This window comes from Melospiza melodia, chromosome 9 (assembly GCF_035770615.1).
Source record: "Melospiza melodia melodia isolate bMelMel2 chromosome 9, bMelMel2.pri, whole genome shotgun sequence".
NCBI classification, from domain to species: Eukaryota; Metazoa; Chordata; class Aves; order Passeriformes; family Passerellidae; genus Melospiza; species Melospiza melodia.
The window spans coordinates 16,155,813-16,389,116 of NC_086202.1; the positions used below are offsets into that span (position 1 = coordinate 16,155,813).

At 38.5% G+C, this 233,304-nt stretch overlaps 5 protein-coding genes across 7 annotated transcripts; 3 read left to right on the plus strand and 2 right to left on the minus strand.

Moving 5' to 3' along the window:
* Positions 1-1,164: 1,164 nt before the first annotated feature.
* PLCE1 (phospholipase C epsilon 1) lies at positions 1,165-139,959 on the plus strand. 2 transcript variants are annotated; one of them, XM_063163514.1, is made up of 34 exons: positions 1,165-1,262; positions 23,836-25,433; positions 63,509-63,800; positions 88,432-88,748; positions 97,650-97,795; positions 99,525-99,783; positions 100,466-100,674; positions 104,907-105,573; positions 106,064-106,246; positions 107,095-107,212; positions 107,592-107,751; positions 110,751-110,873; positions 110,964-111,100; positions 112,008-112,246; positions 113,242-113,303; positions 113,440-113,605; positions 115,397-115,504; positions 115,959-116,075; positions 116,158-116,316; positions 117,322-117,445; positions 118,748-118,789; positions 119,545-119,669; positions 120,320-120,437; positions 124,647-124,778; positions 125,977-126,267; positions 127,197-127,360; positions 128,257-128,518; positions 129,385-129,503; positions 130,661-130,789; positions 131,518-131,727; positions 133,512-133,673; positions 133,823-134,041; positions 134,762-134,940; positions 136,017-139,959. In XM_063163514.1, the coding sequence occupies exons 2-33, from the start codon at positions 24,177-24,179 to the stop codon at positions 134,918-134,920; spliced, it is 6,975 nt and encodes a 2,324-aa protein (XP_063019584.1). In that variant the 5' UTR covers positions 1,165-1,262; positions 23,836-24,176; the 3' UTR covers positions 134,921-134,940; positions 136,017-139,959. The 2 variants fall into 2 exon arrangements, with proteins under 2 accessions (XP_063019584.1, XP_063019585.1); XM_063163515.1 differs by lacking the exon at positions 118,748-118,789.
* A 987-nt stretch (positions 139,960-140,946) lies between these two features.
* Positions 140,947-154,921, minus strand: NOC3L (NOC3 like DNA replication regulator). Its single transcript, XM_063163517.1, has 21 exons — positions 154,864-154,921; positions 153,484-153,691; positions 152,986-153,112; positions 151,915-152,072; positions 151,747-151,803; positions 150,664-150,794; positions 150,079-150,240; positions 149,236-149,329; positions 148,863-149,038; positions 148,517-148,645; positions 147,949-148,080; positions 147,498-147,578; positions 146,861-146,961; positions 146,338-146,410; positions 146,202-146,265; positions 146,043-146,114; positions 144,851-145,032; positions 144,483-144,611; positions 143,780-143,877; positions 143,139-143,223; positions 140,947-141,467 (listed from the first exon to the last, which is right to left on the minus strand). Exons 1-21 carry the CDS (start codon positions 154,870-154,872, stop codon positions 141,336-141,338), a joined length of 2,400 nt encoding a protein of 799 aa, XP_063019587.1. The 5' UTR covers positions 154,873-154,921; the 3' UTR covers positions 140,947-141,335.
* Positions 154,922-155,031: 110 nt separating this feature from the next.
* TBC1D12 (TBC1 domain family member 12) lies at positions 155,032-196,345 on the minus strand. 2 transcript variants are annotated; one of them, XM_063163518.1, is made up of 14 exons: positions 195,552-196,345; positions 179,257-179,380; positions 172,578-172,634; positions 167,703-167,818; positions 165,930-166,012; positions 164,225-164,342; positions 163,785-163,891; positions 163,080-163,160; positions 161,469-161,563; positions 160,718-160,789; positions 158,724-158,852; positions 158,301-158,410; positions 156,927-157,185; positions 155,032-156,708 (listed from the first exon to the last, which is right to left on the minus strand). In XM_063163518.1, the coding sequence occupies exons 1-14, from the start codon at positions 196,343-196,345 to the stop codon at positions 156,640-156,642; spliced, it is 2,214 nt and encodes a 737-aa protein (XP_063019588.1). In that variant the 3' UTR covers positions 155,032-156,639. The 2 variants fall into 2 exon arrangements, with proteins under 2 accessions (XP_063019588.1, XP_063019589.1); XM_063163519.1 differs by lacking the exon at positions 172,578-172,634.
* Positions 196,346-206,699: 10,354 nt separating this feature from the next.
* LOC134421975 (D(1)-like dopamine receptor) lies at positions 206,700-209,500 on the plus strand. The gene has a single exon (XM_063163520.1). It carries the CDS (start codon positions 206,700-206,702, stop codon positions 207,993-207,995), a length of 1,296 nt encoding a protein of 431 aa, XP_063019590.1. The 3' UTR covers positions 207,996-209,500.
* A 10,812-nt stretch (positions 209,501-220,312) lies between these two features.
* Positions 220,313-221,390, plus strand: FGFBP3 (fibroblast growth factor binding protein 3). The gene has a single exon (XM_063162846.1). The coding sequence runs from the start codon at positions 220,737-220,739 to the stop codon at positions 221,241-221,243; it is 507 nt and encodes a 168-aa protein (XP_063018916.1). The 5' UTR covers positions 220,313-220,736; the 3' UTR covers positions 221,244-221,390.
* The last annotated feature ends 11,914 nt before the right edge of the window (positions 221,391-233,304 follow it).

The following is a 233,304-nucleotide window of genomic DNA, read 5'->3' on the forward strand; positions in this document are numbered from 1 at the left end:
CTAAATAGTATCATGTAAAATGGTACGACGAGTTCCTTGTTTGAAAGAGAATGAAATAAATGAACTGTAAGTTTTCCAGCCCCACACCGGGACACAATCCCTGCATACCTTTGTTATGAGAATCGGGGCCCTTCACATAAAAACGTCCTAAACCAACACGTGTTAGCTTATAGCCAATTCTCGCCAGTTTAAAAACTGAGAATGGTTCCTTTTAACTAGAACTTAACGAGACTCTTTTCTTTCTTGTACTTTCGTACAGAAAAAAATCGCAGGCAGAGGTGCACTGCTGCCTTCACCAAACCGCGTTGTCCCGCAGCGATGATGAAGCCCCGCCGCGTTCCGCTGCCCTCCGCAGGCTCCGGAGCTGCTGCGGGGCGAGGCAGCGGGCAGGCTGCGCTCCCCGAGCCGCTCCGGGCGCTGCGGGCGGGGGGCGCGGGTCCGCATTCCGATGCGCTGAGGCAGCCGCGGCCCGGTCCGCCCCCGCCCCGGCCCCCGCTCGCAGGGCGCGCACGGCGATGGCGCTGGACCGGCTCCAGCCGCGCGGGACGGCGCCGCTGCTCCGCGGTGCGGAGGCGCGGCGCTGGGGCGCTCGGCCGACGGCGCCCGTTCGCGGGAGGTAGGAGGAAACTCTTCCGCGGGCGGCTCCAGCTGGCAGCTCCGAGCGGCGGGACGGGACCCGGGGCGCGCTCTCTGGCTCCGGGAGTCCCCTCAGCGGGAGCCGCCCGGTCCTTCAGGGGCAGCCGCGCGCACGCGGGGCCGGGGCCAGCGGTTCCTGCTGCCGCACTTGCGGGGGCTCCACAGTGCCTGCGGGAGCGCGGGGCTGCCCCGGGCAGGACAAGAAGGAGCTGCCGCATCCCATCTGTCTCGGTGCAGGGGATGATCCTAGCGAGTCCCGAGAGCAGCCATCCGGTGGGAGAAACCCGCTCTCCACCGAGGAGGGGCGGTCCCGGGGCACCCCTCCCCGGCGGCCCCGCGCCCTCTGTCCGCGGCTGACTGAGCCGGCGGCGCTGCCCCGCGGCCCCTCCCCAGCTCTCCCCGTCCCTCCCGAGCCCGGCGGGGCGGTGCGCGCCCGCAGCCCCCGCCCCCGGCCCGCCGGGGAAGGCGCCTCGCTCGCTCCGCCGCCCCGGGCAGCGGCGGCCGTGGAGCTCTGGCGAGGCGGGGGCGGCCCCGTCCCGCAGAGCGCTCCGCCGCTGCGGCCCCGCCGCCGCTGGAGTCACCGCCGAGCCGAGGAGGAGGACGAGATACCGGGGGGACGCTGAAAGGTGCGTCCCCTGCACACCCCCGCCCGCTCTCACGGGCTCTTTCCCCGACTCCCGAGCGTGGTTGGCTCTCCTCAGGGGCTCTCTGGGGCCCCCACGGCTCTCGTGGCCCCGAGGGGCTGCCGAGGGCTGCCCGGCCGCTGCGGCCGTGCCCGGGGCGGGCGAGGGCTGCGCTTTCGGCCATGTTCCGCAGCCCCTGCGCCCTCCCCGCCTGACCTTCGGCTTACGGCTTCTCCCCCTTCCTCTGGCAGGGTTCAAGGATTGCAATTGCAAATGAAAATTGGGGTGGGCTGCCCTTATCCCACATGCTAGAAATTGTTCTCAATTCATCCCTCGCTTTCTCTCTTCCACTGTACAATGAATTGTAATTTTTACGTTCGAGTCTGGCAAAATTTAGTCCCAGCTTGGTGCAGCACATCGGAGATGTGGCGTTGGAAGGCGCCTGTGGCTGTAAGGCACAAGGGGTGCTGTGTCTCCCCCTCAGTGGCTCTCTGCTCTTTGGGGTGCTGCAGGCCCTGACACCCAGGCATGAAGGGGCAGTGCATTCCTCCCAGCTCCAGACTTCTCTTTGCCCCACTTGCTGAAGTGCTGTTGAGTTAGAAAGACTCAAAGTCTGCAAACACTTAGAGAAGTAGTTTCACTGAAGTGTTTGTAGGATCAGGACCAAAGTGTCTAGGTGTGATGCTTATCTGTTCTGCTGCACCCTCTTGGGATGCCACCAGCACAGGTGATAAAGGGAAGAGCCTATACAGGTGACTGTGAACTGGGCTTCTTCTGATAAGGGCAATGAAAGAGCTGGATTAAGAGTGGTAGAGAAATGCCTGAAAGATCAGCTGTACTTCAAGGAACAGTAAAATGTTTTGTTTCATTGTGAGGCATTTGTGTAAGGAACAGAATTGGCCTTCTTGTTCCATTTATTATTTTAAAGTTTTCCAAATATTTCCATCCTCTACATTTGTATGACAAAAGTTTGTAAATATTTCAATCATTTACATTTATATATTTGAAAGAAGATCTGAGAACCTGCCAATTATGAAGCAGCCTCTTAGTAATCATTGCAGAGCAGTGACTATTATGTAGTTTAAGAAGTCATGTTTTTCCAGCTACAAATATTCATCTTTGATCTGTGCTATCACATCCCTTAAAAAGTGCATGGCAAACAAGCAATGTTTGTGATCATTACAAAAGCAGTGAAACATACAAGGTGAAACGTGAAACAGACCCTGGTTTGTGTAGTAGGAAGTGCTCAAGAGAAATTCACAAGACATAATGGACATGGATGCCCATCTGCACAAATTTGCAGGGGATTTCTAAAAATCTTGCTTTCTTAGTGATCTAAATAGAATTCATTCTTGCCACATTGAGGTAGTAATCTCAGATGCTGTAATGAGTTCATTTGTGTTTTCATACAAGGTAAAAAGTTTGTTACTTAGACCTTGTGACTGTAGACGAGGCAGTGCAGTTCCTGTCCTCTCAGTTAACATTAATTTAATGTGATGCATTTTATGCAATAAAAGTGTGATGTTCAAACCAGGGTTCCAAGACATTTAAAAGGAAAAGAAATACCACAAGGTAAAACTTTCAGATGAAGAAATATGGAAGCCCTACTGCAGAATAACAAATTTCTCAAAACTGTGTTAAACATAGAGCAAGTTCATGGAGATGATAAGGTAATTTGAGATTTGGGAGATTTGTAATATGAGAAAAAGAAACTCTCTGTATTAGGTTATCCAAAAGAATGTAAGAAACAATTTGAGCACTATTTGTAAGTATCCACAGAAGAATTTCTTTTATCAAAGGGCTGTTTTATTTAAGAGAAACATGGATGTTAAGATCCTCTAGTGACTAGAACCTGCATGGAAATCCAGTATAGGACAAGGCACATATTGAAAAGTGACAGCTGTGACTGTTCATGAAAGATTGTAGATTTATAACCACTGGAAACATTTTGCTTAAGTTAGCAGCTCTTCCTTCTTTTTTGGAGAAAAGCAGCTATTATTTACCAATAGTTCTTGGATTTGAAGTGAGAATTAGTCAGAGAAAAACTTCAGTTATTAAGGAGGCAAAAAGTAATTAATCTATTATTTCATTAGAGGATCATGATTTGCATAGGGATTTTTTTATTAAACATTAAACTAAAGGTTTGTTTAGTGATCATCTTAATTTATGTGCGTATTGCAAGAGCATTTCTTTAGGAGTGTTTTCTTCTAAACACTTCTAAAACACTAATAACCACACTTCAGAACTTGGGTTGTGATTTTGTTTCTTGTTTCTACAGCACTTAGTACAAAACAGATTTTGGGTCATGACTGACTCTTAAATTTTATAAATGACAGTGATACGTGTTATTAGCAATAACTCATATCTCTTTGTTTGTTTGTTTTGTATACTTCTTGAAAATACCAGTAACTGGAAGGTTGGAACAAATCATGTAGTTCCAGCGTGGACAGACTTACTCTCATGCCTGTTCACAGTGCAGCCACTGATGGTTTCATTGAGCAGTGTCTATCATTTGATTGTGCAGACAGCAGGTTAACAGCTCTCTGTACCTTTAATATGCAGTCTGATTCATTTGTGAGTAACACTTTTCATCATGTCTCTGTTTTAGGAAGCTGTTAGCATTGCTAGCATTAAATCCATGTTTTCCTTAATTTTGTCCCTTCCTGAGCTTTCTTAATCGTTTAGAAGAGAGGTGTTGCTCATGTTGCTCATGTACTTGAGGACCTACATGACTGAGTACATGTTATGTGAGAGCAGTCCAGCTTACTCTGCTTTATTTGTCTTGGCAAACTGATATATATATATATCTGCTTATGGGTAGGGTTTTCCATAGTCATGGAAATGCCAGATATTGGTCATATTTCTCTCCTTGATGGTCGTATTTCACTCCTTGATTTTTCTGAGCAAAACATCTATCTGCTGAAACAAGACTTGTGTTTAAGAGCTGAGGATAAAGTGCTGACAGACCTTGTACGAATTTCCTATATTGGGAAGTCTCTAATATTTTTAATCTGTTTCAAGGCACAGAATTTTGGTTTTTACTTGAAACAAGGAAGTTAATTTGTAAGTACATCAATATGTGATCTGGTTTCTCCTACTCTGTCACGTTGACATCTCTGTGCAAGACATAATGAATGTCACTGATTTTAAACTAGGCCATCCATAATACTTTCTTCTTAACTGCCCAGTCATTCATAAATAATCCAACATGTTCAAGCAGGAGCTCGATGTGGCAGCACTTACTGAAACCTGGTAACCAGAGCTGAGAGGAACGAGCTCAGCTCCCCACCAGAATTATCCTTCTTCCAGAGCCTGCTACGTTGCTCCAATTTATCAAGTGTCAGTGTAATACCAGCTCTTTCAGTAAATGATTTACAGCAGTAGGGACACAAACCTTGTGGAGTATGTGACATGCCCCACGGAGCTGCCTCCTGCATTCTTTACATCTGAAACTTGTGTGTACTTGGCTTAGCACTGGGGGTACAGACAGTGCAGGCTTGAGTCCTTTAGGAGGAGGTGTCTGTGGGCCAGTGTAGGTACTGTGACATTTACAGTACTCTGAGGCATATCATTAGGGTTTAAATAGGCTGTCCACTTGGGATACTTTTTATTCTACAGTATGCTATCAGTAAGTAATATTTAATAACTTGTTACAACATTTTCAGTGATGCCTCCTCATTAAAAAAAAAATGAATATATAATTGTATTTGTCAGTTGTAACATTTCATTAGTAATTTAAAAATTAAATGCTCGGGCATTTTTAGTGTTCTTTATGTTACTTATTTCAATGTTTTAAATGAGACACAAAAAAGTAGAAACACTGAGAGCAAAGTTGAAGCTACCATTTGAAAATATTTATGGGGTAATGGTTTTATTCTGTTAGTATGCACAAGTGCTGTATAACTTGCATCTAATAATAGTGTGTTTTCTTAAACAGATGACTCTCCAGTTGCATTGACCTTGCCTTGTGCAGTAGGACCTTGCTGTCTGCTGTTTCAGACAATGCTCTGATGTGAGATCTCTCCTCCCACAGTATTTTTCTCTGTCTGTGCTACAGCATACAGCAAGAATGCTGCTGCAGTGATCTTTGGTATTTGAGGTTTTTGTTACACTGCATCTTCTTTCAAACATGTTCATAATGCATTCCTTTACTCCAAGTACAAAACTCTGTTGCTTGGATTAGGTTAATTTCTTTCTGTAGTGGTACAAATACCTTTCAGCAGTGTTTTGGGGAAAACCAACTTGGTTTCCCTTTGGAATTTAGCAAGATAAAAAGGGATCATACCAGACCAGCTACTGCTCTGTGCACTACAGGCAGTTTACATCAAAGAACAACCTGTAGATTTCTTCTTGAGGAACTTTCTTGATGTGAATGCCTCCATTTTAATTCCTTTAAAGTTTTGGATTTTTAGCTATGTACCAAATTGCAAGGGAAAAAGAAAACACAGTGTTGTAATATCCGGGTTGATTTGCATTTTGAAGATGGTATTCTGCTTCTGTTCTAATTCTAGGTGATTTTCATACTCTGACATTTTTCAAAGATGTATTTTCTACCAGTTAGCTATTGTTCAGTGTGGACAAGTATGTTAAAATGTGTTTATATGAGATTCTTGCCCATTGGTGGGCAATTTCCAATAATTGGATAGTATTTTTCTAACTTTTTCTAGAGTCACGCTTCCAGTGACTTTCAAGTGTGTCAGATGTTCTGTGAGTACATGCATTGTGTCTACTGAAAGCAGTGGGAAAATAACCTCATTGCAGGTATTTCTTGTGAAAGCTTTGAGTTTCTGATCACTCGGTGTGCACCCATTTTAGTTCAGCACTCTTAGGGAAGCAGTGAACATAGAGGAGTGTCTCTGCAAGGCTGGCAGCCCCTGGGTTTCTGACTGCAAACAGGCTGAGTCCCTGCTTGGGTGTGGAGTTCATATTCACTCCTTAGCTGTGCCACAGCCCATGGTTTTGGAGCGTTTTCAGTGGCTGTGGTGTCAAAGAAGACCAGGCAGATAATGCTTCTTGAAGTCTTTTGTGTTATGGTACTTCTTCATTAAAGAATATTTCTTACTGTGGCTCCTTTAGAGCCCTTGAAGATTTTCAGTGTAGCATGAATAGTCTATTGTTTGCATTTTTACATCCAAAAGACATATAAAAAGGGAAAAATCTTGCATAATTACCTTTGTATTGTTATGATTGCACCTTTTTTGTTTGTTTGTGGTTTTCTTAATAATCAATTTATGGAATAGACAACAAAAATAGAAACAGTGAAATCAAACAGTTGGACACCTGCTGGAATTATTTTTGTCTGAAGAGCCACTCAGAATGTTGCTGTCATTATTTGAATATACATGTCTTCTCATTCTGTGCTTTTGTTCAGAGAAGTATAAGCAAGAAGTTCAACTTCAGCGGTGGTGTTCACTCAGTAGACTTAGAAATTAAATAGGAAGAAATAGCAACATAAAATAAATGGTTTAATATGTGTGTCATTTAAAAAACCACCTTGACAATACCACTTAGAGGCATTCCTTATATCATTCGCCTGGGTAATTTAAGTATTTTAGTACAATTATAGGGGTTTTTTTATTCTGTTTTTTTGGTTTTGTTTTTGTTTTTTTTTTTTTTTTTGTTTTGTTTTGTTTTGTTTTGGTTTTTTTGGATGGATTTAGAAAGTAGCTATCAGTATTCCATCATCTTGTGAAATTATATTAGCTTAGGCCAAGTCCATGTAGCATTGGGTGCTGTTGTTTTCATTGTGGTACTTGTTATGCTTTTGTCCCTCTAGTTAAAGCAGATTTCAGAGACTGTAGGACTGCAATACATGGTTAAACTAAATTGCAGTACAAAACAGAATTGTTTATTAATTCTTTAATAAAGAAATTCTTTAATTTGTCTTTAGATGTGTCAGGTTGAAGAAGGTGGTTTTTTTACCTAAGCCAAACTAGCCTTTCTGCTACTTTAACAGAAAACATTTGTAGATAAGTATAAAGTTGACTATTTCTCATTTCTCATTCTTACCTAACTTTTCTAAAAGAGAATAAAAGTTAAATTTATATGTAGTACCCTGGTATAGGAAGGCTGTGATCATTAAAAATCAAGCTTTAGCACCCAGTTTCATTGTGGAGAAATAGTATAATATTAATACTGTTTGTTCTTGTTTGTGTTAAGCAGATATTGTCAACTACCAATCTATTTGTGCAGATTGAATTTGTTTATATATAGTTATGGGAACATTTTAGATTTGCAATAATGAAAGAATATTCTTGTAAAATGTTAGTTTAGGCCCATGACTAAGAAGGCATTTATGAGTCTCTTAAATTATTCAATGCTTTTTTTTTCTTAGTGGTCAGCTGAAATTTTTTCTTGTCCCAGCAAATTCTGAGCTATGGTAAATGTTTTTTGCTGGATCCCTGTGTCACTCACTATGAACACTTTTTGGAAGAATGTTTTGCTTGCTCTGATTATATTCATGCAGCAAATTCTGTAACTGTCTTAAAACTTCTTATTTCTTTGTGGTAGGAGATATAAGGACTTCAGGGATCATGGAAAAAAGAGTCTTGTTTAAAATTTTGTAGTTTCATTTGTAGAAAGCAATATGATACCTTGAAAGTCAGTGACATTTTGGATTGCAAATGGTCCTTCTGCTTTATCAGGATAAGGAAATACTAAAATTTTAGATTAACTTTGGGGGCATTGGAAAAATAATGGGGTAGTTTATGATATTAATAAATGGATAATATCTACAATTGAGATGTATCTTCACTGTTTTGTCTCATCATTCTGATCCATTCTGGGGACATACTAACAAACTGATTTTATTATGAAAAATGTGTTTAGAGCATCGAATTCCAAAATCTCATTTTCCTTCCATGGAACCTTTCTTTTTGTCTTAGAATTATTAAACCATTATTGCTCCCATTTGCATTTTGTTTTTATAAACAAAAGTTCTGTTTTTAAGGTTCAGATTATGAATAATTATATTACCAGTACAACTAGTAATTACATAATAGTTCAACTAGGGCTTCTGGAAAAACAGTGCCTCTCTGAGTACATGACTGTAAGAATTGGCAATACTGGGAATCCCCTTCAGAAATTAATTCTTTATACTTTGTGAACTGTGATTCTAGATTTGCAAGCCAGGTTCAGTAGTGGTGTGTAGAAATAAACAGTTCCCTAGACAGCAGCCTATAAAACAGGTCAGTGTTAAAATATGCAGTAACATCTTTCAAATGTCTGTTTAGCATTAGACTACTATGCCTGCCTGAATTCTCTTTCAGGTTCAGATCATAGCATTTGTTTGGAGTTTTGTTACCTGGTAGGTGTAGGGATGTTAGAGATTCACAGACAGTAATGGGTTTTCTGGAGATCTTCACTTCCACCCTCCCAGAAGAGGCAAGTTTGTATATTCTCTAAAAATTTGTGAATATCATTCTGCTTTGCCCAAAGCTTAACTTCATCTTCGTGTCATCCCCTCGTTTTGTTCCACATGCTATTTATTCTGTTATGCAAGTTGATAATGAAAATGTTTGTCCTTAACAGTCAATCATCTTGTTGGCTCGGTGCAGAAAGCTGGTTTTGAGGCTAAAATTTCTGATTTTAGCCTCAAAAGATACTGTACCACAGTTACAACAGTACAGCACAGTACTGTCCTTTATAACAGCTTCAGTGCACCCTTGAACTTCTTTTCAACTGTGGTGCTTTACAGAAAGCTGCATAGAATTGACTTAGGAGTTAGTGGGAGAGCTGTAAAAATATTTGAGGAAGGTGTGTGCACAGATTTAAAGCAAAGGAAATTGTTTGGTGTGACAGCATTGGAGCTCTGAGGTTGCTCTTGAGAAGAATGGAAAGCCCTGGACAAAAGAAAAAAAAACAACCTTCAATTTCTTGTTCTTGCTTGCATTTGCATTTAGCAAAACTCTCCCATACATTTTCTGTGCATTTGAGTCAAAGAAATCAGTGGATAATTTTATTAAAAATGCCTTTGTGTCCTGGTTTTCCCGCCTTAGCCATTTTGCTTACAATAAAGCTCTATTCTGTGAGCAACCATATGCATCCCAATAAAGGTTTTAAAGTTTGAATTGAGACAGAGACTGTCTCAGCTTTTGGCCAGCAAATGCAAAGAAAGTTGGCCATGTTCCCTCTATTTGCCAGAAAAGCATGAAAGCTGGGGCCCCTCCTCTGTCTGAGAGAGAGGGAAGCTCTGATCTTTCTGCATACAGAGTTTTGGAAGTATTGGTCCTTGACATATTATTGGTATGACTTGTCTGTCTCTTTCTTGCTTGATGTGACCCAAAGCCCCTGAGAAAAGATCTCTTATCTACAATTGTATATATTAACCTGGGCTTTTTTCTCTGATTATCAGTTTGGTAGTACTTTTTTCCCTTCTACTTGCAGTCCTAAATATCAACAATTAATTCCATGTCTACAGAATTGCAGTTTTTTTGCATGTGGCTTGTCTCTCATGCTACTAAATCTAAAGACCTAATTGCTTACTTTTTCAATATTTGATGTACATATGGGTGTGTAATTAAAAAAGCATAGATATTGTACTAATTATTGCATGTTTGTGTGTAGGCATTTCTACTACTTGGTTTGCTCATATTCAGGAGTTTGCAACTTTCAGTATTCAGATAATCTGACAATCCCTTGAATGATGTATGACTATATAAAATAAGAATCTTAAGTTATGAAGGAGATTATCCATAAAATTTAGACTATTTTTAATGTATTCTGTTATGGTTCAAAAATAATTAATTATTGTAAAATATTTGAACTTAAAATATTAAAAGTCAGAATATGGGTTTTATAATTAGTACATAATAATATCTCTTGCACATTTTTTTACCATAACTGTACCTAAGATTATGTATATGTTGCTGTGTAATTTTTTTCTGGTGAGTGAATAATGGAAACTAAGCAAGTACTTTGGTTTTTATGGTTATTATAAGCAGTATTATGCACACCTGGATTATGTACAGCTATTACTAAGTTATATAAACAATGTACACCCAAACTGCTTGCTTTTTCTCTATAATTACAAAATTTGTAGTGGGTACAGTTTTTGTTTTTTAGAGCAGTAGCTTGTAAGATTAGAAGTGCTGAAATGCATGCATTGTATTTTCAAAAATAAGTTTAAATGTGGTAGTACTACTACCCTTATTACTTCCATAGCTGTTTCTGCTTTTATAAAAGCATTAGAACACTTAAATAAAACCAACCAGCATTAATGAACAAGTAATACACCAGAAAACTATACAGAATCCTTGAATACTTCAGTGTGAGGAGTGTGCTGTTTCTAATTAAATTTGTTCTTAGATTACTCTCATGAAGTGTTTGAAGTTTGTCAGATACTCTGTGAGGTCTAAGGTAGATTTTGTGTTTGAAGGTAGAGCTTGCCTTTCCTAAACTAAATTCAATTCTACTGATTTTTCTTTTTTCTTAAAGGTAGGTAAAAAGGGAAAGCAGATAGTTTTGGAAATCAGTAAGAAGTTGTCTGGAACTTGTGGGTTCCAGACACAGTGAATACAGTGGGTCTGAGTGTGACACAGTCCCCACTAAATTATCAGGACCAGATCTATAAGGAGGTACTTACAAGATTGCAAGATAAACTCGTAATAAAATAAAAGGGCTACTGATAAAAAATTAAAGAATCAAGAAAAAAGTTGATCTAGAACTTGAAGGAAAAGATGAAAGTGAAAAAGATTTGCAGGAGCAGCTAACTGTTTTGAGGTGTGGCAGTAGCATGCCTAAGAAGACAGATGAACAATGTTTAATTTGAAATCTCAAAGGACAGGTTAGTCTGCATTCATTTACGTATGCTGGTTTTATATGCTCTTTCTTCAGAGGTCACCTGCGGTTATCCATGAACTTTATTCTAGATGTGCAGGTACTGTATCTTTATACCTCATCTCCACATTTCTCACACAACCTTGTGAGAAATTGACTTTTCCTTGTTGGCTTTCTATTGACTAGGAAGTACCAGAGAGGAAAGCAATACCATCCACATTAGAAACTGTTACTATTTAAACGAAGATCTCCATACAGTATGCAAGATACCGATTGAGAAAAGGGAGAGCTACAGTCTGCCTGTTGCGCCTCGGGAGTGCTGGAACAGGTGGTACCCTCACTGAGCTGCCATGTATAAACACTTTCTGTTCATATCATCAGTGAACCTGACCAGTTGTGGCACGTCACTGACAGGCATCCCCTTGCAGACTGTCTTGAAGCAGGTTTTTGTTTTGCACCGTTTTGAAACATTACAAGGTTTTTGTTGCAAGCAGAGCACTGTTGCCAGCATCAGCCCTTGTTTTGCTCAGAGCTGTGTAGACTGCACAGACCATTATTTTTCCTTGCTGCTTTGCCTCCCTTCAGGGATCTTTTCTCGTGCCAGTTATTACTTCATAACACACTCAGCCGCCTGCTGGGGTCAGTGCTGGTTTGAACGGTCTGTCCTGCAGGTGAGCCTCCTCCTGCACTGGTCTGCAGGGTTTTCCCCTCAGCGGGATGAAGTCACTGTTGTCATCTTGCCCAAGAGAAGTCTGATTACAAGGCCTTGGACTGCTCCTTATCTTTCAGTTTGCTGGTTCAGTGCTGGCCTGATAGTGTTTGATTCAGCATTTCAGAGTAACCTTCTCATCCCTGTTCTTGGCGACATTGAAAAGTCCATATTCTTAGTACTGCTCGAGTGTTACTTGATAATTCGTTTCCCTCAACTTCTTTTTATCATTTGTGGTTGTGCCTGATGGTGAGACAGATGACCTCTTGTGCTGGGGAGTTGCAGGAGGGATCAGTGGGAGGACAAGCCCAGGGCTGAGAGTCTGCTGCAGTCCACCTGGGTCAAGAAAGGCACCAGTGAGTGAGCTGGGTCCTGATTCTGATCTTAAAAATCTGATCAAATGGCCGGGAGCAGCAGAGAGCGGGGCCTGAGCCCAGAGATGTCAGCAACATAGCTCAGCCAGAGCTGGCGCAGTCCTGAACTGAAATGGCTCCTAGACTGCTGTGGGGGGCTGCAGGTGGGGCTGCTGGTGGCGTTAGAGGACTTGGTGTTCTCAGAGCCCTCACAATGCCTCTGATAAATACCCACATCGATCCTGTCCTGGGTTAACACCATGGAATGCTGTGCTGCTTGTAGCATTCATTATCGTGCCCAAGAACGGTACAGAAAACAGTGTGGTTTGGTCTTAAACTGTTACAGCAGAAATAACCTTGAGTGTTTCAGCATGCGTCTGCTGCCTCGTTATCTTTTACAGTCCTTTTGTGGTTGTGTTCTTTGGCTTGTTTAATTGTGGCACCAGCTGCTTCCTCTGTGGTGCTGTCCCTTCTCTGCTCAAGTTTAGAGCATTGATCAGGCATGTGTGCAGACCTCCTCCCTTCCAGGACCTTTCTGACCCAAATACAAGGAGTAGAGTTGTATGGAGTTAATGTGTTAGCAGCAGGGCTGCACAATCAAATGGATGCAAACAATCTTTCTGCTTGACTGAGAAAGTATATATGTAACACCCATTTTTATGTAATATGTTATTACAGAGGCATATTAATATAAGAATGTATCCTAGGGTGAAAGAACCAAGATGATTTCCTACCAACATTTTCAGATTTTAATGAAACAGTTTTGTTTGGATACTAGCAGACTCTCTGGCACGTATTGCCAGTTAAGTCAAAATAGAAAAAAAGGTGTTCTGGAGAAGGAAGTGTCATTTTCCAAATTATGACTGCAGTTTTTAGCCTAGTTTCTTATGGAAATGACTTTGTAAAGGCACACTGTGTGTCTGTACACATTTTCTTCCAACTTTTAACTTGGCCTGTAGCAACTGGGTTTATTACAAAGTGCAGGTCTCAAAAAAGCTAGACTCAATAAATTTCATGCAGATGTAACTCAGATATAGAAGAGAAGTTCTGTAAATCATTTTGGCTGTGAAGAAGTCGCACATTAGTTGGGGGTCTGTAGAGGAGAAAGACCTTGGTAATACTAATTCCTTAGCATTAAGAAAAGCTTTTGTTGGAAGTAGCGTCAGTTATTTCAAATTCATTTCTTCTAGGAGTAACTAAGTTATATAATGCTTGATTATTGTGCATTCTCTTGTTTTAGATTGTACTTTTAGCTACACTACGTGAACCTTAAATATCCACTGAGATGCTTGTCCATTGATTTTACCAACAACTTCATTGGGTTAAAATTCCATCTATTTAGCTGGAAGTACAAGAACTTTTTAAGAAATGTAAGAAGCTTTGAGCAAGTGATTGTTTGTGTTAGATAATACAGAATTAGCTTTTGCCACATATTCTTAACCTAATTAACTATAGTTTGTGGACTGAAGTAGACTAAAATATGGCCAAAAGTCCCATCTCATCAAGGGAGCAGATTTTAATGTTTATAATTCTATATTCTTACTATTCTTGAAGCAAGGAGCTTAACTGTATTACCCATGAGTGACCTGTTTTATGAAGACTGAACTTAAATTGAATACTTGGTGCAGGTTGTCTTTTTATCCTGAAATAATGGGTGAAGTACAAATGCACATTTGTGAGCCACAGATTATAAGTACAAGTAGTCAGAAATATTTAATGGACTACTTTCTTAAAGTGTCTGAAAGATAATCAGGAAAAGCAAACAAATACCTCCTCAGCAAAGATGTAAGTGTTCATTATGATGATTTTGAAGGTTCTCAAATGAAAGATCACCTAAATATGTCACAATCATTAACAAAGACATGCTATGTTAATCTTCAGGCATGTTTCTCCTTCAGATAGGTTAAGTTGTTAAAGAAATGCGACTGAGACTTAAGAAACATGGAATTTGTTTTGTATTTTCTCTATTTGACTCCATTTATCTTGGAAGATGTGGCAGTATATTATGAAAGAAACTTTGTAATTTTGATTGTGGGTATATTTCTGTCCTATTTATTTATTGAGTGAGATTGAATAAATAGTATTTATAATTTGAATTGCAATGAGGCCTACATGGGTTTTATAGTATTAAAACATTTAATTTAAAATGATCACTGAAGAGGTCTTTCTCAACAATCAGTTTTATCTGAACATAAGGAACATCTTCCAGCATCCTGAAAAAATAATTTGCAGTTGTGTGGTGACTTGCTGCTTGCACATTTCATTTAGCAAGAGCCAACATCTTAGAGGTTGCTTCATGGCTTGAGTTAGATGCAGGGTGGGCTTTCTCCCAGAGAATGATGTGACTGATAAAACCATCATAGGAAAAAAATTAATGTAGTCTTGATTTGCTGAGCAAATATTATTTGAGTAGTGCTGTTTTCAGTGTCACAGAGCTTAATATCTAGAAATATTATAACAGTAATAGTAATATAGAAATAATTTAATGTATTTTCAGGGCTACTGAATTAATAGTCTTCTGAAAATTCCATGTTTTTAAAGAAGATAATTAATTACAATCGAAGTAAACAGGTTGTTTGCTCTTGCCTTGTTTTACTTTTACCCTGTTTTTTACTCTCTCTCTTAGGCATAATAATATGCACAGAACATAGCAGATGTTCAAAAGAGAAAGAATCAGAGGTTAAATATTAAGTTTCCTGAATGAATGGCATTAATAGATCCAGAGTGGTATACAAAGAAAATCTATTTTGAGAAAGGGAAATTGTGCAGTAATTTAATAACGTCAGCTTTCAGCATTTGAAATATTTTTCTTTGCTTTTCCTTAACTAAAGTGTAAATGCATAAATTGACAAATGACTGAACTTTTGTCCTCCTACAGATTAGCATTTAATTTTTATTTGAAACATTTACTGGGGTTTCAAACTCAATCTTATTGTAGTTATGACAGCTGAACAGTAACATTAAAGTTATTTCTCAAGTCATGTTTTAAATAGGACTACTGTGGCTTAACATACTGTGACTAAAAGTCTTAGCTTGGGTTTGCAGAACATAAATTGTAGTGATATATGTGCTTTTAACGTACCCTCAGACATTTTAGTCTCAGAAATATTTTTATTGCAGGTTTGTTCTGTTCTCACCAGTGTGGCTTGAATTACAGCTAATACAGGACAGCGAGAGAGAGGGAAATGAGAGAAGACTTGGGTGCTCACACGAGGAAAATGCTGTAAGGAAAAACAAACAAGACTAGGAAACTGAAGTGTTCTTGCTGCTTATTGTGTCACACCTGGATTGGAGTAATTTTAAAACTTCAGTGGGGTGACAGGTATGACAAAGTGCAGTTGCTGTTTATGGAAATATGTGTCAGTGTGGCACATAAAGTCCCTTGAAGACATGGTTTCACATTGGGTACAAATGCTGGTGAGCTCACGTGGGAAGACTGCTACCAGTGACACTTTGCTGTTAAGCAGAGCTAGATAAGAAAGAGGCTTGCCAGGGCTAGAGATTCCTGCTGGATATGGGGTTTTGCTTTGTGATGTGAACCTCTCTGGTATTGCCTTAGGAAAAAGGATGAGAGTTCATGGTGTTTGCATATTTGGTAGAGGGTTCTTTACCTCAGGGCTGAACTGTCACTGTGTTACCAGTGTTCAGGCAGATAATCCTGTGCTGTAGAAACTGATGTGCTGGTTTCTGTCACTGCTGAAGTGTGGATCCCAGCACAGGAGGTGAAACTTTGCTGGGAGGCATGGGTGCTACTCCAGGCGGGGTGTGGAGTGTGGCTGGCATGCTGTGATACTGTAGGGCTTGGCCAGTGGCTGGCTGACCTCTGAAGGCTTGGAGCAGCTGACTCCAACAAATGGTATCCTCTGGTTAAGGCAGCATCTCCAAAAGCATTTTTCACAGGTGTGGTAGGAAGAGACTGGGATCAGAGTGTGAAACACCCAGTTCTGTCACTGGTGTGCCATTGTGAATCTGTGATTGGATGCTTTTTACAACTAAAGGCCAACATCTGTTTCCTACTTACTTCCTTTCACATCTAAGAACTCATCTGGCTTTTATCTGGCTTTCTGTAATTTGTCCTGCTCATGTACTTTGTTTGTTTGATAAAAACTATGATGGATATGGTATGCCATTTTACTACTACATTAGTCTGTAGTCCCAGGTTAGTGTTGACTCTTTGGAATCATAATCAGTTCATATTTCCAAGTGGCAGATTTTGAATGTGATAACCAAAGTCTCAGCACATTAGTTTTTGTCTGTAAGCCCTCCATTTTGTATTAATGTTTTAAGTGATTGATAAATAAGTATGTACTATAATTTCCCCCATATTTATTAATTGTATTTTGATGACAACAATTATTTTCATTAGTATTTTAACAAAGACACAATTTGAAATATTTTAAAAATAATTTCAAATCAAGGTGTGTTGTGCACAAAGCACTTTGAATTCTTCTTCTTCACTTCCATTTGATAGACTTAGAGCCTTGATCAGTAGAAAAGTCTCCTGTTATTTTTCAATATATTTAGTACTGGGTGGCCTTAATGAAGGGACCTACTGTGCTTTAGCAACTGAGGAGAAATGGCATAATTTGACTAAAGTGAAACCATGCAAATGAAGGGGTATGTGTGTGTGTGTGTGTAGAACTAGAGAATTTTTTTAAGGGTAAGATGAAGGTATGAATGATGGCATTGAGTTCAGGGAAACTATAAAGTTTTCAAAGGCGGACAAAGCCTTGAAATAGGATGATGGATGAATTATTTTCAAGTCTGAAGCTCTAGGTGCTTCAAAGGATCTGAATGACTAATTGTTGGTACTCAAACACACACTCAATGTGTGGGCAGGGCAGTTGGCTTAAAACTCAAACCTCATTTTTAATTGTGTCTATTTTTTTGCATGGTTTGTATGATTACTTTTTAAATTTCCAGATCTTAAATTCTGATGGCGCTAGTGCGTTTGTTTTTTACATGCTTTTAAAAAAATCATTTTATTTCTCACTGTATTTCTTATTTTTTTTCTGTATAAGCATTATTTAGCCTATTCTTTTGTGTAATATAGTTTATTAATTGTCAGTAATTTTCTTCTCGCTTTTTATTTTGTCTAATCTTTCTAAGAGATCTACTTACCAGTGATAAGTCTGCTGAATTCTGTGCCTTGAAGATTTTTGTTTTTAAGTGTACTGCACTTTGTTTTCCTGTGAGTGACTCAGTGCTTGAAAATCCTTTTTATGCATTTAAGACTGTTTTCACATTCCTCAAAAAAATTAAGAAAAGTTATTCCAGAAGTATTTGTTCAAAGATGGAGAAGAATTATTCTGCCTTCAACAGCTGGAGTTGTGCATCTCAGGTAGAAGGGCTTGTTCTTCCAAGTGTCAGTGATGGAATTACAGCTTCCAGATAAGGTCACTTAGCATGAAATTCAAGTAACCACTAAACAGAAAGTTTATTTAAACAGCTTATTACAGGCCAGATGTAGAAAGAAATACAGAACTGATCCTGACAGTGAGATAAATGCAGTTTTGGCTTCTCTCTGTGCATCTCCTTGGCAGAAAAGGAATTCCTGTAAAGAAATGAAGACTGGAGCTGGTATCTGGCAGAAGCTTCACATTCTCCCTGATGGAGTGATGAATGATGAGGCAATTGAGAGGGTTCACCATCTGGCAGACATTTGCATAGTTTGAGACATCTAATACACAATTATGTTTAGATAAGTATTCTAGAAATTAGAAAAAAGGCTCTAACTTGACAGGACATATAAATACTGTAGTTCTTTGAGATTTTTTTTGTTGTTGAAACACAGATGCTGGTGGTAAATCTGAAGTTCTGAATGATGCTCTTTGCCAAATCAAATGTTGTTATAACTTGCTTCCAACTGTTCAAATAGGATTTGTGCACATCTTGAGTGATTCTTAAGAGTCTAGCTATTTCCTCTTTACTGTTTGCCCATAGTCCCCTAGGGAGAAATGAGGTTTAGAAAATGGTGATGACATGTTGGTGCCCTGTTATTGTGATAGTATCTCCTGCTTGTTTCTGACATAAAACCCTGTAATGAAAAATTTATACTGTGCATGATACAGTATAAATTGAGGAGGGCTCAATAAATGTGGTTTCTTATTCTGTTTAAGGAATTGGTCTGGAACAAACTATAGCTTACATACTAAAAAACAAAGCCCATTATTCTTTTTTAATTGTAAATTGATAGTTCTAATATACAAAGCATTTTCCTCATCAATCAGTTTTCTCCTTAAGAGCTTGAACTGGGATTATAGTTGTCAAGCATAGTTGTTGGGGTGATGTGACAAAGATGATCAGTAGTTTTATATCCACTTACTATGCCAAATTGTTTTCTGTAATTTCCCAAGAATCTCTCAGTAACTGATTGCTTATTCCTTAGATACTATGTAAATAATAGTAATTTGAAATAATTAATGAAATCACTTGGTTGTTGTGTTTTGTATGCTGAAATGACTTTTGCTTAGGATAGTTACCTTGTATACGTAGCACGTAGGATGAACACTGAAGAAATGGTTGTAAATGTCCCAGTGTGGCCAGGGTAGAGGGGAGGGTTGTCAGGGTTCTTGCACTTCCCTTTAACTGTTTTGAATTACTGTCTGTCTCAGTCCAATAGCAGCTAGTCCATGGAAACCACAGTATGTGTTTAGTAATGTCATGTATCTGTTTCGGTCCCCCTTATTCTCTGCACTCATAATCCTGCCCCTACCAGGCATTCACTGAATTTCCTGTGCAGCTTCCATGGCATCATACATACAGAATTGCATTTGGCATCACTGACAGCACCCAGCTTCTCCAAACAATCCCCATCTTCACCTTGACACCCATCCCCTACTGCCTCTCATGCAGTTGCTACTTGTTCCCACAATCCAAAGAGCATCCTCAAACATTTACATGATCCTCTTTTCCTTTGACAGCCTAGAATTGAAGGGCTTTCTAATTTAACTACATTGTGTGATGGTTCTGGTCCTTCACATGCCTTTTCTAAGACTAAATAATGCTCTAAGTTCAACATGCTATATTTTGTTTTCACTGAAGCAGAATTCTGTCTGACTTCAGATTGAGTAATGAATTACTGGTTAAATGGATAGTAAATTAATACAGTTTTGTAGTCTTTGATTATGTTGGATGTTTTGCCTAGACTGTTGTAGACTGCAGGTCCAGATATCTGGGGATTAAGAAATCATTAAATGCTGATATTAATTGTTATTAATACTAATTAGAACCAGCTTGTACTTGAAGTCTTAAAATGCATGCAGTCAGTGTAAATGAAAAAGAAAAGTAGACAAATTCTTTTGTGTCACATGTTTTCAGACTTAATACATTCTGAGAATGTGTGTGCTGAATGGTTGCCAGGTTGTTTATTTTAATTACTCATTTGTCTTTGTTGGCTGACCTCTGCATTCACAATGATTCACTAACGCTGGATCTAATTTCTTATATTTTTACTTTCCTTTACTGATAGAAGGAGCACATTACATTTCTGACATAACTTAGGCCTTGTAAAATGAACCAGTGTCATTATTAATGGATTTCATTAGCCAATCTAGTGGCTTCAGAAAATACCAGCATGTACTGAGTACAGTGCAGGCTTTGCTGTCTGCTTCAAATGCTTTTATGGTCAGATTTAACTGTAAACTACATCAGTGTGGATGTACAACGGGAAGAGTATGCTTTTGAATAATTTCAGCTTTTTTACATGCAAGTGCATGTATATGTTTGTTTGTGGATTTTATATGGAGATCTAGGCTTTGGCCACCCAGATGCAGACGGGCAAGTAAAGGAAGCCGCAGGGAGTGATAGTTCTGCAATTCTACAGTAAGATATGAAATACAGTTTTATTGGTTGAGCTTGGGAGGTTTTTACTTGATAGCATATAAAACACTGTGTTAACACACTTCATAGCATGTGTAATGAATTCCATCAGTTTCAGGAATTTGCTGTGCACACCGAATTGAAGTCTGTTGATTGCAGTGGAAAGCAGACACTGAGAAGAGTATAACTGAGGACACATGAAACCCCTGTCATCTGTTCAGCAGAGCCACAACTTCAGATATTTTTGCAGTTGTCCATAGATCAGAGGCTTTGCCAATGTGGTATTTACTTGCTATCTCATGAGGTTTTGCATCATACACTGGACATACCAGACTTAGAGAAATTTCAGGGTGCATTTAGACATCCTAGCAAACATGATCTAAACTGAAGCTTCTGCTGAGAGGTGTCTGTCGTTCCTACCAGGCATTCCTGATATTTTCTTTTCATGGAATATAGCGATCATGTGGCTGCAGTTTGTTTGGATGAAAAGAATAATTTTTGACTTATCAACCAGGTGAATCAGTTTGACTCTGTGGATTCATGATCTCCAAATGAGTGAGGTGGAGAGAGTGGGGACAAAAAGAGAAGAGTGAGGAGAGGAATAGGTCTACCAGTTTTTGGTGGCAGCGACCTGCTAGATTGACATGGATGAAATATCAAATTAAGTTTGCAAATTGCAGAAATGTATAAACCATATTAGGAAGCATTTTCTTCCATTCCCTATGCTGCTCATTTTCTCCCTTGAGCTATTGTAGCACATTAGTGCAACCATACTACGAATTAGATTAGGAAGATATTTTAGCTGTGAAGTAACTTGAGTAAAAAGATTCTTGAGATGGATCACATTTGCATTGCAGTCACATTGCAGTGATCACAAGAGGATGGGAACAGCTGGACATGCAGTGGGAGCTTCTTATGCAGACATTATTCTTGATGAATTGGATTTCAAACAGGCACAGATGGAGAAGAGTGATACTGGTAGAGAGAATGAGCAAGGAGGGAATGGAGAGGTGTATGGCCTCAGCAGCTCAGGAGAGAGGTGACCAACAGAGCCAGTGTTGAGGGAGATTTGAGATAATTTCTAGAGAAAATAAAAAGGTCTGAGAGAAGCTGTTTGGGGAGGGTGTGGAAACACTTTGGTGTAAGAGAGAGATGGGAAAATTATTCCATTATTATTAGTAGGAAAGAGAACTGTGAAAGCTCAGTCCTAGTCTGTGAATGGGCTTTTTGGATAGTCAGGGATATAATTGGACTTCTGGCTTTAGTAAATTTCTACTTACAGAAGCAAATCAGTGATGTGATTAGTTTTCTTTTTTAATGTTTCTTCATAAAATACCAGTGTAATTTAACATACATGGTCAGTTTCATGATCTTAAAGTCATTGTGAGATGTTAAAGTTGCATAATACATAATAATGTTGTCTTTTTGCACAGTAGAGTGATATTTTGTTAGAGCTTCACTTAGCAAAAGCTGTAATGAGAGGTATAATACTTGCAGTGACAATCCAATCCATTAATTTTTATCCTTGACTTAGGAATAATACAGGGAGTACATTTATGTATATATCATGGTGGCAGGAAAGATAAATATATCATGGTGGCAGGAAAGATAAATCAATAGAGTAAGACATTTTGATAGATCACAGAATTCTTTGAAAAATCAGTGCTGAAGACAACTACTGATAGACATGTTTTATACCTTTTACAAAGAATTATTACTTGATATAGCTGGAAAAAAAAATAGAGATCAAGAAAAAATCAGCTTCTTCTCCTTCCTAAATCTTTCTCCTTTGATCAGCATCACTGCATGTAGGTTTCGACTGAATGGCCCTGATTGCCAGAAAAAATAAGATGGGCTCCATCAAGTGTGTAGTGTCAAAAAGTTACGTAAGCTGTCATCTGTGTATTTGAAGAGGAGGGACAGGGAAGAGGGATAGGAAATGATACAATAAGAATTGCTGAAGTGCTTTCCTTTTTTTCGTGTGCATGTTGGTCGTAGTGTGGGGGTTTTTTTTGTTTTTTTTTAAGTGAAATAAGTGAGGTTGAAGAAAGAGGATTAAAATAAATTCCAGGGTACAGTTTAAAGGTAGCGGGACTACCAGAGAATGCAGACTTTAAAAATTGCAGGAGTGTTACCTTTTCATTGGATGTGCCCTGCAGCTGAGCTGTTGCAGTAAGTCACAGGGTGCTCTGTGATCTGTGTTGGTAACATGACTCTTGTCTTAAGACCCAAGCTTGTCACTCCATTGAACTACTGCTTTCTCCTTCTACACAACTTTTCTATGAACTGGGGCTGTTATTTTCCTTTCTGGTGCGAAATCTCTCTAGTACAGGATCTGAGTTTACCACCTGGACTCTGATCTGGCTGATCTGGCGTGCACGTGCACTTCGTAATGGGTGGAGAATGTAAAACTTGTGGCTCTTTGTTCTCTGTCACTTTCCTTTGTAACCCTCCCTGTTTTTAAACCAGTAAAATTGAAATCTTTATTGAGGTATGAAATTGCATTTTTTTTCCATGTACTTGTGGTAGTTATTGTATGAAGAAATAGTGCTGTTCCCGGCCTAGCAAACTTTTAAGCCACAGATTTGTAGCTAAATGTCACTTCTTTTAATATTTTTTCCCTTATTTTTTTTGCGACCCTCCATCCACCATAGCAAGTATGATGCATTTAGTTACACTTATTAATTTAATTTGGTGGGAAAATGGGATGTCAAATATCCCATGAACTAATGATTGTGTTTACCTTTTGATTGGTGCCAGACTGCCTTTGGATGAAGGTTAGCAACCAATAAAAAATGGAAGCTGACACTCTAAAATGGATTAAAATAAAATTGTTAATCATAATTACTTGAGAAGAATATCAAAATAGATTTTACACTTCAAATTAATCATTGTGCTTTGCTGCTTTTTGTGCTCCCCATAATTTCTAATTCTATCTGCTATGGATGATTTAATTATTATGTGTTGCTGAAACACTGATTTCATAATTTGCCTTTGTTTTCTGCTATTTTTCAAACTTTAAAGTTTTTTTTTCTTTTGCTTGTTCCTATTGAATTTAGACTGTTCTGGTAAATGTAGGCCTTAATATAACTGCCTACATTTTCCATAGTTTTAATAATACATGTTATGTTTTTCAGTGGCAAATGTCATAAATTGAAGTATAAGTGCATTTGTTTAATTCACCATGATTTATCTAGGCATGTCTCTTTTAGTCTTCTGTTTCCTTTATTGAGCTGTCTGTAATCTCATATTTTCTGACTCCAAGATTTATTTCTAATATGCTGCTTGCAGGAAGGTAGTTGAGAATTAATGACAATGTTGAAAGGCAGGTTAGCTTTTTAGCTTAAGGCATACAGTAAAGGAGTCAGAATATTATTTGTATTTCAGTTTTACTCTTCATGCTTTTTTAGTTATAAACTTGTGGCGAAGATACTGTGTTTTCTTTATGATTTCGTGGTAACAGCATACAGTTTAAGGAAAGCAAAAACCATATAACACCAAAACAATTGTAGTTGTACTTCTGAACACGAAAAGAATTGCTTAAAAGACAGTGTAGATTTAAAACTGTGTTCCTCAAAATGTTTTATCCCGGCTATGAGTCAGAAAAAAATGCGTAAAATACATTTTCTTTTTTCCCTTTTTATTTATGTGTTCAATTTCATTGTTACAGCTTCAGACTAATAAGTTTTCTGCAGTCATGTGGCCTTCCGTAGTGCAGTGGAGAAAGCTATTTAAATATGTAAAACATGACAGTGATGACAGTCCAAAATTCTTCTGTGAAATTTTAAGACAGATTTAAATGTGTATTTTGGAATTCTCCAGGTTTCAGTACAATTATCTTGTGTTTGTAGTTGTGATGGTGAATTTTGTGCCATGGATGCTGTTTAATATCTCTATATATGTTTTTTCTCTACAGAAAAACAACTTTGTGGGTGCCCTGTGGGGAGATGCATCTGTGACATGAAATATGTGTTTGGTCATCTACAGTCTGAGGCAACAGTGTGTGGGCTACATATGACAGAAGAATTACTTGTGGAGACAGTCCAGCTGAATGGCTACATCATAATAAAGAACTGGTTTAAAAATGTTAATGTCTCAAGCCAGTAATCCAAGTTTGGGAAAGCCTAGCAGCCCAACAGTAAAAACAATTAATTTTTTGTAAACGTCGGTGCATAAAGAACAAGGAGTTGATATATATTTTACCATGTGTTCCCTGATTGTTTAGCACTGAATCTTTCATTACACTGAAATCATGGTATGAGGATTGGTGGGGAAGGTCCTCCCCCCATCCCCAACACACATCCAGCAACTAGAGACTGTGTCAAGATGACCTCTGAGGAGATGACAGCATCTGTTCTGCTCTCTGTGGTACAGGGTAAGGTGATAGCTGCCCAGTCAGCTGGAGATGAAAATACTGAAAATGCTTTGGACACCAGTGTTATAAGAAGACATACAGCCAGTTCAGGAAGGCAAACCACACACAATCTGTCTTACTTACACAGACTTGAAGAAGAAAGTCTTCAGGGCTCAGTGCCCAAAATATTCCCTCTGGCCAAAGAACAACTGGCTAACGACAAGAGTAATGAAAACTTCTGGGAGAGGAACAGCTCCATCTCTGATTCAGTGGAATTTTTTAACATTAACTGTAACATTGTACAGAAGAACTACAAGAGCAATATCTCCTGCAGCCAGTTGTATCAATCTTGTGGTCCTTTAGCAGGGGAAGAGGCATGCCTGGAAACTGGAATTCCTGTTTCTCTGGAAAGAGCCATGCTTGCTGAAATTCAGTTGAAAATGAATGGACCTTCATTAAGAAGCCAGACAGCAGTAAATAAGAATGACAGCAGTGATCCTGATAAAGTGGCCTTTTTTCACTTACATTGTGCTAGTGAAAGGAATATATCAAAGGCTTTGTGTGGTTTACACAAGAGCTTCCTTTTGGATGACTGCTTGCAGCCCATGAGTGATGGTGATGGTAACACCACTGGTTCCCCAGCCTGCACTTGCAGCATAATGCAGTTGACAAATAATTGTGAGAATAAAAATGGACAGCAGTTGTATGAAGATGCTTTAAGGGATAAGTTCTTATGTCTGGAAAGAGCACCACGAAAGGTTAAAGTGGCATGCTCAGGTCACAACTTCTGTGGAAATAACTTTACTGGAAGGATGCCCTCAAAGCCCTTTCTGAGCCATTTTGAGGACTGCAGTGATAACTGTGAAGAAGAGCTGGAAGAGGATTTTTTTAGAAACAAAAAGGAACGTTCGACGCTATTAATAAGACGTTTCTGTAAAAATGATAAAGAGGTTAAAAAATCAGTTTATACTGGAACAAGAGCAATTTTTAGGACTTTACCATCAGGGCACATAGGAACTGTTGCTTGGAATTATGTTGAGCAAAGGAGAAACAACAGTGGCATGAAGCTTTCTAGGATTACAACAGAACAGCTAACTATAATTCAGTCCCTAATAAAATGGAAATTTAATTCCTGTCCTGAGAAGTCTTTATGGTATGAGGTAAGCTTTTCATAGTGTTTTTTGGTTTTTTGTTTTGTTTTGCTTTTTTTTTGTGTGTGTGTTTTTTTTTTGTTTTGTTTTGTTTCCTTTTTTGTTTTGATAATGTGATGACCTTTCCATTAAAAAAGTGGCTTCAACTAGTAAATAGTTAGTAACACTGAAGGGGATATTTCACTTACCCACATTGAACAACCTTATGCTAAACACTGCTTTTCAGAAAAAATGTATTGCCATCTTCTAAAATTCTTTTGGTTTAATATAGACACATGGTAAATATGTCTATAACTATTTGTATATAAAATTTATACATATATATGTCTATACAGTATATATCAGTATAAAAATGTGTATAGGTAAATATTTATACCTAGATTTATGTATAAATTTATTTCTTGATAAATATTCTTTTCTTATAAAAATATAACACACTTATATACAAGTCAAAAAGATAAATGCATTTTATAGATATTTCTATTTTAAACAGAAAAAGTATGTAATATACATTTATATTTTTCCATATATATGATAGGTGTAAAATTATTTATTATAATTCTACACAATTGAATATATATAGCATATATGTATGTATAAACATTTGATGGATATAGTAATAATATAGTTGTTCCATAAATATAATAAAAGCATTATAGATGAGACTATTAGATTACAGTGAAAAATTTGTTGCTCAGGAAAAGAAAGTATAGTGTTTCCCCAAGTTGGAGGTATTTCTATTTCTTTTACACCTCTTTTACAATAATAAAACAAGTAATACTTGAATAGCGTACATTAATGTGCTGATATTGCCCTGGTTTGTGTTCCCTTAAGTTACGTAACACAGTGAATACTAAATTTAGAATGAAATCATGAATGTATAAATTATTATTATAGACATTACACAGCATCTTCTTAATATTTTAAGATTTTAAGCACATTCTTAATTATTTTAAGTAGTGAAAGATTTTCTGCACTGGTGGAAATTAAATAGTTGTTGATGTAATCTATAAAAGATTTTGACCACTGATTACTGAGCTTAGCAAAAAAAGGAGCTGTAGTTTTCTTCTGTTAAAATGTATGAATAAGCTGGAAGAAGGGGAAAAAATAATCAAGGTAAAGAAGTGTGTTGTCATATAAGCTATGCTTATAAATTGGTCCTGAATAAATGGAAATCTCTTCTTCTCGAAGAAATTTCTAGCAATTATTGCTCGGAGTCTTCAACAACTTCCAGTAGGAATGAAATGGAAGAAAACTTACATATTCATCTATCATTTACATTCATGTGAGATCACAGAATCTACAGTAAAATTGATCAAACAAATATGAAATTTTGTCAGTGATAAGGGAAGAGAGGACTCTGACTCCATGACAGTTGTGCCCTCCTGTAATAGACTCGTGTCCTTCTAGAAATTAGTATTTTTCCATTTAAGTAGTTAATTGAAGAGTTCTCTAAACGTGTATATGTCAGGTTTTTTACCAGGTTGCAGAGCTTTGTGGTACTGTTGATTGTTGTGAAATTCACCACGCTGCTTAGTGGAAGTACACGCTTGCTGGGACAGCAGATGCAGTGAAGAGGGTGTGATCACTGTCCCACAAAGGGGTGAATATAATTCTGTAGGTTTACTTAACATGGTGTATGCATGGTACATTTAAGTATCATTACAAATTTTATGGGGGAGAGATGGGGCAGTGTTTTGTAGCTGAGATAGCTGAAAGATGTGTTTATATTTTTTCATTGGACATCTCCAGTTTGACATGAGTTCCTTAGGTTCTGTCATGCTTGCCTGTTTAACCACTTTCCACTACCGCTGTATAATATTGAATGTACAGCATTTTGCGGTGAGAGAGCTTTAATTTGAAGATTTTTTTGTAGTCTATGTATATGAACTCAGAAATAAAAGTAGTAAGTACTCACTGAATAATTATTTAAGTAGAAAAAGTTCTGTCTCCAAGTCAGCAAAAGATAAACAGGCACTGTAAAGCACTTTGCATAACTACAATGCACAAAATAGCACATGGTCAGAAAAAGCTTAAAACCACATGTTTCTAAGTCTTTCTTCATCCAAATGGACACTAAAACTGTTTTTCTTCATATCAACCTCTATATATAATCTCCTTATATACAACATGCATCAAGTTCTCTTAGCAATGTTTTCTTGTTATTTTAGTGTAGAATATTGTTTTTGTAATAATATTTGTATGGGTTTATGGCTTATATTATTAGCATTATAGATGGATTTACAGAAACATAGAAATTAACTTAATGGATGTGATAAATATATGGGCCTATTGAATGTATGCACTAGGTTAAAATAATTTAATGAATTATGGGCATTTGTAGGAATCTTTCATGCTAATAATCAAAGGAAGAAGGAAAAAGTAATAAATGAATGTGGTAATTTGTTCTTCCTTTCCCCTTATCTCACCCTTTGAGCATGCATTCTGTTTGGAACAGCTAAGTGAACAGTAGTTCTGTTCTTCAAGAGGAAAAAAAAGTTGGAGAAATTAAGTTTTCATAGCAGTACTGGTGCAACATGGAACAATAGAGACCTTTATATTTTAAAGTAGGAAAATGTGGGTCTCATTTGTGCATATCCCTTACATAAAAATTCTAGCTCTAATAAAGGAAAGGCACTGAATTGTCGTTTGGTTAAGTGATTTTTTCTTTTTTCTTCCTCTACTTAGGGAGGTGGGCCTAAGGATTTGCACTATATTGAAAATACATGATGTTACATTTTTCTTCATGTAGCATATTATTACTGTTGATAGGTATTTCATATGCAGATTTAGACTCCTCTGAATTTAATGTATGTTTTGTATGAAGAGAGAAGATCTTTATCTTGAATATTTTTTCTAATTTTGCACTTATTTTTTGTAGCTAAATACAGTGCAGCATTTCCCCTGATCAGATTGGTGTGCGTGACGGGCTGTTGTATCTGTTCAGGAGACACCTACCTGTCTGTGTTGGAACAGAGCAAACCCCTCACATTAGTACATATTCAGGGAGTCACAAGTGCAAAGAGTTTGCCCTAAAACAATGAGAGTGCAGGCTCTGGTGTTGGCTTTGCTTGAACAGGGATCCACGGCTTGGGTTGAGTTCAGCTGCACTGTGTTAGCAATCTGATTAATTCCTAGTCAGAGTTTCTGGGATCTGTGAGATGTAAGGTTCACAGAGCTGAAATACGCTTTGTTTTTTGCTGGTATGATGGTGATTTTGCCGTGGTGGTAAAGTAATGTGACAAAAGTGAACCTGTCCACCATTGACTAACATAAGAAATCTGGGCAGCTCACTAGACTTTCACAGAGTGATTCTCTCAAGCTATGTAAGTGACCTCAAGATCTGCAGATGGCAGCTGCAACAACATAGTTGCAGTGCATAATAGCTAAATTCTTTAGTTAAGCTTATTTTGTAGGCGTCAGTACTGTCTCTGCTGTGTCATTACATTCCTGGTGCCAGCAGTTTGAGCTTTAAGAAGCAAGAACTCTGCTGCCTTGCTCAACTCTGCTCAGATGGAAGTTAGCACTCTAATATACCTGATGTTCTTCATAGTTGCTAAGTTACTAAAATGCCAAATACTAATTGGGCAGCAATTAAAGAAAATATTAATTGCTCCATGTCTGTTCCCATGGAGAATAGTGATTCTGTAATAGATTTACCTTGTGGGAGTTTTTCATAATTCATGCAATAGTTTGGCATAGTACCTCAGCATTTGTTAGCATCAGGCTTTTTCCCCTGTAGTGTCCATGGTGTTTTTATGACTCCTGTGTTAAATAAATGTAATGCAAAGATTTGTGATATGCATGGCTAATGTAAGAAGTTGCATGTTAAGATTTCTTTATTTCCATGAAGTTGAGCTATAATCAGTTGGTGGTGTCTGTTAACAAAAATTTCAGGGAGAAAAAAGATTTGGAGGTAAAAAAATATTAATTTTTGTAGACATTTTATAAAAATCTGTATTTTAAAATTTTTATTAATGTGGAATATATAATAGTCATTTTGGATAATATTTTTTAACAAATAGAGCTAGGCAGAAGTTTTCTGTTTAATATATAGTATTTTAATTGTTGTTGATAATTGATTTTTAATTCTTAATAGATTATTAGTTACAGTAAACATTTTGTAATTAATATAAATATTGATTTTAATTTTGAACCTGTAGAGAGATCTCAGTTCCCTCCCTCTGCTGTCCTCCTCCCTTCCAGAGCTGTATCAGCAATTCTAGTCGGTGCATGCTTTTGTGGCATTTCTGAAAATACAGATAGATTGAGTATTTCACTATCAGTCATGGAAATAATGGTTGCTTAGGGTATTTCAACAACAGTTGCATTAACCAAATGCAGGAGCTCAATTTGGTTGTTTTTCTCGCATGTTGAGTTAATTGTAACCTTAATTTGTCAATATTTATCAGAATGAAGGGTGCAACCCTCTTTTATATCTACTAGTATTTTGGAAGATACACTTTTCCAATGTATTCAAAACATAATTTATATCGTGAAGAGGCCCATATTGATTCTTAAGAAGTGAAAGAAAAACTTGCAAGCATTTGATTACCCTCTGTGCTAGTATGAATTAGCAGTATAGAGTCCCTGTTTGTGTGCTGTGTTTCAGTCACATGACTGATCTGAGCTATTGGACAGAAAGCTTGTGGAGTGTCCACATGAAGTTACCTGGACACAAGTCTTATTATTAAAGTTATTCTGCCAAGCTCTCTGAGATTCACAACCCAAAAAGTAGTTTAAAAAATTTAAATTATTACTGACTTTCACTTCTGGGTTGTTTTTAATTGTTTCTGTAGGAATTTCAGGTCTGGGTTTGCTGTCATACCTTAGTTCTGTTAGAATTATGTGCTTTTCCCACAGTTTTTTACTTCTTGCTACATATTTTAAAAGATGGAATTCTTTAAATGGACTTTTACTCTCTTCCTTCACAGTTTTCCCTGCATATCTGAAATGTAACATTGCTTTTCAGGCTAACATTTATGCTGTACTTGTACTTGTATTTAACAAAAAAGGCTACTTTGCGATTCTATGGTGTGGACCACAGGCAGATTTGAGATTTTTCAGCTTTCCATTTTGAAATAAAATTTCTAGTCTAGCATGCTGAAAGGAATTTACAGGAAATAATGACATAAAGCAAATAATCTGCAAGTGGTTGGAGTGTTTCTCCATTCTAACAATAATTTTTTTATCTGACTGTGCATGAGTATTTTGCCTGTTAAAATGCCATTGTGCTTTTTAGACATAAAGGTGTATTTACTTATGGTAAAGTAGTTGGTAGGTAAGGACAAACAGGTTTTTATTCTACCTGGACCGAGTATTTCTCATTTCTTTGTTTAAAGAAATAAGTTAATGAGCAGAATTGACTATTTGGAAAAAAATCAGGGAAGCAGGAGAAGAGCCAAATAGGCATGAAATTATGTTTTCCCTTCAGTAAGTACTGTAAAAATAAATTGAACTTTTAAAAATGAAGGTCTGTACTTGTATTTGCTTTGGGTTGAGTTACTCCAGCTTTACAGGCTAGCTTTAAAACCAGAAAACTTACCCTCTGTCTGTAGAAGTCATTTTACTGCCATAATGTGATAGGGTTTGAGCTAAATTGCTTAATATTTTGTATTATTTTACAGTTGCCTTATACCTTTAACAACATTGGGCCAAATTATGAACAATAAGTTTTAGCTGTGACCACACTTAGGTATTTAGAGCCAATAGTGTGGGAGTCTTGGCAAGAGCATTATATTATGCTTTCAGTTTTTCCACATTTTCTGACTTTCCTTCTAGTGACTGTTCATTAACTGTAAAGCAGCATGAAGGTCTGGTTTAGAAAATCTCCCTGCAGCACATTAAAGGGTTCATTTTAGAGTGTTAGAGTTGGACACTTTTCTAAATTCTTTCTCAGTTGAAACTAAGTTATCTCCATTACCTGTATGAACTGTTGAAAAGTTGGGTTGTTTACTCTGGTGTAAGTTAATAAAAACTGTGCCATATAAACATGACTCTCTTGGTGAGTGAATAACTAAAATCTGAATTTTTGAGATTTCATATACATTTTAATTTATCTTGCTTTTCTACAATCTTTCAGAATCTTTTTAAAAAATTTTTCTAAAATGAAGTAAGCTTGGCTTGACAGTCATTGGTGGGCATATACCTTACCAGTATGATATTTCAAGAACAACTTAGAGGAAAAATGTCTGCTGGAAAATTTTATGTGCCACAATATCTAAGCCATCCTCCATGAGATATGAGGCTATTTGGTTCTTCTGTGTGTGAAAAGTGATTGGATAATGTACAGTTACAAGCCCTCTGGTCGTGAAATTTTCTTGAAAATATGGACTAGTGGCAACCTAAAAGTCAAAATAAAGATTGAATATAATACAGCCATTAAGCACTGTCCAAGTATGTCCACTTGGCTGGGCTACCGAGTGCCAGGGGGTCTGAGGTGCTCCCACACCCATCAGAGCTAATGGCACCAGGGCAGCACTGGAACCAGGCTGACTCAGGGCAGTGTGACAGCACACAGCCTCCATCAGGAATGCTGCAAGTGAGGCAAACAAACAGCCCTGGCATTTGTAGCCACTTCTTAATTTTCTTTCTTTTTTAAAATTTTTGTTGTCCTTATAATTTCACTAGACAGTGATATAGTTAGACACTATTACTTACCTGTAAAACACACATAGCAGACAGTGCTTCTATTGTCCTGCAAATTGTGTGAAAGTAAAAATTTGTTTAATATTTTCAACTGTAACCAGATACGTTAATTTTTGAACTGAGATTGAAGACTTGCTTTTAGTATAGAAAATACTGGAAGAAGGAGACCTACAGGGAAGGTTGCTGTGATAGCACAGAAGCATACAAAAGCAATGAAAAAGTTTACTTTTGTCTTGAAATCAGCACCTGCACTTGTTGCAGGACTCTGAGTACTCTAATGAACTCTCATGAAAGTAGGGGTTTTTTTTTCTCTTAGCTTTTCCAGTAATTGTAATGCCTGTTGAGTGTTGCTACCATTTGGACTTTGAATCCACAGTAAAATAATGTAATCTTCTTTTAAGGTGATTAAAAGTGATTGTTATGTACTGGTTATTTTCATGCTAGTCTCTCAACACTGTAAATATTGTTTTCGAGCAATCAGAATGGATACAGGCCTTCATTAGTAAATAGTGGGCAAAACAAAGGAGGTATTATTAGCTGCTCCAGTTTCATGTTACAGCAGTCATAGTTCTTAGAGTGTTTAGGAATTTGCTTCAAGTATTAGAGAATGGGTGAAATCCTGGTCATACTGTAATCTTTTAAAATCTCCTATTGGGATAATGTTACTTGGAGGGAGAAAAAGAAGCATGTGCAGAATGAAGCTATTGGTTTCATGTGAACCATAGTTTATGTCAAATGTTTTAAGAGACAGACGTGTGCCAGGATGACAGACAAGCTTATATTAAGCACTTTTAAAACTACAGTTTTATACTAAAAATATTCCCTATATAAATGTATATTTATTGTAATATAAATGAGGTGGGATCATTAACTTAATAAATAAAAGTTCCCTCAGTCCCCATCAGTTGTTTATGCTGTTTTTTACTGATCATGTTATCACAGTGCTTGGAAGCCCTGCTTCTGGACTCGAATTTGTGTCCTAGCTGTTTTACAAACAAGTGATGATCTCATCTGTTCTCTAGACTTAGAGGCAGTCAGTTGTTAGTGAGCTCACTCAGAGTTTGAAGATAAACTTCTCCCAAACACTCTCCATATGCTGTGGCTAGATTTCCTTTTATCCTCAGCAAGCTCAGTAGCTGTGTGCTGCACTGTAGTCTGCAGAAGAGACATATCCTGTAAGTTTCCAGTGAAGGGGAAGGGGGTGGAAACCCACCTTCAAATTTACCTACCAGTTATTAATATTAATGTTTAGGAACTTTGTAGTTACAAGCATAACAGCAAAGATAAAACCAAGTTTTAATAAAAATGTATATAACCAATCAACTATGAACTACTTCTAGGCTGAATAAAAATCTGAATGATAGTTCTGGATGGTTTGTCTTTCAGCAAAAACATAAGAATGTATCCAAGGCCTGGAGAATTTTTCTAAATGTGATTTTGTGTTGAATCAAGAAAAATACTCCATAGAGCAAACTGTCCTCCATCTCCTGATTTAAATCCTTGAGTAACTGTGCAGACTTAGAGCATCCTGCAGCATGCTTGAAGCCATTATAGTTCTGACCCTTGCATATGTGAGATTTTTTGACTTTATAGAAGCACATTGCTGTTGTCATGGGAGCTGTAACATTGGACTTCCTGTCTGCTGTTTGCAGTCTTGGGAGGCTGCAATTGTATTGGTGGCTTGTGTATGTCAATGTATGCATTTTCAAGGGAAAACATGTGATTTCATGAGCATTCAGAATATTTCCCTTTCAAGAAAGTAACTTGTATTCTGGGTTACCTATATATCTCTTTGAAACTTATCTTAAAATGCAGTCAAGAGGAACTGCAAAAGTGCAAAACCTTTTGCTATGTGACCGTTTCATTGAGATGTAGTGATTTACTGTCAGCAAAAAGGAATTTTTGGTCTATTCACACCAAGTCACTCAACAGGGTTGGGGCTGCAGAAAAGACAGAGGTTATCTATAAGCATGAAGTATAACATGAAGCATATTTTACAGCAGTGTGTTAATTTTCTTGTTTTCTGTAAGTACAGAAATGGAGAGGTTTGTTTCTTTTTTATTGTTTTTCTCAACCAACAGATTGTGGATGGACATCTATTATAGTTTAAATGCATTTGAGCAACAAAGTTCTTTCATCTTTAGTGGGCATTTGTGAATCATTGCATATCTAATTTAGCTTGCACAGTGATTCTTTGCAATTGGTTTGTAAAAACTGAAATCCAGCCTTTGTAAATGATGATCACTTTTGAGTCATATTTTTTCTAGTTTTGAATAAATTTCTCATCACACATTGGTTTTGCCCAGCTGTTTCCTGTTTTTCTGCCCAGTGGTTCAGCTGCTGAGGAGATAAATGCATCAATGGTTTGTTTCAGAATTAAATTACCTTTATAAAATGATGGAAGAGTACAACAAATATGTTGGACACTATTACAAGCATGAAGTTACGCTGAAATTCAAAGATGAAGTACTATTTGCTTTACCTAGGTTTATCATATATTTCAGGGCTTTTGCTACACCAGGAACTCACTTGATACAGAATTACCAGAATTACCATCGGAAATACCAGGATAAATCTTTGTGTGGGGAATCTGGGTGTGTGTGATGGAATTTTCAAGCAGTTCCAGGTTTTTGTGTCTGCATGAGGATATTTTGATTTATCTGGTATATCATCTACATAATTACCAGACCGTTACATCATATTTGTCCTGTTCTGCTACCCCTAGGTTTTGGACTGCTTTGGATAGATAACAGTTTCATTTTTGTAATCATACAAATAACTTTGGAATTTTAAAACTGAATTTGATATATATTTTCAGAATAAAGCAGGGCTGGTGTATCAGTGAAGACAGAGAATAGTTGCTATATTACCTGCCTGTTAGAGCTGGCTTGTTCAGTACACTTTGTCTCTGTTTTGTTCATGGTGAACTGACTCCATATCCACATAGAGACCAGCTGTGTTTTGTCCTTGCTTCAGACATCTTTCTTCAGGACCTTTGAATGACTTAGTTACTAACCCAAAAGGTGTTTATATAGATAATAAAGAAAATATTGCTCCCTGTCTTCAGATTTGAAGTAATTTCTGTGTAGGATTGTAGAAGGATCACCTGTTGCCCCAGATTTGTTTTGCTCTAGAATAGCAGGCTGTTCTGTGGCATCCAGCTGCACCTGTTCCTTGTGCTGTTTTAGTCCTCCCCAGAAAGCTGAGTAGGCAGATTTTATTTAGTCTGCACCCTCTGGCACGATAGAAAAGCACACAGAGACAGTTGGTAGCATGTCTTCTCCCATGGTCAGTCCCCTGGACTGAGGGCTTCAAATATTCTTTACTGTTGGGTCACTGAGTTTCTTATCAGTGAGTAGCAGAGGAAGAGCTGGGTCTGTACTGAATGCCCCAGCTCCAGAACCTCAGGGCATGCATTTGCTTCCTTGGACAACGTACCTCAACTATTTTATTTACCCATTTGTAGGGTTATTCCATTCCCATTTTAAGGACTCTGCAGTCTTCTACACATGCCACCCTTAACAGTATTTCCCTCAGTATATAGTCCAGCTCTTGCCATTTGAAAAAGTTTCACCGCTGCAGTTTGCACTCTCTTCATTTCTCTATGGCTTTTCCAGGCTCCTTCTCCCTAGGTTCCTTTTGGTGACTGACTACTGATCTGCTCTCTCTTTCAAGGCTTCCTGACCTTGGAAGTCTCCATGGCAATTCTCATTAAATTCAGTGATAGGAAGGGGAAAGCATTTTCCTCTCTCCCTTGAAAATTCTAGTTATTTATAACTCTCCTAAGTAGCTTTGCTGTTTTTACAGCAAGCCTATCAAATGGTTTTCTGATCTTGTCTTCTAGTGCCATTCTTGAGCTTACTTTCAGCATGCTTACTATTCCCTACCCGGTGGTCTTGATGGGATCTCCTTTATTCTTAATTTTCTTTATAGAGGGCAAGAATTTCCCAATATATTTTTCTTTAGTTCTCTACTATTAGATAGTACTTTTTTGTAATATTCACGGTCTACGTTCAGCCAAGTCCAGTACTTAAGGCTGAAATTCCTTCTTCATGAAATTGCATGGTATTAATGGGCATTTCTGCTTATAAAAGTCCAGCTTTGTAGAGCTCACATTCCCATGCGGCATCTGTTGCATTTTTAGCTATTATATGTCAGTTTAAAATTTTATTTTGTCCTCTTGTTTTCCATATTATTTTTAGGGACTTTTTTTTCATGTGAGGTTCGGTAAACAGCATTCAAACTTTACATTGGGTGATTGATATGCAAATGCTTGTACTGTTACACTTTAAGACTGCAATTTCCTTTCCTAAAGAGCTGATATTTTTGGCCGAAGTTAAATCCAACTATGATAGAGCATAGTACGTTTGTAAGGGGTTTTTTTCTACTGTACTCATCAGGAAATAATAAGTATTTGCTAATTAATATTTATATTAGGCAGTGATGACCAGATTCCCCTAATCCTTGCTGAATTTAAATTCCGCCAGTCTGCAAAAAACCACAAGGAAAACAACAGCCAAGATGAAAGCAGATTCACAGGACATACCCATGTGGCTGTGACTCAGTGGATCTAAGAGAACAAAAACTTCAAAACCCCTATTTTTTAAAGTAAAAGACATGGAAATTGATTTAACAGTAGTGGGCGAACTTGCTAATGGGATATGAAAGGTAGTTAACTGAAAGAACTAATGAAAAGGAGCCAGTGTTCTATGAAAAACTTGGAAGGAAAATAAAAGAGATAGTTGACAAAGCGTCCTTTGAGTTTTGGGACTTGAAAAATGTAGAGAGCAAAAACCGACAAAATCTTGTTTTGAAACCTAACCAGAACTAAGAGATTTGCTGGTTTTCTGTGGAACTAAGACATATGTAAACCAGTGCTAATGCTGTCATGATAGTTATGTACAGAGTTTGTACTTTCAAGTAGAAATATAAAGAAAATTAATAAAATTTGGAGAGAGATTACCAGCCATAATTTGATTTGTAAATCATTTGAATTGAGACAGTTTGGCAAAGCTTGATGTGACAAGGCCAAGCATGTATGGCAAGGCTCAGTAGTTGGGCAGTTTTACTACCTTCTTGGATTTTTAATTACATGATATTTTATAGGGTTTTTTTCTCAACAACATTTCTGCCATGGAAAATACTTGACAAACTGACCTGTTTTTTAAAAAATGGTTGTTAGTTTAAAAAAGACAGATCTTCAAGAAGATTTAGTGTCTCAAGTTTGATAAAAATTAGTTTTAAATTCTTACCTGATCAACAAATGAAGTTAAATAATGAAATAGATTGGCACATAATTTTGGAAAGCTTAGAATAACAAAGTTTCTTAGAAGACTAAGATGAGGCATATCAAAATATTTAACACTGCTGCTGCTAGTTTGAGTCTCTGTGCTTTCAGGGACTTGCAGACTTCCACCTTTCTCCCAGAGACAAGGAGCAGAGCTCCCCACTTTCCTTGCTCATATATTACCATTGCCACAGTACCGGCAGTATTTGTGTGCATACAAGAGGAGGTTTTTGGTTGCTTAGCTGACATTTGTGTGTCATTAATAGTATGTAGACCACAGCTTGGGAACCCATGACTGAGTCCATGACTTTGTTGGATCAAATTGTGAAGTTTTTGACTGAGATGACATTATTTGCTTTATGTTCTTTTGATATATACTATGTTGGGCTCCATAAAGACAGTCTAGACCATTAAGTTGTTTTCATGTTTGAAAAACAGCCTGTTAGCATCCCTTATCTCTTAGGCTTGTCCTGAATCACATCATAGGGCCTCTCTTTGTGCCTGTGTCAGTTCCAGCTGCTTGGGAGGGAGTCCCACAGCTGTACCAGGGACCTGGAGCAGCTGCTAGGTGAACAACAGCTCAATAGCACAGCATGTCTGCAGGACTGTAAGACCAGTTTCAAGGTTTACAGATATTTTTATAAAAACCTTGCCATGTTGTTAGGCCAAGATGTTAAGATATTAAAAGTCTTGAATACCCATTAGGACTGGGGAAAAAAGTTCTTGATGACTTGTCAAGATTACCATTGTAGGATAACAAAGTGTTTGGGGCATGTTTTTTACAATAGATTATTCATTATTTTGTATGGTGGAAAATCATACTATATTTTCTTCTAGATATTTGCCTCGTAATTTTTTTCTTTAAGAATCATTCATAAAATTGATTAAGCATTGACAAAATGCTAACTGGAAATTTGAAACCACACTGTTTTTGAAAGACAGCAGTGTTGTTGCCACTGAGCATTCTGCAGTTTTGATTTTTGTACTTCTCTAATTTTTAACTTCTTTATGCAAGCAAGTACTATGGGCAAGTCACTGGTTCCAGTTTTTTTCTCTAGCACAGGAGAGAAGTGCTTATTAACATACTTTACCTAATATTTTCTTCTATATGATCAGTAGTTAGAGGATCTCCTTATTAGTATGTCCATTAGCATGTGGTTCAGCAGATGATCCTCTACATTTATTGACATAAGACTTAGGTAAGAATGAAGGGCCTAAAAGAAATTATATTTTGTGTGTCCTGCCTGAATCAAGTTTGGTCATAGGATTTGCTTGGATCAGATGGCTTTAGGACCATTAGATTTTGTACATCCCTGATTCAAAGGCTATTTGCATTTTGCTAATTGTTGCACATTGCTCCTCTCCAGCCAGCTGTTGTCATGTTGTCCAACACAGTGCTTTTAACTTAGCCTAATACCATGGACAGATACAATTGGTCTGGCTGACATCAGCCAATGAAAGCATGAAAGTTTGAACTGTTTGTCAGAGTTGAGTCCTGAAAACAGGATGGAGATGATCTGAGAAAGCTTTGTTTATACAGTAATTCTCATTATACTTATCTGAAGTTAGACTTCACACTTTGGTGCTATTCAGAAAATATTGCAGCAAAAATCATGTATTTAAATTAGACATAGAAATTTCCTAATTAGCCTGCTGGCAAAACTACCATGATTTTCAAGATGCTGAATGCCCTGTGTTCCTCATAATCAGACCAACAACAGTTAGAAATCTTAGGGATTTACAAGTTTGATTTTTAGGAGTCCAGTTTGAAAATTTGGCCTATGTTTCACTGAAACACTCTTTGAAAGTATTGACAGGGCTGCTGCATCTCTGTCATCACTGATTTCCACTTAGACCTGGTTTGGATGTGTATGTACACGTACGTACATATATAATCAGGAGTAACTGTCAGAATGTGGTATGATACCCATGATGATAAAATATTTGTATTTCTGCAGTCCTTTTGACAATAAGGCTTCATTAGATAAGAATCTTTATACTATATTTATACTGACCCACATCTCTGCAAGGATAGTTTTACAGGTGTAACTTTCCCAACAGAACTGTGTTAGCATCTCCTTGCTAGGAGAGCAGAGGCTAAGGTTTCAAAACAGCTCACAGATGGGCTGTGTGTATTTTATATGTGGAAATTATCTAATTTTTCCATACCGTGGTTACAGAACACGTATTTTCATTTGTTTAAACTGTATGAATACTAAAATATAATTAAAATTTGTACATTAGACGAAAAAGAAATAGGAAAAATCTGATCTTTGCACCTGTCATTGAAATTGTACTATATTTGAAGTAAAATGTGAGGTATATGCCATCTGGTGGATAGAATAATTCATACAGTTTTACTGCAAATCTTGATATATTTTCTCTGCTGCATTATCACTTTTAATTGGCATTGGTGGGTATTTCTTCAGTCAGAAAGGGAAAAAAGCCCTGAAAACTGAATTTGAGGCAAAATGGAATTCCAAATTTGGCACTGGTGTTTGATTAGACAACTGGGTGCTTGGAAGAAAAACTCCAAAGCCCAAATGGTAATGAAACCATTTTCCCCCACTTCAGCTATTAATTCTAAATGTTTAAAATTGCGTACCAACTAGTCAAAGATCATACCTGACAGACCTTTCTCCAGGCTCTGGCTTGTTGCAGATGATGAGGTGTTTGCCATGGCTGTTGCTGTATCTGCACTGGCACAGCAAATAGGGCTTGGGCAGCCTTTCTGGGCCCCTACACCCATGTCCCACAGCCTCATTCAGGTGCCTTTGCCTGCAGGTCACAATTCCATTTTCCCACCCATTTGGAGCACAGTTTCATTAAATATCATTTTCTGCAGAAAGCTGTGCTTCTAAAACTGTTGGATTGCTGGTTGGTGTGAATGCAGAGGTGACTTGACTATTTAAAAAGCCTAGATTAGGCAGATATGTTAGAGAGCATGGTCACTTTCCAGTATTTCTCTTTGCACACAATGCTACATGGGGGCATGACTTCATGGTACACATCTCAGGATGGTTTATGGAATAGACATAGTATGGGATAACAAGTGGAGCAGTTGATAGAGAATTTCTGTTATATTGATGAATGATTTTTATTCTTTGCTCTTTTATGGACATGAAGGAATGTAACATCCTGTTAATCTACTGGAAGACTGATAGTACAGCTCCCTTGTTTTTTCTTCAGATTGACTGACCAAATATCTGCAATTAAAATATCTAAAATTAACTTTTCAAAACTTACTATTTACTTGCTTTAAACTTTAAACTTATTTACTTCCTTTAAACTTGCTTTTAACTTTTTCAAAACTTACTATTAGCATATTAGAAAATAATAGAAATACTTAATAATGTCTTTCATACTGAGATATACTACAGATCTGATCTAATAAAAGTTTGTGCTTATAGTCTGAAAAGGAACAGATTATTCAAATACAGTGTAATCAATGCATGTGTGAAATGGAATTGTCATCACCATGTTATGTCATTGTTCCACTAGTTAATGAAAAGGCAAGGAAAGAGCTGAAATACAATACAATGGAAAAAACAAGTAATGCTATTGCTTCCACATGCTCCTGATTTCCCTAATTCACACTAGCTCAGGTGTCTGGAGGTTTATTAGTTCAGTCATGGTGCACAAGAGGGAGATATAATTGTACATGGAAGCATTCATGGTGTGTTTTATTACTGGAAGTAATGGACTACTTTAGAAATATTTTTAAAGATTCTTCTTGACATTAAACTTGCTTAGAGGAGACTCAACAGACTTACTATATGTGACTCCAGACTTCATGGAGTTTTTATTCTCCTTGTAACTGAATTATTTCTCAACATTCAAAGATAAATAACGTTTAAAAATACAGTAGAACAAGTGTTCAGCTTATTTACGAAAATTAGAGTTGAGATGTTATTTGCACTGTGGTATTATGCAGGCTTCTTTCTGAACTAAGCTGCTTTGGCACTTTTTTGTGTTGAATATTTAGTGAGGAAAGAGCATTTACAGTCTTGTTTAACAGTCCTTTAACTGTTTCACTGGTCAAGAAACACATACTCAGTAGAACACTGCTAAAATGTTGACAGGCTTATACTTCACATGGTCTTGCACTCTTGCAGAAGCGTATGTATGCTATACTTGGAGTAAATTCTCTGGTTTGTGCTATGAGTCTTACTGTGACTAAAATGTTTTGTATGATTATTTACCCTCAGAAAGGCCACAGCACTTCAAAAGGTTCAACAAACACTGGTGTCAAAAGTTGATTTGAAAAGAATTTTTCCCATAAACTTGTAAGCATTTTCCACATGCTGCTGTTTTCTCCCCTGAAATTCTGAATGACTTCTATCATATTAAAGAAAAAAAAAAAGATGTTCTTCCCATCCTGGTTAAATGATGGTCAGCCAAAGGAGGAGCTCAAAAAGAGGTCATTAAAAAAAAAGAAAAAAAGTGCGCGTGTATAGGTATATTTTCCTAATGATTGTTGGGGAGAGTGTTTGTATGATATTTCAGGGGTATTCAAGGATTCCTTTAGGCAATTTGTGGTGAAGCCTTCCTCCACTCTTCAGCTGAAGAGTGCAGTTAGGGAGACCGGTCTGCTTCCATCCTGTGGGGCCAAGTAGAAGGGTCAGGTCTTTTCCCAGGTTTTGTGATGTCACATAGGTCCAGATCCCATGTTTTATTTAGGACAATTAGGTCTGTGATGTATATATCAAACCTTAGTTTTCTGAGATACCCGTTGCCTTACCAGCTTGAGAATCCTCAGAAAATGGTTAAGGTTTGGTTTTAGTGTTTTGCTGAATTTCTTCTACAAACCAGACAAAATAATTGTTTTCTGAGGTGAATTTGCCCATCATGGAGCCAGCCTTCCTGGCTTTTTGTGCTTATATGGCTTGAACAGAGATGATATTTTCTCTTGGATAGTCTTGTGCCATGACACTTACATTTATATGAATATAAACAAAAAGAAGTTTTATTTTGAGCAAATTATCTTAATATAAAAGATCTATTCCATTTGCTTTGTGTTGTTGATTAAAATGTCCTTTGTCTTCATGTATGTATTTAAAAACATTTAAAAATCTGTGTCTAGTAAAACATTGCTCTTGGCAAAAGGATGAAAAGAAACATTTTTTCATGTAAAAAACATTACAAACACTAAATAGAATAGATTATATAAAAGAACAATTTAAAATGAATTTTTTTTCAGTCTTCAATGCTATTTATTTCAAACAAGTTTAGGCTTTAAAGTTAGTCAAGCCTCAAAACAGCCTGTGAATTTTAAAAAATTGGAATGTCACTCCAACTCTTTACTAGGACCTTTTAGATTTAGATTCCTTGTTTAAAAAAACAATTTTCCCTTTTACTCTCTATTACTTGAATAACAAAGCTTTTTTCTTGTTTATGTCACTATCAAGGCTATAGAAAACAATTTTCCTACCAGTAGGTGGAATCAGATGAAAATCTTAATTATTAAACAGAATGTAGCTGTATTTTCTGATCCAGCTAAAAAAAAATCATCTGAGTTGCTTCAGTTTTGAAATTCAAAAATAACAGCAGCTTTCTAAAAAATATGTAGCTCATGAGAATAGAAATTAGACTAATAGAAAGTTATTATTTATATTTAAGAATACTGTGACTTTGTCACCGATTCCTTACATGCACTTTTGGACAGTACTCCTGGATAGGTTAAAAATGTTGCATGAAAGAAATTTCTGTTATTAGTTAATATCTGTGTCTGTTCAGTAGGCAGTTATTCTTCTGGGTAACTTTTTAATAAAACTTTATAATTAAAATCTTCAAATTATAAATACAAATATAAGATACAAAAAGAATACAGTGCCAGAAACTTATGAACATCTGGGTTTTATAGACACTATTTTAGAAAATAATTCTGATCATTTTTGTAATTTTTTTGTATTACATTTATTCCCAGACCTCTTATAAAGAAAGTTGGCTGTATAATTTATTTTATACATTTATTCAGAAGAAAAGAGGGAGTAAAGGTTTCCTGGTAGTGTGTATAGTTTCATGTATAGTGTGTATAAAGTTTTGGCAGTGTTAACTCTTAGTTTTACATTTAATTAAGGTAGCAGGGTTGTCACATATATCTCTTCTGAAAAATCTGAGATTATGCACAAAGGAGTGGCTGATTCACACACCAGTTTATCTTCATCCAGCTGATTGAAAGACGTATGGAATCCTTTGGAAAGCTCTAGCAGGAGAAAAAGGTTTGTCCAGCCTTGTTGTGTTCGTGGCAGTTGAGGGAGAGTTGTTCAGCTAAGAGCAAGATGCTGAAGTTAGACATTACAGATTTTCCTTCTGATTCTTTCTCTGTTCTCACTTTGAAAATGCTATTTACATACTCATTTTTTCCATGGGTTATGTATTGTAAATCTATAGTAATTTTATGTACTGATTTTGGGGTATAGTTTGTTTTCCTTCTGGGTGTTTTGGAAAGTGAGTGAAAATATTCACCCACCCAGTACTTGTGAAACTTCTCAATAAACTTCAGAAATTAGGAATTTTACAGCAAAGAAAATGTTAAGGTCTTTAGTGATGGACAATGCAGATTTTCTAGCTTGTCTTTGGCAGATATAAAAAGTGCAAGTTAGACTTCAGTATTTTTTTTTTTTTAATCTGCTAAAATTGTCTCCTGCATTCTTGCCTTTCGTCCTTCTTTACTGAAATTTTGTGTGCTGGAGAGTTCCCATGTATGTTCTAGGAGGAAATAATTTTTCATGGGCATGTTTTTCTCCTTTCACCGAGGACAAGCTTTCCAGGGATGGTTTGGATCAAATTATACAGAATATTTGTGATGAAAGGTATAATTTACTGGAGCTCAAAATGCAGCTTACACTTTCTCAGTGAAAGGACAGGGATGTTTAATGTATTGCAAATGCATGTCTTGGTATGGACACAGGTTCCAAAATGTTTGAAGAACGAAAGCCCTCAGGGAGAAACCTACACAGACAAATTCATGAAAGGTATGTGGGAGAACTTGTAACACCAGAATTCTGCATCTGGGGTTTCCAGCTATGGGACAGACTTGGCAAGCAGACCAAAGGGAATATGTTTGCTGTTGCCTCTTTTTTTTTCTTTCCTATGATGTATACTGTAGTAAAATTCTTTGCAGATATGCACTCTATATAGTTCCATTCAGACAGAGAAGCAGAAAGCTAATGAGTTATGGATTTAAGGATTTGTAGGAAATATGGAGTTTGCTTCTGTTCCGTAGCACAAAGTTTCTGCTCTTTGCAATGTCAAAGAAGGTCACTGTGAAATTAAAGCTATATTACAATTGACTGCTCTTAATTAAGAGGTCAAATAATCAGTCTTTTGCAGAGATGGATTGTTCTCTTTGGAAGGAAAACAAAGTTGAGTAATAGGGTACCTTCACCTTTTTGTCAAGAAAATCCCACAGCTGGGGACAATGTCAGCTTCTCTGAAAACATGTCACACCATTTATGACTTGTGCTGGCACAATAAACTCTAACTCTCATCCCTCAGGCATTTGTATTGGTTTGTTTACCTAAAATTTCTTGATATTGTTGAGAAAACATTGCTTTTCTTCCTTGGACTGAAAGAGCAACAAACCCCAAAAAAGCTGTTGATGTGGGTTGGAGGGAACAATGTTGTTCATCTGTTGGATTCCACAGATGAATGGGACGGCTTGTAAATGCTATTAGGTCCATATGTTATGACACTGAAAAATACATGAAAAGTGTATTTGACAGGAAAAGCATTTGGTTTTCTTGCTGACCCTGTGCTAAGATGAAGAGAGCAAGGATGTCTTAAGGGTGCCTGACTCCTGACTGTGTTAGTCATGTCAATGCTTTACCTCATGTCCTTCAGGTGATACTGGAGTTCCTGGTGAGAGCTTAGAAACAACTCAGAGCTGACAACTTAAATGAATGTAGACTTGTCAGCTGCCTCCTCTGTCTTCCTATATTTTTTTTTTTTTGTGTGTGTGTGTATGTGCAGGGACACGCTTCAGAGTGCTGTCAGTTTAGTTAGATTGACAAGCCTACTTGTGTAGAAAATAATATGTTCCAGACCAGAGTGACATGATGATCTTAAATTCAACTGATAGAGAACATTACCAGACTATACATGGAATTTAGATAGTGTTGTGTTTTTCTACACAAACCCTAAGTCCCCAAAAGAAGGAGAGAATTTCGTTGTTTATCTGCCAGAAGTGCACTTAAATTGTATTTGAATAAATCTGTTAGATTATTGTTTTGTTGGAACTGCCAAGAACGGATTGGCTGTCTTGAAGTATTTCTTTGCATAGTGGATCATGCTGCACATTAAAGAAGCTTAAAAGAAGAAAGCAGTTTCTGTGCTAGATGGTATCAGGGTTCACGCTTTGGATAATGATGTGGTTGTAGGCACTTAGAATGAAGATTTTAGTATGGACAGCAGAAGTTAGGAATTTTCAGCAGAAGTTAGGAATTTTCAGTTCAAATTACATCTTTTTTCAGGTGATTTTTTCTAAATTCTCAAGCGTTTCTGCAGCTTTTGTGGAGTAGTAGCTATAAAAGACTATGAACATAAGCAGCACACAGTATATATAGGTAAAGCTACAGATAGGTAGAGCTGCTTAGATAAATCCATTGTAAATTTTAAAATTTTTTCCAGTTACCTTCTTTCAAAATCTTTTTGCTAAGAAGTCATTAATGTCTCATTTAAAACATCCATATACTTGAAAATGTCAGTTCGTTCTGAACTAAATGCCTGTAGGTGCCTTACAGCAAACTTCACTTTTATCTTGGAATAAATGTCCTTGTAATTAAGAAAAACAGTTACAACTCTTTGTCTGAACTTCATCATATTTATTCATTATATTAAGTTTTTTTTAATTCAGAACAACAATTGTTCCCCTGCTTTACAGTGGAAGTAGAAGCTGACACTGAGACTGGAGTGAATGTAGTAAAGATGAGCATCTTTTCAGTGATAATCTCCCAGTAAAAGTAGGGCCACCTGCTATACAGAAAGTGGTTTTGTTGAAATGAAGGAACAGGATTGTCATCTGAGATGTCCATTATTTAAAATACTAGCAGGTAGAACATCTGCTGACATTTCTCTCCGTTTCCAGTATAACATTGGCAGGCTGCTAAAGAACCATAGCTGGGTTTTGTGACTTGTAGTTTCAAACATATATAATAATGGTAGGGAATTTCTTTGAGGAGCTAATCTGTGTTGCAAACCTCAGCATGGTTAGAAGTCTGTACAACATATTTTCTGTAGGAGAGGTATCTTAAAATATTTATATGATATGTCTCTACCAAAGACTGTAGATTTGACATTTCAACAAAAGTTAATCATGAGCAAGAAAGCAGAAGGCTGAGTGTGTACCTCCTATGTTGTCGTACTGTGTAGAAACACTCATTATTGGGCACAAAACAGGCAAGACGAGACTACAGCTATTTCTCTCTCTCATTGCCCATATGAACTTCTCTTCCCTTATTGTTTTACTGTTGCCCTTTTGCTCAAAAGTAATTGATCCATCTCTGACTACAAAAGATACAATGAAATTGGCATATATGGAAAAGGTGTTTACGCTGTTCTTTTCCAAGGGGTTGTCTTCTAGACACAAATCTGAATAGGAACAGTGAACCAAATTTCAGAAGATCCTAAAGGCATCATGCCTTGTCAATCAAAAGTACATTTTCCCTGAATATAACCACTATATTCAGGGAATATATATAATATTTCTTCCAGCTTCTAGCACTTGAGAAAATAAACCAGAAATTGGTATTAGGGAGGTTGGATACTAAAGCACATCTTAAAATATCAAAGCACTACCAGAGGATCAGTTATTAAAGAAATTATTTTTTTCTAAAGAAAAGTCCGTCACATGTAATTGTTGTATGATATTTCATTATTTTTAGAGAAATAAAAGATTCTGTAGAAAAGTTCATTTTATGAATCCTAGGAAGCCTTATTCAAAAAAAGCATGCATGTAAAATTTTTCTTGCTTCAGTTTTGGAAGAGTGAGATAACTGCATTGCAATGCCAGAGCCTAAATACTTAAAATGGTTCTAATGTATTGATCTTTGGGGTGTTTAATGACAAGGTGTTAAGAAATTTTATGATTTTTTTTTGTATAGCCTTAAGCTACTTCCTGCTACTTTTGCATTACTTGCCTAGAGGATCTTGTATTTCAAATTGATAGTCCTGATAAATATAATACTATTAAAACATTTGTTATAGAGTTTTTTTCCCAGAAATCATTATATCTGTTTTCTTTCAACATAATGCTCTCTGCCATGTGCGTTTTTTATGTACTTATTGCTGTCTGGTAATTATTGTAAGAGAATACTGAATGAAGCTATCATGTTTTACTAATAGTTGGACATTTTACATGCTTTTTACTTTCCCACCATCCCAGCATGCAACTGTAGCATATCTTTTAAGAGTTTTTCTTCTGTGTGTTTCCATAACTGTAGAGAAAGGTATCTTAAAGACAGTAAGTGGTGTGTCATGTTATTTAAAAAGAATTCAGAAGATACGCAACTCTCACATTTACATCACACGTTCTGCTACTCAGTGGTTCTTCAAAACTCCTGCTAGTCAGTGGTTTTCCTGCTTTTACCTTTGTCATCATTACCTTTATCACATACTTCTTTTTTTTTCTCCCTTCAATAACTTGTTATTCTCACCTATAATCTTTTTTCAATCAGTGTTTGTTCCGAGATCAAGTTACTGAAGTGCAGTATTTGAGGGATAACTAAATAGCAACAAGGCCCACTTCTGAGATAAAGTTACCCAGGTTACCAGGTACGGAATTATTCATATTTATTTGAAGTGTGACCCACATTAAGGACCCTTTCTGGGGAAAACCACAAAATAGCCAGTGTGCTGCAGTGCTTTCATGTTGGCTCCATCGTGTATCTTTAATTAACAAAACCAAGGATTTGTAAAGCTGCTTATTTCAGTTCCCGTACTAGCAAAAATTCTCCTTCATCTACTTTGTGTTCCTCTAGGACTCTCTTAAAGTAGGATACAGCTGTCCTTGGAATATTTTAGGCTTGCAAAAATGACTTGTGCACCAGGCCTTTCCTTTATAAATTGTGCCCCCTTGTGAAGAAATATGGTGGGTCAGCAGGAAGGACAGCATGAGAGCAGAGCAGTGTGTGGCAGCCTCAGCTGTGTGCTTGGGAACTGGTTCTAGAAGACTGTAATTAGAAATAATCCTCTTCTGTTTATATAATTTGTCTCAAATTTTTTTTCTATTAATCTGTACATTTTCTGCAGTAGTATAATTGTATTAGTAGCTTAGAGGTGAGAAATCTAATGTGGGAAGAATCATTTTACTTCTACTTACAGTGAGTTTACATCATGCCAGTGACCTTATTTTCTGTATTTATAAATATGTTTTCGAAGTTGCTTCATGGCTGGCATTGTAAGTTAATTTTTTTTGTAAATTCATACAATACCAAGCACAATGCGGTGCCTTCAGATAAATTTAGCATTGCATCATTTTATTTGCAGTAATGTAAACACAAACTCCAGTAGGCCTGCAAAATTAAACATTAAATGTATCAGATTTTATTATCTCTGTGTCTGTGATCACATTGAAATGCTTATGGAGTTTTAACAAGGAACAAATTTCCACAGACTGTTGGGAAGTAGACTTGTAGGAGCTGCAGAGGTGAGGCAGCCCCATGTGCAGTGCAGCCACGGGATGAAGATTTGGCAGCAGAGTTCTTTTCTCTGCAGGCTCTCAGGCAGTCTCTGTAGATGGGAACAGGCTGTCACCGTGGGCTGCTGAAAGCCAGCCTGCACTTTCTGCTTGTGTTGGCTTGTTTCAATCTCTATAAGTTTTGTCATTTTTCCTGCCAGATGGTATGATATGGATATGGTGAAACACAAGGGAAAAAGGTATGGTTCGTGTAATATTAACTGTTAAAAAGTTTTTCTTACTCCAGGGATAATAGGAAAGCTTTCCTTCGTCAGAACGAAGAATGTAGTGCTGGAGAAAAATATATTCTTGCTTTATTAAGCAAGCCATTTCTTTCTGGAACAACTTTCTTTTCAGTCAGTACTTATCCTGTTGTTGTAAACAGTTAGTAATTTTGAAGAGTCTGTGTTGTTTCCTTTTTATTTTAAATAGGGATACTGAATGTGAATGTTTACTAGCTTACTGTGTTTAATTGATTGTAAAGCCAGAATTTTAGCACATAAAGTTACAAAGTCTACTTTTTTGCATAGTATTGGGTTCTAACTCTGTAAATAATGTAAATATTAATTACATATATTTATTTTCCTTACTTTATTGTTTTGATAAAATACTTAGATGCCATTAATGAAGTTGACATTAAACCCCCCAATGAATTTCGGAATCTTACTGTGACTTGATGAAGAAATATTGCATGTACAATAGGATTTATAGAAAATACTGGATATTTTTTAGTAAAGAATATTGAAATCATAAGCAAAGTATGTAAGACTTGTTTTTTTGAACATGTAGTAAAATATAAATGGAAAAAAATCTGTAGCTATCGCTTCACCCAGTGTAATCAATACAAAACTGTTCAGTAGAAATGCACTCAGGATGACATTTGATTATTATGGATATTTTTATAAATGCTAAAAATTTGGTTTTGTCTTATTTTCCTGTCGTGCATGTGAAGCTAAAATTACACTACCCACTAGTGATGATAGAGAATTGTTTCATTTTCTCAAACATATATTGTACTTTTAAATAGTCTATAAAACTTGGAAATTGTCTAATGTTTAAATGTACTGGACTAGTCTTCCAGTAAAGTAATATGTTTCAGGAATTTAAACTGAACAGTGCTTTTGACTTGAGAAACAATTTATTGTGTAGGTTGGTTTATGAGGGGATCCAAGTACCTGCTTGTGAAAAATAACACAATACTGTTCTTTTTTGTACGTAAGCTCTCATGATTAGCAAGAATAAGTTGTGATGGTTACAGTTAATGAACACAAACTTTGTATCTCTGTGACAACTTTTCTTACTTTCACTTAAATAGCAGGAGTTTTACTTTTCTGATACCTTGTAGTTTGGTTGTGTTCAAATAAAATGACCTGGGAAGATTATGACAGAGCTTTGAGGTTTTAAGTAACGTGTCCAAATATTAATTTTTTTTTGTGCTGCTACAAAATCATAACACAAAGGGGAACTAAAGGTTGACACATTAAAAATATGTTAAATCGTATATACCATGATAATGTTTGGCAGCATTAGGTTGTGGGACCTACTCTCCAAGAAGCAGAATAAATGCATAGGAAGATAAAAGTTCCTGTTTTAAAGTGTGTACACAGTGATAAAAAGGTGAGTTGTGGATTATACAGATAGGGCATTTTACTAAATTACCATATTACTAAGTAGCATGTAAATATGGGCTTTTGCTGATATATTAGTAAGTCTAGGGCACTAATGTCCTGTAAGTGAATAAAATACACAGTCAGCCAGTCAGAAGATTAAAAAAAAGAATGACTGGACAAAATGCTGACTTACAGTCACACATGTGTCAAGCATATATTGAAGGAGCAGTTAGCAAGCCCATTCTTAGTTTATGGAATTGTATTTGTTGCCATCTTTATTCTTTCTTACCTTTCTATTAATTTAGAGAGGGGACATGACTCTCAGCCAGCGTCTTTTCTGTATCAGTCATTTTAATAAAACCAAACTAGTGCCCAAGCTTTACATCTTCCATTTTCATAAGTAGCTAGACCTCCATCATTGCATCAGTTTATTTTCATGTGGTCTTTACGTCTTCATAAGCAGATTTCATTATAGAAGGATGTGTTAGTACAGTTTGTAGAGTAACTTATGGAATATAAAGACTGAGTTTGAAAATAGGTTTTAGAAGTACAGATGGAAATTACTTTTTTGCACCATGCAGTTGCCCTTTGCAGTGCCAGTATTGCAATAGGTTTACATATTTAATGTAGATTTGGCATTTGATGAGATTTCTGTTATAAAAAGCATATGTAAACTTTTCCCTCTACGGAATAGATTGTCCTTGATGTGGTTCTGAGAAGATAGGAGCCTGGAAATTATCTCTCCTTGTTTATTCTGTTCTACAATAAAGATCCATTAGATCTATCTAATCTTTATAAAGTACTGGTTTTCTGGGGTTTTTTGTCCCTGATGTCACCTTCAGTTTTTATCGTAGCGCTGTTTGAACAAGTCTTCCTGCTTATTCTCAGAATGATGATGCTGTGACAAAACTGCCCTCTAAAGATCTTAAGAATGTACTCGTCAAGTTGGAAGTATTTGGGATTTGAGTAAAATGTTAAGCTACTGCTAGAGTTTCATGGAAACATACAATGCTTTCTACGTTTTTTTGTCTCTCTATGATAATTATTTAAAACAAGAGCAAACAACCATTTTTTGCTTCATAGTTAACTAAAACATCCATTACAAATTTTCCTCCCTCAAGTACATGAATAGTTTGTTATGTACATGAAAACTTGCTGCAGTTAATTCAAAACAAATCTGTACTCAGCTCTCCCAAAGCTGTTAAAGAGCACTATTTCTCATTAAGGTGAAGCTTTTGAATTTTAAAGAATCCTAAATTTGGCTCATGTACTTATAGATAAATAAGTCAAAATGTTTTCAGAACTGGTGTGATAGTATTAAAGAGAAGCTTGTAATAGGAATCTAGGTTTTATCCTTCATTTTGTGAGGCTAAGCATACACACAGGTCACTTATACATGTAATTCAGTGTAATATAATTGCAATTTATAAAAATGATTACACTGAGCAGAGTGGCTATGAATTTTGGTAAGGAAGCTGTTGTATATACAAAGTTTAGTTGAAGCTAATGCTAAAGCAAAATAAATCTCATGGATGACTAAACTCTAGTCCCTGGGTCTGTAACAATCCCCAGAGAATAAGGAAAGTTAGTTTAAAATATTTTTGTTCATCTGGTCTTAAGCCAGATGCCTTAAATTCTGAAAATCAAGCCTCCAGTGACATTCCACTCCAATGGGAAAAGAAGGGAGAACATACACTCTGATCCTGCAGAAACTTCATCAACAATTAAAAAGTGTAATTTAAATACTGAACTACTGTGCTCTTATTCCTCCTCCCTTGTTCAGTCACTCCACTTTTTCACTCATACTCATTCTCTTAAAACAAGAATATTTATCTTAAAAAACATGTTTTAAATTTGATGAAGGAATTAGAATTTTTGAAAATTGCAGAACTTTAGATTTAGATTATCTATTTGTGATTTTCAGTCCAGTTAAACTGAACTGAAAATATAATTAATGAATCAATGCCCCATGTTTAGATCTTGGACTTGGCTTCCAAAGCTCCCTTTGGAGACAGCATCAATTTTAACTTAATAACAATGTTACCACCCTTGCATCATTTTAGCAGATTTGGATGACAATTAAAAACTCTTTCAGTGACAATTACTGCCATAGATTGTTTGATTCCAGTATACAGTTGTCTTTATGTATGTATGGCTATTAGTGTGTATTCGGTATCTGTCATCAAAATTGTTTCATAAAATAGAAATATGATGTGAAAATTGAATGTATGGTGTTCTCTAGAACAGTTATTTAAAGTTAACAGGTGAACACCCAGCTGAGCTGGCAACAAGGAAAACAGGAAGTTATTTTTTTAAGTTGCTGCACTGTATATTAGTTCACAGTGTCTTCACATGTGTAGCTTTTGTACACTTACAGATGCAGTGCAGTCTTCCTTAGCAGCTAATGACCAGGGAAGATGAATAGTGTTAAAGGTACTGCCTTCTTGATCCAAGAAAGCAACATAAGGAGAATTGCTGCATTGTACCATGATGGATCATTGTGATCGCTTAGTTTTAGCTGAAATTTATATTCTAAAAATTTACAGGATAGCCCTTTTTTATTCTTATCTTTTTGTAGGGTTGTTGTTAAATGTTCATTGTGAACAATGATGAATGAAGACTCACTTTTTATCAGTAAATTATGATTAAACATGTAATTTCAAGGTTAAGTTTGAAATATCAATATTCTCTTGTGACTTTGGGCAAGGAATTTTGCCTTTTCTATTTCTGGGTAATTTTTAAAAAAAACCTTAAAGTGGAAAATGCCTCTTTATAGAACAGAGTTATTTTGTTTCATGAAATCATGTTCTGTATCCTGACCTAAAAGTCTATCAAACAATTCAGTCATGAAAACTCTGAGAATTTCCTGGCCCCAAAGTACTATCCAAAATAATCTTATAATTATTCATGTGACCCTATGAACCCAACAGCTGAAGTAGAAGCAAACAAATAAGCATGGATTCAGTGTCTATAAAATTAGAAAATGAGAACTAGATTTCCTGTGCTAAGGAAAACGTGCTCTTTTATTAGCTGTATGCCATGGGTAGGATGCATAAACTTCACAGCTGTAGTAATCTGCCTACCAATCTTTTACTGTAATATCAGTTAAAATTGGTTATAAATAAAAGTATTTTGTGATACAGCAAGGTTCTATTGCACTTTACATTTATTCAATCCTTAGGTTTCTTTCTACATATCTGAACTATAGACTGTTTCTGATAGATGGGCTGAGATCCACCTTTCAATGTAAGTCCAGAATGTAAAGTACAATAAAATCCCATTATGAACCCTTTTTGATGCAAATAGAAATAGTGATCGTATAATTAGAAAGGCAGGTTTATTACATGTACTTTGTGTCTGAGCTTTGGCATATTTACTCTGAGCTTGAGATCTTAAGCAATTCTGAGCAGTTTTGTCTACTTACAGGGATGCAGCATTACTCTTTAAAAACAGAATTAGCCAGCTCTATGACCTTTAACCCTTGCCACTGGCTATCTTATGAATTTTAATATGAGAGACATGGGAATGGAACAGACTGTGTGGTTTCTGAATCAGTTATAAGTATACATATTAACAAAATATTTTTAAAGAACACTTAAGGCCAGAGTTCGGCATAAGCAGCTATAGTGAACTTTGAGAAATAGATGAGATTGGAGAAAGAGGATGAGAAACCAAACTTGTAAGGGATGGTGAGATATGGTCTTCAACAGCCATAATTTTTAGGTTTTTCTGTTTGATTCTAAGATGATCATGTTGACAGGAGATCTCTTAAGTGGTTTTTTTTCTCTACTGTATGTTACTCCCAAACCTTATTGTCAGTTTATAGATCAGGACTATGCCACTAAGCTCATCTTTCAAAGTTGTTTAAATAATCAGTTCACATGAGTGGGAATGCAGCTATTTTTAAATGTGTGAGTTCTGTGGAAGCCTTTCCTCAAATGGGAAGAATACAGTTGATATTAAGGTACAAACCCATAGAGATTTCTGCCTGTATCTGATGCGTGTCTGGAGTTTTTGTTTGTTTTTTAGAGAAAATCTAGACTTGCTATTGCTCTACATACAGAATAATAGGTTAAAAAAAAAAAAGTGGGACATTTGGAAGATGCAGTGATCCATTGTAATAGCACCATCCTTTATGGTTTGACTACCAAAGACCTTTCTACTATGATGAAAGGAGGAATTTAAAAATGAAAATATTAACCTGTCCTGAATTGAAATTGTTTCATCATGACACATTTAATATTCTAACATCTAAATTATTTGAGTGAATTGTTTCTGTCTTTCTGAGAGTTTTAAGCCTAATTCGCCTATTTTAGATAATGTACATAGCTACGCCAAAACTTCAGAATCAAAAATTCAACCTGCTAATCATCCTCTTGTTTTAAATACTTTTTATAACATACCTGTGAAGTTTTATATGAATGCTTTTTTTCCATCAGTAAGGTATATCAAAAGTCATTATTAAAATATATTTTTGAACAGTGCTTATGTGTGTGGTACTTATACTTTTATGTTTAAAACATAGTAGGTAATAAGCTAATAACCCAAGAAATTCCAGTCCACATGCTCAGGTATTCAAAGACATGATCCACTTCAGGCTAGTAAAACTATCAGCTTTTCAATAAAAAAACTCCAAGGTGTGCATTAGTTAGATGGAGATTACGCAGATGTTTATTTAAAAGAGTAATTTAATTTATTTAGTTACTAAGGCAGCCATTTTTTCATAAATTATGTTGTTGGTGAAAGTTTGGAGGAAGTAAATAAACACTCAGGAAATAAAACGAATACTGGCTGCATGTAGAATTGACAAGGGTAGAACAGAAAACATTTAAAAGTTATAAGTTGCAAAGTACTAAAAAAAATTTAAAAATATTTAAAACTCAGTTAGGAAGTGAACTTAGTAATAAAACAATTAATAACTATATATTTTTTCACATACACACTTGTACCAACAGAGTTGTAAATAACTGATTCCGCCGGAAATGATATTTTGGCTTTTCCTAGCTAAGATTACAGAGGTTTCTCTCAGTGGCAAGGGCATTGTTTCACATTGCTGAAAAGTGATGTGAAGAACTCCTGTTTTGGGTTCTGTGTCATCCTTTCATTTTCTCTGTAATCAACTTGAAATTTCAAGTGTTTATGTAAAAACTTCCAAATTGCAATTAATGCCTTTTAGCAGCCTCTGTTTTATATCTTAAGTTGATTCTTCTTAGTAGTTATTTGAATCTAAATTATAATACCTGCCATGAAAAGTAGGACTTTCTCGGAGTGGAGGTACTGTTTTAAATCTGTATCTTAATTAGATCACACTGTTTTTTCTGTCTTCTAAATCTGTGAAGTTCATCTTTCCTTTGGAAAGGGCTATTTAATACTGTTACCTTACAGAAATGGAAAATAAGTAAGTAATAGCAACCAAGTTTTTATCAGAAGTAAAAATGATGACTTGTTCGAAGTTTCAATCTTCTGTTACAATTTCTGTTCATAAATCCAAATGTCAAATTAATTTTTTTTAAAACTGTGTCATCATTTCCTGATGATAAGGAATGAAAAAAATTCTCCACTAAAGGTGCTTGTCAGATACCAGAACTGAGTAGGGGTGGCTATTAATATTTCTGAATAATGTTGAACTGTACTTAAGGATTATTGCCTGCGCAAGATAGTTTGATCCTCATTAAATTCTGTTTCTGTTCTTGAAATTATCTCATCCTTAACAGGATGCAATTCATAAAAAATATTGGCTGGTGAGGTAATGCACATTCTGTAATTGCAATCGAAGCTGTAGAAAGTTCACAGAACATCACTTAATGAATATTAGTGTTTGGGCACATCTGTGCTTGATCGCTCTTTTGGCAGCCTTCCAGCTGCCACTGACACTGATTTCCATGTTCCCAGGGTCAGCTCATCTGTTTTCTGTGTGTCCTCTGCTGCTCTGGGCCACATTGCCCATTTACAGCTTACTGTGTAGAACTGAATACTCAACAGAATTTGCTGTTGAGTAAGTGAGCATTGTTGCTCTGTAGCCCAATACTGTTGTCTTGTGCTCTGTGCTGACGTTCTGTCAGCATCTTCCTCATCCTTGAAGAGAGCACAAAAGTTGGAAGGGTTTTTGAGAGCAGACATTGCAGAAAGGATATTGGCAAGACAGCTGCTGGAAGGGTTTCTTCTAAATTGCTGGAACCTGAAGATCATTTGCAGGAAAGGAAAATATCTGGGTCTCCCACAGTGACTGCATCACTGAACATTGGAAAAGCTATGTGAGTATGCTGGAAAAAGCATTGACTCCTATGATGAAGAGATGCCTGAAGCCTTTTATTGCTTTCCTGTGATCTGTTCTTTCCTTCAGGTGTGTAAGGGGACTGGACAGGCTCCAATGCATGCACCTTCTCTGCAAGTTGTATCTGCCCTAACCCAGGGAGGGCAGCTTCTGTTTCAATTGGGAGATTTATTCCTACTATAAGGAGAAGGTGAAGACAATATAGCATTCCTTGTATGTTATGAAGTACACTTCAGATTATACCATGACACTGTATCCTCTTTTGTTTTTTTCTTATTTTTTAAAATACAGTACACTGTTTCAGCAGTCTAGGGATACTTTAAGGAACTTTTCCATTACAAAAACTGGCATCTCAGCAGGGAAGTTATTCCATTTTAACACCATGTGAAAAAACATAGAAAGCAAGATATGAGCAAGTTAAGATATAGACAATACTCATACTCCGTGCAATTCTTTCCATTTTTGCTGAATTGCATATATTTCACTGTGAATATGTATTTATAGCTCTAGTTTTCTTGCTGATTATTTATCAAAATAGCCCTTTACTGCTATTTCTTAAGCACATCTGCAAACCTGTACCAAATGGCTGTGTTTCAGCAAAACCTTCAGGTGGTGGTAGTTCTTGTTCTCCTGTTGGTGAAGCTGCAGGCAGGCTAGGATGCAAGTGCCACCGCTGATTCTGTCAGTTCTGCTTGGTGGGACAATTGCTGGCTTGCAAAGCCACCTGAAGGGTGATGTTCAAATACATTTCCAAAAGCTGTTGAGTATGAAGAAAGGCATCATAATATGTAACGCTTTATTTGATTGCATTTTATTTTAATCTGGGACGGCTGTTTGTACTTTGAGAATGTTGCCTGTTAGCCAAAAATGTTGGATCATGAGATGTTGGGAGAGGATCTGTGAGTTTGATGCCAGCTTGCAAAACTGCCAGATAGTTGTCTTTGTGTTTGCTGCAGGGAGAAACTGCAATAGAGTGTCATGACAAACAACAGATCAGAGAAGCTTGGGTGAGGTAGTTGCCCTGGTTTCAGGTAGGGTAGAGCTTTCTTCTTAGTAGCTGTTACAGAGGATTTGGAATGGAAATGGTGTTTCATCTCCTGCTGGGCTGGACAGTCAAGAGTCTCTCACAAATCTCAGTGGTGCTACAATTTAGAAGAGCTCACAATTGAGTGATTGCATTCATCCACTTCATCTGGAATAATAAGTTGGGAATGAAATTTCGTTGACCACAGGTTTTATCATAAACCTTGCCCTGCTTGTTCTTGTAAATACCAGAACTCAGTTAGACACATAGCCAAAAATTTCATCAGTTGTCCTGGTGTGTGCTTATTTGGTTACAGGCTGCTGAGTACCACCAAGAAGTTAGTGTTCTAACAGTCCAAATGTCTGACTTTTGTACTCCAAACACTGAAAGCCACTTATCAAAATGTCCAGTTTCTTGAAAGGATTTCTGAAGACCTCACGTATTCGATTGCTGAAGTGAACAAGACTTGCCAGTGAACAGAGCTGAGAAATAGTCCTGACAGAGCAGACCTTTCTGCTGTTTTCAGCATCCTCTTTGTCAAACACAGTAAAATCCCTCGGCTTTGAACAACCTGCACAGCTGTTTGAGATGTGGCCTCTGGCATGTCCTCTTGAGAGTGTCATGTACACAGTAGGGAGAAAGACAAACATATACACTATTCTAAGGATAACAAAAAATGCATTCGGTGTTTAATGTATTTCAGTTCTTGTAATTGATACATCAGTTCTTATAATTGATACGTAACAATTTCTGATACATAATCAGAAATTGTTACAAGACAATTCATATTTTAGAAAGACCTTGAATTAAATATTTGTACTTTAGCAATGATCTTGAAATGTCATGAACTGATGAGTGGGGGTATGGTCATAACCTGAATGAGATAAAGCTGAGAAAATCCAGTGTGTTTCAGAAAATTAACTATCAGTAGTACCTGTTTTTTACATTGTGCTGGAGTACCATTTTGGAAGACATAAAACTGAAATATTGACCAATTCTGCATTGATGCCTCATTCACCCAAGTTCACCTTGCATATTAGTTTCCTTCAGACAAAGGTGTTCTTTTGCATAGCAGACTGTGCTTGTATTCCATGCTATATATGTCCAATATATAAATGATATAATGATGGAATAGATACATGATAGAATGATAAGTAAATAAATGATAGAATAAATACATGTAAACACAATTGGAATGGTCCTTGGTCATGACTTCCAAGAGACCACTGTTAGCTTCATTTGACCAATTTTAGTAAGGGTTTTCTTCTGAAAAATCTGCAAGGCCAAAATGAAAAATCACCCACAGAATTTCCTCACTTTAATGTAATTTTTCTTGGAACAGAACAAATTTGAAAAGAGCAGCGTTTCCTGTGTTGTTAATTGTGTTTAGGCTTGTATGTTCTGTGAAACCTTTGTGTTTTCAAAGGAGATGTTTAAATGATCTTCAACACATACTGTCCTGAGAGTTATTACTTGCTAATATACCACTATGACATCTTAAAATGCTTTAAAAGTGTGCAACAAATGAAGGCAGGCTGCTGTCAGCATCCTCCATCACAGAAGTGCCCTGTAGGTGAACAGCCAGGAAATCAGACTGAAATGTGTCGTACCAACTGAACACATGCACACACCTCCTACATTTCAGTATTTAATCTTGATCATTCAGGATATCTTGATAGATGTGTTTAGAGAGTGTTTGGACAGATGCATTAAAACCTCATTACCCTTTTGTGTCATATTTTTACAGTGTAGTAGCAATAAGCATAATTTTTCATTACTATTCTTTTTTTCATTACTATTCTTTGCAGTGAAATTCTTGGGTACACATATTCTTCTGTACATATTCTGCTGCCTAATAAATGGGATGTTTTTAGTCAGCTCATAATTCCAGTTTCTGGGTTTCAAAAGCACAGCAGCAGCTAGATATTTGACAATATGATAGTATGCTTCCAAGTTCTAAACTAAATACCTGAGGCAGACAAAATATGAAAAGAGAAACAAAAAAAGATTACAGTGAGAGATACATGTGAATTTAAGTAAGAAATTGCAATTATTTTTTATGAACTGCTATATCTGATATTTCCAGTACAGCAGTACCCATGAACTCCAGCTTCATTTTGGGGGAATATGTGTCATAAACTGGACATTAAGCTGCTGCGGTCTTTGGGTTTCTGCCATTTCTACACAGTAAAGCTATAGTAATGTTGTGGAGAAAAGGACATATTGCAATTTGCAATTCTGTGATGATTAAACAGGAAAGAAAAGATTGCAGGAGAAAACTAAGGAATAATTTCAAGGCTAGCATAAGTTGCTTGTTCTTATAGTTATTTTTAAAGAGATTTTTAATATCTTAGCAAAATACATCTGTTGTCACTGTAGGAAACTTTTATTGCCTGAAGGTTATCAATAAGTTAACTTGAAGATACCATTTTAAGTTACTAGAAGCAAAACTGAGGGGCTTTTAAAAGTAAAGTTTTGATGATTTATTGCATACATTATTAAGAGGTGAATATTCTATTTTGTTTCCGTGCATTTTCCAAGTATGGACTTGGTTGTAAAGCTGCAAGGATGGAATTCTCTCTGAATTTAATCTTTATTTTAATGCTAATTTTGATTTTTGAGTTGGAGGACAATTTTCTCTACTAGAAATCAGAAATATTGTATGTTGCAAGTAATTTTTATTTTCTTTTTACTTACTATTAAAATCTCCTTAAAAAAGAAAAGAAAGTGAAAAGCTTTTTAAGCCATAGTATACTTTTATTGGAATGCTGGTGTATTAGTACATGGAGTTTCTGGTTTCATCTTGTTTCTTATTTTAAAAGTGTTGTGTGTTCATTACAGAGTGTTTAGTATTGCAACACTTTCAGAGTCAGATACTGTCCTGAGTTTCTTTTGAGTTACTGTTTTGTATGCAGTAAGTGAGGCATGGCAACATCAGACTGCAGATGGTTTTGAAATCTTTAATTTAATATGTAAGGCAAAAGTGAGGCTTGGTTTTCTTGATGTGTATCTTTCAGTTCAGTGCTGCATCTTACTCTTTTTGATTCACATTCATTTTTAATTACATTAATCATTCTTTGTTAGTGGCATGGATCAATAGGATCTGGATTCTGCCAGGATGAATTGTAAGCTCTGGCTTGGAATAAACTTCTTTGTCTCCCAGGCAGGATTAAGTTTCCCGATTGTCTGGTGCAATCTCTCTGAAAGGTGGTTTTACCTATCAGGTACCTGAGGGATTTGTTGCTATTCTGATTGTTTCAGTTCTTTACAGGGGCTGACAAGTATACACATTGTAAGTCTGTATTTTTTCGTAACCTCATATGTGTGCAGCAGAAGTAACACGCTCAGAACTTTAACACATCAAAACAAACAGAAGTTGAAAATGTTATGTGATGTGCAAAGTCTTTGGAGACAGCTAGTGCCCCAAAGTCTACTTTACACAGAAGAGATTAACACCATTATTCCATGTATAATCTCTCTGGCAAAACACTGTCGCCTATTTCTGTCAACAAATGGTTTCTTTGCTTTGGCAGCTGAAAGAAATTTTAGTTGTGTAGGCAACAGAACATGCCTTTATAAGTTGCAGAACCCAATTTTAAAAATATTTTGGATGGTAACTGCAGTTTTGAGAAGTTAAATTATATTCATTAACTAAATATTTTTTTAAAACAAACTAAAAAGACTAATTATGTCTACTATGTGTAACACACTCATAGTCCAAAGGTTTACTATTTCACAGTACACCTTTTGAAAAGGTACTTTTAGACAGGTAGCTAAATAAAAGATCTATACACATCCCATCCAGGTATGGCATGCTTTAAAAACACACTTTCTTTCTGAATTAAGGTGGTGATGTGTCTATACTGACAGTCTAAAAGTCTGTGAAACCGCCAGATAGCAAAGAAAAGAAGATAAAGATGCAGGTGTAATATTTCTAGAAACCTCACACCAAACAAATTTTGGAAAATCTGCAGGGAGAGGGGAAAAAAGAAAGGTGCCACAACATTTCATGCTGTAGTGTAGTACATGAGTAGTGCAGTGCATCACAGAAGGTATCTTTTAAAGGGATTGAGCTATATATAACCATTGTCAACATGTGAAAGTTTCTTTTTTTATCTTAATAAATATGTCAGTGGTCTTTTTCAGATCATTGACTTACATTACTAGTTAATTAATTATTATATTTTTAATATAAAATTTTACTGTTTCCCCCCAAAGGTGGTTATTACAAAAATTAAAGCTAAAATAACAAATTTCTACTTAATAGATTAAATTGTAATTGATTTTCTGCAATTTGTTTACACAGATGAAGGAACCACATCATTGTTCGCCTCTTCTGTTAGTGGAGGGTCAGATCCCTCATGGAGCAGGCGGTTGGATCCTTCCTCACTGACCTGGCAGGGTGAATGCCAGGCTTGGGGCAGAAGTGATGGGTGTGAGATCCCTGTGCTGGGAGCCACTTCCCTCCCTGGATCCGTGGCTGGGCACGTGTGTGTCCCGTGGGCAGGGTGTCGGTGCCTCTGACATGTGGTGTGCACAGGCTGTGCAAACAGCTTGTTATCATTTGACTGAGCACCTGTGCTTGCTTTGTAGGGCTGGCTGCAGCTTTGCCATGCTGATGGATAGCTGTATTTTGTTTATATGTGGGAAAGGATGGCAACAAGGCACAAGGCGCTAATTGAAAAAAACTGTCATGAAGCCATCAGCTTGTTTCTTCTGCACATCTTTGACTGGTGGGATCAATCTCATGAAAATTGTCTCAGCACCTGTCCTGGTGGCAGTTATGCTGACCTTTCCCTGTGTTAATTTTTAGTTTACACTTTGTAATTAAGAAGCACAGATCATTGAAACAAATTATTAATGTTAATCAGTAAGTCAGCATGGAAGAATGCAAAGAATCAAGTCTCCCCTTGTATACTAAATGAAGAGATTTCTTCCAGATTCTTGCTTTGATCATTAGACTCTTTTAAATAAGCAAACATTACTTAGTTGCTAAGCCACAGACTGAAGTTCATTAGTGTGTTATCACAAATATTGGAGAAAGAGTACTAAACCAATATAAGATAGAGGACCTGTGCGTAGGCTGGAAGTAATGCAATAAATGTGAACATTTTGAAGGAGGGTTCAGAGTGTTTAAAACCATCTCTGTTTGCAAAACCCCTCCTACTCAGCAAGAAAAAGTGCCAACCCTAAGTTGATCTGTTTTTTTCTGCTACTGATATCTCTAAGGTTTTCTGGAAGTACAACAGGTCTAATAGTATTATAAACAATTTTATTCATATTCAGTATTTTAAATGTTGATGAGGTGTATTGATGTGCAGTTTTTTTAGTCTAATGGTTTTCTTTAGAATGCTTTTAAACATAGATTGAAGGCCAGAATGACTTCTTACTTAAAGATCCTGTTTGGGAGCCTGACCCAAAATTCTAACAAACCAGTTTTGGATAAGTAGATACTGCAGGTCATTGAACTTCACAAGAAGTCGTGGTCATTTGGAATTGTTTTATATTCAGTATGTTATTCTAAGCAAGTGAACTAACAGTGCATGCTTTTGCATTCTTCACAGATCTTCAGTACAGTGAGAGAAGAGGAGGAAGGAGCAGAAGATATTTTTGAATTTATTCCTCATCTTCTGAGGAAGCTCCCAACATCTGTTACAGACTGTATATACAAAGGAGATGGTTTTTGTGTAAAACCATGTGTAACAGGTGCTTACTGTCAATATCGTGCCACTTCTCAGAGGACTGCACTCTCTAACTATGTAACTGGTGCTTTACTAGAAGCAACTACATCATTAGGAGCAAGAAGTGGTCTGTTAAATATCTTCGGAGGATCAACTGGAAGAACAATGCTTAAAGGTAATGAAGATTTTCTTTTATCTCTGTCCACTTAAAGTATAGAATGACTTGCAAAATTATGAATACAGATAAAAAAGATTTTTTGTTTTCAAATATTTTCCTTTGCAGTCATTATATAAATAGCTATCTTAGTTTAATAAAGTAAAAATGCAACTAAACTGGAAAGACTTGTATTAAAAAATGTTTCAGGTTTTTTTCTTGTTAGAATCTTTTCTGCCTGCATCCAAATTTAATGCCTAAGCCATTGTTTTTAGGGTGTTTCCATGTGTAGTATTTCGCATTTACCAAGTGCTCCTGTGCATGGGCTGACTTGGTTCAGAACTAGAGAAAGGAGTGTATGCTCTACTTGGTGATTATTGTTGTCATTGTACAAGTAGCTGTCAGCATAGCACTGTATTGTGAAGCATGTAGGCTTCATTACTGGTTTATATTTGGTCTTCTCTTGGGTCCATCATCGTTGTATAGTAATGGATCATTTCAAATAACGTGGGTGCTCTGTGTGTGGAAAGTGCCTGTTGGAAAATGGATGTTGCATACTAAACTTCCATGCTGATCGTCTTCGTATGTAATAAAATCCTTAATGTGATTTAGTTTAGTCTGTTTTGGAAGCTAAACAAAGCCTTCTTGGTACAAATTCTGTGCTTTAAAATATGGTTTTGTACAGAGCAGTACTTACATTATTGATTAATTTTTAATTCATGCCTAGAATATTTCATAAGTTACTCAAGAATTTGGAGATCTGTCATCATCTGATAAACCATAACAAAAGGATGTACTATCTCTGTCATACCGTGGTGGGAGTGATGCATGTGGGTATTATGGCTTGCCCAAAATTTTACAGAAATATGACAAAATAAGTGCAAAACCAGTGCAGTTCCTTAACTAACACAGATACTGACTTCATTTCTAACATACAAATAATGGTATAGTTTGTGGTCATATATGGCTGTCTTATTTTTATCCCAAGAAGCGGCCCTTTCTTGTTTTAATTCTAGGTGAATCAAAGGGTAGAGAGAAGCACTGAAATATTCTATGAATGACATTAGATGGCAAACTTGTAGCATGTGAATGAATTTCAGTAGTGCCTTTAGTAACATTACTAAGCTTCATGTACCATCCTCTGTGAGAGACAGATATGTACAGTATAGCAGCCAATTTTGGTAGGGTTTTCCATTTTATTTTGTTTGGTTTTATTTGTTCTGGGGAGATGAGTGCTTTAGAAAAATAGACAGGAACAGTCCTGCGATAGCTTGGAAATCAAGATTAGAAGAGCTGAGCCATGTGCTTCAGAGCTGAGTTCTGAAACTGAAGCAGCAGCAATAGTTAGCTCAGTCCCACCAAGCTGCTGATGTGGCTACATCTTTTTATGGAGCTTCAGCTAGTGAGTGCTCTTGTGTGCTTTGTGTACTCCATGTACCAGCACACTTTGCACTAGTTTGGGGGTATCTATGGTGACAGTATTACGTGATGTATGTTGTTGGATTCTGAGCCAAAAGATGTAAGACATTAAAAACTAGTTCAAGATTTTGAACTCAGTTTGCAATTCCACTGATAGCCTGTGTAGAGAGTAGAGACTGGATTTACTGTAGTGGTCTAGGCATGATTTACTGTGCTGATCTCTGGTGAGGAAGAGGTGTGCTGCAGCTCTAGGATATTGAAATTTTCTGGATGTGGAAGCTTCCTGTTCATTTATATTGTGATGATGTATTATATCAGAGAAATTTTAAGAGTCCTCTCTAAAACATTTATATGGAGTGTTACCTAGTGATGTGACCAAGTCATTTACATTAGCGGGGAACCCAGCTGTATTCTGAATTCAGAGCTCTGGTCATCATTCATGGGTGTGTACCTTTTGAGAAATTGTCCTGTCTATACAGATTGATAAGAAGGTTATTTTCATCTGTCCAGCATCCTCTGTATTGCTGAATTTAACCTCAATAAGCTAACCTCATCTAAACCTGAGAAATTTTAATTCACATCAATAACTCTGTCATCAAATGCAATGGAGTATTTATCTCAGGATACAGAATGTCATGGGAACACTTCACTCACTAGTTGTTTGCAGGCATTGAAAAGGGAAGATATTGATGGTGTTGTGGTTTAATAGCTGCTGTTGTTTAACCCTAGTAGATAGCACCTTGCTGCCCCTCACTCCCCTAGAATGAGATGGGAAGAGAATCATAAGGGTGACAGTGCAAAAATTCATTGAAAAATTCAGTTGAAGAGAGTTTAATAGATAAAGTAAAAGCTGTGTGTGCAAGCAAAGCAAAATAAAGAAGTAATTCAACACCTGCAGTCAGCAGGCAGGTGTTTTAGCCCTTTCCATGAAAGCAGGGCTCTGTCACATACAATGACTTCTTGGGAAGACAGGCATTGTAACTCCAAATTGGTTGTCAACTAAAGAGTAAATATTACTGCACTTCACATGATTATCAAGACAATTCTTAAAAAGCTTCCAAAGCAGAAGTAAATTTGCTTAATAGAACCAATCTATATAATGAAGTCTTGAAAATATCTCAAGGGCTATTGAATTTGTGTTTGGAAACCTTTTCTGAACTAGACAGCATTCCACTACTTTCAAAATGTTTGCAATTTTTAGAGACAAAGTTCAGCACTCCCTTGCACAGTGTGTTTAAAGAGGAGCCCATTACTTTAATGGGGAGTGCATTCATGGTTCAAAAAGAGGACTTCTCAAAAAATCAATTCTCTCTTTAGTTAGAACTTTTATGTAATATCTGCCCGGGAAATAGGGATCCTGCGAGCAGGAAGTCCCTAATACTGGGATACCCTCCTGGGTTTGTGTCTCCCTAGCACCAAGCACTTCGTCAGTTCTTTGTGCTCAGTCCTTCAGGGGTTACTGAGTGACCTGAGCAATGAACCTTGCAGTCACAAGCAGTCCAACTCCAGGGAATACTTTCTAAGGTTTTGCTTGGTAGCTAAGGACCTTAAATGCTCCGAGTCCCCAGGGCTGGGATGGTTTTGTGGGCAGATCAGCCACTGTTGTTAGTTCCACAGAAGGCTTCCAAACATACCAGACCTTCTAAGCCAGAATTCCCAGTCACGTGGATCTGGGACTGAAGAGTTTTCAGAAACTCAAGTAGGGCCTGCTGTGTAGGAGAGTCATGTCTGGGGCCTGGAGCAGAGCTCCTGCAAGCCCTGCTCTCAGATGGCTCTCAGGGCTCTCAGGCTCCCGACTGAGGGGCTGCCACTCTGCTCCCGCTAGCACAGGGATAGTCTGAGACTGCTCCCGGGAACCACAGATGCCTGGAGTTCCCACAGCTGCTCAGTGACATTCACATCCTTGTCAGCATCTTCGTTCTTACAGAGAACATAATTTTCACATATGAACACTGAAGACATTTATGCTGAGCTGTTTTAGTACCTCTGTATGTAACTCAGTTTTTGGTTAGTAAAAATTTCAAGTGTGTCTTTCAATGGGATTTGGATTGAAGCCAGGTCTTTTTTCCTGTAGAAAGGAAACCCTGCTTCTCAGCCTGCTCTGTGTCTTACAAATTGATTGTCATAGAAATTTGCTCATAGTTGTGAATGGGCCAGAACTTCCACTGGAATCATATTTGAAGGGCCAGTCATTGTCATAGTTCATATGGTGTTGACATTTTTATGCAGAAAGTGAAAAAAGTTGTGTCTTTCTTAAAGAAGGAACTAAAGTATGTGAAAATGTTTGTACTTTACATTTGATAGAATTATCATTTGAAAGAAACGTACACTTCCCCCCCCCCAATTTAGTTCTGTTTGTAATCTAAGAGAAAGGGGAGGACAGTTAGAAAGAGGTGTCTGAAGATGGAGCAGACTGCAAACACATTTCTTATCAGTACTATTTTCACTTTAGAGTCTTCTAAAATGGGTAAGTCTGATGCCACTCTGTGATATAAATCAGACTACATCTTCTAGAGAAAGCTCAACAAGACTTGTTAGACAGACAATAGCAGTTTTGACCAAGAACTTAAGGGAAGTAATTTGTGATGAATGTGGAGACAGACTGCAATGATCTTAAGAAAACCTGCTTTGTTCATCCTTCAGAATTTAGTGATTTCCCTTTTTTTTGTAATCAGACTTTGCCATCTGCAAGACTGCGCAGCAAACAGGTGCCCAAATCTCTGTGGCTTTTCCCACTGCTGTTTCTTGTATCCTTTGCACAAAGTGTATTGTTGCAATATTGGGAAAATTCCAGAATCCCTCTAGTTAGGGCAGTTGTCTGATAGCTATATGTCAGAGTCATGGGTGATAACAAGCTTGATGTACATAGATTTAGAAAGACCAGCATAATTTAGCTGGTGGGTTGTGTGTGTGTTTGTGTATGTTGTGCCCAAAGGTTAAAACCATATAGAATGAGAGATAAAGCCAAACAAGCTGAAATTGAGACCTGAAAAGACAAAATGTGTCTTAGGGCGACAGTCTGTGGTGAGATGTGTCAGTGCACTATAGGAGAGGAAATCAGACACTGGAGACAGGTCAGTCTGTACGTAGATAATGTGGCCTGAGGCAAGGGTGTGAGTCAGGAAAAGAGGATTTCATGCCTGCTGTGTTGCCTCCAGGATGTAGGTTAGGAATAGCAGGAACAAGTGCAGGTCATCTGGTTAGGAACAGAAAGAAGGCAGGAAGCACAGATCAAGGCTGAGACACCAGGAAGGAGGAGAAAGATTTTGGAGGACAGCTGTAAGTGTAGGGACACGTGGGTCCGTCTGGAGCTGGCTACAGTGATTGTCCCTGCAAACTGGCAGAAGGGAAAGATCACTGAGGTCAGTCTCCTGGACCTGTCTCACCCTTTGGCCAGCCCTAATTGCAGCCAGATTGGGCTGCAATCAAAGGGACACACAAAGGTTAGTGGGAGAAGGCCTTAATGAGGATCCTTGACAACATTAATTTAGCGAAAAACTTCCTTCAATCCAACCTGTTTAATACATCATAGGCACAAAGATTTAAGTTCTGTCGGCATAGCTTGTCTTATCCTTACAGTCTTCTTTCCAGGGTCAGTAAGGCATAGTATTGCAAGATAGACACATAATTGAACCAGGCAGAAGGTTGAAATTAACCACTGTAAATAATCTTATTAAAAGAATTAAAAATATTTTCATGTGTAAAATTGCACATTTGGATATAATAGGTATCATACTCCTGGTACATGTCTGTATGGATCTGGATATCCTAATCTGTGTACAGGGCTAAGCAATTAAGAAACAACAGAATTTCAGCTGCTTGTACATAGATTTTCAGTAATACTGTGTGAGAGTTTGGGTACACTCACAAACTGATCCTTTAACCTGTCTGATCCCTTAACCTCTCTATCTGAGTCTCAGCTTATAGCAATATTTTTCTTGGGAGTCTATAGCTATTATTTCCACTAAAAGAAAAACAAAAGGGTTTAAATACATAGAATGAGTCTGTTGTTAGAGGTTTGTTGTGAGGAAGGTAGTAAAGGACATGCTGATGTCTGTAGATGAAGGCTGAGAGAGCAGAAGTTTGTGCAAAGTGATGTTAGTTTTAAACTCAAATTTATTAATTTTTTATGACAACTACTCTTCAGAGAAAAATGAAAAGGGATTCTGAGTGCAGATGGTTAATCCCTGAACTGCCTATTATTGTTTATTATTTCAAAGGTCTGAACATATGTTTGAATGGACCTTGTAAAAGTAGTGTCCATGGGAACTTTTAAAGTGTAGAATGGAACTTTTTCAGTATGTTTATGTTAGCATGTCAGTCATGAGCAGAAAACCCCAAGGACTCAAGAAACAAGATGACTCAAAAGTCATCTCTTGAAGCTTTGGTTTTAGGAAACAAACTAGAAGAGAAAATTCAGTTTTGTAGGATAATGGTGTTCTATTTGTCCAGACAGAATTTTTTTGCTATAGTTGAAGAAATAATGTGCAGTCCACTTAGCAGATCAAAGACATTCAATTTTTTTTCCTTTGGGCTTTCAGATATTTGCTTTTATAACTAGTGAAAAATACTTTAGTAATTGAGCCTATAATGATGCGAAATGCTTAATTTGATGGCTCATTTTATATATTTGTAGTGAGATAGCATTAATAAAATTTATATTTATAAATAAAATTATTTTTAAAGTTTTCTATTGCATCTCCATGTGCATCCTTATGTTTTCATATATAACATGATTTTTTTGAAAATCTAAGTGTCCTAGTTTCCATCTGGAAGTTGGAAACAACACTAAATCGTCATTCTTCCAATTAAGAAAGAATATGCTTGTGTTGTCAATGAAAAAATAATGGTGTGTTGGCCAGGTCCCATGGTCCTTCCTTCAGCAGAGATTTTTCAGACAAGACGTATATTCACCATATAAACAAAGTGTCTCTGAGTGTACTGCTCGCGTTCCAGCTCTGCACAGACCTCTCTCAGACTTCCTGGGGAAATGGAGAAAGCTTTCTTGTGGCAGCATATTGGTTTTCAGTCTTGTGTATTCTAGCAAATTTCATAACTAACTTTTCAGTGATGTAGTCCTGCTGCTTGTAAAAGTGGTGTAAACTGTGTGTAGGCAAGGGTTAGGTTAGAATGAAGAAAAGAAGTGATAAAAGTGCCAGAGACAGATACTGGCTATGGGATGAAGGCAGGGTTTGGTTTCTGCTGGCTTTCTGGACATAGATGCAATCTGAGGGCTATGCTGTCTTTTTAATTCCCCCTATTTGTAATTTCTTCAAGGTTAATCACATTTCTGGAAGCTTCAGGGAGGTTTTTCTCTACTTTGCCTCTCAAATAAAATTTTTTGGATGGTTGCCTAAGTCATAGCCCTTTGTCCCATTAAAGTTAATGCTATTGCCTTTTACTAGAGTTGTTAGTGCAGAGAGCATAATAGCTGTAAAGGTAGGGCATTTGCTAATAAAGAAACACACATTGTGGTTTTTGTAATGCTTCAGATGAAGTTTCCTAAAACAGAAGTAATTCCATTTATTACTTTTGGCCTGTTTAAACAACATTGATATAAATATAACTTGTACAAAAGCCTGAGTGTAGGGTAACTTATTTCTTAATATATTTAAAGACAAAAATCCAGCAGAAATAAAATGACTCTTGTTTATAACTCTGCTGTCAAAATCAAATGCTTTTAGTCTTAGCAGGATGTGTGCTCATCCTTAATTTCTAAACTTCCTTCCATTTGAATCCTAGTGTTTCAGCTTTTATCTGGGGAGGCGGGAAACCTGACCTTTCAGTGAGCCAGCCAAATGCATGTCTTCTTCATGGCTTACACAAGGCATGTCAGTTATGCATTTTGCCACAGTTTGTAGCTTTAAACTGAGCAGCTGTTGCCTCACTGTTAGTTTGGACAAGTGCAGCGTGGAGACTTTTTGGGGCACTGAAGTACCTGCTCTTCTGGCATTTTAGGAGGAATCTAGGATTCAATGGAAGGCACATGTGCTGGTAAGATTTGCCCTTCTGTGACCTGTAGTATGCTGTTCTGATTACGCACAGGGATTTAAATCAAAGTGATAGTTTTGTTTCCAGAGAAGTAACTTGGGTGCCGGTTTTCTAATCTTATTTTAGAGCTATAATGGCTGCATTTAATAATAGTGCTTTAAGGACACAAAACTGTTTCTAGGTGGAAAATGAAGTAAGGATTTAATTTAAACAATATGAAATAATGTCTTAACAGTGTATTTTGTATTTCAACTTGTTTGAAATGGTATGCAATATTTCAAATAATTTAGGAAAATTGCTTTGCATTTATTTGGTTCACATTGCAACTATTTCACTATTAAATTATGTTGTGGGACATTCCTTTGTTTTGTATTCTACAAAAAAACAAGTGTCTGTTGCAAAATTGCTGGACAAAATATGAATTTCAGTACTTTAAGAAGTACTAGAACAAGGTAAGTTTTTTTTTCCTAAAGCATATGAATTGCTCAAACATTACACATTCATAACATGTTTTTGAATGTAAATGCACTGCTGCTTTTTCTTTAGTGAGCTTTTCTTCCTGGATCATCAGTATGCAAGTTTATAACTTGTAAGCAGTTTTTGTTTCGTGATTGCTTAAGGGAGTTTATGGGTTTTTTTCCTTTCTGAATGGCATGTACACATAGCGGCATGTAATAGCAATGTTTTGCTCATAACTGGTCATAAAGAAACCCCTCCATTTGCATATCTTTTTCAAGTGGCATTTGTAACTTGAATGAAGGTTCATAATATTTTACTCTGTGAAAGGAATGTCCTTTCTGTGCTAACTCTCCCATTGCCCTAATCTGGCTGTTAGCTAAAGGCTATGACAAGCATTCACCATTCCAAGCGGCAGTACCCCATTGCAGTAGGAAGGTTGTCTTGGTTGTCAACACCGTTATTCTCACCTCAGTGATTTAGAGAGCACAGAAAAAAGCACCCTGATATCAAGTGTATCTGTATTAATTGCAAAACAATGGTGGTTTTGGTGTGCCTATTCAGTCAGTGATAACAACTCTGAGATAACTAGAAATAGTACAAGAAAGGGAGTGAAATTTATTTTAGTTAATTTCAGCTCAGACTCTTCTCTTTGGCTGTTTTGTAATGCTTTTAGCTTTGATTTGAGGCGGAATGGCGTAAACATTTTTCTAAAAGTTAAGCTGATATGAGGATTTTTCTTAGGGCATAATTGGTTTAGCTTTTATTTAAGAGGATTCATATTGACATAGTTTTGAAATGTTTAGGTATTTGCTTTTGAAATACTAGTTATGTATATAAAAGCATTGCTATCTATTTTAGTAATTCAGAAATAAGTAATATGCCAGGAAGATTTATCAAAAGCGAATTGAAAATATTTCAAAGCAATAGTAGAAGAACTAGGATACAATTTGCTGCTAAAAGTACCTTTAACTTTTTTCTTGAGCTTAATTTTAAGGGCTTTGCACAACTCTACAGTAATTACATATTTTTGTCTACATTTGCCATGGACTTTGTGGGACAGATTTCATGCACACTTTCATGTTTCTTTGTAAGTGTTGAGATCTAGGAAAGGGATAGATCTGCTTCTGTTGCATTATGTCTCCTCTCTTTGCCCCATCCATAAGAGCATTTTTCTTTGAGGGGAGAAAAAGAATTCTCAATCTGGAAAAGCTATTGCTTCAAATGCCTTTTATTATGTTACTCCTAGCTTTAGAGTACATTTTATCTGGAGCTGTTCACCTGTATTTGCTTGTTCAAATTTAAATTGCAAAGTTCTGCAGAGAAATAGCAAAATGGTCCTGTGAAGAGCCAGGAGTTGGGCTGGATGATCCTTCTGGTCCTTTCCAGCTCAGCATGTTCTGTGATTCTGTGAAAAATTTGTTTAACATGGATGAAGTGTCATAAATATTTGTAACTTATTCTAAAAATGATTATACAGTTTTTTCAAATAAACTGCTCTTCTTATTAATTTCTAGAAGTTTCAAGTTGGAATTCAGAAGAATTCCAATTGGAAAAGTCATTAATCTTTGGGACTTGATTCTGAAAATAGCTATACCTAAAAATAATGCTTTTGTGTTGTTTGCTTAGAAGAGTTAGTTCTGTTCTTGTGTTGGTGTAGGCACGCTGCTGATAAACTGTAGTTAACATTTTAGGAACTTATTTGGGGTATTAAACTTTAATGCACCATGAAATAGTTTTGTTATTATTTAAGTTGAAGTGTCTTAAATTAAAAAAAAAAAAAAAAAGAACCTTAGAAGTAGAATTTTCTTCTAGGCTTTAGGTGTTCATAATACGCAGTTCTGTAATTGCCATGAAGTACCAGGAATCTGATTAAATCATATAGTTCATGTCTAGGTACATAGGTCATAGCTACAGTATTTGAATATAAAACCTCCTAATAGCTACTAACAAAACTTTTAAATCTGTATTGAGCACAAAAAGAAGAGGTGCTGCTTCAGGTACTGGTTGTCTTGAGGATGGTGGTAGAATTTGCATACTAAGACAGTGTTGGGGAGAGAAGTCTTCAGGTATTTTCCATAAGCATATATAGAATTAATTTCTCTAAAAAAGACATCAAGAGGAAAAACATATTCTTGTTTGCAAAAATAGAACTAGAACTGTGTCAGGAGCTAGGATTTCTGTTTGATTCCAAATCATCAAAATATTATACTTTTTTTGTTCAAAAGAAACAGATCCTTCAAAACCCAAAACTTTGCTTTGAACATCAAATATTGGAAAATATTTCAGAAATCTTGAGAAGGAAAAAAGGTTTAGTTATTGCATGGATGATGGTACATCAAATTTGAAAACAGGACGGCACTAACAGCATGTTGTTAGAGAAAGTAAGAAAGCTCACAGAATTGCAAAGCCTAGTGTCAGTGGAGACATTTAGCTGGTCTGACATCATTCTGAGTTGTCTCTGTTCTAAGCTCAGTAGTCAAAAGGCAGCTGTGCTGCTGTACAGCCTTCTGAGGAAGCCTGAGAACTATCATCCACAGGCACTGCTTTTCCCAGTGGTCATTGACACTCCAAGGCAAAGAAGGGTGGCACTTCTAGTGTGAGTTTGTCTGTCATCAAGGGCCAACTATTTGTTCTTGTTATGAATTTTTTCTGCTGGATTTAATTATTTCAAATCTGATATATTTCCCCTGCTAGGAGGTGCTTACATATCTGCTACAGTCAAGTCTCCTCTCAATTTCACTTTAGTTCAGTAAAGTTACAGATTTCTGATCTAAATATCTTTCTCTGGGTCTCACTATTCAGGCCTGGAATAATTTTATAGCTCTCTTTGGATACTCTGTGGTTTGTCTGTGTCTTTAAGAAATAGAGAAAAGATAACTGCATGTTACTGGTGTCATCCATGATCTGTGCAGGGGGACCTGGTTTTGCCAGCACCACTTCCTGAAAGCTCAAAGACAAAATTTGGTTTTAGGGTCCTATCTTATTTCTTCAGAGCTGTTAACCTTAGGAAAGCAAACCTCCTTTTCATACACAGGATTTGCAGTTCTTATGTCTAGAAAGCTTCCTCTTTCTTATAGATCTATAATGTGTACACTAACCTGGCTACTTGCTTTTCTGTTAAAGTCAGGTTTGTAAGGTAAAATGGTTAACTGCCCTGTAACAGTCCTGGAATAATTTGGGTTGGAAGGGACTGTGCTGGTCTTAAAGACAAATGTGCTTTATTTTTCCAGTTGTTTTATTTTCTTGCTATATAAACAATATTGTTGACATGGTTGGGCCTAACTCTATTTAAAATCTTAACTTCAATATAGGTAGCAGTAGCACCACAAGGAAGGAAGAGGAGTGTTAATTTTTGCTATGTACTTTTATAGAAGGAATTAATTGTGTTTGAAGTCTTCAAGTTAAGGGAGATTTCTTAAAGTCTGAGGAAGGTACTAGTTTTGAGTTTGTTTTCAGATGGTAAAATCACTGGCTTTGAAAGTTTCCTGTTAAGAAAGGACTGAAAACACCCTTTCTAGTATAATCTGCTAAAGCCTAATGACAAAGACACAATTCATTAAGGAGTCTTGTGACTATTTAGAACAGCTTTTATGTAGCAAGTGTATTAATCCTGTGAAAGCCAAAGGTAATAAATACTCCCATTTTTTTACAAAATAGCTGGCTTCAGCAGTATGATACATAGAGCTATATTCGTTTGCTTGAACACAATCTTGTATAAATGTATCTTTTTAAATTTACCTCATGATGCCCAAATGACATAAACTAAACAAAGACAATTACAGAAAATAATTGTATAATATAGTTAATTGTATAATATAGTTGCTTATATAGTTGATTATAGCAGGGTTTAGTCCAAGCAGAACTGTATCAATTTATTAGTGAAGTTGTAGAAAAGCTTGCAATGATAAATAAGCACTTAGAGCATTTATATTAGAGGTAGGAAGAAGTAAGTAATATTGAGGCAAGTCATAGATGTTGAGATTGTTTAGATCTCTATTATGAAGTTAAGGTTGATTTAATGCTTTGTGTAGTCTCTTGTTTTACTTCTTCTGGCTTCCAGACATGTGCCTGCCCTGTTCTCTGCTGTCTGCTGTATTCCACTAATCCCCCTCTGGCTTAAACTTCTGTGTTGTAGGGCAGATTTCAGTTCTAAGGCTAAATCACACAGACTGCTCCACTCTGTAATTTAAAAACATGAAAGGAAGAATCAAAATCTTTGAAGCTGTGACTTTTTGGCAATTCTTGTTATTGTGATGAGTTTTTTTTCATTAAACTGCATAATGTTTTTGCTGTCTCAGTACTACAGAACTTTTCTTGGACTCCAGATTTTGTTAAGCACATCAGCATTTCCCCTGGTAACTTGCCTGGCCATGTCTGTACTGCATAGCACTCATGGCTCTGTCTGAAGTGGTGAGGAAGCCCATGGTGCCATTGGTCCTTCAGTCCTTGGTATAGCCAATGAAAGTATGTGACTGTGCATTTGGTGTGTTCTGTATGTCTGTGAAAGGACTTTGATTATATTGACCTGAGTTTTGTTGTGTATTTCTCTTTTCCGCTTTAAAATGCCTCTCAGCATCCTTTGAGTTGTGCTTCTGGCACAGCCTTTGTGGTTCCAGAAACCTTGCTAAGAATAACTGGCTAGTAGCAATACTTTCTTAAAAGAAAAACTGGCATGATATAATACTTACATAACATTATGAACGTGACTTACTATGATGGGAAGTTGTAAATTCATGTTAATCCCTTATAAAAATAGTGTATGAATTTTCCTTAGCTTCCCATCAGCTTCCTCAGCTTGTTAAGGATGAGAAAAATGAGCTTGTTAAGGATGCAGGCAGTTACAACCCTTTTGAAAATTTTCTGGTAATTGCCAGCATTAGGTGTTTGCATTGAAAGATACCTTTCAAAATTGCCTTTTAAAAATTTGGAAATTGCATTCTAGAGGAAGGAATAGCTTCTTTCATTTAATTCTGTAAACTCATTAGAGAATCTTTTTCTTCACTCAGTAAATTTAGCCATGGTAATTGGACTTTGCCAAACAGGTATTGTACTACACTGGAAACTTCCATTCAAATTGCAAATAAGGAAAAAATGTGAGACTAAGAGGATTGTTGTTATTCTAGGTAGAGAGATTAGTTTTACTCTTCCTGAATTACGAGAGGAAGTAGTTTACAGAAGAAAAGAGCTGAATTACTTCCCTTCTTAAAAAAAAAACAAAACAAAACAAAACAAACAAAAAAAACACCAAAAAAAAACAAACAAACAAAAAAAACAACAACAAAAAAAAAACCAAAAACAACACAGTATGGCAACAATTTTACTTTTTTCCTCTGTAGTTACAAACTTTCATTTTTTTCAGACTGGCTTCCTCAGTTGTATTTTTAACCCTACAGGAAAAATGCTAATTTGACATGCTGTACGTTTACAACACATATTCACCAATGAGCTTGAGAAAAGACTGTGTCTGGGGAAAGAGAAAAAGAAGATAATCTAATCCACACTAAAATAAAACAATAAACATATATTAGGAAAGCCATCTTTGTTTTGCCTGCATGGACATGCTTGTGGTCTGGATGTTGTTTTTCCTTCCTTTAAATGGTCTGTTAAGTAACATACCTTTTGTCCTGAGAGCACTCAACCCAGGATACTTAGCCCATAAAACTGTATTTCTCAGAAATGGCTATTAATACTAGCTTTGAAGATAGTTCACTTACCACAAGGAAAAAAAAAATAATGTGTAGAATACAGTAGTCCAAAATAGTTCAGTTGAAAGGGACCTACAGATCATCTAGTCCAACTGCAGTAGCTAGCCTTAATTCTTTTAAACTAAAACTTTGGGGATTGTTTTTACCCAGGAGTACACGTAAGGATTACGGCAAGGGCATCTGCTGTGATTCTACCTCTGTGTTTCTGTGCAGTGTGAACAGGACACAGACCAAATGATATTTTGTAGGCAGACACCTAAGGAGGAGTAGCACAGCTCTGGCTGTGTTGGGGAAGAGTGGAGGTGCGTGACCCCCGTGACAGTGCTCTGCAGGACATGCAAGGAGAGCCGTGGATTTGCTGCACAGCATTCCCAGTGGCTGCAGGTTACTGACTGGGTCATCATCATTTAATGACATACTCATTTTCATATCTTAAACATCTCCCTCTCTTTTTGACCAGTTTCAGTGAATACTCTTTTAGTATGTCTTAAAATACTTTCAAGCTGTTTCTTTATAATGAAGTGCAAGTGCTGAATGGTTGTGAATTATGAATATTAGCCTTGCCCTTCACCCTGTTATGTAATCCATCAATTCATTTCCAGTTCATAATTTTTCTCCATTTTTGGCATCTTTTTCAATTAGTGTCCTTGGTTCACTCATTTATCCTTATGCAAGAGAATCTTTTCATATTTTCCTCTACATCGTGAATTTTGAACTAGGAGGTAGAATTACTGCCGTATTTCTTTTTAGCAGCATAGAACTCACTGTTCTTATTAACTCTTTTTAAAGTATCTTTGTAAATTATGGTACTGTCTTTAACAGCACTTTGAAAAGTGTGTTAAAGTGTGTGAAAAGTATTTTGTTCTTATTAGGTTCTTCCTGCTGTACACTGCGGATACAAAACTATTATCACAATAGTTTTGTGGTGTTCCATTACTAAGTTTTTGACTAATGCCTTAATAAATCATGCAGTTTTCTCTGATGTGTCTTAGGGAATTTCTATGTGTATGGTTTTGATAAATACAGGTATATTTCCTGGATTTTGTTTTTGTTAGAAATCTAAAAATCTTGGATATCAAATTAAATTATAGCTGCTACAATAAATGTGACTGTGCTGGCCTATTCACAAAATGTTCTCATTATCAGAGAAAATTCAGAGCACACAATAATTGAATCATCACCAAAACCAAGTGGTGAAGGAGTAGATTTTGTAAGTGGTTCAGTTATGTAGAGGTTGAATTTATATTATTCCAAGTGTAATATCAAATAAGTTAAAAAGTTTCCATGGCAGATCATACAAAGACATTTTGTACCCAGGTGCACAATCAAAGTATCTGCTGTTAGTGGTTTTATTCTCTATCCATTTTCGTAGTTATGTAGAGGACAGGTCTCAAAATAAAATCCTCATGTTAGGAACAGATTCTGTTTAGGGAAATACTGAAAGCGGGCCAGAATGATGAAAACTCTGAACTGATTGAGCATTTTTCAAGTGTATTCCATTCTTTTAAAATTCTTTCACTGCTAAGCTTCAGGGCTTAAATCGGGAACACCTAATCAAGTGTTGTTTTTACTGGATGTGGCTTGGATTAATTTTGTTCCAATAATCAGTAAGAATAATAACCAAAACACCTTATGCAGCAGATTTGCCTGCCCTTTGGCCTATGTGGAAAATCTGGTAGCATGTCTCGTGCACTGGATTGTTTTTCCTTTGAAGATTCAAAAGGCAAGAAAAATTAGTTGTAAGTGTTGTACGCTTATCAGATCTTACTTAATTCTCATGTTATTCTTTGACACGATTAAAATCAAGTTCTCAGATTGGCATCTAATGTTCATCTTGTGTCTCTAACACCAGTGGCAGTTTTGGTGTGTGCTTCACTTGGTATGGCACTGAAGCCATAGGAAGCATTCTTATTATTTTTACCTTGAAAGACTATTTAATGATTGTTTTCCAAATTGAAACAGTTTTCATTTGGATAGTTGCTATAACTTGGGCATTCCTGTGCAGTATTTGTAAAACTGGACCCGATGGGAACAGACCATTGCTCTTTCCCACCTATTCTTGAAGGGTCACTGCTGCATCTGATCTTCATGATAAGACCAAAGTAAGGAAGATGATGCTTTTTACAAAATGTATTTCTGAGGATCTTAAGGCCAGAAATGAGTTTTAATTTGTGCTTATGGTAATTTATGAAGTTGTGCAGCAAGGTGTAAACTTCAACAGATCATTAATTAAATGCAGGGATTGTTAATGTCAAAGTCCAGTGCACTCAGACTAGAAAGAAATGACTCAAGGCTGAGGCATTGAGTATGCCTGTTGCAGTTTTACAGGTATTTACATTATGAATGCTATGTTTTGCTGCTACAGTTTGTAGTCTTTTAAAATTAAAAAGTTCCTAAAACAACAGCAAAAAAGAAAATGTACAAAAACAGTATCATAAGCCCTTGCCTTAATGGGTACCTAACTGTATATACATCTAATTTTTAACATCCTTCTTTTCCATAGGTGTGTGTATATATATTTTCAAACTACATTTTTGTTTGCATTTTCTCCCATACTTACTGATTATAACAGAGTTCTTTAATTCTTAAAATTGAAAAGCTTTTGCATTAAATAAATGGAAAAAATAGAAGCAAGAATAATTTTTACTGTCTTGATTGAAATACTCAAATATTGGAACCTGACTTGAGATTCTTGCACTCTGTCGAATCACTGGATATTTCTCCACTGCAGCATTAACTGAAAGTTGTATGCATTTTAATTTAATTTTGAACAGCAGCTCCTGCTTTGATTTTGAACAAGCTTTGTATTATTTTGGGAGGTGAGGTTGAACCTTGAGTTCTGCTTTGACTCAAGCAGTAACGAGTTCATTTTGCATTGAGAATTATGTGTTCTTTGTCTACAATACTCTTTTCTTCCAAAGAAAACTCATAAATCTTCCCTTTTGACCATTTTGTTCTTATGGGCTGGAATTTATCTGGTAATTTACATGTACATTTATTTAGCATTTGAACTTAACATTCCATATGCTATGCTGTATTTATATCCAGATCTTTAAAGGTCTTGAATACAGATGCTGCACCGAGAACCCTCCTGCTGGTGTGTGTTGCTCAAGTCAAAATCCTCTTAGTCTACCACTGTGGCAGCCTTTAGGAGAAAGATTTATGAAATGTGTGTGAAAGTGGAATATTTCTGAAATCATTCAGGAGTTTTGCAGAGGAGGGGATTCATTAGATGGGATTACATTGCAGGAAAAAAATGAAAAACCCAAAACCACTTGAACAGCAAGTGCGGTGGTGTCATATTAACCTCTTTCCAGCCTTTTCACATATCTGTTACGCTGTAGTATAAAGGTGTAGGTTTAGAAGATCAATCATTATAGCCCAGAATCCCTTCATTCAGCCTTCTTGGTGATAGTTGCCTCTGAAGCAATGAAATCTTGTGTCTGGTCTTGCACAGTGCATGCTGCAGCATGCCACAGCAAGACAGATGGCATGTTGGTATCAAACAGCTTTTGAGAGCTAATTTTCAACCAGTCAACCAGACATTCACAGTCTATCTACCAAATTAAAATTAAACCTTCTTCTGGCAGGTGTTCTGAAATGAGGATACAGTTTCATGAGTTACAGCAGTAGGTGAAGGTCTCCTAAAATAGCAGGTCTCAGGTGGCCCATTGCCATACATGTAGACTGGAAGCAATAAAGCTGCTTTCTGACTAAACATGTACATGGTGGATCTCTTCAGACTTCTGGCAGCACTGCTGATTCATCTCTCTGTAATACCTATAAGTATGTCTCTGTTCAGCAAACCCTGTGTAACACAGGGTGCCCTTTGTAGTTGAAGTATCCATTTGCTACCCTGTTAGCCTCAGGGTCCTTTGTTACAGGCACTGCCTTCAAAGCCTGTCATTTCAGGTGCAGAAGAAATGTTTACTGGCTGGGGTTAACACACAAAAACCACATTGATTCTTATGCAGATATTCTGCAGCCATTGCTTTTCTCCATGAGGTTGCAATCTCAGCTGTTTGCTATAGCTGCCCTGAAAATGGAAAGGAATTGGAAAGTCAGCATCAAATTGGATGAGTTTTGTCCTGAGATCTTCTGATTTTGCCAAGTCAAAATTAATGTTACACTGCTACTCGTTGCATCTTTTTTCTTGGGAATTTACAGCCAGAAGAAAACCCAGTATGTGTTATGGACTTTTGTCAGTCAGTACCAGCCAACCTGCATACAGAGAGGAAATGGTTGGTTAAACGTGTTGATAATATATGGTAATTCAGGGACAAGCAGCCAAGTTCTCCTGTACACTGCAAAATATTTCCATGAATGACTCAGGCTAGTGGAGTGGTAAAAGCCCTTGGATACAATTCCAGAAATCTGAGCAGCAGCGTGGCTGTAATTACACGCGGCAGTGTAGCTGTACACTAGGGATGATGGGAGGCAGGCATGGCGGTTCAGGTGTGGTGAAATCATGGTGATGCTTTGAATTCCTTGCATGTATGATGTCAGTGCTTGTATTTCACAGAGATTTCACAGGATATTCTGAGTTGGAAGGGACCTGGTAGGATCATTGAGTCCAACTCTTAAGTGAATGGCCCATACAGGGATAGAACACATGGCTTTGGTGTTATTAGCACATGCTCCAGCCAACTGAGCTAATGTCAGTAAATCCAGTTTAGAACCAGGATCTTCTAATCCAGCCATAAGCAGAGTTTAAGTAGGTTTTCAAGCTCATACTTACTTGTAGGAACTTCTGAAAAAAGTAAGGACTGCTATGTAGTTGTTAACTCGGAGGTAATATATTAATAAATACTTCATGCTGATCATCTTTAAATCAGCTTTACAATCTGAATGAATGTTTTGTTGTGCATAGGTTTTACACTGTGAAAATGTGTACCCAACTTTGGTGGTTAAAGAAAAAAAAAATATTTCCCATGCTTGTGCATCTCAACTGTCCTAATAATTATGTCACTTTTTTAGAAAATTTAAATTTGTTTCAAGTCAGAAATTATATAGGCAGGTTGTATCTCTTAACAATACAGTACTTTCATGGGTTTTTTTCCCTGGGATTTCACATGATTGATCCTATAATTGCAAAATTTTAAAAGTGTGTTCAGGGTCTGGTTTTCAAACCTGAACTCTTTGCCAGTTCCTAAAACAAGAAGTTATTTTAGAAGTGACAGTCACTCCATATCTTTCTTTTTGCTGAATTCCACTATTCAGTCAGTTCATGAGTCTGGATTTTGTGGTGTACACTATCATTTAATTCAGTTATACTTCAACATGCTAGTTGCCTTTTTAAAAAATCCTCTGCAGAAGTTTCATAAATCTGTTCAGCAATAAAATCTCAGCCTCAGTGGAAATATCTGTGTGTTATAGTTTCAGGGTGTTCTGTTTCCAGCAAAATTCTTTTCTACATGTGATTTCTCCTTTTTAATTTTCTCTTTGTACTGTGGAACCTATTGCTTTTTTCACCCAGCCCAGTGTTGTAACTTGCTGCTGCTCCCCAAGAGAAGATGGCCTTCTCCAATGTCTTGCTATTACTATGACTGAATTAAACTCAAAGCAGGCATTCTTGAACTAGCTGTGAAGTTTGCTGTTTCTATTCCAAACCTGGAAAGGGCCCTGTGCCCTCAGAGTGCATCAGTAATCTTACTTGGTCTAATAAAAAAAAAAATTCTAGAGACTCATCTTCATTTCTTCATGTTGTCTCTGTGTCTTCTGCTTGCTGATGCTTAGGTCCTAAAGAACTCAGTTTTATGTAGTGCAAGTACGCTGTAGATCAGAGCTCCCCTGCTAATAATAATTTCCAATGTGTGCTGATAGGCAGTTTTAAGAGGTAGCCATATTGCTAGATTTAGGTATATGGACAGAGAACCTGAGTGTCTTCTCATTCTTTGATTACTTAACTCATAAGTAAATTTGAAGACAAAACAGATCTATTGATTTCAGTGAAATTGAACTTGAACTTGATCCTGCTCTGTGTCAAGCTTCCCACTAAGTTAAATATCACGCTCTTTAATAGTGGAGTGAGTTGTTTGCAGTCAAAATTGATAATGGCGAATTCATGTTCATTAAGGGAGAGAGAGATATTTTTAATTAGATAGAAGAGAAACAGGAAATTAACAGAAGCTTGTTGGTTTGGTTACTACGGTATTGAGATATGTTGCATCCAAGGGACAGCAAAACAATGTTATCCCAGTTGTGCTGATCCGTACTGGAAGCTGGTGTTCAATTTAACTGCTGTATATTGCATAGGTGTCTTCTGCTTGGGCAGCTTTTATTGTATTATTCCTCTTTTTTGAACAGAACAGTTCTACATTTTCTATATTGACAGCTGTTCACCTGTGGCTATTTCTTAATTTTTTTTACTGTGGTCAGATTTTATTTTCTCGCTGTACACATAATCCATATGTTCTCTTAAAGCATATGAACAGTTTGGAGGATATCTGTAGCATAGCTTACTAAAAAGGCTTCTATTAGAATCCATTATTGCACACATTTTAATACCAGGAGAGAAAAATAATCCTCTTAAGATTTTTCTATACTTTCAGTTAGATTAGTATAACGTCATAAAAGCAAAGTCTATTATCAAAAAACTGTCTAAGTTAAAAGATATTATAATAGGTTGAGTAATTACTTTTATTCTTACAGCTATTGAAATCCGTCTTTTGCTCTTGAGCGCAGTCTGTCATAATCACAAGATCTTTTCCAGTAGCCTTCTAGAGAGTGAACATGTTGTTAGGGACTGTAATTTTCACTTTACAGCTTTAAAACTGTTTTTTGAATGTAAAGATAGAATACTATTTTTTTAAATCAAAGTAAGTGTAGAAAGAAAAGGAGCTAGAAATAAAACTAAGACAGAAATCCAGTTATTGAATATTTCAGTTCATCAAACTTTGTTGAAAGAAGATTTTCATATTCTAGGCAGGCTTACTCTTTTTAGACAGCATTCATTTTAAAAATGCAGTGACTTTTCCCTGGCACTCTGTATTTTTCTCCCATTCTTAAAAAGATTATTGTTTTGTTAGAGAAGAAGAGCCCTCTTTGTTCCCACGGGCATTAGCGATGATTAAGTCAGTTCAGGAGTCCTTTGTTAAAGCTAAGCAGAGGTTATCTTGTTTTGAGTAATAAAAGCAATACTTGTGGTCTTAAAGATTATCTGCTTCAGCTGTTTATCAGCAGGATAAGCAAAGCTATCCATTTCGGCTTTAGGCAAATCGCAAATGAATAGTCTGGGTCCTCATTTTCTTGTATTTTTAGCATAACTTGATGTGGTAGAACACAAAAACCAGTATCATTTACTGCAGCAGCTAATTTTAGTGAGGATCGTATCTTGCCTTAACTGTGAAAAAAACTACTGTGATTTGGGTCTGAAAGCAATTCCATTCTGCAAGTTACTCCAAGGACCTGGCCATTCTTTGAAGTGCAGAAAGATACTATCAGTTTCCTGACAACACAAAGCTGGAGGATTTGCGTATGAGACTGGATAAGGATTTTATAGCAGAAGCAGGTCTGTTCCTGGAGTGAAAAATGGTGGAAGTCTGAAGCACACACACACAAAAAGATGAAAAAATAGTCCGGGAAAAAAACTAGCTTAATACAGGCGAAGAGACAGAAAGTACACTTTCATGCAGAGTGTAAATCATGGAAGGTGGTGAAGTTGAGAATAAGGATCCTGGATTTTCTGTGATAAAACACAGAAGACTGGAATGACGAAACATAAGATACCTGAATCTGGAGAGGTAAATTATGCCAACAACCAAGACTTGCAAAAGATGTGAATTATGGAAGAATTAAATATTTATAGGTGTAGAAAAAGTCAACAGAAATAAGTTAGTCTACTTACTTAAGTAAGTTATTTCTACTTCTTCAGTATTTATAGCCATACTTTAGCCATGAGCTGTGTGCCTTCAGATTTCTGTTTAGCCTCTATTCCTCTCCTTGGATATCAGCTGCATTTTTGCTGCAGCAGCCTGTTCCATGTGCTCTCACATTACAGAGAGAATTTACATAAAGTTCTTCCAGTTTAATGAAGGATTGAGAAATGCTAGTTTGAAATTCAGTGTTTTGAATCAGGAAGTGTTTTATTTATTTTCAATCTTCTTTCAAATCCAGCAATACTAGTGGCTGCTCTTGAGTCATCTTGGCTTCACTTCCATTAAAAGATTTTCTTTTTGACAGCTTCATTTTTTTGTTAAAGTGAAGCTGGGTTATGAAGATTTCATTATGAAAGACGATGGTTCCATTAAAGGTAGTTTGATTAAAGGCATTCACAATCCCTCCGCTAGCTTTCTGCTGGATTTGATCAATGGGCAGTCAGTGTAGTGAAATCCAGTTCTAATGAGATTCTTATTCTTGATGGTTTCTGGCAATATAGAGATATGCTTTGGAGCCAGCCTTAGCTGTGGTCACTGTGGTGTTGAGCCTTGTTCTTAGATGTGAGAGGTTGTGCTAAGTGGAGCCTGAAGGGTGATTATACTTAGGCAAGGTAATGCACAAAAGATCATGATCAGTGCTCTACCCTATTGCAAATTCAGTGTCAAATTTTGCCAGATTTTGAGGTCTTTGTGCATGGTGTAGTTGGTACAATGATGGAGAAGGTGAATTACTAAGAATGCACCTTTAAACCTCATCAGCGAGCAATGTGATGCAGAACAGCTCATCTTTGCTCTTATGTTTTCTCTCTTTCATCAGTCTGTAGGCTCTCCTTATAGAGTTATATGTTCCTTCCCTGCCATATTGACAGCTCTAAGGTGTTTACCAAATGATGTTGGGTTTGCAAAGCACCAGTATCGCTGTGGCGTTGCACTGACCGTAGTACTTGCTGTCTGCCTCCTGTGGTACGTGATCACCTACAGCCAAGCCATCATCTGAGCTGCCTCTCCTTTCCTGACCTCGGTGCTTGTTCCAGAGACTGGATGTTTCTGACAGCTACAGCATTTTACCAGTTGGGATGTGTTAGTTGCCTTCTGGGGGCACATCTTCTGGTGCAGTTTTGTCTGAAAAGAATCCATTTTTTTGCACTAAGACTCAAGTAAAGCACAGTAAGTGAGGATGCTTGGGAGACTCACTTCAGAAGTCCATTTGAGATCTAAAATAAATGTACAATATAGACACAACCAAACACCCTCTGTTTCAGTGTGAGATACAGGGAGGCTGGTGTGGGAAGGGCTTTCATGCGCATGGAGTCAGTGAGGCATTGTGACTTCTAGGGAGCAAATAGGTGTTAGTGGGTGTTTGTGTCACACCTTCCATATCATCTTCCTGAGATAATGCTGGTTGTGACAGTGACAGTTCAGTCCATATATGTAAAGCATGTGTAAATACGTAGTGCTTCTAATATAAAATGAACATTGTATTTTGCATTGTTTTTATTTAGGCATAAGCTTGTGTTCTGCTGCAAAGTCAAGAATAGTGCACATGAGCTTTTAGTGCTTTTTATTACCAAACCTCTCAGAATAGCTCTGTGCAGATTGAGGCAGGAAACAGAACTGAAGTCTCATTTAGAATTGAAGCAAAGACAACTGAAATGGAGCCCAGAAGCTCACTGCACTCCACCTGTTGCCCAAACCAGCAGTGACATATCAGTGGTGTTCCTAACTGGCTTTTCCCCCCTCAGTCTTTGCTGCAGGTGTTTCAATGACAGAGATTTCTCAGTATATACGGATACTGTGCAGCACTTCTTCATTATCACCAAAGTTACATATGTTTCCTGCTATTTAACCGAGCTACTGCTTGTTGCAATTTAATCCCATTACTTTTTTTATTGCTGGTGTAGACAGAAACAATTTGTTCTTTCAGAAGTTTCTTCTCTATTTGAACATTTCTCAATAGGTTCTGTTAGCCCAAAGACTTTATTTAGGGCTATTGCAATTTATCATTTGACTTTCAGTGGACTATATTAAGAAAAGCCAATTTTCTGTCTTCTTAACTTCCCTCTGATTAATAATAGTTTGCACAAAATGACTTAGAGTGGAAAACTCATGTAGCATATTTTATGTTTATTATAAGGGACTGAATTTTAATCAGTCATTATGAACTTGGTTTTTTCTTTCTTAGAGAAACAAATTGCACCCTTTATCACTTGAGAGCTTATAGATATATTAAAAACACTGGGTAAGAGATAGTTCTAGGGTGTAATCCCATTATGTGTGGAAAAATTCTCTGAAGATATTTCATGAAGCAATGCAAAAAAATAAACTCCTTTTTCTGAGAATGATGAAAAGTATGTAATATATGGCTATGAATGTTTTTACATTTAAGTAATTATTGAAATATTTTTCAGAGAACCCATTCTAAACTTATCTAGTAAGAAGATTCACTCAGTATTTTGGAATCATTGTGTTGATGTTTCATGCTTCCCACATGATCTTAGAAAGCTTGTCTTCTTCCTTCTTAGGAAAAGTTTTATTTTTCAAGAGATATCACTGCTGGGATATTATAAAACTACCATGAATGTTTTGTATTAACGGATAAAACATGCATGCTCCCAAATATATGGATTTTCTGAGAGGAATGAAAAATATTTTGTGGCCTTGGACATTTGGTTTCACGATGCAGTAAGCTCAGATACAATTTATCTTATAGCAAGTGGATTATGAAGAAAAATACTGACCCACATGGGTTTTTAATTATCATTATACATTACTTCTTGTGGGAATCGGGTCTCAGTGCCCCAGTCAAGCCCTCAAACTGCTTTGCACTGTGGCTGTTACATGGGGGCAAAGCAGAGGCACACTCTGCCAGATGAGCGCTTTATTTGAGGCTGTGACAAGGCCACGGGTGCTGGAAGAAGGTATTTGGATGTTTCTGGAAGCAGGTGTGTTTTGGCAGGTGGCTTTACAATCTCCTGACTCTAGCTGCCTTCTATCTAGCCAACACCAGATTTAAAAAAAACCCATGTAAAAGAACATATTAGGTTGTTTAAATAGAAAGAAGGTACTTAGAATATAGCGTGCTGCTGAGTAAATGAATGAGCAGTTTAACAAAACCAAAATACCAAGTTGTCTCGCTTTTGCACAGCACGGTCCAAGAGTTAAAGGCAAAGCCTAATGAATTTTTCCTTTGTTTTGTTTTAGAACGACAAGCGTGTACATCCATGGCTGGCTCCAGCGTGCTTCCCTCCAGCGTGGCCGGTATCAGCAGGGAGCTGATCGAGCTGCAGCACCTCATCCAGTTCCCAGAGGAGGTTGCCAGCATCCTGACCGAGCAGGAGCAGGAGCTCTACCGCAAAGTCTTACCCATCGACTACCTCTGCTTCCTCACCAGGGATTTGGGCAGTGCCGAGTGTCAAAGCAAGCTGCCGTCTATTAAGGAATCCATATCTGCTACTGTTCTTTCTTCTCCCAATGGAGAACATAATGCTGTAGAAGATCTTGTGACAAGGTTTAATGAGGTAAAACTTGTAAATTGCTTTTTGTAAGGGTTATTACCTGATGTGTGGGTTTGTTATTTCCTTTATCTCTCCAAGATGAATTTAGCTGTAACAACAAATTTTTAAAATATAACTTAAGATGACCAGTTTTTTAGCTAAATAACTTACACATTAATTCAATTAAGTAGGAGCTATGTGATCAATTTGCTCAGTGATGCTGGGAAACAGTGGCCTACCTTTTTCTTGCACATTGTAAAGTAAACATGAAGAAAAAAATTACAGACTTCTAATTCTTGGTATTTATACTGACAGTATGGGGTAAAGTTTCAGTCAGTTTATTATTTTGTTTAGGTGCTGGAGTTCTATTTATTTGTTTTTGATTCTTGTAGACTAAGCATGATCTTAGGAGTCAGCACAGAAGTATTATAAACTGGAATTTTCTGTATTTGCTGTAATATAACTACACTAGTCTGCACTATTTATTTAATCACTGTGTGTGTCTTAAGCATTGTTATACAAAGAAGTGTCACTTGGCGTGACGTTTTCACAAGCCAAATGTTGAGTTCTTTAGTAAGATTTTATTTTATTTTCAGAAAGGTGGTCTTCTGACGAGTTTAATAGAAAACTAGATAAGGATTGAGAAAATGATAAAAAAAATCCACCCAAAACCCCAACCCAAATCAGAAATCAAACCACCTAAATAAAAACTACTGGTTTAGCTGCAGAAACATGGAACAGTTTGTTCTTTTTTGGGAGGGAGAGGGGGGTGAACTATGTGTGATGTTAGCAGTTTCTAGAATTGTAGAAGTGGAATAAAATGAAGATAAAGTTGACTTAATGCTTTTTTAGTTTGCTATCCACTGCATTCTTATGGGGGGTGAGATGAAAATTTTTTTACTACTATGCAAGTAGTAAAAAAAAGGCATAAAATTAAGTAAACGTAGAAGAATGTGTATTGACCCCCAGTGAACTTCCTGTGTGCTGGGCAAAGAAGAATCAGGGCGTGAATATTTAGCATGTTTCAAAGTGTTCCTTCTTGTGTATTACTGAGATTTAGCAACTAAAATAGGGTAAATATATTGGCTTCTCTCACCTCATTCAATTATGGGAGCATACATAAAAGTTGCAACTACAATATTCAGTCTTTAAACAGAGCCTAAAAATAGTTTTAATTAACTGCAGTAGAAGTACTCCATTGGAACAGACTGCAGAAGGTGCTGTGGCTGGTGTGGCTGGAGAGGACTGTAGGTGCTGCTGGGGCCCTCCCTCCTGGGGGGCTTCTCCTGGGGCTGAGGCCAGGGGAGATGAGGTGCACGGGCCAAGTTGTGCTCCAGCCTGGTGAGGCCCAGTGCCAGGGCAGTGTCTTGAGGACATGTGGCCATCAGCTGCGCAAATCAGACTGACCATGATTGTGTTCTGACATTGAAGGGTCACAGGATTGAAAAGCAAGTAGGTCCTGAAGAAGTCTTGTCAGAAATGACTGAGTCTGTTCCATATCAATGACAATTTTACCATTAAAGTTGCCTTTTGATAAGATAGTCAGCATTATCTTTTCATCTTGGAAGTTTGCAGTTTTTGTTGTCTGGTGTTCCTTGTTTGGTAATTGTGCAGGATAGTTTTTTATATCATTTGAATTAATTCCCAGATATTCAGTGCGCAAATTCTTTGGTATTTAGTGCAATAGATTATTTGAAGCATAATCTGGAATGCATTTTTAAAAACATAGATGTTATGTGTTTAAATAGAGTTATTGTAAAATATTTACTGCTTGTAATAAATCACTGGTTTGCTATATGCTTTATCTTACAGTGGAGTATATCAGTTGCCATAGCCAATCACGAGCGTGAACTCTCCAAGTGTCTTTGTTTATAAATGGAAGGAAAATTCTTGTACAAAGAGTCATGATTTTGTTGGCAAAACTCAGTGAGCACTTGCTGATTTTTTTGGCATTCCCTATAGAAATACTGAAGTGTATTTATAATGTGGGAGCCAAAATTACTTTTAGGATGACAGCCTTCTGATACATGATGGGGAAAAACAATTCCATGTAATTTTTCTGTTAAATAATAATTATATTATTTTGTGAATTTTTCATAAAGCAGTATACTTTTAGTATTTTTTTCTGGCAATACATATTAAGGAGGAACACTCTATAAAACTTGTGTAAAATGACAGTCAATCCTGAAGATTTTGGGCTACATGCATACAGTATCATCAGCTATAAATAAAGCCTGTAGTCTTTAGGGTTTGATTAAAAATGGAATTGCATAATAGTGGAGCCTTAGGCACAATACGTACTCACCGGTGAGCCACAGCTCATACTTCATTTGCTGCTAATAATATCCAATTGATCTTAGAGTCTCGTCAGAACAAGGCTCTAGACTAAACTAAAGGCAGATACTCTTTCCTGTTACTAAATGTTAATTAAAAGCTGATTCTGAATTAGTAGCTAGTGGGAGGATTAGAGTGAAATACAGTAACATCTACCTTTACAAAACTATTGGCTCTAAGTCTCTGAGAGTGTGCACTCCATAGTGGTAGTAATGTATTTTTCTGCTCTGATGGAGCTTTGGCTATAAGAAGTTTAGTTTTCAAAGATATAAAACTGTAGGAAGAAACTGTTGGGATTCTGTGGAGTTAGCAGAGCCCTGGCAGCTGGGAAGTTAGGAAAATGGTGCCTAAGTGTGTTTTAGGACCCTAACAACTGGAACATGCTTTCTTGCCATCTCTCCTTGTTGCCTGCTGTACCTCTCTTCTTGATTCAGTTCTTTTCTCTGATTCTTGTATGACATGAGTTCACCCTGCTTCTTTACATGGAGTGACATGTGCTCTTTCCCCACTGTCATATGGCACAGTCTTCCTGGGATTCTGTTTCTTTTTCTGTCTCTTTACCCCTCCAGGCTCTTGTACCTTTGTGACTGACTCCCAGCCATTCTTCTGCCTGTTACCAGCAAAGCGACTACAGAGACACAAGCACAATGCACATGTTGTAAACATTCATGTGCATGCAAACATTTAAAATAATTTCAGTCATTGCTTTATATAAACATGAAAAGACTCTCTTGTAACTTGATGTTTCTGGCTTAAGCTTCAAGTAAAAGAAAGCCAATAAAGCTTTAAACAAACTGAAACATTTAATTTTCCATGCTGACATATAGGAACAGAGCAATTGTGGGTTCTTAGATTGAAAGTTGCATCAGATTGGAAGACAGACAACTGACTGAAGTTAGTCCCACTGATGAACTGAAAATGCAAAATCAGAAGTCAAATGCATAAGGTGATTTTTTGGAAAGATATGGTTACCAGAAAATAAGCTAAAAAGGTTAAAAAGTTTCAAAAATGTTAGTATAGCCCTGCTACTGGAGTGGGTTTCATCACTCACTAAAGCCTTCTTAAAATCAATAAAGTTAATAAAATATGGTTACCTAGGTCACTTAGTGATGTTCGTTTTATTTTTAATGGTTAAATTTTGTAAGGATTTTTCATTTTTCATTCAAAATACAAATTTAAATCTCACTAGCAAAACAGAGACATATCATTTTACTGAAATAATGGAATGTAAATAAATATTGCAGTCTGTCTCTTAGTTCAGCATTTTTTTGCAATGCCTAAATGGGTTTGCATAATGCTTTTTAAAAGATTGTGTTTGTACAAATATCAAACTCTTTCCAGTCCTTGTTTGGAATAGTGTTTAATGAGATTTAAAATGGTAAATGTTCCCTGTAATGTTATATAATTTCACACAAGCGTGTAAAGTAAACCATCTATTAATAAGCTATGCAACTTAAAATATTCAGATATTAAAAATGCATCTGAAAATTATCTTGCATATTATACCAAGAGCCAAAAAAATTTAATAATTTAACCTCAGTGAAACTCATGTAAAAAATTCCAGTTCTGTTTTATACACAGAACTGTGTATAGATATATACACAGATATTCATCAATATGCACTGACAGGTTTGTGCACAGTTAGCAGTGCAGAGGAACTCATTTCAGGCAGCTATTAGTGCTAATGCTGCATACTGCTACTGTTTTTTAATTACTGTTTTTAAAGGGAGAAATTGGATGATCCTGATACACTAAGAATTCTGCTTTTAAACACAGTAATGTTTTTCCCTCTTGCCATGATTACCATCTGATATCTGATGAAGATTATCATTCATGTTCTTTAGATTTTACTCAAATATCTTGATTTTTATCAGACAAAATTACTAAAACCAGATTGACTTGTTTAAATGGGTTATAGATTGCCATGCTTATCCTTTGGATACCTTAAAAATCATCTTGTTTTGTATGCAGAGATTTTTCATGCACATACTCTATTTTGTCAGTATTAAAGTTTCTTTCTTTCTTGCTCCAGTTTAGGCAGTATTTAAATCAGCTACAATTTGTTATAGAAAGATATCCATGGCTAATTTATGGTAGGAGTTAAGGAAGATATGTACTGTAATCTTACCTTGTGGTGAACCAGAAGATTTTGTTTTTCTTGCTAGCAACGGTAATTGCTAAACTTCAGACAGGCAGCTGTGTTTGGTAATTTCACCTCTGAAAGCTGCATCTCTCAAGTATTATGAATTTCCTGAAAATATAATATAAATATAGAAGACATCATTTCTTCCATTTAGCATCACCCCCTGAAGTATGTAGCTTGAGAATTGCTGTAAAAGTTTTACAAACTGAAGCGCTGATGAAATGAATGTAAAACACTACAGATGATAAAGCACTGCACATTGCAACTGGAAATTGTTAATAATTTCCTCCCTCAAAGCACCGCTACATTTTCATTCTTATAAAATATAAAAAGTAAGTTAATTCCCATTTTAAAAAATCACATAATGCATTCTCTAGCAGGTATATAGAGGATAGTAAAGAATGTATATATATATGTATATCTATATGAATAATCTAAATTTTGAGTATTAGAAGACTGAAATAAGAGAATGATTGAAGAAAATCCATGACAGATTTAGGGATACAGTTAGTAATTCAACATGCATTAAATGCTGTTCCTTCCTGTGTACTACATGGAGCGAGGTTCCCATAGAGTGAATGATAAACAGTCCTGTAGGTTGCACTTGTACAGTGATTTAAGGTCATGTACCATAACTTGAGGATCAAGTTCCATCAGGAGTGTCTCTTTCATGTCCTTCATGTTTTATTAGTAAAAGCAGCTGACCCTCAGTAATAAGGTATATCCTGGCCCTGACAAATTGGTAGATGTTTGCCTGCATATAGATCTGTCTTGAAATCAGGGGTAGTCCAATAATTAGGTAATCAAAAACATAGGCTCATTTTACATTTTTAGTGACTGATATATATTTCTCATGTTTAAAAGTAAAAAAATAATAACACTGAGTAAAAATATGCCTTTCCCAAGTGCATTAGCAATAGCTAACCTGAATTTACTTGAAGTGTTTGATCAAAGCAAGGTAAGCCAAACAAACTTCTAAAAAATAGCTAAATTAGTTATTGAATGTAGCAGATTTTGGTGCAGTTAAAATACTAGCGATTATATAAAAAGATAATTTCAGAAAACCTGAAACTGTACAGATCTTTTTGTACTACAAATTGTAGTACATATTGCTCAGTATAGCTTGCATTGTCAGGACATCGGGTACAGGTCCTGTGTGCTCAGATTCACATTTGAAGGAGATTCCTGTATCTCCTAAACTTTGCAAATGAGACTACTTTCTATGTATCTGAACTTTATCTGGCTCAATGTTGTTAGTGCTTCTATTAGGGCACCAGAAAATATTTAAATCTTAAGCAAGCATCTGTTCAATTTTGCTTCTTTAGTACTTAATATTAGTGTCCAGTAATCCTGAGTGACACTCATTTTTATCCATCTGAATGAAAAGACTGATGTTATTATCTACTTGTTTAAGTGGATTGTGTGTTAATTTATTACTTTTCTTGTGTCTTGCCATCATGTGAGTTACGGTAACAAAGCCAAGATACATTTTCTCATGCTTTTCAGACTCATCAGCAGTGCAGCGGAAATCTAATTATAGGTTTGCTGTGATGATTTCTGTTCTGAAGGGCGCTTAAAATGACTTACATAAACAGAACTATGTAAGTCAAGTGTGAAAAAAAAAGTAAACTAAGGAAATAATGATTACTGTGTTGAAACGTAGATCATGATCTGATGTTGGAAGTACTGTCCAACACAAAAACTTAGTCCAAAAAGCTTTACTGCTCTTTCTGACAAATACTTGCAATGTATTTTGATCTCCTTGGCAAGGCTACTCCTGTGCACTCTTGGCTGGGATGTGCTGTGTGTGCTCAGGCATTGCCTGAGCCCTGAAGCTCTCGTGCTGATGTCATGGCAGCCTGGTACCAAGGCAGCTGGTGGTGCTGCATCCTGGGGTCAGGTGTTCCTCGGCTGTGCTGCAGCTTGGAACGTGCCTCTGCAAGCCAACCAAGAGGGAAGTGCTGCAAGAGGAAGTTCTGTTCTGTATCCACTTGGCTGGAGTGTCCAGGAGTCAGAGCTTGCCAGGGTGCAGCTTCCCTTTGCTCTCTTCCCCTGCTAGAAATCCTTGGATTTAGTGACAGAGAAATTGTGCCACATCAAAATGCCATCTATGCTAATAGCTTGCCAAAGTAGGATTCAGAATTCAGCTTCCAGGTGAATTCCACAGCCACCAAAAAATAAGTACCTTCTATTTTAGAATGAAAAGATTCACTTTTTTTCTTGTTTAATGAAAGATTTTTTTAAATGTTTTCTACTCCTCTGTTGTTGTCCAACAGGAGGAGTGAGCGTGAACTTCATGGTGCCTTTTGTACCCTTCTTTTGCTCTTACATGTTACACAGTATCTCAAGTCAGCAAAGGCTCACCCGTGCTGCCCTTTATAGTTTTTTGTTTGTGATTACAGATTGTAAAAGTTCATCATGCTGTTTATACCGGTCTTAAACTCTCTATTAAATAGAATTTCATCAAGTGGCTGCTCTAGTTTAAAGGTTTCCTGTTGACGGGGAGTCTGAAGTCAGTTGCCTATTTAAATATTCTTTCTCAATTTTGATACTGTTTTCTCCTGATCATTACATCTTTACTACTTTAGATTAAAACATATCTGTTTAAAATTATATGATTCTTTAAAACTTTTTAAACCTTATTAATCACGTCATTACCACATTTGGTATTGCATGACAAACAAATATCAATTTTTTGTGAGATTGCATGTTTAGCGGTTGCATTCCCTAACAGAGCCGTTTCTGGAAAATGAGAATAATCTCCAAAATTAATATGTCACTTTATTCCAGCATACAAAAACAAATCTGTGCCACAGATCTGATTGTTCTGTTTCACAGTCTCTGATTTTTTAATGGATTTGTTTTATTACCTTTTATTCTGGTTTTGCCCTCATTTGACCTCCATGCCATGCAGTTCTGTGGTGGTTTGTATTTTCCATACCTTCATGTTCTTTGGGTATGCACTTCTTAGTAGATTGAGTTTTTATATTTTAGAAGTAACTAAGTGAATACACCAAATAAAATTTCATCTGAATTCAGAATCTCATTCTGAGCTGCTGCAGTGGTTAGTGTGCTGCCCCTGATGCACACAACCTATTGCAGCATCCCCACAGTCACTGTCCTCACTCCTGAGTATGTCCCCAGTGAATGAATCTGCAAGAATTCAGTCCCAAAAATGTGACTTTTAAATTTTTTTTTATATATAGGATGTATGACTTTTCTTCTCATATGGACATTTCTCATTTATTGTTCTTGATTAATGTTGCCCTCAGACAGGTTAAATAGTAACTTAGATTTTTTTGTAGTCTTTGATTTTCCTCTCTCAGGAGCAGGTGGCTTGGAACACAGAGTCTGTATAGATTTGCATAAATAGAAGCCCTATATATTTTCAGGAGGGTTATTTTCCTGTTAGTACTAATGCATTTACATTTTATTTCACATGCTTGGATTTTAAAATAAAAGTCTATGGCCCCGAGGGGTGAACTAGCATTTCCTAATTTTTACAAGCCTCTCTTCACACTGGTATTATCTGTAAACACTTGAGTCCTTCAGGACCAAAGAATGGAACACAGTGTCAGTAAACAAATCACGTTTATTGCCTCCTAAGTGTTTACACAATGACAAAAATCAAGCCTCCAGGGAGTCATATTGTAAAAAGAAACAGTTGGTTTAAATTAGTTTTCCATGTGAAATATAGCTACTTTTTATGGATATTGTGGGAACATAAACTGGAAAGAAAATCTGCACACTGATAAAATGAAGGGTTGATTCTTATTTGTTTAAATACAAACAGAATCATGTACTGAGTTGATTTCTGATTCCAGCATTAATTAATTGCCAAAGAGAAGTTGGTAGTACGGGCACACTTCGAAAGATGAGAATTCTTTTTATTTACTTGATTAGTGATCTTGCAAACAAATAATGCAAAATATCTGAAAGGTTCAGTGCATGTAGGAATTAGCAAAATTGTGCATTAAATGCAGCTAGTTTTATGAAATTAACCGAAACAAAAAATTCCAATTTATCAACTTTCCCTGTTCATATTGTTAACAAGAGTTATGTGGGACTGAGATTTATAAACCATGTTAATGAGAAATTACACTGCAGATCTCTCTAGCAGCTTTAGAAATCAGCACTAGCTGAAGCTGTACATTTTCTTCTATGGCATCAACGCAGATTCAGAATATCTTATATTAAGATGATGTAGTTTTTTGTTTAATAAAAGTTTTTCTAGACTAATTAATGATTTAACTGTTGTCATGTGAATGTCACTGTGTAGATTGTGTTTGCAGTGCGTAAGTGATTTGGCTATGAGTCTGTAAGTGGAATTTTGACTGATACCTTCCTGATGGAAGAAACCAAACAAGCCCATGTTACCTGTCAAGGATGCATGAGTGCTCCAAGGGTCATTGTTTTGGCTGACCATCCTGTCTGTTTGGTTTTACCAGGTGAGCTCCTGGGTGACCTGGCTGATCCTGACTGCAGGTTCTATGGAGGAGAAACGAGAAGTCTTCTCATACTTAGTACACGTGGCAAAATGCTGCTGGAATATGGGCAACTACAATGCTGTAATGGAATTCCTGGCAGGGCTAAGGTAGTGGCAACTCTTTTTTTTTAAATGGCTTTTCAGTGATAGATTGCATTGCAGCTTCTGTTAAGCAGATGTCTCTGGAGAACAATGAAACTAAACAAAAATCCATGGCTAAGCCACATCATCTCATGCTGTGACTTTCTAGTAATCCCTTTTTGAAAAATGAAGCATGCTAAACCCTTTCTTTTTTTTCTCAAAATGCTCTGAGAACTCCATCTGTTTTTCTGGTGCATGTTGAATATGCTGCATTGCAAAACTTTTTTTAACAGAAGTTTTTAAAAATGTAGAAAGAAGGTGGGAAAGCAGTTGTGCTTTATCTAATGAGCTATAACTAATGTAACTTGTGGTTGGAGTCTCCAGAATACAAGTGAAGCGTGATCATGGTGATGCTTTAAAAGGATCAGTCTTAAGTGTAAAAAAGACCAAACAGCCAAATCTGTCTTTAATTCCTCTGATTTACTTACTCAAACTGATGTTGGGATCTCATACTGTCATGGTCTTATGTAGAGGGACCTGCGTTATCTCAAGGAGGAGAGAGTAGGGGCTCAGAGACAGCTCACCGTGTGCTTTCATCTGGAATGACAGGTTCCTGTAGGGCCAGGGGAGCAGGAAGGCAGGGCCTTAGCACTGGCACTTCAGAGGGCAGCAAGTGCCTCTGAACAGGGAAGAGTCAAGATGAAGTTTCCTATCTCTTGGCTTTGACCCTCGTTGTATAATATGTTTGTGTAACAAAGCTGTAAAGTGTTTGCATTGCTGTTCTTTGTGGTTCAGTAAGGACCTTATTGAGCTATTTGTTTATGGTTTTGGTATATAAAGCTCTTTTGGGACACTCATAGGCAGGGGGAGTATATTTCAGCAGAATTCATCCACCATCTCTAAGCCATATAAGTTATGAGGGAAAATGCAAGGCAAATTAAGGGCTTAATTTTGTCTCCAGTGCATCTGCACAGTGTAGGAGAGAAGGGAGAGGACGATTAGTGCTGATGAGCAGCATTTCAGGACAGGGATGGAAAGTGGGGTTAAGGGCAGTCTACAGTGAGGTATCTTTGGATCTTTTGGTATGTCTGAGGCCAGGGGTGGGAAGAAAGGCTGTGTGATTACACAGACATACAGCTCAGAAGGTAAAAGAACTCCCAGAGGTACTCATAGTCCTTGCAGCTATTTCTGTTGGAAACCAGAATTTCTTTTCAGCTACAACTCTGTACTGATGCCTGAGAGCTTAAACATGGTCCTGACTTCCTTATTTCTGTGAAATTAAATCTGTGAGTAAATCAGGGAAGAAATCAATGTAAATTCTTAAAAATAAATTTAATTAAAACTCTCCAACTTTTGCTTACTTTATGGATTGTTCATAATATAGCTGAAGGAATTTGTAAGAAGCAATCTGATTTATCTTTATGCTGTTTCCTCAATCTTTTCTCATTTCTTTATGAGCCCTTAGAAATTTTAGGCAATGACGCAATAAAAGCGTTAGAAAGCCTACTGGTGTGTTTTATGCAGCTGGGCTTTTATTAAAATGTGAAATACTGCTTCAGTAGATCAGACTGCTAGTTTCTCATTTTTAGTTTTGTTCTTTGATTATTCAAAAGGAGAATTTTTATAAAAATAATGGTCTTGATTTCATTAATCTCTGTGCAATTATAATTTTCTCTATTACATATATGCTGCAGATGTTGGACTTGAAGGTAAGTTGTTGAAATCTAATAAATTTTGTGATCCCTTCTTGCAATAGGTCTAGAAAGGTTTTAAAAATGTGGCAATTTATGGACCAGTCTGATATTGAAACCATGCGAAGTCTGAAGGATGCTATGGCACAACATGAGTCATCATCTGAATACAGGAAGGTGGTCAACAGGGCACTCAATATTCCAGGCTGCAAAGTTGTTCCTTTCTGTGGTGTCTTTTTAAAAGAGCTCTGTGAAGTTTTGGATGGAGCATCAAGCCTCATCAGACTCTGTCCACGATATAACTCCCAGGATGAAACACTAGAGGTAAATGAGACAAATATTCTAGGATGTTATGTTCTTAGCCAGTGCTTTATTTTATATAATCTTACCCACAGGCATCATCAAATTAAAGTTTTCTAAACCAGACTGTTACTAGGCTAGTCAGTTACATGGACCTCAATTTAATTCCCATAGTTCCTTGGCAATTTAGATTTGGTTGTTTCTGCCTAGTTCAATATCAGAGTACTGAGAAATCAGCATTAGTAATAAAAGATCTTGATTATACTTTGGATTAAGTAAGTATGTGAAGCCTGAAATGTGTTATTATTTTCTGCTAAATACTCTGACCTTCTACTTAATTAAGTGGGAATTGGAAGTTTGGGGTTTCTTAAAAATAGAATTTAGAAGCTCAGCAGATCAAGCTTTTCCTCTATGGAAAGAAACTATTCTTATGAGTTCTATTATTGTAGTTTGAAAAGAAAAATGCCCCTGTTAGATGAAATATTAAAGACTGAGCCTTTTTTTTAGGTTTTCAGGAGTTTAACTTATCTTACTTGATTTATGAAATTATTTGGTCTGTTCTGTATTGCAAGTAGGTACAAAATCCCATGGGAAGCAATTAGGATATATGCACTGAATGTTCTAAATAGTAAAAATTCCTACAGTGAGAAGTAGATGACACAATGTTCTATTTGTAGCTGTACTAATCTTTTAAATATCTCTATAGTTTGTTTCAGATTACAGTGGACAAGATAATTTCCTACAACGAGTAGGCCAGGATGGTTTAAATAATCCAGAAAAAGAATCAACAACAAACAATATCTTTCAAACAATTCGGAGCTGCAATCGCAGTTTGGAGTCTGAAGAGGGTGAAGATAATGTCAGTGAAGGGAGCAGCTCAAGGAAAAACTCCTTGAAGGACAAAAACCGCTACCAGTAGGTCTCATTTTATTTACTATCACCACTTCTATATGTCATGGATTTAGTCTTTGATTTTCTTTTACCAAGGCTTGCCTTTTGAAATAAGAGCAACTTTAGCATCTTTCCTTGTATTACCTGTTTCCAGTTCAGAACTTTTCTCCCCTGATACTCAACTGCTTGGAAACTCTCTGTATAGCTATATTTTCCTTCATGATGTAATTACTTCCTCTCATGATAAGGGTAAATCCTTTTTGTCTTACACAGAGAGCTTTAAAAATCCACAGTTACAATTACAATTTTGATCTCTAGTGACAGGAATAGCACCAGGACATATTTGTTATCAGAGCTCAGAACATTACATTCTGCATGCTCAGGCAGTGTTCTGGCCCCTTCAGAAAAAGGTTATTTATTATCCTTCAAAAGACTTCTTCTTTTAAGGACATGTTACTTTGAGGGGTTTCAGTTTTGTCCAGGAAACATTCATGTGTGAGTACATATTTTGAATTTTCAGGTTGCTGTAGTCCTGCTATTTTGCAAAGAAGTTTACTTCATTGTGCTCTATGTAAAAAAAGGCAGTGTTCAGTCTGATTTCACTTTGAAGACAACTCTTGAGGACTGTACTAGTCACCAGCAGGAAATGCAGGAAATGTAAAACTTAGGACATCACAGGAAGTTCTAGAATGTTGCTTTGCAGAGAAGTTTCATTGCAAAGCCCATGTAGACATAGGTGGGTCAGGTCAGCTTTCAACTAAGTAACTGTGTTAGACTAACTTCAAATTAAGTTACAGAACTTTACTGCTCTGAGGTAAAGCATTGTAAAATTACGTGAGGGCTTGCATAAAAACATGCTTAAGTCACTGCTTGAGTTATTTTACTGATAATGTGTGTCAGAAATATCAATATGTTCAGAACTATCCAACTTACTTCACCTACTTAAACATTCAATCTAAAAAGTGACTGCCTGAGAGGCAACTGCTATCTTCCTGTTTAAAATGCATTTATTTCATTAACATGTAATTCTAAATTTCATTTAAAATAAATAATCATGATTTCCTGAAAGAATGGTTTCTAATAGAATTATTCACATCTGGCTTTAGTTGCTTCTGGGAAGTGGTGCACTAGATTAAGCCAAGAAAGACAGACCCACTTCTCTGCCCACGTATGCTGTCTCTTGACTTACTTCAAGTAATACTTTCAAGTACTAATACTTTCTTCCAGAAATTATTTTTTGCTAATTAATATGCCTTAAAATCAACTTGCAAATTACAGTTCAAATGGTGAATACATGAGGCATATAAACACTTCACTTGGACGAACAAAATAGAAATTAAATGGAGTTGCTTTTTTTATGTCTTTATGAAATAATTTCTTGGTAAATTACTTATGCTTTATTCATAAATGTAATATAGTGAGTTGCACTCCAAACTAAAGTAGGAATTCAGTTTATTTAAAATCCCAGTATGAATCTGAAATGAAAATTTAAAATTTAAATGAACAAAACTTCAGATAGGTAATTAAAGTTGTGTTTCCTGGTTCAGGCCATTACCTACTCAGTTATGAATGTCTGTACTTCTGATGCAGTAAATACTGATTTTAACAGTAAAATACTTGTAGGAGAATAGTTCTGAAAGTATGAATTTAACTCAAGTGTCTCACAGGCTTTGGAAATTCCTTCTTCACTTGCCATGTTGTTCCTAGGCATGCAGAGAACTGAGTGAGGCACAGGAGCAAATTGCTACAGAGGCAGATGGGCCATGTAATGCTGTACTTTTATGGAGGCTGTGTTTGGTTTAATTTTATTCCTATGAACAGCTAAAGGGTTCTAAGGAAGAAATTTAGTTCTCTTTCTGGTGAGACCTGTCATATTTGGATACAGTGTTACAAAATCCAAATTATACTATAATTATGCATTATCTGATAATTGTAACATTGTGGTCATAAAGGCAGAAAAATACACTGCAAAACATGTTTCTCATTACTTTGTAATTGTAAGAAAGATTTTCAATTAGTTTTTCTTTTGATGATTTGGATTAGTATTGTGGAACATGAATGCACCAAAGCTGGTAGGTTAATTTGATTTGAAGAAAATGAAAGGCATCTAATAAAATCAGTGGGCAATGGGTATAATTACTTTCCTAGCTGTGTTAGCAAATAAGCTTCATCACTCTGTAGTCAGTGACCCAGCTAATTGCCCTAGATTTCTGTACATGCCAGATAAATATCAAACATTAATCTTTCTTAGAACTCTGTTCTGATGATTAATAAATTCAAAAAAAAATAAAGGTATGCAGGAAAATGGGAAAAAAAAAACACCAACCAAATTTGAAGTAGAGTTTTTATGGAATTGTAAATTATTGAGTGACCTATGAAGATACTCCTTACTTTGAATCATTGCTTCATTAGCTTCATCTTATCTTCACATTTAAACTTTTCCAATTATGGTAAATAACGTATTAAATAGTGGTGGAAAACCTCAGGGGTTTTCTTTTCTTTTTGTATACCTTACAATTTTCTCCTCTGCAATCTGTGTCACTGTTTTCTTTACTTTTCATTTCCTTGCCTCTCAGGGCAGCACATGTAAAGAAAGCCCCTGGTCCAGCCCAGGCTCTGTGAGTGCTCTCAGGAATTGGCAGCGGTGTCACTTTTGGCAGCTTGGGACAGAGGCTCCATTTCTGTGTGTGCTTGGCTTACCTGCTTCTTGTACGTTCCACATGCAACATGTGAAACCAGGCATAAGCAAAGCTCTGCCATTTCTGTCTCTGCTGTGATAGACTCCTCCAGCCATGCACAGCTACTCTCCAGATACATGTTACAGCATTTGTACAGAGACTTGTTCCATTGAGGGCGTAGGGGAGAAAGAGCTGCTTCAGTTGTTTGTTTCATTTTAAAATATAATTTTATATAATACAGATAAATATTTCAATGTACATGTGTCTAGTAAGACAATTTATATCAGCTCAGTCAAAACACATTACCTTTATTTGTAGCAACATTTCTTAAAGAAACTAGGCTACACTTAAGACCAATGCAGTTATTTTGTCAGTCCCTTCACAACAAGCAATGAAACCTCTAACTGTTTGCCTTTTTTTTTTAATTTGGTGAAGAGACAGAGATCTCACCCATTAATAAATTCATAGAGGAATCATTGCTGTATAGAATGAGGGAAAAATTCAGATTAATTTGTCATCCAGGTAGAGGAGAGTTTGAGGAGAAGCTGATGATCATCTGTGCTAGCCCTCAGGGAGATGGTGTATGTGACTTGGAAACACGACATGAGTCATCTTTGACTTAGCTGGTAGGTAAGGGGCAGGAATTAGGAGTACTGTGGTGCTAAGAAGGAGAAGCAAAGAGGGTATTAGGACATGATATCTTGAAGGATATGTAGAAGAAGATGGTTTTTGTTTTATTGCCTGGATATCCTTAGGAAAATGTGCTTGATTAGTTCTGTTGTACACAGAACAGTTTGTCCTTGTTTGTGTTCACTGAAGTATCCAAAGAGCATATTGAACATTGGTGGATTTAGAGACTTCTGTTAGAGACTTCTGCAGGGAAGACATTTCATTTTAACTGCCTCTCCTATTAGCTCAGTATTGTTGTTCTTTATCTACTGTTTCTAATTTTGGCAAAATATATCAGAAATTTTGGCTGCTGCATACAAGTTTATGTTAATATTTTCTTTAAGTAAAATAAAATTTCTTATGGAAAGTATCTGATAAAATTATTTGTGCATTCTTATGAGGAAGATATGTATTTTAATCAGTATTTTACTTATTTTAATCAGAATAATATACAATGTGAAAGGTCTGCACATTAAATCAGTAATAGAACAGAGATTAGAAGTCCTGTCTGAAATGCACTATATCCTGCTAACAGTTTCCACATATGGCACTTAATATTTCAGCTGAAGCAATCTTACACAGAGGATTTAAAAACTGATATCACTTGGCCTTAAGAACCAATCAGACACTCTTTATTATTAATGCAAAGTTTGGAAAGGTCTAGGAAAGTATAATCATATTGTTTCAGGAGTTACAAGTAATTGTAACAGCATCTCTTAACTGATGCAAAATTGCAATAACATAAATTATAGTACTTCAAAAATGACACAAGTTCTTGTAAGTCCCAATTATATAGTGATGATAGTATTCCCTTTATTTAAACTACAGCAGAAAAAATATTCATCAAGCATAGCACAAGTCAGTACATGTATCACTAAATATAAATCTCTCATCTTTGCTCACTTGCAGATTTCTCATTGGAGATCTTTCAGACTCTGAAAGTGACATATTTGAGCAGTTGAAAGAATGGGACACCAGTTCAACAGAGGAGCAGCAAAAGGCTTTCTGCCATGGGATAGAGCTCATTCCCTGGTATGTGTTGTCCATCAGGGCTGACGTCCATCAGTTCATGCAGCAAGGGGCGACCGTCATTCATTACGACCAGGAGACACATCTCTCAGCTCGCTGCTTCCTCCAGCTCCAGCCTGACAATAGTACTTTGACTTGGACAAAACCCACCACAGTTTGCCCTGCAAATGCTAAGGCAAAACTGAGTGTGCTGGGCAATACTGCTGAGCTTGGTAAATACCAGTTTCTTGGTAATACTGGACTGGTGGAAGGCTTTTTGGACTTGTTTTCAGCCAAGGCTGTATATATGGGGCACTCAGGCATTGATATGCACACTGTGTGTGTTCAAAATAAGCTTTGCAATATGTCCCTTGAAGAAAATGGTATAACACTACTTTATGGACTTCAGACTACTGATAATAAGTTGCTGCACTTTGTTGCTCCAAAATACACTGCCAGAATGTTGTATGATGGATTGCTGGAACTGACTAAAGCTGTAAGAAAAATGAGAAGATTCCCTGATCAAAGACTACAGTGGCTACGGAAACAGTATGTCAGCCTTTACCAGGTAAAAAATGCTGCGATTCTGTATAAAAAAGTTAAAAGATATCAACAGCTTAATGTAATGCAATTAGTTTCCATCATAAGTAAGATTAGATTAAAGATTAACACTAAATCTCCAATTTTGTAACACGGATTAAGCAGCAAGATCTGATTCTCCATACAAGGTTATGTCAAACCTTGCAAGTTTCCAGTACACTGAGGTTAAATTTTTTTTCTTACAAAGCTCTTCATATATTTGGAGTTTTGAAATAAGTATTTTATTAAGGAAAAAAGCAATGACTGTAGTTTAAAAGGGCACCAAAATAATGAGTGATAATAGTTAGGGCCAAAAACATCCCCCAAGCAGCAAACAAAATAGCCCTGGGGAATTCACTCAGTAATCAGAAATTGTCTCCTCTTGATGTTTCTTTCATCGGTTCCTCAGAGATCTATATTACTGCTTTAAAAATGTGTCCTTATTCTCCTTGTTTTGTTAACACTGAGAATCTTTGTAGGAGGATGGAAGGTTTGAAGGCCCAACCTTGGCTCAGGCTGTTGAGCTGTTTGGAGGCAGACGATGGAGCGCAAGAAGCACAGGCACGGGATCTCTCACCAGAAGCACTGAGAAGCCCAATGTGCAGAGAAACAACACTCTGGGAATCAGTACAGCTAAGAAAAAGAAGAAAGTACTCATCAGGGTAGAATATTTTGTTATTCACGTGTTTTGTTTCCTCCTTGCAGTCACTGTGTAGCTGTGTTCTGAACCAGAGAAAAGAAGTTTGATGATAATGATGATGATGATTTTAAAACTGTTTATTGTCATTTCAGGTTTGATGTTTATTATTTTCCAATAGTTTGTTCTTATCTCATGCTTGCAGCGTTGTTAGGATGTGTAGGTGCCAGGGCTAACAGAATGGGACAGAATCTTCTTGCAGCCTTTAGGTGCTACCTCCATATAAAGATAAAATACTGGTGGTGATAAAAATCTTAACATGCAAAGTGGTGTCTGGAGGTTGGTGTAATTTTTTTTAATCCTTTATGCTTTCATGTTTCGAAAAACACTACCATTGTTATTCCACATTGCATTAGATTGCATTTTATCTGTGTGGGTGACAGGAACATGACCTAGTCTGGCAGTCTCCTGTTTTCCTGGACAAAACTGCTTTCAGCAATAGGCAGGAGAGAGGAAAATGCAGGACTAGCACCTCTATGCTACCCACATTTTCTAGTGGGCAGGTAGAAGGATTCTCAAATGACAAGATCCATCCTCTTTAGGGCTCCAGTGCAACAGTGAAATAGTGTAAAACCAGCTGCAGCATTCTAGAGAGGCACAATCATTATCTCTGTGTGGTGTCAAACTGAGGTAACACCTAATGGTCCCATGCTATGCATCTGTTTAAGTTTTCTCTTTTCTACTGTTACTGGCCTCACAGGAGTCTGTTTTGTAAGGAATAGCTGATTTATCTCATTATTTTGTTACAGATTGTGCTGAAATGAAATGCAAATAGTAGATTTGGGATGTTTATTATGTTGCTCATTATTTTAGGGTGAAAGTGGAGAGGCCACTGATGATGAAATGGCAACTCGGAAGGCAAAAAGCTGTAAGGAATATCGTAATAGAAGTGGTTCAGATCCTCAAGATATTGATGAACAAGAAGAACCAGGTAAATATATTGCTTCAGTACTTAAAAATCTGTCAAGGTTTTGCTCAAAGCCTTTTTATGCAGATATTTTTTGTAGTGTTAAAAATAAACTCATAAAGCTACTTTTGCAGTTGAAGCTCCAAATCTGTGAACTCTGAAATTAATTTCTTTAGTTGTTCATGATTGTTCTTTCATTTAGTTTCAGCAGCATTCCCTTTCTATTCAGATAAAATACATTTGTTATGTTGTTCAGTACATACTTTTTTAACTGTTTTGGGACAAAGCTGGAATCCTACTAGTCTCGTACTATGTTTTAATGAATTTTTATATAGGTCTCCTTGACAAAAGCATTTTTATTGGGCCAAATGTAATTGTGATGAAAACTTTGTTTTCTCCTTAGATCAAAATATTATTATTAATGCTTCTCCATCTAACAACCTTCCATCAAGAAGAGCTCACTCTCTGACAGCATCTGGATCTCCCAACTTAGGAGCCACATCATCTTCACCAGCAAGACCAGTCTCCTCTCCTGTAATATCATCAAGCAAAAGTCAGTCTAGGTAAGGGCAAAATCCATTTGATGGAAAAAAGAAAAGAAGCTACAATTACTTATTTATTATCTAATGTGGGGTTTGTGCCCAACTGGCAAAATCTGACAAAAACAGCACCAGAAATGTCATTAGCCTTTTTGTAGACATCTAAAACACATTGTAGCAGAACACAAGACATTTAAGCTGACAGCTGAGGTTCTGAGGTTTCTCAGCATAAATAATTTCTACCTGAGATAGTAATAACCTGTGCTGACATTCCTGGTGATGGCTGAAGTACTATCTTGGGAAATGGAGGAACCAATTTGGAATCTCTCACAGGCGTCTTTTTCTTGAACATTCATCCTTTTTGTGCCACTCAGGCAGTGTAAAAGGTTATTGCAATATATGCAGTAAAAGGCTGTTGCAGTATATGCAGTATCATAGTGCACTATTATATTCATGCTATAGATACTAATTGCGATGGTAGTAGTAATTACAATATTAATAATAATTCAGAGATGTGGACAGTACTTTATAACATACAAGAAGACAGTCTCTGCAGAGGCTTTCCAGTGCCTTTCTGGAGAAGGATTGCTGAAATATCATTATGAATATGAATCTTGGGGGTTCCAGGAGAGAACAGTAAACAATAGAAGGGATTACTGCTGCTGATAGAACATTTTATTTGTAGAGACATGTCTTGTACAGTGGTTTCAGTTGTGTATTTCTTGGGTATTGTATTTATACTTAAAATAGTTGGATTTGGCAACAGGTGTGATTAGTAGAGTCGCCTGTGGACGTGTGGTTGGGTTAATGCTGCTTTGTGAGCCTCTGTGTTCCTTTTGTTTTCCACTGTCATTCACAAACTTGGATTTGTCTTGGTAAGCAATTTTTTTTTTTTTTTGGTAATGGTGAGAACAGCTTTATTTTACACTGAACTGAAGAAATACTGCTTTACAATCTCTAGAAAATTATTCCATGTTTTGCAAATCTGCTTTTTGCTTTTATGCTAAAATAGTTGTTGTCTCTAAATTAGATTAAAAGGTTCAATGGAGAACTCACATTCCCTGGAAAAAGACAGCTAATGTTCTTTTAAATCCTCTCAGGCCTGGGTTTCTGCATGGATCTGTGTGTAGCTAAGCACTGTGGACCTTCCCCAGTTACCACAGGTTTTCCTTGGCAACATTGCCTGGCACTTCCACAGCATCACTTTGCAGAGCAGTCCCAAGTTTGCTGTGACCCTTCCTGACAGAACTTGCTCAGGATGTACCTTATGACTGTTTCATCTGTCCTGAAGGAGCCTTCCTAAGAACAGATTTACATATTTGACCCATTATCTTGACCCTGTTTTAATAAGCCATTAAGAAATCTGGAGCACTGGAGAGAGTTTTATTCTGAGCCCAAGTAGCTTGCAGCTGCTTTTGTCATTCCTTCAAAGCAGATGGGCATCTGATGAATTTCCAAGTTCCTTGGAAATCTAGTGCTGCTTGTGAAGTGGAGGAAGCAGGAGGATGGTTGATAACATCCTGGGATACAGAGGACAGGATATGGAAAACTAGAGATGGTGGCTATTTTGGGAAGAGAGAGTAAACCTCCTCACTCAGCAGTCAATCCAGACTGCTACTAAGTGCAATTTTGATGGTTGGTGATGATGGAGTTTACTTGAGGATTTTGGCTTTTTTATTTAAACCTTTTGTTTGTATTGTTTTCCCATTACTCTGGAAGATAATCTTTAGTGATCAGATTGGGTGAAATGGTGAGCCTTTTCTTCTGCTCTTGGTCTCCCATTTGGTACTCTGCAGTTCCAATCTGTTTTCTGGAATCTAGAGGCTTTCCTCATCATGGTTTATTTTTCCTGTCTTATAAAAATGCTGGGAATTATTTTAACTAAAAAAGTTTTATGTAGTATGTCAGTACTTTCCATAGTGATGTCAAACAAATCCAATATTATCAACTAAAGTAGATGGTATTTTTTAATACTTTTAAATCACATTTTGTTTTCAATTGAATGCATCCATCCCATGCCAGGAGTGAACTCAGGAATCTGGTCCAGCCTATTTGTGTAGAAAGTCACCTGCTTGCAGGCATGTCCTTAGGAATACTGGACAACAAGCTGGTTCTGTTTTTCCATCACAGCTGTCTGAACTATTTGTACTGAGCCTGGTGGCAAAATTCGTAGAAGAATGGATCAGTATATTTGAACATTACAGAGCAATAAAATCTGACATGTGATCTGATATTTTGAAGGAAATACTGTAACTTGTGCAGTTAATTATGGTTCAGACTAGATAGTTCTTGATATTTGTGTTGTTGCTTAGATCCTGCCCTTTTCAGGGTGCTGTTGCTGGCAGATCCCATTCCTGTAATGTGTGTTCATTGGTGTTTAGGCCCAGGAAGGGGCTCAACATCTCAGCCCCTCATTGCAAGGTACTCCATGTAGTTCACTAAGGACTTGTTCATACTGCTCAAGTAAGGCCTAACTGTACTTACTAGTGCAAATCCTCTAGAAGCCAAAGATTTTGGGACATGACTTTTGGAAATGTGCTGGTTCTACTTCAAAAATGTTGTTCAGCTGCACAACTTAGATTAATGATTGCAGTTACAGAACAATCTGTTTTATTATTTTGTCTTCAATGGACCTTATACACAGCCTGCATTACAAGAATCTTGGCATTGTTTTCTTTAAAGGGAAAATAAGTGCTTTCATTTGTGCCATGTACATCAGGCCTTTTTCCGCATGAAAAAAGTTATATTATTTAAAAACTTAAATTAAGTTTTAAAATAATATACATTTTTTATTCTGATAAAGTTTACAGTTGTCTTGAAGAAAAAAAATAGCTGCTATAAACCAAGAAGGTAGAAAATATCATTATGCATCTTAGAAGATGGTTCTTTATTTGCTTCTTCCAGATACTGGTAATAAATGCATTACGAAGAGCACAAATAAACTGTTAATATGTTAATGCATAATATTTCAGATAAGTAGAAGTTTAATGTAACCGAACTAGAGCAGTCTTTTTTTGATTTAGCACATGGAGCAGCAGTAGCTGGCATGGCCGTGTCAAAGGAGGAATGAAAGGTTTTCAGAACTTCATGGTGTCTGATAGTAACATGACTTTTGTGGAATTTGTAGAGCTCTTCAAATCTTTCAGGTAAAAGATTTTTTTTTTCTGTACTAATTTTTCTTCATTCATCCAAGTTTATAAAAGAGCAAAATTTGAATTTTTCTGTTCTTTTTGCAGCGTCCGTAGCCGCAAGGATCTGAAAGACCTTTTTGATGTTTATGCTGTGCCTTGCAATCGATCTGGCTTAGAGCCTGCTCCACTTTATACTAATTTGAAGATTGATGAAAATAGCAGTGGATTCCAGCCTGATTTAGGTTTGTTAAGGAGAAAAATGCAATTGTTAGACTACTGAGCAGCTTCAGTTATTTCACTTAATAAAATGTGTCTCAGTCAGTCTCCTTATCAGTTACGAGTGTAAGTAGAGGACTGCTGCCATGCCTCCACTAATACTAGTTAGTGGGCTATAAGAGAAAAATGAAGGGAAAGAAAAATATTCCAGCTTTCCATTAGCCAGATATATTTGTAACTGGTAATAGCAGAGGAATAAAACTTGTTGCTGAATGGCTGAGCTCAGGGATCTGTACAGGTTGCAGGAGTCCTGGAAGGGCTAAAACACTGAGCAAATATAGGGAGGAGAAATGAAGAGGCTGTGCCCTGTGTCCCATTTGGCTGTTTTTTTCTTATCTACTTTCCTAGTGGATATGCTTTATGTGGGATAAAGGGGAAGGAAGCCTCTGTCCCCCTTTACATTCCTCAGTTACCATAATCTAAGTCTGGGATTTTCGCCACATGTAAAGAAAAGTCTTTCTGCCAAGCAGCTTGTGGGGAGGGTGCGGAACAATTGGCATATGAGACTGGAGGAAGATAAAGGGCAATTGAACAGTAAGGGTGTGGGGTTGCACACAGTGAAGGAAAGGCTTTGAGGCTGTTTGTGGTGATGAGATGGAGCAGGAGAGTCCTGGGTGTGTAAGAGGCCGTGGATCCATGTTAAAGGTTCCAGGATTTTGTTCAGAGTAATTGGATACTTGTAATCTGCTCACATGCATGCTTAATTCTCTCTTTTATTAGTGGGTAGAAACAAGATGATTTTGTTCTAATTTACTGCTAAAACACCCAGTGAGATACTTGTGTGTATTGTATACTAGATTATCTTCTATACAGGATATGTAATACACATAATTTGTTTAGCTTATACTGTTATTTCCTCATTTTTCTTTTAAGATTTGTTGACTAGAAATGTTTCAGACCTTGGTTTGTTCATTAAGAGCAGGCAGCAGCTATCAGACAACCAGAGGCAAATATCTGATGCTATTGCTGCTGCCAGCATCGTAACCAATGGTACTGGAGTTGAAAGCACATCACTGGGAGTGTTTGGAGTAGGAATCCAGCAGCTGAATGACTTCCTAGTGAATTGCCAAGGAGAACACTGCACCTATGATGAAATCCTCAGTATTATCCAGGTCTGTAATACAAATATCTTGCAATTCCTTTTTACTAGAACTCCAGTTACTTCCATTTTCCCCATTAACATTGTGTGTTGTTCAGAATAGCATCTGTGTGGGTATCTCCTTTCACACTGATATTGTCTCTACAGTTTACTTGATTTTAAAATTTAATACTATCCTTATTTTGGACTAGAAAATTGTATGGATGTCAATAAATATATCCATTAAAAATGCAAATAAATAGTTTTATTAGCAATGTGTACTTTAGCAGAGAAGGGATGTCACCACCTACAAAAAGTGTTCATGACATTTTTTTTTATTTTTTCTTTGTCTGGCCCCATATTTGATTGAGCATTATCTTACATTGGAACTTTAAAAAGCACCATTTCCACATATTTTTGTTTATTGTAAAAAATCTTCCAGAGCAAACATGGCCACTTTATTCCCTTATGTACTATGGCTGAAGATTTTAGAAACTGTGTAGAAAACTTTTTATTCCTTCAAATTCCTCCATGTGTAATTAATATACTCTAAAACTAAGTCCCTTTTTAACAGTTAACAAAGGCTAAAAACTATATATAAACTACCAACATGTAAGATAGAATTGCAGAGTTTAAAAGACAGAAATTCTAAAGAAACTTCAAATTGGAATATCACAACTCTTGTTGACATGGTGGTATGTTGTATTTAAGCATATTAGATAGGAGTAGGACACCTGATCATAAATCTTTCTTAATTGCAATTTAATGGCTGTCTCAGCTTGGAACAGGAGGTTGGATTAGGCAACATCCCTTTCAACCTGAATGCCTCTTTGATTTATGATTATGCTTTTAGTATGTTTGTGTAGTCATTTGTAAAACACAGTTTGCAGGCACCTGAGTATTTTATCCACAAAGAGACTGTGTTTAAATACTGTTTAGTGCTATGAGCAGACTACATATAAAAACATGACAAAGACATGTTTCTAAAATTTTTTATTATTTACATCTTTGATTTCTTCCTCCTCATAGAAATTTGAACCTAGTGTGAACATGTGCCAGCAGGGGCTGCTATCTTTTGAAGGATTTGCAAGGTAATTACTTATGTGCTTTTATATATATATATTTGTATGTATATATAAAAAGATGATACCAGTGTATTGATGTTTCTCAGAGAGTCACAAAATGCTCATCACAGTATAAAATTTCCTCACATCTTCTCACTTCTAGATTTTTGATGGATAAAGACAACTTTGCCTCCAAAAATGATGAATCACAGGAGAATGCTGAGGACTTGCACTTTCCCCTCTCATATTACTACATAGAATCCTCACACAATACTTACCTTACTGGCCATCAGCTTAAAGGGGAGTCCTCAGTGGAGCTGTACAGCCAGGTATGCAAGATTGGATTGTTGTGTAGCTTTCAACATGAACTTGTTTGTTTTACTGGCAAGTTTCAGGAACATGACCTTTTTGCTTTGAAAATCTAGATGTCCTAAACCCCTGCTTGCAAAACGTTGGAAAACATGATGTGTGGGAAAGCTGCCTGTAAGCACAGTTGTGCTCAAATGCCTTTTCTAAAGCAAAAAAATGGGTTTAGTTTGAGATTCATAGCATTTAGACACCAGTCGGTCTGACCCAACCTACTAAAATTAGACTTTCCCACAGGAAAGACTGATCTAATATTTTAGTTCATTCAGATGTCAGAAACACTACTGAGATACTGTACATTGCACTGCAAAGACTAATTTCAAATAGAACTATAACTTCTAAAAACGTTACTTCTAGGAATATTTTACAGTTTTTGCTGATTGGGGAAGGAACAATTTCTCCCTTGGGCTTTCAGTTCTGTATTTGTTTGTGTGTATATTATATATATATATATATATATATATATATATTTGTATGTTTGTGTGTTTACAAAATGCTGGAGAAAGCATCAAACTTCCTGGCAGCAGTGTTTTCATTATGCTGAGAGTTAATGACTCATCACTGAGAATGGACTCATCTGGTGTCCCCTATGCTCCTTCACCTCGGGCTGTAGGCAGAGAGGTGAGGCTGTGTTAGGAAATCCTGAATAACACAAATGCACTGAGTAATGCAGTTGCAGAGGTTCCTGTACTAGCACTGCACAGTGATCTTAGTATTGTGTTGGTAATAGATGGGAAGTGAGATAGAGATCAACTGCCTTCACAGTTTGCATGATTAAGAAAAGCTTCTTCCTGTCCCTCCAGTACTTGTTGCCAGCTGAAGGGGCACTTGGGTCTGGCTCAGTGTGTCTGGCTCTCAGAGAAGTGGTGGAGTGCCAGCTATGGGGACAACTGTCTGAAATAAAATTATTCAGGTTTTGAGTAGAAGTAATTTTTTCTTTGTTCATGAATGGTTTTGCTGGAAATGGTTTTAATTTTTGGGATCTTTCTATTCAGTAAAATATTAGCTTGTAGTACAGATGACAGGCATGCTAAATGCTGATCACAATAATAAGCTGGGCTGCCAAAAGATGGATTAGCTCATCTCTTCCTTCATCCTTCCTCTTTGCTTCCTTAGTTTTCTAGCAATGGCTTTCTAAAAGAAATAAATGAATAATTAAAAAATTGATGAATGAATTGATGGCTGTAAATAGCTTGATATAATTGATTAACATGGCCTGGAACATTTCCATTGTAACTGTTCTCATAGAAGTTTCTTAAGACTTCATTTTCAGACTATCTTCTATTTATAAATCTAATAATAACAAAAAAAAACAGCAAACAAACTGCAGATGCTTTCTCCATAAGTCGTCATGAGAGCAACCTGAAATAAATTGCCATGCTCCTTTATAGTGGTTTTGCAGGTAAAAATATGGGAATGTTTCCCTCTCTCAGAAAATTAAGCTATGCAATAAGAACCACCTGCTGCAAACAGATTCCATGTGTCCTGTATGATACCATGAATTTCAAAGCTTTATGGTAATTCTCCCAAGAATATACATGCTTTGCTTAATTTTCCCAGTCTTTTTCAATGGGAAATAAGGAATTCAGTTAGGGAATGGAGTTAGCTGGGGGCTGTACATTCCACGGACTGTTCACTTCACAGAGATTGCTCTTTCCAGCAATTTTGCTGAATCACTGGGCTTTCATTCAGCTCTGCCTTGATGGCATGGTACTGTAGCTTAGATGTGCTTACACTGTTCAATTGCATTTTAGGTTCTTTTACAAGGCTGCAGAAGCATAGAATTGGACTGCTGGGATGGTGATGATGGGATGCCTATCATTTATCATGGGCACACTCTTACTACAAAGATCTCTTTTAAGGTATGCTGGTAATGCATGTAGAAGCAAAAAAAAAATGAGAAGTTATATTTTCTGTAACGAAGGGGAAAAAAAATTGCCTACTAGAAAAATAAAAATTCTAATGGGCTAAATTCTAACAGAATATAAACTATAGATTATGTCAGACATTAAATTCTCAGCGGTAAATATGCTTTCAAGTTAGTTTTTGTAGCATATGTAATGGGATTTTCTGTCTTTTTGTTGGTACCTAAGTAACAGAAGTGCTACCACCTGTGTTGTAACAAGTGGTCATGCAAGCGTGCTTGCATTACTCTGTGCTTTCAAAGCAAGATGCCAGCTTGCTTTGAAAGCACAGAGTGGCCTCTTCCTTCTTGCAGAGGAAGGCAGATGTCTCCCCTCTCAGCTAGCAGTAGGTTAACTGAGAGCTGCAGAATGCTGCTGTGCTCTTTCAATGGCCTCTGTCTGTCTCTGGCAGGAGGTGGTGGAAGCCATCGATCGCAACGCGTTCATCACCTCCGACATGCCGGTCATCATCTCCATAGAGAACCACTGCTCGCTGCCCCAGCAGCGCAAGATGGCCGAGATCTTCAAGGTGGGCCCTGCACTGTGCTCAGGTATTCCCAGCACGAGCCCTGGGGCTTTCCATAACACATCACCTGTTCTTGATATTTCAGAGTGTATTTGGAGATAAGTTGGTGACAAAGTTTTTATTTGAGAGTGACTTTTCTGATGATCCCATGCTGCCTTCCCCCAGTCAACTGAGAAGAAAAATCCTGCTTAAAAACAAAAAGCTGAAAGCCCATCAAACTCCAGTGGATATATTGAAACAAAAGGTACAGTCCTTCCTTAACAGCTAGCAGTGAGACCCAACTCTTGTTAGAAATCGTTTATTTGTGTTTGAAGTTTTTGCTAATCCCAATGTACAGCAGAATAATCTAATGCACATTCATGCTTGGATAACTCACAGTGAATTCCAGTGCTTTCAGATAAGTAGACAACAGATACGGTAAATTATAGCTACAGCTTAACTAAATTTTAGTGTCTATTAATTTTATAAAACTTCATAATATTATGATTAACACCACATGCCCTGTGTGACAAATATAAATAAATCTTTTTCTCTGAGATTTTAACATTTACTATTCATGTTTATTGAGAAATAGTCATATGCATTGAGTATGTGTGTGTATTTACAGTATGTAGTCATTTTTGGTAGAGTTCTGCTTTGTTTCTTTTTTCAAATTCAAGCCAGTCAAATACTTGATTTTTTAATTGGCTTTCTGTGGTAGACTCTGCTACTCAAATGGTGTTTATTCCCATGTGAGAATCTTTTTGATTTCTAGAATTTAGGGCTGCATCTCAAGTAGCCTTAATCTAATAATGTCTGTGGTTACTCAGCAGTTCAATTGAATCCTTGAAAACTAATTGCCATTACTCAAAATGTAAACACAATTGCATTAGACTTAAATTCTTGTTATCAGATGAGTAAATCACACTGATCATACCCAGTATATAGATATTCTCCATCTTTTGAAAAAGTATTTAACTGTTTCTGAAACAGCATATCTCAGACTGGAAAAAGATAGTCTTGAATGATGTGCAACTTTGACATATTTCCATAATTAATTAGGTTTCATATCTTAAGTGTTTTTCTTGCAATGCAATTTCTCTTTATGTTCAAACTCCCAAAGTGGTATTTTAGTGTGATCTTAACAATCTTACCTATTTCTCACTTAATATATTCAGTGCTTTCATAGAAACAAAACAAGATACAAACATGAAAACTCTTTTTCTCTTCAAAAGTACTTAGCAATGATGTAGTGTTTCTGTTGTTGTAGGCTCACCAGCTGGCACATTTGCAAGCACAGGCTAACAATGGTGCTAGCAACCCCACACCCACCAATGAAGAGGAGGAAGATGAGGAAGATGAATATGACTATGACTATGAATCTCTCTCTGATGGTAACTATATTTATTTCTTTGTTTGTTTTTTACAGTGCTTTTGTTAGAACTGTAGTAATAAGATGTGAATATTCTAGTTCAGGCATGAGCTGGGTAAGCAGTGTCTGCATGAGTCTGAAAAGGCTGAAATTCTTCAGCTGGTAGAGAAGAGGGGTAAATAGGAAGCAGGTTTACTAAGTCATGAAGTGGTGGATTAAGGGAAGCACAGAATGTTACTCGTTAGATCTAGCAAGTGCTCAGTAAAGCAAGTGGAAGATCAGTCTAAAATAGGTAAAATATTTGTTTGTGCAGCTGGTAGTAAACCTCTGGAATGTGCTGCCTTGGGAAATTGCAGAGCCAAATAGCATCAGCATATTAAAAAAAAAGGATTGGACAAATTCATGAAGAGATGTATAAGCAAATGTTATTGGTAGCAGTATTTGGTCCAACATCCCTATTATTCAGTGATTGTGGTTGTTGGGGTGGTGATTAGTGGCTGGTTGCTCTGTTGCCACTTTGAGAAGGAATACTGGGCTAGATGGACAACTGATCTGACAGAGCTGGGGATGTTCTCCTGAGTGAGCAGCTTCACTCACTGCACTTTTCATTCTGCTGGGGACCCATTTAAGTTCTAGATGCTGTATTCAGAGAAGATGTAAGGCTCGAGCATGTCCTGCAGCACAGGGTTCTTTCCAGGTGGTCTCTTGTTTACATCTCTTGTTTCTCTGTTTAGTGATGTTAAAAATAGGCACAAAATTAACAAGTTCAAGACTCGACACTGCTTGTGGAATAGCAATGTTATTTATGAGTTTGATATCAGTGCTGCCTTCAGTTGCATTTTGCCGGAAAGTTGGCCTAGCTGGCTACTTGAGCATACTCTTTGTGAGCAACAGGGTGGAGATGCTGTAGATGTAAATTGCAGTGAAAACTCAAATCTTTGCTAACAGATTTGCAAGAAAATTTTGCAAACTCATTGCAGTAAGTGACTTTTTAGCACTGTTTTAGTTAATAGGAAGTTTGAAAAATCTGAAGCTAGCAAGAAACATTTACACCTTCCAGTATGTGAAGGAATCTGCAGCATGGTTTACTACTTTATTACAATGATTATTCTTTGAAGTCTTTAATTATCTTAATATTTTGTTAAAACTAATCTAAATAATAGTCTGTAAACGTTATAAAAAAGATTCAGTTTTATTTTTCTTACTGATACTTTTTTTTTGTGTAAGGCTAATAGTTTTACAGCTGACACTTAATTTTCATATCTCTGGCTCTAAGTCTTAATTCCCTTTACTCTTATTCCCTCTCTGACTCGTTTCCCTGTAGCTGATGTCCTTAATGCTTCTCCTGCTCCTAACAGCCAGGAAGGTAAAAGCCACTTGGTTGAGCATTTTAACTGCATGAAATCAGCACTGCATCTTCAGCCTGTTCAATGTGACAGTGTGAATATATAGCTTCTACTTCATATTATAAATGCAAGCAGATATTCCTACATGGCATTGTTAACTGGTCAGGAGCTGTTAGAAGCCTGCATGTGTGACACTTGTTATGCATAAAAAGAATATGGTCAAAGCATCAGGATTATCAAGAATAAATTGAAACCATTCCTTTTGTGACAGCTGTAACATTTTGAAAGACCACATCATTATGAGGCATACGGTTCTCTGAAAAATATGTAGCTTTGAAGAGGTACTTCTGTAGATGTAAAAAATACTTGTACATGATGAAAGTAAGGAGAGGAAAGCCAAAAATTGCTGTACAAAATGTTTACATATTTGATGGGGTTAATTGTGCTTGGTCTTTGGCATTTTTTTGTTATTCAGGAATACCAGTTATTTTCAGATGGCAAACTTAATTTATTAGATGGTTTGGTTGTAAAGATCTTCTGAGCACAAAAGGATGGGCTTTAAAGGAAAGGCAGTGTCTTAACCAAACCGAAGCATAAAATTTTTAAATAGAGGGTTACTACTAGAGGATGATGCTCTGACCAGTAAATGCATTATTTTAGCATCTAATTATTCATATAAGATTCACAACACTGTCCACAAATATTTTTAATTCAAGTTAAATTTCCAGTTGAAATTGTTTGGCTTTATGTTTATTAAAATCCCATTAATTTTTAGATAATATTCTTGAAGATCGACCTGAGAATAAATTATCAAGTGATAAACTGCAGTTTGAATATAATGAAGAGACTGCCAAACGACTAAAGAAGGCTGATGGTGCTACTTACAATAATAAAGGAAAGGTAGTTCTGCTTTTTCCCTCTTTCTTTTCAGCTGCACTTTTATATATAACCAGGTTCAAAAGGATTTGGACAGTTTAGGTAACTGAGACATGAGATAGCGAATGCACTTTAATGAAGAGAAGCAATAGAAAGCATGGACAGACACCAGAGAAAATAGCCTAAGTAGAACAAATGCTCAACATACTGTTCAAGAAATGTCCTCAGAGGTTATAGTATATATAGGCTGCTTGGCTGAAAATTAATATTGATGGAACTGAAGATTTCATCTGAATCTTAAGCATCTTTATGCTTCAAAATAAGTTTAAAATACTGCACTATGATATCAGATAATCACAGCACCTCTTATTAAATCATCTGGAAAAAGAACCAGTGTATTGCTGTTTAGTGTTTTGTAGATTCTTCTCAACAGGGATGTGTTTGTTTTGTCTAAATGTTTGTAGAACTGACTGAATAAGGCCTTTATACACTACTGCAGAATCAGTAACAGGTATTGATCAGAAATGTGCACATGGGAGGGAGATTTGTTAGGTGAGAACAGAAACCATATAGGAAGAAAGTGATAAAATATTTCAAAGACCTAAGTAAGATATGCAACAGTCCTTCTGCATTCAGTAATACTGTTATTAAATGTTCTTGGTATTATCACTCAGGTTTACGACATGGAGCTGGGTGAAGAATTCTATCTTCCACAGAACAAGAAGGAAAGCAGACAGATAGCCCCAGAGCTATCAGATCTTGTCATTTACTGTCAGGCAGTAAAGTTCCCTGGTGAGTACACTGCCCTGTTTTATTGCTTTAAGCTGTCTAACTCCTGGAGACTTTATGTTTATGTTTTGAATTAGTTTGAAGTAGTCGAGGAGGTTCTTTCTTCATGATTTGGTAGTCTTCATAATAGCAGCTCCTGGCTGAGAAGCAGTGTTCATAAATTATGTGAATACATGCTGTTTGTCATATTAAAATGTTTACAAAAGTGAAATTTGCCAGTCTTCAAAACTTAGACAACTGCTTCACTGCCAAAAGCCAGATGACAGAAAGCTTTATCTTAAGAGCTCTGAGTTTCCATGTAAGGACCTACTGAATTAAGAAGGAGAATATTCTTAAGGCCTTGAAGGTAGAGTGTGTCACATTTCTTTAAGTGACGTCTCTTTAGTGTGTTTCACCTTTGCCTCCAGCTGCATTTTCTGTTCTTTCCCAAGTGGACAGGAGAGGAGCCATTTGCAGGGGTAAAGCACCTTTTCACAGGGTGAGTGAGGGCAGCTGCTTGCAGACTCACTCAGTCTTCATGGAAGCAGTTATGGAAATCAGAAAATCTTCTTCTGTACACTAGGAAGAAATAACTTTTGCAGAGAAAAGGAGGGGGAATAACTGAAGAGATCACTGATAGGCACTTGTTCAGTACTGAAATACGAGGTTGGGTATATTTTGGCTCATACTATGTACATAAATACTTTTAAATTGGGAATTTATTGTTTATTGATATGTTTAATGTTTTGAATGAAAAATCTGCTCTTTAGTGGAATGGTTCTCTGTGGAAAAATTAGCGATTCTGCCAAATCATGATCTTACACAAACAGAACTTTAATCAGATTAGAGAAGCTAACCAAACATAAAATAGTGTCAAATAGGCAAGATAAACATGCTGAAAAATGGACAGACATTCTTTTATAACTTCAAAAATTGTAGGTGTCACTTGTAAAAATAATGCCTTCTAAATATCCAAATCTGATACTCTTTTTAATGAAATCTGCAATGAGATATATTTCAAGTAAAATATTTTCTTTTAAGGAAAGATATTCAAGATTAAATGGGGATAGTTTGGGTTGTTCCAAGCATTTTGACACATAAAAAATTCTGATGTTCTAAGAAAACTTTGAAGTATTTAATTTTTAATGTAATACTGGTTATTAAAGAAATACCTGCTTTCCTTCTCAGATTTCTTCTTCTTGCTCTAAAGGGATCATTAATAGAACAATTAAGAAGATTATCTCTTTTCACAGATGAACACATAAAGCTGTAGAAATTACTTTTCCAGTGAACTCTGTCTCCTTTGAGACGAATACTGCCTCCTCTGGAGGAATGTAGGCTTCCATGGCCACCATGCCACTGATTGATTGCTGGAGGGCACAGATGTGGTGCAGTGCCCTACCCAGTATTGCCCATGAATGATGGGAGCAAGGCTGCTAGATCCATGACTCTGAGCTCTAGTGCCTGTGTTCCTAACCAGCTCAGAAAATGCAGGAGTTTTGGAAATAGGGAGGGTAGAATTCATGTCAGTGTCTGATCAATTGTGTAAATACTTTATTTCTTCTGTCTTCATATAATTTTGTTCTATGTTTACACTTGCCTGCATCCCTAAATGTTAAACACTGATTTGTGACTATAAAAAAGGACAAGGACCATAATGTTCACTTACCGTAACCTACTGGGTAACACAGACTTCCCTAAGTGTTCCCTGGTCAAAACAGAATTTATCATGTGTAGAAAATAACATTTCTTGCTTATAAAACCTCTGGTAACAAGGAACCCACCATGGCTCTTGTTGTTTCTGTGCTCCTTGGCCTAACAGTCCTTGCTTAACTTGAATTCCAGTGTGTTGGATATCATTGCACCATTATCTGGGAGGCTGGAGGTCTGTTCTCTTGGGTCACCCAAGCTGAGGGCAGTGGAGCACCCCTGAGCACTGCTGCTGGCACATGGCTCATCCCCTTGGTGCTGAGATCCTTACACAATGAGTAGAGAAACTCAGTACATGAGAGCAGGATTTGCACGATCAAGTGGAGGGGGCAGGGAGCCACCTGCGCTCACCAGCATTAAATTTGTCACCATCATTTCCATCATATCAGATTACTTGCCCCTATAATAGCACTTCTCAGGAAACTAAAGTGAACATAAAAAGGGGCACCCTGCATATGAAAATGCTGTAAATTCCCTTTTAAGGTCTGCAAACCTGCAGACTTTCTGTTGGTTGGAAACACACGGTGAGAAGGTGGGAATCACAGCTTAACCTGTTATGTTAGCGTGGTGAGAGGGAGCAGGGCAGGGAAGCTTGCAATCCTCTGGATTGAGTCCAGAAGCAGTAAAGCACTGTGCTTGTGTCTAACACATGAGAGGGGCACTGAATTCTGTAACTTGAAAAACATGGCACAGGCGTTGTAGGGAAACACAGAACATTTACTCTGACGCTGTGGTAGTACAGTAGGATTTGTGTACAGTATGGTGGAATCTGAGCTGATCCTACTTTGACCAGAGTTGGACCAGATGACTTCCATATCCTTGTCAACCTCTATTATTTTGTGATTTGATGATTCTGTGAATTGGTAAAGCTTTATTTTGAAGTCAAATTTAAATTGGAGTGAAAAATGGAGCTTGTGTGTGGGAAGAGATGTGTAACATGCAGAGCATGGGAGAGACTGAAAGGAAGCTGCCAGCTGCAGTGTGCCCTGTGGCCATCACGCTGGGCTGTCAGCCCTGGGGCTCTGCAACTACACTCTGGTGATGTATGAGGTCAGTTTGTTTCCTCAGTGACTGTCTCCACAACAAGACTTTGAAACTGGATCTTACTTGCCAAATCCATTTGATCCATTCAAAACTGGATTTAAATAGTGCTGGAAGCACACAGTGCATAACTCCTCATTCTCCAATTCAATTCATATTCCTTGATCCCAGTTTCTACCATCTTCTGTGGTTTATGTGTATGCTTTGGCCCAAAGAGACAATACATCTCCAACATGGAAAACATTTATGTATGTTCTGAATTTTACTAACCCAAGCAGTTCCATTGAAACTGTGTGCATAATTTTAGTAAGTACATGTACACATGCCATAGAGATTGAGAGCTGAAAATTTGCAGCTGTGGGCAGACTTCAATCAGAAGAGCCCAATGTATCCTCTTGGTGATTTACATTTGTGTTTGAAATATTAGTATTAAATCCAGAACTGTCTTTAGGCAGGTGTGAATTATTGTGACTTAAGGTGGAAAGTTTTAGGAGTCACAGTTAGGCATGTAACAGTGTATTTGCTTTGTTACATTCCATATCACAAATACATCTTGGGTTTCTGAGAGCATCCCACATCTCACTGCTGTGGGTGCCAGAATAATTATTGTGCACTTTAATTTTGATCTGCTTTGTGCTCTCTCCAAGCCAACAGAAAAAAACTGACCTTAAGTGGGATTAAGTCTGTTTACTTCACCAGGATTCAGGTCATGACTTTCAATGATTATGTTTCTAGAATGCACAAGTTTGAATAATAGCTATACTAGAGCTTTCCAGCTCCACTCCTAGTATGTATTGGCTATTAAATATGTAATGGATTTTGCACACCTAACTGTATTTAGCAATACTGAAGTATAAATAAACAGAAGAAGAGGAATCTGAAAACATTTTTTGAAGTTAAACTGCTTACCCAACAGCATTTGGACATATAATATTTATAATATTATATCTTTCAATCATAATCTTGCATTTATTTAATTATGTAGGTATTGTAACCTAGATTAATTTCATTATATTCGCTACTGATTTATTACTTCTGTAGGAAAGATTTTTATTTTTTTAAATTATTCCTAGGATGAATACATTGGGACTGTTACTGCATATTTTTTTAGTATCAGTTTGGACCATTTAGTAATTTGATAGGAAGCCTTTACCTTCTTCAAGCCAAAAAGTAAAATGGAGAAAAGTTATATCACACAGAGAGGATTGTATATTTTATTGTTTCATATGGGTTTCTATATATATTATATAAATGTATACATATATGCATTATATATTAAACCATGCATAATATATACATATATAAAAGTGTGTATATATTTAAAGATGTTAAGATTAAATTGTGGAGAAAATACACTGTTTGTCCTGTGTGCTATATAACAAGAGTATTCATACCTTCAAAAATAATGTAAAATATGGTGGAAAATGTCATGCCCTCTTGGTCATGTTTTTTGGCTCATTTATTTTGCATTTATGGGAATAGGCTTGTCAACTCTAAACCCATCTGGCTCTAGCAGAGGAAAAGAAAGAAAAAGCAGGAAGTCCATTTTTGGCAACAATCCTGGCAGGCTGAGCCCTGGGGAGTCAGCTGCTCTTGCCAAAGCATCTGGAAAAGGTAAAGTTAGCATCTTCTTTCACCAGTCACATGGAATGACTCTGTAATCCAACACATGTAGCAGACCAAGTTGTTAAAGATCAAATACTTTGCAATGTGTAAAACGTTAAACTTTGGAATGGTTTTCCGTTAGCACAGCAGCTATTACAGTACCACTATTACAACTGAAGTGGTGAGTGTGGAATATTAGGATTACTTGATCAGAAATGTGATGACCCTAATTCATAAGCAATTTGAAACTAATGTACATTTTAAGTATCTTGAAATTTATATTTTTAAAGACATAAGTGAATATTTTCAAAGTACAAATGAAAGCCAGGACTGCTGGGCTGGTCCAGAAGAGAATTTTTATTGTCTGAAGTAGAATTTAGGGGCCTGAAATTTGGCCAAGTCCAAATGCATAATTGTGCAAATTAGACTCTGTAGGTGATTCAGTTTGTGAACCTGGAAATTGTGCCTCTGCCTAGGAACAGATGTAAAGAAATACAGAGAAAGTACAGGAAAGGCTCTGGAGTGGGAGTAAGACCCAGATCCCCTGACTTTCAAGTGAGTGCCATAAACAGATATTTTGAACTCATTTTCTGGCTCAGGGAGGGTTGTATTTCTTGTAGCCCAAGGGCATGGCTGAAGCAGACAGGAGAGATTTCCTTCTAGAGGCCAGTGTCCTAAAAATTAAGAAGTGTGGTGCCTTATTCTAAAGCATATAAGTATTTTGCTGTCTTTTTCCCCAAATTCTGCAGTCTCTGTAGACTGTTTGGAAAATTAGCAGATGGCTTTCAGTCTTGCCTCTCCCTCATGTAAAATGCATAAATGAGAAGAAGGGAATTTTATTCCTTTATTTCATTTTTTTATTCCTAAATTTAATTTTTTTATTCCTTAATTTAATTTTTTTATTCCTTAATTTTTAATTCCTAAATTTTTCCTAACTGACAGATGCCAGTTAGGTATATATTTATGAAAGTGCGTGTTAGCACATCTAATCATGGTATTATTTCAATACTTGGACATTGTGTTTCCTCTCAAGGATTGTTCTTACTGTGTCAGAAGGACTGTGACACTTGTCCTGAGTAGTGTCATTTTCCAGGATCACCTTTTTCTACCATAACCGAAGCACACACACATACTCCACTAGAAAACATTGCGTTTGTGGAGCCTCTGCACCTGCAGCCGTACCTTGAGGGCACTGTTTATTTTCCAGGTCCCTTTGATGCGATGCGGCCGACCTGGGAAGATCCTTGCTCTCCTTACAACTCTCCAGCCTCCCTCAGTGCCATCATAAGGACTCCCAAGTGCTACCACATCTCGTCCCTGAATGAGAACGCTGCCAAGCGGCTCTGCAGGCGCTACTCCCAGAAGCTGATCCAGCACACCACCTGCCAGCTCCTGCGGACCTACCCCGCTGCCACGCGCATCGACTCCTCCAACCCCCAGCCCCTCATCTTCTGGCTCCACGGCGTGCAGCTCGTGGCTCTGAACTACCAAACAGACGGTAAGGCTGCACAAACACAGGGTTTAATGCGTTGGAAATGTGACAGGAGGCCTTAAGTTGTGAATTTGTATTTTCCCTATTTATTTTTCCCTGCTGTCCTGAGGGGGACCTTCCTGTACCTGCACTCCAGCCACAAGCAGGTTCATACCACAAGAGTCTGGGCTATGAGGGCAGTGACTTCAGAGTCCAGGAGCTTTATGCCAGTGCACCAGGTTCTCTGATAACCCAGAAGTGCCTGGACAGCAATACTTCCATTTTTATTTTTATTTTATTGATGAAGGTTGTTTTTTTTTTTTCTCCCAGTTCAAGTAACTCTTATCCCTTCCTGATAATTTCAAGCATAAAAAAGTACTGAACTACTTTTCACTTGGAAGTGCTGCCTTGGATGTTGGTTTAATGTTGGTCAAAACATTTTTTGAATATTTGCTATCCTATCTTGTGTTCCTTCACATTTTCCATGGAGGATCCATTAGGTCATCTACAGTGCTCTACAGAACCTGGCATTAGCTCAGTTTGTTAAAGCATGGTGCTAACAACATCAAGGCTGTGTGTTTGATCCCCAGTGGGCCATTCTCTTAAGAGCTGGACACGATGATCCTTGTGGGTCCCTTCCAGCTCAGAATATTCTGTGATTCTGTGATTCATTATGCAGTTCAGGGCACATTCCTAGAAACTTCCCAGAGAACTGTTGTAGGCAAGCCCTACAGCTCAATAAAGACAATGGAAAGGAAAAAATGAACTGTTCTTAGAGTTTTGTGTAAGTACTGGATAGGTTGGACACATAAATCACAGATAGTTGTGAAAACCAGGAATAGTACATAACTAAAATAGTTTAAAAAAGATATTTCAAACATGACTTTGCCTTCACTGTTGCGGTTTTTCCATTGTACCATTGCTCTCTGTCAGTTTTGGCTACCTTAATTTTGCAGATCTTCCTCTGCAACTCAACGCAGCAATGTTTGAGGCTAACGGTGGCTGTGGATATGTGCTGAAACCTCCAGTTCTGTGGGATAAAAACTGTTCAATGTACCAGCATTTTTGTCCATTGGAAAGAGATCTTGATAATAAGGAGCCGGCTATATATTCTTTAACAGTAAGTACATTAAAAGAGAATTTCATACAGGCAAACAGATAGAAGTAGACAATATACAACTACAGTCTTTAACCAGTATTGTAGTCACTTTTTATGCTTCTAAATGAAAAGATTGAATCTTTCAATGTTGCTTCCAAAGGCCAGCCTAACTGACAGAAATTGGAGAGGAAAGGAACAAAGATTTGTCTTTATTTCATTGCATTGGCTGATTTGTATCCATAGTTACTTCCCCTGTTTCCTTCACAGTATTTGTTGAAACTCAGTCCTGAAAGCATTTTCCCTGGGACTACACAACTGTGTAAAATTACACATGTGCCTTGATGTTCTACACATTTGTGAACACTTGAAAAGCTGCACAAAAAGCCATTATGAAAAGCTGTACTGAGTCTTGAAAAAAAATTTTTTTGTAAGTCATATAACAAGATATATAATTCATGGATTTGTGGCCAAAAAAATGTACTCTCAGAAGCTAGTCCTTTCCAGGAAATGTGTCAGAAAAGTGAAATTCATAAGAATCAGAATTTTCCCAGCTGTGGTAATTGCACACTTAATTCTTGTGTTGTGTATGCCAAAGCAAGCCAGAGCTCACTGCCATCACCCCGGAATAATGGAGAAGAAAGTGATCCTTTTTGACTGCATTACTGGTACATTCATTGTGGATTAATGTTCAGATGCCTTGAACAGTTGTATTTTTTCAGAGGAAAGATACCATAGCAGTGGTGGTGGGGGTGGGACGGTTGAGGGAGCTCTGCTTTTGAACTTACTGCCCTGGCAATCCCAAAAGTGAGTGTTGTAAAACTGTGCTTAGGGCTGTGCAGAGCAGTATTTGGCTCAGGGTCATGGCAGCTTAGGGATTGCCCCACTAACAGTTCTCTGTGCTCCTCCCTCTGCTGCAGATCGTGTCTGGCCAGAACGTTTGCCCCAGCAACAGCACGGGCAGCCCCTGCGTCGAGATCGACGTGCTGGGGATGCCCCTGGACAGCTGCCACTTCCGCACCAAGCCCATCCACCGCAACACCCTCAACCCCATGTGGAACGAGCAGTTCCTGTTCCGCGTTCACTTCGAGGATTTGGTCTTTCTGCGCTTCGCCGTGGTTGAAAACAACTGCTCGGCTGTCACAGCACAGAGGATCATTCCCCTGAAAGCGCTGAAGAGAGGTACAGCATGAACAGTGCTGGCACCCTCAGCCAAAAGGGTCCAGCACATTCCTGGGTTGAATCCTGCCAGAAGGAAATTTTTAATCAGTTGCATTTTTCTAGAGGAGACAGGGAGCAAATACCAGACAGCACACCATGGCCTGGCAGCGCAGTGCTGAGCTGGGACTCCCAGGGAGCTGGCAGCCGCCCCAGTGGCTTGTGAAAGGTCTGGTCCTGTGCTGTTGTGGAGGCAGGGCCATGTGGGACACACCTGCTCCCATCCTGAGGCTGTGTCACCAGGGGACTGGCTGCTCCCTTAGGAAGCTTGGGGGGATTTCATTCCTGCCTTGTCCTTTGCCCAAGAAACTGCTGCAACAGCTGAGCACCGTGCAGAGGGCAATTGCACTTCTCACAGCCATGGCTCAAGGGGAGTCGGAGAAAGGGTGAAAAAACCCCATCACTAATTGTGTGACACCTGGGGGAGAGAGTTTCCATCTTGCCAGTAGCTCTTTTACATTTGCTTTGTACCACTCTAATGTCACACAACTGTCTGGGTTGCTGTGTGAGGAGATTTGGCCATACACGTGTTTTCCACTGAGAATTTGACCTTGCTTCATTTGTGTTCTGATACTTAGATATTTTATGTATGACACTGTACTGAATATTATGGTAAAACAAAGGCAGGTTGCTCTATGAGCCACTCTATGATCAATAGGATTTGTGTTACCCTGTTGTACTGCGTGTTAATGCAGTGCTATTAGAGTGCTTCAAATCCTACCTGTGTGGCAAAGTGTAGCTATAAAAACAGCAAATTTGATTTTTCCATTTATGAGACTTGTGTCCTCGGATGTGGCAAAGTATTTACAGAAGGATTTTTCCCTCTTTAGGCTACAGACATGTCCAGCTCCATAACCTACACAATGAAACATTAGAAATTTCCAGTTTGTTCATTAACAGTCGGAGAATGGAAGAAAGTCCCTCTGGAAACACTCTGCCTGCATCTATGGTAATTTATTTTTTGTTTGTGTGCATGAATTACCTGTGTTCTTGGTTTAATAACTACTGTGGTGTGAAGATTTAGAGAGCCAGAGTGACATTCTTCATACATACCTTGATGCCTCTTTTTTGTTTCTTTTTTTTTCTTCTTCTTCTTCTTTGGTGGAAGTAAGGTTATCCCACCTGGATAAAACTGTGGGAAGATAAATATTTTTAAATCTTTTCAAAGTCTGGCTCCTCTGCTGTATTTAGGTGTAGAATAAGAAATATGCTCCTTGACTGGGGGAGTGTGAATGAGCAGTCAGGTTCAGTGCAGCCTCATGCATTCCTTTGTGCATGAATTGTAAGCAAAGCATTTGAGACCAAAAGAAAAAAAAAAAAGGAAGACATAAATACATAAATTACCAACAATTTTGAAATAATGAGAATAAAATTGACTTCTGTTATAAGAAAAGATGAACTCTGCAGTTCCATAAATATGTACAGATTTATATATGTGTGCACATCCGTTGTTTATATGTGCAAGTATGTATACATACATACAGGTATCTGTATATAGAAAAATATGCATGCATAAATGTGATTTTTGTTTAAAAGCCCTTACTGTTAGGTTACCTGGGTTACTTGTGTTTTGGCAACTTTAAAAATGTATTTTATCATTTTGCCAACTCCTAAAGTCTTAGATAAAACCTTCTGAGCTCCTGTGTGTGCAGCAGATAGGTTGCAGATATTCCCTCCTGTGAATACATTCCAAATTTGTATCTTGGTGAATTACTAGGATAGAAGGGAAGAACAAAGAGTTTGGAGGTTGAAACAAAGCTATTGCTTTTCATCCATTAATCTGTATGCTGAAACCAAATATGTGAACTCAGCTAGAATGGGGAATGAGTGGTGGAGATTGGCCCTTTGTCCAGGGGTAGTTTATGTATTCCCACTGGAAATCTTCCTTTTTTTCTTCAGCTTCAAGAGACGATGGAGGCTTTTGGAGGGTTTGTTGGGGTTTTTTAGATGCCTTAATCTGTAGTGTAAGGAAGAGCCATGTATGAACTGAACAGCTTTGCTTTGTCAAGGCACTCACAACTTGTGTGTACAGTTTCTTTTAAGCAACCTAGAAATAACATGCCTGTGTAAAAACGTCCAGTAACCTGTTGAATGTTGTCTGAACAGTTGTTTAGCCCAGGAGAAAGGAAAGCTGCCATGACTTCCAAAGTGACAGTTCATGGAATTCCAGGCCCAGAGCCTTTCACTGTGTTCAGTGTGAGTGCAGGGACCACGGCTGCACAGCTGCTCCATCAGGTGAGCTCCTGCTGAACTGCAGGCTCTGCATTGCCAGAATCCACACTAACATCGGCTGCACCTCTGTCTCCCTGCACTTCTCACACCTCATCCCAGCAAGGGGTGCTCTTAGAAATGCATTGCTGTGCAATTAATTACACAGCAAACACACAATATAAGCACTGGAATTTTCCCAATAGTGGCTTCAGAGAAAGGGTTTTTAATCTTAAGACATATTCCCTGTTAGTATTTTAATATTTGGGCATATGCAGATGAGAAAAGCAATGTCTCTAGTCAATGGGTGCTGTGGGTTCTCCTTGCAACAAAGGCAAACATTTCTGCACAGTTCTTTGAACTGAGGCACCGCAGGAACAGAGAGTAAAAGTTAGAGGGCTAAGTTCATGAGTAGAAAAACCAGTTAACTCAGCAGGGATTGTTATTCTAGCAGTGGGAAAAGACTGTACTGTCCTGGGATTATGAATAAATTTTCTGGCCAGCCAAAAAGGACCAAAATAAGCTTAAATAGTACTGCCTTGTCTGGAATAGTTGAACTACTTGGCTGGGCTAAAGAGAACAGGACATTACCCTGGAGTAAAATATCTGAATAATAAATAGCACATCAGAAATCCTGCCTGCACTGTCAGAATAGTTACTGATTCTTAAAACTTCCTTATTAATTCTCATTTATAACTACTAATTATGCAGTGTTTATATTTAGCATTCTAATTGTTGTGTGTTGTCTGTCTTAGCTCTTGGCTACCATAAAAGGCACCGAGTCATGCGCTGCAGACTATTTTCTGATGGAAGAGAAAAGTTTTATATCGAAAGAAAAGAGTGAATGCAGAAAACCACCATTCCAGAGAGTGATTGGTCCCGAAGAAGGGCTAGTGCAGCTTTTAAACAGTTGGTTCCCAGAAGAAGGATATGTTGGACGAATTATCTTTAAAACTCGAGAGGAAGTAAGTCTGTTTTAGATAAATTATTATTTACAAAAGTAGCTAAAAATAGTTCTTAGGGCCACAAAACAAAAGGGCGCTGTATTTGTTTCACTACTCAGTGAGTAATGTCAATGCTGTGTCCATTATTTAAAAACAAACTTAACTCTTGAGTGAGAAGCACAACTGGACTTTGTACACCTGTGTGACACCAACTGGACCTCCCTGAGCTCAGCTGTGTGGTTGTTTATTCATTATGGCTCAGTCACCAGTTCAGTGACTCTGTTTGGAGTGATAGTTCTAATTTAATGCAAATCTCAATGATGCCATGATAGGAAATTAATATAAAGATAATAGTTAATACCAAAGGATCATAGTAGAACTCCAGAAAACCACCATCAATTTAGATAGCAGCAACTTATCATGTGTCTAGAAAAATTAGAAATAATTTTAATATTAAAGAATAAGTCTAAAAGCCTCAAAAGATGATTAAATTATCATTTATAGGCTAAAATAATTAAATAGGTGATTTCTTTTAATTTAAAGGAGTAAGATTACTTCAGTTTACATTATGAGCAAAGCATCCACAGCTTAAAATATGCTAGTGCCCAGGCTTGTGAGACAGAGACAAAAAAAGCAGGAGAAAGACACTTAATGATCCCATTTTCAGATGCACTTTCTTTGGTCAGTTAGGCAAATAAAAACGCTTGCTTAGTACACTGATTTTATATATATAATATATGTATTTTATATATATATTACAGTGGTGCTCTGGTATACTTCAAACTGAAAAAAATGTATTTTTGCTTATTTTGACAGAACTTTTGATAAAGCGTCAATCTGAATTGCTATTATTTTACACAAGTCCATATTTTGGTTTCCTTTATATCTATTCTTTGGAACAAAAATAACAAGGTAGAAATTTGTTTGTAGAAATAGAATTCCACTGACTGCAGCACTGCCTCTGTCAGTGAATGCTGCCACATGTGTCCTGCCAAGCCGTGTTCCTTCAGAAAATGGGTAAAAATCTACCTGAGCTCATATGAAAATTATGCTGTTGTTCTGTCCTGTTATGTGAGTACCTCAAAGCATTATCCATAATTTTGAGCCTTTCTGGAGACAGCAGCATGTCAGAGCTTGGGCTAGAAATGAAGCTGCAAATCTGACTGGAAAAACAGGGAGCAGGTCCAGTGACAGGGTGCAATACACAGCCCATATTTACAGCTTATGAATCCCAGCTGTGTTCCAAGTTTTCCAACGCTTGGACAGAAATGCATTCTCTGAGAGAAGGTTCAAGGAGGAATTCTGTCTAAAATCTGCAGTAGTCATTGAAAAGGGAGAGAGAAACATGCAGCCTTCCTCTTGCTCCACACCACAAAAAAATGTTCACTCAGATTCTGGCTCTAAATTCTTTTGGCTTTAGTGCAGGAACAAGAAAGAAAAGAACCCTTTCCACCCTCTCCCATTGTACTGGCACCATTACATGACAAAACATCATTTTGTAGACATAAAGGAAGGATTTAAGCACCATTTTTGTGAAATAGGATGTTATGCAAACATCTCCATTCCTCGCCTACTATGAAAGGTATTTCAGATATTGATTTCAGAAAACATGGGTATTTAGTAGCATTATTATTATTATTTATTATTAGCCATAGTGGCTTGTCAAACCTCTCTTAAATGCACTTAACAAAATGGACCCAAGGCAACTGCAGTCTCCAATTTCCATGTAATAAAATCCTTGTGTGACCACCAGCTACTAGTTACCTCTCTTCAGTAAATGAATTTGTCTGTCATTTTCCCTGTAGAATTTACATGAGAGAAATGTCTTTCAAGAAGCAAAGGAAGAAGCAGCCCTCAGCTCTGAGGATGACAGCTTCTTTGTTCAGGTACATGATGTCTCCCCAGAGCAGCCACGCACGGTGATCAAAGCTCCGCGCCTCAGCACGGCTCAGGATGTCATACAGCAGGTAAGGGAGCGTGCCCACCTCAGCATGTGGGCTGGAAGTTGGTTTCAAACACGCTAAGGTGGGATTTGTTCTCAGCACTAACTGAAGAATTGATTTAGTAACCTGAATCTGAGAGAATGCCTTGTTTTTTTGTTTTTCTGTTTAAACAGACTCTCTGCAAAGCCAAATACTCCTACAGCATTTTGAGCAATCCAAACCCAAGTGATTATGTGCTCTTGGAAGAGGTGACTAAAGAGCCAGCAAACAAAAAGTCTTCAGCATCTAAACCATCTCAGAGGATTCTCTCTGATCAGGAGTGTGTGTTTCAGGCCCAAAGCAAGTGGAAGGGAGCAGGAAAATTTATCCTTAAGCTCAAAGAACAGGTTCAGGTAAAGATGCAATACTTTGCAGCAGATGTTACAGATGGTGTGTGATCAGCTTAATGGGAACCTGCTTTCCATGCAAGGGGGACACAAAGGCATGAGAGCAGGTGGAGAGGACAGACTACAGCAAAAAGCAAATTTCCTCTTTTCTCTGAATCTCCCTTACTTATTCCTTTGCAAAACTGCATCAGTTATGTTCAGCAATACAATTCCCTCACAGCCTGCAAATCCAGAGCAACCTTTATCTGCTACCAGCTGTTTCTCAAAACCTTCTGGCTGTGCATGCCATGTTCCCTATCATAATAAAGGACCATTCAAATGGGCAGAACTTAAAAGCTACTGGAATAAAGTCCCCTTTATTCCTGGCCAATGAAAAAGTTGTTCTGTTGCTTTATCTCAGGCTTTAAAAAATGGCAGGAATTAAGCACATGCCTGCTGGGAGAAGGAGCTGCAAACATCACCAATCCACAGCTGCTGTTGCTTTAAAGTAACTGCATTATAAGCAGAGATTACCAAATTTGCTAAACACATCTTTAACAATGAGTAATTTTTAATTAATTTATTCAGAACAATCAGAAGGAAGTGCCTGGATGAAAGCACAGCCGTACTCAATTCCTAAAGGGAGGCCTGCTCAGCAGTATGTCAGGTCTTTTCATATTCATTCCTTATTTCCCAGCGAACAAGCAGCTGTTAAACCACCTCTATGATCTTTTTTAATTTTTGCAGGCAGCACGAGATGACAAGAGAAGAGGCATCTCCTTCACCAGTGAGCTGAAGAAGCTGACCAAGTCGAGCAAGCAGTACCGGGGCTTCGTGTCCGACAGCGGCCAGGGCAGGGAGGAGAGAGCCGCGTGCGCCCTGGCCTTCAGCGACATCATGGAATAGTCCTGGCACAGCCTGCCCAGGTATGGGACAGAGCCCAGCTCTGGGCAGCCTTTCAGAGCAGCATTCCCAGAGGATTCCGCTCCCAGGCTGGAGCTGAGCAAACCAAGTGAGGTACAAGCATTGGCAGAATGATCCAGAAAAGCCTCCGACACTGGTGTGCACAGGCACGATGACATCAGGAAGGGCTCAGAGTGAACCAGAATGGTGGTTTCACCCACTTTCCCTGGCCATTTAATCCAAAATGTTGCATCCCAGTTGATTTTGCAGTTCTCCTTTTTCTCAACAATTGTGCTCAAATAGCAACACTCTCTTACTCTTTTGCTCTGGGCTATGGCAAATGGAAGTGAGCAGTAGAGTTTTTATTGTTTTTTGTTATGTCCTGATAATAAAATCATCAGGAATGGTGATCTCTTTTTTTAGCTAGAACAAGTTTGTAGTGTTAATTTCTGTCTGTGGAAATCTTGCCAGAAATGTTTAAACATTTACACTATCCTTTGTGTATCTCTTCAATTTCTTCCATCTTGCTTGACTTCAAACAGATGAAATACACAACAAAGACTGTCCCATTTATTTGGAGATAGTAAGTGCCACTTGCCCAGCACTGTACACTAACCAGACACATGCACAGTGCTACTACAGCACTGTGACAGCTGCTGGGAAGTTGCAGCTCATTGCAAATGAACTAGAAATCTTTTTCAGTGTTGATAATCCCACCTCACTGATGGCCAATTTAAGATATTTTTTTTGTATACATCTAATTATTAAAGCATTATTTAACATGTACTGTAATGCTGCTGCTAGGTCACTAAATTAACAGAATTTAAGCACTGTTTTAATTTGCAAAGTATTTCAAATAGGAAAGGATTCATTTGATAGCCTATTTCTAGGCTGCTATAAAACCCTAATGCATTAAAACAATCTGAATTCAAGGAAAGCAAAGTAAATTATGGGAAAATCAGAGTCACTTTCCCTCTTCTGCATTTGGCTGGGTTTTTGTTTTGATGGGGTTTTGTTTTGTTGTGTTTTCTTGGGGTGGTTTTTTCCTTTTTTTTCTGAAATCCAAATGTGGAATTTACATGACTGAATCCTTCTGCAGTGCCTTTGAAGGATCCTGCTGCGGACTGACCTGGTCAGAACTGTGTGCCCTGTGCTACAGATGCTTAATCCAGGCAATGCTGCTGGATTAACATCCAGACTCTGGGAATCCTAAATGGGAGGCTGTAGATGGGAAAGGTGCCTGTCAGCTCTCGGAAGATTCCTCTCTTCCTGTTTCTTCACATCTGCAGATTCTCCATAGGCGGATGGAGAAGTTTTCTTGGACTGTATGTTGTAAACAAACACGTGTCATCATCCTCCCCTTTTTAAACAAAAGATAATTTTAGCTTGTTGCCTCTAAGGAATCAGAAGGCAGAGAACCAGAGTGGTCTTTTATGTGTATTATATTAAAATAACGCACTTTTACCTGATGATTACTGTTAAACACTGTGTTAAGTGATTGTAAAGAGATTTAAATATACTGCAACTTCCTTTGCATATCTGTTTAACTTTGGTGAATATACACAAAACACTCAAAATTATTTATGGTTTATCTACGTTAACAAAATAATGTACAGTACCTGAGTATACCTTACTGGTAGTGAGACCTTGGCAAGGAACAACATTTTCTTCTTATAAACTTTTGTTTTCCAGGCTTGTGTTTAAAGAAAGAATATTTATTATCATGTTTCAAAGTACATGTCTTTGTATAGTATATTTATCATATACTACTTTTTAGAAAATGCAGATTTTTTTATCTTTCTCTGGATTTAGAGGAAAAAAATGTTAGAACTTTTCTGGTTCTTTCTTTTCAGCACAAGATGTTTAATACCCAGTACTGACCAAATTAAAAACAATGCATTGATAAGTATAATTAACATTTCAAAATTTTGAATTCAAACCACATTTTTCCATGGAGTCAGGAACTGTCTTTTTACTTGTCTGTTAAACCCAGAGAGTATAAAGAACTTTAACTCTTGACAATTCTGTTTACATAGCAACACTGTTGTGAAGTTTTACTTGTGTGTTGAATTCATCTTTTGTTATCTAAGTTAGTTACAGTAGTCTCTTATTTTTCCCTCCATGGGAGTTACTGGTGTGTTTAGTTATTTAAAATAATCCATTACAGGGGCACAAATTAAACAACTGCTGCCATCAGCCATCCCCTTCATCTCCCACAAGAGGAGTGTCTGTGGGGAACAAACTGCTCTGCACATGTTTTTGTTTCACTAGAGCAAACCCTAAACAGAGGAAAGAAGTTACAGGCAGTAGTCTCATGACAGCTAATGCCATTCCCCCCATGAATAAGGAAGTGAAATAAAAGAAAACAGAATTATTAACTGGCATATAAACAAGCAGACAGAACCTGCATTCTGTCACCAGAAACTATGAAGTCTTTCACTATACACTACAGAAAATGCCTATAAGGTAGCCATTTACCAAAGCAAAAAAGTGCCCTCTTGAGGTCACTTCCAGCTTTCAGACAGACATACAAAGAAGTCAAATTTCTCAGTGGCATATCCTCACAGAGGCCATGCACTTCCCACTGCTCATCTTTCACAAAAGTTAAGTTTTGAACTTAGGTACCAAATCAGCATTTTGCCCTCATGGCCCCCAACAAGCGCATCCTGTCACTCATTTCCAGGCCCAGCTGCAGCAGCCCCTGTGAGGGACATGTGCTCCCTCCTCACCCTCCCAAGGGAAAGACTGAGCCCCAGCAAAATGTTAAGAAGCGACAACTTACCCATAGCTCTATATGCATCACTTGCTTTGGATACTTTGGAATTACTGGGAAATACATCAACCTGCTGCACAGTTCAACTAATGCAACCATTTTTTAAATGTTAGTTTCATTCTCTCTGTTACTTTAACACAGCAGCAGTTTGATGTCACTGAGAAATTTTTCCTTTTGCTGTTTTTATGGCATTTTAAAAACACTTAATGTCCTGTAGTTTGCCCTTGCCTGCTTAGCTTTTTCTTTTTTGTTAGTGTGGTTTTTTTGGGTTGTTTTTTATCTTTAGCCGCTCTGAAAATTCTTAGTATCACCTGTAATATCACAGTAGGCTAGCAGACACCCTTGCTAATTAGTTGGATTCAGCATAGAAAGTTCTTATACCCATTTTGTCATCCCCTAGTGCTTTTCTGTCACATAGATTTAAAATAATCATGGGGAAGCAAAGGGGACATCATTAGTCATGTCATATTGTGCACCACAGGCCTAACACTAGCCTGAAGTCTTGTGGACATTTAAAATCAGCAGTTTTGTACTATTTCTGCAAATACAATATTTCTAGCTGTGGGAATAACTTATTTATGTAAGTATCTTCATCATCAATCACAGTTAAAACCTCCTTTGTCTGCTCTTCATCACAGTGAAAGAGAACAGCAAAATATTTAGTTTTATTTAAAAACTCAAACTTTGTAGGCATGTAGACATCTGGAACTGTGCAAGACTAATGAACCTGTTCCAGTATTTTCATTAAAATACACACATCACTTAATTTAAATATCCAGGTGAGCTTTTCTTGGTGAAACATGATGCACTTTGGGGTGAATTTGGGAAAGAACTGCAGTGCCCTTCCTCTTGCTGGTTCCAAGTAGTGGAAATACACCACCACTTGAAGCATTAAAGAGCAAGGGGGAGTTGTTAGCGTTTGTGAAAGCTCAATTAAAGAGCTTTCATGTGCTAAGCTGTTACACTACTAGGAATGTTTATTCTGTTTAGCCACAGATTTTATTTCTGCAGGAATCTGTCCACACATTCCTATGACAAAACTGACAAAATAACTTTGTCCTTTTCCATGCTTTCGGCTGAGTATGGACATCAATTAGGAAAATACATTCATTTTTACATTACAAACTATTTACAGGAAGCAACTTCCAGGATAAAGTTTGAAAGAAAAGAATGTAAATAATCAACATCTTCCAGAAACATGCAGTCTCTGAGCAGTAGCAGGCCTTGCACCGCACACTTTTCAGGTGGAAATCTCTTGCTTCTCCTGCTCCATTGCCTATTGGCAAAACCACAAAAGTATTCTATTTTGTACTATTTAAAACCTGCTCCTTTTCTACCAGTTTCTGACCCTTTGCTGTGCAGCACATGGTGCTTGCAGTGTGTGACTGTCAGAGCCAAAAGCTGGGCAGTCCCAGAGCTGTGTGCGTGCAGAGCTCTCCGTTTGTAGGAACGGGGGACTCCGGGAGCTGCTTCCTCTGCCGCCCCAAGGGCTTCCTGCTTCTGTCTCACTGACCCCAGCAACAGCAGTCAGAACTCTAAAACATACCATCTCAGCTTTTGGGCTTTTAAGCCTAGTGACACTTTTTTCCTTGCTTACAAATATTACCAGGTGAGGTGTCTGAATAGCTGCTTTTAGGAAGGTGTCTGCTAGAACTGACAGGCTTTCGAGAATTAAACACTTCAACACAGAAATACCCAAATATTTCAACAACACTTTCTCTTCCATTCATCATTTATTTTCAAAAAGAGAAAACTGCTGGTAGCTTTAGAGGCTAATTCTGCAGCTTCTGAAACTCAACTGTCTTTTCTGCTCTTCAAATGCTTCAATTAACATCTGGTGTTTAATCACTGTCTGTTACTATTCCACTGTAAAACTCAGTTTACTTCTAGGGTAGCCCACTAAATGTACCAATGGTGGCAGTTTTTTTCCTGTCTGTGATAAATATTTTGTAACTTAAATAGTGATAGACATTTTGGCAGAGTTAGCAAATTAAACACAAAAATAAATAGCAGTAAATAGATTTTGCTCCAATAGATGTATAAGCTCTTTCAGAATGACTTGTACAGTTGTCTTCCTCTGCCTCTTCAAGCATGTCAAAATATTCTGACAATGCAACATCACTATGTGCCAGTCTTTATATGTTTGGAAATTATGTAAAATGAACAATTTTAAAAGAGACTTTTCCACCTGGACTGTTTTCTCTCTGCTGACTTGAATAAACTGTATTTGTATATGTTGTAAAAAAAATAAATGGTTTAAGATGTTGAATCTTTGTTTTTGCTTTCCTGAACTGACAAAGGTACTGACAAATGGCCCCCTTGGAATTTTGCAGAATTTAAATCACATCTGTATTTGCAAACACTTAACAATTAAACTAAAAAGAACTCCTCAAAATGAATGGGAATGACAGCGTAGGCAGACAGAAATGTGTATAATCACTAGTGTTATGCATGCAGGTTTGTAGTCCACATAGTAAATACAATATAATGCATAGGTATTTTATATGTATAATATAATACATAGGTATTTTCTAATCCCTTAATACACAGATGTCTGTTCTAAAAATATTTGTAAATTATGTTTAATTACTTGGTGACCTAGTGTGATCAATACTGAAAATGTATTAAAAGAGAAATAAATTAATTGTAAAACTACCTAAGAAACATAAAACAAGGATAAAGGACTAAATACCCTAGAGAAAATAAGATATTTTCTAACTTAAAGGAAAGCTTTGCAAAACTTACACACATACCATTATCACATCACAGATGAAGCACTGCAGAAGTGCATTAGCTGTCAGCCAGGGACAGCCCACTACTCACCTTTAAATTATTTCATGTATTTCGCCTGCTCTTTGCAAAGCAAACATGTAGCTGAAAATGGATTCTAAAACAGTCAGACAATAAATAATATTTGGAGAATGTGGAGACAATTACCTACCAAAAAAAAAAAAAAACCCACAACCCAAACATTCTTACCTTGTATTTGTCCATTTGTCCAGTATTCTTGACAGCAATGCTTTATTGAAGACACTGCAGTAGAGCATTCAATCATGATGATAGCTTAGAACTGAAATTCAATATTCTTAATTTGCCAGTGTCAAGATTCATCAGAAGGGAAAAAACCACCAAATTCAAAGGGAAAAAACCACCAAAATCATTTCAAGATGAGATAAATGGTTAGAGGACATCAGAAGAAAAACAGGAAAAATGCAATACATATTCCAAATGTAACTTAGACATCAAAAAGTCAGTATTACGTTAACATTTTCAAAATATTTATTAAGTTATCAGCACAACCCAGTGAGTTCGCAGAAACACGTATGTCTATATTCTGTTATAAAAATTAGAAAAATACATAAAATACAATTGTGCATGGTTGCAAACAATTCTTAAATTACTTGGGTTTGTATATTTTTAAAACACTGACATGACAGTTCATTGTGATTCCCCAGCCCCCTGAACAGGGGCTTGGTGGTTAGGGGGACAGGCCTGTAGCTGTGTGAAAAACTGCTGTTACATTTTTGTGTATTTCTATATTCACACAAAAGTCTGCTTGTATTCCTTTTATGATGACTGGTGATTTCTTTCAGCCAATCTTTCTCCATAATTAAGAATCCAAGTGAACTTGATTGATAGGTACATTTATGCCAAGGATGATTCCTTCAAGTGCTTAGCAAAATCCAAGTGTTTGTGAGCAACAGTCTCACTGATGTGTTGTTGAAGCTGTTTGTTTAGTTCTTCATCTACAAATGAATCCCTTTGTGAGAAGGTATCCTGAAAATTACAAAATAGGAGTTCTATTACTAAACAAGGCCATGTTTTCCATGCCTACCTCAGTTTAGCAGTCTTGTTTCTCTCTCCTGGTCCCAGACATCGAGCCCAGACCTGTTCAAGTGGCAAGCACTGTGTCAGGCAGTCCTTCATAAGCTCCTGGGTTTGGTGAGGCTTTTCTGCTTTGTGCTAAGCTGGGCTTTAGAAGATTACCTAAAACACACAGCCATGGCTTCCAGCTCGGGGTGAGGGGTTCACACTCTGCCCCCTGTTCAACACACCTTACAAACACAAATCAGGCACACTGTGGTGACTGCACACATTTATCCATCAATCACCTCTGACCAAAAGGCAACAATGCTCAGAGCACAGGTTGTGAGTCAGAAAGGAATCCCCTGAGCCTTCTGCCTCCAGCCATACCTGGAGCTCTGCATTTTCCTGGTGCCCAAATTAAGAATTATGATCAAGCACATGATTTAAATTTCCCTGTGAAAGTCCTAAAATTTCCATTGCCAAGTACTTTGTGCACTCATGGAGAAATGAGAGCCTCTCTTTAGTAGTGCACAGGGCTCCAGTTTGGAGCTTCTGGCAAGAGCAGGGAGATGCTGACAGCCTGGCAAGGGACATGCAGAACACAGAGGGTAAAACTCAGACAACTGCCAAAATTTGTTAAATGAGCCAAACAGCCACAGAGCAGGCAAGACCCCAAGGTAATTTTCCCACTTAGGTCCATTATAGATATCCATCTATGGGCACTTTGTGATCTTGCTGTTCCATTGTTTCTGCTCCCTAAAGGAGCTTGTGCATTTCCTTACTCAAACCCTCATTTTTCTCCCATCGGCTGTTCTCAGCCTTGCTTCTGTCAGAGCTACTCATGTAACTCCCCAGCAGGACACACATATCAAAGAGTCATTATAAAACAACTGAGTAAGCTAAGTACAAACACGTTTTCAGAAGTTGCTTCTCTAAAATGGAAAAAAAAATTGTGCTCCCAAGGCTTGAACTGACATTACTGAGTTACAAAGTGGAGCACTGACAAGGTTAATAGGTTATAATGTTTGCATTAGAAAGAAGGAGAATTATCACTTTTTAAAGGACACGCCACTAACTGGACACTTAATGGAGGCTGGCATCTGGAACACATCCAGCACTGAGGATATAAACACACTTCCCCCATTTCTCCTCTTTTTACATTAACCCTTTGTTCCCTCATATTTCCCCTTTAGAGCTGTAGTGATACTAACAGGGATCAGTGTCTCTCAACACACTGAATCAAACACTCTGGAAATCCAGCTGTCTTGGCAACTACCCACCCTGCGGAAAGAGCTGGCTTTTTAGCATTGCTTTTTGAACAAACATTAGTTCATCATTACAGAAAAGAGCCAAGAAATCTGCACTGAACCACTGCAAAGTGCAAAATAACAGCTACCATATTAATCTTGCTGTGTTAACTGATGCTGTGGGAGGTAGGATTATTTATACAGCTATTTTTTCCTTCCTTATACTCAGTCCTATCTTATCCCAGTTTAAAAAATGTACTTGATGCAGAAAGCACAGAAACCAGAAAGCCACAGAGTGTGCCAATGCCTGGGCACTCCATAGTGAGCCAGCAGATACAGGTTACATTGGTGTGTCACATGGTTAGAAAAGGACACAGAGCAATGAGAACAGTACCTTTCTTCTGGGTGCTACTGATGCAACAGGAGGATTAAAGGTCATTCCTTTCATACAGTATGTCTCAAAAAGCTCTGTAGCAGACCTACAGTAAATACACAGTGAAAGAAAAATGGCATTACATAAACACAACTTCAGCTGATCTATCACCAAGAGGAGCATCCCACACAAACCCCCCTCTCCCCCACAAGGCACCTGCTGCCAGCCACTGCCAAAGACAGGATGCTGAATTAGATCTTAGTCTGATGGCTGCTCTCATGTTTTAACCTGCTACAGACCTTACACTGCAACTTGGGTTCTAGTTTCCTCTGGACAGCCTCAGTTCACTGATCCTGATCCATATTCAGATCAGGGCTGCTGCTGAAGGTATTTTGCTCCCAGGGGAAGAAAACATACTGCATTTTGAGATGTTTACCCTTGTCACAGCCTGGCAACAAGTCTCCAAAGGGAAAAGAAAGGGGAAAAAAAAGGGAGAGAAAAAAAAAAAAGGGCAGCCAGCATTCTGCATTCTGTACTGGCAGAAGAAGAAAGAGTTTGAAGATCAGAGTGTTAAGTTATTTTCAGGAATTCCTTTAATATAGTATAAGCAACAGCTTCCTTTCAGGGCCTATTATAAAAAAAGGAAGTCTTTGATAACTCACCTTTGGCTCAAATCAAGTGGAAGAACTCCTGAGCCTTCAGTTGGAGCTCCAGCAATAAGGTGAGATGCAAATTTCTGCACTGTTGGATGATAATGTCTCTGAAAGAAAGGAAGAATGAAGGCAGTAGACAGGCAGTAAGGGATAATGTATTTATCTGCACAACCTCATGTTTATTTCCAGTTCATAAGATGGAAGGTCTGCTTTTATTTTAGTAACTGAGTACCTCAAAATCAGTCAGTTTGTGGGATTAATGTCATGCATTTATTCCCTCAAATCATGCTGTGAGCATGACTCTCCACAGTTAGGTAATTCCTACTCCCAGAAAACAGGGACAAAGGGCAGAAGGAGCCCTCTCCAAACCCTGACTGTAATGACAGATCAAGGTGTCAGTTCTTCTTGGAAGAAGAGCTGGACTGCAAGGGAACTTAATAGATCTAAAAAATATCCAAAGGAATCTAACAAGGCAACCTGCAGTATGAACCAGCGTGGTATTATAATAGGGGATGCATAACATCCCCTTTTGAGCTCATCCTTCCATACCACTGTGCTGGTCCTCCTCTCCCTCTGTGTTGGAATAGGCTCATATGGGCCAAGATTTGACAGACAAGCCTGAAGACCTCTGCTCTCCTTTTGTGTAAAGCACCTAAACATTGAGCAGCTATTTACTGCAGTTATTTCCCAAATCCCTGAGTTACTCACAAACCTGCAGCAGATGCAGCTCCCACAGCGCTGTGTTCTGGGCATTGCAATGCTCTGGTTCATCTAATTCTGGGAGATAAATTCCACTGCCTTGAGATTCATTGTCTAGTAAGAGGTCCATCCTTGGGAATGTCTACAACACAAAAAAAAAAAAAAAAAGAAACTGAGTTGTTTATACTACCCACCCAATTATAACATGGTTGAGTCAGTTTCAGGATTCATCCCACTTCAGCCAGCTTCAGCAGCATTTAAACATATTCTGTTTTCATCATTCTTGTTAAAGATCTTTAAAAGATTCTGCACAAAATCATTTTAACAAAAAATTCCAAAACCTTTAGCCAGTAAGTTAAAATCTGAACAAGTAAAACTTACTTGCATGAATACCCTGTTTGTTGCCAAGATGCCAACACTGGAATTTGGAAGCACGTGAAGAGCAAGGATGGAAAGTCGCTTTAGGAAAGCAAGAGCTCGCTGCTGGGAGACTTGCTTCCTCCTCTTGGCAAACATGACATCCAGGCACTGCAGCACAATCCCCATGTCCTCATTGGTGCCACCTCAAAAGCAGAATTTCACACAAAGAGTAAAGAACCACCTCAAGGACAAACACAGAATACCCTGCTAGGGGCTGGGCACTGAACTGAGAACAGCAGGGAAGCTGGGAGCTCAGACACCTCTCATGTGATACACATTAAACATCCAGCATTTATGGTCAAAATAGTCCAGCTTTAACAGAAAAAATGTATCATTGTTTCTGTGCTCCTTTCTAAGAATATACTTGTTCCATCAAAAGTATCTAATCATTAAACACTGCTTATTAGTGTTATAAACAATGCTTATTAGAATTAAGCTACTGTTTTAATCCTAAATGCATTCATTGTATAATTTTTTATAAATTATTAAAAAGTGAAAAGATCTGGTCTTTTACCCATCCAGAACAGCAGAATGTTTATTCTTAATAGTTTATTCCTAGTGAATCCATATTTATTTCTAAAGTTAATTAAAATTATGTTAATTTCAAATTTTATAAATTTTTTTCATCAATTTTTCAACTTCTCAAAATTACTGGAAAATTTCAAATAGAACATATAAATGTTATCATTATAAAAATCAGAAATATATACTAGAAAATTTTTGAAGCAGAATATGAATTTAAATTATCTTTAGAATTATGTTGGAAAAATCAGGTGTTTTTTCTTATTGAAGAGAGAATTAGAGAAAAAAGACGGGAATTTTTAAATTGCAACTGAAAGAAATAATTATAAGGAAGCAAAAAAACTGAGGATAGACTAAATGCTTATCCAAGATCAAATATTTGGCATTTCCTAATGAAATGACATGATTAGAACCTGTTACCATGTATTGGAATAATAATTCAAGTATTTGTATTGCAGTAATGCAATGTGCAACTCGAGAAAAAAAAGCAGGTTAAACCAGACAATACTTTTCGCAGAAATCAGATGTCTTTAAAAAGTGTAGTTTATTAATGCTACATAAAGGCTTTGCTAGCAAGGAAACAGAATAAACATTATCTAGGTGAAGAGTGAAAATAGGAATCTGGAATTACCTGCATGTAGGCTGAACAGTGTCTTGTACAGATGTGTGTAAAATTTCATTGGATCGATGTTAAGAACATCACCTATAAACATAATCCCAAATAAACACATTTACTCCATTTGTTTATCAGGCAATATTAAACAAAAGTTTGTTTTAAAAAATCTCTTACCTTGACCAGAGAGTATATGAAAAGCACTGAGAATGCAATGAAGACTCTCACGATAGCTCAAATCCTAAGAATACAAAACTGATTAAGTACCCAAAAGAAAGTAATTTTAAGAAAACTGTAATAAAAATCAACTTACCCCAGATGCAATAAGAGAATGAAGGACAATCAATAGGTCATCAAAAAATTCCACATTTATGAGATGAGCAAACCTGCAATGAAAGAGATTTTAATTTTTAAATTATAGACATTATCTTTAAACTCAGTTCAAAGTGTTCTGAATTGCCAAGATCCAAACTTTAAAAGCAGGCTAAATCAAATGCTGAACATTTACTATCTTCACAGGAAAGGATAATTCAGCCCACAACATGCTAATCATGGCTCTTCTAGAGCATTAAAGACATGCTTGTGTCCTTTAGCAATTAATGAGACAAAAGAATGGAATCACACCACACTCTGTGGTGGTTGCATCACATCAATTCTATCATGAAATATCAAATCACATTGAAATGGTTTTGGAAATAGCAGAAAACTTCAGCAGAGAAATAAAAGAATTTCAACTAATTTATCAGGGACTATCTTTTCTCACTGCTTAAGACAAAAATTTCTTTAGTGCTTTATGTCTTTTCCAACACACACAAAAGAGGGTAGTCAGTTCTTACTTTGCAAGACCTTCTAGCACAGCTGGCAAAAGTGGAGACTTCTGAGCTTTCTTCAAGATCCTGAAGTAAGTTACAAATACAATATTCAAGGTCTCTGTGTGCTGAAGGAAAGAAAATAAAAATACTTAATCATGTGAAACAGACATTTCTATTTCACTTCAACTCAACTGAAATGCTTTTCTGTCCAAGCCTGCACTCAGGCCTTCCCAATCAGTCCTGGCACTGCCACCTCTGCTCTTCTCACACTGAAAAGCTCGAGTGCTCCAGTGCTCTCCTGCTCCTGGCTCTCTCCTGGCTACAGCCACACTCCCCCTGTGCCTAAAGGCCACTCTGAGAGGCTGTAACACCCACTGCACAGTGTCCTATGGAGCAGGGCACATGGAGGACTTTTGGCAATGGATTTAATACCATTTTGAGCAGACAGCAGAAGGGAATAGGAATGGCCACGTTGGCCTTCCTGGCTAAACTGAGAGTGTGGTTCACTAAAACCTAGATCTCTGTCACAGGCAAAGTGTTAGCTAACTGCATGATCTAGAGATGTGGAATGCTGCCAGCTTGGGATGGAGGGAAGACAGTTACAAAAGGATTAGGAGCTGCCATGCTGCTAAAATAGGGAAATAATGTCTAAATTATTTACCAACTTCAGTTTCTTTTCTTTACTTTCTGATGCTTCTGCTTCCAGGAGTTCTCGTTCCAGTTTCTCTTCAGCTTTCTTCCACTGAAAATACACAGTTGATTTTAAGACAACACATCCAATGTTTCCAACCAGTCTGGATATCCAGATTGAAAAGACACCCAGAGAATAAATTTTCCATGCTTGATGAGTTGCTTAAGTCACCCTGTGATTCTACAGGGTAACCCTTGTCCTATCAGAAACAACCAATCAAAGGCATTATCAACACAGGAAAGAGGAAAAAGTAGGAAGATAATTAAATTCCATCTAGAACCTCATTAATTTTCAAGTACATTGCAAAAATTGATCACTGATGCTGAGAGTTAACAATGGCAACAGCAGATATGCAGTCATTGCTAGAACAAACTGCTACATTAAATAACAGAAGTAGAGCATGAGAAAGCACATGTCCTACCTTTCTTTGCATTCTGGAAAGATTTTTTCTTTTTTCTTTGTAAGTCATGAACTTTTTCTTTGGTGCAATGTCTTCAGAATCTTTTTGTAATTCTACTTCCTTAATTCTTAAGTGAAGAAATACTTTTAACACCTATTGTAAAATAAAATAAATACAATGAAGGTCATGTACAACCTGACAGGAACTAGGGCAAGAAATCCTGAATTCCATTCCATCTAGTGGGCTTAGATGGTCAAAAGTTCTGTTTACTCCCCTCCTGTTCCTTCACACCTGTATCTCTTGATCCCTGCTCCCAGTTCCTTCCCCAGCACTGTCCATTTCTATCCATTCCTCCATTTGCCTCTCACTTCAAGTCTCTGGCGGAATCTGGTCTCTACCTCCCAGTCTCCTTCTCTTGCCCCATACCTCCCTAATTCTCTGGCTCAGCCTAATCCTGAATTGTCTGTGGTCTGACAGAGTGAGGAAATTCTGCTTGTCTGTAGCCAGCAGTTGCAGTAACTTTAACATCTGGGGATTTCTGAAACTTTTGACAGAAGAATATTGTGAGGTATAACAGAAAGACTCTTACCTCAGGTCTGACATCATAATTTCTACCCCTCACAAGGCCAGAAATTACTTTAACAACACCAAGTGAAGCATAGCCCAACTTGTCCTGTTTAAAGAGCTTCTTAACTGCCTCAACACACAGTTCAGAAATCTGAAAAGCAAAGCAGAGAAATTGTTCTGTAAAGCCAGTCCACAACAACAGCTACTAACAGATAATACTCATGGTATTTACTAATTATAAAGTGCACACAGCCTGTAAAATAGTGAACAGATACGGTCAAAAGATCTGGATATTGTGGAATAAAGCTCAGAAATAATTATTTTTTACACAAAACAAGAACTCTTTCTCTAATCAGAAAATCACTTACCATTTTTGATGGATCATTCATGAGTGGAACAATGAGAACAATAATGTTATTGTGGAAGTTGAAGTGGGGTAGGGCCACAAGCAGCTCACAGAGACACTTCACTGCTACCTCTGCTAGTCCTTTATATGCCTTTAATGAGATGACATTGCTTTTCTTCAATTTCCTTTGCTTCCAATCTGCACAAAATATTATTTTTAGTGATTACTCGTCAGAATGATGATGATGATCTTATTAATATTTACATTTTTAGTGATTGCATGTGTACTCCATACAAGTGCTATCTCAAAGACAGAAGGTACCATTCATTCAGAGGAGGGAAACTGCTGCAAACAATTTTGCCTTTACTATGAAAAATGAGAAATGTTAACTGTACCTTTAATTGTTTGTTCCAGATTTTCCAAGTAAAATTTATACTGGCTTACAAGGCCTTCTTCAAATTCTCTCAGTTTCTGAGTTTCTTTTTTAACCTGTAAACATAATTGAAATGAGATTTATTTGGGGAGCCTAATATGGAAATTAGCCAATGGTGAAAAAAAATTTTAAAACAAATATCAGATATCTAAGCAGTTTTTTCTTCTAGACAGACATTCCTAGAAATGTATTAAAAATATATAAAATATATCTGCACTTTTGTACAGATGTGTTCTGAGAGCTTTTTCCAACTAGGCCTATTTCATTTATAGAGCTTGAAGAAATATTATTAACCAGATGCTATTTTAAAACCATGACTCTAAACTGCACTAAACCTATATCCAAAAAACCTTCTAAATATTGGTTAACAACAAGCTCCAGAAAACAAGGTACTCTGCATTTGTTCAGCAAATTGTTGAAGACATTTCAAAGAAATCTATGCCAGTTAGGTGACAACATTGCATAATTTGCTTTCTTTCTAACTCTCTTTAGTGCAGGTTCTTATTCCAAGGTTCATGAGGAAAGTCACCCAGGTTTGGTATACTACTTTCAGACACAACTTATCCCCTCCATTACCACCTGCATGTCACCTGCTTATTGAAGGAAGTATGTAAGAATTTAATGCTCAAAACCAAAACTTCTCTGCCTGAAAGTGTCACAGCTTTAGAGCTTCAACAAGTATTTGTGTATTTGTCCCCTTTGCTCAAACCATAAAACCATATTTAACAAGTCAGTCTTAGCATCTGGCATAGCTGAAAACAACATTAACTGCTCACATACACAATAAAAAGATTTGCTATTTCACCTTGGTAGCCTTTTCTACTTCGGTCAGAGGCCGAATTTTGTAGGAAGGTGCAATATCTTTGAATATCTCCATCAAAGACACCATGACCAGCTTCCTCACTATCACAGCCACGTTGGGATCCTGCTCCATCAGCATGGCACGCAGCTCCTTCAGCTTCTTAATCTGATTGGAGAAAACAGGCAGACAGCAGATGAAAATCAACTGCAAACCAAGGGACAGGCACAACATACATTAACTCAGCAGTTACTCAGACTCTACTTAGCACTGCATAAAGAGCCAGGAAATTATAGATATCCCAACAAAATTTTAGTCTCAGGAATATTCAAAATATTACAAACTTGCACAGAATTACAGAAAATTATTAGTATATCCTGAAGCATTGAGATACAACCCTGAAATCAGAGCTTACATAAAGGTCATGCTTAAGGAACAAGAAAAATAACTAAGTGATACAACACTGACCTTTTCCTTGTTCTACCCATATATTCTTGTGCTTTTGCTACTGTTTGTTCATTCAGATCTTTGTTTCTTGACACAGTGAACAACACAGACACTTGTACATGCAGGTTAAGTAAATGTACCTACATTGCTGTCTGGCTCTGAGAGAATGGCAGATGCTAAGGCAGCTATGTGCATCTTCCTCTCCTGTAGCTTTTGTCTCCTTTGGGCAGCCATTTCCTCAGGAGTGAGAACAGGCAGGGGCTCCTCAATGAAGTCTGGCACAGACGTGAGAGTCAGAAAAGAGGAGAATCATTTAACAAATACCAAGTTGCAGATGCTGCATTTCAAACAGGTACCCAAGTAAGGCCCCAGGAGATCAACACAAGAAGTTCCACAATCAAAGAAGCTTTAAGAATGACTTTGCTAGATCTTATATAGTCCATAGATTCATTTTCCACTTCAAAATCTTCTGCTTCTAAAAAGAAGTTGACTAAATGTTTTTGAATCTGCTCATGGTGTTCTCTGAGTACAGTGGGAACATATAAACTCAATGTATTACCCCATTGCAGTGCTCTGCAATTTGTATCAAATTATTCACCATTCATTTTTTCTCTTAAAAATACAATTGTTTTTGTTTGTGTTTTCTGAGTATTATTTTGCTACAAGTATTTCCTTCCTCAACTTTATATTTAGACAGTAAGGACCCAGAAGTCACAAAGTTACTTGAAAATTATCATTACTCAATAGCCAACTGCAAATGAAAATTACAGTGTCCTGGTATTGATGTTTTAAGTAAAAAAATGTAAAGACAAAGACAGATACTTAAAGCCTACAAAGGCTGTGTCCAGAACTGCATTTCAAAATTATCTCAAAATAGAACCACACAGATATTCTTTATGTAAGACCAATATTTCCTTCTTACTAGCAAATATGACACAAAGGATAAAAGCAACATCATGCAAGCAGCAGTTCTAGGTGAAAAATCAAAATAATTTTGAACAAAGAGAATCTGAAGCCAGCCATTCCTGAGACTCTAACAGGTAAGAGTGCAAACTTTGAATAATGGTTATGCTTTGGTGGCAATGTGGTAATGAACATATTCAAAAACATCCTGAACAAAATACACTTCAATTGCAAACTTCCTTGGGGAACAGCAAAATACTTTTCCGGTATGTAAGTGATTTGGAAAAAAAAAAACAACAAAAAGCAAACAAAATTTTTTATTACCCTCTGCTTCCTCCATATTTTCTGTGTCCTCTTCTTCATCATGTGCAACATTGAGAACTGCAAAAACAGAGTATCTAGCATCAAGCACATAACAAACACTGTGAAATTTTAAACCAATAAATTATACACTTCTTGGCTACTATACCAGTTCCAGAATCTGTGTCTTACCTGGCTTTTCCACAGTTTGAGGAATTATGCCACTCTTGTCTTTGATAGGGAGCAGATGGATGAGTTCTTTTTCTGGCTCTGTTTGCAAACGTCTTGGCACCTTCTCGTATTTTTCAATCACACTTTCATGTTTTCGTTTTTTGATGTGAACAGGTTCACTGAAAAATACAAGGCAAACTAAATGAACCAGCCATGCAATTAGACAAGAGCCATGCAAGACTTTAAACTTGTGTCACACCCAGTTAATTTGAAAGGGGAAGGGGAAGGTTTAAAACAAAATTCTTCTAATTCAGAACTTGCAGTGTGGCTACAAGACACCATGCAGCACAACTGCAACTTTGTACATAAAAGCTATTTGCCATTTATGCCTTTCCTTCAAAACTAGACTAAATTATTAATTACTAAGCAGAATCAGCATTAACAAATTAAAATCACCCTACAGCAGCATAGAGAGTCCTTTCACATCCATCAAAAAGGGGCAAGGTAAGATTTTCCAACAATCATGTACCCAGACAACACTGTAGAAGTGTATTTCTAAAAACTATTCTAGAACTAGGAGCACTGCCTTTCCACATATGTCACTGTGAACTGTACCCAATGCCTTGGTCCACAAAACTGATAACAAATTTCTGGTATGAATGTTTTGGTGTTGCATGTGTTTACAGACATGGCTTACAGAACCCTTTTTATTTTTTTTCCAGCAATCTGCAGTGCAATATGTGGTCCATAGTCCAGGGAATGTCCTGAACACTTTATATAGAAAAAAGACTCTGTTTACAGATTAAAGCATTTCTTCCATTTGAGGGATGCTACTTATCTCAGAGCCAGGGACCTCCCAGGAAGGAACACTGCACAAGCAGTACCCTGAAGGTCAGGCAGAGCACCTGAATGCACTGATACACACTGACACACTGATACTGAAGTACAGACAGGCTGAGGAAACACTAAACCAGAGCTGCAAAGAAACACCAGACTGAAACAGACCTCCTGATAAATGCATTACTTTACATATTAATTACATATTAACCACACAAGGCTGAATTAGTATGAAAAGGAGACATTGCAACTCACTTAGAGGAAAGATCTCTGGTTAAAAAGGATGCTTTTTGGGCCAGATCCTCCATTAATTTTAAGTCATCTTCATCCATCATGTCCAGTGGAAGAGCATCTTCTTCTTCTTTTTCTTCCCATTTTTTAGCTATTTTAGAAGATGATGTTTACAGATTAAGATCCCATATGTATAGTCACCTTTGAAAACCTAACCCTGCCTACACTTTTGAGACCATTTTATGCCTTACTTCTACCTGGAGTTACTGACCTTTATGACTATGGGTTTTGTTATCCCAGAAAAGTGCCCCTTTACTATGATATCCAAAATGATCAGTGCAAACACATTTCTACCATCTTTAACTGACAGTTTTAGGTGCCAGAATGGCCACATTTTGTATTTTTCACAAGTCTCCCATTCTTTCAACAGGAACAGCAGCTATTTGTATTCGGAAAATGAAATGCTGCTTTCTCCAATTTTGTAACAGGAAGCAGCAGGATATTCAGTGAACAAACACTTACCAACTTGTTTCTTCTTGCATTCCTCCAGTGGAAAAGGCTTTCTAGAAATAGCATCTCTGACAGCTTCCCTTAGCTTCTTTTGTTCTTTACGATACTTCTTAGCAGCACTCTTCTGCTTGTACTGTTTATTCTTTAATTTATTGTCAAGTTTTATTTGACTAGTTCTCAGTAACTTGCGAAAACTTGGAACACGCTTTGTGTTTTTTCTCTAGAAAACAAACAGAAAGCTACAAGTCACTGACATGTTAACAGTCTTTGCATAATTTGTTCCACTGTTTAAGATCTCTGAGTTCCTGTTTCTATTAGGACTGAACAATATGTTTCTTGCTAAAAGTATCATCAACTAGCCTCAAATTTACACAACTGTGTTACATCTTTGAGAAACAGAGCACGGTGACAAATGTTTTACAGAAACATTCTCTGACAATTTTTTTATTAAACGCTATGTCCATCACTTTTACACACTCAAGGTATGTACACAGCTCGTCAGGGCGCAGTTCTTTGCTCCCAAGCACTCTGCTCTCTTCTCAACAGGATGCTGCTGTTCCCCAGCACATGCTAAAGTACCTAGGGGGGCTTTAATGTGCAAGGTCCCAGTCTCGGACAAATGTCCTCCTGCAGGACACCTCCCCAAGCTGAGCTCTGGCCTTCTCCTGCCTGAAGCTCTCCCTGCCCAGCAGCTGCAGGGACCTGGCGAGGCTGCCTGCTGCCAGGCTCTCAACAGCAGCTGTAGCACAACAGGGTTACGGGGCCAAAGCTCGGGGAGGCACCGGGGGCTGAGGAACCGGGCCCGATCGGGGAAAGCCGGGAGGCTCGGGGTCAATACACGCGGCCTGTTCCAAACCCGCAAAGCTCTTCCGAGGGTGCTCGGGATGGGATTGGAACGGCAGGGATCACCTTACGAGGGGTATGGGAAGGCAAGGCTGTGCAGAGGAGTTGCCACGGAAGCGCTGTTGGGGATACTGTATCCCTTTACAAAGGGGACAAGTGGCTGGATCGGTGTGGGGATCCCTCAGCTCATGGCTGGAGCACGGTGCTACTAACAGCACGATTGTGGATCACTGCCTGTACGGGCCGGTCAGAGTTGGGCTCCACGACCCTTACGGGCCCCTTCCAACTGAGAACATGCGAGAATCTGTGAACCCGGAATTTCTGTCAGCTCAACTTTAGCTTCCGTTTCTATGGTGGATTATCGGGAAGGCGCTGAAAGGTCAGCGTTCTTCTCGGGGTGAGAGACGAGCCCGCGCTGCGCCGCCGGTGCCCACCCAAAACAGCCGCACTGCTCTGCCCTTTCCGGAGCCCCGGCAGCACCGGCCGCTACCGACCACGGCTCCCCGTCCCACCCGTGAGCCCCCGGCCCGCTCCCCTCACGGTCCCTACCGGCTTCATGGCGGCGGCCCGCGCGTGCTGCCGGCGGCGGAAGCGCTCCCCGCGCAGCCCGGCCCGGCGCGGCCACAGCGGCCCCTGGCGGCGGAGGCCGGAGGCGCCCCCGGGCCAGCGCCGCCCACAGGAGCGGCCCGGGCGGCGGCAACGGGAAAGAAGCACGGCCCGCAGCTAATGTAAGTTTTATTTACACAGGAATCGGTACTAGTGGTCTTAAAGGAAGGCTTGAGCCTTCTATTTACAGTTATATACAGATTTATAGTTGAAAAGTAAGAAAACTGTACAAGATAACACAAAAATATAAGACAAATTGGATCCAATTAAAGTAGTGAATACATAAGTTAAGAAAAATCGGACATTTACATTTCAAATTGTAATGTTATGAGTAGCATATATGTAGATTTTAAACCAGATAGCAACGCAAGTTACACCACACTAAATCTTTACCCCGATTATGCAGACTCTGCTTTTAAAACACCAGACAACTGGAAGCCTCCTGCACTGAAAAATACATAATGGAAATTTTTACTTGATTTCCAGAGGGACCAGTTACAAAAACCCACATGTAAGGAATTTATTTACATTAAATATTAGCAAAAAATGGATCAAGAGAGTGCAAGTGTTCCTCACCTGCAGTGCTATCCATTTTAAATTTCTGTCCCCTACAACCACAGGTTGTTGTACAGCATCTTCTAGAACAGGAAACGTTTGAAAATATTTGCCGTGACACATACAGCATGACCTTATGTCTCACAGTTAAAAGATGTTAAAGAATTATCACTTAACAGATGCTTTTTGGATTTCAGTATTGCACACTAACAAAAAGACAGTTTCAAAAACAATTCTGTGTCTGCATTATTTCCAAGTGTTAAAAGTGGCTGCTTCTTTGAGAACACAAAATCCTTTAGATAGCCTTGTCATTTTCTAGTGTTCACCATTACATACAAGTATTTTTTAGTTGGAAATGGCTCGACAATATAAAACTTCTGGTGGCAAAACCCTTTCACAGAATACCCACTCCATTTACTGCACAATCAATACACCAAAACAAATGCCTAAACACCACTTGCTTTGAAAGCTGTACAGTGAAAATAGCAGCCCTGTTCTTACCACTGTTTAAAATTCAGATTATTTTTGCTCTAGGTTTGGGCACAATATGTCTACAGTTCCTGAGTTAATTACATTTGCCCAGACTGAAGAATGAAGCTGCAACTTAAAAAAAAAAAACCAAAACAAGTAAATAAGACAATACCCCTTCCCAAATCTTAACCACCTTGCACATAAACACACCAAACCATTTTATTTGGTCCTCAATACTTGCAAATTGTTAATTTTGGAGGTAATGTTTGCACCAAAGCATTTGGTTTGGATAGCAGTTTTGGGGTCTTAAGATTTAGCATTTCCCTCATCCCCTCCAAAAAGTGCCTTTGTGGTATTTTTAAAAATAGTTATGCCTCAAAAATTTGCTTAAAGTACCAACAGAAGTTATTACAAATGTTTATTGCATTGAGCTGATTCTTTTAAAGTATTAAATATGAACTCCCCGCTTCTCAGTTTCATAGGTTTTAGTATTCTGTGTGAAATCAGATCTTCCCATGGCAAAAACTAATACTGGCAAAAGGGTGAAGATTTCATCAGTTTGTTACTCCACTGAGAGCTGTGTCTTTTTTCCATCTCATTTTCACATTTTCTTTAGTGCTTTTCCCACATAGAAGTGACATGAAGACTTCTTTGTCATCCAGTGGTTTTCCACATTTCCAGTGGACCCCAACATTAGCTTTTTGGTGCTGGGCTATGGTTCTTGTCCCCTTCTTTGTTGTCCTTCATCAGTGAGGCAAACACCTGGAAAAGTAAATGACTGAATGAATATGAAGGTTGCCAGTGTTATAATAATATCAACATTAACTGCCACAATATTAGCATGGAGATGAATTTCTAGAATGAGACACTAGGAAGGAAGTCAGGAGTCAGACAAGCAGCTTAAATAATCACAAAGAGAGGTGCCCCATATATTCATGTGCTGACATGTCAGATTTGATATCTACCTCCAAGAAACTCACCTGTGCCCATTTTTTGTTACTGTTCTGCATCTGAATAGCTGCAATACAACTAAAAAGCTTTTCTGATGTAATATCTTCTGGAAGTTTTGTTAGAAACTGTGCTATATGAATAAAGTCCATCTGTAGGAGAATATCTTCATATAACCGAAGGATTCCTAATCCTGTCCGAAACAAAAATTCTTCTCCATCTCTACAGAAAACATCCCAGACACGACAGGCCAGATCAAGTGGTAATGACTTGCTGTAGAGTGTAAAAATCCTACAAATGAGTCAAAAACAAACAAAAAGGAGGAGTTATAATTTATTTCAGAAAAATTAAAAGACAACTTCCTTTAAATCTCAGTTACATTACTTTTAAGTAAGCAGAAGACAATATATTTTACACCTTTTTTCCCCCTATTTCAATGATCCACAAGTCTCCAGTTCTTGAAGTCAGAACTTGTACTCTGAAAGCCATCTCTCTTGATGCCACAGGAAATCCTCCAATTCAATGCCATCTCCTTTAGAAAGCTCTGGCTACAAAGGTGACAAATCTCTTCATACTCCAACAGAGTATAATAAACACATAAGAACTTAAGCAACAAAGATCACAACTGTGTGACTTAACCTTTCCCATTTAAGCCATACAGTTTGACAGCTCTGTTCATCATTTGTTTCCTAAACTAAATCTAAAGCCACAACTAATCTCAATAGAGGGCTGCATCCCCCCAATGTACTAATGATAAATCAATAGCTACATTTCTGTGATACATTTTCCAATTTTTCATGTTAAAATCACAAAAATCTAATAATAATTTTAGATGAAGCTCACCCTTATGCACACAAACAGATACTCTGTTTTTGACAGCGCTACCACACTTCAAGGGTGCCTGCACTACTACCTTCCATTACAGACACACACACAGAGCTTGCTACTCTGTGCTTTAGAACATTCCTTACTTCAAACTTTTCACTGCATTTTCAAGTTTATCCCTTTTCAAACCAGGCCTTAAATTTCATCCTCGCTCTGCTTTAAAGTCTCTATTCCTACAGCCATGCTTCCTTCAGTAGCTGACTATGCTCCTTTCATCAGGTCACTTACAATCACAGTACACCATACTGCTATGGTGTAGTAGCCTCCTCTCCCCTTACTTATGTCACATAACTGCAGCAACAAGAAAATGAACACACAGAACTCCTGTTTGTCTCATTTTTTAACTGAATACATCCCTTTCAATAAAGCTTGAAGCCTGCCAGAGGAACTGCAGTTACACAAAACAGTTCATCATGATTTCACAAGACCTACTGAATGCCTTTTTTATGCTTTATTCCAGTATTGAAAGACCTATAGCAAAGTAGAAAGTGTTCCAACAGTTCTATGTTCTATGAACTCACCAGTCTATCAAATATATGTCTGGAGTAAGACTGTATGACTTGAAATGAAGAAACAATTTAGGAAGATTTTCTTCAAAAAATACTTCAAAGGCTGCAAAGTATTTCAGCATCTGTAGGGATAGTAAAGCACATGATAAGCAGTCATCAAAAGAATGGTTGTAAACCAACACAAACCCCACCAAGAACTGATGTCAACACAGCACAATGTGACTCCTTAGGATAAGTAAAATGATTAAATGTTTCTAGAGGAGAAATCAAAACATAAGAATGAGTTCTACGGATTAGTACCTAGTATTCTCAGTTTTATAATCACAGGTTAAAGTTCTCCATTATTCAATAGGACAAAAGGAAGTCATCAATAAAACAACTATGCTTCAAGTCAAAAGAACGGTAAGGTCCAAAACCAGAAAACTCTGTGCATACCATGCTGTGATCCACACGGAAAAAGGCCAGCTGGCATGGCTTGTTTAGAAGGTTAGCAAAGGCAATGAAAGCATCTGCCTCCTCCAGATTGAGAATGAGCACAGCAGCAATGAAGGACATCCCTTGTACCTTCAAGTGGGAAAAGCATGGGGCAAATAAAGGTGAGTAGGTTCAGTAGATCTTACATCTTTGGAAATGGAAATATTTACAGTTTGCAATTTATCAAGTACCATTGCGTAACATTTCCAGATGAATAGAAACAATGTGGATAAATTATTTTTATGCATGCAATCAATTTGATTCCAGCAGTTCAGACGCTCTGGGAGGTCGCATGATCACAAGTCCTCAGGACTTGAAATACAAGAAAGTTAAAACCACACAGAGTGAATGCAGAGCTCATGAGAAACAAAACCTGGCCTCAAGTTCACTCTTAAACTATGGGAAAAGCAGTCATGGAGAAAAACTTCACATATGGGACAGTTTAGACCCAGACAGATACATTGGAACTGAGACAAAATTCTGTTTCAGAACAGTCAATACATGCCTTTCCACTTGCCAAACCATAATTTTTCACATATATAAAATTACTTCTAGGTGGTTAGCTGCAGTGCAAGTTTACATTTTTCCACCATTACTCTCCCAAAAACACTTTAGCCTGCAATAAAAGTAAAGAGCATGATTCTTGCAGTTAAGTGATGATCTGAATACCCATTATGCTAACAATAATTTTACCAATTTCAATTGCAATCATCTTTATTCCACTGTCTCTAAACATTCATGATGCCTCTTCTCATTTAAAAAAACCCATGCAGTCAGCATTTTAACCAACTAGGGAAAAGAGTATTGATATGCATCAGAAACAGACAATCAGCTTTCCATTTCAGGGGGATAAATAGGTGTGGAAATAAGATTTCATTACATTTACTGCCATATTAACATTTTAAAAATGTGATAAGAAATATCAAGACTAGCTATACTTTTAATGGAAAAGAGAAGACTTATCCACCAAAAATTACTTATTTGCCTTATGAAACTCCACCCTGGGAACAAGCAGTCTCAGAACCTGCAGAGTTTGTAATCTCACTTAAAAAATATGGGAGAGTCTCCAAAAATGAGGTCACAGATTACAGAATTCAGGCCTAAAAACATTTGAACATGAAAAACCGACTAGTTATTTATGCAGAGTCCCAAGCATATCTGATTTAGAGAGGAAGACATACCCTGTGCTAAATAATGCTTTGTTACATGGATGAGACTTAAAACTTTTCAAGTGTTTTTGAGCCCCGAAGCATTACAGCTTGTGAAAGATGTTCCTAGATACCCCCAGGAACAAAGGAAAACAAAACCCTTTTCTTCATTACTGTTCATTATTTAAATGCTTCTGTAAGCTAACACCTTTCAGAGAGATGTTAGGTTTAGTTGGTTTGTTCAGGGGTTTTTGACAGTTTTTTTAATGGGGTTTTTTTGCTTGTCTTTAAACACAGTAATGTTTGCTGAAAACAGTCTGATCTTCACTGAACTCAGAGAGAGTGATTATTCTGTGTCAGCAAGACACTAAGAAGGAATTTCTGGATTTTAGGACGTGCAGTAGTGAAGCAGGGAGTATCACTATGGAAATGGCAACTGGGGAAGAAAAATTAAGACAGAACAAGTGAGGTGCTAACTGGAAGCCCAGTAACACCTTGTGGGTTTTTTCCCTGTGGATACTCTGTCAGAACTATAATGTCTTATGAACACACCCATTTAAAATTTTCCATGCAATCCAGATACTCAACAATGACATTCAGTACATTTTCAGCTATTTAATTGTCTCTAAGAACTACCATCATTGTGACTGCTATGAAATAACTGCCAAAGTTTAATTATTAAAGCATAAGAAATTATTATTATGCTTGTAGCATAATGTTTAGAACACCTATTTATTCAATATACTTTAATACATGACATCTTAAGCTTATTTGTCATGTTAGAAACATTTTACAGCAAATACTTACATATCCCACATCTGGTCTGTAACATGTATATGCTCCCAAAACGCTATGAAGGAGATCATGATAAGGACCACCCTAATAAGAGGAGAGAGTAGAAGGAGAAAAGAAATATTTATTTTAAAAAAATACAGGAAAGGAACAAGTTGATATTTTAAGATGCAGGTGAGCCAGTGAATTGTTGCTTAAATCATACCTAGAGTAATACCATCTTTTACTCCAAGCATTGCCACAAATGCTTTTCAGATGTTAAAAGAAAAGTAACAATAATCCCATGAAATAATTCAGCAGAAACCAGTACATAATAGAAAATGAAGATATCTGGTACAGATCCAAGGTTGGACTTTCCTTTTCAGAGACAATGGATATTTTAATTCTTCATAGTGCAAATTACTATATAACGATACTGCATCTTATTTTATATACATGTATGCACATATTATAGCTATATAAAAATCATAAAGCCTGAAAATGCATCAAGATTTCTGTAGCAGTGAGAATACTCTCATTTCTGCCTGTAGTTTCATAATTAATAGGAATCAATTAATTGGAATCTCATTAACAGGAATCTCATACATTTTCAAGAAGAAAAAAAATCTCATAGTCTATCACTAAGTGTCTCTATTTTATTCTCATTTAAGAACATTTAAGAAGTCCAAACAACTTCTAAAAACTCTTCCATATTTGACCAGTTATGTTTCTTGTTTAACTATTCAGAATTTTAAAGCTGTCATAACGAAAGTTAAAGGCACCTCACCTTCTGGAAAATATACAGGGATGGAAATGTGCGCGATATATCCAACTTAATTAGCTCCAGACTGGCCTCACGATCAGCAACAGATGCACCTGCATCTGCAAGCAAAACCAACACTTATTAAAGCCGATCAATTCTACAAACTTCAGAACAAAACTCCTGTAGGCACATAAAAACAAGGAAGGCAGCATTCATCCAAAAACTTCGAGAAGAAATTCTGCCAGCCCTTGAATTATCTCTGTTCAGTCCTCTCCACAGGGGCATGACAAAAACACTAGTGAAAACGTGGGAACAATACAGGTAAAAGACTTGGGGGAAAAGCTCTTTCAGAGGGCTTAAATCAGACAAGATTTCCAACTGGAAAGCAAAGATGACAATTTGATGAACAGCTAAACAGAACCTGCTCTGCTGAAGCTTGGGAAGCAGCACTTCATTCCAGTCTTCCTAAAAGTATCATAGCTGGTCTTCCAGACTTTGCTACCAAAGATTAGTAATAAGCACTGTCAGCTTGCTTGCTTTTCAGAGATGAAAATTCTATCACTCTTCAGTTTCCCTTATTACACCATTTCCCAGGACATCTGGCACAATTTAAACAGCTCCTTCTCCCTTCATTCCCATCCAGAACTATTACCTCTCAAAAAAACAGATTACCTAAGCTTTCCCCCAAAGACAGCCCACAGCCCCCACAAAAAAAGAACAAGCAAACCACCACTCCACAGACCAAGGGCCATGGCAAACATGTTTTTCAAGGATAAGCATATTTACAGTCATATACACACCAAATTTTTTATAAATTGTTTGTCTCAAGACAACCTTCAGATGAGTCACAGGGCTATCCCTAAGGAAGACCCAAATAATTTACAGTCAAAGTAGGCAATTAGTCTGGACTGGCTAAGGCAAGCACAAACAACTAAAGTAACGGAAAAGACACCATTACAGGGCAGCATTTTAAAAACTATCAGTTAACAGCACAAAGAGTTAACCTTTATAAAAGGAGACATCCAACATTAAAAACATCACTGATACTATTTTTAACAGAAAGAACATCCACAGGAGACAGCAATATGCCAGTGAAAAAATTGCATTTGACAAAAGAGTGCTAAAATCCCCACTTAATAGATCAGGAAGGAAAGGCGATCTGGGCACGCAAGGAAATACAAGTGGGATCTGAAATGTGTCATGTTTTGTATTTTTCACCTCTCAGTTTCAGAACTAAAAAATAGAGGATATTCTTTTTTCTTTCCCAAAATCATGGAAGTGATACTGAGGAGAACCCATCTAAGAAGAGCTAAGCAAGAACATGTATTGTAATTGAGTTTGCTGTTTCTTCTTTTTGTATTTCATCTAATATTTTCACGAGAGCCTGAGTCTTGACACTTCAAAGGAAACATTTATTTGAAAGTAGCACATGAAATATTTTAATCTGTCTTTTATCAATACAGTAAGTAAGTGGTGCCAAGCCCCTCACTCACTGACTTGCTATAAGATAGCAAATATTTAAGTAGGGAATGACTTTGAGAACTTTTAACAAGTATTCTTAATGCTGAAACTGCAGAAGAACTTGTGAGACTTCTTGGGTTTGTAAAAGTGAATAGGAGGTTGTTGAGCACTCACCTTCTATGTCATTCTCAGTACTTGTCTCACTGAAGCTTTTCCATCGTTCCTTAGCTCTTGACAAGAAGATTTCATAAAGTTCTGCAAGAAAGCAAAACAAAACCAATAACCAAAAGGGAAGTAGTAAGAAAAGCACCCATCCAAGACAAAAGCATGCTAAGTATTCTTGGCCCTGGTTATTTGGTTTCATCACTGGGGGCAGGAAACGAGTCTACTAGATGGTTACCACGACACACAGTTTTATAGTGTGCACTGTTTTGTACTTTCTGCTGTGAACATGCAAATTATGACAGGGAAATCATGCCTTACATAATACAGATTTGTATTTTTGAATAAAACGCTTACAATTCATCAATCATTAGTCATAAAATAAAGCAATTCCCCTTTTCACTCCCTTAAGAAAGCAAAGCTACAGATTCTCAGTTTTAAACAAAAAAATTGTTTTCTGGGGGAAGCACTACCTTAATTCTTAAAATACTAAATGTTTTTCTAAGCCGGTTTTGAACCTTGTTTCCATAATTTATGAGGCTACAATGTCTAACTGTAAAACACAATTGTTCCTAGCCTTATAAAATACATTTCTTCAGAAAGAAATATACCCTGATTTATAGATATAGATTTATTTATTTTTAACAAAAGCTCATATTTTTCTTTGAAAATAATCAACTTAATTTAGCATTAACATGTGATCTGTTAGGAACATACCAGGAGTGATGTTTAATTCATTTCCCACAGCTAGACTCCAAACCTTCCCACGTACACTTGGGGGCAATCCCTGCCACCACAGCTCTCGAACTCTTCGGGTAGCACGCCTAATATATAGGAGCAGGGAGAAGAAAAAAACAAAAGGCACATATTGCACGTTTTTGTTTTGTAAAATCACTGGGCGATTTACAAGCAAAATAACATACTGTTTACCAAATCAATATTCAAAGATCTCTGCTGAAGCCCCAATAAAAACCCCCAAACATTCAGCTCCCAGAAAGCACATTTCATGTTGCTCTGTAATGACCTCACACTATATCATGGCAACAAAAACTGACTTCTTGACAACACAGAAAAGGAAAATAAGGTATGTGGGTCCTCAGTTTCCAGAGGAGAAACAAGCCATGCTTGCCTCATTTATACAGCAGAACTTTACTTACATGCCTTCCCAGTTAGGTAGTATTTCATTGACCCAAATCACCATAGCACTAGCGATATTCTCTTCTTGCTTGAAACGCTCTCTCATTATTTTTTTCCTTTTATGTGCTTCTTTAATTTCTGTCAGGCATAACATGTTAATAACTCTGTATTAGTGCATACAAATTAGTAGGTAAATAATTCAGCTACTACCCAAGTATTTAGATGTCTAAAAGATCAAGGGTAAATTACTGTTGCATGTATTATTTCTGTTGATTGTAGGTGTATTTCTCTGGACATTTTTAAATTTAAGCTAAGTTGTTCAAATACAGTGATTTAGACAAACAAAAATCAGACTAGAAAACTAAGATAATTCTCCTCTGCAGTACACAGGGTAACTAATAAGCAAGCACATCATCAGCGCTCTTTTTCCACTCTTGATTTTCATACCATATTTCATCTGAGCCTTATTCATTTATTAGACTAACCAGCAATATTTATGGATAATCTTATTATTTAAAAGTGCAATTCTACATCCATTTTAAAACCAATCAAATTTTACTGAAGCTTCCACCTAAAAGGATTCTTATTTTCTTTTCTGGAAACAGGACCTAAAGACCTAAGACAAAGTCACAATGCTGAACAAGAGAACAATGTCCTGCCTTCTGATAAAAAAAAAGATCATTTGCAGATTCCTCTTATCAAAAAGGCTAAAAGAAGGACAGACCAATGCTCTCCTGACATCACTTAGAACCACTGTGAAATTGCAAGACAGTTTTTATTTAAGCATGCACTGATCACGTCAAGAGAGTAAACATGCCCTCCCTGGTAAACAGAGATGGCTGACCAGCTTCATCAAGGTTTTACTGAAGCTTTGAGTGTGTAGCAACAGTTAATAAACCAGGGCACACACATGAAAACACCACACATGGCTGAACCTCCAAAGATGCCGTTATTAAAGAACACAGACCACAGATCACAATTTACAAGGAACACACCACAAGAGCAGAGTGAAATGCATTGTCAAATGCTGTGGATTTCTTATTGCATCTTTCAAAGTAAGCTGCCATGGATCCATAGATGATCAATCTCTGAAGCTTGTATCTCTGAAAATAGCCCAAGTAAAACATGGAGCACAGATTCTTAAAATAGCTTATTCCCTGAATACTAGGCACAAGACTACAAAAGTCCTTTCAACAACTATTCATAGATTGACACAGCACCAGATGCTACAGATCTGTTTTTTAATTAATCGTGCCTAGTGGGAATAAGAAGGTTCACACAGGTACAACTGATTGAAAAATAACCCCAAAGTTTTCATCTCTCTTCACATTGAAATTGATCTGAAATTCTTAGGAAACCAGATCTTAAAGCAGTCAGCTTTATTATACTGTGGTTCGTCGTGGCAACTGCAGCAACACAGCTTCCAAAAAGAGTCCAAGTATCCAGAAAGTTTCTACTACACAAGTATCTTAAAAAAATTAAGTCTTTCCTTACAAAGTAAAGGAAAGGTTAAGTTGCATTCTGAACTTAGCTACGTTCATTGTAGTAGAATAACAATTTGATAGCTGAGTTCTGTTTTAAACTGCGTGCCCCTATGCACCAGAGAATAACCCAGACATTACACAAGAGGTTCTTTAATGTAGCCACTTGCCTACAAGCCAGGATTTGCTTTATTTTTGCAGCAGAGCGGAGAGGAATTACAGTCATTGCTGGCAGTGGACATACCTCGTTTTTTTGCTTCTGCCACCATCTCATCATACTCCTGTCGATGACGTAAAGCCTCCTCCACTGATTTGGCAGGAAGATTTCTGAAAACAAGTTGTTCCTGAATTCAATACACACAAATGACATTCTGGACCATTTCAGAACAGGATTAAATTCGGTTGCTCTCAAAGGTGAGCTTTGGGACTGCCACACTGTCAGTGTTCCAGTAACAGCTGTAGAGAACTACTAGACAGATGTTTGCTGCTCCTGTTTTTTAGTTCTCCTAGAGCTTCCCCCAAAGTAAGGTTACTAAATTGCTGAACACCTGGAATGATGCTCAAGTGAGTGACAAAAGGAAAATGCTGATATACAATATAGTTATTTATTCCAATGCATTTCTGGCCATGTGTATTTTAATCATATGTTCATATGAAATCTATAATGAAGTATTTTCAATAAAAGGTAAAGGTTCTTATTCATTGTAGTTAACCTCTTAAAATTCTCACAAAAGAAGGTAAGTTTGCCAAAGGAAGAAAGGGCAGATCACCACTGATGTCAGAGCTGAAGCTAAGGAAGCTTGGTGCAGTCTAAAAGTTCACCAGATAAAAATGTGTTTGTTTTTTGGCTGCATAATGATCCCCTAATTGCTAAACACACTTCCTCTTGACCAAGGAGACTCACTTCAAAGCAAATTAGACCACAGGGTTTGGTCTCAGCCTCTTAACTAATGTCTAGTCTTCTCTGGTCCAAAATAAATAGAAAACAGTTTTGTCATTTTAATATTTAAAAAGTTTTTTGTCTCCTCTCATATATAAGTAGACAAAATAACTTATTAATATCTTCAATGAAAGTGACAACAGAAAGTATTTTCAAAGGTTAGACTGTGGCAACACTGCATGGTTGGGATGGCACTCCAATTTGAAACAAGTGTCATTTGTAAAAGCATATTTATCTTGGCTTGTGAATTCTAATACTGTAAAAGTAAAGAAAAACATCAGCAATCAAGTTGTTGCATATCTTACCCTCTACCATACAGTAAAAGAAATAATGCACTTATGAAAACAAATACTCATAGTAATCTGTAATTCCATTCAGAATATTTCTGTCTTAGCAAGGAATGAGTGTATACACTCCCAGAGAGAAAATCCAAAGAAACACTAATATGCTTTATTTTCCATTTCCTAATTGGAAGAGATTAGAGCAAACATTTAACAGTGCCATCACAAGCTTTTCCATGGTGCAATTTCAAAACATTGCTCCATTTGTTTTCTTTATGTTCTTAGTCAGCAGGTCCTTTCTCTTTCCTTCAAACTGCTGAAGACTGTAGATCTGAAAATACTGACCAATTTATTACCCATTTTTTATTACTATTCTTATTTGTACTTTATGTGGATTTTGTTACATCTTCGACTGCTGTTTCCCTGCCTTCAGCTGCACTTTTAGGTATTACCTACCTAAAATGTTTTAAGTTTCCAAAATAGGGTAAGGGAGGATATGGGAGAAGGAAGTGCACACTGAAAAAGCAGTGAAGAAACAAATAAAGAAAATGCCTGAAGATTTGAGGATGCCCAGAGCATGGTCACAGACCGCTGTGAGACACAGTAGATTACAGACTGGTGGCTCCATTACAGTGAGAAAAAAATCCTCAAATACACTGTGATTCACTTAAAGGCTCTTCTGACAAGTTTGTTAGGCTATTATGTGGGACAGCATAATCCAACCATTCTTTCACATAAGACTTGAGAATTTTAGCTAAAATTCAGTCCTTGAGTTGCACAGCAGACTCATACTTACGCTGGTCGATCCTCCAGAATCAAAGCAGTAGTTGAAAGTGGTTCAAACTCAATATTTTTACGTCTGGCTGATGGGGGTGGAGGTTTATACATTCTTCCTGTCCGTGCTTCATACTCCTAAACAGCATTATTGATAAAAAATACATTTCAACTTTCAGCCTCACTCCAAATTAGTAAGCATGATATTACTAAATGCATAAATAATTTCACATTAAATATTTTAACATTACTTAACAAGACAGCAAGTGGCAAACACTACAAGTTGAAATTGCTGATAGCAACAGTGCAGCTTTCCAGGACTGCCGAGTAAAGATGAATGAGAAAGCAGTTTCTTGTATCAACTTAATCTTTGATCTGTTCTCGTTCAATATTTCAACTGAGCATCCCAGGATCAGGTGGTAAAGAAATCTGCATAATCTACCCAGCCTAGCTAGTGCACAAGTGTATTTAAGTAACGTGTGAAGCTGACAATTAAAAAACCCACCACTAATCAAGAACATGTGTCTCTTTCCATTTCTTCCTCCCGAATCCAGCCCCCCTTAAGATCCAGTACACTTCACATTCCTGAGGCCTGGAACAGCCCCATCACACCCACATAAACCAAACCCACCTACACTACACTCAGTGACAATATACCAGTATTTATCATTACAAGCCTGTTCCATATAATTTCCTTCTGCTGAGGTTAAAACATGCAATCTACTTAGAAAGAAATATTTAACTGCCTCCAATATACCCAAGATTCTGAGGAAGAAAGAATTCTAATCCTTTGACCACAACAGCAACTCAACAAAACAAAAATATGACACAATCCTTAGAAAAAAGCTAAACAGAGCCAGATGAAAACATCAAATCTCACATCCCCTTCTTTTTTTCCTCTGTAAATAAAAATTTACTGCCAAGTTAATGGAATAATATGCATCAACACCATTTGGCACATTGAAACAAGTATCTTGAACGACTGGACACAGGACTGGTAGAGTTCTGTTATAATTTACACAAGCAAAATCAAAAACTCAATGCTCACCATTTGAATGAACACACATACTCTCAAGCCGAAAATTATTTCATTCCACTTAAAAATAGAAACAACCTCAGTACTCCTGTCACGCTGTATACCTCAGGACACTCAGTACATCTGTAAATTAGGAATGTATCCTGTGATAACACCCAGAGATCAGCATCCAGGCTGCAGCACAACAGCAATGCCATCCCAACTTGGTAGAAGTTCTGATTTACTTCCATATTCTCCTTTGTAACAAGAGTAACCAAATCAAGTTCATTTAGTGGTCAGAGGTGAGGAAGTTCAAACATTAGCAACCTTTTCAACATCTCTACATATCTAACTTGTATGCAAAAAAAAGGGGGGGGGAAGAAAAAAATATTAAAAAAGCACTGCAAGATGTCCATCAGAAATGAAGCCACTCTTAAGCCATTTTTTAACCCAAGTGATACATGTGAACAGGACTAGTGGTTCCAGCTATTGCCTGTGCTAAGAACTGATACACTATTTCCAAGGCAACAGAGGAAGAAAAAACCAAAAATTAAAAATTCTTCAACAGAGATATTCACAAAAGGCAGAACTCATCATCCACCTGTGTTTCTGAAAGTACACATCATGAACAGTTGGATTTTTTAAAAAGAGATCACATGGGCAGAGAAGGAGAACTATAAGTGTTACTAGAGAGTCAATAGAGAGACCAAAATAGCCTGAGGCTCAAACTGTCATGGCTGCACATTCCCCAAACTGAAATACATTCCAAAGTATCAGAACCTTCCAAGGGAAGATGCTTTTTCCTAAAGAAGCCTGTGCTCTAGGAAACTGATTTGAAAATCAGATCCCACAACTATCAGATGTGTAGAGAAATCCTACAAATAAAGTATCCATTTTTTTCTGGAATACTTTATATGACGACATGTAAAGAACCCAATATCCTTCACTGTGCAGTTGATGCAGAATCTAAAAAGCTTGAACTGACATAAAACTTCACTTTGAAAGATGAGAGTTAATATTCTCCCACAACAAGGTCAAAATACAACTTCAAGTCAAATGTCTTGTCAAATGCTTAACATGCAGGGCATGAGCCAGAAGATAGAACAGCTGACAGCTAAGATTCAAGACTATGTAAAACCTGTATATGTAAAACAATTACTTTGGAAGCGTCCCATGTATGGTTTCACAAGAAGGTTGATTAAAAAAAATTTATTGCAACATATCAGGCATTTATTGAAAATTCCAGAACACTTCCTAATTCCAAAATAAACAAATTTCAGCTTTAATAAAAAGTTATCATCTTACTAAGTCTGGAACACCATCCTGTTATCTACTGCCAATAATTAACTCAGTAAGAAGCTAAAATCATGTTTTTCCTGAAAAGCACTGTGACAATATACTTAAGAGTGCTTCAATATGTGGAGGGACTTGCATTTCTAGTCTTTATTCCTGCAGAGACACAGATAAGCCTGTTAAACTACAGACAGGTAACTGGGGCTGGGAAAACATCTTTTGCTTATAAACTGCATTTGTTTAAGAAGATAAAGATATCTCAAATAGTTTCTTCTTAAAACAACAAAAAACCCCATCCAAAAACCAGAAACCCAAAAAACCCCACCCCTACCACCACAACAAAGAACACCAAAAAAATTCCCTGGTATTCTAAATAATAATTTTAAAAAGTAAATAAACCCACAGAGGTCTTTATTGCTTGCACCTTTTCTTTTTCTTATCTACATGGAAAACATGCAAGTCTGAAATTTCATTTATTCTTCTCCTGTAGTACCATAAGGACAGTCAGATCATTGAGAGTCATTTTCAATACCTCTAAACAGGACTGGACTGCTCTGTGTAACACAAAAGTAACTGCTCATAGCTTCCTCTTCCAATACTTAAGCCAATGACCTTAGAGAAAGGAAAGCCAGCTGCACTGCAGCATTCCAAAAGCATTAGTAGACCTGAAGTAGGGTATGCTTGTGGGGATAAAGTATTTAGCTAAGTGTGAAACACAGGGATTCAGTGTGAAAAGACAAATTTGCATCTACAGAGCTCAAACGGTACAGCTGTAAAGGAATAAATACCAACCATAAAATTCAACATGAATCTGGAATTAAGTTTGATCTATTTATGATCCAATAACAAAAGCTGAACTCGTGGGAATAAGTGATAAAAGCCTTTGGTTGCAAGGACTATGGAAGTTCTCACAATACCAATTATATAAACAAAACACCACACATCCAATTATGTTGTAGGTATGCTGGAGGAGAAAGGCATCTGATGTGTAGAGAATTTCTGCAACTAAAGAATGCAACACTGAATAAGCTTCCCCTGTCTTAAGGATTGCCTCTATTTAAAGTAGATGTTAAGGCATACTAATACTCCAATTAAACATCCTGTGTATGACAGTTTCTTCTAATATGCTTTCTCCTCTCTAATGCTAAGTCTGACCCTAAAATAGTTTTTATTCAATCAGCTGTGGCTTCTGCTGATGAAACAGAGTGGGGATTGCCATATATTGTGCAAAAGGTTTTAAACCTCTCTCCCTTCTACACACACTGGAGCAGATGGGTCTATGAAACACCTATATGATTATTTCATTATGTTGTACAGCTAACTAGATATATCATCAGAAAGATTACAGGCCTTCATTTGAATCAGGGCTGATCATCCAAGAATAGAAGCATTAATAGAATCACCTAGGAGTGCATCCATGTAAAAAGAATTTCTGCTAATGAATAATCCTACATCAGCATGCATGTTGCCTCCAGGTTAAATGTTAAAATTGCTGAGCTAGCATTGGCTATAAAGTGATTATAAACAAAGGAGTGTTTATAGGAAGAGCAGATGTCACTTAAAAATCCTGTGAGTCATAAACTAGACATTTTCCCAGAAATAGGAATTCCAGATGTTGTCAGGACAGGCAGAACAGTACATTCTCGCCTAATTTGCAGGTGAAATAGAAAGAACAGATGTATCGATGGAGAAGAAAATACTAATCTTCACACAGTACAAAAGGACAACCAAACAGACACTTAAGAGTTTCTAGGTCAATCTTCCAAAGTTAATGCCATTCACTTTCAATTCTTTGTTTGCTGTATTTTTTCCTCAATTGGATATTTAATAAGGTGCATCAAGTTTCATCTGTTGTTTACAAGAAGTCACCGGCCCTGGGCCCAATAAAGACACGCTGAGAGTGACCAGGCCGTGTAATGTGAACCACAGGCACCAGAACCAACCAGCAGTTATGGGACAGAACTGAGAAGCCAATCTGTACTGTTCATGTTTAACACAGAGTGCAGAATTACACAAAAAGTGTACAAAGTAATGGGCATGCACAATTTCAGAAGGATCCCAGTCACACAAATAGATAATGTAAATTGTAACAAAAGTTTCAATAGCTATGCTTTTCTAGTTTTCCAATTCCACATGGAAAATAGTGATTAAAAGCATCTGGAGTTCTGAAGTGCTAATAGCTTGTGTGGCTCAGAGACAGAAAGATTCTAATATATAAATCTTCAAATTTAGTAAGTTGTTAAAAAATATTACAAATTTAGCCTTTAAAAAACTTTTACCATTAAGCAATGAGGCACAGCAAACATAGAAAGTAAATTACTGTCAAGCTGTATGATTACCTATTTCTTGCTATCCAAGAACATGCAATATAAACAATACACAATAATTCTCTATCACTTGAAGTTGTTAGTGAGATTCACATGTGAAACTTGTTTATTTTGCTAATGGTTTTTAATGAGATGATGGTTAGTGCCATAAAATATTCATGCTACTGTGAAAATGTGATGTTTGTACTGTTTTAATGAGTGCTACACAGTCCCATGCATGGCATCAAATACAACTACAAAAAGTATATATTAAATTTCATACCCCTGTGTTTAATAGACTGAGAGCAGATATTGACGCAAGACTGCCAGAACTGTCATCCTAATAAGAAAAACAGAAGCAGAGCCTTAGTGAATAAATAAAGGAAAAGACCATGACAAAACAGCAATATGCAATCCAAAATTTAAATTCACACGTAGACTATTTATCTTGTATTTTTGAAAAAACATGGATGAGTCTGTTCCTCTTCCTTTTCCAGCCCTCAAAACAGACATATACAAAGACTTCCCACTTGTGCAAGGTCTGTACAGACATTGACTGGATTGTTCTTCTGGTTTAATTGATGTTTTGTATTTTCAGTAATCAGCCCCTTTGCCCATGGGAGATTTTTTCCATGGCACTTCTCAGATGCATGACAAAGGCAGTCCCTGATACACCCTGTGTCTCCCTAGCACACACCACTCACAGACATTAGACTGACTTAACCACAGCCTTGGAAGGTACATGCTGTTAGAAAGGAGAAACAAAACATTGTCCTCTGCCATGTTATTATTGATATTTCTAAACTGAAAGCTCTAAAGTGGGCTATACCTCAGCCTTGCTGGTGATAACAAGGATGCATTTGTAAAGCTTTGAGCAACAGTCACTTCCATTAAAAATAAGATTCTAAGCACCACTCAAGCAGCAAGGCAATCAGGTATAAAAGCAAGCCCAGCTACAGGAGACCCTGGTACAACTACAGCTCTGCACATTTTCCAACCAAAAGTCAAAGTTGGTTTTATAATGGAAAGATAAGCCAAGCTAAAAGATGGGGTGTAGGGGAGGTGACAAACAAAGCCCACTGCTTTTAAGCCTGTGCCTGGAAGAAGGAAAAAAAGTTTTTTATCATTAATTCAACGGAACATATCTGCAGTGTTCAGAATAATAGAAACCATTTTAAAGGCTTTCTTCTTCCTTGCCATACTATTTTTCCTTTTCCATCCTGAAGTACCATGCTAACCTTGGAAGGATAAGATTTATATTAAAACAAACCAACAAAAAAACCCCACAATCTCACACTTTAAATAAATGTCCATGAAAGACAGCAGATTTACCACCTGAACCTACCCTTTTGGAATTTGATACAGCCTGCCTAGATGATGACTTTGCTTCCTCAGCACCTCAAGCTCAGCAGCATATCTGCTTAACCTGCAAATGCTCAGTTCTTTGAGAGAAGAAAAAATTCTACAGATCATGCTTGGCTAAAGAAATTCAAAGAACCAAGAGAAGGAGAGGGATCCCACAAAGAGAGAATCCAGAAGACCAAAAAAAAATATAATGTCCCCATCACATCAAAGTAAAGTAAGTTCTATAATTTTTATTATCTCAATTTATATTATTTGTTTCCTCCAAATCCAGCAACTTTCAGGAACAGAAATGAAAACACATACCTATGTATGCCCATGCTTTCTTTTTCAAGCCTTAGTAAGAAAACAGTTGCTTCAATACTCATTGTAGTTGTTCTTAAAGACTTTGTTTTTAAAAAAAACAGCAGTCAAAAGAATTCACATCAGCAGAGTCAATACTTGCATGTCATTTTCAAAACACTGATCCCTTCTCCCCTTGTAAGGTACTCCCCTGAAGATGCATTTGTGCCACCAACATAGCACTGACATTGTTAGAAGTTCTCCTTAACAAGTTTCCCTTGTCAAAGCAACTTGGGACGTCCTGGCAGTAGGAGCTGAACCGTATTTTATGGCCTTTATGCAAAACAAAAGAAAGCATCTGTCACCATTTTACTGACAAGATACTCACTGAAGAAATTTAAAACATTGGGGAATGTCTATGGTTTACCTCTAGAACAGATATTTTACTGACTACACATGTGATAATTGAATGATGCAGGACATTTCTTGAAAATCTGACCAGATACAGCATCTACAAAGAAACCATCCCAGCCTTCTCACTGCTTCTGGTAGGGCAAATTGTTATAATACTGCTACAGGTGTTACAGGTTCCTTGCAAGACCCAATATCCCCATTTATTATCAGTCCTTGTTTCTAGGCAGTTTGTTACCAATGTATTTCTGCTCTGTATCTGGCAAACAGGCAGAAGTATTGCCTTTCCTTTTTCTCGAGTAGTAGTGCAAGGTGAGCCAATGGGGCCTCTAAATAACAATATGCTTAAGAACCACTCCTGTAAAAAAGCATTCAACAACTTTCCTAAGATAGTCAGTCCTTGGGTTTGCTTACAAACAAACAAACAAACACACACACACACACACACACACACACACATTTTATAGGCATTAAGAGCTTTTTGCACTTTTAAACTCTAAAAACCAAGACTGGAGGGAAGAGGGAAGAGTTAATATTGCAAGCCAAAACGTTTGAGTCATATGAAAACTGATTCAAACCACATCTGTTCCTCTGAAGAGAAGCCTCTGAAAACCCTTGTCCCTGGGAGACCACGGGAATTCTGCCGAATTAATGACTGCAATTTCTCCGTTAGATCTCAGACTGGAGATAACAACATTGGAAAAACATTCAAGTGAAGACACTTGGTTTAGCCCTCAGGTACTTCATCTTTGTAAATATTTCAGAGCCATCCCAACATATTTTCAGAGGTTAGATGTAAAACAGTGACCCAGTCAAAGCTAGTACTTAATGGACTGTCAAAGATTAAAACCTTCAATTTTGTACACAAGGTGACAGCTATTGGAAAAGATGGCTTCACTTCACTTCTGAACAAGCAGTCATTGCTAAAATCACTGCAAGCTTTTAATGTTGTGGCAGACTTAAGTAGAAAATAAGCTTTTTTTTTCCACTTCATTTAAGGCTGCCACTGAGAAAAGCATTATTAAAACTGCTGATAAAGCAAGTTTGGTCTATGTTTTGCTTGGTTTTTATATTGCAAAGTATAATTGCATATTTTGAATTTACTTTAATTCAGGCATATTATGAAAAACCCACCATACTGCTTTAAACACATTAATAAAATGTATGCAAGCCTGCCTTAATAAAGTAAGGTAAACTTAATGATTTGATATTCAGAAAAATTTTTATCATAGATTAAAAGCTCTTTAACTGTAAGCACAAAAACTGAAATTGTGCTTGCATTTTTAGACAGAATCTGGACTTTGGGTCAATACATTCCAAAATGTTATATATCAGCCCCCGAGTCTGTTTCTGCTTTAAATGCTTCTGCATTAAAGTATTTCAACAGTCTAATTTAAAGCAGATTTCTGTACAGACTGAAAAGAATTTACCAAACTGATCATTAATGACAACATGCTTCTTATAATAGCTAGTTTTATTAGCTGCAGTTCATGAAAAAAGGCACACTTCCTAAAACCATCAGATGCATTTGACATTTGCAGTCCTGGGGAGCTGTTTTCCCTTTTCAAAAAAAATAAAACAGTGAAGGAAAAAAGCCCAGAGGAAGGAGATGTCCAGCAAAAGAGTTGGCCTCAATCACATCCTGCTTGGGCAGCTCTAAATCCAAGGAGAGCTGAGCGTGCCAGCAGCTGCGAGTGGGGATCTGCAGCTGCCAAGAACTTCCAACCTCTGACCCAGTTTGCGGGAGCGCGTCGCGCCCGGGGCGGCGCAGCTGCACGGACGGGGCACACGCCACGGGCGGCCGTGCCACGGAACACTCAGCATCTTCCACACGGCCTGAGAGGCCTGCAAAGAAATTACTCACAATCATGTTCATTAGGCAGTCTCTGAAGGCACAGCTGGCTGGCATCCTCATCTGAAAAATGTCTGAAACAGTATCCCCAGTGAAGTTCCCAGATTTTCCTGGAGGTTATTCAAGATAATACAAGCACTACCTGACTTCTCTGGAAGTTGTCATATAGCAGTGTCTAGTTGATAGACAGTGACTGGGAGCCACAAGCATTGATTTAAATGTGATCAGCAATTTACTACATCATCCTTACCATTAACAAAAAGAAAAAGAGAGGTTTCCTTCAGCCAGGATGGGAAAGGGACACATAAGCCCCACCAGTCTTTTAGCTATATATCTACAATGATGCAATTTTTCTCAGTTTTACTAACAGGAAAGTATTTCATGCTTCATGATATTGCCATAAAACTTTGATGTAAGTATTATCCTTATCCAAAAGACTTCCTCCTCCTATTAATTGCAAAGTTTTTCCTGTTGTGAGTTAATTTTTCTTGCAACAGGACTTCTTCAGATCTCATCTTTTACACGCAGGATGCTGACTCATTACTGAGTTTCCTTAATCAAGGGTTTATTTGCACCCTCCCAAATCTGGCCACTGACATCAGTAAAGTGAAAGGACCATGTCCAACCATGAAAAATAATGTTCAGGAATGGCAAGATTTATGGCTAATAATAAACTGCCATAAACTCCCTCACAGGCAGCTTTCCTACCTTCTTGTAGTCCTACACCTAAGGTTCATTTTAAAAAGCTGGCTAACAAGAAGTAACCATGGTTCTGGCCACAAAGAGCTAAAAAATTGGGGGGAAATGTGAGGTTTCTGTTTCAATCATATCTGATCCCTCCACTTTGATTTAGAAAGTCAAAGAGCACGTTTGGAGAGATATTCCATGTAGGTTATGAAGTCACCTGACAGATTCACAGAATTCCACGTAAACAAAACACATTAAGCTTTAATCATACTTCTGTCAACTTCTTGAAGGCCTTATATTGTTTTCACTCACATCCCCAGCATAGTGAGAAATTAGTCTAGAGACTACAGTCAGCCATTTGAAGTGAAAATGCTATTCCCCATTGATCTTCAATAACCAACTGTGCCTACATTCATTCTAACCCATCGCCAGCTTAGCAAATTCCAACAATTTTGAGAAAAGAAACCATCAGCTTTTCTTCAAAGGCATATGCACAAGGAGCTACATAGTAAGTTTTAAACACACGTGCAAGACATTTGACATATGCTAATTATGGAGACACTGGGGTCATTTCACAATTTAAAATCAAATTTCCTTAGGTATGTAGTTCTAACTGTGTGTAGAGCAGAGTGTCAAGCTGGTTCGCCACTGGTAACTGTATCTTTTAGCTCATGATGCTTTAGATAAAGACTATGAATGCTTTAGCCAAATAGAAAGCTAAAACCATTAGCAATTACTGGTACTTCACTCAAGATCATGTAAATCCAACAGTGACTCTAATCTGGAAAACATTATAGCACAAACCACATGACTAGAAGCAACTCAATCATGGCTAAAGATAATACACTGTTGTGATACATTTGCTTTTCCGACACTTTGGAGGAGTTAAAAAACAGAAACACTACTGTTAAAAACAAACACCATCACTGAGGGAAAACAGAATAAGAAAGTAAGACTATTTCTTCAGATCATCATCTTCAACAGATAGCCCAGGAAAGATGTGGATGCCCCATCCCTGAAAGTGTTCAAAGTCAGGTTGGACAGGGCTTAGAGCAATCTGGTCTATTGGAAGGTGTCTGCCCATAGCAGGGAGAGCAGGACTCCCTTCCAACCCAAACAATTCTATTATAACACGATCTCCAGATCAAATATCTTCATTACTAGAAAACAGTAAGCAGATGACAGGTAACACTGTGCAGATTCTCCACTTCTCAGGATGGAAGAGACATCTGGATTTTACCACAGTATTTTCACAGCACAAGGCCAACAGCATGCACCTGGCAAGCAAAGCAAGAATGCTTGCCCTCTCCCACCCAAAGAGGAAAACCACTTAAATTTGTAAAAGCATTCATTTTACTTCACACTCAAATCACAGAATAATTTGCGTTGGAAGGGATCTTCAAAGGTCACATAGTTTCAACCCATTGTCACAAGTCACATTGCATTAAAGTCCTTCAAAAAGATCCTCTAGTTTTTGACCTTGGTTGCTCCCAAAAGGCCCCCTTTGCCACAAAGCCCCTTCTAGGCGACAACTGAACACTGCCTCATTCACAGCCATTTACACCTGCCAAACACATCAGCTTATTTGGAATTTAACAAAGCAGACAGAGAAAGCAGACCTCAAGAGATTCAAGTTACTGTTTTAACCAACACAGTGGACATTTATATTTCTTATGTCAACAAATCTTTCAGGTTTGCACGCTAACATTACGGTAATGATACATTACCAATTGCTCCCCTTTGAACACTGACATCTTAGTATTATTTTATCAGAAGTATTATTTTATCAAAGACAGATTCCACAGGAACAATTATATGGAAGTGCAACCTTGTGGTAGAGGAAGGAAATCAGAGGTGTCTTTGTGAAGAATTCCAGTAGCTCAAAATCAAGTTTAATTTACAGTATTATTTTGCAACAAAGTATCTTGAGTGAGATTAAAACTTTAAATTAAAGAAGATTACATGTTTCAGAATTCTAAGCAATTTGTCAGAGGTCACCTACATAGGAAGTCTTCCAGACAAGGACGGCAATGGAAAAATGAGTCATATTGCAGCATATCATGTTAAATACAACAAAATTTTATGGGAAATTAATGCAAGTTCTAATGTCTTGACAAAAACAGCTTAAGTGCTTCCATCTTTTTGGAAGTACTTTTTATAAGTACTGAGATGTACTGAAGAATGCACAAAATAATCATAAAACTCAAATTCCTTAGTAACTACTATTACTTAAACAAAGCCCCAAAGTAATGTTCTCAGAGCAGCCTGTGATCATATAACACCAATGTGGATATAACAGCAGAGAAATGCAGTACCTGTATCTTATTTTTACAATTTTCCTAGCTTGAGTTATGTGATGTTTACTCACCTGCTGAATAATTTTGGAATCTTTTGGAAGGTTTTCCCTGGGTGGGACTTTTCCAAACAACTTCCAACCAGGAGCACTTTGGACAGCAGGTTTGAGTTCCTTTGTCCTTTTAGTGAAGAAGTTTCTGAAAAGAGAGAAAGGATTTGTTTTGTTTGTTATAAGCATATAAACAAAGTATATTGTTCCTACCCTATTTACATTTCTTCAATTTCTCCACCAGTTCACTTGGGTGAACTGTAGAGATTTACTGCTCAGCAAATGCAAAGTGCATTCTGCTTTCAAATAATTAATTTGAAGTGGAGCATCTTTCATTACAGGTGCTTTGATGCTAATATTTGTATTTAACACTCAACTTTACCTCTAAACCACTTTATCAGAGCTTTTTTTAGTAATAGCAGGCACTTCCTTATACATAAACAGCACACCACAGATTCTCAAACTTTTATTTGGGGATTGTTTTAAGTGTTTCTTCCTGATTTATTTGGAGACTGAAATGACTACAGCTGAAAAACACCCTGGAACTCAAAGAGACTTTTTTTTTAATGGTAAATTATTACTTTTACCAATCTTCACGGCTTCAACTTTCATAGCATGGACTAGAAAATCAGGAAACAATCACACAGTTTCAGTTTGGCAGACAAGGTTTATCAGTGCCTAATCAATTACACCCAAAGAGGCAGATGACTGCATTGCTCTTACTTCTTAGGAAGCCAACCATCACAAGACCCTGTTAGTGACCACTTGTCAGATACTCAGCTATACTATTTGACTCCAATCACAAGTTCCCACAGAGCATGTTATGTACAAGTGCTTTAAAAATGAAAGAAGTGTATTTATTTTGAATACTGGAAAGTTACTTTCCAGAAACTCTTCCCACAAAGGGATTAAAAGCTCAGGAGCCTGTAAGGTTATTTCTCAGGAAGCTTACCAGCTGACCTCAGAGAACACAACAGGGGAGTACTTTTGGTGGGAGATGTTTTTGTAGTGTTAACTAGCTAACTTCACACTCTTCTTCTGGAAAGAGATCCTCAGATTTACTCTTCACTTAATGTATTTGCTGTATTTTAAAATACAATTCCTTTTCAAATTGGAAGCAGTCATGTTTGTGCACAGCAAAACGTCTCCTAGCTTTGCTCCCAGATAAAAGGAGCATGCTTCAACAACCACAATCTGTCTGAAAAGCATTCAGGGCTCTTAAATTCCAGTGCTGTCAGGGTTTCTGGCCAGACAGCATAGCTTTACAATTAGGAACTGTAGTGTTTGTAAGACATTGTATGATCTTCATATACAAGCTCATTTTTTTGTTCCCAGAATGTTTTTTGTTATTTGGGAAACAAGGAAATGCCTGTCAAAAATCCCTTCAGCGCAAGTCTGTGTGAATGAACTCTACACTGTGAGCTTGTGTGTAGTTGAGGATCTAGCCACCAGCAAGCAGTGGGCTGGAGAGATGGAGAAGTAGGTGCTGATAGAGCATGGAAGCCTCCCAAAAACTGTTAAGCACAAGACTGGTGGTCCCATGGAATCCAGAAAAAAAAAATCAAGAAACCCAGAACACCAAAAGACTCTCTTCACTCCATTTGAGGCCACTGCCACCAACTACCATCATCAACAGCTCGTCAAAAAAAAAAAAAAAATTAAAAGACTGCATTCAAGAAAACAGCAATTGCTACAGGCAGGCAGGGAGTACAGGATTACACACACACCTGATCGACACAAACACCATGAGACATTTTTGTGGAATGCCCACAAAAGACAATAGAATCTTTTGGTGCCACAGTAGACTGTGCCACTTCTGTGGAGGTCTCCCAGATGTTGTTCCAACCCAATTACTGGGAAAGCATGCTTGGGAATAACTGATTGCATGGTTTGAATAGTTGTTTGCCATTATTGAAATTGAGCCATTGCTACTAATAATAGTTTAATACAAATTGTTCTAGGAAGCATTGGTTGTGATCCACACATCCCGCAGATGTCCCCATCAGAGAAATTTGTAATATCTTCATCCACCCCTGTGGAAGCCAAGTTAGCTCAGAAGCTCCAAGACAGTGGTTTCTGATACACAGCCTGGAAAGGAGGAACAGTGAAAAAGACCATGGTTCCCTATGCCTTTGAAAAAAACCATCCTCAGTCAATCCCAGAACTGAACACTATAGTGAAATAAACAGATCCACTCTGTAAGACAAAAAAGTGTGCTTACATAAATAACAAAGGCTCATTTCATAAGGGCACTTTTCACAGTGCTTTACATTGTCTTCAGGAGGGAAGGAGGAGCAGTCAAAGAATAAACAACAAAACAAGACAAGTTTTCTAAAGACTCTGCACTACCCCACAGCCTTGCCCTTAAATCTGCAACAGCTGTATTTGAACTTCATTAGAGAAGACTTTTTCCCCCAAAAGCAGGTATGCAGGAAGGTACATTCTGGAGCATCTTTCTTGATTTCACAGGTAGCAATAACCACCCAGTCTCTGTACACACTATGGAATACCACCAGGGTTACTTGGCAGTTGAACTCCACTGCCTCTAGCATATGTAGAAGCTGAAAGATGCATTTAATATTGATGGCAATCTGTCATTGTATCAAAGCTGGTTCATTATTAACCAGGTAACTGGTAGAATTTTAAAAGGAAAAAAATGAGATTTAGGCATGCTCATGGCTTTTACAAGATTTAATTTTTCAGTTTTTTTAAACAAATAAAACATCAAAACAAACCTTTAATGTAGTCTGGAAGGAATGAAGTTTAACATTTACTGAGCACATATTGAATGAAGTCTGTTTCTTGTGAAGGCTAAGAGCTCGCAAAACTTTGTATTCTGTCAGAATAAACCACACACAGGAATTCTAATCAGAAAGAAATTAATGAGAGATTACAAGCTTTGCTGAAGATGGAAGGACACTTCTTAATACATTGTTTTGGCAAAGAACAGTATCACATCTGAGGTGTTCTTGACAGCAGCAAAGCCTTACAAAAGCCTTGTTAAGGAACAGCATCTGTGAATGCTCACAAGTTGCATTCACTGAACTGCAGGAAGTGTACTAGATTTGATGTATTTGTTGCTGCTTAGAATATTCATGAGTCTCACTGATCCTGGGAAGAGTCAACTATTGAAATGGCTGGAAAGTCAACAGCATTTTGGTACAGAATCTCAAAATCCATTTGAAAACCTCAAAATTCCTTAAAAGAGAGTCTACACTTTAGAAGTGAACAATTCTTTCTGTTGCAAGGACCCATGGGACAGAAGTATTAAATTAGTTCATTGATTTAAGCTCTGGTTTACAAAAGCCCAGGGGAAAGCTGCAAGGGTTTTTTTTCCCTGCTTCTTTTATATAACACGTATTAACACCCTCAAATGACACTCCAAAATGTCTCAGTAGGTGCCTTGAAGAGCTCAAAAGCTAAATGAAGTGCCACAGAATGAGAAGTTATTGGCACAGACCAAGACATCTCTTGCTAACATGGTTTTGATTACACCAAACAAAAACCTGTGGGCTGTGAGCACACAACTGCAACAGCTGTAATGACAGCTATGACTGGTGGTTTTCCCCCTTATTTTTAACTGTGTTGCTTCAACTATTCCTGCCTGTGCCCAGCATAGTCTGTGCAAATTTCACCATACTGGTGGTACAGCAATTCAAAATGTTAATCATTTCTACAGGTGACATTAACACTATGTTCTACTAATGAAATTGCTTGCTTTCATCCCTCTTTTGCTTTCAAAATCACTTTTTTGTTGCTATTTAAGATTAATTAGTGCAGTCTAAATGCAATTAGAATTAAGTCTCAGAAGGGGATAGGTGGAACCTGATACTTTAGTGATTTTTTTAATTTACTTTGGGGTTTTGACTTGCCCTCCCCTCCAAAAAAATCTTCACACAAAAAACTTCTTTCTGATTTCCAAGTAGTTACAGGTCAAGAGGACAACAGATTTCCAAGATTTAGAGGAACTTACTGGAAAAGATGAAATAATTACTTGAACCTTGATCTTAAATTTTATCCAAAACTAGACTGTGCTGTATTTGCACAACTCAAACAAAGCTGAAGTGCTTTGAACAGCAGCAGGAAGGAATGGCTCAGGGCAGCTCCATCTCCAGCACTCTGTCTCTAGGTATAATTGAGTCACCTCTCCTCAAGAACAAGAGTCTGACAAGAATCTTTTGTTTGACCAAAAATGTCAAACTAACCTCGTTTCAAGCTACACATCATTTTGCTACAGCTCTTTCAACGAAGATAACATACATGGATCTTTCCTCTGTACAACTCCACTGTGTGCCACAACAACAGGCTGGCAGCATCCCACTGCTCTGTGCATCCCAGCACCACCTTCAGCAGCTTTCCTTCCCAGTCATTCCATCATTACAACTCCATATACAGGCTCAAGCTTCACCTATTCTGACACTTTCACCAATCTATAGACAGATTCCAGGTGTAGAGGAAGGCTGGAGTTACACCTGAGCCTTCAGGATGAATATCAATATAAAGCACACTAACAATGAGATCTTTTCTCTAATTTATTCATCTTGCACTACACAAAAATGGCAAAATTCAAGTGGTCTTAGAGGAGAGCATAAACCATGTTATAATCATCACTACTGTTATACATGAGGAAAGTATACTTTCTTACAGTTCATTTTAATATAAAAATTAATTTAATTTGAAATGCTGCATTACGTTAGACAAAAAAAACCCCAGACAACACAAATTACACACACCCAAAAAAACCCAACACAAACAAAAACCAGGAAAAAACCAACCAACCAACCAAAAAAAACCCCAAAAACCAAAACAAAACCACTAAACTATGGGCACCTTTGGCAAACATACAGTGTGGCAACAAAAAAACATCTTTCCAAATAAAATACACATAATTTAGGATTATTTTACCAATAAATCAATGTTGTGTTTATATCTCAATGCTGAAAGGTAAACTACTATTCTCTGATTTCTAATCCTTACAAGGTAACTTTGAGCTTGCTCAAAATGTTTACCCATTAATTTGCAAAAAGAGACTTCAAGTCATACTAGCAGAGTAAACGTTACTTTTTTTAGATAAAAAAGCTAACTGTCAAAATATTTTCTGACTTTTACTTTACACACAACAATCTGGTTTACTGTCATTTTCCATCATCAATCATTTCTTCTCATTCCATCCATCTTTCAAGAGCTTTGATAACAGGGAATTGTTCTGCTGAGAAAACAAGATTTGAAAGCCACAAGAACTGACAGAGGAAGTGAGGGCTGATTAGATTTTCCTTTTGATTAAGCACCTAGTACCTGTTAGTAAACACTGCATAAGACAACTGCATCGTTTTAAATCCAGGAAGGAATCAGCATCCCATCAAGAACATCCTCACTCTATCACACATAGCTTTTCCTCACAGAATCACAAAGAAGGGAAATGCAGCATAGAAGTAATGCTACAAATGAGCACCAAGTTGGACCAAAAAACCCCAGTACATTTTCTCTGTGTTTTTAATATAGTTACAAAAATAGAGCTAAAAGCCCTGAAGTTAAATTTCTCTGAGACAACATTAAAAATCTACTGATTCCAACAAAACCTCAGAGCATGTAAAAGGAATGAAGTAACAAAAGTCATTAAAAACTGTGTTTGTATTACAAAACAACTGATTTTGCATCCCCACAAAGAGCAGAGTTCTGCTTGTACATGCCATCTGCTCTTGCTCCACCCCATGCTAATTTCTTAATAAGCTTCATAGGCATACAAAATAGGTGTATGTTTAAAACTTGTTGAAATTTGAATTAGCTGAAAGATGAGCTGATAAGGAAATTACTTATTTACCCAACAATCTTTACCCAGAGAATTGTATCAGTAAGGAGTTAGAAGAGACATGTTCCATGAATTGATATAGAAACATTTTTAAAAGCCCTAAAATTAGACGTTTTTACTTAAAACCATACTTTTAGAACAAATTCTGGAAACCTCTACGTGCCTGCGATTCCATATTCTGTATGGAATATTCCATAGCCAAATACATAACAAGAACTATTAATTCATATTGGCATCTCTTTACCAGGCATAACACACAAAAGCTGTTTAAGAACACATCAGAATTCTTCTCCATACTCGAGTCTTGGCCATTCTGTTATGCTCTCATGTGAAATAATTTGGAAATAACAGCAGACAAAAAAATCCCATTGCTTTATTAAGCAGAATTAGCCCCTCTGCTTTAAACAAGACTTTTCAATAATTTACATGCAGAAACAAAGGTAACTCAACTCTAAGCATAAATAATGAATCATTGAAAGGAAATAAAACCTTTTTGGTTAGCCAGTTACAAAGCCTGCAGAGCAACAGGCATTCTACATTTTTAATTTCAATAGCTTCAAGTGTCGGCCCATTTTGATCCAACACATTTTTGATTGCTCTCAGCACAAGTTTCAAAGTTGTGCCCTATATTGGAAGAGATGTGACCCAACCAATTTTACAGTTTAAATTTCCACCATTTTGCTACAAGCAGCAGCTAGATTATAGATTCTCTTTTAATTGTATTACCCCAACCACAGATTTGTTACAGGTTTCCAGTTTTAGCAGCTTCTAGATGTAAAGATCTCCTCCTATTCTCTGCACCAAGACAACCCAAAGAATATTCCAAACTACCCTCTCCAAAGAAGCTTCAGTGTTTGCAATACTCTAAATCTGCGGTCTTAGATGCTACACAAGCAAGCTTTTGGCCTCTCTCCCCTCCTCACCCCTCCAACAAAAACAAATAAAATAAGGAAATGAAAAATCCTACCCAGAAAAACAACCATCCTCAGCAAGACCAAGCTTGTAATATTTTTTTTAATTAAATATGTCTCCATTTGTATTAGTGATCAACTAAAGCCTTGGCTACAATTAGGTCCACCTGAAATTTAATGAACTGTCAAGGACAGTTCTCAAGCTGAGGATTGAGAAGCTGGAAGGAGGTGGCCGCTGGTGTCTTGGAGAGGACAGAGACTGACAGAACTATCATGGAACTGCACTGATGAGACTTAATTAGATCAACTCTCTTATCAAGCTCCTGTGAATACCAGTCCCAAAGTGGCTTTACAAACTCTGCTGGCAGACCAGTTTTACTACAGGTACACAAACACTTGGGAAGTTTTAAGAGTTGAAAGTGTTTAGCAGTATTGCAGAACATCTTGTACAGAACGCTCACTGATAAACTCTATTTTACCAGACTACATGCTGCCCCCAACAAAGAGCTGTTGCCCAGGTAAGCTTTACAAGCAGTTCAGGCATTCAAAAACACACATAAACAAGCAGACATATAAGCAAGGTAACTGATGGGGTTCAATTTCAGAATGGTTTAATACAAATAAAGGAAGAGAATCAGCCTTTACTTTTCAGAGTGAAGTAGCAAAGCAGAGCTTTATGTTAGACTGTTCTATCATTTTCATATTTGATCAGGCAGCTATAAAGCTATTTTAACACTACACCAAACACTATGGTCAATCTTCTCTAAGAATGATCAAAGGACACTTACCCACAGCATTTAAAACAAAGTCTTAGATCACAGCTGTGAGAAGTGGAGAAATTTTACCAGCTGACTACAGATATTCTGTGTATCTGTATTTTCTGGTATTTTTTGTATGGCCAGGAATATCTAATCCATCAAAGTCACAGCTACGTAATGAGCAACATACTCCAAGCAAAACAGTGCTGGAGGAACAAGAGCCCTTCCTCCCACAAACCCACATAATGGGAAGCCCATTTCCCCTCCCTGCACAGTAATGTCCTACAATCCCTTCTGCTGCATCAGCTCCCACACCCTCCATACCTTGCAAGTCAATCCAGCTCACTAATCCCACAGAAAACCATCAACACTTTTTCACTCTCCAGCTTAATGAGCAACAGGCAGCTCACAGAGGATCATATAAATACCAGAAGCAGGGATGAAACATTTCCTTTGTTTCCTGACAATAACAAATTCTTCAGTCAGCTCACCAACATATCTCACAAAGTACAACTCAGTTAAACAAAGCACCTGAAATTGTTCTAGATGTGACTCACTTTCAGTTGAGGCAAAACTCACCAGCTTTATAAGGGCAACCCCTATACCTGTAGTTCAAATGCTTCCATACAATGTATGCTTTCAAAACAAAGGTGATAAAGATTTCCAGCCTTTGACATGGCCTACAAGTCTGTGAACTGGAAGTTCAAACACAGGGCAGAGTTTTATTTTGCAGACTGTCCCAGGGGTGACTGTAACTCTGACCAGCCTGGTTAAGCCTCAGTTAATATTTTTCCTTTCTGGTGCCTGACAGAGTGCCTGTCAACTACTCCATTGCACAATGTGGCACTACAAGCACTGGAGCACTTTTGCAGTCACTCAGTGCACTGGGTTTCAGCTGCAACTAGCAATTCACAATATATTTTGTCATTGCTTCAGTGATCAATTGCAGAAATACTACAAAACACAAGAATTAATTTTTGATCTCTTAGCTGATCAGGCAGGGGACTGATTTAATTCAGTTTTGCCTGACATCTTTTCTAAGAACAAGGAAGAAATTTTCCAATCTACCACTCCACTACTTACAGAATTTGAGGAACAGCAAGCAATTTGCAAAACACAGTTTACAACAAGAAAAAGCAAGAATAATAGAATCATTTAGGTTAGAAAAGATCTCTAAGATAATTGAGTCAAACAATTAGCCCAGCACTGATAGGATCACCACCAAACCATGTCCCTAAGTGTCACACCTACATGACTTTCAAACACTTCCAGGGATGGTGACTCAACCACTTCCTTGGGCAGCCTGTTCCAATGCTTGACTAGCCTTTCAGTGATGGTGCTTTTCCTAATATCCAACCTAAACCTCCCTTGCCACAATTTGAGGCTGTTTCCTCTCATCCTATCATTGATAAGTGGAAAAAGAAACTGACACCCATGTCACTACAACCTCCTCACAAGTATTTGTAGAATGACAAGGTCTCCCTTCAGTTTTCTCTTGTCCAAACCACCCCAGTTCCTCCAGCTACCTAAGGCACACAGATGCCAGCCACACAAATACCTTTGACAGCAAATTGTTTGAGTTTTAAAGCACTCTGGCATCCAGCACACAAACTGCTTCATTACTGCCCAGCAGCAGACAGACAAGATCCCACATTAATGAATGCATTAGGCAACTGAAGCAACACAGACAGGACAGAGCTCTGCAAGGTCTGAGGCCTGACCACAGCCAAGCTTAGATTGCCTATTCTACAGCTGGCCTTCAGGAAGCTTAGACCAACAAATGTCACAGGCAAGGGGAGCCAACAAGGAAGCTTTATTATGCTACAGGATCAAAAGACACATTTTCACTTAGCCAAGAGCACATTACAATGTGCACCCAACATAACAATGGAAACTGAACATAGCTTCTTCTTAATAAAGGAGTACCTTGGAGAAGGGAGAAAAATTGTAGGAAAGTAGTCCTCTAGGCCACAGCTTTTTAGTCAGGCTATAAGAAAGCAGGAAAGGAATTCAGAAGAACACCAGTCCTAGTGTTTGGCTCTCAGAAGTTCTGAAAGAATAAACTCATCTGTGACCATGAAAACTAGTTTTCTACTAACTGAAGTCATAAGTTCACCCACACAACAGCCACACTCTTCTTCAGACTGTTACCCCAATATCGAGCCAGAAGCAAAATGCTCTGCAGGTGGCTTGCATAGCTGACTGGTTTCTGAAAATACAGAGGCAAATTATCAGTCTCTTTTGCAGGCTCTCCTTGTGTTCACACTTCATTCAAAAATCTGTAGGATTTTTATGCTGGAGCTCTCTCAGATTCTGAGAGGTCTGACTGACCTCGGAAACAGGCTGCAGTACTAGGGAGATGAAGCAGAAATCCTGCTTCACTTCCTTAGAAAGCAGTAATAAAAAGATGCACACACAGAGATTGCAAAGTTTAAAGCAGTGCCAACCACCCCGTTCAACAAACCTAGTTCCTTCCCAGCTGAACAACAAACAAGACCAATTATGATAAATAAAAAAGGACAGGTGTTTATATCGTAAACATCTCAGCAGTTCCAATAAACTCAAGAGAGGAGTAACGATTTTTTCATCTACGTGAATGAAATGTGACCAAAAACCCTTAAACTCCTTTTTTATTCTTAAGCAATCAGGACAAAATAACCTAATGAATCACTGGAACAGCCAAGAGAGCAAAAACATAGAACTATCATTTTCTTAGAGGCCAGCTGTGATTTAAGTGAACTCCTTTGGTTGTTATTTCCCATGTAAAACATTCTTCTTTTAGTCATAGCCTATTCAGAAGAGATGTTCCATTCACTTTGTCACTACTCTCAATATACTCTGTAAGAAACCCTGTGACCCCAAATAAGCAGAAGAGACCAATGAATGAAAAGGCCTTCTGCAAATGAAGGGGAGGGGGAGAAGAGAAGATGCTTTCAGATTAAGTTTAAATGCCTCTGTGGAACAGTCCTGAACAAAACAAGCTATGATTCCAACAGTTTGCTGCATACAAAACAGCAATTTAAGCTGTTTGGCTCAAAAAAATCCACACAGTCCCCCACAAAAGAACCCTACAGCATTAGTTTAATGAGAACTTACTTCATGAAAATTCATACTAGGATTACAAAACTCCTAGTGCAAATATATGTACCGGTGTAGAATATAACACTGTCCATTACACTATCCACTAAGGAGAGTAGAAAAATTGCTAACAATACTTTAGGCATTACAGACTGATGAAGACTATACATCTGAGGTTTCAGAATTGACATCTATTCAGGCAGCTTTTTTTCCTCGAGGGGGTAAACTGGGGAAAGACGCTGCAGACAGAAGCTGGAGCAACGTGTCCTTCTGAAACCTATCCAGAATTAAATTAACGTAACATTCTTCTGCTTGAGCTCCTGAAATTTCACTTTGATTTGCTAGTCAACAGACATCCTAACCAAATTGATTCCATGGGTGCAAAGCATCTTATCTATGGTGAAACACTCATTGAAAGTCAGAAACTGGTCAACAGGTGAACACAACGTCACAAAACAAATCATTCTTCACAAATGTCAAGGAAGAATACACAGAGGAGCTTCTCAACTTGGTAATATGAATGCCATATCCTATTTTATCAAGTCACTTATGTCTCTGACTCAGGGGGGAAAAAAGGGCTGTTTGAAGTTGCCCACAGATTAGGGTCCAGGCACTCTTGCTTACTTTCTCCAATCAGCTTTAATTCAAAGCAATTATATGTATCAATTTCTTCCCTTACGTTACAAAATTACTTATAGAAAGCAGAAACATATGCACCCAAAAACAGAAGGCAGAAGGGCGCTCTCATGATTTCTCAAGGAAGCTTTTATGTACTCCCTTAACTCTTCTCTCTAATCATCTTTCCAATATATATTGATGGTATAGCTGTACTTTTTTTCATTCGGTTTGTTTTAATCTGGACAATGTAAAAACAACACCAAAATCATAAAACACACAGTTTTTTTTTCAGTAAGATCTGATCAAGATATAGGCATAAGCAATAGCAGAATAGAAATTAAGCACTGTGAAGTGACCCCATCAATCTGTTTTCTTATCTTTACATGAATGGAAGGTTTAGAAGACCTGTCACAAGGACAGCCCATTCCCACTTGATTCATTTTTGATCAGAAGTCCACTAAAGATTTTTCTTCTCCATAGGTGCCTAGTACATCCCCTGAAGTTTCATGATGACTTATGTATGCAGAGCTTTTCTCTAAGAGAAATGTTGATTCTGGTACTAAACTTTCACAAGACCCATCTAGGTAGATGCCTAGGTAGTGCAAAGAGCTGCAAGCGGCACTTAGTAAAAAACTGAAATATAAACTACATAGCTAGAGACACTACTGTGTACTGAGTAACAACACTCAGTGAACCTCCCTGCAACCCTCCAGACTCTGCCAAGGACATCTGCAAAGGCAAGAAGATTAGCAGCTTTTGAAGGACTACCTACTCAAGGCTGTGTTTACAAAGAGGGAGACAAAGATGTGAGCTTCAGTGATTTCTTGTGCTTTGTGCCTACAAATACTGACTACTTTTGACTTTCCGTCACCTCTTCAAGTGAACATTTTTCAAAACTTCTGGACAACAAACACAATCACTCTGGGCAATGAAAAAAGTAAGAGACTAAAGACATTTTCCATAAGAATATGTGTGCCAACTGGCCATACATGCTTATAACCCCTTACACCTATTTCTCACAGCACACTCCAAAGACCTACAAGAAGTGGCAGTTATTAATTAATCTCATAGTGAATCTGAGGTGAATACTGGAACACAAGTACTTGGGAAAATGGTGCTCTACCACTACAAAAGCAAATATCACTGTTGTCAACAGTAAGCTTTGAATCAAGGAATAACAAACTACCAGATACCTAAATTTGTCTAGCAAATACACAATTCACAAAGGTACAATATCTACACAAGCTGAAAAGATGTCTGGTACCTACCTACAGAACTATTAAGTAGAACTCATCTTTAGAAGAGGTTCAGAATCAAGTCTATCTCAGCCCTGGATTACTTGCTGCTGCTTGACCTTTCTGGTGTACTGTTTTGCTCTGCCCCCAGAAGCAGCACATTTAGAGCATACTGTAGTCGAGGTAATAATCATGGCTTTAATTCAACTGTCCATGCAATGTTCCTGCTCACTGAACCATTCTGCACCCAACAGGGATCCAGTAACCCAAGAACAGAGCACTGCCCTTGGAAGCTGCTGTGTAAGACCACAAACCATCAGAACAATGCCTGTATATGACTGCATTATGAATTATACACTACAGGACTACAAAGCAGTGACAGGTGACTTCCAAGAAGCTATTTCTTGCTCTGACCAAAACAGCAGCACAGTGGATACAACTGACCATAGCCATGCAATTTTCCTTTCCATGACACTCTGCTCCACATACTGATCTACTTGTGGCATCCTACTTCACATGTGAAGAGAAATAAGATGTACAGCAAAACTAATTATTTTTCTGTTAAAATTTGTTAGTATTGATTTGACAGGCTCAATGATTTGGGACAAATACAACTTAAAATTCCAAGGCTATACATCATACCTAATACTTACCTTAAAAAAAGGTTCTAGTCACCAATGCAAACTTCCCCAGGATCTTAAAGTAATTGCTAACGACAATTTCAAGGGCACAGCCACTCTCCCTGTCACAGAGTTTGGATAAGATGCATCTGATGACAGCTGCTTGCTTTTTCCCCCACCTTACCTCACCAATTTTCTCTCTGGTTCAATGAATGAAGACAGACAATTAACACAGATTATTTCAAAGAACTATGAAGCAGGTCAGTCTGATAACTGAAGAGCTGGGAACAAGCTGGACTAGCTGGAAACAGCAGCCTCCTAACCCAGATCTGTCTGATCAAACTGTTCAGTCACAGCAACTACAACAATAAAGCCAAAGGCAGTAGGACTTCCTTTGCCTTCTCTTTTTTAAGTATCTGCAAGAAATGTCCAGCTTCTAGAATAATTTCCATATAATTATGGCTATTAGAAAAACACATTGGGAAATACCACATTTTAGACAGTTTGCAAACTCAACTAAGAGCATTACAAGCACAAAACATCCTACCTAAGATACTCCAGGTTGCTGGGCTACCCACGGAGCACATCCAGTACCTTTTGGGTTTTCTTTTTTTACATTGTGGGAGCAGCTACACTCTGACAAAACACAAATGAGTTGCTCTCTCTCAGGTACACAGCCACTTGGTACAACTCAAACTCTGGGGAGCAACATCATTTATGAGCCTGTGCACATCCAAAAATACAAGCAACTTCTCCTGAGAACTTCACAAGGAAGTAGAGTTGCTACAAACATTCAAACACAGGACAATTTTATATATCATTTTAGTTCTCATTACTGACATCCTCTTTTTAAGAACTATAGGATAACCCACTTACATTGGCAACTGTCAGCTTTGTATAAATCTGGACAGTTTAAAATAAAAGTGAGAAGTCTAAACTTTTGAATTACAGGTTCAGAAGAAAAGAACTAACTACTGAGAAAGTTATAAAAGCTTTATTACACTTTTCATAATGGATATTACCCATTCTAGTATTTATTTATCTAGATACAAATCTACCAAGCAAGACAAGTTTGAACTTGTTTTTAAAGAAAATCACTGGAAGTTTTCATTAGCCAATTTCATTTTGGCCGATGAGATGAAATCAGCTGTAACTAAGGCTCTTTTATGAATGTACAGGCAAAACTGAAGGTAGCCAGTATTGCTCACCAGGCCAAATGCACCAGAGGCACAGCCAGCTGGGCAGGTCAGGCACTGTGAAATGGGATTTCCTGAAAGCCACTCTTCCATTGAGGTGTCTGTACTATAGCTTTTGTCAGGATAGAAGTAATTACACTTTTTCATCTATTACCCAAGCCTTTACTAAAACCAGCAAATATCAATGTATATTGACCACTTCTACTGCACACCAAGTTCAAAGTTTTCTATGGTCCTGGTTTTATCTGGGATAGAGTTAACTTCTTCCCAGTAGCTGGTACAGAGCTCTGTTTTGGATTCAGTACCGGAACAATGTTGATAACACTCTGATGTTTTGTTTGTTGCTAAGTTGTGCTTATCCTAAGTCAAGGACTGTGTCTCATGCTCTGCCAGTGAGGAAGTACACAAAAAGCTGAGAGGGATTATAGCTGGGACAGGTGATCCAAACTGGCCAAAAGGATGTCACGCTATAAAAACCTAATGCACAGAACATAAACTGGGGGAGTTATCCAGAAGGGGCTGATCAGTGTGTGGGGAAAGGTCTGGCATTAATCAATGGGTGGTGAGCAACTGGGTTGTGCACCACTTAGTTTTTCTTTATATTATCATTATTACTATTATAATTATATTTTACTTTGCTTAAATTACCAAAATTTTCTTACATCAACCTACAAGTTTTACTTTTGATTCTCTTTCCCATTTCACTGGGGCCAGCAGTGAAGGAGGTGGAAAGCAAGAAGCTGTGTAGTGCTTAGTTACTACCTGGGGTTAAACCACAGCATCTATGAGGAAAATGCTCCAGAATTTCAATCAATTATTGATTTGGGGCAAAAGCAACAACATAAATGTTACTGGTAGACGTGCTCAAGTAGTGAGGCAAAAGGAAGGTAATAGCACAGAATATTCTGACTTGAAGAGACCCACAAGGATCATCGAGTCCAACTCTTCAAGTGAACGGCTCAGACAGGGACTGAATTCACAACCTTGGCCTTATTAGCACCATTCTCCAACCAACTGAGCTACTCTCATACAATATACTGCAGTCTACATAACATGAGGGAAAAAGGAACAAAAGCATGGGATGGAAGATCACTAATATGGAATAGCAGGAATTGCAGGAATCTCTCAGTCCATCCCTGAAACAAAGTGGGTGCACCAAACTTATCTTCAACTGCTACTATCTTTATCCTTAAGAATCCATCTCTCCCTTTTCTGAGAGTTGGCAGAGCGAGCCCATTTCTCCATTTGGGATCCCATTTTGAGATCAAACTTCTCCCATCTCAATTCTTCAGTTAATAAATTAATCTTATTCTGTCATCTTAAAACACTTAAAAGACCTACTGTCCTATCAGCGACTTGAACAACAACTATAACCCCTCGGTTTGGGAGACTTAAAACTGCTGGAAATAAAATTCCTCACTTTAAACATAATAAAGGTACTATGGAGTGTGCTATAAATGATTATGGTCCAGCTGCACCTCCTGTGTAGTATGCTAAAGAGTAATGCGACAGAGATCCTAGGCGACAAAGCTGGATGTCCCACAGCTTTCGGTTTTGTGCTAGAAACTTAACACAAGTCAATTCAAGCACAAAGCATAGTCCTTGAAGTTTTCAACACCACGCTTAGAACTAAATAAGTAAACTCTATCTACACCGTCAACAAGTAGGAAACGCTTTATAACACTTGGCAATTTCCACGACGATTTGAAAGGCGTTTCCACCACCACCAACTTTCACTTTATTCTCCAGCGGTTTAATGAGTACCACTGTGATCGTTCAGCGATATGCCCTGGTACAGGAAGCAAATTCCAGTTTGAAGTCCATGAAGTTCGGAGCAGTAAAAGGGTCTTTATCATCTTACTGTCGCGTCCAAAGCCTCTATCCTGCCCTGACAGTATCTGCTTCCTAGCGAAAAGAGCCCGCGAGGGTCGGAGCCACTCTTCCCTGTGCTACCCGCAGCAAGGCCCGGCTGCCCCGAGAGCCGCTCCCGCACAGAGCCCACGGCCGCCCGTGCCCCGGCGGGCAGACCCGCATCCCCCCGGCCCCAGGCTCTGCCGGGCACGGCCTCACCGGCCCCGCCGCCGGCTCCTTTACCTGGTGAAGAACTCGGCGAAGCTGCTGCCGGCGGCGGCGATGCCCACCCGGTGCCGGGCCCTCTCCGCGGGCTCCTGCGGCGGCGGGGCCGGCTCGGCGGGCGGGGTCCCTCCGTGGGGCAGGTGCTCCGGGGCGCTGCGGCGGCGGCTCACCTCGTACGTGTTGCGGGAGTTCAGGTTCACGTCCGTGAAGCCGAGGGGCGCCGGGGGCAGGGCGGCGGGCTCGGCCCGGTCCCGGCAGGTCCGCGCGGCTGGGGCGTCGCCCCCCGGGCTGCGGGGCGGCGAGGGACTCTCGGCCGCCGCCCCCCCGCGCCGCTCCGCCTCGCTCCGCAGCCGGCAGCTCCTCAGCGGCTCTTCCAAGGCGGTTCCCACGGGGACGCCTCCCGCCGGGCAGGGGAGGAAGCCCCCGTTCTGCAGTTTAGCTTCCTCCTCCTCCGGCCCCGGCTCATCCCGTCTTGCCCGAGGGGGTGGCGGCGGCGGCTCCTGCGGCGGCAGCAGGAAGCCGACGTCCCCGTTGGTCATCCTCCCGCAGGGGCCCACGGCGCAGGCGGCTCCGTTCGCGGGCTTCTCCGGGCAGCGCTTCCCACTCGCCGCCGCGATGGGGCCGAGCGCCGCCAGGTACCGCTGCAGCAGCCGCTCCTGCCCCGGCCCGCCGCTCCGCCGGCTCGAGCCCCGGCTCCCATCCCGCTCCCCGTCCTCCTCCTCCTCCGCCGCCTCTTCCTCCGCCGCCTCCTGCCGGCCCGCGGGAAACACGGCTGCGCCGCCCGGAGCTCCGGCATCGTCCGGCCCCACCATTTGCCGCCGCGGAGCCCCGGGGGCGCGGCGGGGGCCGGGGCGCGCGCGCCTTCCTCCGCACCGGCGGCGCCGCGAGCGCTGGCAGCCGGCGCCGCTCCGCGCGTCGGGCAGCGGCCTCGGCAGGGGGCGGGCGGGCCCGGCACACGCAGGCGCGCGGCGCCGGCCCTTCCCCCCGGAGAGTCACCATAGAGAGGCCGGGCAGGAAGCGCCCGCCCGCTCGCCCTCCCGGCAGGGCCGCATCCGGAACCATAGAGATGCCACCCAGACGGGCCCTCGCCCGCCAGGGGCGCTGTGGAGGCCGCGCCGCGCCCCCGCTACCGTGTTCCGCCCAGGGGCTCGCAGCATGGACCGCGTTCCGCCGATGTGCCGCGGCTGCGGAAAGCCCAGCCCGGCCGCCTCGTCCCTCCGTCCCTGCCCCAGAGCCGCCCGGGCTGGGATTGAGCGAACTGTCCCGGCTGGCACACGCACTGCACACAGACGGGCTCCAGCAGAGGGCCCGGGGAGCCCCGGCACCGCTGCCCCCGCGGCGGCCGAGCCGTGGGCACGAGGGACGGGCAGGGCAGGGCAGCATCGCTTCTTGGAGGAGACGGGACCTTCCTGAGCTCTGGGGAAACGGGATGGGGAGAAAAGGGAAATTACATCGGCACTTCGAAATCCTGGGGTGAATCCTCTCCTGAGCAAGGGATGGAATGTCACAACTCCAGGTTAACGCTGGAGAGGTGGATGGAGGGCATGTACAGGTCCCATCACCTGTGTTTCCCACCACATTTCTCAGAGAAAACCCAAATTATTACAGACCATTCGGCCCGGCAGGAGAGCAAGGCCACAAGTCAAAGAAGAGGTAAAGGGGCTTCATGTGCCCGGAAGAGCAGTAACAGCATTAGGTCCCATGGCTGCCCTTGCGGACTACCCCTCATCCTAGACAAACACAAAAAACACCCCAACCCAACAGATTACTTAGGTATTCCAACAGCAAATACTCACAGTTCATTGCAAGACAAGTGCCATTGTCCTGGAAATCCCTGGCCAAAGAAGTTCTCCATTTAATGTCCGCACCTTAGAAGGTGCTCCAGAGTGGTTGGAGTGCCTTGCTTTTAAAGGCAGGCAAGGGGAGCATGCCCAGAGGCGTGACCTGCCACAGGGAAGAAGCAGCCTCTCCTTAGCTTTTTTTTTTTTTCCTTAAAAATTGTGAGCATTTTGGAAAGAAAGGTTTAGACTGGGATTCCTTACCTAAATAAAAAGCTGATGCATTTCACTGTGTTGTGACTTCTTAGCACTTTGCAGTATAAAGTCTAGGCTTTGCTCGAGTTAAAAAAATAGTGATTTTTTTTGCTTGTCGTGAGGTCAGATGTGCAACACTGGTGTTATACATGCAGCAAGGAAGTCTGATCTCACCTTTTTTGACTTGAGTAACTGGCTAATAGTTATAATCTCAAATTTTATTTGACTATCTTGATAGCAAGCCTGCAGCCTCATCCAGCTGCAGCTGTGCCAAATATAAAGGACTATTGACCACAGTTGTTTGCAAAAATGCCCAATAAATATCTCCAGGATTGCCTATCCTTTGAATATGACATCTGAACTGCTTGTGAGAACACTTTGTATGCTACCCTGGTCAAAAGCAACCATTAACAAAGATGAACTAATTAAGTTTTTTGTTAGCTAAAGCTTTCTAATTAAGGTTTTGCTGTAACTAAGATGGTAGGCTTTTTGTTCTCCACTGTGATTCGGGTCATCTCAGACACGGTGGAGACTGATCACACTCTGCCTGCTGAATGAACCTGCATCCTGGGTGCTACAGAGGCTCTCCTGCTTTTCAAGTTCAGGTTTAAGGAAACACTCAGATCCAGAGAGTGTCTGTGCTCATTCTCAACAGAGTGTTCATTGTTTACCTGGGATGCTCCATGGCAGAGTCACCCTTGAACAGACCTCAGTGATTTCATTAATGTAGCAGCAGCAAAGCAGTCCCAGATGTTAAACAAGCTGAGTGAAATGGAGACTGGCCTGAGGGTGTAACACAGGGCTGGGTTGTGGTGCACCAATTTCAGTCAGTGCAGCAGCTGGTAATTGTGCCAGGGCTTCCAAAGGATAGCATATTGTGCTGCACAAAATAAGACCAGTTGGTTCATTGGATTTGCATTGATTTCCATCTCCAGGACTGCTGTGGTTTAATCCCAGACAGCAGCTATGGCCCACACAGCCATTCACTCAATCTCCCTGTGGGATGGAGGGGTGTAAAAATAAGGAAATCCATAGGTTGAGATAAAGACAGACAGTTTAAGAGGTGAAGCAAAAGCTGTGCACACAAGCAAAACAAAGCAGGGAATTAATTCGGCACTTCCATCATCAGGCAAATGTTCAGCCAGTTCAGCTCAGTCTGATTTGAATGAGCAAGCATGAGGAGGTAGTTTGCAAAATGTTGTGAGCAATTCACAGTGGGACTAAATAGCAGATTATGAATGAGAAAACTGTAATTTATAATTTGTTCCAAAGACTGACAAAAAACACTAGTCTGTAAAAAAACGCAAACAACAAACTGTATAACTAATAAGCCAATGCCCATCACTAACTTCTCATTGTCAAAAGGACAACATAACAAGGATTCAAATATTAGTCTAACTCTTGTGCAATCAATGCTGCTAACTGAAATATCCACTGTAACAGGTACACCATAACCAATACCCCGCTGATGGTTTCTCAGAGCTGTTTCATTACTTCTGTAATTAAAACATGGAATGGCTTCCTCAAATCAATGTATAGGAAGAGCTCTTCCCTAGGGCTCCCAAAAGCTCAGATGTTCTTCTATTTGCAATATAGTTGTGATCTCTGGCAGTTCCCTCCCAAGGCTTTCACTCCTTTGGAAATGCTGCTTTGGAAAGAACATTTTGCAGCCCACTAATAGCAGTTTGCATGTTCAATACAAAGCCCTCTGGACAAGATCTCATCGCAGAGTGTAACTAACAATTAATTTAGTTGTTTGGCAGACTCCTGCACACTGAAAGCTTCTCCTTGGCACACTCCCAGTCCTGCTGCAGTCCTAGAATTAAATTACACTGCCTGTGGATCAAACACTCTGTATACCTGTATTAAGGCAGTTCAGTCTGTATTACTTTGCTTGTGTATGTTTATGCTTGTGGTGGTTCAAACAGTGCCAAAACCACCCTGAGCACTGCTATGGGCTAAGCTGTAGTTGTCATTGCTCTGTTAGGCACCTGGAGCCTTTCCAGGTTATTGACAGTCACTGGGAGACTCTCTCTCCTTCCATGTAACCTCCATGTTTCCCACGGCCAGACAGGGCTAATTAGATTATATACCTATATATAGACTTCTGTTTCCTTCTGGCTATCACCATCAAAATACAGAAAAGTCAAAGACTCCAATGTATCCAAATGTTCCTGGTTTAAATGCCATTAAATCCATATGGACAGAGAGTTACCTAGAAATCGCCCTTATCTAAAACCAGGTTAAAATAGAAACAAAAAGAAGTATTTATTACCACATCCAAAACAGATTTGTAACCACACAGGTTCTTAAGAGTGTAGAAGATATTAATGAAAGAAATTTAAAATCCACTTCTGTTATGATCCAAAACCCTTTTGCTTTCCTCTTTCTATCCAGTTAACCAACCACTTACTTACCTGATCCACAGTCTCTGTCCATGTCTGCCAGAAACCTCATGATGTGTTCACAGACTTCAGGTTTTCTCTTCCTTTTTGTACAAATTCACCCCTTGAAATGCACAAAAATGGGCAGAGAACAGACATAGATGAAGCAGAAGAAAAGGAAGAAGTAAGTGTCAACAGGCAACACAGGACCTCATGTTCCTCAGCTTGTGTTGTTAGGGGAGGCATCTTTTTGGGATTAAGTGAAAAGAGGGTCACTGAATGAGGAAGTGATCTGAGTCCATTTCTCCTGTCTCTGAGAACATTTTGGCCAGTTGTTCTCAACCTACCTCTTTTGGGTTTCTATAAGGGGCTTAGAGAACAGTTATTCTCTCACATATTTCATCCACTAATTTTGAATCACATATATTCGGTCTCAACCGGTTTTGAAGGTTTTAAAAACTTTCTGGTTTTTAGGCGGGATAGCACCATGGTAGCCTACAGCAGTACCCATTTTTTGTGAGAGTTCATTGAACTGCAGAGATTTTACTTTGCACTTTTCCTACCAACATATATGGTCACGTGCAATTAGAGTGTTTACTTTTCTAATATCAATACATTGTTGATAAACATTTGTTAGTTCTCCCCTATGATGAGTACAACAAATTCCTGTCTCAGTCTTGTGTTGTTTGCTTACTGTGTCATTAATACAGATAAAATCACTTCTATGGCTGATAAAGCAAAAGCAGGAAGAAAAGTAATACATGGGAATTATTATTTTAATTTTTTTTTTGCCAAGTCATATTTGATTTATATTCTGTAATAAAATTTTAAATAATGTTGTAATACACATTGGGAGCTATGAGAAGAGGAGTCTGTCTTCTCATTCTCCAAACACATCCTCTTCATAAGGTAAGTTCACATTAAATATTTAGGAATAATCTAGTTGATCTGATTTTAATTTGCCCTGAACTTACAGATGCTATGTATGAATATACAGCATGACTCTAAAATGTTGCCAAGACTGAGTTTGAGGACCTGGGTGCTTTTGAATTCTGTTTGATAAATTTAGTGGCAAGATAAGTACTCTAAGAAAAAAAAAGTCCACTAAGATGAAACTTGAAAGAGCCTTTCCTCCTGAACTCAAGGGAAGTTGAAAGGGGCTTAGGACTATTTGCAGATGAAAACTTTTAATTGGATTTTATTATAAATTATTTTCTTGAGATATGACCAGCATAGAAGCTTTCAAACCTTTCATAGAAAGTTGAAGAAATTATTACAGAATGTACAAGAGCAAATGAGTGAACAGTTTTCAGTGACAATATTGGTATGAATTGGTCTTACGGATGAAAAATAACCTAATTTTTTTTTTTTGCCATGTTTTTTTGACATTACTGTCCTAGCAATTCTGTTGGTTTCACAGCACATGAAGCTGGAAGATACAAATACAGGAATAAGTAGCTGGAAGCAAGAGCTGCCTACCTCAGTTTACAAAGCACTGCTTGTGAATGTTGAACCAGGTCCGAAATAATAGCAAAAAGGAGTTTATCCTTAAAAGAACAAATCTCCCTTATCTTGAGCAAACAGAATAAGAGGGAGTGGTTGGAAAGGGTAAGGTTCAATTTACTGCAGAGTGTTTAAGCTGCACTTAACTGGCAGATAATCCCTCAGGAAATGCTGCAGCCAGGCACAGCCAGTAGGAGTAGGGCTAATCACAGGCAGTGCAAAAGGGGAGAAACTTTTAAAGTGTATAATTTATTAAGGACATTTGTTAATTATATTTGCGGAGAAATGTTTGTCTGTTTGTACAAACCAACTTGCAACATTTGGCATAATGGATGGACAGGAATGAGGGAAATGAGAAAAAAAAGGGCGTACATTTACTACACAGAAATATCACCTTCTAATTATGCAGTGTTGCATCCTACACATAGCCTGAGCTATTTTCCAGACAGCACTGAGGGCCTGTGTTGCTGAATTATTCCATAAAGTTTTTCATGTAATTCTTATCAGTGAAGTGTCCCAGTCCAACACTGCTGTAAATGGAGCTATTAGATGATGGCTGTGGCTGAACAGTGTGACAGTGGAACACTTCTCATTGTTCAGTTCCAAGGACATTATGTACATTGTACTTATTTCATCCTGACTCAGTCTTGAGAACCAATCATACCCACTGCCTCCATTTCTCTGTGTAAATGTTTCCATAGATGGAGCATCAAGGAAGAACTGAAAGAGACCTGTTTCCTAGACTGGGGTATCTCCAGGAAAGTACCTATCATGCAATCAAGCTATAGCCACTGCACCTGATATTTGGCATGATCCACCAAAGGAAAATCAGCATGTACTACAAACAAGGGGCTTTCTTTATCTGTTTTTTATTCAAACACAAGTTTGCTCAGCCCTTGCTGGAGAAGGAACATGGAACACTAGGTGGCAAGGTGCGTGAGCTGTTGGAACTTATGGGGCAAAGATTATAACCAAGGGATCCCTTCAGGATGAGTTTGTTTCTGGCCAGGGATAATTACCAAGTAGTTATTACTACTGTGATCTTTACTGTAAGCATTTTCTGTGGCCTTTACCAGCATGAAGCTTGGGGAAACCCAGATTAATTTGTGTATTGAGAACAAGAACTTGAATCTGAATCAATTTCCAAAGTAGTAAGTGTAAGCTGTGGAACCTTATCTGTTGTGCCTGCAAGTCTGTAAGTATCCTTGAGCATCAATGCCCAGTTACGTTACATGCTGTGGTCCAGAGCTTGCAGTAAGTGGGTAAATTAGGCTTGCCAGTATGGGCTCCTACCCTAACTTAGGTAAGAGAAAATTTGTGCTGTCAAATGAGTGAGAGGAATCCAAAGATTGCTCTAAAATATGTGTTGGACAGATTCTAGGGATGTGAAATCTTCAGAGAAAGAAGAGAGAATATAGGGCTGTGAACCCTTCAAAGGGCTTTTATCTGCCTCCTGGCATCACTTCTGCCTTACTTATTTTCTCTGTACTGAACCACTGCTAATGCTCAAACACAGGCTTTCCAAGCACCAAGCCTTACTAGGGCAGTGGCAGGACCTTGCCTTCAGGAAGCAATTGTGCTCCATGCTCATGCATTGTAACACTGCACTCCAAGCTGTTCTGGCATGAGCTGTGTGCACCCTTGGAACAAGATGAGAGACTGAAATGCTCCTTATGAAACACTGGAATTCAGCCTATCAAATATCACATCTCCCAGGTGCTAGAAAGCTTGCCAGCTTGCTCATAGGCTCTGTTTCACTAAATTTCTGAAAAAAATGAACACAAAACAAAACACAGTGTTATGGCTGTCTGAAATTCTGACCACATACTAAAAACTCACACCACTTCCCAAAGTTTGTTATAAAATCCTCCCCATTTGGACATGATCTCAAAATTGAATTAGCTATTTAATTAACCACTTTGGTATTACATTCATTTGACAAAGCAGAAATGCTGACACAGGATCAATGTGGCTGCACCCTCCAGTCACTGCCTGTATGAGCACACACAGCATCAGTGACATTGGCACTGACCCTGCACAGAGCATCAGTGACACTGGCATTAACCCTGCCCACATCATCAGTGACACTGGCACTGACCCTGCACACAGCATCAGTGACACTGGCACTGACCCTGCACACAGCTCCCAGGCACAGAGCAGACCCTGCCATTCCCCCCAGCCAGCTGTGGCACCACAGCACAGATCATGACAAAGGCAGTGCCCTCCAGGTGGCACCTTGAGGCTTGGGTTGAATTACTGTGTCCTGTTTGAGCACTGAGTTTTAACCTCAGTTGTCCAGCTGGTATGCAGTGAGCTTGACTTCCAAATGCAGTCAGTAGTAAACTGTTAAAGGCTCAATTTTAATTTCTGAATCAGGGCTCCTTTTAGTCATATGTGCTATAAAACATGTGAGCACTTAGTCTAGAATGAGGTAATTTTATAGGGGAGAAGTAAGACAAGGAGAAAGAAAGGGGAAGGAGAAGGAAACTGATTTTGGTGTCTTATATGAATCTCTTCTTTGAGGGAGAGAGATTTTAAATGCAGTGATTGCATTTAAAATACATACAGTGTCAAGCCATTATATACATATTGTAATATGTCTTACATATTCTCTGGATAAGTTAATATTTTTCACAGGTGGAACAACTCACAAATTTTCTGAAGTCACGAGAGGCTGATTTACCCATTCCATCAGTATTTTTCAGTTATTTTGCCCAGAGCTTTCCTGTTCTATTCCAAGTAAGATAAATTCAAGAAATAGTTAAAATCAAAGCTTACAGCATTTGCAACTCACCTCACACACTTATTTTCACACAGCGTTGTGTTTTCCCCTGTGTTTTTCTTTCCTCCCTCTCCCATAAGCTTACACTTCACTCCTTCCAACCCAATATAGGAATAAAAGCAGGGCAATGCTTCTATTTCTGTCTTTGCCACTGACTCACCGTATAGTTTCTTAAGCATTTACATTTTCCACTTGGATCCTCTGGTATCTAAGAAAATGAATGTGTCTGTTGATGTTTTCTTCATGGTAAGAGAACTCACAATGTCTCTCTTGGTGCAGATTCTATTGCATTTAGTAAGGCTTGAGTCCACACTACAACCTTCCTATCAGTGAGGATATTAGTAGGGGTTCTGACTTCAGCCTAGATGCCTACTTTAATTACAACAATCAGAAATGTATCTTTTGAGATTGGTCAGTCAGATTTTACTTCAACAGCCACAACATTTTGAGGCGAGGCACTCACAGATTTGCACACAAAACAGCATCATATATACACTCTCCTTTATAATGCATGCTAAAAAGGAGCCAGAGATATTCACAGAGCATAATGTGATCCTGGGAACAGGAGATACACAGAGTTATTTTAATATGGAGGATGCTGGCTACCTTGTGCTACAGAGCCCTGCAGCACTACTGTCTGCTGAATATGCAAAAGCATTGCTCTTTCCTTTTCAGTGCTGTGTTGCCTTAGGTCCAGCTACTGCCCCATTTACAATCCTTCACAAATATATTCTGTCCTTTGGGGTCATTTTATTGATTGCTACATAAAAGTAAATGTATCAAGTCAAATTAGCAAGTGTGTAGATAAATCTTACAAACTAAGCTTTAGTCCTTACTGTTGGAATGAACATCAGAGACCTACTTGGTTTGCAGATGTTGGCAAAAGCCACGTATGTGGAACTACAGATGGTTACAAATAAGACAAAAGTGGAGTTGGCTCTTATATGCCAGCCTGTGTTATTTTTACAGCTCCTACTGCTTTAACAAAGTATATATTTAATTAGAGAAGATTCTCCAGCAGTTGTTTGAATTACGAGTTAGTCTTACAGATAAACACATTAATAAGAAATATACTCCAATTTTCAGCATCATAGCAGGAATAACAGTGGGCTGCTTAATGAAGACTGTGATGTCCAAGGCACAAAGAAAAACAGGACCAAGTGTTAACAATCTGTTATGAAATGGTACAATCCAACTAGCTGAGCTTAAATATGCTGATTTTTTTTTACAAGGTAAGCTGCCAGCTATGCTGTTCAAGGTTAATTTTAAAAATTTCCACTCTCTCTACTAATTACCAGAAACATCATAAGAATACAATGGAAATCACATACTGCCTGAAAATTATTTGTATTGGAACTAGTGATTGGAATAGTTTTAATTTAGAGGCAAAGAAATAAAAAAATACCTAACGTAAAAATAAATACCTGCTTCCCATATCAATTAATGGCATTAATTGATATTTTCTATTCATGTCCTAATCTCTTTTTTTCTCATGATAAGATTAAAATTCTTTGAAAATGAAGGATTATGCCCTAATTGCATTAGGATACTTTATTGAATGTAGGCTGTAAATATGTGTGGTAATTATATACATTTAAATGACAATATGCATATTATTATAATAATAAATAGAAGGCTGTTGAAAGACATCAGAAGACACATTTGGCTGAAAAATAAAGAGGCAGGGTTTGGGTGCTGTGAACAACTTATTGCCAAAATGCAGCAGATCCAAACTAGACATCTTAGGTTTCTGTGCTTTTGGTTTCATGACATAAAATTTCAAACCAAAAACTAAACGGCACAATACTTTTTTGGTGAAAACAGACTCTGACAGCCAGATCTGAGCGCATTCCCAGTGGATGCAAACCGACACGAAGTGACATCCTGCTCTCTAACCAAGCTGTGATCGCGGTCTCCAAAAGGAGACGCTCGGAGAGCGCCAGGTCCTGCCTCGCCCCGGGCACTTGGACAAGTACAGGCTGAGGACCGGCACAGGGCCCTTCCCGGGGCGATGCTGCGGGGAAAGCTCCCCCCGCACGTTTGGGAGCAGCGCTCCATCCCCTCCCGGGCAGCGCCCGCTCGGTCCGGCGGCGCGGGGGCCGCGGGCACCGGCTCGTCCCGGAGGAGCCGCCGCCGCTCGGTGCCGGCGCTGCGGGCGGAACGCGCGGCTGCCCCGGCCCCAGCCCGGCCCCGCTCCGCCGCCCGGAGCCCCCGCGGGGCCGCGGCGGGACAGCGCCTCCCTCGGGCCCCGGGAGCGGCGGCGGCGAGCCGGGAGGCGGCAGGCGCGGCCCCGGCAGCCGGCGGGTGAGTAGCCCGGGACAGCCCGGGGCGCACCGAGGGCGGCGGGCAGAGATGCCCCCGCGGGCGGCCGCTCGCACAGCCGCTGGCCGGGGCGGGTCCCGCCGCCGCCTCGGGCGCTGTTCCGCCGGCAGGAGCGGCCGCGGGGGCCGGGGCAGCGCCCCCGATGGGGAGCGCGGCGCCGGGGGGCGGCCCGTGGGTGCTGCGGGCGCTCACCGGGTGCCTGCTGGGCGCGCTGGTGCTGGGCACGCTGCTGGGCAATGCGCTCGTGTGCCTCGCCATCCTGCGCTTCCGCCGCCTCCGCAACAAGGTCACCAACTGGTTCGTGCTGTCACTGGCCATCTCGGACCTCTGCGTGGCCCTTTTGGTGATGCCCTGGAAGGCGGTCACTGAGGTGGCTGGAGGCTCCTGGCTCTTTGGCAGCCACTTTTGTGACACCTGGGTGGCCTTCGACATCATGTGCTCCACCGCCTCCATCCTGCACCTCTGCATCATCAGCCTGGACCGGTACTGGGCCATCGCCAGCCCCTTTCGCTATGAGCGCAGGATGACGCAGCGCCTCGCTTGTGCCATGATAGCCATGGCCTGGGCTCTCTCCATCCTCATCTCCTTCATCCCCGTGCAGCTGCACTGGCATAAAGCCAAGGACAGTGGAGATCCAGGCTCCTGGCTACCTGCAACACCCCGCTGTGATGTCAGGTTGAACCGCACTTATGCCATCACCTCCTCCCTTATCAGCTTCTACATCCCCGTGGCCATAATGATCATCACCTACACCAGGATCTACAGAATTGCCCAGGCCCAGATCCGCCGCATCTCCACCCTTGAGAGAGCAGGGGGGCAGTGGCCAGCTCCTGGCAAGGAGCCCACATCCTCTCTGCGGCGTTCCTTGCGCAAGGAGACCAGGGTGCTGCAGACCCTTTCTATCATAATGGGAGTCTTTGTCTGCTGCTGGCTGCCCTTCTTCCTGCTGAACTGCCTGCTGCCTTTCTGCCAGCCCAGCCTCCAGGAGGACCCTGAAGGACAGCCACTCTGTATCGGCCAAACCACCTTCAACGTCTTTGTGTGGTTTGGCTGGGCCAACTCTTCACTGAATCCAGTCATCTATGCTTTCAACGCAGACTTCAGGAGGGCTTTCAGCAATCTCTTGGGCTGCCAGTGCTGCTGCACACCTGAATCCCCTGTGGAGAGGGTCAACTTCAGCAATGAGCTGGTTTCCTATCACCGTGACACCACCTGCCAGAAGGAAGGAGCTGTCCCATCGTCAGTGCCTCCTGCTGCCACCACTGCCTGGGTGCAGCCCGTGTCCCATGCCATAAACCTCCAGGGAGAGCACAGCAGTGAGGAGATGTCTATGGAGAAGAGGGCTGTGACTTCTCAGACTGCCCTTGGCAGCAGCCCCAGCAGTTGTCAAGTGCCAGCTATTCTGCAATTGGATTGCAAGGCAAAGCCATCCCTGTAAACTGCTGCCCCCTGTGCAGGACTTGGTCAGTGTGAGGGACCCTCTTGTCTCAGAGTATTAATCACTTCTCACACACACAGCCACCACACAGGGAGAGTTCTCCCTGTCTCCATGTAAGCTCCCCAGCAACAGAAGTCCCATGCCAGAGGTGTGGGAAAACACTGCTCTTACCACACAGGAGGCATGTGGAGTCCATTCCAAAGGTACATAGCTGCCACACATTTACCCCTTCCCATGGCCACCTTCACCCCTTACTCCCACATTAGACATCTCCCATGCATTTGTTCACCCCCATTCTACAGTCAAATTTGAGGTCTATATGAAGAATAGTAGATAATTAGATAAAAGTAAAAAAAGCTCATAGTTCAGGCAGCCAAGCCCTTCAGAAAGTAGAAATATGATCCACAAAATAAAGAGTGACCAGGTCATCTCTGTCAACCCATTTCACTACTTGCAAATATGAAGATCAACACAACGCAGAACAAATGAGTGTTGGATGCAGGCAAAAGAATACTGGGAAAGCTATGATTGTGTCTGTGTAGAAGGGTTCAGCAGACATTAAGGCAATACAGTGGCATCTTGTTGTCCTGTCCACTAAAAGGTTCTGCTGCTGGCCATTTATAATAGAGTACTCCACTCACCACCATCCTTGTCCCATTTTTTCTGTCCTTCACCTATGATGGATTGCCTTTGATTTTCAGGAAGATGATGAAGATGCAACTGTCCAGAAAGAGACATAAAGAATGCTTACAATGCAAGAGCTTTCTTTGGCATTGTCTCACAGACGGTACAAATTCTACTTTTCAGAACAATGATCTGTGCTGAAAGGACAGCAGCAGAAAAGAGACTCTCCTCCCAGTGATCCTGCTCCCTGTGATTTAAAACCAGGTGTAGTTCTTAAATCCCTGTATGCATTTTCCCCATCATTAGTTCCTATGTGAAAATATGCTCATGCTACCCTGCTCTTTTCAGGAATGTGTCCTTGGGGAATACTTGGGTGTGACTGCCATCTGTTCTTGGGCTACAGAGGCAGGACAAGAGGTAATGGGCTGTAAGGAGGACCAAGGCAAGAATTTGTAAAAGCTTTCTAAGAATAAGGGTAATTAAGCACTGGAGTAGATTGCCTAGGTAAATGATGACTTCTCTCTCAGTAAAATGACTGTAAGCTTCTGTCAGATATGACAGTGACAATGTTGATCCTGTCTTGGGGCAGAGGCACAGAGTAATGGTCTCGAGATAATCTCTAGTCCTGCTTCACTATGGCAATGTGTCTCCTTAAGAAGCATTGAGCTTCAGATGTTTGGCTGTGGGTTTTTTTGCATGCAACTATGCTTAGATGTTTTATTGTAGGCAAAATAGGTACAGATAAGAACTTTGAGATGCCATTGGTGTACTTCCTTTCTTTTAGTGATTATCCGTGTTTCTGGCATTTCAACTATCATTCAGCATGCCTAGTGCCTCCTCTGGAGAGCAACCATGAAATAAACCTGTTTGATTCCCCTTGATTAGTTTCTAGGTGATCATATACGAACTGTACACGGATTCAGGTGTTAAAGATTCTATTTATATTTTCCTCAATACATTCTTCTTACACAAACCAGAAAGGCATAAGAATATCAGAGCCTTAACTCCTTAAAACAAACAAACAAGCAAACAAACAAACACATTTGTATCTTCAAGCTCTAAGAGACATCTCATTCCATGCCCTCCACACTAAAACCCATCCTGGGGGGATGCTCATAAACCTGACAAGACACTACCCTGAAGTGTGAGCTCCCAGCTGCCTGCCACCCTTGTGCCTCTCTTGCCCGAGCTTCAGCTGCTCCATCCCTCAGAGAGGGAGCTGTCCCTGCCCTCACACCCTCCAGCTCATGGGCAGGCACTCCTCTGGCAGTCGAGGCCACACATGAAATTACTATGCACAGGAGATAATTTTTTTTTTTTTTAGTATGTGTACAGTCTCATTATTAGTGATAAAATAAGTTAATGAATGGAAGAGAAAGATTTACCTTCTCCCAAGGTTTGTCCTGCTATGGGAGCTGTCTCACCCAGGAATTAGGCTGGATTTACTATTTAGAGTGATGATGAAAATGGTGAAGGACAGAGTGGGTAGCAGAAATTAAACAATGGATATACTTGAATAATGTTTTCTCTTAAGACCAATCAAAAATGCATGGTAGCTTCAATCTATGAAACTATATTTGTATTAAGAATGGAAAAAGCTATTTGTGTCAGTGCTTGTGGTCATAGTTTAAATATGCTTCATTAATAGGTCAGATTGTACCTGAAAATAAGTGTACATTTTCCTGAAGAAAAACTCCTGGTCTTTACTGCATCTTTTTAAAGTGACAATTTGGAATTGTTTTTTGTAAGTGATGTCGGAAATAATTGTTTGTAGCTAATTGCTAATGGTTATTACTGATGTGCAGATGATACACATTACAGTAGTTTACAGTAGTAAGGTCTGCTGCAGTAAGTGCAGTGTAATGATCAAGACTGCAATAAATTTCAGAAATTGCATATTATAAACTCTTTATTTTCATTTCCAGTAGCATATTACTGAAGGTACTTCATATGAAACTACACCAAATAGCTATTCAGACTACATCTGCTGTTGCTGATTTAATAACATATAAATATTGACACTCTATGTAGTTTTATTTTCCTAGACTGGGAAGCATTCTACAGATCACCCACTTCTGTGAATAGCAAATGAGCAAGACTCATTTTTCCTAATAATTTTTTGCAATGATTAGCTGTGATTTCTGACTGACATTTTTCTCATGACAGGGCAAGCTCCTGTTTTAGGTTACACAAGATTCAATTAATATTGTTAGGTTCAAGTGTGATAAGAAATATTAAAATTATTACAGTAAACCAAGGTTTACTTCAGCAGAAATTAAGAGGCAAAATTATTTCCTATTTACACTATTGCAGCCACTCAAAAGAAGTATCTTCAAAGCAAAAACTTGGCAGGGCTTTGTTATCTATGTACCAACTTTCTTGGTTTGGCAGGGCAAAATAAAGGTAATTTTTTAGTAAATAAAAGTAAAGGTATTTTTTTTTTAGGGAGTTCTATGGCTATTCCTCAAACACGCTCTCTGTAACTCAGATCACCAAATATCTACTCATGGATTCAGCACAGTGTGTGTGAGGTATTTCACTAACCAAAAGCAGTTCATTTCCCTGCCTAACAGTACCACATGTACAATACCATTAAAATCCCAGTGACCTAAAAATAGCTTCTAAATAGCCCTGGTGTCAAAACAGGGCAACTTCACAGATACCTCATCAAAACACTCTCATTAGCCAGTGCCTAAATGTCTGAATCAAAACACAGTTCAGTGCAGCAAAGTGCAAGTGGTGGGGTTTACAGTGCATACCAAATGCCTCTCCTGTTCAAATAATTCCCACTGTCTTCCCTTCTGTCACTCTACAAAATTCTCAACCACCTGCAGGTCTTGTTCCTTTATCATATACTTGAGATAAATACAAAATTCCTGTGGTCACACAGGACCACAGCTCAAGTAGCAGAATTTATGGTTATGTGCAACTTTAGCAAATGAAGAGAGCAGTGGAAATATCAATGTAAGGAAAACAAGATCATACCTCCATTGTATGCATCACACCTCCAGTTTTTTCTTATCCCTCTGATTAGTATCAGATGCCTTAACATTTCAGTTAAACTTTCTGTGAGGAACAGCTGACCTAGGTTGCAGAAAGAGAAACCTGTTACACAACTCAGTTGTCAGAAGCATCTGTTGCTGCTTTGCTTTTGCCAAAATCACGCCTCTTGTGTTGGATTTCAGATGAGGCACCTACGCACACCATATTGAGCACATTTCCATCACTTGAATATCAGTAAAAATTATTTTGTGATAAAGTCTTTATTCTTCATAAACTGTATTTTCCCCTTAATTTGGGAGGCTGAAGTGGCTTTGTGGATATTAACCACCATCAGTCCAGTGCCCCAGGCTCTGATGTACCTGAGTGGTCTCATCACCATGGTTACAGACTCCCACCACATAAACTTTATCTCTTTGAAATAGTTTGACTCACTTTCCTGAAACCTCTTGCCCTTCCCACTGTAAAGCAAAGTAGGATGCACCCTCTGGGCATGGGCTATTCCTCAGATTTCTAGTTCTCTTAAGAACCAATTTTCATTCACACCAAAGAATGGTACCAAGATGTTAAAGGCCTGACTTTTTTTTTCCTGGCATATTTGGCTTGAAAAAACTTCTGTAGTCCTGATCTGGTCTTGTTATTCCTTCCCAGTCCCTACTTGTGTCTAATCATCAAAGATATCTTAGAAAACCCAGGGCTTATGAATGAATTTCACATTTTTCTTATGTTAGGTAGCTACACGATAGGAAAACTGCCAATCAGTGGAACTACTGACAGCAGTAAATGAACCCAAGATTTTTCATATGTGCATAGTACAAAATTAATGAAGATGCTAGACAAAATGTAGGTTTATCTTCATCCACAAGAGCAGAATTTCATCTTGAGACTGTTTTAGTTTACTTTAGGTACTAAGAGGACATTAGTAAAATTTGCAGAAACTGTTTCATAGAGCTTCCTGCAGTTCAACATTTTAATAGATTTTTAACTAATTAAATTCATCTCTGCTCCCACCCCCAGTGAGAACACATCACTTTATTTTACCCTTTTCATGTTTAAATCTGGACTGGCTGGATGGAGTCTGTACACACTATTTCATGGGCTCACATCTGCTGATGACTTTTGCATGAAACGTGTGCAAGTTGTCTGAGCTTCTACTAGAGTCAGGGGAAATCTAGGCCAAAGAGTCAAACATGTCTGGAGCAACTTCCTGAATCAAGTGAAGATACTTCTTCGGGCTGAGAGGAAAACCTGGCTAGGCTGACTAGCTGATGGGGAAAAAGCCAGGGGTGCAGGATAGTAAGAGAAAGGGAGTAACAAGATCCAATGAGCAAACAAAGTAGTTGTAACTTTTTGCTGTTGGTAACAAAGCTGAACCAGTTAGAGATTTTAAATAAATGAATGCATAAAACAAAAGAGAGTATAGAATATTTACTAATGCCTAGTCAATAACATAATCATCAGAGCTAACATCATGACAAATGTTCTTGGTGCACATTTGCTAGCAGAAGGAGAGAAATGCATAAAAGAGCTGAGTTTCAAGAGATGAAACTGCAAATTAGGCATTGCCTTTTATGCTTTGGATTATAGCAGAATATTAGTACTGCCAAACCACATTGTGACAACAAATTAACAGATAATGGTGATTAATAACCCTAAATTTCACTTCAAGAATGTTTATCCTGTAGTACCAGTGCATCCAAGCTATGAATTACAGTTTCACCAGACTGATACTTCCTTGGTGTGCTACCAGCCTACAGTTTTTAAGCTCTTCAAGGGTTTGAAAACCCCAAACACGTGTTACCATCACAGGCAGCACACAGAGCAGCTGTTACTGGGAACAACAGGACTTTGGGGACCCAGCAGCTCACTGCAGGCTTCTCTCAAAAGGGGTTGGAGTTTCACTGTACTGCCAACAGCTATGTACTGCAGAAGTACAGAGTACTCTGAAAGATGTTTGTAGTGGAAGCCATTCCTTGAAGTGTGTTCAAAAGTTACCATGATGATCCTTAGAGACATCACCTCAGCACAGACAGGGTGAGTCCAGGGACAGGGGAATAGAGATAAAACATAATGCCTTTTGTGCTGAGCTGATATCTGACAATGCAAACTGATTTTATTTGCAGCACAGGTCACTGCACTCACTACTACCATCACTTTTAGTTCCAGATAATGCACAACAGTTGCTCACCTGAATATGCACTACATTTTAATTTTTTTTCATAGAGGCAGCATTCTGTTTTGTTTCTGAATAACCCCCTTTGTGAATTTAAGCCTAACTTTCAGTGACAGGCAAGCTAGACAGGCACAAAATTTGAATTGTAAATGCTTTGTTGAGCTTCAACTGTTGTTCAGTAGGCCTTACTTTATAAAGCTGAAACGTGTAATTTTGGGGTGGCACAAGCTGAGCTCAAACAATGCCTCAAGTCACATGCTTCCAAATATATATTCTGTCTTTAAGTGTTGCTACAGCATTCCTCCTCCCCTGCAGACCAGTCATGAGAGTCATTCCTGGGAAACACACTGACATAAGATGAAGGAAATCTATATCCAGTAAAAAACAAAAACAAAAACAAAACAACCCCAAATCTCTTGGATGTAGAATAGTAGTATAGGCTAAAATTTTCACATAATTTAATGCCACTGATTATTGACACTAAAGTTTCTGCATTACTTAGAAAAATCCTAATTTCCTTTCAAGAAATGCTCATTGCTGTCTCTGAGCCTCAGCTATAGGAGTGTTTCCAATGAAAAAGGCAGGTTTTCGCCTCATATACTGACTTACACTATAGGATTTTAGGGGCAGAAGACCCATCATTCAGCACCCCCAAGGGGTTCTCTGGGGAGAACTGGACGTGTTGGGCAGAAGGAGTCACTGAGATTTTGGTATCTCTTGGGCTGAGCACCCAACATCAAGCATGCAATCTTGTACCACAAACCAGATTTTCCCTAAATCTCAGCCTGCAATCCCACTGCTCTATTGTGCCTGCCACCTGCATCTCCCAAGCCCTGCAAGCAGCTCCCTCTCTGCAGGACACTCTGGTATTTGCTGTGATGCTGGTACTGCCTGATCCAGTAATTCTAAGGGTCTCATCATTATGCTCTTCTAATCAGTCAGGGTAGAGAAAAACTATTTCCCATTTCTAATTGAGCCTTTTAGGCCCAGAGAGACCAGGATGCAGAAAGGAGAAAGCAACCTGGACTGCCTAACAGAAGAAAAGACACAAACCTGACCATGTGGGATGTGGAAACTCAGTGGTCTGTGTAGTGACAAGGCAAATGCAAAGGAGCAGAAATATGATAATCAACTGCCTTAAGTAATTTTTACTTTTTAACATTTTAGTTCTTTTTTTCCCAGGTGTTTTTCTTTGGTGTTTCTTTGTTATGGCGTATGGTGTTTTAATTTATTTGGTATTTATGCAGAGTATAGTTCTACTTAAGAAACACAATATATCAAACTCATTTGAATTTTGTAAGAGCCACCACTTGTATGGTGACAGAGTATATAAAGGCTTGCACAGCCTGTGTATTTCTGCCCCATAAAAATCACAATAATTTATAGGACAGTGCCAACTTCATTGTTTGCTTGTATCTAATATACCAGCATTTTCCCCACTATTTTGGAACTTCAGATAAAACCACAATGTAAAAATAAACATAATCCATAAAAAAATGGGGTTCCCATAGAAAAACATCCACATTTTAGGTACATGACATCTTTCACAATTATCTCATTTGACATTTACTTTTTGCTGTAATAGATTACATATCAGCTCAGAGCATGGAAAACCAATCTCCAGCCTTCAGCAGGTGGCAAAAGAATTCAGTCCAAATAAATTGACTTTCTGGGCAAGTGAAACATCTGAACCCCCTCCAGTTTCAAGAGAGGTATTTTACCATGGAGATACACAGAAAGCACTGTGCATATTGCATTTTCATCAATGACAAAAAAATGACTATTTCTACTATCTTTTACAAAATTAAATTAAACATACCAGGATGGTTTATTGTTATAAGCTTTATAAATTTGCCATTTAGTTTTTCTGGCTTTTAACTGGAATCTGATAGTTCAGACCTTTTCTTCTAGAAATCTTTTTTTTTTTTTTAACTTGTGTTCCAACATACAGGCTTTTTACTCAATTTGTAAGATATTTAAAAGAACTCAATCTTATGTTTACAGCTTGGTTGTCAAATAACTATGATTTGTTTCCTCATTAGAAAGCTCTACAGTTACATTTTTTAAATTGAAACCCTCACAATTTACATTTTCAGAATGTGAAATTTCCTTGCATTTCACAAAAAGAAGAAAAGAAAGAAGCAATCCCAGCCCTCTGCTCTCTCAGTGGTCTGTGCAATGTTCCCTGCCCTGTGTGCTGGATTCAGCTCATGCCCCGTCCAGGTTTCCATCCCCAGCGCTCTGCTCTCCCCGTGCTGTGCCTGCTGCTGCTGCAACACCAACGTGCTCTCACACCATCTGATACAAGTGTTCCCTGATAACACTTTAATAGATAGCTCCTGCATCACTTTAGCTCCCCACACCCTCCTGCTCTTCAGCTGCTTTTGTCACTCCAGTTATGAAATAAGCCTTCCCTGGCATGCTGGTCACCTCCACCACACTGCAGCCAAGAAATAGTGTCAAGATGCATTTGTCGAGCTAATTTTAACACTTTACATTTCTAGAAATGTTCAGATTAAATGGGTTCCTCCAATCCTTCTGTGCCTAAAATAAGGGGACCAGGGCTATTCAAAAGGGAGCTCGTTTTCCTTCTGCAGTACTTGCATGGGGTTACATGTAGGTCTGTATGCATGTTGCTACAACAAAGGGTAATGGATCTCCCACTTCTTCAAACTGACCATAGGATGACCAGCCATAAGTTCTATGAATTATGACATTCTAATGGAGTCCTCTGTGCAGTACTAGCTGAAATAAACTCCTTCTGTGATTTTCTTCACTATTATTTCGAACAAGCTTAAAGAACGGAAAAGGCAAAGCTCAAGTTCAGCCTTTCACAAGACTTAGAGCTTTGATCAGCTGACAGAAAAGCCTGGAGTTGTAGGGGTGCTCCAGCAGCTCCCATACCCAGCTCAACAAGGGGCATTGTCAACACTGAGGTCAGTCTGTTCACTGCACAGTGAAGAATGAAGGTAGGAAATAGTGGTCATGTGGGCCCTCTGCTAATGGAGACAACAATGACTCTTTGACAAACACTTGGGAAGCAGAAACAAAAAAGCTTTCCAAGTTTGTTTATGAAGGTAAAGAATAAGCATGGCAACCTTTATATGGCTGATAAAGCAGCATCCTCACAGTGGAAAGCAGATTACAGAAGAGAACATTAAGAGGTGGACTCTTAAATATGAAAAATAACATACTTTTAAAAATAATAGCATGTAGTTGTGCATCTCTAATTAGAAACACAACAATCTGAATTGAGAAGGTACAAGTCAGCTAAAGAAAGGAATGCATACATGGTGCAAGGAACAAAGCAGCTCCTGTGGAGCACAGGAACCACTACCAAAAACTCAATTCTCTAAGACTTCCTGACCTGGGGGGAAAACAAGGCAATGACTCAGACCAGCTCATGGAAAGGCCTGCAGAGAATGCAAGATGAAAAAGATGGTGGATATGTGGAACATTTTCTGTTAAAGTAGATGAATTAAAGAGAAAATGTATTCTGGGATGATTCAGAAGTAGTGCAATGTCCTGGCTTCCAAGAGAGCGATCATCATCATCAGCATGATCTGTTGACTGAAGGATGGGCATATGAACAGTTTCAAACCAATTCTGCATCATAAGAAATTTATTTATAAATCCCCTGATCAATACTGTGCAGTTTCTTTTCTATCATTTTGCAAAAAGCTACCTCTTGAACAAAAGGTTGGGTTGAATTTCAGGGGCACTTGGTTGTCAGGGAATGAAAGAAGCAACACACGAACACGTCAAAAACCTGGACAAAGGCATCAGTCTGACTGTAGAGCAATGCTTAAATGGGATCTAAAGGTAATAGAGAAGGTCAGTCTACCTCCCTGTAGACACATTAAATATGATGCTATTCTCTTGAGCCAGTACCAAGAAATTGGAAGATTGATAGCTCAAACAAGAAGGTTAAACACAGCTATGGTCTTGTGTATTTAAACCATTTCAGTTTATGAATCATAAACATTGCTTACACTACCCACTTCTCTGAACAGAATTTATAATGACAAGGCTGGAAATTGTGACTACTTTCCACTTGTAAAACAAAAATGTTTTGCAATCATTTGCAGTTGTTACTGCAGTCCTAGAAGCTAGAATAAGAGAAACTGATATTATTCTTCACAGTGACTGGAGTTTTTATAAAATACAAATTATTAATTCAACTGAATTGTTAAAGATCAAAACCCTGAAGTCAAAACCCTAACACAGTTTCCTGTGCAATATCTTCAAATACTGCAAAGTGGCCTCTAAACATAATACAGGTTTTTCAGTTCAGAGTTAAAACCTAAAGGATAATTTATTCGTTGACCAATGAAAAGTGGGATTAAGGCTATGATCTGAACTTCTGGAATAAAAGGATGCATAAGGAGATATCTTTAATCAGTGATTCATTTTTTACCATTTGCCTTCTCAATTCTTTTCTTTGTTAGGTTAACAAGCCCCTTGTTTAAATCATCTCATCATAAAGCAAGTTTTCTAGGTCTGTGATACTCTCATTACTCTTTAACAGACTCAGTTCAGTTGATCTTTATCACTTTTTGAAGAGTAATCCTTAAACTGGATACAATGCCCCATTTAAAGCCTGGCTTTAGCCCAGATCTCTATCTTATGGCTGATATCTTTATTTCTGTGCTTGCCTTTTCTGCTATTGTATGACAGCTGTTGTCTCACATTCATTGTGGTCCCTGTAGCCTTTCATGCTTTCCTGCAGACATTGCTCCATCAGCACCCATCCCCTTGGCTTTGTGCAGGTGTTTCAGACCAGGATCTTGCACTGCCTCCATTGAACTGAGTTTCATGCTTTAGGCTGGTCCTGAGTGTTCACATTAACTTTGAATTTGGTTTAGGATCTGGACTGAACTCCAGGTTAATCCAACAGGGTACATCTGTAGCTCCTCATTGTAGAACTCACATGGTAAAGCACACTCTTTACTTCATCTGTCAGATGGACAGGCCCACTAACTCCCCAGGGATTTGTTTCAGGCTCTCTGCAGAGTCAAGGGAAGCATCTCTGCACATGATTCGTGTGCACGAATCATGTTTTCAAAGATAACTCCGTAACCAGCTGCTTCTAGGGCTATAAAGGTTATTCTAACATAGGGGGAGAGTCGGGAAAGAGCGGCCAAAACCCAGCTACAACAGCAATACAGACCAACTAGATTTAAACTGCAAACACAGAACAAAAGGATACAGTGATTTTAGTAATGTAAGAAAGATCTTCCCCCCACTATATCCCCATCAAATCCAAGAGAGAAATTGCAGCTTGTGCAGGAAAATTAATATAAAAGCAATGAGCACCAAAGACCAACACCTGCTTTACTGCAAAAGAGAAGTCACAATCATGGAGGCAAGTGTGTGTGTAAATATAGGAGCAGGAGAACATGGCAAAGAATATTAAGAAAGATTAGTTATTGTATGGGTAGGTTAGAGAAATCTCATTCTGGTTTATTTTCTTTCTTTAGCTCCTAAAGTTTAATGATTTGTATGAGATGTAAAGTAAATTGTCCAAAAAAATTTAACAGCAATGTGCTCACTGAAACACAGAGTAATATTTTCCTCCAAAGCTGATACACTTAGGATAATCTCCTATAAAAATTATCTCAAACATATTAGACAACTCCATTTCACACTGCATGAGTGACAGCAAGAAAGTGAAAAATGGACAGAGATCTCAGTGTAATAATATATAACAATTACAGGTGGTCAGAACTTAATTTGAAAGCAACACCAATGTTTGGTGAATTAATAAGCCAAGGCACATGACGTGCCTTGTGCTCACTGGAGCCATAGAAGATTTAAAAAGTCACAATGCAGTCCTTTATGATGCCTCATGGTACCCACAGCCCTCAGTCAAAGGCCAAAATTCCTCCTACAGCCCATGGGGAGTCCTCAGCACCCATGAAAGTGAAATACACAATGTGGCATGCTGAGAAAGGAGCCACACAGTTATGCATGCAACTCCAGGCAGCTTCCTTTTGAGAATCTTGGTTGTAAACCCTCTCCTATGGTTTGTTGTCCAAGATATTTTATTTCCTTCTCAGGGTCCTCTCTCCTCTGCTGTTTCTCTCCCACTCCAAACAACCAGCCAGGGAGAGCTCTAACTATGCAGTGCAGTTAGGAACTGGGAGAACTACCTGAAAATGTTCCCGCTTCCCTGAATTAGAGAATCCCACCTCTTCTCCAGGAGTCAGTCTCTCAGTCTCTCAGACTCTGCAGAAATCTTTCATTTTTAGCACAGAAAGATCAATTAGTCAATATCAATTGCTCTTGTCATATCATAGAATGAGTTATCTCATAGAATGGTTTGGGTTGTGAGAAACTTTTAAAGGTCTGCTACTTCACCTATTCAACAGGCTGGGACATCTTCAACCACTTCCGATTGCCCAGAGCCCCCTCCAGCCTGGCCTAGATATTTTCAGGGATGTCCCCGCGCTGTGCCCCCGGGGAGGAGCGTCGGCGGGGGCAGTCCCCGCGCGAGCATTGATAACCGCGTGCCGGGCCCGCCGCGGGCAGCCGGGAGCGCCTGCCCCGCACCGCCACGCAGCGCACGGCCGCCGTGAGTGCTCGGGGCTGCGAGGGGAGAACCGGGTGCGGGGGAGAGCACGGGCTTGTCCCTAGCCGGGTCGGATGCCGCTCGCAGCTGCGGTGCCGCACGATGGGCTCCGGTGCTGCTCTCCAGTTACGGCTTCCTGCCGGGGTGGTCCCGGGAAGGAGCTGACGGATGGACGGACGCGAACGAAAAGCCCCGGGGATTACGAGCCTGGAGGGATCAGCCCTCTCCGCGTCCGGCTGGGGCTGGCGGGACCCCGGGGGCTGCGCTCCCGCCGGGGCATCGCCCGCCACGCTCCGTGTGTCCGCAGGGCGCGGAGGATGCGGCGGGAGGGAGCGCCCGCACCAGGACGCGCCGTCGCTGAGGCACGCCGAGGATGAGGCCGCCCCTGGCGCTGCTGGCCCTGGCCGCCCTGGGGGCCGCCGCCGGCGGCGCGGAGCGGGAGGCGGCGGAGGAGGCGCGGGCGGGGCGGTTCTCCACGCCGGAGCGGCACCGGTGCCGCTGGGAGCTGCGCTCGGCGGCGGGGGCCAGCGAGCTGCGGCTGAGCTGCCGGGCGGCGGGCGGCGGGGCGGCGCGGAGCTGCGCCTACCGCGGGGAGCCGCGGCGCTGCCCGGCCTTCGGCGCCCGCAGCCGCCACTACTGGCGGCAGGTCCTGTCCCGGCTGCGGCGGCGGCGAAACCCCTGCGCCCCGGGAGCGCCGCTCAGCGCCCGCCCCTGCGGCCCGGGCCGGGCCCCGCCCGAGGCACTGCTGCGCCTCCTGCCCGAGCCCGGCCCGGCCACGCCGGCCCCCGGCCCGGAGCCCTCCGAGGACCCGGCGCAGACGTACTGCGCCGAGCGGTGGCACTCGCTGTGCAGCTTCTTCGTCGGCTTCTGGGAGGGCTGAGCCGCTCCGGGCCGCGGGAGGGAGCGGGGCCGCCCGGGCTCCGCACCCCGACACTGCCGGCCCCGCCTGCCCTCGGCCACCACCACCGGTGCCCCCAGACCCTGTCCGCTCTCCTCTTCTACTCCCCAATAAAGCGGTAACTGTTTCGAACAAGAAGCTCGCGTAATTCTTTGTCTCGCCGAAGCCCTGTAACACCTGCAACGCCGTTCCAGTGTGTAACTGACCTGGGTGAGAGCCCCTAGGCACTGCTCGTGCATTCAAGTACTTAAATTTCTTTCAAGGGACATAAATACAAAGAGACAGCTGTTCTCTCCCTAAAATCAATTTCTATGAGCCTAAAGTTTAAAGTTAGACTGGTTACCCAAGTAGAATACCATACATTTATACCAGAATAAGAAACGACTGAGACCTCATTGAACTCTAGAAAAACCTTTCTTGCTGACCGATTTCACAAGCTATGTGAACCAGTCTTGTTTCCCACAGCACAGCTGGGCAACTATCTCCAAACAAGAACTTGAACAGGTCTGAGCGAGAAACCAGCTGTGAAAAGAAAGGCTGAGAAACTCGGAAGCATCTAGGTACAGGAACTGGATTTAGGAGGCGAATGGTATTTCACCCAGCTAATGGCATACTGTTGAAATAGTCAGGTTTTTTTTCTGCGGGAAAGAGGGGTTTGAGTGATACTTTATCCACACAGAATGGGGTACATTTTGGCAAGGAAAACTAAAGTTTCCCTCAGCTGTCTGGGCTCCGACACAGCCCTAGACATCTGCCTATCACCAGGAAGAGTTGCAAACTCTTTCTGTACGTTTTTAAGGATGGCTGTGAGAAGGCCACTAAGAAGTAATCAGGGTCTTCCCAGTGCCTCTCACAAGGATCTGGGCTGTTGCATGCAACTCTTAGTGCCAAAACAATTTCCTTTACAGCAAATAGCTGGATAATGCTCTGTGCAAGCACTATGCCAAAGTTTCATCACCACTGAATGTGGCTTGGATGACTATATTTTTTTAATGACGGCTCACTTTTCCTTCATGTGCCTGCCACCCAAGCAGCCACAGAGCCGGCTGCTGGCTTGAGCATCGCACAGTACCTTGCAATAATGCCCAGCTTTGTTTTACTTCCATGGGCCCAGCACAGCAGCTTTGTGCAGTGCTGCTAGAGCTTGTATTTCTCACCATCAGATGCAAAGGTGGAACACCATGGCAACCAAGCTGATTACCCACATCACTCTGCATTTAAAAACCCAGCTAGGAAGGCTGAACAAATTCATTGTTTACCCAAGAGGGAGAAGAAAGAAAAGGATCCCTTACTTTATGTTTAACCACAGTATTTCCCTGAGTCTCCAAAATAGCTCAAAATCTTCCTTTTAGCACCACTTACTAATAAAATACAACAACCCAAGAGACTGTATTAATTGCATTTACTGTGGTTAATAACACCAAAGCCTAGCACTGAATAATATACACTCAGTTTTTCTACTGACAAACTGATCTGCAGATCCCAAAGGCTGGGAAACCATACTGAGATCCTCAGATTTGTTTTTAAGGGTGAAAACCATGGCTTTTTGCTTCCTGTCTCAACATTTTAATCCTCTCCCATGATTGGATAACAGCTGCTGCTCAGCTCCCCAGATCTGCCCATGCACCCACCCCTTACCTCAGCTCTCCCATTGCAGCTGTGCAGTCCCTCACCTCTGCTCTGGGTCCTGGCTTGGCTGGCTCCTGTCACCGCATCCTTCCTTCCGCAGCACCTCCTGCCTGTCCTCAGCAAGAAGAGCCAGCGTGGCCCAAACCCTGGCTGTTTGTCCCATTGGCCTGATCAACTCTTCCCTCCCAAGGAAGGTGGTGCTGGGGATAATCGACCTTTCCCATATGCAGCTGCTGCTTGGGCTGTCATCACAAGGGTGCTGCCAGCTGACAGAACAGTACATTAGGTGTGTTTTTCAAGGAAAAGCATAAGCTACCTAAAAAAAAAAAAAAAAAAAAAAAACCAAAACAAAAACAACAACCAAACATCAAATTATTGACATTTTAGCTTTTCCTAATTTTCCTTTGGAGAAAAATCAGTGATGCTGAATTTGGGCATACTATTAGTGCATCTGGCTTTAATTGCTCTCTTTATTTGTAGAAAGCCCTTGATCCTATTAAATAGCACTAATCTCTCTTTCACCACCTTCTGATTTTGAAGGAAATTAGAAGATGTTACTGTAATTTGCAAGGTTAAAGAAGGCAGTAAGCTGTCTTGCTGCATGTAGCAATTCTTTCCTGTAAAGTGACATCAAAAATTAATAAATGGAATTACTCTTTCATCACTGTCTAAGCAGAGCTTGTCCCACAATGGATCTGGAGTTGCAGACTCCAGACTTTGAGCAGTTCAGTCTTTTGTCCCAGTCCACAACAGGGATTACTCTTTCCTGGGTTCTGGACTAGGCAGATCCTTCTGGAAGATGCTGATTTTCCCTCTCAGTCTTTATTCATTCCTCTGAATTCAACAAGTGAAAACTGCTCAGACAGTCATAGCTCAACCCTCAGCTCTACCAGCTGTACTTGCCTGTATTTGCATGTTAATGTTTCCGCAGGTAATTTTGACACCAATGTTTCCTACTTGAGTTTAGGACCAACCTGTGCTAGGAGAGTCTGTGAAGGGATGCAATGTTTTTGGAGGTTTGTGGTGCAAGGTAAAAGCCATCAGACTATTAGCAAATAAGAACAAAGTGGAGACACAGAAAGAATAAAAAGAAATTAAAAATTAAAAAAGCAACTACTCAAGCTGGAGCTCATTGGATAATGGAATCTTTGGGAATCTCTCTTTAATTGCCCCTGACATATTTCAGGTCTCTCTTGTGCTGTGAACCCTATCTAAGACTTACTGTAAAGCCAAGCAGCACACGAGGTGAGTGAACGGCAGGCTTTGTCAATTTGCCCAACAACAAATCCCCTCCTCTGTAATAATCTGGATTTTTAAGAATTCCAAACTCACTTCATGAACACAGCTACATGAAAGAGGCTTTTAACCATACAATATTACAGAGTTTAGATTAACTCTCTCAGCTGTCATTCTCCTTCCTTGTACCTTGTACAGATATCTGTATGTGTTAGGTACAAGTATATGTCTGTTGGGTACATGTATATCTCCAGCTTTAATAATTTTAGGCTCTAACATGATATTATTTTCTGGCATAAAATGAGAAAATGTTTGATGGAAGCGTCATGGTAAAACATAGAACTAATTTCTTATTACACATTCACAAAGTACTAAAATATCTATTTAACAAAGGAAATCCCTTGAACAAAATCTGGTCCAATTAAAGATATCCAAATCCTAAAATACAAAATTGTATCAAATATCTACTTAGGCACACATTCTTAATTCAATAAGAAATGTCTTAAAGCATTTCATTCTCCATATTATTTACAGAGCCCATATTTAATCTCACTAGTAGAGCCAGCAGATATTCTCTCATGAGTAAATTAAAGTCTTAGGTCCCAAAATGTCTGTAGGGCTTGAATTCTTGGTTGAAAAAGAACAAAAAATTCCTAATTAATTTCTTTTTTCACACTGCAGTTGGAACTAGAAAATACATTAGATGTATCATCCTCAGAGTTAGTTTAGTGAAATGCAGAAGAAAGTGTAGTGGCTAACCTTTTAAAGCTGTGTATCTTTTCAATTTAAAAAAGTACTGTGCACTTCCCAAAGTCACGATCCTTAGCAGCAGCATGATTTGCACTAACAGGAATAAATATAGCCTCAACTCCATGTGTTTGCTGTTTCTTTTTTAATTTTAAGAGCAAAACCTTTTCCAAAAGTATGAATAAATTTATCACTGGGATTCTTTTGATGGGAAAAGACTAACGAGACAGCCACACAAGACAGTATTATTTTGTGTTGGTTGAGACAAGATGCTGAGGATTTGGAGCTGATCTTTTGTTTCTGCTCAAAGACAAATGGTATAAAATTTATATGCATGCTTCTGTCCTGACAGCAAAGGGATTCAGCACGACTCTCGACTCTCGCTGAGAGCTAATGGCTCTTGGGGATGCTGCTCTCTGAAGTCCCTGGGCGTGAAATGGTCTCTCGCAATTCATCTCCCGTTAATAGCAAGACTACAGTGTCTCTTTTTTTTAAAGTTCTTTTGTCCCTGCCTGAAGCTGCCCGTGTTGCCTTTGGAGCCGAGAGGGTGTAGTGTGATGGTTTTCTCCCCTCAGCAGACGTCGGGGCAAGCTGGAGGCCCCATGGCAAGCGGGCCTGATGTCATCCCACCCAGCAGGGGCCAATGAACGCCTGCAGCCCCCGGCACACACGGACACACGGGCACACGGACAGCATCTCAATGCCTCGGGCTCTGCGGAGCTCTGCGGGGCCCGGCAAATGGCAGCAGGAACCCAACAGGCCGGCTCCTTTCAATGGGCGTCTCAGGGCCGGAACACTGTGGGGCCGGGGTCACGTAGGAAAACAGCAGCGGAAAACAAAAAGTAGTTTGGTTTAAGAAAGAAGGTATTATAGACCCAAGGGAGATAAAGCTTCTGTTTTCATTTCTGTGAGATGAGGTAGCCCTGGGGTGGGGGCCAGCCATGTGCAGGGGGCACCTATGGGGAAAACAGAGAACTGGAACACCAAGAGGACCCATCTGGCCCTTTCTGCCAGCACCGGACTGGTGGGGAGAGCCCAAATCACCTGGCATTGGTTGCTTTCTTCTTTTTAATGTGCCCATGTGGTAAACGTGGCTTAGTAATGAAATAACTTCACAAAATGACAAGTATATGCCTGATGATACCCCAATATAATCAGCCACAGCTTGGTCTGCCTTTTACATAGGTCCTCCTCACCTGCAGTGGTCGTGCAGATGTTTCATTGCCTTCTTCACACTCTTTGCTGCCTCAGGAGATCAAACTGATGCTCTGGTCCATTTTCACCTCTGTAACTCCTTTCCTCACAACTTGATGGAGTGGTGGGACTCTCAGCAGTGCCAGTTCCTTTCAAATTATTCAAACTAAGGTGCCAGTGTGGAGTAGGCTTCTTGTGGGAAATTTGGAGCTAACCCCTGAATGAGGTTAGTGAAAATATTTCCATCACACATCAGTTGCAGTAGAAGTCATTTACACTTGAGAGGAAGTACCAGCTAATTTTAAATCAGTGGAAGTATGAGTAAAAAATTGGCATAGGTAACTCAGAAGATAAGCCTAGAAAAGTCATAATTTCCTGAAAAATGATAGCTCATTTGTTTTTTTATTATTACAGTCTAGGTAAGGACTAAGTACATATAAATATTCTTTGTAAATTTGAAACAGTGGTTTGTTGGATACCCTCTCTTTTCTAGGCACCTTAGGGATCCTGTTCAGCACAGGCTTGTGCTGTTAACCCAGTTATCCCACACGGACACCCCAAGGCTGGGGAATATTGAGAGGGGTGTGTGGCCATTGTCACACAACACACACAGCAAACTGAAGCCATCTCCATTCTAGTGACGAGCACAAACTATATTTTACCAACACTGGATGATCACCATTTATAAAGAAATATAAAATAAAAATAATTATGAAAAAAAAGTGGTCTAAAGTCTTGTGTGGGGAGAGAGTGAAGGGACAGAGATTTAAGGCTAACAGAGTTTTCAGCTATGTTCCTACTGGTAAATTAACCTTTCCAAAAACTTCAATAATTGCTTGAGGCCACAGAAAGGTAGCTTCTGTCAGATCTTCTCTCTTTAACTCCTAGGGAAAACTTTTGTGGACTCTAATAGAAATGCATTGTCATTCAACTTCATGTGTGTGTCTTCATGAGCTCACCACAGGGAAGAGCATCCTTCCCTGAGCAAAACAGCTTTTACAGCTGCTGATGCTCTTGAGTTGCATTAAGGTTCTAGCTGGAAGAAGTCAGACCAAGCAATATGATTTCTGTTAGGTATGTTAAACCAACACAGCTAGTGCACTGCCAGACTGACTGGAAGAGCAGTAGGATGTAAAGGGAGAAAGCCCCCACTGCCTCCCAGTCTATTAAAATGAGCCACAAACACAATACTGATGTGGTAAGTCAGGCAATATGCAAATGGCTGCATGTCCCAGAAACCCTAATCCTATCAAGAATGCAGAAGATGTTAATTTGGCCATCTTTCACAGCTCATAAATCTATGTGCAGCAAAGCCAGGCTGGCAGATGTCATCCACTAGCACTTCTTTGAGGCTGGCAATCTCGGCATAGATGCCCGATCATGCCTCAGTAAAGACCAATGAAGAGCATTGTTTGTGTGGCCTGGGGGCAGCTTCTCACATTTTGCTACAATAGCGGAAAACAGTGGGAAATGCGAATGACTGATTGGCAGAACTGGTGGTCTTGGTTGTCCTGCTTTCCACATAGGGAGCTACAGATTTCACATGCATTTTTCATCAGCAGCAAGCAGATTAGTCTACCTTGTTCTCAACAGTTAGTGGTGTGTATTCCCCAACTTAAGTTTTTGAATCCTAAACTATAAATCCAAGCTGGACACAGTTCCTTTTGTCTCAGGCAGATACTCCTTACTTCAAACTACTTAAAAGAGCAAACAGCTTTATTATGATGTGATCTTACTCCTAAGATTTAACATCTAGGATAGAAATATTCTATTTCAAAGCAAGCAAAGGTCTGTAAATAAAATATCTCTATAACGATATATTCATTTTATCCTTCTCAAATACAACCTTTGAAATTACTGATATAGCTTCTTTAATACCAGCCAGAATTAATCTAATTTTTACAGTGAGGATGATAAAAGCACAAGTTGCTCAGAGGGGTGGTGGAAATATCCATTTCCATCCCTGGAAACATTCAAGTTGGACAGGGCTCTGAGCAACCTGATGACATAGTTGAAGATGTCCCTGCTCATTGCAGGGGTTTGGACTAGAGGATTTTTAAGGGTCCCTTCCTACCCTACTATTCTAGGATTCTGTAATAATTTGCTTTTAAAAGATGTATATTAAAAATACCACAGCAGAACTTTTTGTGTGAAGTTACCTGGGACCAAGGCGGATGAACCTCACTTTTATGAACTGAAATGTCTTTCAGTTTCTCAATGGATATTGTGACTATCACAGAACTCCATGTCAAATCACTTTATTACAGCACTGGGCTGAAAAAAGAAATGAGACAAAATTATAAAGAATGCTGTAGAGAAGCAGGGATTTCCAGCAATAAAAATGGCACGTGACTGTGTGCTATTACAGGTACAGACATCCCCATGGAAACTGCTGTTCATTTAGGATGTGTGCATTCCTGTCACAAGCCACCCACATCACTTCATTTTAGATCATGAAGCTGCAGCCCCACAGAACAGATTTCTCTGCTTGTTCAGAGGGTCTAGAGAGGGGCAGGCTCTAACTGAGAAGCTGAGCTGCTTAATGCTGGCAAATCCTTGCTCTCTGCAACAGGGGAGAAGGTGCAAAAAGCAGCCACAGTTAAATAATTCAGATGGGTCTGAACAGACAGGATGCTGCAAAGAAGAAGAAACCCAAATGAAGTCAGTTTTAAAACTTAAGGACATAATGAATTTGCTTGGGAAATCCTGGTTGCATTTTGCCATTAGAATTAGATATGACGAGGGAGAATGCATTGTGTCTGATGAGATGATAACTATTCCAACTCAACCTAAAATCACTATTGCTAAATTATGATATAAATATAGTTCTGACTAATTTTCTGGACACTAACAGAATTAAGAGGCAAATGTGTGTTCACAGGTTTGAGATAATTCATTAAAACTAAAACTAGTAGGTCAGTGAGTCCATTATTTTAAGTAGGTTAAAGATGCTGAACCACAAACTCCAGAAAATAAGTACTGTAAATTCTGTCCAGTGGAGGAGACATATTAAACATTATTTTGTAGTCTGTTTGTTTTTTTTTAAAAGGAAAACATATTATTTATTGATATTGCAGTAAAACATCTGTAATACATAACAGTGGACCCTATCACACAATAATATCTAAGCTATTAATTGTACAAAGTCACACCATTTTTCTTCTTTATAAAATACTAAACACAGCTGAAACTTGACATATGAAATATTTAACTCAGACATTTTGTTCAACTGCTTTACTGAACTAGCATTTCTGAGAGAGGGAAGTCTCAGAAGACATAGAGGAGGCATATCTAAACCCAAGAGTTTATGGACTATTTTTATATGACTCCTTGGCTTTTAAAATTTGCCACAAGGTTCTTGTATCTCTTGCAAAGTATTGCCATGATTTCAGTATTTCTGCTGGACTACCTCCCTACAGCTGACACATGGTACTCACGTGAATAAAACTATCCAAAACTTTAAAGCATGTCCCTGAATAAATCTATTTACACTAAGTGTCAGATTTTCCTTCTAACTGAAACATTCCACTTAACTGCTCCAGGTCTGAAACTACTATTATTTCTTTCTGCATTTTATAAATATCTGTTCTTTTTATTAGTGCTTCCAAATTTATAATTGACTAAGAACACTTTAAATAATAGGTGATATTTCAGAAGTGCTTTGGAATATGGTTTAATATACAATTACATAAAAAAGTAGGTTTCCGTATTTGTCCAGTCCTATCAATAATGGGTTATTTCCATTCGAATTCCCCTGGGACTTATCTGCTCTGTGCTAATATTGAGAATTGCTTGAAATGAGCTAGCTCATCATTCTGCCTCTCCACCTCATTTTGAGTCTGATTATACAAATGCCAAGAGGCTTTTAAAGCTGCCCAAAATGCTTACATGGCATATATATGTAGGATGTTGGATAGAAGGTTCACTGTAAGTTTTTTTTTTTATTTCAGAAATTCAGCAATCTGACACACTGACAAAAAAGAGCAGCGTGTTTCTCTAATTTTTCCTCCTTATCAAGACACTTGGTGCCTTTCACTCTAATTTAGTGTGGATGATTTCCTTGACCCTGTGGTGTAACACTGACCTGATTTTCTCTGTTAATGTAGTTGCCACCACTCTGAGATGCTCAGTCAATTGCACCCACAACCCTGCTCCCTTCCTCTTTTTTAAACCTCATTTTTTTCTTAAGGTCTGTTCTGCACCTTCAGACATCCATCTCTCTAGTAATGTGCTAAATGGTTCTCCATTCAGAGATTTACTCCCAATAGGAGAATGTTTTCTTAAAACCTATCATTTTGCAGTTTCTAGTGCATTTTCACATTCCTAATCTTTTGAAATAAGCTTTAACATTACCTCATTTAGTTTGAAGTCAGATTTATTTCACTGTCTGATTACCTGGTTTAGAATCTTTGCATTAAAAAACACCTTTGGCACAATGGGCTTCAGGGGCCTCATGTCATTACTGGAACTATGCTGCTATCTACACAAATTGCACTTATTTATGTGGTTTTTAATTATTTCTAAATCTTGAAGTTTACCCAATTGCTAAGTGGTTTTTTCCCCTAAATACAGAATTAGACTTTGTTCAACAGAAACAAGTGCTCTAATGAATACTTATTATTCAAAGTAAACCTCTTTAATTTCAAATCTAATTAGTTTATCTCATGTTTGCTATGCTTCAGTAAAATACTTTCAAATAGGGAACTATGATAAGTCATCATATGCAGGTTTATTTATTTAAAGATGACACTTTTGCACTGCTTAGTAGCTAACTCTGTCATCAATTGAAACAATACTTAATGTGACTGCTGACAGCTTCTACTTTGACTAAAAAGCTATTAGATACAATATCCGCCTCAGCTGGGTCATAAATTTATATAGACTAATTGATTTACTGTTACTAATTTTTGCAACAAAATCAGTTTTTACCTTTTATAGAATCACAGAATCAGTAAGATTGGAAAAGCCCTCGAAGATTGAGTCCAAACTATTTGCTTAATTTATTTACCTGCTTAATTTACTTACCAGCTTCTTTATCAGGCTAGTAAGAAATTCTATTTCTGTACACATCTATTGATCTGTGATGCGCACAGCCCCAGAAAATTGAATAGATTTCTTGTGAAAGAAATAAATATGAATTAATAAATTTATTGTGAAATAAGCTTCCAAATGCATTGCTGGCAAAGTTACCTTTTGAAAAGGAGCTGGACAGCACAAAGCCAGACATTTCTGGCCCTGACAAAAACTAGTTCCCAATCCACTTCACAGGCTACTTTTATAAACTATTCAATATTAACCCTTCCCCACATGTACCACTCCAGTTCTGTACACAGTATTAGCAGGTGACACAAAGCTGCTTTCCCAACTATAAAAGGCCTCCATCACACATTCTTAGGCACTGGTGCATCTTCTTTTGCTCCTTAAACAATTCACATTTGTTTTACATGTTAAGGTCTGCAAATACTTCGTGGTCTTTTGAAAACTGCAAATGGTCCTACCTTAAAAACTCTGCACAGAAGTGTTCCCCTGGCTGTGTCACTGCACATGTCAGGAGCCACCCCAATCACCCTGGGTGCCCCTCAGGAAGACTCCAGCTGAAGCACACTCATAAATGAACCAGCTTTATCAACATTGCAGATGGAGAGATGGATCTCACCTCCACTTCCTTCGAATTTCCTGGCTGCATTAAAATCCCCACCTTCCCAAATACATCCTACCATTATACAGAATCCAGGGGGTTTTCTGATTGCCTCTGATAAATCAATGCTTCAAAACCAAAGTTTTGAAGATCTGTTGCGCAGGACACTTGCCTTTGGTATTCAAACTCTATTTCTTTTCTTGCACACAGTTCACCAGGTCTAACATTAATGTTTTGAATTGGCTGCAAATTTTCCCTTTCTAAAACGTGTTCTTCTCAAAAGGAGCCTCATAATGTCCATACATCAGTGTTTGTTTGCTTTTTTATGTCAAATGTAAATTGGGAACCTGATATACCATGACTACTTTGGTCATTCCCAACAATTATATTTGTTATTCCTAACATGCCTTTTCAGGGTGTGTAGAATTTGCCTTTTTTTGCAGCTTACTATTTCTTCTATTCTCTCCTTTCTGTCTGTCTTCTCTCAGTTGCCATCCTTGCCCTTTTTAGGGCAGAACTTGTTATCTTCAAACCAATCACCTACATGCTTTTTCTTTTGCGTCCTGCTCTGGCTGCCTGTAGCTTTTTCTGATCTAGTGAGCCACAGGGAGAGGGAAGAAAGCCCTTGATACTCTCAGAAGCAGCAGTGCTTATGCTTGCTGCACTGGGACAGGAGGAGGGACACACCTCCCCTCATGCCCTCCACGGTGACACCACCACCTCACTCGCCTCCTTCTGCAACTTAAGCACAGCTCCAAGAACCAGAGAGGGGCACGCCTCAGCCAGCCTCACTGCCAGGTCACTGAAGGCAAGAAAGCAACCTTCAGCTCAATACCAATCAAGTCTCTATTTTTTAAACTGGAAGGCAGAAGGAAAGCCACTCATGGGGCTGTTTCCAGTGAAAGAGAAAACCCATTTTATTATATGAAGTTCAGGAGATGGGCCAAAGAAGGGGACATGGCTCCTAGGGTGCAGCACTCTCACTGACAATAATGTTCTGAAGAAAAAACACCTTCAAAACTTCATTTAAATTTTTCTTTCAGAGACTGAGCAAGAGTATGTGTATCCACAGATACACATACGTGGCTAATGAGCAAGTTCAGGGTAGAAAGGACAGTAGTAATTCCTTTATACACTCTGTCATTTGCATTCTAAATGCGTGCCAACATACCTCTGTAACATGCACTGTATGGGTAATCAACTTTTTCAATTATGTAAGAGTGTGGCTGAATTTTTTTTTGATTTCTAAGAACTAAAGTTTAACTTCTGAGTAAGTTTTTTAATAAAAGATCCTAATATTTCCAATTTGGTTAGTTGTATAATTTCTTTTTATACTAATTATTTAATTAAACAAAACCAAATCTAATGCAAAATGGAAAGTTAATTTTTACAACCCAGATAAATTCAAAAGCAATTTTATCAGAAGTTATGTTTCAAAGACCCTTTAAAGATTTTCATTACCCTTGATCTTAGAAAACATTTGCTGTCCTGCCCTCTAGTGCTTATGTCTATTTAAGTCTTATATACAAACCTGTTTTTGGAAACCTACCACCATATAAATGGTCCTATTGAAATAAAATTACTTACTTATTGCAATAC

Bases quoted from the DNA above. Each gene is read 5' to 3' on its own strand.
- PLCE1 (XM_063163514.1), top strand. From the start codon at position 24,177: ATGAGGATTGGTGGGGAAGGTCCTCCCCCCATCCCCAACACACATCCA. The intron at 113,304-113,439 runs GTAATTACTTAT...TCTCACTTCTAG, and splicing joins TCTTTTGAAGGATTTGCAAG to ATTTTTGATGGATAAAGACA. The intron at 127,361-128,256 runs GTAAGTACATTA...CCTCTGCTGCAG, and splicing joins CGGCTATATATTCTTTAACA to ATCGTGTCTGGCCAGAACGT.
- NOC3L (XM_063163517.1), bottom strand. The intron at 149,039-149,235 runs GTACAGTTAACA...TATTTTGTGCAG, and splicing joins TCTGGAACAAACAATTAAAG to ATTGGAAGCAAAGGAAATTG. The intron at 146,115-146,201 runs GTAAGAGATTTT...TTATGTTTATAG, and splicing joins TCATATACTCTCTGGTCAAG to GTGATGTTCTTAACATCGAT.
- TBC1D12 (XM_063163518.1), bottom strand. From the start codon at position 196,345: ATGGTGGGGCCGGACGATGCCGGAGCTCCGGGCGGCGCAGCCGTGTTT. The intron at 161,564-163,079 runs GTGAGTGCTCAA...TTTTGCTTGCAG, and splicing joins TACTGAGAATGACATAGAAG to ATGCAGGTGCATCTGTTGCT. The intron at 158,853-160,717 runs GTAAGTATTTGC...TCCCACTTGAAG, and splicing joins ACAGACCAGATGTGGGATAT to GTACAAGGGATGTCCTTCAT.
- LOC134421975 (XM_063163520.1), top strand. From the start codon at position 206,700: ATGGGGAGCGCGGCGCCGGGGGGCGGCCCGTGGGTGCTGCGGGCGCTC.
- FGFBP3 (XM_063162846.1), top strand. From the start codon at position 220,737: ATGAGGCCGCCCCTGGCGCTGCTGGCCCTGGCCGCCCTGGGGGCCGCC.